Source organism: Peromyscus maniculatus, chromosome 23 (genome assembly GCF_049852395.1).
Source record: "Peromyscus maniculatus bairdii isolate BWxNUB_F1_BW_parent chromosome 23, HU_Pman_BW_mat_3.1, whole genome shotgun sequence".
NCBI classification, from domain to species: domain Eukaryota; kingdom Metazoa; phylum Chordata; class Mammalia; order Rodentia; family Cricetidae; genus Peromyscus; species Peromyscus maniculatus.
Genome location: NC_134874.1, coordinates 25592113 through 25820277, shown reverse-complemented (window position 1 = coordinate 25820277; position 228165 = coordinate 25592113). Strand labels below are relative to the sequence as shown.

General features: G+C 49.4%; 4 protein-coding genes and 1 long non-coding RNA gene across 17 annotated transcripts in view; 2 read left to right on the top strand and 3 right to left on the bottom strand.

The window, feature by feature from the left end:
* The first annotated feature begins 10573 nt into the window (after nucleotides 1–10573).
* Ncf1 (neutrophil cytosolic factor 1) lies at nucleotides 10574–20653 on the top strand. The gene is made up of 11 exons (XM_006971334.4): nucleotides 10574–10705; nucleotides 12695–12775; nucleotides 13766–13841; nucleotides 13974–14139; nucleotides 14669–14724; nucleotides 15098–15220; nucleotides 15528–15635; nucleotides 17949–18066; nucleotides 18685–18792; nucleotides 19337–19482; nucleotides 19665–20653. The coding sequence occupies exons 1-11, from the start codon at nucleotides 10634–10636 to the stop codon at nucleotides 19781–19783; spliced, it is 1173 nt and encodes a 390-aa protein (XP_006971396.1). The 5' UTR covers nucleotides 10574–10633; the 3' UTR covers nucleotides 19784–20653.
* A 3046-nt stretch (nucleotides 20654–23699) lies between these two features.
* Nucleotides 23700–65479, bottom strand: LOC102904287 (general transcription factor II-I repeat domain-containing protein 2). 11 transcript variants are annotated; one of them, XM_076560586.1, is made up of 17 exons: nucleotides 65342–65479; nucleotides 65090–65177; nucleotides 55635–55732; nucleotides 53513–53651; nucleotides 51191–51310; nucleotides 47392–47575; nucleotides 47025–47053; nucleotides 44551–44605; nucleotides 43429–43472; nucleotides 41517–41594; nucleotides 38403–38479; nucleotides 35834–35912; nucleotides 33284–33361; nucleotides 29548–29631; nucleotides 27938–28121; nucleotides 27504–27532; nucleotides 23700–25681 (listed from the first exon to the last, which is right to left on the bottom strand). In XM_076560586.1, the coding sequence occupies exons 3-17, from the start codon at nucleotides 55725–55727 to the stop codon at nucleotides 24105–24107; spliced, it is 2850 nt and encodes a 949-aa protein (XP_076416701.1). In that variant the 5' UTR covers nucleotides 55728–55732; nucleotides 65090–65177; nucleotides 65342–65479; the 3' UTR covers nucleotides 23700–24104. The 11 variants fall into 11 exon arrangements, with proteins under 11 accessions (XP_076416701.1, XP_042123630.1, XP_076416705.1 ...); XM_042267696.2 differs by having other exon boundaries at nucleotides 35834–35896; nucleotides 38403–38459; XM_076560590.1 differs by lacking the exon at nucleotides 33284–33361.
* Nucleotides 65480–69852: 4373 nt separating this feature from the next.
* On the top strand, nucleotides 69853–101111 carry Rcc1l (RCC1 like). Of its 3 annotated transcripts, XM_076560594.1 has the most exons (12): nucleotides 70406–72230; nucleotides 74982–75025; nucleotides 75260–75389; nucleotides 78220–78348; nucleotides 79146–79212; nucleotides 80701–80752; nucleotides 82086–82170; nucleotides 83575–83756; nucleotides 89779–89866; nucleotides 91653–91826; nucleotides 93475–93560; nucleotides 100202–101111. In XM_076560594.1, exons 2-12 carry the CDS (start codon nucleotides 74996–74998, stop codon nucleotides 100277–100279), a joined length of 1101 nt encoding a protein of 366 aa, XP_076416709.1. In that variant the 5' UTR covers nucleotides 70406–72230; nucleotides 74982–74995; the 3' UTR covers nucleotides 100280–101111. The 3 variants fall into 3 exon arrangements, with proteins under 3 accessions (XP_015857945.1, XP_076416709.1, XP_076416710.1); XM_016002459.3 differs by lacking the exons at nucleotides 70406–72230; nucleotides 74982–75025 and adding an exon at nucleotides 69853–70341; XM_076560595.1 differs by lacking the exons at nucleotides 70406–72230; nucleotides 74982–75025 and adding an exon at nucleotides 73074–74291.
* A 7369-nt stretch (nucleotides 101112–108480) lies between these two features.
* On the bottom strand, nucleotides 108481–145785 carry Castor2 (cytosolic arginine sensor for mTORC1 subunit 2). Its single transcript, XM_006971336.4, has 9 exons — nucleotides 145339–145785; nucleotides 120386–120456; nucleotides 114602–114795; nucleotides 114262–114394; nucleotides 113757–113880; nucleotides 112369–112479; nucleotides 111964–112046; nucleotides 111260–111354; nucleotides 108481–111132 (listed from the first exon to the last, which is right to left on the bottom strand). The coding sequence occupies exons 1-9, from the start codon at nucleotides 145449–145451 to the stop codon at nucleotides 111067–111069; spliced, it is 990 nt and encodes a 329-aa protein (XP_006971398.1). The 5' UTR covers nucleotides 145452–145785; the 3' UTR covers nucleotides 108481–111066.
* Nucleotides 145786–218714: 72929 nt separating this feature from the next.
* The window catches only part of LOC121825436 (uncharacterized), a 15124-nt gene continuing 5673 nt past the window's right edge, over nucleotides 218715–228165 (bottom strand). The window contains exons 3-5 of the long non-coding RNA XR_013047548.1: nucleotides 222103–222203; nucleotides 220848–220963; nucleotides 218715–219471 (exon numbers count right to left, since the gene is read on the bottom strand). This is a non-coding gene — a long non-coding RNA (uncharacterized LOC121825436). The remainder of the gene's footprint in view (nucleotides 219472–220847; nucleotides 220964–222102; nucleotides 222204–228165) is intronic.

Here is a 228165-nt window from a genome sequence, read left to right as displayed (position 1 = left end):
GGGGACTTGGAGTCCCTGCACTTAGACGCCATCTGCTGCCCAGAGCAAGGGAAGACGGGAAGATGTGCCCACTCAGGCTGCGGCCACCCAAGGCTGTGAGGGGTGGCAGGCCTGCTGGCTCCCTGCCCCCAATGGTACCCCAGTGCTCTCTGTGCATTCCCTGGTGGGGGAGTGCCAGCAGCAGGGTCTCAGCTGTCATGGTAACAAGAGGCCCGGGAGTGCCAACCAGGAGGGAGAGTCCTCCTTTCTTACCTGAGGTCCTTCAGACCATGCTCTTTGGCCCGTAGTGGGCAGCACGGGGTCACAGGGCACAGTGGAGAAGGCGCTGCTCCCCTGAGTGTTACTTTCAGGGGTGCACGCACCCCTTCTGTCACCGGCGCCAAGGCTGGTGGTCATGCTCACTTTGGGGCCTTTGGGGACATTACCCATGTCACAGCACACAACAGAACTGTCCCTAATCCAGACCCGGCTTGTTGACAAGTAGGTGGCGTGATGGCTTCCTGTGCTGGGGGCCTGGTAGATGAGCACCGTGGTGGTCGGGGTGGAGAGGGTCATGGGCACCAGTTCTCATGGCTGGGGGTGTGGTCGGTTAGTAGACGCATGGAAGCCTGAGTTCAGTTCCAGCCCTGCGTAGGCCAGGTGTGGTGTATGGCAGTGGGGGGTGGGGCCAGGTCTTTGTGACTTAGTAAATTCAAGGCCAGTCTGGGTTAAATTAGACTTGGTCTCGTGGTGCACGCCTTTAATCCCAGCACTCGGGAGGCAGAGCCAGGCGGATCTCTGCGAGTTCGAAGCCAGCCTGGGCTACCAAGTGAGTTCCAGGAAAGGCGCAAAGCTACACAGAGAAACCCTGTCCTGAAAAAAACCAAAAAAAAAAAAAAAAAATTAGACTTGATCTCATTTAAAAAAAGAAAGAAAAGCTTGGTGGCATGCACTGTCGTATTGGAGCTCAGGAGACTGACACAGAGTTGACCCTCAGGTTGCTCTGCTGTCTAAGTGACCTGACCCTTAGGTGGCCCCTCCCCTGCCCCCCTCCCCCATATCTTGTGGTCTGGTTTTGAGGAAGGCCCAGTGCCGAAAGCTCCCCTGACACAATGCCGATTTGTAAAGTGTTTCCTGCAGCCGAGGGAACGAAAAACGAACCTCGTTATGTATTAGTTTCAACTTGTGCACCATGTCCAGGCAGCTCCCCTTGTGATCGGGTGAGTGGGGCAGAGGCCCCCCCTCCCACGTCCAGAAGCTTCAGTGTCTCCAGCTGGGGGATGTACTGTGCGCTGCTGGCCCCCCGGAACTGCCGCTAACGGTCGCGATGAATTTCTCCGTGTAAAGGGCTTCGTAGAGGCCAGCTTGGTGCAGCCGAGCGTGGCAGAGCAGGCCTGAGATCCCGGCACTGAGAGTGTGGGCAGGAGACCAGGGCCCGGCTGTGCCTCCAAAACAAAAATTCAGCACATGTCAAGTTGAAAGCCAGGTTAAGTGGTCCATGCCTGTCAGGAGGCCATGGCCGAAGAATCAAAATTCAAGGTCATCCTGGGCTAGTTGACTGCAGGAGACCTTGTCTTAAAAACAAAAAACAAAAACAAAAAAACCCAGTACTAAGATGCTTTGAGCTGAGCATGGTTGGAGAGGCCTGTGATTCCAGCCCTCCAGCCCTGGGGGAGGCAGAGGCGAAAGTCCAGGGGCCCCATACTCGGGCCTGCAGCATGTTGGAATCTAACGCCTTGGTGACTGCTTATCCATCCCACTAAGTAGTGGCCTCTGTCCTTTGGAGACAGTCTAGTGGGTTCTTGTGTGCAGTGTGCAGAGACAATATGTCCCATTCCTGATCTGTACCCCTCCCAGTCATATTCTGAGGGAAAGGCATTTGTGTAGCCCACTCTGTGCTGTAGGGGATCCTCTCTCTCGCCTGTCCTGGGGCTCCCCTTAGGAACAGCAGACCTCTCTGCCCCTGTGGGTGACTGCAGGCATTCTCTTGGCTGCAAAGATCTGGGAATGCTGACTGCCCTGGGGCTTTTGCCTTGGCTGAACATACACCCGGAGACAGAGTTGGGGAGCAGGCTTAGGTCTGGGACACAGAGCCTCAGCCAACGTAAGAGAACTCAGCACTACAGACCTAGCCATAGCTTCTGCAGTTGGTTTTCTAATGTGTATGGGTGTTAGGCCTATGTGGATGTCTGCGCTGAGTGTCCCTGGTGCCCAACAAGGCCAGAAGAGGGCATTGAATCAATCCTGTGGGACTAGAGTATGCTGGGAATTGAACCCAGGTCTTCTGGAAGAGCAGTCAGTGCTCTCAAGCATGGAGCTATCTCTCCAGTCCTTCTCACCCGCCATTTCACCTGACAAGCAAGGCTCACTTTGAGCCTGGGTCCGGGGTGCCAGGCGGGCCGACACCTGCTCTACACTTCAGTTAGTTTAAGACCCAGAGCTAGGTGGCGCACGCCTTCAATCCCAGCACTCTGAGAGGCAGAGGCAGATGGCTCTCCGAGTTCGAGGCCAGCCTGGTCTACAAAGTGAGTTTTAGGACAGCTAGGGCTGCACAGAGAAACCCTGTCTGGAAACCGCTGCCCCACCCACCCACCCACCCAAGAGAGAAAAAACCCTCGGTGCTGGCTGAGTTTAGTGCCTAGGACCCACCTGGTAGAAGGAGAGAACCAACCCCAAGTTTTCCTCAGACCTCCACACTGTGTGGTTCTATCCCCACAGAAACTAGGTAGGTATGGTGAGACCTTGCCGTTCAAACCGTTACCATCCTGGAGCACAGACCAGCACTTCTGGTGACCATCGGGGAAGGGACAGATCTTGTCACAGAGTTCATGGGGTGACAGGGAGGCAGGGTGTCCCAGTATACTCCCACGTGACAGTTGAGGGTGGGATGTGGCTCACTGGTGGAGTGCCCATGAAACCCGGCATTCCCAGCACTCAGAAGGTACATGCAAGAGATTCATCCCCAGGCCAGCCTGGGGTACATGAAACCCAGTCACAAAGCCATCTGCTTAGCTCCGTTTTATATGGAATGTTTAGGAAGATGAGGCTGAGGGATGACTGACTTGACCCAGGGTACACAGTATAGGTAGAACCCGTTACCGTAAGGTAATTCCTTATCACAGTGGGTGGTGGTGCATGTCTTTAACCCCAGCACTCAGGAGGCAGGGGCAGGCGAATCTCTGAGTTCGAGGCCAGCCTGGTCTACAAAGCGAGATCCAAATAGCCACCCTGACTCCTGGCCTTGGCACTAACCCCTTCCACCACCTCCCCCAGTGCCAGTCAGCTCTAATATGACCACTGCTCGCTAATGGCCAGCACTTGCCAGGCCACACCCTCGACCTTATTTGCAGCTCACAGCGGTCCGTCCATACAGTGGTAAAATGGCTGGGAGAGCTTGAGTAACATTGCCAAGGGACACACTGGAAGCCGAGTCTGAGCTCCGAATAGTACGATGAATCGAGCTGCAGGACAAAATACAGCCTGAGTCTATTGGAACCCTGGTGGGGACTGGAGAGCAGGAGTCCCCAGTGTTGGAGCTGAGGGGTGTCCTGAGCTGGACTCTCCAGCTACGGGATGCTCTGCGGAGGCCTCACACCCCTCCCCCACCAGCAGAAGGTATCTCTCACCCCATGCTGCCGAGCAAGGAGTCTCCAAGCAGGCAGAGAGTTGGAAAGCCACATTTCCATGAGCCTGCTCATGCAGCCTCAGAGCCCCAACCATGAAACCCTGTCCACGCTCCCAGGGGTCCTGGGAAAGCTGAAGGTCACTGGTCACTCAGCAAGAAGCAGCAGGAGGCCGGGCAGTGGTGGCGCACGCCTTTAATCCCAGCACTCAGGAGGCAGAGCCAGGCGGATCTCTGGGAGTTCGAGGCCAGCCTGGGCTACAGAGCGAGATCCAGGACAGACACCAAAACTATATAGAGAAACCCTGTTTCGAAAAACAAAAACAAGTAAACAAACAAGCAGGAACTAATGATGAAGGCAGGTTTGTTTCAATCTGGGGAAGCCCCATGTTCCCTCTGATGGAAGGTCCGTGAGGCCACCTCCTTGTCCTCATCCCCGACAGCAAGCAACTTCTCATGATGTCTTGTCTGCCTAGACTTGGGGATTTCCTGGTTAAGGAAATGGCCAGCCTGGCCTCAGGTCGAGGGGAAAGCCAAGTGGCTGAGGGCAGTGGAGCCTGTCGGGAGACAGACCAAAGTCCTAGGGCCAGAGCAGGAAGCCCTGAGGCCTCTGCCTGGCCTGATGGGAAAAACTCCTTTGAGACTTATGCCTGCTAACTCCCTGGAATTGTGCCCTCATTCATTCATTCATTCACTCATTCACTCATTCATTCATGTCACTCCATGGCCAATGATTAAAGAATATGGGCCCAAGGGGCTGGAGAGAGGGCTCAGCACTTAAGAGAGCTTGCCATTTTTCCAGAGGGCCTGAGTTCAATTCCCAGCACCCACCTGTAGCTCCAGGTCCAGGGAACCTGGTGCCCTTTTCTGGCCTCTGTGGGCACCAGCACACTAGTGGCATGTATTCACACACACACACACACACACACTTGTGCATTCACACACACACATACACACACACACACACACACACACACACACACACACACAAGTAAAAACAAATCCTTAGCTGCGGATGGTAATACACACCTTTAATCCCACTACTCAGGAGGCAGAGGCAGGCAGATCTCTGTGAGTTCAAGGCCAGCCTGGTCTACGAAGTGAGTTCTAGGACAGCCAGGACTGTTACACAGAGAAAACCTATCTTTTTTGTTTTGTTTTGGGTTTTTTTTTTTTTTTTTTTTTTTTGGTTTTTCGAGACAGGGTTTCTCTGCATAGCTTTGCGCCTTTCCTGGAGCTCACTTGGTAGCCCAGGCTGGCCTCGAACTCACAGAGATCCCGCCTGGCTCTGCCTCCCGAGTGCTGAGATTAAAGGCGTGCGCCGCTACCACCGCCCGGCAAGAGAAAACCTATCTTGAAAAAAAAAAAAAAAACAGTAAAAATAAACAAATCTTCATTAATAAACAATATGGGTCTGAGTTTAATTCCAGCTATAACCACCTATGTATTTCTCTGAGCCTCAATTCCCTCATCTGTGAAGTGGGGGAATAGTCCCTACCCCTCAAAAGACTGGTCATGAGATATGATCTTAAGCGTAAAACACATCCAAGTGCCAGGTGTAGTACACATACTTGTAACATCAACCCTTGGGAGGTTGAAGCAGGGGGAGGCTAGCCTGGGCTACAGAAACCTTGTCTCAAGTCTGAGGCTGTCATTTTGTTAGTAGAGTGCTTGTCTGTCGCACATGAAGCCCGGGGTTCCAATCCCAGTCCACTTAAACTGAACATGATGTGTACGCTTCTAATTCAAGCTCTCAGGAGGTGGAGGCAGGAGGATCAGGAGTTCAGGGATATCCTTAGCTTAAGCAGAGTGTGAGGCCCCCTGGGGCTGCAGGAAACCATCTCTAGAGAAGATCCAGGAGGGGCGGACACAGACCCTCAGGAGACTAATCCTCACTGCCACTTGACTGGATTTACAGTGGCCGTGGTCATACACCACTGGCTGTTTCCAGAAAAGTTGAACTGAGGTTGGAAGACCCACCCTGAATGTGGACAGCACCATCATCCCATATGTAGCTGTAAGTTTTCTCAGGTCTTGCCCAGCCCCGTGGTCCCTCAGCCGATTACCAAATAATCATTCAGAGGCTTAATATCATTTCCAAACTGTATGGCCTATGGCAGGCTTCTTGCTCGCTAGCCCTTATAGTTTAAATCAACCCATAACTATTAATCTATGTATTGTCACATGTTCTGTGGCTTTACCTGCATCCCATTACATGTTGCTCCTAGGATGGCAGTCTGGCGTCTCTTCTACTCTGCCTCTCTTTCCTGTCTCTCTCCTTGGATTTCCTGCCTGCCTCTAAGCTGCCTTGCCATAGGCCAAAGCAGCTTACTTTTTTTTTTTTTTTTTTTTCCGGTGCTGAGGACCGAACCCAGGGCCTTGCGCTTGCTAGGCAAGTACTCTACCACTGAGCTAAATCCCCAACCCCAGCAGCTTACTTATCAACCAATGGGAATAACATATATTCACAGCGTACAGAAAGACATCCCCTGTGGGAGACCAGCCCCCACATTTATTTACCCCAGGAACTCTTCAGGAATGAAGAATAAGAGACTTGGAAGTAGAGGGGAGAGAAACGGAGAGAAAACACAGGATAGCCTCGGGTGGGCCTGGATCCTTACCCACCGGCCCAGAACTTTATTCCAAAGGTCTGTTTATAACAATGCCAAGGGGTGGAGCAAAGGACCTCCCCCTTGCTAGGTACAGTCATCTAGTCCCCAGGCCCGTGGTCCAATCAACCTCCCATGCAGTCCTGCTGGGTACAGCCACTAGGAAACCTAGTAGATTCCAACAGTCCCCCAGAATCCATGGGCTGGGGTCTCTGACTGAATAAAATGGAGAAGGTAAACTGAGCACCAGCATCCATCTCTCTCTGCTTCCTGACTGTGGATGCCATGTGACCAGCCGCCTCTCGCTCCTGTGGCTGTGACTTCCCTGCTGTGATGGACTGTACTAAAACAAAACAAAGAACATCATCCTCTCTCCAGTTGCCTTATCACAGCCATGAGAAAAGTCGCCAGTACAATGTCACAGTGGTGGCTAATGGCTGTCTGGAATAGTTATGGCTTTGGACTGGCGAGATAGCTCAGGGCTGAGAGCATCGGCTGCTTTGGTGGAGGACCTGGGTTTGGTTCTGGCACCCACATGGCTGCTCAGAACTTTTTACAACCCCAGTTCCAGGAGATCCAATGCAGCAGGCATACACACAGAGTACAGACATGCCTGGAATCACTCATACACTAAAATATTTTTTAAAATAGTCATGGCTTTATAATACAAATGAGTATAATACAAATGGGTTAAGTTAAACTAAGGGCTAGCTAGCACTTTTCTATATATCTCACTATATATATATCACAAACATTTAAAAAAATGTTTCCTGGGCTCAAGAAATGGCTCAGTGGTTAAGAGCACTGACTGCTCTTCTAGAATTGAACCCGGGTTCAATTCCCAGCACCCACATGGCAGCTCACAACTGTCTGTAACTCCAAGATCTGACACCCTCACACAGACATACATGCAAGCAAAACACCAATGCACATAAAAATAAATTAATTAAAATGGTTTCCCCTCTAAAATATCTTTTATCCATGACTTCCTTTACCTGTTCTCCGTATTTTGGAGGAGGCAGGAAGTTTTATTTATTTATTTTTTACTTTTTTAGAAGTTTTTTGTCTTATATTTAATACTTTGTTCCTGTCCCTGTCTCTCTCTCTCTCTCTTTCTCTATGTTTATATGCCCATGGAAGTCAGAAAAGGGTGTCTAGTCCTCTAGAGTTTACAATGTGGCTAAGCAGCCATGTAGATGTCTGGGACAAGAGCCACTGAGTCATCTCAGGAGGAGGTTTTGAACCTATGACCTGGTACATGTTAGGCACATTCTTTTCAACTGAGCTACACTCCCCATCCTCACTTCACTCTTTTAGGGCCTGGGAGATGGCCCAGCGGGTAAAGGTATTAATCCCCAGGCCCCACGTGTTAGAAGGATAACTCCTGTAAATTGTCCTCTGACCACCACACATGCATCCTGGTGCGCATGACCCGAGCCTTGCCAAATAAATGTAATTTCAAAAATATAAAAGCCAGAGAGGGTGGCAAACACTTGCTAATCCCACATTCAGGAGGGAGGAGGAGATAGAATGATCTGGAGTTCAAGTTGAAGGCTAGCCTGGGCTACATGAGACCATCTCCAAAGACCAAGAGATGAAATAAATAGTTCACATGCATTAAAATGAATATCTTGTTATGACAAAAAAGAACCATTGGCCCTGCTTATAGAGGTTATTACAAGGTCAAATGCTTGCCAGGTGGTGGAAAGGCACAAAGCGACACAGACAAACCTTGTCTCGAAAAACAAAAACAAACAAACAAACAGGTCAAATGCTTTGAAAAAAATCACTCTTTGCAAGGGGCCACCAGAGAACAGGGTGAGGTCTCAGGAGGGCAGTGGGAAGAGGGCTGTGTGTGGCCTCGGGCCACTGGTCAGGCCACTGTCTCTGTTATGCAAGCACCCACTAGACAAGAAGGAAGTGCCTCGGGACGTGATAGGATGGTTAGCCCGCCACAGGTCCCCAGCAGGAACTTTCCACAGCCCGCTCCCTCCAGGCCCAGGTGCACAGCAGGCCTGGTGTTTTTGCTGGACTTTCCCGACTACGGAGTCTGGGCCAGAGATGAGTGTGTCCCAGAGTTCAGTGGCCAAAGGGAGTTAGCATGTGAGGAGAGCTGGCCAGTGTGCCAGCCACTTGAAATCTACCCCTTATCCTCCTCGGCTTCTGACTGTACTAAAACTCGCCATTGGTGCTGGGTGTGGTAACACAGGTCCCCCACTCATCTGGAGATGGAGACGGCAAGATTAAGAGTTCGAGGCTAAGCCGGGTGGTGGTGGCGCATGCCTTTAATCCCAGCACTCGGGAGGCAGAGCCAGGCGGATCTCTGTGAGTTCGAGGTCAGCCTGGGCTACCAAGTGAGTTCCAGGAAAGGTCCAAAGCTACACAGAGAAACCCTGTCTCAAAAAATCCAAAAAAAAAAAAAAGAGCTCCAGGCTAACCTGGGTAGCTTAATCTCCGAATGACAAGAAAGGTTGGTGATGTCACTCGGTGGTAGAGCCCTTTGCTTTTGAATCACCCCACCCCCTACCCCCACCCCCAGACAGGCTGGGGACATGGCTCAGAGGCAGCATGCGTGCAATCCTGGAATCCCCAGACTGCATTACAACCTGGCCCTACCCACTTGCTCTGAGTCCCAGGCAGAGTCACGATGAGGAGGAGGCCCAGCATTGGCCAGCTGGGCTGCAGACAGAAGGCCACGGGTGACCCGGGTGACCCGGTAGCCTCTGAACCACCCAGTATAGAGTAGGTACCACCCCTCAATCCTTGCCGCTTTAAAAGCAGGGTCTCACTATATATATATATATATATATATATATATATATATATATATATATATATATATATATATCTGGCTGGCCTGGAACCCTCAGATCCTGCCCCTGCCACACTGGGGAGACATCCCTGTATACTCTGCCCAGCTGCTTCCCTGTCTACACGCTGAGTCCCTCCCGACTGAGAGCCCCCACCAGTGCCCCGGATCCAGGCTCACTCCTCCCAGGAAATCTCTTTGTCGAGTCAGCTCAGGGTGAGGCTCTGAAGCCTGCTGACCTGGGTTGGCTTTGCCGTGGTCTCTCTTCCATGGGGTGGGCTCCACACTTGCCACCATGCCTGGCTCCCATCTCCTCCTCTTCATCTCAAGTCCCCTTCCAAACAGCTGCCTGAGGAGAAAAACTCTGGGGGACCATTATGTGGTCAGGTGGTGGCATTTCACCTCCGAGGGTGTTTGTGTGGGTGTCCACATGTGTGTGTGCAGACGTCGTTTCTCGGGAGGCCCCTTGGATTCTGAGACAGGGTCTAAAACTGAAACCTCACCTGGAAGGCTGGCCTGACTGGCCAGTGAGTCCCAGGATCCCTCCTGACTCTGCCTTCCCCAAGGTGCTGGGATCCAAGGCACACACCAGGCCAGAGAGAGGGCTCTGTGGCTAAGAATTCCTCTCTTGCCGAGGAGCTGGGTTCCATGTGAGCATCCATGTCCGTGTAACTCCATCTCCAATGGGTCCAGTGCCTCTGACCTCCGCAGAAACCTGCCCTCACGTAACACACACACACACACACACACACACACACACACACACACACACACACACACACATTTAAAACTAATAACAAACAGAACTTGGAAAGCCCACGCTACCATACCCAGCTTTTCTTTAAGGTGAGCCCTGGTCCTCTCTGGGTGGTGGTGATGTACCTACCACAGAGGCAGGAGGATCTCTGAGTTCGAGGCCAGCCTAATCTACAGAGCAAGTTTCAGGACAGCCAGGGCTACACAGAGAAACCCTGTCTTGAAAAAACAAAACAAATTCAGAAAAACAAAAACAAAAAACACTCAGGTCCTCAGGCTTGTATGCCAAGGACTTAACCAGCTGAGCCATGTCCCCAGTGCCGTGGTATTTTTTAAGACAATCTCGTGTAGCCCAGCTGAAACTGGCCTCTAACTAACTCCGGATTCTCCTGCCTCAGCTTCCCGAGTGCTGTGATTACAGTGTATCTCCGTGCCTGGCGGACTTGCTGTTTTGGGTGAGGTTATTCAAAGGCCTCCGGAAGGGGAAACATCTGAGTAGACACTTAGCGAGCTTGAGGCGGAGAGATATACACAGGAGCCCAGGACAGGAAAAGGGGGCAGGGCGGGTGCAAAGGTCCTGGGGTGGTTCAGAACTGCAGAGAGGCCCACGTGCCCGGGGCTGGGGGATAGGCCTTACCCCCAGTACCTTAGTGCCCCCCGGGTGCCCCAGCCACTCCGGCTGCCCCAGCCACGCCGTGGGAGGTCCAGCAATCCCCAGAAAGTGAAAGACTGAGCAAGAGTGTCCGGGCACTCCCCGCCCCCACCCCACAAGCAACAGAAACCACTTCCTCTTTTCAGTGTATTTAAGGCTCAGCAACGCCGGCTATAGGGAGAAGTGGCCCCTGCCACTGCCCAGCCATGGGGGACACTTTCATCCGCCACATCGCCCTCCTGGGCTTCGAGAAGCGCTTCATTCCCAGCCAACACTATGTGAGTAGCGCTGAGTGGAGCCCTCGGTGGGGATGATGCTGTCATCCTGGTGCTATCCAAAGGCAACCTGGACCAGGGGAGGGGATGGGGGGGTGGGGCGCCAGGGGAGGATATAAGGGGTGTGAGACCGCTCCGGCATGGATATAAGGGGGTACTTCTCGGGCACCAGGTTCTTGTCTCTGGGCCTCAGGCTTCTTATCCAGGACTCTGCCATTCTGGGCAGACATTCCTGTGCACCCCTCTCAATGGCTTCCCTCTCTGTCCCCATACTGAGCCCTGATCCATGCTCAAGCGCCACCACCCCGTGTCCAGTGATTAGGAGCGAGGCTCGCTCCTCCCAGGGAGAGGCCCGGCAAGGAGAGGCTTGTAGACTGTAGCCGGCTGTCTGTCTTCTACGATGCTGGCCACAGAGTTTAGCTCCCCAGGAGATGACATCACCCGGAGGGAGGGAAACTGTCCCCTTTGCCCTGGGAGAGGCGAGCTGGAGAAATCTCTGCCTGTGTATATAGACTTCATCATTGGGCCTCTGAGGGGCACCTGGTTCTTGGGCGGTGTTTGTGGGGGACATGTAAAGCATTATGTGCTGAGTGCATCTCCCCCTTCTGCCCTCCCTCTCTAAATATAAATATTCTGAGTCATTCCAGAATGAGCGTGAGACTCTGGAAACCAAAGCCACACCAAAAGAGAAGATTGCGGTCATTCTAGGGGTTTCCTTCATATCCTCCAGTCCTCCCCCACCCCAGAGACAATCACCAGGGTATGTTTAGAGGCTCACAGTGTAGCTTAGGTTAGCCAGAACTCAGGGCAAACTTCCCACTTCACCTTCCAAATGCTGGGATTGCAGACATCTCTCTGTCTCTCTGCTCCTCTCTCTCTGTCTCTGCCTCCGTCTGTCTGTCTGTCTCTCTCTCTCTCTGCCTCTCCCTGTCTGTCTCTGCCTCCGTCTGTCTCTCTCTCTCTCTGCCTCTCCCTGTCTGTCTCTGCCTATCCCTCTGTCTCTCCCTCTCTCTGCCTCTCCCTGTCTGTCCCTGCCTCTCTCTGTTTCTGCCTCTCTCTGTCTCTGCCTCTCTCTGTCTCTGCCTCTGTCTCTCTCTGATTCTATGTCTCTCTCTCTGTCTCTCTCTCTGCCTCTCCCTCTCTGTCTCTGTCTGTAGCCCAGCCTGTCTCTCTGTCCTTATGTAGTCTCCAACAACCTGAACACTTCCCACTAAGCCCCACAAATTAGTAAATAATTTATTTTTGTGTATTTCACCTGCATATATGTCTGTGAATCAGGTATGTGCAGTGCCCATGGAGGCCAGAAGAGGGCGCCAGATACACGGGCACTGGAGTTACAGATGGTTGTGAGTCCCAGTGTGGGTGCTGGGAACCCTGCGGGGGGGGGGGGGGTGGCAGTACTGTCTTTCACTTTCCATTTTTCTGATCTCTAGCCCTAGACACTCCCCACTCTGTTCTCAAAGGTCCCTCTTCTGTTAGCACAGTGGGAACAAGGTTTCCTGCACCTGTCATTCGAAGCCTAGCTGGGGACTGTGGCTAGAGCGCTTGAAAAACAGAAAGAAAGGAGCTGATGAGATGGCTAGCGGTATTTACCGCCCTGTCTGATGATCTGAGCTCACTCCTCAGGACCCAGCAGGTGGGAGAAGAAAACGGACTCCCACAAGCTGTCCTCCGACCTCCAGCTACACCCCATGGCATGCGTGTGTACATGTGCACCCGTGTGTGTGTGTGTGTGTGTGTGTGCACACACATGCACTGAGAAAACATGAAAAGGATTTTCTAACGCACCGGAAGTTGACCACGTTGGTTGGTCTGCTTCTCAAAGCTCCCGAGTCACCGAAGCTCATGCCCATCCTGTGACCCAGGCTACCCCCCAAAGACTGCCTCACCACAACCCCTTTGGCTCCCATCCAAGGCTACAAGGCAGCCCAGGGGCACAGCGTGGTACTCGTGGGTGCTGAGTGCCCTCCCCATGCTCTGACGTCCCCTCAGGTGTACATGTTCCTGGTTAAGTGGCAAGACCTGTCGGAGAAGGTGGTCTACAGGAAATTCACCGAGATCTACGAGTTCCATGTGAGTGTTGGGGGTGCACTACCCTCAACTGCGGCTCTGCCTTTGCCCAGCGAGTATCGAAAGAGGCCAGCCTGGTCTACGTAGTGACTTCCAGGGCCAGCCAGGGCTACAAAGTGGGACCCTGTCTCAAAATAAATAAATGGCCGAGAGGTGGTGGCGCACGCCTTTAATCCCAGCACTCGGGAGGCAGAGGCAGGGAGATCTCTGTGAGTTCAAGGCCAGCCTGATCTATAGAGTGAGTTCCGGGACAGCCAGGGCTGTTTGTCTCGAAAAATAAATACATAAACAAATGAGACAAGTACAGACAGACAGACAAAAGAGACAAGTAATATTTCATATGCAAAGGCACTGGGGCACGATTAGCCTGGAGTGTCCACAGGTGGCACTGTGAACAATGTAAACAAAGTAAGAGAGATTGGGGGGCGGGGGCTGGAGAGATGGCTCAGCGGTTAAGAGCACTGGCTGCTCTTTCAGAGGTCCCAAGTTCAATTCCCAGCAACCACATGGTGGCTCACAACCACCTGTAATGGGATCTGGCGCCCTCTTCTGGCCTGCAGGTGTACATGCAGGCAGAATACTATACATAATAAACAATCAGAGAGAGAGAGAGAGAGAGAGAGAGAGAGAGAGAGAGAGAGAGAGAGAGAGAGAGAGAGAGATGGGGGAAGATGTATGTGAAGCAGAAGGCAGCATGCGTGGAACCGATGGTTTCCCTTCCCAGTGAGTGTTTTGAATGGCTCCAACTTAGATCTTTTGGAGTACCCCCCCCCCTTTTTTTTTCTCACGTATCTTAGGCTGGCCTCAAACTCACTACACAATCAAGGATGACTTTGAACTGATCCTCCTGCCTCACTTCCGGAGTGCTGGGGTGACAGGAATGCACCCCCATACCCAGCTTATGCAATGCTCAGGGTGGAACCCAAGACTTCAAGCATGCTTGGTAAGCACTCTGCCACGGAGCCCCAGCTCAGGATTTCTTCCTCTATCTAGAAAATGCTGAAGGAGATGTTCCCCATCGAGGCTGGCGAGATCCACAGGGAAAACAGGGTCATCCCACACCTCCCGGGTGAGCAGAACTGAGCCCCTCAGTAGGGTCCCCCTCCCCAAGGCCCCTCGCCTGCTCCCCGAAACCCCTTCCCATATACATTTGGACTTGACCTTGCGTGTATACTCATGGGTCTCTGGTGCCCCTACCCAGCACCCAAATGGTTTGATGGGCAGCGTGCTGCCGAGAGCCGCCAGGGCACGCTCACAGAGTACTTCAACGCCCTCATGGGACTGCCCGTGAAGATCTCCCGCTGCCCACACCTGCTGGACTTCTTCAAAGTGCGGCCTGATGACCTGAAGCTGCCCACGGACAGCCAGTGAGTAGCCACCTCCCTGGGGAGGGGACAGGAGAACGGAATACAGAGGGCGGGGAGACCCAAGTTTGGAGAGGATGAGGGACTGACCCACAGGCACACAATGCTCTAAACCTGGGACCTGGCCAGTGCTGCATCTACATAGACTCACGTCACCGTGGGGTTTGCTGGAGGCCCTAGGAGGGCCCCTCCCTGAGAGCTGATGGGGGCCCCTCCCAGGCCAAGCATCTCTATCTAGCTGGTGGAGAAGGCCTTTGCCACCTCCCTTGGGTCTGCAGTGGGCTGTGTTTCCTCTATGCCCCCCCCCCCCCGTTTCTAAGTCTGGCTGTGTAGACAACCCCTCATTCCTAAGACAGTCTGTGTCCCACCCCCAGCTCCCAGGGCCGGGCCCGTGGAGGCCTTTTCTCTGTGCTGACCATCTTTCCCGTGGTTCCTTTTGATTCTGGGAAGTCCTCCTGCAGCTCTAACTGAAGCCTTCCCTTCCCCAGTGGGAAGCTGAGGGCCTGCTCCATATTGCCTGTTCTCTCTCCAGGGTGAAGAAGCCAGAGACGTACCTGATGCCCAAAGATGCCAAGAGTAACGTAGCTGGTGAGAGGAGTGTCCCTCATCTTCTCCTCCTCCTTCTCTTCTTCTCGAGCCTAGATTTCTCCTATTCATTTTCTGTCCCTGCCAGCCCCGCCTGTCCCTCTCCTGCCTAGCTATTGGCCGGTCAGCTCTTTATTAGACCAATCAAAAGCCTTAGGCAGGCACGGTGAGACAGATGCAACGCATCTTTACATCATTAAACACACATCCCTACCTCATTAAACCAATGCAGCATAAACCGACGTAACGCACCTTTACACAGTTAAAAGTAATATTCTGCAGCATGAACAAACGTAATTTGTTAAAATAATATTCCGGAACGGGGACTGCCCTCCGTGCTGGGTCCACTCACCCTGCCTGTCCCCGCTCTGTGCAGACATCACAGGCCCTATCATCCTTCAAACCTACCGCGCCATCGCTGACTATGAGAAGAGTTCCCGCACGGAGATGACGGTGGCCACTGGAGACGTGGTGGACGTGGTGGAGAAAAGCCAGAGCGGTCAGGCTCCCCCCAACCCCCCGCCCCTGGTCCTGGGGTGACAGAGCCTTGAATTCCATGCAGGGGCTCTAGCAGCCTTTGGCCTCCAGCTCAGGCCTATCCCATGCTTGGATTGCGTCTAGGGGTACTGTCCTACCTGCTCCTTGCAAAGGGCTCTGAGCTCATGCTGATGGGGTGGGATTTGGGGGTGGAGTCTGGGGACAGGACGAGCATTCGGTATTCCCTTCTCTGTGTCCTCACCACCCTCGTGGCTGAAGGAGGCTGCCAGGCACCACCCCTCACTTACCTCTCTGTGCCCTTGACATAGGCTGGTGGTTTTGCCAGATGAAGACAAAGAGAGGCTGGGTCCCCGCATCCTACCTGGAGCCCCTTGACAGTCCCGATGAGGCAGAGGACCCGGATCCCAACTACGCAGGTGCTTCCTGCCCTCTGAGGCAACATGGGGTGTGGGATGAAGGAGAGGAAGGAATATGGGGACACGAAGAAGCCAGTATTCCTGTTATTTTTAGCTTGGAGTTCTGGGTAGATGGTGATATTGTTAGAAAAATAGGACGCACCGGGCAGCGGTGGCACGCACCTTTAATCCCAGCACCCGGGAGGCAGAGCCAGGCAGATCTCTGTGAGTTCGAGGCCAACCTGGGCTACAGAGCGAGATCCAGGACAGGCACTAAAACTACACAGAGAAACCCTGTCTTGAAAAACCAGAAGAGAAAAGAAAAGAAAAGAAAAATAGGAGGCAGAGAGAGGGACAGGGAGGAGAAGATAGTGAGGACCCTGTGAGCAGTGGGGAGCCCGGTACAAGGGAGGGGGAGCAGAAAGCTGAGCTGACTGAGGCTGGGAAGGAGGGCTTCCTGGAGGCAGTGTCATCATCGATGAACAAGGAGGAAACTGGCAGCTCCGGGGCTTGAATGGTCTGCACTGAGTTTGAAAGCAGAATTGTTTGGTCATGTTTTAAGATTGAGCAATTCCACCTGGGTGTGGTGGGGCACGTCACCTCACTCTGGTCACCTCAGCTACTCAGGAGCTCAGACAGGAGGAGCTCAAGTCTAAGGCTGCATCGGCAGGATGCAGGGCATGCATGACCCAGTCAGCAACATAGGGACACCCTGCTACAAAAACTGTGTGTGTGTGTGTGTGTGTGTGTGTGTGTGTGTGTGTGTGTGTGTGTGTGTTTCTAGTTTTCTTTTCTTCCTTTTTTTTTTCTTTCTTTCTTTTTCGAGACAGGGTTTCTCTGTGTAGCCCTGGCTGTCCTGGAACTCACTCTGTAGCCCAGGCTGGCTTCGAAGAACTCAGAGACCCACCTGCCTCTGCCTCCTGAGTACTGGGACTAAGGGTGTGCGCCACCACCGCCCAGCTCTAGTTTGCTTCCTATTACTGTGATAATCACTATGACCAAAAGCAGGGTGGGGGAGCAAAGGGTTTATTTCCCTTACACTTACAGGTCACAGTCCATCACTGAGGGAAGTCAGGGCAGGAACTCAAGTAGAGGCCCTGGAGGAGCACTGCTTATCAGCTTGCTCATTTTGCTTTCTTATACAATCCAGGGCCACCTGTCCAGGGATGGCACTGCCCACAGCGGGCTGAGTCTTCTCACATCTACCATTAATAAAGAAAATGCCCCATAGACTTTCTTACAACCCATTCTGATGGAACCTCAAGAGAGCTTCCCACTTCCCAGATGACAACTTGTGACAAAACACTTAACCAGTGTGTCTACCCACACTACACACACACACACACACACACACACACACACACACACACACACACACACACACAAATGCTATGAGTGTAGCCCGATAGTAGAGCTCCTGCCTAGAATCCCCAGTGAGGGGCTGGAAATGTGGCTCAGTTGTAGAGCTCCTGCCTAGAATCCCCCAGTGAGGGGCTGGGGTGTGGTTCAGTGGTGGAACACCTGCCTAGAATCCCCCAGTGAGGGGCTGGGGTGTGGCTCAGTGGCGGAGCACCTGCCTGGATTCCCCCAGTGAGGGGCTGGGGTGTGGCTCAGTGGTAGAGCCCCTGCCTAGAATCCCCCAGTGAGGGGCTGGGGTGTGGCTCAGTGGTAGAGCCCCTGCCTAGAATCCCCCAGTGAGGGGCTGGGGTGTGGCTCAGTGGTAGAGCCCCTGCCTAGAGTCCCCCAGTGAGGGGCTGGGGTGTGGCTCAGTGGTAGAGCACCTGCCTAGAATCCCCCAGTGAGGGGCTGGGGTGTGGCTCAGTGGTAGAGCACCTGCCTAGAATCCCCCAGTGAGGGGCTGGGGTGTGGCTCAGTGGTAGAGCCCCTGCCTAGAATCCCCCAGTGAGGGGCTGGGGTGTGGCTCAGTGGTAGAGCCCCTGCCTAGAATCCCCCAGTGAGGGGCTGGGGTGTGGTTCAGTGGTAGAGCCCCTGCCTAGAATCCCCCAGTGAGGGGCTGGGGTGTGGCTCAGTGGTAGAGCTCCTGCCTAGAATCCCCCAGTGAGGGGCATGTTCAACATGGTTCAACAGTAAAGCTCTTTCACTGCATGTTGCAAACCCTTGGTCCCATCCTTATATTGTTGAGAATAAAATCTCTAAAAACCTAGAGAGGGAAACCAAGAAGGAATAGATCTGAGGGGACCGAGGAGGGACTTGTGTGTCTGTGGTGGCTGCTGGACAGTTGGAGGAAGCCTAGCACCTAGGGAGCAGGGAGTAGAGTCCTGGGAGCTGAGCAGACAGACTCTCACCTCACTGGGTGCTTCCTCCGTGGACCAGGTGAACCCTATGTAGCCATCAAAGCCTACACTGCTGTGGAAGAGGATGAAATGTCCCTGGCCGAGGGTGAAGCCATCGAGGTCATTCATAAGCTCCTGGATGGCTGGTGGGTGGTCAGGTAGGAGAGCCCCTCCCCCTGCATACATCTACCTGGGTGGGCTCTGAGCTAGGCTTGGCTAGGCTTGTGATTCTGGAGTTCTCCTCTCCAGGACCTTCCGAAATCAAGCAATCAAAACCAAAAGCAAGCAAGAAGAAAATGACATGGACCGCCGCCCCCCCCCCCCCCCGCCCCCCGACAGGGTTTCTCTGTGTAGCTTTGTGCCTGTCCTGGATCTCGCTCTGTAGACCAGGCTGGCCTTGAATTCACAGAGATCCGCCTGCCTCTGCCCCCCGCTGCGGGCCGAGTGCTGGGATTAAAGGCACCCCGCCCCCCACCTCCCCCAGTGCATTACCGCTGCCCGGCCAACATGGGGACTCTTAAAAGTGTCCACAACGCACTCCTCGGCAGAATACACCTCTAACTTTCTCCCCCTGCCCAGCCTTGGAAGGGAGGGCTGGGGGCGGGGGAGACGTGTGTTGCTACAGATGAGGAAACAGTCCGGCCTTTTGGGTGTGGATGTTTGGAATCTCTTAGCCTGCATTGGTTCCCCTGGTTGAGGCACCCTGAAGGCCTCCAGCTCTGGGCACACCCCCCTCATGACTACTGCCTGAGCCTCCAGTGTGGCCCATCTTGCAGGAAAGGGGATGTCACCGGCTACTTCCCATCCATATATCTGCAGAAGGCTGGGGAGGAGATGACCCAGGCCCAGAGGCAGATCCGAGGCCGTGGGGCACCGCCGCGCAGGTGAGAGAGGGGGCCCCCGAATGGGTAGGCCTGAGGGAGACCTATGGGGGGGGGGTCATAGGTTCCTGGCAGGGTAGGTATCAACCAAATTTAGTGCCGTACCTTCGCTGTTGCTAGATGTGGCAGACACAGGGATGGAGGGGAAGGTCGGGACAGAGAGATAGGGAGGAGCCCGCTGATGCTTAGTGTCCTTTGGGATGGTCAGTGAGGCCGGGGCAGTCTCAGAGTAAGGACATGTTGATGGCCAGAGCGGGTATGGGAAACAGGCCTGGGCTCTGAGACAGGGTAAGATCCGTGACCCCCAGTTCGTGTAGGTTCTTCTGCCTGCACCCCACTTGCTAAATATAGGCTTAGGACCTGAGGGGGTGCCACAGTCCCTCTGCACCCACTGGCTGAGGCCAGACTTAGGATTTCAGGGTGCCACCGTCTCTCCGCACTCTACTTTTTCTCAGGCCAGGCTTGGGGTCCCATGGGTGTCCACTCCGTGTCCCCTGTCAGGGGACAGGGACTCCGGGGTGCTGACACCTCCATCTTGCTGGGCCAGGTCGACCATCCGCAACGCGCAGAGTATCCACCAGCGTTCTCGGAAGCGCCTCAGCCAGGACACTTATCGCCGCAACAGCGTCCGATTCCAGCAGCAGCGCCGCCGCCCCGCACGACCCGGGCCGCAGAGCGCAGAAGGCGCAAAGAGTGAGAGCCAGAACGGGGCGGGGCCAGAGCTGGAGGGCGGGGCTAAGTCCTAAGGGGCCCGGGTGCAAGGGGCGGGGCAAGACCAAGTTGGGTTGCACGAAGTGGGGGGAGATCAGGACTAGAAAATACGTGCCGCTTAGGGCTAGGAGGCGGAGCCTCATAGTCCCGACCTTCCTTTGTAGACAATATGCCGTCCCAGCACACCAAGGCGCAGCCCGCCGTGCCCCCGCGTCCTAGCGCCGACCTCATCCTGCACCGCTGCACAGAGAGCACCAAGCGGAAGCTGGCATCTGCTGTGTGAGGGCGTGTGGCGCCCAGAAGGCGTCCCATCCCTATCCCTGTATATACTTGTATATAGCCTATGGTCAGAGGTTCCTCCCTTGCCATAATAAATGTTTGGAGTGGACGGAGACTTTGCAGCGAAGGACAGGGCTGGGCTTCGCTCCAAGGAGGTTGATAAGATGGGAGGGGAGAGCGAGCGCTGCTGGGGGAGTTTGCAGGTACAGAGAAAGATCGGGTTGCATGTTGCTTTAGTCTTGGCCAAGAGCAAGTTTGCAGAAGGCCAAGTGCCTTACTATGGCCCGAGACAGCAGTTTTCAACCTGTAGGTCAGGACCTTTACACGGGGTCACCTAAGGCCGTGGAAAAAAACAGATTTGTATATTATGATTCATAACAGTAGCAAAATTATAGTTGTGAAGTAGCAATGAAAATAATTTTATAGTTGGGGGGGGTCACCACAACATGAGGAACTCTTCACGGGTCTCAGCATTAGGAAGGCTGAGAAGCAGGGCCCTACAGGAAATGCCCAGCTGGCAGAGGGCTTGACTAGCATGCACCCAGGGCCTGGCTTCCATCCCCTGCACCCCATAATCGGGTGTGTCAGCGGTCCAGCATCTGGGAGGAACTCAGGCTCATGTCTGTAAATTCAGAACCAAGAGGCAAGAGAGGCGATGTTAGGTTCAAGGTCGGCCTGGGCCATGGAGTGAATTTGAGATCGTGTTGAGCTACAGTGTGAGACCCTGTCTCAAACCGCTGCACCCCAAAATGTAATCTTGGCATAGCGGGTCCTGGGGGTTATGACGGAAAGCAGCAGTCATTAGTGTGGACAGTGCACACCACTTTCAGGTTCTAAGACCTTGAGAATGGTTCCTTCCCCAAAGGCAAAGAAACTGCTGGCTAATCTTTTTTTTTTTTTTTTTTTTTTTTGGTTTTTCGAGACAGGGTTTCTTTGTGTAGCTTTGCGCCTTTCCTGGAACTCACTTGGTAGACCAGGCTGGCCTCGAACTCACAGAGATCCGCCTGGCTCTGCCTCCCGAGTGCTGGGATTAAAGGCGTGCGCCACCACCGCCCGGCCTGCTGGCTAATCTTATATCAGCTTGAGACAAGCTAGAGTTATCTGAAAGAGGGGACCCTCAGTGGAGAAAATGCCTCCATGGGGCAGGAGAGGTGCCTCAGCGGGTGAGGGCTGAGCTGCTTTTCCAGAGGACTCAGGTTCAACTCCCAGCATCCACATGACAGCTCACACCTGTCTGTAACTCCAGTTCCAGGAGATCTGACACCCTTACACAGACATATATTCGGGCAAAACACCAATGCAAATAAAATAAAAATAAATACACATTTAAAAAAATATTAAAAAGAGGAATGCCTCCATAAGATCCAGCTGTAAAGCTGGATGTGGTGGCATATGCCTTTAATCCCAGCACTTGGGAGGCAGAAGGAGGTGGATTTCTGTGAGTTCAAGGCCAGCCTGGTCTACAAAGCAAGTTCTAGGACAGCCAGGACAACAGCGAGAAACCCTGTCCTGAAAAACAAAAACAAAAAAAGAAAAAAATCAAGCTGTAAGGCATTTTCTTAATTAATGATTGATGTGGGAGGGAGCCCAGCCCATGGTGCGTGGGGCCATCATCCCTGGGCTAGCGGTCCTGGGTTCTATAAGAAAACAGGCTGAGCAAGTCATGTACACACCCTGGTCAGCAGCACCCCTCCATGGCCTCTGCATCAGCTCCTGCCTCCAGGTTCCTGCTCTTACTTCTTTTGATGATGAACAAAGATATGAAAGTATAACCCAAATAAACCTTTTCCTTTCCAAGCTGCTTTTGGTCATGGTGTTTTGTCACAGCAATAGAAACTCTGACAAAGACAGAAACCGTGATGCAGAATGGAGCCACACATCTTACAAAAAAAGACAACTTTCCTAACAGGGTCTGGTGGTACAACGCCTGTCATCTCAGCTGCTCTGGAGGCTGACACAGGAGGACCACAAATTCCAAGACAGCCTGAACAACTTAGAGAGAATCTATTTCAAAATGAGGCTCAGTGGTAGGAGCACCTGCCCAGTGAGGGGCTGGGGTGTGGCTCAGTGGTAGAGCCCCTGCCTAGAATCCCCCAGTGAGGGGCTGGGGTGTGGCTCAGTGGTAGAGCCCCTGCCTAGAATCCCCCAGTGAGGGGCTGGGGTGTGACTCAGTGGTAGAGCCCCTGCCTAGAATCCCCCAGTGAGGGGCTGGGGTGTGGCTCAGTGGTAGAGCCCCTGCCTAGAATCCCCCAGTGAGGGGCTGGGGTGTGACTCAGTGGTAGAGCCCCTGCCTAGAATCCCCCAGTGAGGGGCTGGGGTGTGGCTCAGTGGTAGAGCACTTGCCTAGCAAATATGAAGCTTAGAGTTTAGTCCCTCAGACAATGCCTTTTTTTTTTTTGTCATGAAGTTCTCAAATGGCTGGCCAGTGGCTAAGCGAACATGGACTATGCTGGCCCCTGCAGAGATGAGGGAAAACTAACCAGTGTATGGATGATTCTTGGGACAATAATTCAATCACCAGAGAATTGAGAGGCCCGAGGAAGCTCCTGGAGCCCACTGGGTGGGGATTTCACAGTCTGCCTACTGAGAAAGCTTGGCACTGACCACTGTCACACAAAACTGGAAAAGTCAGGCCCTGCCCCAGCTCCACCCTTGTTTATTCATGCTCACAATTGTTTAATGCAACATAAGCCCGGTGGTGGCTCACACCCTTATCCCAAGCACTTGAGAGGCAGAGCCAGGCAGATCTCTGTGAGTTCGAGGCCAGCCTGGTCTACATGGTGATAGCTCCAGCCTGGGCCAAGGATACATAGTGAGATTCTTCTCTCTCTCTCTCTCTCTCTCTCTCTCTCTCTCTCTCTCTCTCTCTCTCTCTCTCGGCAGGGTTTCTCTGTGTAGCCCTGGCTGTACTCACTCAGTAGACCAACCTGGCCTCAAACTCAAAAAGCCACCCACCTTTTCCTCCGGAGTGCTGGGATTAAGGGTGTGTGCCACCAGGCCTGGCTAGCTGGACCACTTTTTATGGTGTGTGAACTAGATTCGCTCTCATTAGGTAGGTGTGTCCTTGTGGGTTGGATTTGTCTGGGCCTCTCCAAGCCCCATCCCTTGACTGATGGACATCAATGCCTGGTCTCAGGAAATCGCAGCACATCAAGAACCACCCTCCAGGCCAGTCCCCTCCCCATTTATCTGGCCATACAACTCCACAGACATCTCATTGCCATGGTTACTGAAGAACACCCCCACATAGTCCATTTTCTCCCACAGTGGCAGTGCTTATCAGCCCCCACAGTCCCAAGTCACATTCCAGGGTAAAGGATTCTGGAGCAGACGTCATGGAGCGTTCCTGTAATCCCAGATCTCCATCCCACCCTCCCACCTCCACCCCGAGACAGGGTTTCTCTGTGTAGTTTTGGTGGCTGTCCTGGATCTTGCTCTGTAGACCATGCTGGCTTCGAATTCTCAGAGATCCACCTGGCTCTGTCTCCCGGGTGCTGGGAGTAAAGGCGTGCGCCGCCGCCGCCGCCGCCACCACCACCACCACCACCACCCGGCTTGTAATCCCAGATCTTTTAAGGCTAAGGCTAGGTCAGCCTGGTCTGCATAATAAAATTCTGTGAGGAGGAGGAGGGAGAAGGGCAGAGAAAGGATGGAGGAAGAGTGAGGAAGAGGAGGGAGGAGGAAGGAGATGGCAGCCTTTAAGCCTCAACTTACCTGTTAAACCCTGTGTTAGTTACCCTCATTTTCTAACTCACTCCTGACAGGTCTAGCTCCAGGCACACAGCTCAGGAATTGCAGAATACAGGACAATCGTCTCCAGACGATTAAATTCAGGAGGTTTGGAGACCACAGGCCACAAGCTGGTAAAATGGGGAGACACATGTATGTGCGTACACCCCCTCAACACACACACACACACACACCTTTCACAGTGGGTTTATTGAAGACTGCATTATGAACAACACAGGTCAGTCGGCAACAAGAGGCACCCAACACTGGAAACACCTGCTTTGGGTTTTACTGAACTATAGCCAGGTGTCAAACGTCATCCGAACAGGTGTGATATGCAAATTAGCATCCCAATTAGGACTCTTCTTTTATTAAGCCAAGAGGTTTAATAGTCTGCCGTTCTCATCTCACAACCTATTTGGACTGGAACATTCCAGGTCTCCACACACAATTTCCACTCCTTCCCTTTCTCTTCCAGCACTTCCTCTGGGGTCTTGATACTGATCCGGAGCCCAGGCTGACCTCAAACTCGAGCTCAGATCCTCCTGCCTTGGCCTTCCCGGGACTGGGGCTTCAGGCTCCAGCCCCCTGCCCCCTCACGTTGCTGCCTGGAGCGCCGAGCCCCACTGCGCCTCCTTCTTGCTCAGCTTCATGATGGAGAAGAGCTGCTCGCAGATGTGGGTGCTGCTGAACATGGACAGCATCTTGGCACAGTGGCTCCTGTATTTGGGGTAGCTGCTCCAGAGGTGCTTGTAGAAGTCCGGGACGCCCACCTTGTCGTACTTGGTCCGTAGCACCGTGTTGCACTGGAGGTCGATCACCTCCATCTGGAGCTCCTCGCGCACGCTGTCAATCTTAGTGGCGAATGGGGAGCTGAACAGGGTGAGCTCGTTTTCCCAGGCCTCGAAGTCCGACAGCCGCTTCTGGAACTCAGCCTTCAGTTCCACGATCTTGGGGATGTAGTTGAGGCCGTCGCTCTCGCTCCGGGAAACCGACTTCAGCGTGGGGAAGTGGGCCAGGTTGTTTCTGGCCAGGTGCGTCTCCCAGAGGCACAGTTTTGCCAGGAAGGCCCGGATGAAGTCGTACATCTGTGTCACGATCTGCGAATGGCCTTGGAGGGAGGCGTCCAGTGTGTTGAGGTGCATTGTCATGTCCACTAGGAAGGCCAAGTCCAGGATCCAGTCCCGGGAGCTGAGCTGGGGCATGGGTTTGCCCCGGGAAGACATGAACAAGTCGATTTCCTCCAGGGACTCGAAGAACCTCCTGAGGACCAGCCCCCGGCCCAGCCACTTGAGCGCCGTGTGGTACAGCAGGCTGCCGTACTGGGTGTCCAGCTCGTAGAGCAGCGTCGTGAAGTCACCGTGGTTCAAGCCGCGGGAGCAGATGCTGTTCACCGACTCCACCACCACGTCCATGACGTGGCCCATCCTTAACTTCTGGGCGCACAGCCACTCGGGGTGAATGATACAGCGCACGGACTTGAGGTCGGCTCCCTTACAGCACGAGGCCACCCTGGCTCTGAGCTTCGTCACCAGCCCACTGTGGGCGTCCACCATGGCCGGGGTGCCCGTGGAGGCCACGCTCACCAGCTTGGACCACTCAATGCTAAACTTCTTAAGGCTCTTTTCCACGTGCAGGAATATCTCGTTCCCGGATTGGGCGCCTGTCATGGGCACCGTGTCCAAAAGCTCCTCGGACACGTCGAAGTTGTCATCGACGCCGCGGATGAAGATGGCCAGCTGGGTGGTGTCGTTGATATCCGTAATCTCGTCGATGGCGATGGAGTACGCCACGAACGACTGGATTTTCTGTCGTAACTTCCTCCGTAGGTTCACGGTCAGGTCTTCCACGGGCTGTGTCACGGTGCTCACGGGCGGACTCGCGTTGGCGAATGCTTGCTCGGGGCCCACGATGTCCGAGGACCCCACGAGGTACTTCTGCAGCCCCCTCTTCAGGTCTCGAAGCTTCTCGTCCCGCGCCGGCCCCGAGAACTGGTCATAGTGCCGGCTGTGGTTGGTCTGGTAGTGGCGGCGCAGGTTGTACTCCTTGGACACCGACACGCTTTGCTTGCAGATCAGACACGTTGGGATGCTCTGCACCTCCACGAAGAAATAGGCTCGCTCCCACTTTTCTTGAAACACTCGGCCCTCCTGGTCTATCTTCCGCTTTCCCACTTTACAGAGACACGTAATGGTGATTTTGCAGCCCCCTAGCCCTTACCCTGACTTATTGTATTTTTCAGAGAGGGTCTCCTGATACCTCCTCAGCTGGCCTCAAACTCACTAGCTAGCCGACCTTGAATTTTGATGCTCCTGCCTCCTCCACTTCCTAAATGTGAGATTATAGGCATGTGCCCCCATGGCCCACCTCTCTCTGGGTCTCTCTACATAGCCCCTGGCTGTCCTGGAACTCACTCCGTAGACCAGGCTGGACTCAAACTCACAGAGATCCGCCTGCCTCTGCCTCCTGAGTGCTGGGATTAAAGGCCTGAGCCACAACACCTGGCTCTCTCTCAGGCTTTTTTGAGAGGCCGCCTTACTCTGTAGCTCAGGCTGGCCTTGAACTCCTAGCAGGACTCCTGCCTCAGTTTCCTGAGAGCTGGGATCGCAAGTGTGTGCCACCTTGCCTCACTTCCAAGAGAGATTAGAAATATTAAAGCAGAGGAGATAGATGACTTAACCTGCTGTAGATCTCAAAAGACCCAGGGTAGACTCAGACCCCCACCTACCTCCTGTTGAGTAGTGTGGTTAAGTGTGCATGTGTTGGTGGGGTTTGAGTTTGTTTCGGCTTTTTTGAGACGTGGTCTCACTCTATAGACCAGGCTAGCCTAGAATTCATACAGTTAATTCTCTTGGATCAGCCTCCCTAGTGCCAACATTATAGATTAGACGTAGGCCAGCACACCTGGCTCCGTGTGTTGGTGTTTGAAGCCACTATAAAGGTAACACAAATATGAAGAATTATCTTAAGGAAATGTAGTTGGGATGGGGGTGGAGGGGATGGAGAGATGGCTCAGAGGTTAAGAACACTGGCTGCTCTTCCAGAGGTCCTGAGTTCAATTCCCAGCACCCACATGGTGGCTCAGTCATCTATAATGAGATCTGGTGCCCTCTTCTGGCCTGCAAGCCTACATGGAAGCAGAATACTATATACATAATAAATCTTTAAAAAAGAAAATGTAGTTGGGTAGCCAGGCAGTGGTGAGCACGCTTTTAATTCTAGCACTTGGGAGGCAGAGGCAGGCGGATCTCTGTGAGTTTGAGGCCAGCCTGTTTACTGTCTACAGAGTGGGTTCCAGGATAGCCAGGGCTACACAGAGAAACCCTGTCTTGAAAAACAAAACAAAACAAAACAAAAAAAAAGAAAAAGAAAAAGAAAAAAAAATGCAATTGGGGGCAATTGTGGTAGAGTGCTTGCCTACTCTGCATGAAGCCCTGGATTTGACATCTAACACCACCTAAAACCAGGCATGGTGTCATGAGTCTGCAATCTAGCACTTGGGAGGTGGAAGCAGGAGGACTGCTGTGAGTATGAAGCCAGCCTGGACGACACAGTGAGTTCTAGGCCAGCCTGAGACTGCAGGAATGAGACACTGTCTCAAAACTCCAAACAGCTGGGTGTGGCGGTACATACCTATATCCCAGCACTCAGGAAGCAGAGGCAGGTGGATCATCGGGAGTTTCCAGGCCAGCCAGAGCTGCACACTGAGACTCTGCCTCACACAGTTAACCAACACCAACCACACCAAAGGTAACTAAAACGGAATGTGAGCCAGGGCTGTGGATGTAGAACAGAGGCAGAGTGCTTGCCCAGTACGTGTGTGAGACCTGGGGTGTCATCTCCAGCCCCGCCTCAAAACAAGCACACTCGACAGGCCTTGTGCTTTACTACTGTAAGGCTCCAGGCTGCAGACAGGGGACTCTGTCCTAAGTGCCCACCAAGGCACTCCGCGGAGCACCGAGTCCTGCAGTGTTCTGACTTCGTAGAGTACTCACCGTTACTAAGTTCGAGTCCAGGGAGTGGTCTGCGGGGAGACACAGGAGAGAGAGGGAGGGCTTGTCAGAAGCGAGGCTGAGGGCGCTTGTTACCCACAATGCTCAGCGAGATGCTGGCCGCCAAACCTGAGAGCTGACTGAGTTCAATCTAGGGGCCCACATGGGGGAAGGGAAGAACTGACAAGTTGTCCTCACACACATGCCATGACAAAGCCCCTCGTAAATAATTGCAATAAAAAATTAACAAAGGGGACTGGACTAGAGTCACAGCCGCCAAAGCTGAAGAGGGAAATAAATGCCTTGGGACATCTTGACTCTCAAATGAAGTGCGGCTCCTTCCCGCCCAGCTTGCCTCCCCGGCGAGTTCCTGAGCTGTCCACTCGGCAGCTGCCCATCTCCAGCTTCAGCCTCCCGTGGAGCTGGGGCTCGCTCACCTAATGACAGTGAACTTGATGAAATCAGCGGCATCCAGGATCCTCCTCATGGAGCTGATCTCCAGGTACCCGGGAGCTTTGAACACCACCCCTGGGGGCATGCCGTCGATCACCACGCAGCCCGGGTTGAAGGTGATTTTCCTGTAGGGAACCTTCACTGGGAAGTCCACACCTATGGCCTCCCCTGTGATGAGAGAGGTGGGGTGTAAACTGGATGAATCTGTGGCTTCCAAAACTCTGCTCTTTGAGTCAGGGTCTATGGTAGCTCAGGCTGGACTTGAATTCATAACAATCCTCCTGCCTCAGCCTCCCACGTACTTAGATTACATGTCTTTAATGTCAAGATTTGAGCTGGACCTGGAGGCACATGTGGGGGGCCATCCCACCCCCACATTTCCCCAGAGGACTCCTGAGTAGGAACAGCAGGAAATATTAGAAGTAAAGAGGGGAGAGAAACAGAAAATACAGGACAACCTCGGGAGGGCCTGGATCCCAATCTATCGGGCCCTGATTATCTCTGCCCTAGGGCTTTTATTTTTTATTTTTTGAGACAGGGTTTCTCCATGTAGTTTTGGTGCCTGTCCTGGATCTCGCTCTGTAGACCAGGCTGGCCTCGAACTCACAAAGATCCGCCTGGCTCTGCCTCCTGAGCGCTGCGATTAAAGGCATGCGCCACCATAGTCTGGCTCTGCCCTAGGGTTTTTAAAGGAATGCCAGGGGGTGGAGCAAAAGACCCTCCCCCCAGCACAGCCACGTGCAGACCACCTCAGACACCTGGCACACGGGCCCATGGTCCAATCATCCTCTTTATGCAGACCTGCTAAGTAAAGCCACTAGGAAACCTAATGGACTCAAACAGGCACACACACATAATCGCTGCTACTTGAGTAGTTGTGGGTATGATCCCCGAGTCTAAGTGTCGGAAGTCGGCTGGGGTGACATAGTGACATGCTGTCTCCAAACCCGGCAATGACTCAGCTGAGCGTAATGACACAACACAGGCCTAGAATCCCAGCTACTCAGGAGGCTAAAACGAGAGGAACAGAAATTCAGGGACTGCTTACTCTGCCGAGACTTTAGAATCACCTGTAACGGTGCAGGTCTGTACTTCTGGTGCTTTTCAAGGCTAATGCAAGAATGTCTGGACTGAATTCAAGACCAGCCTAGGCTAGATAGCCATAGCTTGTCTCAAAAATAAGTAAGTAAAAAGAAAAAGTATTTTGGCTAGAGATTCGAACAGGACTAGAGTACTTTCAGTGTTCAGTAACTTCAAAACGTGGTGGAGGGGGTAAAGTTTATAAATTTGGAGAGTACAGACCTGGAAAGATGACTCAGCAGTTAAGAGCCCTTGCTGCTCTTCCAAAAGACGGAGTCTGATTCCCATCACCCATGTCCGGCAGCTGGCAACTAACTGCCTGTAACTCCAGCTCCAAGGGATCTGACGCCCTCTTCTGGCCTCCAAGGATACTGCACTCACATGTAATACACCCCACCCCCACCCCTGCCCGCCCACCCCTCAACACACACACACACACACACACACACACACACACACACACACAATTTAACAAATACATACGTTTGGGGTATATAACAAGACAGAAGCTTACCAAATTTTTTGCTGAAGAGGTAGTTCACTTGCTCTCGAAGCTGTTTAATTTTCTCAATGCCTGACAGTCTCTCCTTCTCATTATCTACAAAGAATTTGGAGAGACAAACCAGGCTCATTCATACATTTTTCCCCCCTCCAAGACAGATCCTAGCAGAAATGCTTGTTGGCCCTTTACCTGCTGAGGTGGTTTGAATAGGTATGGGCCCCAGACACTCCTGTGTTTGAATGCGTGGCCTGCAGGGAGTGGCACTATGAGGATGCGTGGCCTTGTTGGAGTGGGCGTGGCCTTGTGGGAGGAAGTGTGGGCTTTGAGGTCTCCTATGCTCAAGCTATGCCTAGTGTGGCACACAGTCTCTCTCCTTCTGCTGCCTGTGGATCAAGATGTAGAACTCTGAGCAACTTCTCCAGCTCCATGTCTGCCTGCACACTGCTATGATAATAGACTAAACCTCTAAACCTGTAAGCCAGCCCCAATTAAATGTCTTCCTTTATAAGAGTTGCTGTGGTCTCTTCCCAGCAACAGAAACCCTAACTGAGACACCCGTCTTGTCATTTGGTTATCTGAGCACAATAACTGGGCATTTGGGAAATGCACAAAAGGGAAGCCGTTACAGATGATAGTTTTCCCAATGACAACCCTATAGAGAGATAGCCCATATTACTTTAAAGAACTTATTGGTGTTTATGTGCGAGCTGCATGCATTGGGGAGCTGTTTGCTGAGGGTGTGGGACCCCCGAAACTAGAAGTGGGTGACAGCAGATGTGGGATGAGAACCAAACCCAGGTCCTCTGCAAGAGCGGTACTCCCTCTCGGCCCTGAGCTGTCTCCAGCCCCTGCTGCAACTACTTCTCGGAGGATCTTCTATGCTGCAGGAGACCACTGCCTTCAACGCTGTATGTAGCACAAACCTCAGCCCATGCAACATGACAAGAAAAGAAGAAGAAATGATGCTAGAACTAGAAGGGACTATTACACTTCAACATTTATTTCTTTTAATTAATTAATTAATTTTTTTTTTTTTTTTTTTTTTTTTTTGGTCAGAGCTGAGGACTGAACCCAGGGCCTTGCGCTTGTTAGGCAAGCACTCTACCAGTGAGCTAAATCCCCAACCAAAAAAATTTTTTTTTTCCAGACAAGGTTTCTCTCTGTAGCCATTGCTGTCCTGGAACTCACTCTGTAGACCAGGTTGGCCTTGAATTCAAGATCTGACTGCCTCTGCCTTCTGAGTAATAGGATTAAAGGTATGTCCCACCATCTCTGGCTCTTACTTTAAAAATTTTTTAAAAGATTGGTGTGGTGGGCACATCTTTAATCTTAGCACTTGGGAGGCAGAAGCAGGCCTCTGTGAGTTTGAGTACAGCCTGGTCTACAGAGTGATTTCCAAGATAGTCGGGGCTACACGGAGAAACCCTGTCTTGAAAAACCAAAACACAGAAAAAGAAAAAAATAAATAAATTTTAGAAAGATGGTGAGTGGAAGTGGGTCTGGGAATGGCCCGAGAGAATTCTCAGCTGCTAAGAGCACTTGTTGCTTTTGCAGAGGACTGGGTTCCTTTCCCAGCACCCACAGGGCAGGTCACAACCTTTCTTACCCTCATCTGAACTCCAAGGGTGGTAGGCACGCACATGGTACACATACATACACACAGGTGAAACTCATACACAGAAAGCAAATTAAAAATAAACACAATTTTAATGCCAGGTGTGGTAGCTATGCCTTTAACCCCAAAACTCAGGAGGCAGAGGGGTGGACCACTCTGAGTTCAAGACTAGTCTGGCCTACATATGAGACCCTGTTTCAGAAAGAAAAATAAATAAATAAAAAAATAAATAAAACACTTTTTTGGGGGGTTGGTTTTTTGAGGCAGGGTTTCTCTGTGTAGTTTTTGTGCCTGTCCTGGATCAATAAAATACTTAAAAAAAAAAAAAAAAAAAAGCTAATAAATAAGCCAGGTGTGGTGGCACATGCCTTTAATCCCAGCACTTGGAAGGCAGACAGATCTCTGTGAGTTCCAGGCCAGCCTAGTATACATAGTGAGCTTCAAGACAGCCAGGGCTATACAATACAGTGAAACCCTGTCTAGAAACAAACAAACAGGGCTGGAGAGATGGCTCAGAGGTTAAGAGCACCGACTGCTCTTCCAGAGGTCCTGAGTTCAATTCCCAGCAACCACATGGTGGCTCACAACCACCTGTAATAAAATCTGGCACCCTCTTCTGTATACATAATAAATAAATAAATCTTTAAAAAGAAACAAACAAAAGCCAATAAATAAATAAATAAAATACTCAAAACTTCTGATTTTTACTACTTTTTGGGCAGAGGGTCATGTGGAGAGCAGAGGATTTCTCCTTCTACCTCTATGTAGGTCCTGGGGAGGAGCTTAGATAATCTGTCAGAGGCTTGGTGGCAAGTGCTTTACCTGCTGAGAGAGTTCATCAGCTCTAATTTTACCTTTGAGTAACTAAAACAATTGCGTGGCTCAAGATTCAAGAAGTATACAACTGTGCATTAAAATAATTCTGGGAATAGGGCTGGAGAGATGGCTCAGGGGTTCAGAGTGCTGGCTGCTCTTGCAGAGGACCAGGTTGAGTGTCCAGCACCCACACGGTGGCTCAGAACCTCCTGTGACTCCAGTTCCAGGGGATCCGATAACCTGATGCAATTTCCATGGACTCTTACATACATGTAGTGCACACACACACATACTCAGGCCCACACACTACACAAAAAATAAAAAGTATGTATACATACACACACCCACACACACTTACTTTAGAGCCAGAAAGATGGCACAGTGAATAGACACTTGCCCCTCAACCTTGTAACTTGAGTTCAATCCCCAGGGCCTACATGGTGGAAGGGGAAATCAACTCCTACAAATTGCCCTCTGACCTCCACATCTTCACTAACATACTCTATGAAACACACACACACAAAGTAAATTAAATATAACTAGATGCCCCCTGCCTCCACAAGCCCAGTTTCCTACTCTGGAGTAACCATGTAGCTAGACTGCTCCCCCTGTTTCCAGGAGGAGCTGAGACACACATGGAGAAAAGATGATTTACGTGCCCAGAAGTAAATACACAGCACCTCTTGATCCAATTCTGACTTCCTGGGAGCGTGAAGCTGACTGTAAGAACGGATTTTCCAGGTAGAACCTGGACTTGGCTAGGAGAAGCTATACAGATTCGATGTGTGATGCCTGCAGGGTGTGAGATGCTCACAAATTCTCACTCTAGTTACAGTGAACCAGGAGGAACACAGCATCATGAGACTAATACCCATCAAAAAATTGCTAAGACAAAATGAAGACTGTAACATTGGACTGGAGAGACGGCTCAGTGGTTAAGAAGGCTCATTTGCTAGGTTCAGTTCCCAGCACCCACACAAGGCAGCTAGCTCACAACTGCCTGCAATTCCAGCTGCAAGGGATCCAGTGCCCTCTACTGGCCTCCATAGGCACTGCACTCACACAACACACACACATATATACACATAGTTAAAGAAAAACAATCTTGACAAAAAGAAAAATATCTAATCCCAGCACTCGAGAGGCGGGTGGAGGCAGGCAGATCTCTGTGATTTTGAGTCTAGCCTGGTCTACAAATCGAGAACTGTTACACAGAGAAACTTGTCTCAAAAACAAAACAAAAACAAAAAAAAAAAAAAAAGAAAGAAAAGAAGAGAACAACCTGACACAAATGACGACAGTGAATGAGTGTCCTACCTGGAACTGTCACCTGTACAATCCTAAGATCCTCAATGCCTGCTGCAGAGCTTGCAGTGTTGGACGGATTTGCATTTCCTTAAGAGAGAAGAGTTAGGATGAACAGAAAATCAGCAACTCTCTATAAAATACCCCCGACAGTTGATGAGAAGTGCAGATTGGACGTTTCACACCCGAGAACAGTATGGAGTGGTGGGGGATGGCTGACCTTGAAGGTCTTCGAGGGTGCTTCCAGAGGTTTAACTGAGGGAAGCTCCACCCTGATGCTGGGGCTCTACCCAGGGACTGGGGACCCAGACTGAATAAAGAGAGAAAGTGAGCTGAGCACCAGCATTCACCCCTCTGCTTCCTGACTGTGGATGAGATGTGACCAGCTGCCTCTGGCTCTGGCTGCCACGCCTTCTACACTGTGAAAGATTGTATCCCCTCAAACTGTGAGTCACAAGATACGCTTCCTCCTTGAAGTTGCTCATTTTGTTTTTAGAAAAATATCTTTATTTATGTGTATGAGTGTGTGCCTAGGTGAGCACAGTGGAGGCCAAAGAGGGCATGAGATGCCCCTGAAGCTGGAGTTACAGGCAGATGTGAGCCACTGGACATGGGTGCTGGGAACCACACTCAGGTCCTCCGGAAGAGCAACACACACTCTTAACCGCTGAGCCATCTCTGCATGCCTCTAGTCAGGCATTTTGTCACGGCACTGTGACAGTCACTACATGCCAGGTGGATGGCAGGGACTGATATTGCACTTTGCAGCCTAACAGGATTACCAAGGAGAAAGGGACTTTACCTGACTCCCACCTGATGCTCCCCCCTGCATTTATTTACTTATTTTGCACATCAAAAGGAACAATTTTAAAGAGCTGAAAAGCATTACATCTGTGGAAATATTCATGGCTACAGAAAAAGACACTCGACATCATTTCACTTGGCTCTTGAATCGCCTTCCTTGGCAGACTGACACGGGTCTGGAATTAACCTCTTTTCCTGTCTGCACACAGCTGGCTTGGAGGGACATTTCCTTTCATTGCACACACCGTCCCTTTGGCTTGGGGAATGTATTTTCCTTGTTTTTAGAGGTACCCCGTGACGCCTGCTTTCCAAGCCCCACTGCGTAAGGCTGCCTTTGACTGAGAGTACTCTGCCTCTTTCCTGTGTTCAGCTCAGCAGAGCTGGTTTGGAAATAGCTCCAGAAAAGCCACATGTGTAAGGTTCTACAGTATCACATCCCTGTACGGGGCCTTTTCTGAGAGTGTCAGGCTAGCCCAGTTCTGCTTAATGAAGTACATAATGACATCTTCAAAATGACTGATTCTTGAGGTTCACCCATTAAGGAGACAGCTGCCATCGATAAGTCTTTCTTTTTTCTTTTTTTTTTTTTTGGTTTTTCGAGACAGGGTTTCTCTGTGTAGCTTTGCGCCTTTCCTGGAACTTACTTGGTAGTCCAGGCTGGCCTCGAACTCACAGAGATCCGCCTGGCTCTGCTTCCGGAGTGCTGGGATTAAAGGCATGTGCCACCACCGCCTAGCTAAGTCTTTTATTCTTGTCGTAAAGGTAAAATTATCAGGACCAAGGGCTTCAAGTATTCTTGCTAGTTTTTCACAAATGGAGGATGAGAACACGACTCAGTGACACCCACAAACCAAACCCACAAACATTAATTCTAACTATAGTTAAAAGGACTATTAATCATTCATATTGGGGGGGGGCAGAGAAATGGCTCAGTGGGTAAAGGTACTTTTCCTGTAAAGGTGGTGACCTGAGTTTGGTCCTCAGAACCCACATAAAGGTGGAAGGAGAGAAATGACTCCACAGAGTTGTCCTATGACCTCCACATGCACAGAGACATGGGCATCTGTCTCAGTTAATTTTCTTTTCTTTTTTTTTTTTGTTTTTTTTTTTTTGTTTTGTTTTTTTTTTTTTGAGACAGGGTTTCTCTGTGTAGCTTTGGAGCCTTTCCTGGAACTCACTCTGTAACCCAGACTGGCCTCGAACTCACAGAGATCCGCCTGGCTCTGCCTCCCGAGTGCTGGGATTAAAGGCGTGCGCCACCACCGCCCGGCAGTTAATTTTCTATTGCTGTGATAAGCCACTGTTGCCAAGGCAACTTATAGAAGAAAGAGTTTATTGGGCATAGGGTTTCAGAGGGTTAGAGTCCATGACCATCATGGCAGGGAGCATGGCAGCAGGCAGGCAGGCAGGGTGCTAGGGCAGTAGCTGAGAGCTTACATCTTGATCCACAAGCACAAGGCAGAGAGAACTGGAAATGGTGTGGGCTTTTGAAATCTCAAAGTCCACCCCCAGTGACAAACCTCCACCACCCAGGCCACACCTCCTAATCCTTCCTAAACAGTTCCACCAACTGGGGACCAAGTATTCAAACATGTGAGCCTGTGGGGCATTCTAATTAAAATCAACACAGCACCTAACACACGTATGGATGTGAACACATAATACTCTGGCTTCAATCTCCATCCTACGATAATCATTACAGAAACTGTGAAAGCCACTCTGACCATGTGACAACCACAAGAGTTCTTGGTGACTCACCTTCCATTTTCACATTAGCCTCAGGGTCCTCATTTGTCCCTGAAGAGACCAGTGGAGTGGACTCTTGAAAAGAAAAGGTCTAAAATGACATTCATTATTAAGTAACCTCAGGTTCCAACAGTTTACTGTCCCCGTCCCACCCCTCACTCAAATCTATCCTTGCCCTAGGGTTCTGTTTTGTTTTGGGGCAAGGACTCACTTTATAGCTCAGGCTGGCCTCATTTTGGAATTTTTAAAAAAGATTTATTTTATTTTATGTATATGAGTGTTTGCTCGAATGCTTATTTGTGCCTATGTGTGTGCAATTCATGCAGAGGTCAGAAGATGTCAGATCTCCTGGAACTGGAGTTACAGTTGTAAGCAGCTATGTGTCTGCTGGGAACTGAACTCGGGTCCTCTGGTAGATCAGCAAGTGTTCATAACTGCTGAGCCAGCTCTCCAGCCCCAAGCCTTGAAATTCCATGTATGTTTTGTACATAGCAAACACACAATGAATTTTAATTTTATCAGAGATAATCATCTGGTGGATAATTTCAGGGCGGGGGACTTGGCTCAGTTAGTGGAGAGCATGTTCCATCCCAAGCAGTGCATAAGGATCAGATGTGGAAGGTCATCCTTAGTTACAAAAGGAAGTCTGTGGCTAATCTAGGCTACATCAGACCTGGTCTCCACAAAAGTCCACATCATGACCTCATGTGGAATTCTCCTATAAAGGATGAGAGGAGACAGACGTTTCCACATACTACCAAACAATATCAGATTCTTCACATTCATGGACACTGAGTATTACCAAACAATATAGAGCTGCTCACATCCATGGACACTGAATATTACCAACAATATAGAGCTGCTCACATCCATGGACACTGAATATTACCAACAATATAGAGCTGCTCACATCCATGGACACTGAGTATTACCAACAATATAGAGCTGCTCACATCCATGGATACTGAGTCCTCTACCTAGTGCAGTGGGATTTCATGTGGTCACAGTGCTTCTTAATTTTTTTTAATTTTTTAATTTTTTTTTTTTTTTTTTCGAGACAGGGTTTCTCTGTGTAGCTTTGCACCTTTCCTGGATCTCGCTTTGTAGGCCAGGCTGGCCTCAAACTCACAAAGATCTGCCTGGCTCTGCCTCCCGAGTGTTGGGATTAAAGGTGTGTGCCACCACCGCCTCCCAGCTAATTTTGTAAGGAATTACTTTGGGGTGGTGAGGGGTTGCTGGAGAGATGACTCAGTTGTTGTTGTTTTATTTTTGATTGTTTTTGTGTTTATTTTTTTTGGGGGGGGGGACAGGGTTTCTATGTAGCCCTGACTGTCCTGGAACTCACTTTGTAGACCAGGCTGGCCTGGAACTCATGTAGATTCACCTGCCTCTGCCTCCTGAGTTCTGAGATTAAAGTTGTGTACCACCCTCCTACCCCTTAATGAGATGACTGAGTTGTTAAGAGCAATTTTTGTTGTTCTTACAGAGAATCCAAGTTTGGTTCCCAACACCCACAACTACCAGGAACTCCCTCTCCAGGGGATCTGACACCCTCTTCTAGACCCTGTGTATACCTGAACTCAGATGCATAGACATGTACACACACCACTAAAAATAAAATGAGCCAGGTGGTGGCGTATACCTTTGATCCCAGCACTACAGGAGGCAGAGGCAGGGGATCTCTGTGAGTTCAAGGCCTGGTCTACACAGTGAGTTCAAGGACAGCCAAGGTTGAAACCCTATCTTGAAAAACCAAACCAATAAAACAAACATCCTTAATTACTAGGATTTAGGGGGAAAAATGTAGGATATAATGGTCCACACATCCAATCCTAGCTCTAAGGAAGCTGAGGCAGAATGATTTCATGTTTGAGGCCAGCCTGAAGTGTATGTTCAAAGCCTGTGTTCTAAAATAAAGAGGTCTGGGTGTGACAGTGCATTCCTTTAATCCCAGTACTTGGGAGGCAGAAACAGGCGGATCTCTGTGAGTTCGAGGCCAGCCTGGGCTACCAAGTGAGTTCCAGGAAAGGCGCAAAGCTACACAGAGAAACCCTGTCTCGAAAAAAAAAACAAAAAACAAAAACAAAAAAGGAGGGCCTGGCGTGGTGGTACATGCCTTTAATCCCAGGACACAGGAGGCAGAGACAGTCAGATCCCTGAGTTCGAGGCCAGCCTGGTTTACAGATCAAGTTCCAGCACAACCAGGGCTACACAGAGAAACCCTGTCTTGGAGAACAACAACAACAACAACAAAAAAAAAAAAAAAAAAAAAAGGAAAGAAAGGCCAGACATGGGCTTCTACACCCTCCTCCTATACTCGGGGGTGGACAGGACTGATGCAAGTCTGAGGCCAGTGGCTACATGGTGAGCCCCAACCTGGGCTACCTAGATCCTTTGTCAACAAACAAAAAGACCTAGTGCTGTGGTAAGGCCATAGGCCGAACTGGTGTGAGGTTCCCACTTATTGATCGTGAACAGGAAACACACAGCCCTTAGTGCTGCTTCCTACGACAGGCACGCCAGGAAGCTGCTTTCTTTATTTCCCACATGTTTAAGGGGAGGAGACGCTTTGTTTTCTAACCTTCAGAGGGTAATTCCATATCTGTGACTTCACTGCTGGTGGAAGAATGCTGGCTTCCTGGAAGGAGAATAAGCCACCTATAGCTCAGTGAGAAATGCAACTCACACAGATGTAACTGGGACCATGGAGACGGCTCAGCAGGTAAAGGTGTTTGCAGCCAAGCCTGATGACCTGAGTTTGATTCCCGGGACCCATATTATGAAAGGGGGGAACTGACTCCTGAAAACTGTCCTCTGATTTCCCCTCAAACACAGTGGCACTACTCCCTGCCTTTTCCAGCCAATAAATAAATAAAAATGTAACATAACATTCAGAAGTCACTGAATACAAGGGAAACATTTCAAAGGCCAGGATGTGTTCAGCAGGCAGAGTGTTTACCTAGTGTGCAGAAGTCCTGGATCCACCCCCAACACCACATAAAACTAGGAGGGGTGCCCACCTATAACCCTAGCACTCAGGAGGTAGAGGCAGGAGGATCAGGAGTTCAAGATTATCCTCTAGGACACAGTAAGTTTGGGGCCCACCTGGGCTACATAAGACCCTGTCACAAACAAACAAACAAACAACCAAAAAATTCATTAAAAAGGGGAGTTACAGAAGCATGGTGATCCTAAAACAATTGTATCACTACAAAGTCCTTTCTCTCCTACCTTAAACAATTGTTTTTACAGGGGCTAGAGAGATGACTCAGAGGTTAAGAGCACTGGCTGCTCTTCCAGAGGTCCTGAGTTCAATTCCCAGCAACCATGTGGTGGCTCACAACCACCTCTTTCTGGTGTCCTCTTCTGGTAAGCAGGCATACATGCAGACAGAACACTGTATACATAAAAAATAAATCTTAAAAAAAAAAATGTTTTACAATGTCTGGGTGGTGCACACCTTTAATCCTAGCACTTGGGAGGCAGAGGCAGGTGGATCTCTGAGTTCAAGTCCAGCCTGGTCTACAGATTGAGTTCCAGGACAGCCAGGGCTACACAGAGAAATCTTATCTCAGAAGACCAAAAAAAAAAAAAAAATGTTTTTACATTAATTTATCTATTGTGTGTATGCAAAGGTGTTGGAGTGTAAGCCATAGAGCATGTGTGGAGGTCAGAGGTCAACTTGTAGGAGTCAGTTCTCTCCTTAGCACATGTGGGTGCTGGCGGGGTTGGCAGCAGGCCATTTACCCACGGATCCTCTCGACAGTCCTCTGTTTTTGTTGTTGTTATGGAAAAAATGTTTATTTTGAAACTATCTTAATTTAGAAATAGAAAACATCTTAGGCGGAGGAAAGGAAAGGACATAAGGTGTACAGGCAAATCTGTCCATCACGAGCTTCTCACACCTCACTTGTTCACCAGCTCCCATGGTGAGGATGGATTCAGCCACCCACAATAGTGTTAGTTATAGGCACACGGATCAGTTTTACAAGGAAGCCGATGAATCCATTACAGCAAACCCTATTGCTGTGGCCACAGCAATCTTCTGGAATTATTTATTATATTATTTATTATATTAAATGTTCTTGGGGTATTTGTCTGCATGTACATCTGCACACTGGAAGAAGGCATCAGATTCCATAGGAACACATTTATAGATGATTGTGAACCATCGTGTGGGTTCAGGGAATTGATCCCAGAACCTCTGGAAGAGTGGACAGTGCTCTTAACTGCTGAGCCATCTCTCCAGCCCCTGGAATTCTTTTCTATGTCTGTTGCATCTTTTAACCAGCTGGATTGGGTCCTTTACAAACTGCTGACTTGGCTCAATAAATCGAATTACCTGATCAACCCATGACTACACACACCATGGCACCTTGAGAAGCTTTTCTTCATTTTCTTTCTTTTTTTGTTTTTGTGTTTCAAGACAGAGTTTCTCTGTGTAGCCCTGGCTGTCCTGAAATTCTTTATGTAGACCAGGCTGGCCTCAAATTCTGCCTGTCTCTGCCTCCTGAGTGCTGGGATTAAATGCATTCACCACCCCTACCACCCAGCTAAACTTTTTTTTTTTTGGTTTTTTGAGACAGGGTTTCTCTGTAGCCCTGGAACTAGTTCTATAGACCAGGCTGGCCTTGTACTCAGAGATCCGCCTGCCTATGCCTCAGGAGCACTAGGATTATAGGCATATACCACCATTGTCCCTTTTCTTAATTAAAAAAAAATTTTTTTTATTTCATGTGCATTGGTGTTTTGCCTGCATGTACATCTATATGAGAATGTCAGAACCCTTGGAAGTGGAATTACAGACAGTTGTGAGCTGCCATATGGGTGCTGGGGATTGAACTCAGCTCCTCTGGAAGAACAGCCAGTGAGCACTCAACCACTGAGCCATCTCTCAGGCCTGCTTTTCTTAATTTTTGAGATAGGGTCTCATGTAACCTGGGCCTGAACTTGCTATCTAGTCAAGGATAACTTAGAACTTGTGATTCTCCTGCCTTCACCTTCTGAGGGCTGGGATTACAGGTGTGCTCCACAAATGCCCCACTGGATTTAAGATAAACTCAATTCATCCTATAATTCAAAAGGCAACTTGCTAGTCCAGGTCAACACACATACATCTGTAGTTATGTGTGGTGTGCTGACACACATGTGTGAGCACAGGTGTCCCTGTGCATGCACGGAGGTGAGAGGACAGCCAGTGTCCTGATCTATCACTCTCCACCTTATCCCCCTGAGACATGGGCTAGGTCAGCAAGCCCCGTGATCTTCCCGTCTCTGCTCCCCAGAGTGCTGCTGTTACAGGCACCTATGGCCACACCATGCTTTCTGCATGGGTGCTGGGTGTAAGGATTCTGTCTTTATTACATCATCAGCCTGCGACAGTGTCCTGAAAAGCGGACGTGCCCGCCCACTCTCTTTTCTATTCTCTCTGTTCTTCCCCTCGGCGCGGTCTCTCTGTCTCTCTTTCCTTCCTCCGAATGAAGCTCTAAAAAGGTAACCATGGCTCGTGATTCTTCGGCCAGCCACGAGCGCCGCATTAACCCCTTCACTGGGGATCTGAACTCAGGTCTTCATGCTTGCACAGCAATTGTTCTTACCCTCTGAGCCATCTCCTGTCCCCCTGTTCCTCTCTATCATCTCTCATGTGAGTGGCGACTACCACTCCAGTTGTCAAGGGACTGGAACAGCGTGTTACCTTGCATGTTCCACTGTTGGTAATTCGGATCTTCTGACTCCGTCTTGACTAACACGGCTGCTGCCTTCGGTGAAGTCCCTGAGAGAGCAAGAGACCACAGTGAGGGCTCAGGTAACCATGACCAACTAATGCAGCATCTGGCTTGGAGGGAATGGTGGCACAGATCTGTCACCCCGGGACTCGGGAGGTAGAGGCAGAAGCAGGAAAATCAAGATCCTCTTTGGAAGCAGGAGACAACGGCACATGCCCTTAATCCCAGCATTCCAGAGGCTGAGGCAGGCCAATCTCTGTGAGTTCAAGGCCAGCCTCATCTGAACGGCAAGTCCCAGGCCAGCAAAGGGCCTGGTCTTAGGGACTGAGTCTTAAAAATAAAATCCTCTTTGGCTAACAGTAAACTGAAGGCCAGTCTGCAGGGGCCTGACTTGATGGCCTGAAGACTTCCTAGGAGACTCCACCTTTCAAAGGCCCCACCATCTCCCAATGCATCCCTGGGGAACATGTAAGATCAAACTCTAGCAATAGCTCCGAAAAAACAAAAAACAAAGCCAAGAGGGAAAAAGTGAGCCAAGTGCTAGAGCTGAGAAGAACTGGGCTGTGGGCATGCACCTCAGTCCCAACCTGTCGGCTTTCGGCTCTCAACTCCTTCCTGCTTAACACTGGTGATGGGCGCTTCTCCAGTCTCAATTGTCATTGGCTTGTGTCTTGGATGGTCAGAGAATTAAAAAAACCAACAAAGCTATGTAGGGGCTGGGGATATGGGAAGATGGCTAATAGCACATGTTATGTAGTCATGAGGACTGAATTCGGGTCCCAGCACCCATAAAGTAGGCCAGGCATCCAACACACACTTGTAATCCCAGCTCCAAATGGAACAGAGACAGGATTGCTGGGTCTTTTGGGCTTCCAGCTTCCAGGTTTAGGAAAAGACTCTGCATCGAGAAACAGCTGGAGAGACAGGGGATATCATCCAATACCTCATTATAGCCTCAGTAGACAGAGGTGTGCACACCTGCATATGTAATTACACATGTAATCCCACATCATTTATTTGCTTATTTATGTACCTTATGTAGACGTTTCTTCCAGCATGTCTGCACACCAGAAGAGGGCACCAGATCCCGTGGGACTACTGTTATAGAACACTGTGAACCATCATGTGGGTGCTGGGAATTGAACTCAGGACCTCTGGAAGGGCAGCCAGTGCTCTTAACCACTGAGCCATCCCTCTAGTCCCATAATCCCACATTTTAAGACTGAGCTATATAGCAAGACTCTGCCTCAGAAAAAAAGCAAAGAACCCAAATCTGACAAAATTCGAAACTGAAGATGCTTTTTGAAGCCAAACTGTATTTATCTGAATTTTTTTAGATTTATTTTATTTCATGTGTATTATGCACACCTGGTGCCCGTGGAGGTCAGAGAGGGAATCTGATCCTCTGGAAGTGGAGTTACATACGGGTGTGAGCCACCATGCGGGTGTTGGGAACCAAACCCAGGTCCCCTGGAAGAACAGGAAGTGCTCCTCATGGCTGAGACATTGCTCCTGCCTTTAACTCATTTATTTTTCTATGTGTGTGGTGCATGCATGTATAATGTGCCATGGAGTGCAGTGTGTGAGGGCAGAGGATGGCTTGTGGGCGCTGGCGCTCTTCTTACAAGACGTGCATCCTGGGGCTTGAAATCAGGTCAATAGGCAAGTGTCTTTACCTGCTGAGCTATCTGGCTGGGGACCAAACATTTCAGATAAGCAGTAGTACTTCCCTAGTACTCCATAAATATGGCCCAAGTTACGGTTAATTACTTAGTTATTCTTAGAAAAAGACTTAAGTCATTTTTATAAAAGTAAATAAAAAGCAGCCAGTCAAATGGTAACCTGCTAAACATCTGACTGCCAAAGCATCAGTGTACCTACCAGAATCTTCCATGGGTTCCGTTTTCACACTGATGGGGCCACAACTGTGAGGAGACAGGAACTCAAGTCAAGAAAATCAGTGGAGCTAGGCATGGTGGTGCATACCTTAATCTCAGCACTCGGGAGGCAGAGGCAGGAGGATCTCTGTGAGTTCCAGGCCAGAAAGATGGATTACTGCTCTTCCAAGACTCAGGTTTGGTTCCCAGCAGCCACACCAGGCAGTTTATAACTCCCTGTGACTCCAGTAACAGGGGATCCGATATCCTCTCAAACATCCATAGGCACCAGGCACACACATGGTATACACTCAAACACATAAAATAAAAAATATAAAACCCATTCCTGGCCTTTTCTTTCTTTTTCTTTTTCTTTTGGTTTTGAGAGAAGATCTCATGCAGGCTGTCCTCAATCTAACTATGTAGTCAAGGATGGCCTTGAACTCCTGATCCTCCTGTCTCCCCTCTCCATCCTGGGGCCACAAGGCTTTGCCACTAATCCTGGTTTATTATTCATTCTATGCTTTTATTATTTTTATTATTTTTAATTTTTTATTTTTTTTTGGTTTTTTCGAGACAGGGTTTCTCTGTGTAGCTTTGTGCCTGTCCTGGAACTCACTCTGTAGGCCAGGCTGGCCTCGAACTCACAGAGGTCAACCTGCCTCTGCCTCCCCAGTGCTGGGATTAAAGGCATGTGCCACCACCACATTTTTTTTTAAAAGATTTATTTATTTATTATGTATACAGTATTCTGCCTGCATGTATCCCTGCAGGCCAGAAGAGGGCACCAGATCTCATTGTAGATGGTTGTAAGCCACCATGTGGTTGCTGGGAATTGAACTCAGGACCTCTGGAAGAGCAGTCAGTGCTCTTAACCGCTGAGCCATCTCTCCAGCCCCTTTTTTACTATCTTTTTTATTTTTATTTTTTGGTTTTTCAAGACAGGGTTTCTCAGTGTAGTCTTGGCTGCCCTGGAACTCCATCTGTAGACCAGTCTGGCCCGTAGATCCACTTAGAGATCTGCCTACCTCTGCCACCGAAATGCTGTGATTAAAGGTATGCACCACTACCGCCTGGTTCATTTTATGCCGTTATTAATTACGGTTTTATTTTATTTTATTTTTACCTGTCATTTGGTGGTAGTGTCAGCCTCTGGGCACCTGTCGCCATCCCAAGGCCACCTGTGCAAGAACAAAAAGGTACACACTCGTCTCTCTCAGTACTGTGGGACAGGACTCACATTTAAGGATACATCATTTAAAAGCAAAGAACAGAGAATTCTCAACTCAAAGCCATCACAGAATGCTAGCAGGGGAGGAGGCTGGATTAAAACAGCCCTGCTTATTATAGCAGCTGGTAGTGTTTGCTTGAAGTAGGCAGACAGTGTCAGGAGTATAGGTGAGGAACCCAGCCTGGCCACTCCCCAGCTGGGTCACCTGAGCACGTCACTACACTGGCCTGTCTGACTCTTCATGGAAACAGCAAGTAGTTGATCCTCCACATCCAGTGGTTCCCATCCCCCAGGTCCCCAGCACAGGCTGAGGAGACTGTGGAAGAAAAACAATGCCCTGGACATGCAGAGAGGCTTAGAGTGTCATTTATTCCCTAAACAATGCACTATTACCTTTTGGGTTTTGTTGCTGATTTTGTTTTTAAGACAGGTAGATCAGGCTGGCCTGAATACCTTGTGTGGCTAAGGATGACCTGGAACTCCTGATCGTCCTGCCTCCACCTCCAAAGTGTTCGACTTTCTTCTCTCCTTCTTGCCTTAAAACACTTCTTTCCTTATTTGGATCAGGACTTTTTGTTTTCCAAATTTATTATTTTAAGTTTTATTTTTGGTGCCGAAGATTGAACCCAGAGCAGGGCCACGCCCACGCTAGGCAAGTGCCCTACCACTGAGTTCTAGCACCTTAGCTCTGTTTTGTTGGTTTGCAATGAGGGCTCATCATGGAGCTTAGGCTGGCCCGGAGCTCATTCTATGGCCCAGTCAGGCCTCAAACCTGTCATTCTCCTGCCCCAGTCTCCCCAGCACTGGGATGACAGTCCTTAGCTATCATGCTGGCCAGTCTAATATTAACCCTTCTTTCCTGCTACTGTGATATTGAGTATTTTTTTTTTTTTTTTTTTTTTTTTTTTTTAGTTTTTGAGACAGGGTTTCTCTGTGTAGCTTTGGAGCCTGTCCTGGAACTCACTTGGTAGCCCAGGCTGGCCTCACACTCACAGAGATCCGCCTGCCTCTGCCTCCTGAGTGCTGGATTAAAGGTGTGCGCCACCACCCAGCTCCTGTGGAGGTTTTCAATCACACTATTCTAGCCCCATCTCAACCCTAGGGATGATGCTGACATCTTAAGAGAACCACTGTTTGCCTGGCTCTTTGCTAAGCAGAATCATTTCTTCTCCTAGACTGGGGTTTCAGAGACAAAAGAATGAGCCCTTGACCCCTCAAACCCGGTAACACTGGCCTGGCAGAGCTGGTACTCACTGATCAGCAGTTGATTCCCTACGTCCCTACACTCCTCTGGAGGACCAGGTGTCACTACAGAATCACCCCAGCCTGAGCTTGATGGGTCTTCTGCTGTTTCTTCCTGTGCCGGCCTAGTCCTTGAGTGTCACAGGTTCTCTCTTCTTTGTAGTGTTGATGAGAGAACCCATCTCATGCATGTTACTCAGGCACTCTCCCACCGAGCCACACCCCAGCCCCTCACTGGGGGATTCTAGGCAGGTGCTCTACCACTGAGCCACACCCCAGCCCCTCACTGGGGGATTCTAGGCAGGTGCTCTACCACTGAGCCACACCCCAGCCCCTCACTGGGGGATTCTAGGCAGGTGCTCTACCACTGAGCCACACCCCAGCCCCTCACTGGGGGACTCTAGGCAGGGGCTCTACCACTGAGCCACACCCCAGCCCCTCACTGGGGGATTCTAGGCAGGGGCTCTACCACTGAGCCACACCCCAGCCCCTCACTGGGGGATTCTAGGCAGGTGCTCTACCACTGAGCCACACCCCAGCCCCTCACTGGGGGATTCTAGGCAGGGGCTCTACCACTGAGTCACACCCCAGCCCCTCACTGGGAGATTCTAGGCAGGTGCTCTACCACTGAGTCACACCCCAGCCCCTCACTGGGAGATTCTAGGCAGGGGCTCTACCACTGAGCCACACTCAAGCCCCTCACTGGGGGATTCTAGGCAGGTGCTCTACCACTGAGCCACACCCCAGTCCCTCACTGGGGGATTCTAGGAAGGGGCTCTACCACTGAGTCCATGTCCTGACCCCCTAACTAGGGGATACTGGACAAATATTTCCCATTAAGCCCCACAAATGGATCTAGGCAGGTGCTCTACCACTGAGCCACATTCCCAGCTGCACTGGGGGATTCTAGGCAGGTGCTCTACTATTGAACCACACCCCCCCCAGCCCCTCACTGGGCAATCCTATAGGTAAGAGAGCTATTATCAAGTTACCGCCACCTCCCAGCCCAGGTTGCCCCCTTGATGTGATAAAATGAAGGAAAATATGAAAACATGCATCATCATCGTAATATCCGAATGGGTTCAGTGGTTCTGGGCAGCCACCAAGGATCAGAACCTGCTACTTACCCAGCTGGCTCTCTGCACCTAGGAAAGGTCTGCAAGAAAACCAACACCATTACCCAACATGAACACAGGCAGAGCAGTCACACACAGTGAACAATCCACTTTTACTTTGTTGTAATTCTGGACGTAGAACCCAGGACCTGGCGCATGCCAGGTAAGTGCTCTATGGCTCAGCCCTGGCCTCAGACCATGGCAATCTTATCTATGTGTTTATTTATTTTTCAGTATATATCCCAGGCTGTCCTTGAACTCACTGTAACCCAGGCTTGCCTCAGCGATTCTCCTGCCTCAGTTTCCCAGCCTGTGCCGCCATACTTGATAAATCCAGCTTACCTTTCAGTGAACTGTTAGGGGATACAGAGCGGATTACCTGTTTATGATGAATGAGATCCCTGCTTTGTTCTCCAGAATCCACCTCAGGGTTGCAAGACTGTAATTGTCCGGGTGCTGAAAGGCCAGGCCTTCTGGAAGGCCCTGAACCAGCACAGCTGCCTTGTCCTGAAGCATCTGCTCGTAGGGAACAGGGACCATGGCTGTCGTCCCCAGTGCTTTACCTGGGAAAGGAAGTGAGAGATGGTACTTAGAGGTTTCCGCCAGCCAGCTTCTTCTAGGGTAATAGACACAGGGACCCGTGGCGTGAACATACACTAAAGCATGCCCTCTTTCTTTCCTGAGTGTGGCTGCAGTGTGATCAGCCAGCGTCTTCCCTGACTGTGGCCAAGGCTTCCCTGTCATGATAAACTCTATCCCTCTCGTGATGGCTAATCTTGGTTGTCAACTTGGATGCATCAGGAATCAACCAAAAGCTAAGAAGCTGGGCACACCTGTGAAGGATTTTCTTGACTGGCTCATTTGGGGTGAGATGACCTCCCCTGACTCTGGGCCACACCTTCAGGTAGCAGCCCACATAAAAGGACATGGAAAAGGGGAGCTCTTGCATTTTGCTGGCTTGCCCTCACTCTCGCAGGCAAGTTCATCCATCCTGCTGCTGTAGTGTTCCTTCACTGATATTAGAACCTACTTCTTTGGGATTCTGACACAGCATGAAGACCAGTTAAGACATCTAGGCCAGTGGACTGAATGAACTACCAGGTCCTTGATTTTTCTGTGAGGAGACAGGCATTGTTGGATTAGCTGGACCACAGCCTGTAAGCCATTCTAATAAGTAATATATATACCTAATATATATTACTTATATATAATATATATACACACATATATAATATACACACACACATATATACATATATATCCAGCACACACACACACACACACACACACACACACACACACACACACACACGGAAATGTAAGCCAAAAAAACTATTTTCTCCCCTACTTGCTCCCCCCACCCAGACAGGGTTTCTCTGTGTAGCCCTGGCTGTCCTGGAACTCACTCATTCTGTAGACCAGGCTGGCCTCAAACTTAGAGAAATCCATCTGTTTCTGCCTCGCAAGTGCTGGGATTAAAGGTATGCACTACTTACTGCTGCCTGGCTCCAACTTGCTTTTCTTTTTCTTTCTTTCTTTTTTTTTAATGATTTTTTAAAAAGATTTATTTATTTATTATGTATACAGAAGAGGGTTCCAGATCTCATTACAGATGGTTGTGAGCCACCATGTGGGTGCTGGGAACTGAACTCAGGACCTCTGAAAGAGCAGTCAGTGCTCTTAACCTCTAAGCCATCTCTCCAGCCCCTCCAACTTGCTTTTCATGGTGTTGTATCACAGCAATAGAAACCCAAACTATGGTAATGTGTGTGTGTGTGTGTGTGTGTGTGTGTGTGTGTGTGTGTGTGTGTGTATTTTCTATTCCACCAGTTCTGTTCCTCTAGAGAACCCTGAGCAATACACCTTTAAAGCAACAGGCCACAGTAAACCCTTTCTCATTTCCAGAAATAAATAAAAAAGTAGAGGTTGGAAGTGCTGAAGAGATGGCTCAGTGGTTAATAAGAGCACTAGCTGCTCTTCCAGGGGACCTGGGTTCAAGTCCCAGCATCCACATGGTGGCACATAACTGTGCGTACTTTCAATTTCAGAAGATCCAACATCTTTTTCTGACCTTTGTAGGTACCAGACACACACATATGTAGACATACATGCAGGCAAAACAAACACACATACACCTATAATTAAAAAAAAAAAAGCACAAAGTAGCTTCTCTACCCTGAAAGATCAATACAATTCCCAATCAAAGCTGTAAAATTATGGCTGAAGATTAACACGCACACAGTGCTTGCCTAGCACGAACGAAGGCTCGGGGTTAATCCCAGTACTGCCTACGAAGAGGACTGGTGGTACACACCTGTACTCCAGCACCCACATGGTGGTTCACAACCATCCCTAACTCCAAAGGATCTGATGCCCTTTTGGGACTTTCATGGGCATTAGACACATACAGAGGCAAAAAGGGAGAAAAAACAGGCCATCCATTCATTCTCCTGGAGGCTGAACATTTAGTTAGTCCCAGGATGGTCTCTGTTGAGAGCACCCCAATCCAGAGCTGAACTAACTCACTATGTGAAAACAAGTTGGACGGAGACATGGTAGGGTAAGTTAGCTTGCCTGGTGAGTGTCCACTCACCATTTGGAGCTGGGTCATCATCAGGGGCTGAGGGCCAAGGCACTAGAAGCCCATTCCTTACAGGGAAGTGTCACCTGGGACCCCAGGCACCCTGTGCTGAAGGCTCCCACTCTCGGCACTTACACAATACAGAAATGCATGAAGCTGTGTGGGGTTTGGAGAAACTCAGGCAGTATATTGTTATTATAATTATGATGCTTTTGTGGGGTGTTTTTCAGACAGTCTCCTATTGCCCAGGCTGGCCTTGAACTCTTGATCCTTCTACTTCAGTCTGCTGAGTGCCAGGACTAAAGGTGTGTACCTCCATCCCAGCTTCTTATACTGTTTTCTTTTCCTGGTTTTCCTTTCCTTTCCCATTATTTATTTATTTATTTATTTATTTATTTATTTATTTATTTACTTAACCCCAACTTACTTATTTGTTTATTTAGTTTTTCCCCCAGCTTCAAACTCACAGACATCCACCTGCCTCTGCCACCTGAGTGCTGGGATTAAAGGCCTGTGCTGCCACCACCAGGCTTATATATTGTTTTTTTTTTTGTTTTTTTTTTTTTTTTTTTTTAGGCAGAGTTTCTCTGTGTAACAACAGCCCAAGCTGTCCTGGAACACACTCTGTAGCCCAGGTTGGCCTCGAACTCACAGAGATCCACCTGCCTCTGCCTCCTGAGCGCTGGGATTGAAGGCGTGTGCCTGGCTAGTTCTCTTACTTTTGCTTTTGAGAAAGGTTGTCCATGGTGGCCTGAACTCTAGGTTGGTATCCAACTTGCAATGATTCTCCTGCCTCAGGGTCCTGAATGCTAGAATCACAAGTATGCTCCATTATGTCTAGCTTTCTTGTGACATTTTCCTATACGAATGTGTGTATCATTGTACTTTGCTCATATTGGTACTTATTACACTCCCCTTTCTGCTGTATAGCTATCTGATAATTTAGAGGTGTTTTTTTTTTTTTTTTTTTTTTTTTTTTGTGTGTGTGTGTGTGTGTGTGTTTTCTTTGTGATGCTGAGAATGGAACTAGAACCAATCCCCCAGTGAGGGGCTGGGGTGTGGCTCAGTGGTAGAGCACCTGCCTAGAATCCCCCAGTGAGGGGCTGGGGTGTGGCTCAGTGGTAGAGCACCTGCCTAGAACCCCCAGGGAGGGGTGGGGGTGTGGCTCAGTGGTACAGCACCTGCCTAGAACCCCCAGGGAGGGGTGGGGGTGTGGCTCAGTGGTACAGCACCTGCCTGGTATACATGAGACTCTGGGTTTCCCCCACAACACTGCAAAATAAATATATAAATTAATGAGTAAATGAGTTCATAGGATCCTAAGTCATCTAGCTGATAAAATTACACAATTCCTACATGGCTATTTAGAGGGCTCGTGGGCCGGAGAGTGGGTTCAGGGAGAAAAGTGCTTACTGGGCAAGCATGGTAACCTGAGATCAATCGATCTTCTGGACCCACCATGGAAGGAGAACACCAGCTTCCTGCAAGTTCTTCTGTAACCTCCATGTGTACTGTATGGCGCACGCGCACGCGTGTGTGTGTGTGTGTGTGTGTGTGTGTGTGTGTGTGTGTGTGTGCGCGCTCCCTGGGGACTTACGGTAACAAAGGCAGAAATGGTCCTCCACTGCTTTCCTGAGCAGTTGGGCTTCTCCGGAGCAGACCTGAGTCCCATTTTCGGGACACAGTGGCTTCTCTTCGGTCAGTCCTTCTCCCTGGCCTGCAAGCACAGGATGAGGATGGGTCAGAGCAAGCGTTCTTTCTGTCCCCTCCCATCTGTATTTCTGGTACTTGGGGGGTGGGGGTGGGGATGGGAATCATAAAATGGCCCTTTTACATTAGGCACTAAAGAGGAGTTTTTGTTTTTCTAAGGATGGAAGTCAGGGCTTCACACATTCAAGACAACCATTCTACTAACAGAGTTGTACCTCCTAGTCCTAAGGAGAGAGTAGTTTTTTTGTTTTAAGATTTTTTTTTTCAGAGCTGAGGATCGAACCCAGGACCTTGTGCTTGCTAGGCAAGCGTTCTACCACTGAACTAAATCCCCAGCCCCAAGATTTATTCTTATCTGCATGAATATATGTGGATGCATGTCCTTGGAGGCTAGGACATCCGATCCCTTGGCGCTGGAGTTACCAGAGGTTCTTAGCAAGCTGATGTGAATGCTGGGAGCCAATCTGGGTCCTCTGTATGTGCAGCAACCACTGACCATCTCTGGAGCCCTGACAGGGTAGCGGGTTCACATGATGACTAGGGTCAAGCATGGTGGTTACCCCTGAAATAAAGCTACTGCTCAACTCGTATGCCTCGGGGAGCACCGACATCAGTGACCCCAGCCCTTGGGAGTCTGAGGAAGGGGGACCAGCACAGGACAGCATTGACTCGAATCTCTCAGTTGACCCTGTCTCGAAAGGACAACAAATAACAAGAAAAATCCTCCAATCAGCAACTAAATCCCACACCATCTCAAGAAACTAGAGGTGGGCGTGGTGGCACACACTTGTAATCCCAGCACTCAGGAGGTGCAGGCAGGAGGATCATGAGCGGTCGGTAATCCTCAGCTACCTAGTGAGTTTGGGCCAGCCTGGGCTACATAAGACCCTGTCTCAGCAAAAGTAAAAATTACATGCCAGAAAAGAAAATCCCAGGGCTGTATGTCTGATCAATGCTGATGGGAAAATCCTCAACAGAATACTAGCAGGCTCACTCAACAATATTAGAAGGGTTGTATCCCATTGCCATGTGGGATTGATTTTTTTTAAATTTATTTTACAGATAAAGGTGTTATAGAAACTAGAGAGAAAGCTCACTGGCTATGGTTATGAGTGTGAGCTGGTCTTGCAGAGGACTCAGATTGGTGCCCAGAACCAATATCAGGGCTCACAACTGCCTGTAACTCCATCTCCAGGGGTCTGGTGCCCTCTTCTGGCTTCTAGAGAACTGCATTCACATACACATAACACAAACTTAAAAACAAAAGTAAATCTTTAAGTAAAAAAAAAAAAAAAGAAGAAAAAAGAAAGAAACTATGATGCAAACCTTTTTTAAAATTTAGTATGTTTAATTATGTGTATCATGTATGTGTGTATGTGTGGTATGTGCACATGAATCTATGATGTGACCATCCATGAAGGCCAGAGGTATTGGATCCCCCTGGAGATGGAGCTACAGGTGGCTGTGAGCCTCCTGATGTGGACGTTGGGAATTGAACTTGGGTCCTTTAGAAGAATAGCTCACATTCGCAAGCTGCCTGTAAACCCAGCTCCAGGGGATCTGATGCCTTTTTCTGGACTCTGGGCATTTACACACACACACACACACACACACACACACTAGAAGTAAATGTTTTTTGTTTTTTTTTTTTAAATCAATCAATGCAGCCAGGTGTTGTGGTGTAAACTTTAATTCCACCACTTGGAAGGCAAAGGCAGATGGAATTCTGAGTTCAAGGCCAGGCTGGCCTACAGAGCAAGTTTCAGGACAGCCAGGGCTCCACAGAGAAATCCTGTCTTGAAAAAACCAAAAGCAAACCAAACAACAACAACAACCCCCAAAATCAATCAATGCAATATATCATGTTAACAGAATGATGAGCAAAAATCATATTATCAGGCTAGGCACGGTGTATATGTTGTTAATTCATTCCAGCATGCAGGAGTTGGAGGCAGGAGGATCTCTGTGAGTTCAAGGCCAACCTAGTCTACACAGCAAGTTGCAGGTCAGCTAGAGCTACACGAGACCATCTTGAAAAAAAATTTAATCAAGTGAAATGTGGGGTTAAAACTGGGGTGCAGTATACAGTTCAATGGCAGGTGGAATACTTGCCTAGCATGTGTAAGGCCCTACATTCAATCCCCTTATAAAAACCAACCCACCAACCAAACAGCACCAGAGACAAGAGGATACAACGGTGGCCACCTACAGTGCTGTGCGAAGTCTTTCTGGAAATCCTGTCTGGCGTTGACAAAGGCACAGCCTCGGTCTGTCCCCACCACGTACACGTCCGTCTCGTACACGGCGATGCAGGCCACCTCAGCCTTGGACTTGGCCAGCTCTTTACACTAAGACAGAAAAGCACAAGGACAATGGTCTAGGATTGGTCAGGCCAGCTGAGGAGCTGAGGAGACAGAAGGAAAAATCAAGTACAGGAAAGATGGCCCACGCCCAGGATCCCAGCACTGAGGAGGTGGAGGCACGGGGATCAAGGCCTCTGCGACAAGGCAAGTTCAAGCTGAGCCTGCGCTGGATGAGACTCTGTCTGGAGACTTTCTCCCAGACCTCCAAACTACTCCCTTATTCCCCTTAAACATCTCTTTCCATAGCTACTTTTCATTGTATTATGAGAAGTAGTAGTAGAAATAATAGTGTGTGTGTGTGTGTGTGTGTGTGTGTGTGTGTGTGTGTGCGCGCGCGTGCACTAGCACATCACAGTACTCATGTGAAGGTCAGAGAACAGCTTGCAGAGTCAGTTCTCTCCTACGCTGTGAGTCCTGAGAACTGAAGCTCCTTTGCCTGCTGAATTATCCTGCTGGCCCTACTTTATAGTTATTATATTTACCCACAGAAACACATACACACAGGATATAAAACCTGTGAGGGGGGCCTGGTCTGCCCTCACATCTTGCACCACATTTGGGTGCTTGCTTGTCAAATGTAGGAATGGATCTGTTTCCTCCCATGGTGTTGGGAGCAGATATTTCTAGTTTTCTTTCTTTCTTTCTTTCTTCCTTTCTTCCTTTCTTCCTTTCTTCCTTTCTTCCTTCCTTCCTTCCTTCCTTCCTTCCTTCCTTCCTTCCTTTCTTTCTTTCTTTCTTTCTTTCTTCTTTTTTTTTTAGGGGGTAAAGAGGATGGTCTCATGCGTCCCAGACTGGCCTTGAACTCACTGTTACACTAGCAAGATGGCCCATGGATAGCCTTACAACCTGACTTTGACCCACATGATGGAAGGAGAATACTAGCTTCCCAAAAGTGGTCCTCTGACCTCAGGGTGCATTCTATGGCATACACACTGGCACATACATCACTGATAGGTGATGTCATTCTATATGCTGTGAATATGTGTTGCTCTGATTGGTTGATAATAAAGCCGTTTGGCCAATGGTGAGGCAGAATAAGGTTAGGTGGGACATTCTAAAGAGAGAGAGAGGAAGGGAGCAGAGGAGATGCAGCTAGCTGCCACCAGAAGAAGCAAGATGTAAAGATACTGGTAAGCCATGAGCCATGTGGCAAAGTATAGATTTATAGAGATGGGTTAATTTAAGATATAAGAGCTAGCTATCGAGAAGCCTGAGCCATTAGGCCATACAGTTTGTAATTAATATAAGCCTCTGTGTGTTCATTTGGGTCTGAGTGGCTACAGGACCGCAGGGCCTCAGGAGCAGGGCAGGACCAGGAAAACTTACAACTACACAACACATACACTAAATATGAATAAAAAGATCACACCAACCCTTATTCACACCTTTGATGACCTTGAACTCCAGATCCTCCTTTCTCTACCTCTCAAAGTGCTGGGGTTCACAGGTGTGTGCCACCACGCCTAGACTGAAGGATACCCCCATACAGACAAAAGAGGATTATATAAGAAGTGACAGTGAACGCTGGAGAGATGGTGGTTAAGAGCACTGGCTGCTCTTCCAGAGGTCCTGAGTTCAATTCCCAGCATCCACATGGTGGCTCACAACCATCTGTAATGAGGTCTGTGGCCCTCTTCTAGTGTGCAGATGTACATTCAAGAACACTCCATACATAATAGATAAATAAATCTTAAAAACAAAAATGTGGGGCTGAAGAGATGGTTCAGCAGTTAAGAGCACTGACTGTTTGTTCTCCCAGAAGACCCCGGTTCAATTCCCAGCACCCACATGGCAGCTCACAACTGTTTGTAACTCCAAGATCTGACACCCTCACACAAACATACATACAGGCAAAACACCAGTGCACATAATTAATTAATTAGTTAATTAATTAAGTGACAGTGAAATGTGTCACCATCCTTCAGCTCAACAACCATCTGAGATATTGGTAAAACCGGAGTGTCTCACCATGGACTCCAGAGCAGACATGAGGAACGTCACCACCGTCCTGTCTGAGGACTCATCTCCAACCGGCAGGGTGGACACTGCTACCTGGGCCATTGTTCCTGTAAAAGAGGAACAAGGATGTGAGTGGTGTCCGTGTCCCAGTGATCAGAGGACTACAGCCCTGTGGGTATGAGCTGAGGGTCCATTATAGTTTAAAGGTTTCATCCCGAAGCTGGTTCAGGATGGAGATGCCAGAAGCTTTGGGAGGCGAGGCATCCCTAGGACACTGAAGGCAGGAGGCAGTCCTTAGAGGACACCCAGACCCTACCCAACCTGCAGCTTCCACAGCAAAGAAGCAAGGTACATGGAGGCAAGAATGTGTGGTGAGGTGGGTGCCATCATGGCAGACCAGGAAGTTCTTGAGATAAGAGCGCTACATTTTTTTTTTTTTGACTTACAAACTCTATGGCCGTGGCAGGCTTCTTGCTAACTGTTCTTGTATCTTAAATTAACCCATTTCTATAAATTTATACCTTGCCACATGGCTGGTGGCTTACCGGCGTCTTTACATGTTGCTTGTCCTGGCGGTGGCTCCTGTGTCTCTCCTCCTTCTTCCTGTTTCCCCAATTCTCCTCTCTTTGTCCCGCCTATACTTCCTGCCTGGTCACTGGCCATCAGTGTTTTATTTATATAGAGTGATATCCACAGCACTTCCCCTTTTCTTCTTTTTTTAAAAAGGAAGGTTTTAACTTTAACATGGTAAAATTACATATAACAAAACAATTATCGAGCAAAAATTACAGTTACAATATTAAAGAAGATGTCCTATCTATCTTATATTTGTGAGTTTAAGGTTTTATATCTAACTTATCTTTTATCCTAACTGAGGAAATTACAACTATCTAGTCTTTAACCACATCAAAGACCTGAGAAGGAACATAATGGTACCTGAGAAATGGTAGATGGATGCAAGCAACTTTCGGGAATCTTGCAAGAGTAGACCAAGACAGCTGGCAGCCTGGACAGTCACCTAATGTTTCTCAGCATTGTTGGTGCATTCAAATTGGCTACAGGCCTAGAGTATCTGACAGACCATTTTTAGAAGCAGGAATTCTGAGAGACCATCTTACCCTGTCTTGGCAGAGTACAGTGGTCGCTTTCCTTGTGTCCTGCTTGTCCAGAAAGGACAGCATTGCATTTGTACTGTCAGCCGTCAAGACAAGGGCAGTTCTTTGCCCAGTAGGCCATTTTGTGCCAAAAAGACAAACTTCCAAATGGAAATGTCTTAGAAGCCCAACATTCTCTCGGGATCAATTGGTGCAGCCAGGAGCAATTGCGTCTCACGTCAACAGAATTCTAAGTTATTTAAATGCCATGTTCTCTAGGTCTATGAAGTGTTTGAAGATTACCTATCTATCTGAAATACATCTATGTATACCTAGAAGACTTAACTAACATGGCTACAAATATGATTATCACAGATGACTAATTATTAATCTATTTTTAATTATCCATTACAATTTTAAATGAGTTACATAAACATAATACCTCAAACAAGAATAGAAATATATATGTATAACATATATTACAGTATAACAAAATTAACTTCAAGTTTGTATCAATAAACTAAAATTTATACCAATGTAAAACAACATTTTAAACAAGTTGTTCTTTAAAAGTAGGTTCATTAATCTACCCTTTTATCTTATCATCTCTATATCCTCCTATATATCTATATCATATCCCCTTTTCCTTTTTAGAAAGAGATCACATTTATAATCAACCTGTTTTAAGTAAAAATATTGGTTTTTCTCTGTCCCACACCAGAGGGCCCTTCTGATTTGGGACACAAGAATCTCTTAACCATTTTTTTTTAAAGCAATATGTCTGGGTTTAGAGGGGGAGTGAGCCAATTCCACCTCTAAAGCCAGCTTGGTATATCTGGGAATTTGGGCGTAGCATCTCTTACTACTTCCTGCTGGAGGGGGGCGCTGTATCTTATGGGGACACAAAGAAAATTTTAGGCCTATGGGGTAGTCCGTGAGGCTGTATTGTGTGAACCAGTTGCCTTGAAACCGCTCTGGATGTTAGATCATCTGGGCCATGGTGTCATCGAAGACCTTTTAGGGGGTCTTAGCTGGTGAAACCTGATGTATCTTAATCTGGAACAAATCCACAGCCTCTGGCTTTCTGTGGAAACAAAAGCAGAACCTCTTTTCCAAAGCAACATATCCTTAAATCTAAATTTTGAAGTCAAGGTACCTTTAAAATATACATATTGGTTTAATTCAACATCTTTTTTGATCAAATGTTTTTTTGCAGTTAAAAATCCCAAAGACAACATAACCCAGATTGTCTGTGTAATATTCATCTTTACGTGGCTTTTTTATATGAATTTATCTTTTTTGTCTCTTTTAAGCCTACATATTGTGAATCTATTGCTTTAAACTGCAGTATTCTAAGACTGAAATGGCGCTGTGGCTGCTGGCTCCACCCATTTCAGCTTACCAAAATGACGTTTTCCGCCAGTTCTGTGAGTCATCAAGTCTCAGAAATAGTGGGTCTAAGCTTTTATCAAAGCAGCGTGTAGCCCAGAAACCTTTTTTTTAAATACTAGTAAAGACTAAATCTACCACACAGTGTAATGTGTCGCTGGCAGACGCCTCATTCCCGCCATACTGCCGGTCAAATGCACACGCCAGGAACCCGCCAGTGTTCAAACCTGTGTTTTGCAGCGTCTAGCTGCCCGTATGAGACAAGAAGCAGGAACCTGTTTTTGGCTCTGTTTAGAATTGGTTATTAAATATTCTCAGGTTTAAGGTGGAAACTTGAGCCGTTGGGCGCCATTTGTTGCTGGAGGGCTTCTCTCCAGGTTCCCCAAGCCCCGCAGTCCCACAATCCACATATAAAATAATCACTCAGACGCTTATATGACTTACAAACTGTATGGCCGTGGCAGGCTTCTTGCTAACTGTTCTTTTATCTTAAATTAACCCATTTCTATAAATCTATACCTTGCCACATGGCTGGTGGCTTACTGGCGTCTTTACATGTTGCTTGTCCTGGCGGTGGCTCCTGTGTCTCTCTACATTATTTTTGTAAAGACAGAGTCTCATAAAATAGCCCCTGGTTGGCCTGGAACTCAATCTATAGACCAACCAAGCAGACCTCAAAATCATCAAGATCTCCCTGCTTCTGCCTCCTGAGTGTTGGGATCAAAGGAATGTGCCACCACGCCTGGCTGTTTTTGTTTTTATTTTATTTTTCAAAAGGGTCTTATGCAGCCCACCCTGCTGACATGGAACTATGTAGCCAAGGCTGACTCTGATTTCCTGACCCTCCTGCCTCTATTTTCCCAGTGCTGAGACTAGAGACACATACCACCATGCTTGGCTTAAAATGTCAGCCTCTAACAAAGAAAGAAGTGTGACAGCAGAGTGAAGGGCGCTCATCCTTATCAGTTGTCATCAATTCTGCACCAGGCAATAATGAACAAGCGCCAGTGTCCTAGTAATTATGCTTTATTTCTATCCTGTACATAACAACGCAGGGAAACTTTTCTTTCTTAAAATGGCTTTTATTATATTTACTTATTTTATGTGTAGGCATGTACACTAAAGAACACATAGGAAAGTCAAGAGGACTTTTTGAACTCTCTCTCTCTCACTCTTTCTCTCTCCCCCCCTCCCTCCAGACAAGGTCTCATGTAGCTCAGACTGGCCTTGAACTTATTACATAGCTGAGCTGGCCTTGAATTCCTGAGCCTGCCAGGAATGACAGGCAGGTGTCACTACATCTAGCTCCCAGGTTTCTTTCAAAAACGTTTCTGCATGCTGGGCAGTGGTGGCGCACACCTTTAATCCCAGCACTCGGGAGCCAAAGGCAGGCGGATCTCTGTGAGTTCGAGGCCAGCCTGGTCTACAGAACAAGATCCAGGAAAGGGAAAGGCGCAAAGCTACACAGAGAAACCCTGTCTCGAAAAACAAACCAAACAAACCAAACAACAACAAAAGTTTCTGCTTATGCACCTGCAAATGTGTGAGTGGGGGTGTCCCCCAGAGGCCAGAGGAGTGTCTCAGATTCCCCTGGAGCTGGAGTTACAGGTGGTTGTGAGCCACCTCACATGGGTGCTGGGAACACAGGTCCCCTGCAAGAGCAACTAGCACCCTCTAATCACTGAGCCAGCTCTCCAGCTCCATGCCTACCTTTAGTATTGCTTTTGAGAAAAGGTCTCTGAAGCAAAAATCTAATTACTCCTATCAGCAAAAACCAGGAGTCAGATATCAGGGTAAAACCTGAAAGATCAGAGAAGCAGGAGAGCAGCCACAGTCCTCCCTCCTTCTTCTGGTCCTCCAGTTAAAAGGGGCTGAGATCCTGTCTCCGCCCTGCCTTATCACTTCCTGTTCTTCTCTGTACAGACCTCCAGACCTCTATGGTTAACTAGTGGCTAGCTCCACCCTGACTCCAAGCAAGCTTTATTTGTCAGAACACAAACAAAATAGCACACACCAGGTCTCTTTATGCAGTAACCCAAACTAGTCTCAAACTCGTGATCCTCCTGCTTCAGCTTGCTGAGGCCTGGCATTACAGACATGTATCACCAAATCCAGTGAAACTAAATACTTCAGGCCATCAACAAGTCTCACAGAATATAATCTCCCAGGGCCTTTTCTCCCTACACATGAAGTGCCAGCAACATTCATTTAGATCACAGAATTTATACAGTAATTAACTTTTGCTTAACTGATGATTACAGGGCTGGGCTGTGGTTCCGTTGACAGAGTGCTTTTGGCTATGACACACGATGTCTGGGTTTCTATCCTCAGCATGGAAAAGAACGCGTGGGTCACTTTTGCAATCCCAGCACTCAGGAGGTGCAGCCAGACAGATCAGGAGCCAAGGTCAGAGTGGACTACACAGAGTTCAAGGCTAGCCTGGGCTACAATGAGACTGTTTCAAAAAAAAAAAAGTTAAAGTTTTATTGGAACACATTTCCACCCTTCAGTTTAGTGCATGCCTGCCTCTGAATGCCCTTCTTGCAATGGCAGGGCTGCCTGTGAGGGAGAATAAAAAAAAAAAAAATCCTTGTGAATTGCAGCTGGCCTGAGACGCTCCATGTGCAGCCAGAAGCCGGCTGGTTCTTTCATGGTCTCTGATCTTGTCGAGATGAGGGGGTAGATCTAGAAGCCGAATGCCTTGGGGCTATCTTCATGCCTTTTAATAGACATTCCCTGTCACCTCCGTAGCTGGCCTCGTATCTTTATGACCACTAGACAAGAGTCTTGGAGCTTGAACAAAGCCCTTCAGTCCTTCGCCTCTACCAACCCCACGGCTAAGACCCGGTGTGATGGGAAATGTGTGTCTGCTGAGCACTGCAGGCTGAGGCAGGAGAGATTCGGCAAGATGGAGGGAGTCAGATCTCTTTACACCAATGGTGCCCGGGCACCGATTCTGGGTCATTAGGCTTAGCAGCAATCACCTTGACTCCACTGTGCCACTTCTGTAGAACCTTGCACAGTAATTTTTTTAGAAAGCTGGGCATGGTGGTCAGCCATCTATAATCCCAGCACTTGGGAGGCTAAGGGAGAAGGCTATGGAGGCCAGCCTGGGCTACATATCAAGACTATCTTGAGAATAAATAATTTAAGCATGATGGTCTACCCTGGACTCCCAGCAATGAATGGTACAGGCTGAGATAGGACGGTTATAGCTTCAAGGATAGGCTGAGCATCTTAGGGACATCTTGTCTCAACATACAAGTTGGGGGCTAGAGCTGTGGCTCAGTTGTTATCAGCACTTGCTCCTCTTACAAATTTCAGTTCACCCAGTTTTGAGTTTCCAGCACCCACAAGGCAGCTCACAACCATCTGGATCCAGTTCCAGGAAATTTGCTGCCATCTCCTGGCCCTCTCTGGCACTACATGCATGTGCAGGAAGACACACACACAGGCAGAACTCATGAAGTAAAAAAAAAAAAATCATAGCTTGCATTGGTGGCACATGCCTTTAATCCCAGCATTTGGGAGGCAGAGGCAGGGGGATTTCTGTCGAGTCTGAGGTCACCTTGATCTACAAAGAGAATTCTAGGACATCCAGGGCTGTTACACAGAGAAACCCTGTCTCAACAAAAACAAACAAACAAACAAATAAATAAATAAATAAATAAATAAATAAATAAATAAACAAACCTAAGAAACAAAATGTAAGCCTGGGGCTGTAGCTCAGTGGTTCTGGGCTCAGTCCCAAGTATAAACAAACACACACAAAAAAACAAAACACCCACAAAGCTTGACCCAGAAATTCTATTCTTTAGTAAACACCCACAAGAATCCAAAAATAAATACCCATTCCCATGCACAAAAATAAACCCAGTGGTGCCATCCACAGCAGACAAAACACGCTTTATTTATTCTCCTACCTTTAAAAGACTGTTAAGTTACATGTGCATATTCTTTGGGGTGGGGGGCAGGAGATCAGGTGCCTGTGTAGGCCAGAGAGCTTTAGATCTAGATCCTCGGATCTGGAGTTACGGAGGGTTGTGAGTTCCCTGCTATGGGTTCTTTTGGAATTATACTTTGGTCCTCTGCAGGGCAACAAGCACTCCTAACTGCTGAGCCGTCTCTCTGGCACCTCCATTTATTTTTATAAACAAATAGGTCTTATTTATTAGGTTCGTAGAAAATGTTAACTGTATAAAGCTTAGAGTGAGAAATGACCACGTTTGAAAACAGCTACAAGGATCAAAGGAGAACACAGGACTCTGATAAGCAGAGTTCCAGAACATACTATGTGGAGTCAAATTCTTTTTTTTTTTTTTTTTGGTTTTTCGAGACAGGGTTTCCCTGTGTAGCTTTGCGCCTTTCCTGGAATTCACTCTGTAGACCAGGCTGGCCTCGAACTCACAGAGATCCGCCTGGCTCTGCCTCCCGAGTGCTGGGATTAAAGGCGTGGGCCACCACCGCTCGGCCAAATTCTTTTTTTTTTTTTTAATTAATTAATTAGTTAATTTATTATGTATACAGTGTTCTGCCTGCAAGCCAGAAGAGGGCACCAGATCTCATTGGAGATGGTTGTGAGCCACCATGTGGTTGCTGGGAATTGAACTCAGGACCTCTGGAAGAGCAGCCAGTGCTCTTAACCTCTGAGCCATCTCTCCAGCCCCTCATGGGCTTACATGAGGTAGTGGTTGTGAGTTGCCAAATGGGTGCTGGGAATTGAACCTTGGTCTTCTGCAACAGCGGTACTAGTTCTTAACTCCTGAGCCATCTCTTTAGCCTCCTCTGTTCCGATTATTATTATTATTATTATTATTATTATTATTATTATTATTTAAAGGAGTAGCGGGGCGGTGGTGGTGCACGCCTTTAATCCCAGCACCCGGGAGACAGAGCCAGGAGGATCTCTGTGAGTTGGAGGCCAGCCTGGGCTACAGAGCAAGATCCAGGACAAGCACCAAAACCAAACCAAACCAAACCAAACACGGGGAGTAGTCGGCTAAGTACTTTTATCCTGAAATCCTCCTGCCTCAGCATCTCCAGTGCTGGGCTGACAGACACTTATACCATGCTACACTGGAATTGTTTTTCATTTCATTTTATTTTTTTTAATTTTACTTTGGGGGGCAGTTCTTTTTCTGACTTGCGTTATTTATATTTTAAAGGGTGGCTTTTCCTGTATCTCAATAAAGCGGGTATAATTTAGAGACAAGGTCTCACCGTGTGGCCCCAGCAGACCTTGAACTTGCTATATAGACCGGCCTGTCCTTGAACTCAGTCCGCCTGAAGCCATGCACCACCACAGCTGGCTCATTTCTGGTTCTTTATGCTGAGTACATGCTAGAATAATGTTTGGGGTACAACAGGTTAAATACATTATTAAAGGAAATTTCACTTAAAAATTTTTTTTGGGTCGTTGTACTAGGTGTTAGGGTCATAGGCCATCTTGTACTCTCAACCAGATCGGACACAAGCCACATTCTGCAGCCTGGGTCCTTTCCTCTACTTCCCTAGTGTGCAGAGGTCCGGGGCTGCCCAGAGCCCAGACACGCCCCCCACATGCTGGCGCCCGCAGGCCAAAGCGTGATCTCAAGGGGCGGAGCCAGAGCGCCGTTACTAGGCAACCGCGAGGGCCCCGCCCCTTCCCGCAGCCAATCAAGTGCTTCCACACACAAGCGCCGGCACGTCGGGGTACCGCGTGACCTCCGCGCGCACCGGGGCCTCGTCCTTTCCCGCCTCCGCGCTCCCGTCCCAGCCAATCAAAGCAGAGATGGCCGTGGGGCGCCTTGCGTGCGCCGGTCGCGCGGCGGCGCGTCTCCCCCGCCCCACCCCCACTCGGCCGGGCCTGCTCCCGGTGCGGGAAAGGGGGTTCGGAGCCGGTGTCCGGGCGCCTGAGCGTTCCGCCCCGCGCCCCGAGAGATGTCTCTTCCCCCACCCCGGGGAGGGGGGGGGGGGGAAACGGGAATTCCGGAAGCGGAAGTTGCGAGGGGAGCGGCGGCGGCGGCGGCATACGCACCTGAGGGCCCTGCCGTGCGGGCCGCGCCGGGGGTCTGAAGCCTGGGCTGCGCCTGCGCAGCGGCCCTGGCCAGGCGGCGGGAGCGCGCGGAGCGAGCGAGGGTGGGCGGAGGGTGCCTCCTCCCCACCAGCCCCCCTTCTTTTTAATTAGTTTTTTTTTTTTACTCCCCCCCACCCACCCTTTTTTTTTCTGCCCTTGTTTGCTTTCCGGAAGGTCGGCTTCCCGCGAGTGGCCGGAGCACCCCTAGTGCGGACGGCCACTTCCGGTGCGCCGCAGCGCGGCTTCCGCGAGGCCGCCCGCTGGAGTGCGTGGCGCGCACGTGTCCCCGCGCCGCCCCCTAATGTGCATGGCCTGTCTTGATGCACCTATATTTTTCAGTTCGGGCTTTGAGTGCGCTCACGCGCTTGTGGAGGCAAGAACCTTGCATTTCCTTTAAAAACAAAAATTATGTGCCTACTGTCTGTTGTATGCTCATGCCTAGGGAGCTATTCCTGAGGCAGCGTCTGCATTGAAGTATTTGGCCAGTATGTGGGTGTGCATCACTGGAAGGCCAGGAGAAGTCACGGGGGTCCCCTGGACCCCGAGTTAAAGATGGTTGTGAAGTTGTGTTACGCCCCGTCAATGCTGGAAGCTGATCTTGGGTCCCCTGCAAAAGCAGCAAGTGTTCTTAACCCTGAGCCATCTCTCTGGCCCCATTTTTGTGAAGGTTTCGGTTTCTTTGCTTTAGAATGTATTTGGAAATGGGCTGGAGAGATGGCTCAGCTGTTAAGAACTCTTAGGGTGCTTTCAGAAGACCAGAGTTGGATTCCCAACATCCGTGTTAGGCTGGTCACAAGTGGCTGTAATTCCAGCTCCAAAGGAGCAGTAGCCTCTGGCATCTGCAGGCACCCACACGCACTTCAACAGTAAAATCTTAAAAATATATGTATTTTAAAAGATTTATTGCTAGGTGTGGTAGTACATACCTTTAATACCAGCATTCGCAAGGCAAATCTCTTTGAGGTTGAGGCCAGCTCAAGAGTCTCAGACCAGCCACCCCTACATAATGAGACCCTGTTTCAAAAATAAAGAAGGAGAAATAGCACCTCATTGATACCCGGAAAAGTTGTATGTACAGTCTCCATAATTAGTATTGGCTCGTGTTCTTAGCCAGCTACTGTTGTGCCCTGGGCGCGACACCCCCCCCCCAAAGAGACCCCCCAGAGACACAAACTCACCGAAAAGCAAAAGCAAGGTTTATCAAAGCAGGTCAAATCGCGGCAGGGACCTCGGTCGAGCACCCCGACACAGCGGAGGCTTGAGGAGGTGCCCGCCCCTCTGCAAACTCCGTTTTTAAAGGCAAAAGCCATAAGGTTACATCACGTAGGGGTACTAGTATGGGTACAATTCTGATTGGCTCAAGTTTTAGGGGCTTTTCAGAATTTTTTGTGTTATCTTACTTTGTAGGTTTTAACCGGTTGTTTGTCAAAACTTTACAGATTACCTCCGGCATTGGGGCATTCTGTGGTTAATCAATTGTTACCAGATAGTCCTTCAAACATCCTCACTTTGTACTTTGACCATCTCCGGCATTGGAGCATTCAATGGTTAATCAGTTGTTACCAGATGGCTCTTCAAACATCCTGACTTTGTCCTGGGACCTATGTCAGCAGCTCTGAGAATTTTGAAACCCAGGCCTGTTTTAAGCTGGGGTGAGGGGCTTGCTTGAAATGGGGGTGCTTTGGCCCTTTACTACAATGAATTCTTTCCTCCCAGGTCACAAATGGGTCACCTGTTGCTAGATCCTGTGGTCTTTGCTCAGCTTGCAAATCACTTGCTCTTGGGACTTGTCAAAATCAAGCCCTTGTAACATGGCCTTCCAGGACACAGTGCTTGGTGGCTGCTCTTGCTCTCACACAAATCCTCTTTTCCCCATTCTCACAATGCTGCAACATTCCTACTTTCTGTCTCGAATCTGTTGTCTGCCCTCAGTTCTTGACTCATCTTACTTAGTCTCGGGGTTGTTAAATGCCATTTACATGATTTGTTTTGTTGTTGTTGAGACAGGGTTTCTCTGTGTAACCCTGGCTGTCCTAGAACTTGCTCTGTAGACCAGGCCGGCCTGGCACTCACAGAGATCTGCCTTCCTCTGCCTCCTGAGTGCTGGGATTAAAGACCTGTGCCATCACTGCCCCGTCTAGACCATTCCTCTGAGCTTAAGATCTAGGTAAGCAACTGGCTGTTTTGAAATCTCCACTTGAGAGATGATCGGCCTCTGTGGGGTGATGTCCCCATCTCCACCAGTCTTCCCTATCTCAATGTCACAGGTTTCAGCTCAGGTACATAACCCCATTGGCTTAGACAGCACCGTGACAGTAGGAGCATGTGCCAGGGGACCTGCTTCATTTCCTGATAGGAAGCAGAGAAAATATAGGCAGATGTAAGGATACAATCCCCAGACCACAATAGCTGGTTGGTTTTTTTTGTTTGTTGTTTGTTTGTTTTTTGAGACAAGGTCTCTACTTAGCCCTGGCTGTCCTGGTACTATGTAGAACAGGCTGGCCTGGAACTCATAGAGATCCATCTGCCTCTGCCTCCTGACTGCTGGGATTAAAGGTTTAGGCTACTATACACCTGGGTAAATATATCCTAATTTAAAAAAAAAAAAAAAACGAAGAAGAAAGGAAACTGTGATAGACACAAGTGGATGGTGTTGTCTGGACTCCATGTGTACACACATGCACATGTACCTGCATGCAAGCTTCATTCATTCATGAGCAGGAGAACTTAAGGTTGGAAATGCCATTTATAGTTGTGTCTCTCCATTAGCTTATCAATTTCATGGAATCCTAATAATAAAACCCAGTGGGATTTTTAAAAAAATGTTACTTGATGACTTTTGAGTTTATATGGAAGTAAATGTTATGAAGGGCAAAGTCAGTTGTGTGAGAACAGAGAGCAAAGCGGACAGCTTTGGATAACAATTAGAACATACGGCGGAACAGCTGAAACCGTGTCAGAGAACCTACTGAGCTTCTTTCCTCCACCTCTGTTTTTTGAGACAAGGTCTCATGTCGCCCAGGCTGGCCTCAAACTCACTATGTAGCCAAGGATGACCACGCAGTCCTGATCCTCCTGCTTCCACCTTCCAAGGGCTGGGATGATAGACTTGCTCCAGCATGCTCAGGTTTGTCCTAGCACTCTCAAACATTGATGTCATGTTTATGGGAGACAATATATTATTTTGGGGTGATGAGGTATCCATTTGGCCTCACGTAGTGACACACACCTTTAATCCCAGCACTCTGAATCTGGTCTATACCGTGAGTTCCAGGCAAGCCAGGGCTATACAGTCAGGTCTTGTTTTAAAAAGAAAAGGAAGTAGATGGACAGTTTTTAATTGCAGGGTGGTGTGATGACTCAGAGGGAAAAGGCACTTGTCTTCGGAGTATGAGATTCTTGAACCCTTCCTTAGAACCTACACGGAGGGAGAGAGGAAACTCCTAAAAGATGTTCTCTAACTTCCACACCTATGCTGTGGCGTGCATGCACCCCCCCCCACACACACACAAATGCATACATGAAATGTATTTTATTATTTTGTAAATTGAGGCTGGGCTTGGGAGTGCTTGCCTGTACTCCTGGCACCCTGGAGGTGGAGGCAGGAGGATCAGGAATTGAAGCAACGTGGCAAATTCAAGGCCAGCCTGGGGTGCATGAGACTAGGTTTCAAAAAATAACACAAATGTTTACTTTTGTGGGGCCATGGAGAGAACTCAGGGCTCTGCACATGCTAGGCAAGCACTCTACCACTGAGCCACATTTCCGGTAACTAAAATCTCTGAACCTGCTTGTTGTGGTCGGCTTCACAAATGGGAACGAAATTAGTGGGCAAGCACTGCCACCTAGTGGCCATAATTCACACTGTAACCGTCCTCTTGTTTGCAATTTTCTTGTTTTGTTTTGTTTTTCCGAGGTAGGTTTTCTCTGTGTAGCTCTGGCTGTCCTGGAATTCTCTCTGTAGACCAGGCTGGCCTCGAACTCACAGAGATCCGCTTGACTCTACTCTGGGATCGAAGGTGTGGACCACCATGTCCAGCTTCTTGTTCCCAGTTTTACACCAAGGAAGACTTTTTTAGCGACTTTTTTCTTTGAGGTAGGGTCTCACTATGTCAACCTGGCTGCCCTGGAACTTGCTCTGTAAACCAGGCTGGCCCCAAACTCACATCTTTTGTGACATGGAGTTTTAGATAGCCTAGGCTGCGGCAGAAATCCTGATCCTCCTGAGAGGCATGACACCCACCACACATGGGTAAGAGCTGTTGATTCTTTTGGTTTTTTTTTCAAGACAGGGTTTCTCTGTGTAGTTTTGGTGCCTGTCCTGGATCTTGCTCTGTAGACCAGGCTGGCCTCGAACTCACAGAGATCTGCCTGGCTCTGCCTCCCAAGTGCTGGGATTAAAGACATGTGCCACCACCACCCATCGAGCTGATTCTTAAGTTTTCTTTTCTTTTCTTTCTTTTTTTTTTTTTTTTTTTGGTTTTTTTCCTGGAACTCGCTTTGGAGACCAGGCTGGCCTCGAACTCACAGAGATTTGACCGCCTCTGCCTCCTGAGTGCTGGGATTAAAGGTGTGTGCCACTACCGCCCAGCTAAGTTTTCTTAAGATGAATTATGAGGTTTCAGATATAGCTCAGTTGACAGAGTGCTGGTCTAGCATGCAGGATGCTCTGGATTCTATTCCAGGATTACATAAACTGGGTATGCTGATGCCAGGTGGTGGCGGCACATGCCTTTAATCCCAGTATTCAGGAGGCAGAGGCAGGCAGATAGATCTCTCTGAGTTCACGGCTAGCCTGGGCTACAGAGTGAGTTCCAGGAAAGGCGCAAAGCTACGCAGAGAAACCCTGCCAAAAAAAAGTCAATCAGGGAGTTGGAGAGAGAGCTTGTCAGTTAAGAACACTGTTTGCTCTTCCAGAGGACCAGGGTTCTATTTCTAACATCCACATGGGGGTTATCTGCTGCAACTCCAGTTCCAGAGGATCTAATATTCTCTTCCAGGGCCTCCACAGATACCATACACACAGTGCACAGACATACATGCAGGCAAAACAACCATATACATGAAATAAAGTCGCCAAAATAAAATACATCAACTAACCAGTGCTGGGTGTGATGGCACACATTTTTAATTTCACCCCTCGGAGGCAGAGGCAGTTGGACCTCTGAATTTGAGGCTAACCTGGTCTACACTGCAAGTTCCAGGCTAATAATTATGGCTAAATAAGGAGACCCTGTCTCAAGCAAGGCAACAAAAACCATACTAACAGCTTCCCTCTGTTCCAGGCTGGCTTCCAGTTTGCACCAACATTTCTGCCTCAGCCTTATAAATTGGGGTGACAGGTATGAGCCTCTATACCCAGCTACTGGTCCCCATTTTTGCTCCATGAGATAGCATCTAGAACACTTCCTGTACCTCCTTTCAGTATTTAGAAAAACAATTCCTGGGGCTGGGAGAGTGGTTCGTTGTTAGCCTATACCCTGAGTATGTGTGAGGTCCTGGGTTCAATTCCTAGCACCCCAGAAATCACTCCACACCAAAAAAGAATTTGAAAAGTGTCAGGAAGAAGCACAGGGCAACACTTCACACTGGGACGCTCATTTCAGTCCCCTGCTCATGGATAACGATGGTAAGGCCATAGACTTCTCACACTCTTTGCTTTCATCTAGGTTCGCCAGCTAGTCCTGGCTGGACCTCCTCAGAGTCTTTACCACCTGCCAATAGTAAACATGGCTGCATTTCCCTAAGCACGTCGCCTTCGGCCAGTAGTAAGCATGGCCGCATCTACTTCCGCCAGGCCAGGGGTGAAGGGTGGCGCAAGATGGCAGCGCCCATCAGCGGTGCAGGCGTGTCGCGGAGGATGCTGGCGGCGGCGGCCGGGACTCTTCTGGGGCGGCGGCTGAGGTGGCCCGCACCGGCCCGCGAGCACTGGAGACCGGCCGGGCGCTCGCGGAGCCGGCGAGAGGCGGCCGAGGCCGAAGCCGACGCTCCCGTGTTCCAGTACGTGGGCGAACGCGCAGCCCGCGCCGACCGCGTCTTCGTGTGGGGCTTCAGCTTCTCGGGGGCCCTCGGCGTGCCCAGCTTCGTGGTGCCCGCCTCGGGGCCCGAACCCCGCGCCGGCCTGCGGCCGCGACGCAGAATCCAGCCCGTGCCCTACCGCCTGGAGCTGGACCACAAGGTGAGGGCGCCGGCAGCCTCGCGGGCTCCCTTAGGGGACCTTTCTTCCCCCCCCCCCCGCGGCCGGACTTCCGGGAGCATGACCTCCTAGTTTCTGGGCTTTGTGGAGGGAGGCTTGAGGGGTGGCTGCCAAGATTGTTTATCTCAGTCCCCTGCCTTTGACTGCTGAGCTTACTTCTGTAGATTTTTGGTGTCTTCGCATTTTCTGTGTGCGCTTTGCTTGTGGCTTCAGAAAGTTTGGTGTCTTCATTTGTTTATTTTTCTTGCCTGATGGCGTAGGTCGACAATCATCACACCCAATGTTCTGCCCATCTTGGATCATTTGCTCAGCACCCCAGGAGCCCCACCGCCCAGTAACAGGGGTTGAAAGGGAGTTCCAGGGAGGTTCAGTAAGGTCCAAGACCCCTCCGCTGGTAGCGAATACATGATGGTATCTGTACTCAGGCTAGAGAGACTCCATGAGTTAAGTTAGGGGAGGAAGGAAGATTCAAAGTCAGAGAGATGTGTTGGCTGGAGTTAAGTGATCAGTGAACACGGGAAATGTCAGTCTGAGGAGTTAGAGAAGGTGGGAGGCTGCACGTGGTGCCGCGGAAGGGGCTTCCATGGAAAAAGGGCTCAGTAGGTCTGCTGTGGTGGCCAGCACCTGCAACTAGGACTTGGACTTGACAGTTGAGACCAGAGGGTTGTCACAAGCTGCAGATGGGCTTAGGCTCCATAGTCAGACCCTGTCTCTACCTTCAAGATGCTGAGGTCACAGCCGAGTGCTACCGTTTCTGGCTGACGTGGTGCTGGGGATGGAACCCAGGGCTTTATGCATGCCGTGCAAGCACTTTGTCAACTGAGCCACACCCCCGCCCTTGGGTTGTTTTTGTTTTTGTTTTTTATTTGTATACAGTGTGAGATGAGGGTCTGTATGTTTTTGCTTGTAGCTACCTGGTTGTGCTAGTATCTTTAGTTGAAACAAACAAACAAACAAACAAACACCCTTTATTTTGGGAGTATTTATTGATACTTTATAGAAGTATAGTTTTCCTGGGCGGTGGTGGCTCACACCTTTAATCCCAGCACTCAGGAGGCAGAGGCAGGTGGATCTCTGTGAGTTTGAGGCCAGCCTGGTCTACAGAGTGAGGATCCAGGACAGGCACCAAAAAACTGCACAAAGAAACCCTGTCTCAAAAACTTAAAAAAAAAAAAAGAAGAAATATAGTTTTGTTATTGTTTGAGTGGTGGAAATCAAACCCAGGATTGTGTCATGTTAGGCAAGCCTTCTATCACTGAACTATACAGGTTTTTTTTTTTTAATTTATTTTTTTAAAATATCAATCTTCTACCTTGTGAGTTCGTTAAATGGTTCTATAGATTTTAGTTTTGTTTTTTTCTTTTAATGTGTATGGTGTTACCTACATGCATGCCTGTATTACTTGTGTGCCTGGTACCCATGGAGGCCAGAAGAGGGCGTTAGAGCCTGTAGAGTTGGATTACAGATGGTTGCGTGTTGTGGAATATTACTCTAACTATGTAAAGACGTGTTACATTTGTTTATGCTGCATTTGCTTTGCCTGCTTAAGGCACCTGATTGGTTTAATAAAAAGCTGAATAGCCAATAGCTAAGCAGTAGGGGATGGGTGGGGCTGCTGCGCAGAGAGACTAGGTAGGAGGAGAGAAGAGAGAGAGAGAGAACGAGAGAGAAATAAAGGGAGATGCCTGGGGTCAGGCAGCAGTCAGCCAGCCCGACACAGAGTAGGACATCAAGAAGGAAAGAAAGGGGGCTGGAGAGATGGCTCAGAGGTTAAGAGTACCAACTGCTCTTCCAGAGGTCCTGAGTTCAATTCCCAGCATCCACATGGTGGCTCACAAGCATCTGTAATGAGATCTGGTGCCCTCTTCTGTGTACGTAATAAATAAATAAATCTTTAAAAAAAAAATTAGGAAAGAAAGGTTAAAAAGCTTTGAGGCAAAACATAGATGAAGAGAACCAGGTTAATTTCAGTTATAAGAGTTAGTGGGGCAAGCATAGGATAATGCTGAGCATTCGTAACTTGTAAGTCTGTGTGTCCTGATTTGGGAGCCTGTTGGTGGCCCAAAGGAAAGCCTGCTGCAGTTAGGAGCCTCCATGGTAGGTGCTGGGAATCAAACCTGGGTCCTCGGAAAGGACTGGAAATGCTCTTAACCACTAAGCCACTCCCCGCCCCCTAACCCCCAGCCTGTTTTTGTTTGTTTGTTTTTGGTTTTTCAAGACAGGGTCTCTCTATTATGTAACTCTAGGTGTCCTGGAACTCACTTTGTAGACCAGGTTGACCTCAAGCTCACAGAGATCCACCCAACTCTGCCTTCTGAGTGCTGGGATTAAAGGAATGCACCACCACCGCCCGGCTCCTAGTGTTTTTTATGAGCAGGTAGCCTGTGAATAGAGGCAGTTTAATGTCCTTGTTTCTAATTGGATGCTTATTTTGTTTTTTTCTCTTTCTCAATACTTTTTAACCTTTTATTTTTGTGTGGAAGGGTGTTCTGCCTGCCTGTGTGTCTGTGTACCACATTCATGCAGTGCCCTTGGAGGCAAGAAATGCCTGTCAGATCCTCTGTGATTGCAATTACAGATGGCTGTGAGCTACCATGTGGGTGCTGGGAATTGAACTCAGATCCTCTGGATGAGCAGCCAGTGCTCTTAACCAGTGAGCCATCATCTCTCCAGCCCTGGGTGCTTATTTTCTTTTCCTTGCTTGATTTAGTGGCGGGGAACTTTTAGAACAGTGTTAAATTGAATTAGTAAAAGCTAACATTTTTTATTTTTATTTTGAGACAGAGAGCTGATATTTAACTCAAGTTGGCCTCAATCTCAGAGTGTAGTCCAGACTGACTTGAAAGTTGTGATCCCCCTGCTTCATACCCTTCACGCCGGATTGCAGGTGTGTGCCACCAGACCCAGTCTTGTCTAGTCCAATTCTGGCTTGTTGGGAAGACATTTATGATCCTCTTCATAGACTGTGGCTGAAGTCCCCCTGGTTTGCCATCCTGTCAGGTTCTCACTTTAGCTGACGCTGTTAGATACTGTTCAAAGCCTTTCACACATGAATAGATTAAATGATATCATGTGCCCATCAAATATTTGTTGAGTGTTAAATAAACAGGACTCACTAAGCGTGAGAATAATCTTCATGTGCTAGGCATAATTGTGGTGACAGGTTTTCTCTGTACCCTGGCTGTCCTGCCTCAAACTCTCAAGAGTTCCTCCCTAGTGCTAGGTTTAAAGGCGTGTACCACAACTGCCTGGCTCTGGGCATAGTTTTCTTTTTCTTCTGTGTGTGTATGATGTTTTGCTTGTGTGTTTGTTTGTGTATCGCTTGCATGCCTGGTGCCACAGAGGTCAGAAGAGGGCATCGGATCCTGTGGAACTGGAGCTAGACAGTTGTGAGCAGCCATGTGGTGATGGGGATTGAACCTGTAACTCCAGCTCTAGGAAATCCAGCACCTTTTCTGGACTCTGAGGGTACCTGAATGCACATATAGACACAGACACACAAATAAAAATAATAATTAAAAAGAAATAATTAGCTGGAATAAAAAAAAAAATGTTCCTGGCCAGTTGTGGCACATGCCTGTAAAGATAGCAGTTAGGAGGCTGAGGCAGGAGGATTATGAAGAGTGGTTCTCTGGCATTTTTGTTTAGGATTCAGTGAGGTTCAAAGGGGTTCTCTGAGGGAGTCTCTGAGGGGGTCTCTGATAACAGCTGAGAGATAGTGGGGTGACATTAGGCTGAGGAGTTCACAATGTATGATAGGATGTGGGGATATCAACCCCTGCTAGCTGGGAGTGTAGTCGCTCTGGGTAGTGTGGAGAAGATTGATTTTAGAATGAACCCTGGGCTTGGGTTACCTCTGGCCCCAACTAGGACTAGCGCTCCCACCAGAAGTGAAGTTTCCATCTCAAGTTGAGTCCCCCCAGTCAGTGGAGGTGAGGACCGGTGATAGTTTAGGTGAAAGACTGAACGATGGTGTGGGCGCTGTTAATGTGTCTGGTTCACAGTAGCCATGGCAACGCCTCTGCATGGCCACAGGTTGAGGTGGCAGTGTAGCACGGGCTTTTGTTATATCATTTTGTGTGTGTGCTTGTAGATGCATGTGCCCAGGCCTGCCCATGCAGAGGCCTGACTGTCTTCCTCTGTAGCTCTCGGCATTATTTTCTTGAGACAGGGTCCCTCACTGAGCCTGAAGCACTCAATCTTGCTGGGCTGACTGGACTGGCCAGTGAACTCCTGGGATTCTCCTGTCTCTGCCCCATAACCCAGGTTACAGACAGCACATGCAGCCATGCCAGACGTCGACCTGAGTGCCGGGGATCTGAACTCAGGTCCACGTGCTTGCAGAACAAGCACTCTTACCTACTCTTACCCACTGAGCCATCTCTCCAGCCCCTCATTTCCTTTACAATTTCTGAACATTCATTGATTTTTTTTTTTTTGTGTGTGTATACATGTGTTTGCACATGCTTGTGTGCCATAGCACACGTGTAGAGGTCAGAGGACAGAGGTCAGTTCTCCTTCCACCATATGGTTCTGGGGATTGAACTCGGATTATCAAGTTTAAGTGGCAAGTTACCTTTACCTTCTGAGTCATCTGGCTGGGTCTTGTTTTCCTGTTTTAGAATTATCTAGAGAGATGAATAGTCCATCTCAAGATACACAGCTGGTAAGGGGTGGGGCCAAGATTCACACTAAGACCTTTCTGGACTGTGTCATGGTGGGTGAGATGAGAGTGCCCAGTGCATGCTGTGTGTGTGTGTACAGGAAAAAAAAAGAGAGACGATGGCCTTGCTTAGCAGACTGGGTGAATCATGAGTGTGTGTAAATAGCTTGTCACTTCTTGCTGGAAGAACTGACATCACAAATCAATCTGTGGTGCATTGTGGGAACTCTTTTTCAGATCTCCTCTGCTGCCTGTGGCTATGGATTCACACTGCTGTCCTCTAAAACCAAGGATATTACGAAAGTTTGGGGTATGGGACTCAACAAAGACTCTCAGCTTGGATTCCACAGGAGCCGGAAGGATAAAAGTAAGCAGGTATCCTTGCCATAAACTACAACAGCAGATAAAGAGGGTGTGTTGATGTATGCTTCTAATTCCAGCAAGGGAGAGGCCGAGGGAGGAGGAGCTTGAGTTTGAGGCCGCCTAGGCTACATAGTGATAACCTGTATCAAAAACTTAAGGGCTGAAGCCAAGTGTGGTGGTGCACACCTGGAATCTGGCCCTCTGGAGGTGGAGGCAGGAGGGTCAGGAGTTCAAAGTCATCCTTAGCCTTATAGTGAGTTTGAAGTCAGTCTGGATTACCTGAGACCTGTCTCAAAACAAAACAAGACAGCGGGGTTGGAGAATTGGCTGCTCTTCCAGAAGCCCTGAGTTCAGTTCCCAGCAACCACATGGTGGCTCATGACCATCTGTAATGAGATCTGATGTCCTCTTCTGGCCTGCAGACATACATGCAGACAGCACTCATCAAAACAAAACAAGACAGCAACCCAAACCCAAACAAGATGGAGTCTTAGGGATGTCTGCAACCCCTGGATTAAATTATTTTTCAGTCTCTTTGCTAACAACATGGAATGTTTGGGCAAAAAGAGACGAGCACTTGCTATTCGCTGACCTGTTTGTCCCTTAGCATTCTGAAATGGCTACAGTGTGGGCTGTCGAGATGGCTCAGTGGGTCACGGTGCTTGCTGCCAAGCCAGAAAACCTGAGTTTGATCCCTTGGGACCCAGGTGGCGGAAGGAGAAAACTGATTCCTCAAGTTGTCCTCTGACTGCCACGTGCATACTGTGGCACATGAGTAGCTGTACTCACTAAGTGAACTTTTAAAAAAGTTAAAAAGTTGACTGAAAACCTTAAGAGGGAGGCTTTACTGCAGCACTTGAAACTTTGATTATAATGTTAGAGAGAGGGCCTGCAGAGATGACTTGGTAGTTACCGAGTGTGTACTGTTCTCCTAGAGAACCCAAGTCTGGTTTCCAGCCCCTGTCAGGCGGCTCAGAACTGCTTGTAACTCCAGCTCCAGAGGGTCCAGCACCCTCCTCTGGTCTCCTCAGACACCACACTCGTGTGCACACACACACAGAGAGACATGCACATACACATAATTAAAAATAAATCTTTAAAAAAGTATTAGAACAGGCGGGGTGGTAGTGGTGCACACCTTAAATCCCAGCACTTGGGAGGCAGAGGCAGGAGGTCTCTGAGTTTGAGGTCAGCCTGGTCTACATAGTTCTAGGCTAGCCAGGGCTACAGAGTGAGAGACCCTGCCCCAAAAGAACAGCAAAAAGTTAGAAATAATTTAAAGTGGGCTGGACAGATGGCTCAGTGGTTAAGAGCACCGACTGCTCTCCCAGAGGTCCTGAGTTCAATTCCCAGCAACCACATGGTGGCTCACAACCATCTGTAATGAGATCTGGTGCCCTCTTCTGGCCTGCAGGGACACATGCAGACAGAATACTGTATACATAATAAATAAATAAATCTAAAAAAAATAATTTAAAGTGCTTTTTTTTTTAAATTGTTTTTGAGACAGGGTCTCACTATGTAGCCTACTGGTCTGGAACTTGCTGTGTAGACCAGGCTGGCTTTGAACTTACAGAGAGCCACTTGTCCTCTATTTCCAGAGAGCTGGGATTAAAGGCGGGTGCACCTACTCAGTATAATGATCTGGCCGTGTTGTAAGAACAGGAGTAGAGGGCTGTGGCCGTGGCTCTGGTGTTACGGTCCTTACCCAGCATGCACAAAGCCCTGGGTTCCATCCCCATGCAGCTTAACTGTGGGTGTGCATCTACAGTCCCAGGGCTTGGGAAGTAGAGGCAAGAGGATTTGCTATGTAGATGAGGCTGGCCTTGCACTGGTGATCCTCCTGCCTCTGCCTCCTTTCTCCGTTTCTTTTTTATACGTTTAGTTTGGGTGTGTGTGAAGGGGGTGCATGTGTCATGCTGTGTGTGCTGAGGACAGAGGACAACTCAGGCGAGTTGATTCTCTCTCTACCATGTGAGTCCTGAGGACTGAACTTGGGTTGCCAGGCTCTGTGGCAAGGGCCTTTACCAGCTGTGCCGTTTTTCTGGTTGGCCTTTGTATCCTGAGTGCTGGGATTACAGGTGTGTGTCACTGTGCCTAGATAGTGTGGCACTCTATCTGAAAAAAATAATTGTTTTCTTTTATTCATTCCCTAGTCCTTTTAGACTACTTCTTCCCCTCTCATAGTTTTAGTTTAATTTGATTCTCTCTCTCTCTCTCTCTCTCTCTCTCTCTCTCTCTCTCTCTCTCTGTATGTATGTATGTATGTATGTGTGTGTGTGTATTGCTGATGATCAAACTTGGGGCCTTGTGCTGCTAGATTATTTTTCGGCCCATGAGATTGATTGATTTATTCAGGTTTTATTGAAACTAGGTCTCAATCTGTAGCTCTCCTGTCTCAGCCTCCTGAGTTCTGGGACTATTAGGGCCCACTTTCAAGATGTCTTTTCTTTAAGATGGGGTTTCATGTAGCCCGGGATGGTTTTGAACTCACTGCTTAGCTAAGGGTGACCTTGACTTTGGATCTCCTTGCCTCTGGGATTTATGTGGTGCTGGGGATGGAGCCCAGGGCTTTGTGTATGCTAGGAAAACACTGAGCTTCCGCCCCAGTCCTGGAGATTTCTTTCAGGAGACAGGTACAGTGTTCAGGACCTGCCTGTGGTGTGGAGGCAGTAGTATGGGAGGGCAGGCTAGGAGCTGGGCTTCTTAGGCTAGCCTTGTGTGTAATGGGCATGCTTCTGAGTTACGGTTGTCTGGGTTCCTTCCTGTGGATAGCAGTGGGGTTGGACAGTCAGGGTTCTGTAAGAGCTGATGTGACTGGTGCTTCTGTTCAGCCAGGGGCTATGAGTACGTTTTGGAGCCCTCGCCTGTCCCACTGCCCCTCGGCAGACCTCAGGAGACGAAGGTGTTGCAGGTGTCCTGCGGTCGAGCACACTCCCTTATCCTGACAGACAGCGAAGGCGGTGAGTGGTCCTGCTGAGGGCTGAGGAGGAGGTGAGGGCATCTTGGAAACCATCTCCTGCTTGGTGTGACATGGTGTCCCCCAGCAGACCCTGGGGGGCTCTGGAGGGTAGTGTTGGGCAGACTTGCTAACCCTTGTGCTCCCTGCTGTTTCGAAAGCTGTTACCTACTCTACCACTGTACTCTACCTCAGCCCTTGATTTTTTTCCCCCCAAGATTTATTTTTAGTTTTTATTTGTGTATATTTGAGTGTATACTATACATGTGTGGTCCTTGCAGAGGCCAGGAAACCGTATCAGATCCTCTGGAGCTGGGTGGTTGTGATTGCCCAGTGTGGGTGCTGGGAACTGAACTCAGGTCCTCTAGATGAGTAGCAAGATCTCCTAACTGCTGAACATCTCCTCATCCCCGGCTTTTTTTTTTTTTCTTTTTAGATTTTATTTTTAATTGTGTGTGTATATTTATGTCTGAGTATGTTGGTAGGTTATGAGCATGTCAACAGCGGTCACTGTGGAGACATTATTAGTCTCAAATGCCCAGCTGAACAGAAGGGGCATCTATCCCTGGGTTCTTCCCCGATTGCAGTTCTCTTGGGCTCAGAGTCTTCAGTCCCTGGAGGTGGAAGCGGGTCTAGAGGAGAAGCATGCCGGGGCCCTGCCACTCTCGTGGGCTGCTGCAGAGGCTGCAGTGTGGGAGAGGGAGAGGAGCGGGCCAGGACTGCCTGTGTTAGCCGCTCCGCTCCTGCTGTGGTGGGGCCCTGGAGCCCTCAGAGCTGACTGACGGCAGGGCTGTGCTTCAGTCTTCAGCATGGGCAACAATTCCCACGGGCAGTGCGGACGGAAGGTGGTGGAGGATGAAGTCTACAGGTGAGTCAAGAGCGCTGCTTTCCCCACACTGTGGGAGCCTGAAGGCTTCTCAACACCCTGGTGCGCACCTGAGTGCAGGACGGGGTCCTTAATGCTGAGGGGGGATGGGTGTGTGTGTGTGTGTGTGTGTGTGTGTGTGTGTGTGTGTGTGTGTACATGTTCTCATGTATGAAGGTCAAAGGATAATTTTCAGGAGTCAGTTCTCTCTCACCTCCCACCAGGTGGCTTCTGGGGATCGAACTCAGGTTGCTGGGTTTGGTGGCAAGTGCCTTTACCTGCTGAGCCATCTTGCTAGGCCCCTCAGTTGTTTGATTTTTCTTTAGACAGGGTCTCACTGTGTATCCTTGCTTGGCCTGGAAATTTCGGTCTCAGGTTGGCCTTGAATTTACAGAGATTCATCGGCCTCTGCCTCCCAAATGCTGGTGTTAAAGTGTGACTATTCTCAATTTACTTTTGAAAATGTTTTCACTTTATCAAATTAATTAAAAAATTCCCCTTTGTTTAGTCTTTTTAGTTTAGTGTTGAAAACACTTTCCCAAGCTGTGAGTAGTGGTTCATGGCTGTAATCCCAGCACTTAGGAGGTACAAGCAGGAGGGTTGAAAATTCCAGGCCTGCCTGGGCAGTTTATGCAGACCTCATCTCAAAAGATAAAAATAGAGGGCTAGGGGCGGGCTGTGGTCTCCTAAAGCCTTTAATCCCAGCAGGGCTAGGGGCGGGCTGTGGTCTCCTAAAGCCTTTAATCCCAGCACTGGGAGGCAGAGAGAGGCCAGTGGATCTCTGAATTCGAGGCCAGCCTGGTCTGTAGGGTGAGATCCAGGACAGCTAGAGCTACATGATAGAGAGACTACATATCACACACACACACACACACACACACACACACACACACACACACACACACACACACACGGGTGGGGACTGCAGCTCTTGGTTGAATACTTAACTTTCTCTCTGAGTGAGAACCAGGCATAACTGAGCAGTAGAGCGATTGCCCAAAGCTCCCCAGTTAGGGACTGGAGTGTGGCTAGGCAGTGGAGCGCTTGTCTGGCATGTGTGAGAGCTGGGTTCCATCCCCAGCACCATTAAAAAAACAAACAAACAAACAAACAAACAAATGGTCTAGATAGATGCTCAGCAGTTAAGAGCGTTTACTGCTCTTGCTGGGAGTTGTGTCCTGAGCACCATGTGGGGGTGGGCCTCACAACTCTAGTTCCAGGAGACACCAGGTCTGTGGCCTCCAAGGGCACCCGAACACTTGTGCACATACCCACACCCATAATTAAAAGCTGCAAATGAGGCAACCTCGGCTAACTGCCCCTCCCTCATTTGACCGTTTGAACTTGAGCAGTTCTGATGTTGGTACAGGTGGGGACATGACTGTGCTGGGGAGGGGGGGAGGCCAGGAGGTAGGGTGCTGGGTGGGGCCCAGCCTGCGTGGTGCTCATGACTGCCTCCGTGGCTTCTCTCCACTTTGTTCCTGGCTGCAGTGAGAGTCACAGAGTGCACAGGATGCAGGACTTTGATGGACAGGTGGTTCAGGTAAGAGGCTTGGGCCGAGGACCTCCAGGCCTGTTGAAAGGTTGTAAGGTGAACAGGGTGATGTCACATTTGTCATTGGGCTTCTCTGGATGTCTTAGGGGTACAGTCGCTGTGATGAAACGCCATGACCATAAGCAACTTGGGAAGGGAAAGGGTTATTTGGCATAGGTGTCCACATCACTCTTCATCATTGAGGGAAGTCAGGACAGGACTCAAACAGGGCAGGAACCTGGAGGCAGGAGCTGAGGCCGAGGCTGTGGAGGGGACTGCTTACTTACTGGCTTGCTCAGCTAGTTTTCTTATAGAATCCAGGAGCACCAGCCCAGGGATGCCCATAGGCTTGCTTACAACATAATCTATCTCCCCTCCCCTCCCCTCCCCTCCCCTCCCCTCCCCTCCCTCCCTCCCTCCCTCCCTCCCTCCCTCCCTCCTTCCTATTTATTTTGGTTTTGAGACAGGGTTTGTCTATGTAACCCTGCCTATCCTGGAACTCACTCTGTAGCCCAGGCTGGCTTTGAACTCAGAGATCTGCCTGCCTTTGCCTCCCGAGTTCTGGAATTAAAGATGTGCCCCACCATGCCAAGCTTAGCCCATTCTTATGTTAGAGGCATTTTTTCAATTGAAGCTTCCTCTTCTTTGAAGACTGGCTTGTGTCAAGTTGACCTAAAACTAGCCAGGACACTGGATGAAGAGATTAGTAGAAATTAATTAACTTACCAGAGGCCAGAACTGATGCTAGAATGTAGGAGCTGGGTAGACGTGAAGGGGATGTATGTAGCAGGCTTAGTACTCAGGTTGCAGTAGAGTGGAGTTCTTCTTGAACTGGCTTCACAGTGCCATAGCGAATGTGAGTTCAAGTCCCTGCTTCTCCATTTCCTTGCTGAGTGACTTGGGTAAGTCATCATACTTCGGTGGTTCCATTTGTGCTAGGGCGTCTCGACTGTATGTTGCCATAGCACGGCTCCTGGTAGAACAACTGTCCTGTGAGTTAGGAAAAGAAGCGTGGTATCTTACTGTCCTGCAGACATAATGCGGTGTGGGGCCGCAAGGAAGCCTGGGGTGTGGGTGGACAGTGCCTTCCAGAGAAGTGTGAAGGGGCAAGAGACAGCCATTCCAACAGGGAAGGTGATGGAGGGGCTGAGGTTACAGAGGGAAGGTGGGGAGGGGCAGATGGGAGCTCAGTGTGGGGGTGGAGGAGGGAAGAGCTGATGGAGAGAGTAAGCTGTGAGGGTGATGAGGGGCAGGTCCACCTGATCCAGTCCCCCAGTGCCTTCCACCGCCCCCCTCCCCCAGTGCATAGGCTCTAACAGCACTGTGTCTCTGTGTCTGCCAGGTTGTCTGTGGTCAGGACCACAGCCTGTTCCTCACAGACAGAGGGGAAGTCTATTCTTGTGGATGGGGTGCCGATGGACAGACAGGTAGGTGCTTGCTGCCCCCTTGGGGAGGTGAAAGATCTTGGCCTGTGGCCTCTGCAGCAATTGTGGGCTGTAGGGCTCATGGTCTAGATTTGGGTCTTTTGCGTCCTTTCCGGTTCCTTTTGCTGCTGGTTTCCATAGAAACAAACCAAGAAGGTACCAGAGGTCCCTCAGCACTGTTGTCAGTAGCGGAGCCCGGGGCCTCATTCATCCCAGTGACTGGAGTCTGGAGGAGCAGGCTCGTCTGCTGCCTCTGCTGACTCCTGCTAGCAGTACTCGATCCCCTCAGGGGCTCAGTGACTGGATTGTGAACTCGTGTTTTATTGAGTGTAATTTGTGGGAACCTCCAGGCCCTGCATTAGCGATCATTCCTCTGGAAGGCATTTCATTGGCCCTGGCCTGGTGCCAGGGCTTCTGCTCCTCTGAGATCCTGGTTTACTCAGGAGTCTGTGGGTCAGTGCTGAGCTTTGGCTGGTGGCCCAGCAGGGTCTCATGCTGTCTGGGTGGTCTCTCCCTCCTGGTCTCAGTGGCCTCTTCCCTCAGTCTGCTGAGCCTACGTGTACACGAGCCCACAGGTGCATGCCACTGTGCCTGGTGTCTGTAGCCCCAGCAAGGCCAGGGAATGCTCCTTATGGGGCTGGGATGGAGCGCGCTGGTAGCTCCATCCCAGCACTACCACCCCAAAACAGCCAATGGAAGAAAGGCAGGAACTGCTGGTCATTTATGCAAACTCAAAGCTCTATCCAAGATTTTCCGACTTACCTTTTGGGGGTTGTGAGGGTTTGCTCTCTCTTCTTCCTTCCTTTCTTTTTTGACACAGGGTCTTTCTATCTAGTCCTGGCTATCCTAAAACTTGCTATGTAGATCAGGCTGACTTTGCATTCACAGACACCTCCTGCCTCTACCTCCCAAGTGCTGGGAATAAAGGTGGGCACTGCCACATCTGTTGAGGGTCTGTTTCTTTTCCCTTTTTTTTTTTTTTTTTTTTTCCTCGAGACACAGTTTCTCTGTGTAGCTTTGGTCCCTGTCCTGAATCTTGTTCTGTAGACCAGGTTGGCCTCGAACTTACAGAAATCCGCCTGGCTCTGCCTCCCGAGTGCTGGGATTAAAGGCGTGTGTCACCACCACCTGGCTTGAGGGTCTGTTTCTAAGGCTGTCCTGGAACTACAGTATAGACCAGGCTGGCTTAGAACTCACAATGTACCCAGGCTGTCCTAGAACTCATGATCTTCCTGTCATCAGTCTTTCAACTTGATTTAGACCTGAACGTTCCTAGGGTGTTTAAAATATACCAGGTACGGCTTTGTTGTTTGTCCTCTTGGTTTGGGTGCAAAGCGCCCCCCACGTGCCTGTCCTTCCCTAAGTCTCCTGTGTCTGTGAGCTAATGCATGTTTCCTACTGTGCCAGGCCTCGGTCACTACAACATCACCAGCACACCCACCAAGCTGGCCGGAGACCTTGCTGGGGTGACGGTTGTCCAGGTTGCCACCTACGGTGATTGCTGCTTGGCCGTGTCCTCCGATGGCGGTATCTTTGGCTGGGGAAATTCTGAGTACCTGCAGCTGGCCTCGGTCACAGACTCCACTCAGGTGTGTAACCAGTGGGAGCGGAGGCTTCGCCGTAGAGCTGTGCTTCAGGGGTAGCCTGGTGTCACCGCCTCTGCTCTGCAGTCTCCTCAGAGCCGCCAAAGAAGAGTAGATGGGAAGCCACTGTGACTGGCTGGTCCTGGTTTAAGACAGTGTTGTTTTGTTTTTGTGTGCTTTTCATTTGTGTGTGGGTGTGGTGTGGGTACGTGTTTTGCATGTGTGCACATGCACACATGGAGGCCTGTGGTTGATTATTCTTCCATCATATTGATTGAGGCAGGGACTCTTAACCAAACCCAGAGCTTGTCAATAAAGGTATCATGCCAGCTGGCTCACTCTGGGTATCCCCTATGCTGACCTTCAGAGGCTGGAGTCACAGGCAGCCTCTTGGGGATCCAGTCTCCAGTCCTCATGCTGTGGCCTGCCTGGCATGTATATAGGTTCTGGTTATCCAGTCTCCAGACCTCATGCTGCAGGTAAGCACTTTAACCACAGAGCCATCTCTAGCTAGGATGTGCGTGCTTTGAGACTGTTTTTGCTCCACAGATCTGGCTGGCCTCAAATTGTAGCACATCTCTTGCCTCTGCCTCCTGAGTGCTGCCATTTCAGGCAAGAGACACCACATCCCGCTAAGACAGTGCATTAAGTTTGTCTCTCCTCCTTTTTCTTTTCTTTCTTTCTTTTTTTTTTTGGGATGGGGGTGATTTGAAGCAGGGTTTCTCTATATAGTCTTGGCTGTTCTGAAACTCCCTCTGTAGCCCAGGCTGGCCTGAACTCTTGGAGATCGCCTGCCTCTGCCTCCCAAGTGCTGGGATTAAAGGCGTGTGCCACCACCACCTGGCTCCCCCCACCTATTTCTAACAGGGATATGAGGCAGTGTATGCATGTGCCCACGATGGCCTAGAGTGCCTCTGTCTTAGTGTAGCATGTGTGTAGTAAGGCTTGGTGACAAGCTGGGAGTTAGCCTGGGCTGCATAGTGAGACAACAGAACAAGCTGGGTGTGGAGATGCACTCCTGTAATCCCAGCACTCAAGAGTTGGAGGCAGGAGGAGTTCAAGGGCATCTCAGCTGCCCTTGAGGCCAGCCTGGGCTACATGAGACCCCGCCTTAACAAGTTAAAAGAAAATACAGCTTCCAGAGCATGCAGACCCTAAACATAAAGGCTATACCTGAGGCTGGCCTCTGGTTCATGGTCAGTCTCCCCAGTTCTGGGATGGCAAGTGTGTGCTGCTATGCCTGACTGGCTTTAGCATTTTATTAAGGATGATTTTGAACATAAACAAAAAGTAGAGATTGTTTGTAACATCTTTCTTTTTTTGTTGTGTTTTATATATATGAATGTGTGTGTGTGTGTGTGTGTGTGTGTGTGTGTGTGTGTGTGTATCTGTAGGCGGAGGACAACCTCAGTTGTACCTCAGAAGACCCCAGAAGCCATCTACCTTTTTTTTTTTTCCTCTTGAGACAGGGTTTCTCTGTATGGTTTTGGTGCCTGTCCTGGAACTCACTCTGTAGACCAGGCTGGCCTCCAACTCACAGAGATCCACCTGCTTCTGCCTCCTGAGTGCTGGGATTAAAGGCGTGGGCCACCACCGCCTGGCCACCTTATTTTTTTGAGACAGGGTCCCTCCCTGAGACCTGGGGCTCATTCATTAGGCTAGGTTGGCTGGATTCTGGGACTGACGTGTGTCCACCTCCCCTGTGCTTGGATTACAAGAGCAGACCCTCACACCCAGCTCTTTGTGTGTGTGGGTTCTGGGCACGAGTTAGAACTCAGGTCCTTATACTTGCATAGTAAGCACTTTCCCAACTGAGCTGTTCCAGTCCATAACTAATACTTTTCTATTCATCACTGATGTTACTTGCTTATGGCCAGTTCTTGGTGTTTAAATTTTTTTTTTTTTAGTAGCCCTGGCTGTTCTGGAATTCTCACTGTATACCAGGCTAGCTGAACTCAGAGATCCGTCTGCCTCTGCCTCCCAGTTGCTGGGATTTAAGGTGTGTATCACCATGCCCAGTATAATTTATAAATTGTTATTCACAAATATGAAGTGTGTGCAATTTAGTAATTTTTATTTATTTATTGTTTTAAAGATTTATTTATTTATTTATTAGGTATACAGTGTTCTGCCTGCATGTATCCCTGCAGGTCAGAAGGGGGCACCAGATCTCATTACAGGTGGTTGTGAGCCACCATGTGGTTGCTGGGAATTGAACTCAGGTCCTCTGGAAGAACAGCCAGTGCTCTTAACCTCTGAGCCATCTCTCCAGCCCAATTTAGTAATTTTTTCCTCAACATAATATCTTTTTGATTCAGATTAGTAGGTTTTGGTTCATTTACAGAGCTTACAGACTGGTGACATGGCTCATAGAGGGACTTGCCACCAAGACTTACAACCTGCGTTTGATCTCCACTGACAACCGAGATCTGACTCTCACGAGTTGTCCTCTGACCTCCATTGTGCTCTGTGTCGTGTGCATGTGTATATACACACGCAATAATAAATAGATACATAAAGTAAATTAATAAAAATTGAACAGCTCACAGTGGTGGAGCACTCCTTTAATCCCAGCACTTGGGAGGTAGAGGCAGGTGGATCCCTGTGAGTTCGATTCCAGCCTGGTCTACAGAGCGAGATCCAGGACAGCCAGAGCTACACAGAGAAACTGTTTGTGTACATACAAACATACAAACATGGGGCTGGAGAGATGGCTCAGCAGTTAAGAGCACTGGCTGCTCTTCCAGAGATCCTGGGTTCAATTCCCAGCATCCACCCACCCGGCAGTTCCAACTATCTGTAACTCTAGTTCCAGGGGATCCATCACCCTTACATAGACATACATGAAAGCAAAACACCAATGAATGTAAAATTAAAAACAAACAAAAAGAAAAAGGAAACAACAAAACAAAAACATTTATGGCTGGTTGGTGGTGGTGCACACTTTTAAACCTTTAAGCACTCAGGAGGCAGAGCCAGGCGGATCTCTGAGTTCGAGACCAGGTCTATAGAGTGAGAGCCAGGACAGGCACCAATACTACACAGAGAAATGCTGTCTCGAAAAAAACCAAAAAAAAAAAAAAAAAAGAAGAAAAACATATAAGCAAACACTAAAAATTTGAAGAAAAAGCTAACACTCCTCTTGCAAAGGTTTTACTCCTGTCAAACTCCCAGAGCATCTTTATCATCCCCCAAAGCTCACACTGCTAATGGCTGACATTGTCACGTCTGATTCTGTTTCTCTGCCCTGGCCTGTTCTTGTTTTTGTGGTCCTGGGAATGGCACCCAGGACCCCGAGTGCAGTAGGTGGGTGCTATACCACTGAGTTGCATTCCCAACACTTCACATTTTTTATGTAATGCTGGGTCAGGAACCTGGCAGGGGCAGCAGGTTTCTTGTCCCTGAGCCTGATAAAGTTACAGTCATTGTGGGGTTTCCCTGGAAGGGAGCTGTCTCCAGCCTTCCTCTGCTGGTGGTTGTCAGGATGCAGGCTCTCTGCTGGACCGAGGCCCTGGTGCCTCACTGGGGCTTGGCCATTTGCTAACTGCTGGCCAGAGCTTTCTGGATTCCTCGCCGTGTGTGTCTCTTCACTCTGGAGGAGAGGGGTTGCTGACAGTGTGGCAGCTGCCTCCATTAGATGAGCAGGTGAGCGGGCCATTGAGGCCGAATTCCATGGTGGATCATTTGAAGTGATAGTCCCTCACTTCTGGAATTTGTTCAGTAGAAACAAGTCACCTGTGTTAGCCCACGCCCAAGATCACCCGTGGGTGTGGATAGCAGGAGGCCCAGACCCCTGGGAGCCACTGTGGAAGTGGCCAATACAATTTTGATTTCTTATTTTTGTTCTGAGACAGGATCTCTCTCTGTGTAGCCCTGGCTGTTCTGGAACTTGCTATGTAAACCAGGCTGGTCTTGAGCTGGTCTGCCTGCCCTCTGAGTGCTGGGGTCAAAGGTGTGCACCATCACACTCAGCTTATTTTAACTTCTTTACACTTGTTTGTTTAGACTCTGTGTGTCTGTGTGCCCTGGTGTGTGTGGTCAGAGGACAGCTTGTCGGAGTGAGTTCTCTCCTGGTGTCATGTTGGTTCCTGGGGTTGAACGCAGGTAGTCAAGCTTGGCAGTGAATGGGTTTATCTCAGCAACTCTTATTTTTATTTATTTCCTTTTTTTTGTTTTTTTTAGACAGGGTCTCAGACTGTAGTTGCAGAATAGTGCAGGTATGAGCCACCACACCCAGGAGCATGGGGTCAGGGGTCAGGGGTCGGGCCGTAACCGTCAAAGGCAAGCCTCTGCTGCCCTCCTACTAGCCAGGTTCCACCTCCTAAAAGTTCCCAGCCCTCAAAGCAGCACCACCGTTGACTGATCTAGTTGGTGGCATGGCCTGGGAGAATGGAGTCTAAAGTGAGGCGGACTATAAAGTCTTACGCAATAGCCAGCTTTATTCAGAGCATCGGACAGTTTCTACTCAGAGGGTTAGGAAGAGTTGCCTGAGTAAAGTGTACAATCACAGGGATAAACTGTATGTGGCAAAACCATGTTTTCCCTAGAGGCATATGAGTAACTCACTTTCATCTGCTGTATCTGGGAGGAACACAAAAACACATTCCAAGAACAGTTCTGTTTTGAAGAAACTGAGGTCACAAGACGCTTGTTTTCCCACAAGCATTTAGAATTCTCACACAGCCCCCTTCTTGGACCATATTCCAACACCACGAGCTGGGGAGTAAGTTTCCAAACCTCAGCTGAGCCAGGGATGTGGTGTCACACTCCTTTAATCCCAGCACTCGGGAGGCAGAGGCAGGGGCTCTGTGAGTTCAAGGCCAGCCTGGTCTACAGAGTGAGCTCCTGGGCAGCCAAAGCTATAGAGAGAGACCCTGTTTCGAAACAACCAACCAACCAAGACCACGAACACCCAGTACAACACAAGAGCCTGTGGGGCCATTTCAGATTCAAACATGGCAAGGACCGTATCATACAGTGGTTCACATCATACAGTGGTTCACATCATACAGTGGTTCACAGTGCCCTGCTTGTCCTGCTGACCGGGCTTCCTTTTTTTTAAACATTGTTTTAAAAGATGTATTTATGTGTCTGAGTTGTATCTGTGTAGGTCTGTGCATGTTAGTGTAGGTGACCTTGAAGGCTGGTAGAGAGTGTTGGATCCTCTGGAGCTAGAGTTACAGGCAGTTGTGAGCTGCCAGATGTGGGTGCTGGAAACTGAGCTTGGGTGCTCAGGAAGAGCAGCAGACACTCCTAAAAACCATTTGATATCTCTCTTCTTTTTTTAAAACTTTAATTTTGAGACAGGTTCTCACTATGTATCCCTAATGGTTTTGGAACTTGTTAGGTAGACCAGGCTGGCCTTGAACTCACGGAAATCTGCCTGCCTCTGCATCCTGAGGGCAGGGCTTAAAAGTGTGTGCCATCATGCCTATATCATTTTCTTTTTCTCCTTTTTTTAGGGTTTTAATTCATAATGCTGGCTGGTCTGGGGCTCTCTATGTAGACCAGGGCCTCAAACTCACAGAGATCCACCTGCTTCTGCCTCCTGTGCTGGGATTAAAGGTGTACACCACCACACCTGGCCAGTCCTGACCTCTTAGAGTGGGCTGTGCTTGTCCTGTTCCCTTGGTGCATCTCTTCCCACTGGAGGATGCTCCCTTATCCCCTTGCCTAGCTACCCCCTCTTACCCTTCAGAGCTCAGGAAAAGGGACCCCTCCCACCCTCCCCTCCCTGTCCCCCATGTCAGGCCAGCCTCTTAGAGACTCCTGGAAATGCTCTCCACACCTCGGGCTAGCACAAATGGAACAAGGTGCTGAGTTTGATTGACACCTGCCTCCCAGAAGAGGGGAACTGGCTTCTGGCTCCCTTCTGTGTCCTAAGCCCTTGGTTAGGAAGCTTAGTGATGAGAGGTACTGGGGAAACCTTTGTGGAGTTAATGAGTGAGCTGGGACGTTAGCCATGGATTCCTCCTGCTTCTGGCTCCTTTGTTTTCCCTAACCATGCCCGCCCTTTTCTTTGGTGCAGGTGAATGTCCCTCGGTGCCTGCCTTTCTCTGAAGTGGGCAAGGTGAAGCAGGCGGCTTGTGGTGGCACGGGCTGTGCGGTATTAAATGGTGAGAGCCACTTCTCGGCAGCTCCTGGAGAAACAATGGGAGATGAGCTAGGGAAGGGGCCGGTGTGTGTGCTTCAGATCCCTGAAGAGGGAGCGCGCCTATGGGAACATCTAGTTGCTGTCATTCAGTGATTACAGGGTAGGGGTGAGATTCCCGCCAGGTTAGGAGCTCAGGATACAGATGCATAGACAGCCAGAGAGCTTTGCCATTTTAGAGCAAACATCTGGATCAGGAGCTGGCGATCAGATGCAGGCCCCTATGTTTACTAGGGGGATTCATTCCAGCAGGGGCTCTACCACTGAGCCGCTTGCCCAGGGTCTCACGCATGAAAACCCTGCTCTGTCACGGCGCTCTGCCCCTAGCGGGAGGAGTTTTGCACTTGTTCTAGCCAGAGTAGTTCAGTGGTAAAGCCTTATGCGTAAGAACCAGGTACTGTGCTTAGCACTGTACCAGAAAGAAAGAGGGAAGGCCAGGAGGGGTGGGGGAGGGGTGCTGAGAGGAAGGAAGGAAAGGGGGAGGGAAGAAAGGAGGGTTGGACATGGTGGTGCAGGTCTTTGATTGCCAGCACTCAAGAGGCTGAGGTGGAGGATTATAAATCCAGGCCAGCCTGGGCTATATAGCAAGACTGTGTCTTCAGCAAAACACCTGGAGCTGGAGAGATGGCTCAGTGGTTAAGAGCACTTGTTTTTGCAGAAGATCCAGGTTCGATTCCCAGCATCCACATGGCAGTTCACAATCATCCATACCTCTAGTCCAGGGAATTTGGTACCCTGTTTTGACCTTCTCAGGCATCAGGGACCCATGTTGTACACAGATACACATTTGAGCAAAAGACTCATACACATAAAATAAATCTAAAAAACAAAATCAGACCCACCCCACAGCAAAACCAAAAACTTTTACTCCCCCAAAAGCAAATTAAAAAGCATTTCTAAGAGCTTTATATTTTGTGGTTTGTTTTCTTCTCCTTTTTTGAGACAGGGTTTCTCTGTGTTGCCCTGGCTGTCTTGGAACTCTCTGTAGACCAGGTTAGCCTCGAACTCAGAGATCCGTCTGCTTCTGTCTCCCGAGTGCTGAGATTAAAGGTGTGCACCACCACCCGGCTCATGTCTAAGAGTTTTAAGAATCTGGCTAGAGGGGCTGGAGAGATGGCTCAGAGGTTAAGAGCACTGACTGCTCTTCCAGAGGTCCTGAGTTCAATTCTCAGCAACCACATGGTGGCTCACAACCATCTGTAATGAGATCTGGTGCCCTCTTCTGGCCTGCAGGGATATGTGCAGGCAGAACACTGTATACATATAAATAAATATATCAAAAAAAAAAAAAGAATCTGGCTAGAATGGCTTGTGTCTGGTATGGGGTTCTGATCAGTGTGAAATTTGGTGCTGTTGGTGGGGAAAGCATCCACAAGATTTTGTGTGCCCAGTGGGTTTTATTTATACCCTCCCTCCCTCTATTACTCTCAAAAAGTGGGAGTTTCTGCTCTGAGTGGCTTCCTCCCTAACCATAGGCAAGTATTTAATGGGGAGAGAATAATTTTCAAGCTGCTAGCTCAGTGTGGCTCACATATCTCAAGGTGATCCTCCTGCCTCCACCTCCCGAGTTCGGGGATTACAGGCATGCTCTGCCGTGCCTGGTTTATGTGGTCTGGGGATGGAACCCAGGGCTCCGTGCATGCTAGGCATGCCCTCTGCCCGCTGAGCCCCACGCCAGCCCCTGTTGTTTTCACAGCAGGGGAGGGCTCTGCTTGCCTTGACTCACACCCGCTGTTTTTGTTGTGACACAGAAGAAGGACATGTCTTCGTCTGGGGCTATGGGATTCTTGGGAAAGGACCAAACCTCTTGGAAACGGCGCTTCCAGAAATGATTCCACCCACGCTCTTTGGCTTGACGGAGTTCAACCCCGACGTCCAGGTTTCCCAGATCCGATGTGGGCTTAGCCATTTTGCTGCACTCACCAGTAAGTTACCCTGCTGGGCAGCCAGGCCAAAACCTGTTCCTTCTCAAACTGGGATAGCGCTCCGCTTCTGCCATCAACCTACATCCCTTTATAGCCATCCATTTATCCACCCATCCTTCTGTCTGCCCTTCCCTCCATTCTACCATCTGTATCTAACCCATCTCTGTCCATCCTTTTATTCATCCGTCCTCTATCCTTCCCTCTCTTCCTCCATCTGTCCTCCTGTCCATCCATCCACCCATCTGTCCATCTGTCTGCCCGCCCAATAGATTGATGTCTTCTTGGGATAAGTAAAGAGGGAGGCCATGACGAGGTAGTCTAGTCTGTGTCAAAGGACATGTACCTTCCTTTCATGCTGGCACTGTGGTTTGGGTTCTTTGTTGTGTGGTCAGGCTTATGCTGTAGTGTGAGCATTGGGAGGCAGCTGTTGGGGGGTAGGTGGGGAGAAGGGTTAGCTGGAATGCTAGTGAAAACCAGGAGAGTCTGGGCCATGCATGGGTGAGCGACGCAGACATGAGTGTGCAGGCTGGCCAAGTGGACTGCCTTACTGGCAGCAGAGCTCAGACCCTCCAAGGTGCTGGGGAGGGATGACCCAGAGGCGGCTGGCTGGAGGCTGACCAACAGGTTGTAGAGCCCTGAAATACCAAGTTGCTCCACAAGCGTCTGGACCGTGGTCTTCCTCATGCTCTGCTGCCACGCCTCAGTTCAGACGGCTGCTCTGCAGTCCCCTGGACAGCGGTTACTGTGTGTGCGGCGCTGCAGTGACTCCCAGGGGATTTGCTGCTGCTTGAGAGAAAAGCTTAACTGTGCCTTTTTTTCTCTTCACCAGAGCCTACATTTGCTTTTTCTGGTACTTCTGGTCTGCCGTGTAACTGACCTCCGTGCCTAACTCAAATGACATGGCTCCTTTTCACTCTCTTCAGTTCCCATTTGTGAATCTGTAATGCGCTGCTCTCTGAAAATAAAAAAAAAAGTCTTTTGACTTGAGATGTGACTCAGCAGTAGATCTCCTCCCTAGACTCCCCCAGTGAGGGGGCTGGAGTGTGGCTCAGTGGTAGAGCCCCTGCCTAGAATCCCCCAGTGAGGGGCATACCTCAGCAGTAAAGCTCTTTCTCCAAGGTGCAATCATTGTGTTTATTAGTTTGTTCATTTGTCCATTTTTGGCTCTTCTAGCAGGTGAAGTGCACGAGCACAGGAAGCATGGTTGTCAGTTGCTGCCCTGTCCCCAGTGCCCAGCACACAGACACAGACCCGACAGTTAGGAACCCACATTCTCTATGCGTCCTCACAGAGCACACCCACACACTGAAACCCAAGCAGAACTGGTCGACTGGCCTCACTGTCATTCAGGAAGGGCTGAGCTGGGTCAGATGGGTCAGGCCATCTAGATGAGGGTAGAGGGCTGTGCACGGGAGCCCTGGACTCTGTCCACACAAAAACCTGCCTTCCCTAGGCTGGCTGTCCCAAGGCCTGGCCTGGGACCTGGTTTGGGGATGGAACCTTCTCTAGGGTGCTTTTCTCTGAGATTCAGGTCAGAGGCTGAGTTGGACAGTAGGTTCTGCTTGTCCCTGACTCTTGGAAGCCGTCCTCTTGACGGCCTGCTCCTTGTGTAGCCCCAGCCAAGACCCTCATCTTCCTTCCTTTGCAGACAAGGGTGAGCTGTTTGTGTGGGGCAAGAACATCCGAGGATGCTTGGGGATCGGACGCCTAGAAGACCAGTACTTCCCATGGAGGGTAAGACCGTGCAGGGGTGGGCTGTGGAGGGTAAGACCATGCAGGGGTAGGCTGTGGAGGGTAAGACCATGCAGGGGTGGGCTGTGGAGGGTAAGACCATGCAGGGGTGGGCTGTGGAGGGTAAGACCGTGCAGGGGTGGGCTGTGGAGGGTAAGACCGTGCAGGGGTGGGCTGTGGAGGGTAAGACCGTGCAGGGGTGGGCTGTGGAGGGTAAGACCGTGCAGGGGTGGGCTGTGGAGGGTGTGCCAAGGGAAGCAAAACCAGATACAGGATGGAGTTCAGGACCTACTGTTGGCTGTGTGCCACCATCTAGGCTGGGCTCCAGGGAGGCTTATGTGGAGGTGATGGTCAGCGGCTGGACGTAACACCAGCCTCTAAGTGTGCAGGCCTCAGCCCTTCTGTTCCGTGTAGCCAGTGAATCCCATGTACTCAGTGCTGCACCTACTCAGTGCTGCAGTCCCTGAGAGAAGCTTCCCGGTGGGCCAGAGACGCGGCTCAGCTGGTAGAGTAGCTGCATAGCACGCGTGAATCCTTGGGATCCATCCTCAGCACCATGTAAACTTAGTGGGGTGGCCTACACCTTTAACCCCAGCACTACACTTGTGGAAGCAGAAGAATCAGAAGTTCAAGGTCATTCTTAGCTTCATGGCCAGTTTGAGGCTAGCCTGAGTTGCGTGAGACCCAATCTGAAAAAGAAAAGAAATGTCTTTCATGATTTAGGAACATTATAAAATCCAGTCTTCTAGGAAAATATGTATACAAGCACACGTGTGCATGCCGATTCCTCTGCAGACTTTTGCTGGTCCGGTCTGAGAGCCAGCACCCCCTTCACACATCGCCTCCCCCTCCAGCTTGTCCTCTTTCCGAGTGTGGCCGTGGAGAAGAGTGGCAACGCTTCCCAGGCCTGTCACTCACCGTGAGTGGGGATGGATTAGTTTCTTGTTTTGACAGAAGCAGCTTCAGGGAGAGAGGGCTTCCTGTGGCTCACAGTCTGAGGGTGCACAGTCCATCACGGCGGGGAAGGCATGGCGGCAGGAGCAGGAGGCTGCGGGTTTCCTGTGGCTCACAGTCTGAGGGTGCACAGTCCATCACGGCGGGGAAGATGTGGCGGCAGGAGCAGGAGGCTGCGGGTCACCTCACGTCCACAGTCAGGAAGCCGAGAGAGATGGATGCTGGGGCTCAGTCACTTTCTCCTTTGTATTCAGTCCAGGACCCCAGCCCATGGAGTGGTGCTGTCCACATTCAAGATGGGTGTCCCCACCTCAGTTAAGCCAACCTAGGGCCCCCCTTACAGACATGGCCAGAGGTGTGTCTCCTAGCTGGTTACCTGCTGAGGGCCGCTGGGGAGGAGTCCATGTCTAGGCTGCTGAACCCGACACCTCCACTCTCAGCGTGCACACACCCTCGTGCTCCGACTCCTACAGCCAGAGCACTAGCATCCTGCCGGCCTCCTGTTGAGGGGATGTGCCTGTCTGCCCTGTGCCGACTGTGCTGGCAGCACCCCGCTGCCCGCTCTCTTGCACATTGGTGAGCCCCCTGGACTCACGCCAGGCAACTGCACTGTCTCTCGTCACCTTTTGATTAGATGAAGGGAGGCTGGACAGGTCCATTAGTCTTTCGTTCTTGTAACAAATACCTGGGGTCATCATCTAACAGAGGCAGTGTGTGATTGGTTCTGGGTTTAGCTTAGCTGGGGTCAGCTGACCCCACTGCTTCAGCCTTGGCAGGGCCGCACAGCATAGCAGGGACACGTGACCTTAAAGCTGCCCCCTCATTGGAGGCTGGAATCAGAGCGGTAGAGAGGGGCTGGGGCCCTTTCATTACCTTCAAAGGCATGCTCCCTGTGCTGGCTAGTTTTGGGTTTTGTTTTTGTTTTTTGTCTGTCGATTTGATACAAGCTAGAGTCATCTGAGAGGAAGGAACCTCAATTGAGAAAATGCTCCGTGAGATGGTATAGGCAAGCCTGTAGAGCATTTTTAAAATTAGTGATTGTGTGAGGGCCCAGCCTGCTGTAGGTAATGCCACATCTGGGCTGGTGGTCCTGGGTGCAAAAGAAAGCAGGTTGAGCAAGCCATAGGGAGCAAGTCAGTAAGTCCCCAGCTTCTGCATCAGCTCCTGCCTCCAGGTTCCTGCCCTGATTTCCCTCAGTGATGGGCTGTGACATGGAAGCATAGCCAAGTGAACCCTTTCCTCCCCAAGTTGCTTGTGATCCGTGATGTTTCATCATGGGGGGTCTAAGGCACCCCCAATCCCTAACGTCCCCTCAGTAGACCCCATCTCTATAGATTTCTACCGTTTCCAGGTAGCACCGAGCTGAGGATCAAGCTTTCAACACTTGGGTCTTCAGGGCACACATGAGATCCAAACTATAGCCACAGGGTGGTGTGGGGCTCCCATACCACAGCCCTTCTTGCAGAGTTGAGCTGTGAGACCTGAGGCGGATCCCATGAGGTCATACCAAAAGTCACAGGTGAAGCCAGACTCAGATCTCTTCATTTGATGGGCATGGTGGTGCACATCTGTAATCCTAGCCACTTGGAAGGCTCAGGCAGGAATCAGGTCAGCCTGGGCTATATAGTGAGATATTCTCTTTCTCTCTTGGGGGGGGGGCGGGGGGAAGACTTGCTTAGCACAATAGGAGCCCTGGGTTCAGTCCCTAGCACCTCATAAACTGGATGTGGCGAAGCACACTTGTAATCCCAGGATTTGGGAGCAGGAGGTGAAGGCAGGACCAGAAGTTCAAGGTCATCCTCAGGTACACAGGGAGTTTGAGTCCAGCTTGGGCTACATGAGACCCAGAGACCAGAAATCCCCACACGACTAGGGACAGGCTTATTGTGCAGTCTCTTCAGAGACCTGAGAGACACACGCCAGGGGCACTGGAGTCTTAGGAGCCTGCTGTTCCCAAAGGTCCTCATTGACCACAGGTCCAGGCCGGCAAGCAGAGACCTAACAGCTTCCTGTGTTTTGGGTGCTAATGGCCAGAGCATCTGGGGAACGGCAGAGAGGTGCTTAAGTGCAGTGGGCTGGGCGCGGACGATTGTGGCAAGGCACTTTCCCAGGAGGGTAAATAGATGATCTCAAGGGGCCTCGGAGGTTGCTAAGAACCCACCTGGCTAGGTCATCATGGGGCAGCCGGTCACGGCTGTTCTGGGGCTGGCCCGGGGCCGCACCTGCAGCTCCAGGCTGCTTCTGTCACCTAGGGCCCATTTCTGTTTGCTCAGTGGTCTGCGTGGCAGCTTTTTCCGAGGCGTTTTGTTTGGGGAGGCAGTGAGGCAGCGTGGCATGGTTCCTGCCTTCATCTCATCCGCCGTCGCCAGCAGCCCCTAATGGAGTGAAGCTCCACGGTCAGCACCTGCCACTGCGGTGCTGTTAGGCCAGGCCACCTGTTGCAGGCATTCATTTCTGCCCTAAACTCAGGAAATTGCCCAGGTAGGCATAGCTTCTCGGCAGCTGTCGGCAGGGAAGGACGGTTGGATAGGGATCTGGCCAGCTGATCCCGCATCCACATCTGGGTGAGCGTCTGAAGGCACAGTCATACAGGGTGTGCCTAGCATGTGCCCTTCTGAATTGAGAGCCTGTGAGGAACACGAGATTTAAGTAGTTCTCAGTTGGGAGATGGGGTTATTAGGAGGTACTTAACACCTGGGTTTTTATTTATTTTAACAGAGACACATTTAGCCCAGGCTAGCTTCAAACTCATTGTGTAGCAAGGAAGTTCTGGTCCTTTTGGTTCTACCTCCCGTACCTGATTTACAGGGTGCTGGGGATAGAATCCCTGGGCCTCATGCTTGCTAGGCAAGTGCTCTACCCATTGAGCTACATCCCCAGCCATGGTCATTGTTTTCCACGGAATGTCCTTTTCCAGTATAGCATTGCCTATTACAGTGTATGTATTATAGTATACAGACATTACTATGATAATAGTAATAGTGCTTAAAAAGGAAAGTGGGCGTGGTGTTGTGCACCTCAGCTGTCAGGAAGCTGAGGCAGGAGGATGCTGCAAGTTGTAGGCCAGCCCAGACTATGTAGTGAGACCTTGTCTGAAAAACTGAAATAATTCAATGTATGGCGGCACACGCCTTTAAGCCCAGCACTCAGTAAGCAGAGGCAGGCAGACTTTATAAGTTTGAGGCCAGCCAGGCTTGCATAGTGAGTTATAGGCCAGCCAAGGTTACATAGTGACATCCTGTCTCTAAAACAAACAAAAGGGGATGGGGAGATGGCTCAGTGGGCCAAGTGCTGGCTGTGTGAGTCTGAAGACTGGAGTTTGGGTCCCCAGCACCCACGCAAAGCTCTGCTCCAGGGTGTAGTCTGTAACTCAGTGCCCCATAGGAGTGGAAGCAGCCAGATCTCAGATGCTTGCTGCAGCCAGTCTAGCTGAACTCAATCTCGGGGTCCACTGAGAGACCTTGTCTCAAATAATAAGGTGCTTAGTGCTAGAGGAAGACACCTGGGGTCAGCCACTGGTTTCCACACTTACACACACTGCATCACACACAACACACACCCATACCACACACCGCATTCCACACACACTGCACTGCACACAGACACACACCCATACCACACACCACATTCCACACACACTACACTGCACACAACACACACCCATACCACATACCACATTCCACACACACTGCACTGCACACAACACACACCCATACCACACACCACATTCCACACACACTACACTGCACACAACACACACCCATACCACACACCACATTCCACACACACTGCACTGCACACAGACACATTCATACCACACACCACATTCCACACACACTGCACTGCACAAAACACACATCTATGCCACACACATTCCACACACACTGCACTGCACACAGACACACATCCATACCACACACCACATACCACCTACACAACACTATACCTACACTACACACACTACATTCCGCACGCACACACTACCTTAGTCAGGGTTATCATTGCTGTGATGAAACACCATGAACAAAGCAAGTTGGGGAGGAAACGGTTTATTTGGCTTGTACTTTTGTATCACTGTTCATCATCAAAGGAAGTCAGGGCAGGAACTCAAGCAGGGCTGGAATCTGTAGACAGGAGCTGATGCAGAGGCCATGGAGGGGTGCTGCTCACTGGCTTGCTCCTCATGGCTTGCTCAGACTTCATTCTGGGGTGTGTGTGTGTGTGTGTGTGTGTGTGTGTGTGTGTGTGTGTCTCGGATCTTATCCAAGGATGTTCCGACCCACAGTGAGCTGGGCCCTCCCACATCAATCACTAATTAGGAAAAGGCCCTCTAGGCTTGCCTACAGTCTGATATTGGAGGCATTTTCTCAACTGAGGGTCCCTCCTCGCTGATGACTAGTTTGGGTCAGTTGACATAAAACTAGCCGGTATGTATAGTACATACACTCCATTCCTTACATACCATACAGACTACTTTCCACATACCCACCACACCCCCACCGAACACAGTACATTTACACACGTATACCACATGCACAACAAAAAAAGGAAGAAAAGAGAAATTAAAAAATAAAGAGAGCCTGTGAAGGCCCCTGGGTAGAGGCACTTGACACCAAGCCTGACTACCTGAGTTTAATATCCAGTGTCCACAAGGTGGAGGGGGGAACCAACCCCCGAAGATTGTCCTCTGACCTCAAGTGTACCGTGACCTGCATGCATGCATGTATGTACCCATGTGCGCATGCACACACACACACAAATAAGTAGTGTAATAAAGAACAAAATACTGAGGATTGAGGAACCAGCCCTCTGGGAAGCCCAGTGTAGCTCTGAGGCTTGAGTGTAGTTGAGACAGTCTGGGGTGTCCCTGGCAGGTTAGGCTCTAAGACAGCGAGCGTCCTGGGAACGAACAGACTCCAGTGCTGAGGTAGGGGAGGAACCCGACCTCCTGCTGCACTGAGGGCTAAGTCTTCCCGGGAGAAAGACCGGCCTAGACGGCAGCGTGGCTAGGTGAGGCCCTGATGCCTCTTGAGACATAGCAGGAACTCTGCCTCTTGGCTGGCCATGGTGGGGGATATGTGGGCTCCAGCCCATGGCTGCAAGTGGGCTCAACGGGTAAAGTAAGGGAAGTCACTGGGCCAGCGTGGCCCTGTCCCCACGCTAGACCCACCAGGCAGAAGCCTTTCCTGTGCCCTTGTACTTACTGACATCCAGGAAAGTCACTGAACACTCAGCCTTCAGGCAGGGAATCTCTGTGTCCTTCGCCAGGGCCGCCTCCCCAGGGTGGCTACTAGACTTGATGTCATTGATGGACAGAGATGTCGGGTGGCCTTTTCCTGATACGCGTGAGCTGTGGATAAGTGTGGGCATCCTGTTTGCAGGGGATAGGGCCACACTCACAGAAGGCAAAGAACTTACCAAGAGGTGGGGCCGAGGGAGAGGTTCAGTAGGTAGAGTGCTTCCTTAGCATGCACATAGCCCTCGCTAGGGTCTGTCCCCAGCACCACAGAAAGCAGGTGTGGTACTACATGAGTGTAAACCCAGCACTTGGGAGCTAGAGGCAGGAGGATCAGTTTATGGTCAGCCTCAGCTACACAGAAAGTTGGAGCTACGTGAGTCCCTGTCTCCCCGGAAGGGCTCCAGAATCTGCCCGCCCTTCCTCTCACTGGGTCCCGGGGCTTGTTTTCCAGGTGACGATGCCCGGCGAGCCTGTGGACGTGGCATGTGGTGTGGATCACATGGTGACTCTGGCCAAGTCATTCATCTGAATCTCCTTCCGGGCCCATCCCGGCCGGGTTGCTCCAGCCTCCGAACTATACTGACAGCAGCAGCTTGGCAGAGGCAGGGTGTGGCCGCCAGCACTGGGACACTGGGAGAGGGCCAGGGCCTGTGTGGAGCAGGATGCTTCTCACTCTGTGTCCTCAGTGGGCACATTATAATAGGAGTCTGTGGACAAGACCCTCCCCTGCTGAGGCTCCTGGCTGCCGAGCTCAGTTCTGGATGGTCGCTCTTGGCTTGGTGTGCTCCTGAGGAGTACCAGGGCACGAGGCCCTAGGTTGGCCAGGCTGACGCCCTTTTCAGGTAACATGGTGGCATCTGGGGATGCGTCTTGCCTGAGATACTATTCTTAGGGGAAGTTCATTATTCATGGCACATTTGATATGAAGAGATTGGAGATATGACAAAGCACTCAGGAGAACTTGTTCCCCTATCACAACAGGACACACTTGGGCTGCTGGCTGGCTCGGCTCAGCAAGAGAGCCAGCTGCCTTCAGCTAGGGCCTCTCTGATCAGCTGCACCCCAGACTCTTCATAGAGTGGCCAGTGTGAGCAGGCCTCCCCCCATGGCTCTACAGTATCCCAGCCTTGGAACCTCCTCGCTGCCTGGCTTTGAACAGTCCAGAAGCCCCTGAAGAAAAACTGCAGGCCAAATGCTTGTGGGCTGAGGGCTGTGGAATCTTGGCTGGAGGGCCAGCCTTGGAGTAGGAAGCCTCAGGAACTGGGAAAATGCTTGTTTTGAAGAAAGCTTGTCTTTTGCTTTCAGAACAGTGTTTGCAAAGTTCTTTTGGAATAAAGTCTGTTTTCTGACTTTTCTAAGAATGGACGTCTTATTTTCTCTGCAAGAATTTACACTTCTAGAAAAAGAGAACCCTCAAAATCACAGCTAATTTTGTCTGGCTTAGAATTCCTATTACTCTTCCCTCTGTGGGCACATTTGTGAAAAGATTGCCTACAAAAACTATCAATGAATAAACCCTGTTTATTTGTGGGGTGGGGGTGGGGGTTTTGGTTTCTCTGGGTAGCCCTGGCTGTCTCAGAACTTGCTCTGTAGAAACTCAGAGATCGACCTGCCTCTGTCTCCCTCCTGAGTGCTGAGATTAAAAGTGTGCACCACCACTGCTTGGCCATTTGGTGGATTTAAAAAAAAACAAAAGAATGGAGGTCTGGTGACTGTTTTACTCCATCATTTTGAGACCATAGAAGAGGCAAACAGAAGGCGATCCTACAGGGATGTGTGTGCGTGCGTGCGTGTGCAATTGAATGTGTGCATCATGTAGAGGTCAGAGGACAGTGTCGTGTGTGTGTGTGTGTGTGTGTGTGTGTGTGTGTGCAGTAGAGGTCAGAGGACAGTGTGTGTGTGTGTGTGTGTGTGTGTGTGTGTGTGTGTGTGTGTGTGTGCAGCTGCATGTGTGCATCATGTAGAGGTCAGAGGACAGTGTCAAGTCTCACCATTCCTCAGCTGCTATCCATCTTACTACTGAGACGGGGTATCACTTTGTAGACCAGGCTGGCCTTGAACTCAGCGTTCTGCTTGCCTTTGCCTCCAGAGTGCTGGGACTAAAGGTGTGCTCCACCACACCCAGCTCCACCTTATGTTTGGACACAGGATCTCTCCCACCCTGAAACTTCCCAAGAAGGCTGGCTGGAGAGTCCTGTTTCTATTTCCCCAGGGACGGAATTACAGGCCCGTGACACCATGTTCGCCTTCTTTACATGGGTTCTGGGGATTGAACTCAGACCATCAGCTTGTCAGGCAGGCACTTAACCCACTGAATCATCTCCCTAGCCCTTGGAAAGTATTTCCTGAACAGATAGATTCTTCAGCTGGGAAAATAGCTGGCGCCTGAGTCACTAATTAGGATCTTCCGCGCTGCCTGCTGCACCCCACCCGCTCGCTACTTGTTCACTCCGCAGGTACTTGTGGGCCCCTTAAGTGCAGGCGTGGGGCGCACTGAGTCATGTGGGTAGAAGAATCCCTGCTCTGTGCAGCTGGTCCTTGGGGAGGGAAATGGACATCGTACAAAATACACAGAGTATGGTAGCTGTGGAGGAGAGCAAAGGTTTACCCCAAGTACCTGACTGCAACAATTTAAAGGAGGACTTAATTGGGCTCCCAGTCTTAGAGGGTTCCAGTTCAGCATGGCAGGAAAGGCATGGCAGGGTCTGGGGGCTGGAGCTTGTGGGAGAGGCCTCTCACATCATGGCAGATCAGGAAGCAGCATCCAACAGGAGGTCGGAGCTGGACCGCCACCTTAAGGACCATCCCCAGCGACCTCCTTGTGTTGTCCGGGCCCCACATCTTTTAAAAGTTTAAATGTGTGCGCCACTTGTGGAGCACACATTCAACACATGAGCCCCCGGGGGACATTTCAGATGAGAACCCTAACATGGAGAAAACCCAACAAGGAAATGGGATGTGTTGGAAGGTTGCAGGTTAAAGGTGAGGGGTCAAGAAGCAGGATGTCATGGGGACCAGCTGGCTGGTGTTGGAGGAAATGGCTGTTTGGGCAGCTACAGGGCCCCTCACCCAGGCGGATGCTGCCCCGATTCTCTTTTAGGGCCACTCAGGCTTACAACGGGAAAATTTGCTGTGAACTTGAAGTTGAGGAGCTGGAGAGATGGCTCACTTAAGAACACTTACTGCTCTTCCAGAGGACCCGAGTTCAATTCTCACATCAGGCAGTTCACAAATGCCTGTTAACTCTAGCTCCAGGGGGCCTGACACCCTCTTCTGGCTTCCAAAGCATCTGTATGCAGGCAGGTACACATGCTCCCATCACCACATACCCGTGATTAAAAATGTTTTTAACTTAAAAAGTCCTTAGGAAAACAAAGGGGCCAGGACTGCAGCTCCGGTAGGGTCCTTGATTCTAGCATACAAGAAGCCCAGGGTCTGATTCCCAGCGCCTCCTAAATGGGATGTGGCAGCACATTCCAGTAACCCCCGCGGTGGCAGACCTCGAGGCAGGAGGATCAGAAGCTCAAGGTCATCCTTGGCTACACATTGAGCTTGAGGCCCTGTCACAATGAACTAAAAAAGCAAAACAAAGCACCTTGACCATAGTCACCTGTGGACAAAAAGGGGCATCCTTATCTTTGAATTTTCCTTAGAGCCGGCTGAACCTGTTGGGCAGCCTGGCCATGCAGCGGCTGTACCCTCTGCTTCTGCTCAGCTGTCGTCCGTACTCGGGTGTCAGTCTGTCTCTTTGGTCCTTATCCTCCCCCTCTCCCCAGCACCTGACACCTGGAAACCCTGCTCGGCCATTATCTTGGATGCTCATTCTGTTCCCGCGAGAGGTTTGCATATGACTTGTCCTCTCCCTTTAGTGAGCATGTGACTCCCTGGACAAAGCGAGTCACCCGCCTCTTCCCATGTATCCTCTTGTTCTCACTCTTCAAGATTTATTTACGTGTATATGTGTGTTGCACGCGTGTGCGTCTGTGCACCATCTGTGTGTAATGGCCATGGAAGCCAGAAGGTGGCATAACATCTTTTGGAACTGAACCCATCTCATCTGCAAGAACAGCAAGGTCTCTTTAACCATGACGCCATTTTCCAGCCCCCTCTTAAATTTTTTTTAAAAGATTTTTACATGTATGAGTATTCTGTCTGCACATACGCATAGGCATCATGTGTGTGCAGCACTCAAAGAGGCCAGAAGAGGGCATCAGATCTGGAACTGGAGTTACAGATGGTTGTGGGCCACTGTGTGGGGGCTGGGGGCTGACTGGATTGAGAGTTGTCTAGATTTGCAAACACATCCCTGTCTGCTTCTATGATGACATGTCCAGAAACATTTAGATCAGAAAGGCTCTGACCTCATGAATGGATCAATGACTCGATGGAAGCATCATTTGTTGGCATTACTGGGAGAAGGTGAAAGGTAAGAGGTGGTACTTTGCCGGTGGTGGTGGCGCACGCCTTTAATCCCAGCACTCGGGAGGCAGAGCCAGGCGGATCTCTGTGAGTTCAAGGCCAGCCTGGGCTACCAAGTGAGTTCCAGGAAAGGCGCAAAGCTACAGAGAAACCCTGTCTCGAAAAAACCAAAAAAAAAAAAAAAAAAAAAAAGAGGTGGTACTTTATTGACAGGTCACTCACTAAAGATGTGATAGCTTGCCCTGGCCTTTTCCCATGTTCCCATCTCTGCTTCTTGGATGCCATGAACAATCCCTTCTCTACAAGTTCTCCTTGTCATGGTGCTCTAACCTCACTCAGGCCCATGGTCACAGACTGAACCCCCTGAAACTTTGAGCTAGGACACATCATTCTTCCTTTTAGCTTGTATTTATTTTTATGCATATGGATGTTTTGCTACATGCATGTCTGTGTACCACATGGGTACCTGCAGAGGCCGGAAGAGGTTGTCAGATCCCCTGGGACTGGAGTTGCAGATGGTTGTGAGCCACCATGTGGGTGCTGGGAATTGAACCCAGGTCCTCTGGAAGAGAGCAGCAGCCAGTGCTCTTCAATGCTGAGGCACCTTTCCAGCCCCTTATTTTATCGGGACAAGGTTTCACTATGTAGCTCAGGCTAGCCTGAGCCTGCTGAGTGCTAGGATACAGATAAGTGTCATTTTAGGCCACTGTTTGGGGGCAACTTACTACACAGCATCAGGTAGCTGATACGAACCCCCTCACTCCCGGGAGCTTTTGAGACTCAAGGTGTTATAGCTGAGGGTTATCCTGCTGCCTCTAGCCTGTGACCTATGTTCTCCAAACAATACGGAAAGGAGGGAAGAAATCGAGAGACGATCCTGGATAAATCAACATAATAAAATCAGAGAGCAATCAGCCAACATCATCTTTTTTTCCCCTTCATTTAATGAACACTTTACAAAGTACAAAATATACTGTCTTTTTCAGGGGGAACATTAGGTACTTTTTTTTTTTCTCTCCATCATACAGTACACAACTCTCAAGGGTTTTGTTTCTTTGACAAAAAAACGAAAGCATGAAGGCCCTGGAGGTGGAGAGGGGAGAACTCAAGTCCTCCCCTTACCCAAGCTGCAGGACCGATGAAGTACCACGGTTGCTGGTGACCTGGGCATGACGTGCCAGGCGAGGGTCGGCTGGGGCTGTGGGCAGGGCACCCACACCTGCTCCCCTGCCTCAGGATAACGGAAATGATTTTGGCATACAAGAGGAGGGCTGGGAGAACTATTGTGAACATTTTCATCTCCCTGTTGTTTGGGGGTTTGACCCTGCTCCAGCTCTTCCTGTGATACAGGTAAACCGAGGCAACAGAAAGGAGAACCGCGCTAGGCTATGCCCGCGGAGACCTGGATTCTGCCCGTTGCTGGGGTCTTCAGCTTTGTGGACCCTTTTCCAGGATGAGTTCCTGGAAAGCAAAGGGCTCCTCTTGTCTCCAGCCCCTCTCCCTGCGAATACTGTCTTCAGAAATGAAACGTTTGAAGAGTCCCATGGGTGGGCCTGGGCCAGCTCAGGCTGCCTACATGGACTGCCCCCGGGCCTCGGAGGGTAGAGTCTCCTGGGGATTCAGAGAATAGGAAAGGAGCCTATCCCATCAGAAGAACTCTACGTTCCACCCCGGAGCCAGGGCCTGGATCCCCCCCATCTGGTTAACTCTGAGTGGCAGTGGGTTACTAAACACTGCATGAAATAGCTCACAGCTCTGATAGGCTCTGCACATGTGTGCACACACTCATGCCTAATACATGTACGTACACACACACACACACACACACACACACACACACACACTAACCACACAGAACAGCATCCTGACACATGGGCCACCTCCCACTTTTGACTCTCCCAGCTTCCCTCCTCTTCCCAAGTGCCACAAACCGTCACCACCAAACTGATGCTCACAGGCGCCATGGCCTCGGGCCTCTACTGGTGCCTTGTGTGTGTGTGGGGGGGCCCACCGGGATCAGTTAAACGTCTCCGTTTGCTGCTTCAAATTAGGAAATGGACATGAACAAGAAAGCAGAGATGTATGAAAAGGTTAGGTCTATCAAGTTAGCTCTACTCCTCCACAACAGCCCCACACCTCAGAGCAAGGCTGACTGGCAGTCGGCCATCTTGGCCTCACTCCCCTCCTGGATGTCAAAGTGGAGGTCTGCCACCCTTCCAGGCTATACTTGGACCCTCAGCACAATACTCATCACGTGGAAACTCAAAGCTATATCCCACCCCGGTTGGGGAGCCCCCCTATTCCTCACCCAGACTCCCCTCACCAAGTGCTGACCCCACCTATGGTTCCCCAATTCTGCTCACAGAATGAACACGGGTGGGCGAGGGGTGTCCTGTGATGCCTAATAGTCATCTTGACAGGATCCAGAACTAGCTAGAAGACCAACTTCTCCCTAAGTCTGTCAGGGGGACTGGATTAATTGAGGTGGGAAAACCTACCCTGAAGGTGGGCGGCACCCTTCCAAGGGCTCTTGGACTGAATAGGAAGGAGAAAGTGAGCTGAGCACCAGCATCCATCTCTTTCTGCTTCCTGACTGTGGATGGCACGTGACCAGCCGCCTCACGCTCCTGCCGCCATGCCTTCTAATCACTCAAGAGTCCAAGTAGACCCTCCCTTCCGCTCCCTCTGTCAGCTGCCTTAGCCAAGAAGAGCCTGTGTTGCCCCCATCCCATCCAGAGGCGCTGGCGTGTGGTCCAGAGGCGGCTGGGGACTTTTAAAGGCCAGCCTGGGAGATGTGGTGGGGAGGGGCTGGTAGTGGGTGGTCCAGATCTTTGACGACCGTGGACCAGACAAAGGGGTGGGCTGGCTGTGCACAGGAGCTAGCTCCTTCCCACCTGCCTGAGTATCTTTCGGACTTCCACAGTTCCTTCCACCGTACTACAGGGGGAACCACCTCCCCGGCCTAAGCAGGATGCTTCAGCAACACTGCCTGATGGGCAGCAGACTGAACCAGGTTCCCAGACCCCCGCCCATCACACTAGGAACCTGTTGCCTGCAGCTGGTGGAACAGGGTAAATGCTGATGCTCCAGAGGCTTGGGGAAGCGGGTTTTATGGGGTCGGGGCTGCATACCTCTATAGGTGTGTGTGTGTGTGTGTGTGTGTGTGTGTGTGTGTGTGTGTGTGTGTGTGTGTGGTCTTTAGAGACCCTGTGGAGGAAAGGAGTATACAGTGGGCAATGCTGCTGAGATCTGGGGGAGAAACAGATTTCTGGGGAAGCGGGTGTGCTCCAGGGTGTGGAGCTGAGCCAAAGTTGGGGAGGGGGCTTTGTAAATGGGGACACTGAACGGTCTCATTGGTCTGCAGTGGACAGGAAGTCAAAGCTACAAGTGATATTTGACTTTTTTTTTTTTTTTTTTCTTTTGAGACAGGGTCTCATGTAGCCCAGGCTGGCCTTAACTTGTGATCTGTCTGCATCCATCTCCTGAGTGCTGGGCATTGAATCCAGAGCTTCATGCATGCTAGGCGAGCATTATCCCACTATCCACAGAGCCACACCCCAAAGTAAACTTTTCTAATTAGAGTGTCTTTCAGGCAGATACCAACCCCTGGAGTCCGTGACTTGGTAGCCCTGCCCAGGGGGTCTGACTGTGTTTCCCAATACTCTACCTTAACAGCCCATTCTCCTAGCCTCCCTGTGGGCCAGGAGACTCTGCTGCTAGGCACTGGGAGTGGCCGGGGGAGTACTTGCCTCGAATACACGAGGCCCTGCCTACAATCCTCAGCACTGCGGGGAAAATACAAACAAAATCCCCCAGAGAGCCTTGACTGCTGACTGGCATGCCACTTGGGTCACCTCTGAGGCTGGGTCAGCAGGGGCTGGAGTGACCCCCACATTCATAAAACCAGGAGATGCCAAGAAGTGGGGAGACAGCACTAAACACACAAGAGCAGAGGGCCTCAATGAGGACTGTCCCATCTCCCAGGGCTGTACAGACTCTATCATGCCTATGTTACCTACAGCACACAGAGACCCAGCTTCTTCACAAGGACCCCCTGTAGCTAAATAGTGGGGTCTCTGGAAGGCTGGGCAGGCAGACCCAGGCCTCAGCTCCTCTCTAGACACACAGTTGGGGGAATATGTGTGATGTTTTGGGTCCTGTGGAGTCTGCCCTAGGGAGAAAGCAGGGAAGCGAACCTGAGATTCCTAAACTAGCAGGAATTAAGGAAAAAAAAAATCAGCCAGGCGTGGTGGCGCACGCCTTTAATCCCAGTACTCAAGAGGCAGAGGCAGGCAGATTTCTATAAATTCAAGGCCAGTCTGGTCTACATAAGGAGTTCCAGGACAGCCTGAGCTATATAAAGAGACCCAGCCTCAAGAACACAACTAACACAACAAAAAAAATCAGGTAAGATGCCAGGCCTACAGCTTTCTATAGAGAAGGGACTCTGGGAGGGAGATCAGAACACAATGGATTTACCAGACAATGTTTTCGGAGTAACCCTGAGGGAGGGAGCCACTGTTAAAATGTAAAAAAATCCCAATCCCCCTTCTGGATCAATGTCCCCTCCAAATAAAATAAGAGCATCCAGAGCGCTAGGCTGTGGGAATGGGGGTGCAGTAGCTATAAAGCAGACCACGCTGGCCCTCTAAACCTGTCCCAGATGCAGTAGGCTGGTGGTTTTGTCTCCCCTCCAAGCTGGCCTCAAGGACCCCAGGGCTTTTCCAATCGTTGTATTGCCTACATATTCAAATTAAAAATATATACGGTGGCTCAAAATGTCCCCGTGTGTGCGCACATGAGGTGGGGCCCTTGCCTGTGTCCTGCGCACACAGAATATATTAACATATATATTGCTCAAGTATATATGCTATTTACAGAATATATCTCTATTAACATAAAACACGTATTTATAGGTGTGTACAATACACAGTTTCATCCTAGCAAGTCTAGGGGGGCCACACAACTCTGGGGTGGGGGGGTGCGGGGGGCCAGCACACTTACACGATGAGAAGGGATAGCTGGAAGGCAGGACAGAAGGGTTACAGAGAGGTGCATCCTGGACAATCAAGGCCTTCCAGGGTGGGAAGAAGGGGACTCAGGGCCCTCACTATGGCCCCTGCCTACTTGGCCCTTACCCTTTTGGGACCAGAAAACAATCGATAAGATTTGGTTGTCTTGTGCAAAAGGAATTCAAAAACAAAACAAAACAAAACAAAACAACAACAACAAAAAATCAAACCCCACCCGAGGTAATTTTGATTAGCATGCTGGACTGAGCTTCTACAGGGTTCTAGAATACATCCTCCATCTGGGTATGCTCCTGTGGCCCAGGGAAGGGAGGAACACAGTTCGTACAGAGACCTTTGCAGGAGTAAATAAACATTCCCTCCTCTGACCTTGTTGGAGACAGCGTAATAGAGGCCCGAGAAAACACCCCCAAAAGCCTAAGTCTGGTGGATCCCATAGTCCCAGCTCATGATACCACCCTCAGGCACTCTTACCACCTGATAGGCTGGGATGCCCCATAGGGGGTGCTATGGGGGCCCTGGTGTCTTGTGCCAGAGCTCGGCTCCCAATAACCCTCCTGAGAAGACAAGGCCAAGATTCTTAGGAAACATCTTTGCATTTGCGTCTGTCCGCAGAGACACACGGTGCTGCTAAGTGCCACTGAACTCTGGGCACCCGAATAAGACTCAAACAGGTCCCATTTCCTCCAAACAAGACTATTCCTTCCCCAGCCACCTGTATGCAAAAAAAACTGAGTAAAAAAAACTGCAAATGTGATTTTCTTTTTTCCCCCCTCTCTCTACAAATGCTCAAGACAGCTGCCTCCCAGGTATCACCACGGCCACAGACTGCTGGGTGTATTTTGGGCAGGTGTGTGAACTGGGGGCTTGAGGCCTCTTTGTCCCCTAAAAGTGGGGTAGAGAGGATGAAGGGGGGAAACTCTTAGGCTGGTCTAAGTGACAGCTGGGGAGGTGGACATGGCCCAAGGCACTCTAGGCCTGGGCTGGTGGGGATGTCCATTGCTGGGAGGAAACTGAGTCTTTGCTGGCCTATGTTGGGTCCAGGGAGAGCGAACAGAGGATGGAGAGAAGCTGGTGCTCTAGGCTGGTGGGAAAGGAGGTGTCCTGGGATTCCTTCCTCCTCCAGGGACAAGGGCTCTTGGTGGGGAGGTTGTCCCAGGACCCCTCTTGGCAGTTGTCATGGGAATCGACACAGGCCCTGTGTGGTCAGCAGGTGGGGTTCTAGGGTCTTGGGTTTGTTTCCCCAGCTTGGTCGTAGGGGGCCCACCGCTACTGTCTGAGGCTCACTGGCCATTATGACCTGAGGGTGGCCTGCTGGCCTCCATCCTGAGGGAACCAGGCCCTGTTCCTCTGATATGAGAGAAGCAACTGTACCATTCACCCTGGGTGGGCAGGCTCCTCACGGAGGCTTCCCCAGCTCTGCACACCCAATCTTGCTCCACCAACGTCCTAAGATGTCCCCAGGTGCATCAGGACCCCAGTGTCTTGTGGGAGGCGCCAACTTCCTTTGGTGTTTGCTGTGGGCTGTAGGTGAGGCCCTGGGCTGTTCCCAAGCCCCCCGGGCCTCAGAGACCACTTTCTGGGGTGGAATTTGGGGGAGGAAGATGGGCACATCCCCATGGGGGGGAAACTGAGTCATTATTGAAAAGGCTGGGGACGCTGGAAGGCTAGAGGTGGATGTGGGGATGGCCTTGGCTTGGACTCAGGCCTGGAGGGAGTCAGGAATCAGGGGAGTGTCCCAGAGGCCCCGTCCTTAGGGTCCTGGGGCCGATCTTTCAGTCCACAGGGAAATACTGCAAGAATAACCTTCGTTGGGGAAAAGGCCCATGTAGGCTGTGGCAGAGAGGAGCCCGGAGATGAGCCTCTTCTAATGCTTCCCTCCTTGACTGACCTTCAGGGCGTGGATAACACCACTGATATTCTCCTCTGGAACCTACAGGGCAGGAAGCAAAAGAAAGGAAAAAAACAAAAAAAACAAAAAAACAAAAAAACAAAGTGTGTTAGCCCAGGAACCTGTTCCCTACCTGAGTAATCCGTGCCTGTTCCCAGGGGCTACTCACCAATGCATGGTCGAACTTGAAAGTACTGATGTAATATGCCGGGATGTCTGCAGCTGCCAAGGGCTCAGAGATCTGAGCTACAATTCCACACTCGTCTAGGGAGACACAGGTGCTTAGAGCCCAGGCAGGTGCTCCACCCCTGGCCCCTCACTGGGGGATTCTAGACAGGGACTCTACCACTGAGCCACACCCCAGCCCCTCACTGGGGGATTCTAGGCAGGTGTTCTACCACTGAGCCACACCCCAGCCCCCCACTGGGGATTCTAGGCAGGTGCTCTACCACTGAGCCACACCCCAGCCCCTCACTGGGGGATTCTAGGCTGGTGCTCTACCACTGAGCCACACCCCAGCCCCTCACTGGGGGATTCTAGGCAGGAGCTCTACCACTGAGCCACACCCCAGCCCCTCACTGGGGGACTCTAGGCAGGTGCTCTACTCCTAAAGTCTCACTCCCAGCCCCAGTGTCTTAATCTTTCAACCGAGGGGTAAATAAGAGCCCTCTGGTAAAGTCCTCTTATTGGTTTCCTGAGGCCTTCATATACTTCTCACACCACAGGCAAGGGATCTGTCAGAATGGGGGCTTCCGCCTCTTTTAGCCTCATTCTCCCTGTTGAGATCACCACGTCGTGTGGAGCTGCCCGGGTACCCCAGGAGTGACTGCACACAGGTGTTGCCCCCTGACCCCACCCCCTGCCCCGGCTCACCGAATCCCAGGGGTTGTCCTCCTATCCGCACCATCTTCCAGAGCTCTCCGGATGCACTCGTGAATAGCAAATGACTCGGGAACCTTCAGAGGAAATCAAAGGAGTCAGAGGAATCAGAGGAGGCTGGCGCCAACGGCTGCTACCCCAGCTCTGGGGAACCTTCTCTGCTTTATGGCGGGGGACGACTGTAGGGCCAGAGAGGGAAGGCAATGCTGGGGGTAAGACCCTGGGGACAGCCGGCACTGGGACCAGGGTTCGAATCTCTACATTGGCACCATCATGCTGTGGACCCTGGATGACCCCTGCACCTATAGGAACCATCTCTGATAAAGGGAGCATCAGACTAGGAAGAAGACACATGCTCCCACCCAGGCCCCCTTAGCATCCACACAGGGCCCTGCCCACCTCTGCTGGGTCTGGACATCCATCACCAGTGAGATGTAGCCCTCAATGAGTGAGAAGGAGAAGAAGCGGATGTGGCCACAATCGTCACTGGCAGCCATGGGGTCCTTCACTCTGGGGGATCAAGAGGGGAGCTGTGAGGGTGAGGCTCCTGCCCCAGCCTCCACGCTATCTGTCACCCACTGGTCTGGCAGGAAAGGGTTGTCTTGCCTTCACCAAAAAGCTCATGACTCAGGAAGTCACAGACCCTGAACGTTACATTACTGACCTGCCAGGTAAGACGTGACCCCCGGTGCCATAGTGGCATGGTGGTTATCAGGGTAACCAACCACTCTCTGCTTGAATCTAGGACCTGCTGCCCAGGGGGAAATTCATGTGTACAAGTTTACACGTAAAATTCATGATTACATGACCATGTTTACATGTACCGTAAACTTGGTCAAAAGCCTATGGCTTTGGAGGTCACAGGCCTGGGGGGAGGGGGCAACCTATTGTTATTTTGCCTTCTAGATACGTATATTCAGACTCGTGGATTAGTGCTGCTCTCCACCGTAGCCAGAGAAACATTCTCTCTCCAGGAGGTGGTAGTTAATGTACAGACTTACCTGGTCAAAGTGCTGAGTGAATATTGAGTGCTGAGCTCTAAATGGGACCTCAACCCTACCACCAAGGTTCAAAACACATCATGAGAGGGAGGCTGGAAAGAACTGAAGGACTAGATGATAGGCACACATATGTCTCCCCCGTCAGTCTGGGTTCTTGGGTAGACCAGTGCCTCTCTCCTCAGACTGGGCTCTGTCCTGGCTGGTTTTGTGTCAACTTGAAGGAAGGAGCCTCAGTTGAGGAAATACCTCCATGAGCTCCAGCCGTAAGGCATTTTCTCACTTAGTGACCAACGGGGGAGGGCCCAGTCCATCCAGCCCTTGGTGGGTGGAGCCATCCCTGGGCTGCTGGTCCTGGGTTCCATAAGAAAGCAGGCTGAGCAAAGCCAGGGGAAGCAAGCCAGTAAGCAGCACCCCTCCATGACCTCAGCATCAGCTCCTGCCTCCAGGTTCCTGCCCTGCTTGAGTTCCTGTCCTGACTTCCTTTGGTGATGAACAGCGATACGAAAGTGTAAGCCAAATAAATCCTTTCCTCTCCAACTTGCTTTTCGGTCACGGTGTTTTTAAACGCGGCAATAGAAACCCTCAGGAAGACAGGCTCCCAGGTGGAACCAAACCTCTCTCTTGGACTTGTTTCTAGGGCAGGTCTGAATCTCCCCTTCAGATTAGGCTGCCGGGCACACTGTGCTCCCTCCTGCAGATTGGACTTATGGGTAGAATAAGGTCAGGGCTCCCGGGTAGAGTGGTATCTCCATGGTGTCTTCCCCCACCCCAGTCCCCAGCACCTACCCATTGGAATAGAACATCACATCCATGAGAAGTGTGGCGACGGCGGGCAGTGTGTCAGGGTCCAGGCTGGTGACACAGAACCTGTTGCTTGGGCTGGATAAGGGGTGGATGACTGGTCTCTGGACTGAAAGAGCACAGGACAGAGGTATTAAGGCCAGAGTGGTGCTTCTGTGTATAGGAGTTGGGCCAAGCCTCAGACTTGGTTTAACACGGCCCATGTGAATTTCTCACCCCCAGCACACACACTGCACTCATTCTTAAATGTCCCTTCTGGGCTCTGAGCCTTTATCCATGCTGCTCTGGCTGCTGAGAAAGTCCCCCCAGTCCTCCAAGCTTGTATTCCAAGTTCCCTACTATAGGGAGTCACCCTGACACCATGAGCTGGGCTGAGACGGGAGCCATCTCTGGCCCTTGCGGGCTGCTCCATACGGAATCCAGGGAACACCAGGCGGACTCCGAGAGCCAGGCTTTCCAGCTGGGGGCACTCCCCTCCATCCCAACTCACCCATCTTGGGCTTCACAAAGCCATTGGTGATACTGAGGTTCTCGGCCGCTACCGTTTCTCCATTGACAACCCGAAGGATGGTGAACTCCGAGGACAAGGTGTGAGTGACAAAGGGCAGGTCACGCTCGCGCACCTGAGGACGGGAAGCCAGAGTCCCTGAGCCCCCCAGCTCATCCCAATTCCTGCGGTAGTGCACAGGGCTGAGGTGGGGGGCAGAGCGGTGTTGGGACAGAATAATGAGCATGCTAGAAGCAGCAGTATGTGTGTGTGTCACATGGAGAAGGCAGGCACAGCCAGTCTTTGACTGTATGGGAGTGTGCGCACCCTAGCTTTGACTCACCAGGATGAAGTCGGTCTGATAGGTGGACAACATAAACACGGAGATGTTCTGGTCAGCCAGTGGGGCGATGACAGACTTGGCGATCTTTGTCACACCGATGGGCTGGGAGCTGGAGAAGCTGCCGCCACCAGACACCACGTTCAGGGCCAGCCAGGTGGCATCAGCCACGCTCAGGTGCTCAGAGGAGGGCAGCTCTGCAGGGGGGAGGGGCACAGATGATGATGCTGGTGACTGCCTGGGGCCTGGGTGTTGCCCGGCCTGGCTGAAGAGGTAGGCAGAGGTGTGTGGATTGGCTGAGGCCCTAGAGACTGTCTTTAGGGTCTCAGTTTCCTCATTTAAAAGTATTTTTTATGTATTTATGCGCATGTGCGTGTCCTGGGTGGGTATGTGCACATGAGTGCAATTGCTGAGGAGGCCAGAAGAGGGCGTCAGAATCACTGGAGCTGGAGGTTAGAGATGTAAACCACCATGTGGGTGTTGGGGTCCTCTTAACTACAGAGCCAACACTCCAGCCCTGAATTACTACTTCAATTAAAATTTTGACTTTAAAGACTTATTTTTTCTTTATAAAATAAAAAACTTTTATTTTTAATGTATATGGGTGTTTTGCCTGCATGTATGCCTATATACCACGTTTGTACCTGTTGCCTTTGGAGGGGAGATTCCCCGGAAGAGGGGCTCTCATGGGGCGGGAGTTAGTTACAGATGGTTGTGAGCCACCATTGTGGTTGCTGGGAATTGAACTCAGGACCTCTGCAAGAGCAGCCGGTGCTCTTAACCTCTGAGCCACCTCTCCAGTGTAGCTGTTTTTAAACAGAAACATTCCCTTCTGGAGGAAGGCTCTGGAAAATCCAGAAAGTCAACAACAAAACTCTTGAGGCTCTGGGCATAGTGTTACCGACCTTTAGTCCCAGCCCTCAGGAGAAGGCAGAGGCAGGCAGATCTCTGTGAGTTCAAGGCCAGCCTGGTCTACAGAGTGAGTTCCAGGACAGCCAAGACAACACAATGAGGCCATCTCTCACCAAAACAAAACAAATTAAAAACTACCCGAATCCTAAATCTCAGAGCGCTCAGGAAGACCCTGAAACGTACAAGACTCAGAAAGCCCCTGAAATAGTTGCTGGGGGACAGGGACTCAGGTGGAGCTCCCTTCAAATTGTCCAGGGAGCTCCAGGGAATCAGCTTTCATGAGTCACCACCCATGCTGGTGAGGGCTTTTAGTCGTGTGGCTGCCTTTGACTCATCCATGCTCCTGTAGGTAACCCCAACAGACTTACTGGCTCAATAAGCTAGACTTAGGTGGAATCCTTTCTTGGGTCTGCTGTGGGTGGCCTATCTGGGGTGAAGAAATTTCTGTCCCTATCGCCCCAGGAAACATCATACAACACCACGTACACAGTATCTCCGTGGATCTGAGCCCAGAGACTCAACTACAGGATTCTTCATAAAATGCCAGGCTCTTGCTGAGGCCACCCGAACTCCATTCCTGGCATAGAATAGGACAGAGATACGGCAAGAAGTGGAACTGGGGTACTATGAACACTACAAGGATCCTGCAGAGGAAGCATGCCTGTCCCCTCCACATGAATGTTTAAAAGGGACCAGCAATTTGCCCAGTTATCTCTAGACCGGGAACAACCAGGCCAAGATTCACAGACAAAGTTGGGTGGAGTGGACCCCTGTAAACTGAACACCTGTAACCCCAGCTTCTTGGGAGGCTGAAGCAGCAGCAGCCTGAATTCCAGGCTAGCCTGGGCTACATAATGAGCTTGAATTGAAAAAACAAAAAACCAAACAGACAAAAGAAGGGCTGGAGACACAAGAGCGCCTGGCAGAGCGCCTCTCTAGCATCCAGAAAGCCCCGGGTTCTAGCCCCAGTACCACATAAAACCGGAAATGCTGGTGCCTGCCTGTAGTCTAGCACTTGGAAAGTGGAGGCAGGAGGATCAGGATCCCTGATGCTACCCACCAGTCTGAGATATATCTGATGGTGCCTCAAAAAAAAAAAAAAGATAAATAAAACAAACCAAGCAACCAAATAAACAAAAAAGAAGATTCAAACTTAGTGGACTTAAAAAAAATTCAGGTCAGCTGGGCGGTGGTGGTACATGCCTTTACCCAGCACTTGGGAGGAAGAGGCAGGTGGATTTCTATGAGTTCAAGGCCAGCCTGGTCTACAGAGTGAGATCCAGGATAGCCAAGGCTACACACGGAGAAACCCTGTCTCAAAAAGCCAAAACAAACAAACAAACAAAAAATAAAAATAATAAAAAAATAAATCCAGGCCCTGTCTTAAGGACTAACAGGAAGAAGAAGAAGCAATGTGTCCCCAAAGAGATGGGGCTGGGAACAGGGATAGAGAATAAGAGGGGGAGGGGCCGGGCCAGCTTTCAGAAAAGATGGCTTGGGAGGAGGGGATGCTGAGTGAAGTCTATCAGAATCCTATCTGCCTAGCTCAGTCGCCATGGTGACCACAGCCTCGGGGAAGCCCATTGGTCCTGCTGACTCAGAAGGGCCCGTGGTCAGCCAGTTAGTAATGAAGGGGCAGGCAGCTTCACAGAAGAGAGACAGAAGAGGAGCCGGGGAGGGGTGACCCCTGGGTCTTGGGTTTCTCTGACTACCTGTTGCCTAGGAGGTGGGCTCTGTGTTTTCTACCTGTCTCTCCAGGAACAAGATTCCCAAGCCCTGGCCCTGCCCAGACCTTGCCTTGGCTCAGTTCTGGAATTCTTGTCATTTCTTTTTTTTTTTTTTTTTTTTTTTTTTTGGTTTTTTGTTTTTTTGAGAGGGTTTCTCTGTGTAGCTTTGCGCCTTTCCTGGAACTCCCTCTGTAGACCAGGCTGGCTTCGAACTCACAGAGATCCGCCTGCCTCTGCCTCCCGAGTACTGGGATTAAAGGTGTGAGCCACCACCGTCCGGCTGCCAGTCTTTTTTTTTTTTTTGAGACAGGGTCTCCCACTGAACCAGACTGGTTGGACAGTGAGCACCAGGAATCCTCCTGCCTCTGTAACTCTCATGCCTGCCTGCCTTCCGTCCATTCTTTCTTTTCTTATAAAGGTTCAGGGGATCTGAACTCGGGTCTTCATACTTGCTTGGCCAGTACGTTACCAACTGGTCCATCTCCCCAGCCTCCTGCTTTTAGACTTCTAAGGAGCCCAAACTTAGTAACAAAGGGCTTCTTGGGGGGTGGGTGGCATTTGAAGCCCCTATTGTCTCCTGGGAATTTCTGCGAGCCGGGGTATCCCAAAACGCAGCTTTGTGAGGTGGTCACCCTTCACCCCTGATGCCAACCACATCTCCTGTTGGTGGCAAGTCAGGAGGGCCCAGACAACAGCAAGTGACTCACACCGCGATGTATTTCAGAACCAAACAGACAATGCCTCACGCACAACCGTAAGCCATTTTGGGGGAAAATTCTGGAATGATTGTAGGGCACGCCATGTTCAGTGATGAATGTTCTAGGTATGAGAGTGACAATGACATCAGACAGACCTACTTACAGACTTTTATTTTGAAAACTTTCGTGTGTGTGTGTGTGTGTGTGTGTGTGTGTGTGTGTGTGTGTGTGTGTGTTCATGTGTGTGCAGGTGCCCATGGAGTCCAGAAGAGGGCGCCAGATCCCCAGGAGCTGGAGTTACAGGTGGCTGTGGGCTGCCTGATGTGGGTGCTGGGAACTGAACTCAGGTCCTCTGCAAGAGCAAGTGCTCTTAACTCCTGAGCTGTTTCTCCAGTCTAAAGACAAGGTCTCATGTAGCCCAGGCTAGCCTTGAATTTCCTCTGTTGATGGACAGCTGGCTCTTCATTTGTAAAATGGGCATTTAACTTTACCCTGGGGGCCGCTGGAAGGATCCCAAGGTTCCTGCTGAATGCAAGGCTCTTTGGCTAGTGATGAGACCCTCCTGCCTTAGTGGCAGAGACCATCTCAATCAAGACATACAAGTTAGTTTGATTATTTATTTTTTTTTAAAGGACAGATATCTCTGGAGTATGCTTTTCCATGGGGGAGGCTAAGGGACTAGCAGATGAGGTAATTCCAAGTCCCAAGTCATGATTTTATACTCTTGTTGGGGATGGAATTTGGAGCTTTGAATATGGAAGGCAACCGCTCTACCACTGAGCCACACCCCAGCCCCTCACTGGGGCATTCTAGGCAGGTGCTCTACCACTGAGCCACACCCCCAGCCCCTGACTGGGGGATTCTAGGCAGGTGATCTACCACTGAGTCACACCCCAGCCCCTCACTGGGGGATTCCAGGCAGGAGCTGTACCACTGAGCCACACCCCAGCCCCTCACTGGGGGATTCTAGGCAGGTGCTCTACCACTGAGCCACACCCCAGCCCCTCACTGGGGGATTCTCCACCACTGAATCAGATCCCCAGCCCTTTGTGCTTATAGTGGTTTGAAAGAAAATGGCCCCCATAGGGAGTGGCACTTAGGAGGTTGTGGCTTTGTTGGAGGACGTGCGTGCATCACAGTTAGGGGTGGGCTTCAAGGTCTCCTATGCTCAAGCTATGCTCAGTGTGACCCACAGTTGCTTCTGCTGCCTGTGGATCTGGATGTAGGACTCTCAGCTCCTTCTCCAGCACCATGTCTGCCTGCATGCTGCTGTGCTTCCTGCCATGATAATGGACTAAATCTCTGTAAGTTGCCCAATGAAATGTTTCCCTTTATAAGAGTTACCGTGGTCATGGTGTCTCTTCACAGCGATAGAAACCCTAACAATGCTTGAACACAAGGCTTTCCAACGTAACTCAGGCTAGCTCTGATGTATTGATCCTATTTCAGTCTCTTAGATGCTGGGGTTACAGACCTGTGCCTCCCTTTCTGTCTCTCTCGATAGACTTTTGAAGACTTAGTTTCCCCCGAAATCCAACACCTGTGAGAAAGCTCAGTGACTCCCCTCTGCCCTGTCATCAATACGGTGCATGGAAGAACAAAATGGATGTATTTCCATTTGTAGAGAGCCTCATAACTACCAAGCCATCTTTTTAGCCCCCCCCCAAAGGATAAATTTTATGATAACCAAATAACATTTAAATTTAAAAAACGGAGAAATAAAAATACAGAGATGGCTCCGTGGTTAAGAGCCACTCACTGTTCTTGCAAAGGATCCGGGTTTGGTTCCCAGCACATCACAGCTCACGACAGCCTATAAGTCTAGTTTCAGAGGATCTGATGCCTTCTTCTGACCTCCATAGGCTTCTGCACGCACATGGTACACATACATATATTCAGGCACACACACACATGCACACTACCTAAATAAATAACAAAGTGGTTTTGTATCAAACACATTAAAAAAGAGAAACAAGAAAAAAAAATTAGGCATGATGTCACATTCCTATAATCCCAGCATTTGGGAGGCTGCAGAAGAGGAGGATCCTATGTTTGAGGTAGCCTGGGCTATAGAGGGAGACCCTATCTCAAAAACAAAGAACAAACAAACAAACAAACAAACAGACAAGGGCCAGAGAGACGGCTGGGCACCAATCCTGATGACCTTAGTGTAACCCCTAGAACCCACATAGTAGAGGGGTAGAACTGACTTCCACAGGTTGCCCTCTGACCTCCACACCCATGCTCTGGCATGTGTGTGCACGTATACACAAAATAAACCTATAATTGTAAAATGTAAAAAAAGCCATCACCACCAAACTCCGAATCTCCAACCAAACAAAATGAAATACCCCAAACAGCTTCCTTCCCCCATTAAACAACAACAAAGAAAATAGAAAAGGAAACAAGGAGGTGGGCAGGTGGCCTGACTTGTGAGGGGAGACACTTACCTAGGAAGCCCTCCTCATCCACGATGATGGTGTAGTCCTCGGGGGTCTCTGTCAGACTGAAAAACTTGCACCTGAGCAGAAAGGCAAGAATATCTGGTTAGTCTAGGAAGGTCCCCTGCTGAGCCACACCCCAGCCCCTCACTGGGGGACTCTAGGCAGGGGCTCTACCACTGAGTCACACCCTAGCCCCTCACTGGGGGATTCTAGGTAGGAGCTCTACCACTGAGTCACACCCCAGCCCCTCACTGGGGGATTCTAGGCAGGGGCTCTACCACTGAGCCACAACCCAGCCCCTCACTGGGGGATTCTAGGCAGGGGCTCTACCACTGAGCCACACCCCAGCCCCTCACTGGGGGATTCTAGACAGGGGCTCTACCACTGAGCCACACCCCAGCCCCTCACTGGGGGATTCTAGGCAGGGGCTCTACCACTAAGCTACATCATCAGGTCCCTTGTGTACTCTCTGGTATGTGGTGGTGGTGGCTGCAAAATCTTACATCTCTATCAAACCCAAAGAACTATCCACTAAACAGAGTGACTTTTTTTCCTTTTTGGAGACAGTCCAGGCTGGCCTCCAATTCATTCATCACTCATGTGAGCAATGCTGACCTGCAGCTCCCAGTCCTCCAACCCAGTAAGGGCTGGGATTACAGATGTGCACCACCACAGCTGGCTAAGAGAGCAACATTTGCGATGTGTAACTCACACGCCGCAAACCTGATGTTCAAGGGGCCGAAGAGACGGCTCTGTGGTAAAACAGCACTTAGCGCTCAAGAGGGCTTGGGTTCGGTGCCAAGCATCCCTATCAAGTGGCTTACAACCGCCCATAACTCCAGCTCCAGCAGAGCCAACCCCCTCCGATCTCCGTGTGGTGCACACAGACTCCCACAGGCACATTCATGCACACACTTAATGCATAAAAAAATTCTGAAGCGGAAGATGCCTGCTTGGGGACATGCACTCCTTGTCTCCCTGATATTCTGACTTGGTCACCAGCACACACACACTCAGCTCCCCTCCAGCTCCTTCCCTTGTCACTGATTTGCGTCTGTGCAAACGGGAGCAGGCTGTGGTGCACATGTGGAGGTCAGAGGGCAGCTTGCAGGGGGCAGGTTCTCTCCTCCTTCCACCACGTCGGTCCTGTGGACTGAACTCGGCTCGGCAGACTTGGACACGGTTCCCTTCACCCGCTGTGCCGTCTCGCCAGCCCTCTTTGGTTTCCCGGGGACATCTCTATCCCATGTGTCTGTCCCATAGCCAACTTGTAACTCTTTATGAGACAGGGCTTCTCTGTGTAGCCCTGGCTGTCCTGGAACTCACTCTGTACCAGGCTGGCCTTGAACTCAAGAGATCTACCTGCCTCTGCTTCCCGAGTGCTGGGATTAAAGATGTGCGCCACCACCGCCCGGCCAACTCGTAGCTATTATCTAGACAAACACAATCTATAACTGCCTCAGAGGATAACGCTAAACCAAGACCTTGTACGTGGCAATCGGTATTCTTGTGGGGTTCCTTCATAGGGGCCCCACATTCTCAGAGAGAGCCTTGAAGCTCTCAGCTTCCAGATGGCTGAAACAGGTGCCTGTGGGGAGGGATGGGGCCTCCCAGCTGCCTGAGAGAGTCTGGTATACAGGAATGGGCAAGACACTTATTCCAGCCACCCCCCAAGGCTGTAGGGACACTCCAGAAATAGACCGGACACATTGGTCTGGACGGCATAAACACCAGCAGACAGCAACCTGGGCCTCTGTGGACATGAGGTATAAATAAATAAGTTGTTGAAGTGACATGTCCCAGGGGGCCAGCCAGCTGTTGGGTGTCCATCTCAATTCAATGTGCACACTGCCTCAGAGAGGACCTTTAGGACAGAGGAGACAGAGGGGCCTGTTGCTCTCACTGGTCACCAAGTGGCCTGTGTCTGTGAGCTTCACCCCATCTGACCCTCTAGGACAGTAGTTCTCCACCTGTGGGTCGCGAGATATTAGATATCCCGCATACTAGATGTTTACATTATGATTCACAACGGCAGCAAATTTACAGTGATGAAGTAACCAATAAAACAATCTATGGTGGTGGGGGGTCACCACAACATGAGGAACTGTATTAAAGGGTCACAGCCTTAGGAAGGTTAAGAACCACGGCTCAAGGACATTGATATTTCCTTTCCCTTTACTGACTGTATGTGTGATATATACACATATGCGTGCTAGTGCATGTATGTGTGTATGTATGATATATATATCTCAGAGGCCAGGGGAGGGTGTTGGGTGTCCTTCTCTGTCCCTTCCCTCTTGTTCCTTTCTGGCAGGGTCTCTCTGGAACTTGGAGCTCGTGCATTGTTTTGGTTAGCTGGCTGCCAGCAAGGCCCACTGATATCCTGTCTCTCTATCCCCATCCCCCACAACAGGGCTTTTTAGGCAAAGGCTACACTATACCTGGGTGCCAGGTCCTCATGGTTGCACACAGATCCAGGATAGCCTGGAACTTGCAGCAATTCCCCTGCTTCAGCTTCTTGAGTGCTAGGAGTACATGTGTGAATTACTGTATCTTACTTTTTTTTTTTTTTTTTGGTTTTTCGAGACAGGGTTTCTCAGTGTAGTTTTGGAGCCTGTCCTGGATCTCCCTCTGTAGACCAGGCTGGCCTCGAACTCACAGAGATGCACCTGGCTCTGCCTCCTGAGTGCTGGGATTAAATGTGCCGCTGCCACCACCCGGCCCTTAACATACCTTTTAAACATTATTTACTTATGTATTGAGTATGTGGGTGTGCCATATGGTGTGTGTAGAGTTCTCAGGACAATTTGAGGGAGTTGGTTCTTTCTCCGCATCATGTGGGACTGAACTCGGGTCATCAGGCTTGGTGGCTTGTCCTTTCCTCCACTGAGCCATCTCCCCAGCCCTACCTACTACTAGCTTCTTTTTTTTTGGTTTTCCGAGAAAGGGTCCCTGTTGTAGCCTTGGGCGTCCTGGATCTCACTTGGTAGCCCAGGCTGGCTTTGCACTCACAGAGATCCAACTGGCTCTGCCTCCCAAGTGCTGGGATTAAAGGTGTGCGCCACCACGGCCCAGCTCACACTCAGCTTTTTAAATGGGAGTTCTAGGGACCAAACATACATTCTTACGCTTTACTGACTGAGCCAACCTCCCAGGCCCGTGTTCCTCTTTCTTCACGCCTCTCCATGATGTGAGCTCTGGTGGAGAATGTCACCAGCCTCTTCCTTGGTCACACTCCTTTACTGCCCACCTGCCTAACTTCTTAGCCTCAGGTCTTCCGATGCTGTTCTTCCCACTGCTGAGTGAACTCTCCTCCCCTCTTCAGAGACTTCCTGCTCATCTTTATTACCTCAGTCAAGCACCGGGGGTGGGGGGGGGGTGTTGAGGGGGTGGGGGTGGAGGGAGGGGTGGCGGGGCAGGATACCAGCCAGCAGCTATCTCCTTTTCCTCAGCTCAGAGAAGGTCCTCACTGATGGTATTCCACAGTGTGAAGCTGTCTGCAATGGGACTGGAGGACACTGGGGGCAGGGTTTGGGCCGGCCATGCATCACAATGTGATGGGGGAGTCTGCTCATACTGTGTATGTGAAGAACTCCCTTAATGGTTAGGCAGTGCCAGCCTGGTATCTGGTAGAGCACACCTGACATCCGGGCACCACGGAGGACTGCTGGATGTTTGAGACTAGACTTGGGTGACACTGTGAATTCTAGGCAGCCTGAAATCAGCAAGTGCCAGGCCCTTTCCAGTCTTCAACTTCTGACCCTTCTGCGTCTGCCTCCTCGGTGACGGGATAACAGGTATGCTTGACGACGACACCTGGTTTTTCCTTTTTCAAGTGCCAAGGATGAAACCCAGGGCCTTGCAGGTGAGGCCAGCACTTTATGGCTGAGAAATGCACTTGGCTCTTCCCTAGGAGTCTAGTCAGGTGCTCTACCACTGAGCCACACCCCAGTCCCTTACTGGGGGATTCTAGGCAGGTGCTCTACCACTGAGTCACACCCCAGCCCCTCACTGGGGGATTCTAGGCAGGTGCTCTAATGCTGAGTGAGCCCCACATCCCTAGCTGGCATCCGTTCCTTTCTTTGCCTTGTACTCTGAGTCTGGACAAAAGTTCTCACATTCTTCTTCCCTCTCCTGATGGGACGGCAGACCCAATGAATTTCCCATGTTCCCTGCTCTGTGCAGCAGCCCATTCATCCTCCCAAGGATGCCCAACTTTCTGTCAACACAGGAAGATAAGCACACAGGAAGTCAACCCTTGCCCATTAAGCAATCTGTGGTCCTGTGGCCATCTCCCCACATCCCAGACATTATTAACTGCAAATGACATTCCCTGGAGGGCCCAGCTCGGGTGTTGCCCGAGGCTGTTGACCAGTTGCCTAGTAACTCAAGTGCCCTAGTCTCTGGGTCAATGCCACTCAAACTCCCTGTCGATGGCTGTGTTCTTTTATCGGTCTGTCGGCAGTGGCCTCTCTGTCCAATGCCATCTTTAGATAACCTTCAACTGTTCCTCCAGCCTAGACATCCCTTCCCGCACACATGGCTCCACTTCCTTCCCTCCAGGCCTCTCCTAATTCCCCCTAGCTGGCTCATCGAGCACTCTTAATTTCTAGAGGGTCCCTCTCAAAACCCTGTAACTGTGCACGGCTTGGATTTTTGAGGCAGGGTTTCTCTGTGTAGCCCTGGCTGTCCTGGAACTCTCTCTGTTGATCAGGCTGGCCTCGAACTCAGAGATCCACCTGCCTCTGCCTCCCGAGTGCTGGGATTAAAGGCGTGCATCACCACTGCCTGGCCTGTTTGAGTGTTTTGTTTGATGTGCATGTGTGCCCTGTGCCCAAGGAAGTCAGAAGAGGGCATTGGATCTCCTGGCTGCAAATCACAGTGCCCCTGCTGGGAACAGAACCTGAGTCCTCTCAAAGAACAGCAAGTGCTCTTAACCTCTGAGCTATCTCTCCAGCCTCTTCCTTAAAAACAACAACAAAAAAAAAAGATTTTATTTTATTTTTAATGTATGTGTATGTGTGTGGGTCTGTGCATGTGAATGCAGGGTATGTGAATGACCACAGAGATCAGAAGAGGGTGTTGGATCCCCTAAAACTAGAGTTACAGGCAATTGTGCGCTGCCCAACATGGGTGCTGGGAACTGAACTGGGGTCCTCTACATCAGCAGCAAGCACTCATAGGCACTTTTCCAGGCTCAGGTTTCCTCCATGCTAAAAAAAGGGTGTCCTTCCTCCACATCTCTCCCTCAGGTCACAAGCCAACAGCCACTGACAGCTGGATGGCAGTTAGCTCTTCTCCACCCCGTTAATCTCACCAATGACCTCCACAATCCACATCCGATGGCTGTGACACCCTACCATCCTGCCCTTGACCTCTGGTTGGGTCCCTTATCTAGCCGACCAGAGCCTTTCCAGAAACCCTGAGTTCCCCACACAGTCTCCACCTTCTCAGGCATGGTCACTGTCGTCTGAAGGGACTTCTCTCCAGTGGGTGACAGTTCTGGAGCATCCTCCTGGGGCCTTGCTAGCCTTGGACCACCCACGCTCCCTCTTCCATCCCAGGTCCCTCCAGGCCTAGCAGCTCTCCTGATACTCGCCTCTCTGTGCCTGATGGCTGCGGTGAACTTTCTGAAACGCCATTTACCTTCTCTGCCTCCCTCTCTCCTTCTTTCCTCCATCTTCCTTTGACTTTCACCTCCCTCCATACCCCTCCCTTTCCCCTTTTCCCTTTCTTCCTATGTAGCCCAGGCTGGCCTGCAACTCAAGATCCTCCTGCCTCAGCCTCTAGGCCAGGCTCCTACACAAATGTCGCGTAGCCACCCTCTCCCGCGAGTAAGGACCACTGTTGTCTGTTTCTCAATGAACCTGGAAGATCACGGAGCCTGCAGCAGGGCCTCACCAAAGGTGGCTATGCATTCCCTCGCCCTTAGGGGATTGACAGGTAGTCTCACAAGTCAGTTGGTCTTCAAAATTCTACTGCTGTTCCCTTTGGGCCTGGCTGGAGTCAACCACCCAGGCCAAGCCAAAGCCTAGGGCTGCTTAGATCAGGGGCCCAGGAGCTGAGTCACCTCTGGGCACATTCCTGTCTTCAATCACTGCAGATGCCTGGGTGGATGGCCTGGCTGCCTCTGGAAATTCGATCTGTTTACTCTCTGCTTCTTTCACCCAGCAGAGAGAGGCCCTCACCAGGGCCTCTCCCCAGGGCATCCTGGGCCACAAGTCCCCAAGCCTGGGCTAGGCCAAGCCTTGGTTGACAAACACACCCGCAGCCAGAAGGCAGCCGGGGAGGGTGAATGGGAGGCAATATCTGCCGGAGAGCCTTCTCTTGAGATGTATAGACCAGAGAAACACAGCAGAAGGAAAAGATGTACAAGTACTCATTTAATTAGTGGCATAATTTATCACAGGGTCCCTGTTGAAACCACAGAAGACTAAGGAGATGGCATCGTGGGTTAAGAGAACTTGTTCTGCATGTTCAAGGACCCGATGCCCTGCACCCACGTAAAAAGCCAGCTGACAGATTCCAGGAACTGGCTGTTCAGTAGGAGACCCCATCTCAAGACAACAAGATGGAGACCGATAAAGGAAGACACTCGATGTCCCGAGATGCCTTCTGCATAAGCGCAAGGCACAGAACCTGCACATTCATGTGTGTGCACCACACACCACACTGACACACAGACGCACACCGCAGAAGGCTGGATGTGCCGATATAAGCCCAGCACTCGGGAGGCTGAGGCAGGAGGGTCTCGAGTTGAATGCCAATCTGAGCTACACGGCAAGACCCTGTCACAGAAAAGAGGAGGGACTTCCTGCCATCATCCTGACAGAAGGCAGTAGGAGACAGAGGAAAGGGGCAGGACAGCAAGGATATTCTGGGCAGCCTCCATTTGCATGCACCTAGGGATGGGAGGCTCACTACTTTTCAAGGCAACACATCCTCTCCTGGCTTTTAGAAATCCTATGTGGTCAGTCCATTTTTTTTTAAAAAACATTTAAATGCTGTTTCAAGCTTGTAAAGCACCAGATTGCCACCTGACTGCACCTGGTGAGATCTAAACCACCTGGTGGAAGGCTGGGGATAAGAGCAAGGACCTAGCATGATCCCAGAACTTGTGTGAAAAGGCCTGTTGTGGGTCCTTCTGACTTGTCATCCCATCAGGGGGGTAGCAGAGTCAGGGAAGCCTAGGGCTCACTGGCCAGCCAGCCTAGGCTAGTTGGTGAATTTCAAATTGCTGAGAGATCCCCATCTCAAAAAACAAGATGGACCGTGCCTGAGGACCAGCAGCCACAGTAAACCTCTGGCCTCTACGTGCGCACGTGTACACATACCCCCCACACCCACTCCAAAGGGCTGAGGATGTGGCTCAGTTGGGAGAATGCTTGCCCAGCATGCCCAAGGCCCTAGGCTCTATACCCAGGATCATATAAAACTCGGTGTGATGGTCTACGCTTGTAATCCCATCGCTTGGGAGCTGAGGCAGGAGGATCGCTGTGAGTTCAAAGCAAAGCCTAGGCTGCTGTCTAAGCCCTCTACCAAACAATAGAACACAGGGGTGGAGGCAGGCTGGAGTATGGGACGGCGCCCCTTCCTGAAGTCTGGGTCCTCCTGGTCACTGCAGGTTCCTAGTAAGTTGTCCAGTGAGAAACTTTAGGGAATCTATGGTCATGTCCAGTGTCCCCCACATTCCTGAGAGAGCGTGCCTAGTTTCAGGGAACTGTGCTAATTTAAGGAGCCCAAGGCTGGGTGTGAGAGGGTGCATGTCTATAATCCCAGTGTCTTGATGGTTCACTGAGTCACCCCATGTGACAGTTACACTTCACTAGGGAACGTGGGATGCTCCCCAGGAGGAAGCTGGGGTTCTAAGTTCTTTTTCTGTAAAAAAAAACTTATTTTTAAATGTGTATATGTGTGCTTGTCTCTATGTGCACATGAGTGCAAGTCACATAGAAGCCAGAAGAGGGCGTTGGATCCCCCAGAGCTGGAGTTCCAGGAGGTTGTGAATCATCTGACATGGGCATTGGGAACCACACTGGGGTCCTCTGGAAGAGCAGTCAGTGCTCTTAACTGCTGAGCCATCTCTCCAGCTCCCTGTGGTTCTCAGTTCTTTCTTTCTCTTGGACCTTCTCTGGGTGACTTGTGGTGGTCAGGGACAAGCCACATAGTTCAGCTTCTGGCACTGACATTCATACCCCCATAGAAGGTGAGGGGAGAGGTGGATAAATGGGGCATTTAAGATGCCACCCTCCAGCACTTAGCACCAGTCGAGCAAGAAGTTATTTTCTCATTTTTTTTTTTCTCTCCCTCTCTCCTTCTTTCCTGGTATGAGTCACCACACCTAGCTTTTGTAATTATTCCTGTTTTGTTATTTTAAGTAGGATAAAATAAAAAAAAAATAATGAAAGAGGACATGAAGTTGGGAGGGGGAGCTGGTGTGGAGAAGGGGTCTTATGGGAGAGCAAGTCGGGGTAGATGTGAGTGGAGGTGGTTCTGATTATGATACTGTATACATGTATGAAATCCTCAAAAGTCTTTACTAACCCCCAACTCTGCTTCATAAAAAAAAAAATTCTGAATCCATGGACCAATGCACTGGTAACGTCAGAACCCTCATGATTCAATCACTGCCCCAAAGCCCTGGTGGCTGGGAATCAACTTTTAACATGTGAGCTTCCTGGGAGCATTTTGGATTCAGATAAGCACTAGAAAAAAAATGTCCTCTGGCTGGGGATGTGGCTCAGTTGGCAGCTCAGTGCTTGCTCAGCATAATAAAGCCTTGAGTTCTACCTCTGGCAACCCATAAACTAAGCATGGTGGTGTACCCCAGTAATCCCAGCACTTGGAAGGTCGAGACAGGAAGATCAGAAGTTCAAGGTCATCCACAGCTACATTCTGAGTTAAGACCAGCTTGGCCTACATTAAAAAAACCATAGCTGTACTCAACAGGTACAGACTTAATTTGTGGCCCTTCCATGAATCCATGTGCCTATGGCTATATGTGTCATCTGTCCATCCACCTTATTTATCAATTACTTATCCATCTACCTATTTACCTATCATTCATCCATGGACTGATAAACAGCCTTTTAATCATCCATCCATCCAGATGAGATGTTAGAAAACCATGATACATTACTGCACTAACACTATGTTATTAGTAACCAAGGTACTGAGAAGTCCTACCTTCAGTCTAGTGTGAAGACCTCAGACCCTGGGGGCCTGATGGTTTAGCTGTCAGTCTGAGCTGAAGGCTTGAAAACCCGAGGGGCCATTGTTTCGGGTGTTGGAACCTGGAGTCTGGACACCCTGGAGTCCTGATGTCTAAGGGCAAGAGAAAAGCATCCCAGCTCTAGACTGCAAATTCCCCCTCCCTCGATTTTTTTCTAGGTAGACTCTCCCCTACCAAGACGCATCCCCCCACAAGGTAGGGAGGTTATAGGCAAATTTTCAACATCCAGTCACACCCCAGCCCCTCACTAGGAGATTCTAGGCAGAGGCTATATACTGATTCATGCCCTCAGTTCTTCTATTTTGATATGGGGTCTTACTAAGTTACCCAGGCTGGCCCTGAATCTACCATCCTCCTGTCTCAGCCACATGTGCAGTTGGGATGACAGGTCTTTAAAAAACAAAAACAACAAAAACAAAAAAAACTATGGTAAAGCACCTAGAATATATACCTTACAATCTTAACTCTCTGCACAGTTTTGTGGCAGAAGGGACAGTCACTGCTGTGTCACCATGAAGGCCACCTAACTCCAGAACTCCTTCATCTTGCAGAATTGAAACCTAACACCCTTAAGCAATAACTCTCAGATCCTCCCCCAGCCCCTGGCAATCACAGACACATTGTCTTTATTACTATTTTTAGCACTTCTTTTGTAAAGGTTTATTTTTACTTTTATGTGTATATACATATGCTTGTGAGTGTATGTGCCCATGGGGACCAGAAGAGGACATCAGATCCCCCAAGCTGGAGTTACAGGTAGTTGTAAGTGGCCCTTTGTAAGACTTGGAACTGAATTCAGGTCCTCTCTTAGGAGCATTATTATTATTATTATTATTATTATTATTATTATTATTATTTTTCCCGAGACAGGGTTTCTCTGTATAACAGCCCTGGTCATCCTGGAACTCTCTTTGTAGACCAGGCTGGCTTTGAACCCACAGAGATCTGCCTGTCTCTGCCTCCCTAGTGCTGGGATTAAAAGTGTGAACCACCACCGCCCAGCTACACTAAGTATTCTTAACTGCTGAGCCATCTCTCCAGCCCTTCTATGATTATTTTTGAGACAGGGTCCGATGTAGCCCAGGCTGGCCTCAAACTTATTGTGTAGCCAAGGATGGACCTTCATGCAACTCCTGATCCTTCTACCATCACCTCACACATGCCGGGACGCCACACCTGCCTAATTTGTCTCTACAAAGTGAACTACTGAGGACTTCAAAAAGCAACACAGCCTGCCTTCTTTGTTTTCTCCCTCACTGGCTTCCATCTCAGCATAACGTTCTACAAGTGTATCCAGGCTGGGGCAACTGTCAGCGCGCCCTTCCTGAAGGTGGAGTGTGCTTCATCATACCCGTGTGTCGCAAGTTTACGCCTTCGCCTGTTGATGGATATTTGGGCCTTATCCCTCCCTATTTTGGCTTTTGTGAATCATGTTGCCCGGACCATGAACGTCTAGGCCCCACACGATTCTCTTTCCAACTCTTCAGGATGTATACCCAGAAGTGGAAAAGTAATTCTTTTAATTATTTTTCCCTCTCAGATTAAAAAAAAAAAAAGTATACACACACACACACACACACACACACACACACACACACACACACACACACACAGGTTTATTTATGTGTATGTATGTGTACATGCACATATGTGTGGAGGCCGGAAGACGGCTTCAGATCCCCTGAAGCTTCGGCTGTGAGCCACCGTGTGGGAGCTGGCAGCAGAATTCAGGTCCTCAGCAAAAGCAGTGTTCTTAACTCCTGAGGTCCCATTATGTAGCTCAAGCTGGCTCCAACTCACTCTGTAGACCAGGCTGGCCTTCAATTCCTGCTTTAGTTTGAGTGTTGGGATGACAGTTAGTTATGTTCTACTATACTTATCTATTAAAAATTTTAAAAGTTTATTTCTTTATGTGTGTGTGTGTGTGTGTGTGTGTGTGTGTGTGTGTGTACGTAGACACGAGTGCTATGGTGCATGTGTGGAGGTCAGGGACACCCCGTGGGAGCTACTTTTCCACTTCCACCATGTGAACACCAGGGATTGAACCCAAATCACCAGGCCTGACAGCAACTGCTAGGCCATCTTGCCACCTCGACTTTTACAGTTTTGGAGAAAGTGTCCCCACTAAGTATTTTACAAAGCATTAACAGCTTACAAGGGTTCCAATCTTTTTACCTCTTCGCCAGTACTTTATCCATTTAAAGTTTACTGTTTTGCGTTGTTTTTTGTTTTTGTTTTTTAAATTGAAATGATGTGTTCCTGTGTGTCTGTGGGTACCTGAGGAAGCCAGAAGAGGGTGGTGGATTCCCTGGAGCTGTCCCAGGCAGTGAGCTGTCCAGAGGGTGCTGGGAGTTGAACTTGGATTCTCTGAAAGAGCAGCCAGTGCTTTAACCCTGGGACTCTCTCTCCAGCTTGTTTTATATTCTCACCAGTTGCCATTTGATGGGGGCGAGTAAGGTCCCAACTCTACTTAGGCAGCTTTCCTCTTTGGCCTCTGTGTCTTTTGTTTTTGTTTAAGAAACGGTATTATGGGGCTGGAGAGACGGCTCAGAGGTTAAGAGCACTGGCTGCTCTTCCAGAGGTCCTGGGTTCAATTCCCAGCACCCACATGGTGGCTCACAAACATCTGTAATTCGATCTGGTGCCCTCTTCTGGTGTGTAGGCAGAACACTGTATACATAATAAATAAATTATTCTAAAAAAGAAAAGAAAAAGAAATGGTATTATGGAGTCCAGGCTGGCTTCCTACTCTGTGTTATCAATGACCTTGAACCTCTGATCGTCCTGCCACTACTTCCTCAAGGCTGAGATGTGCGATGTTGGGGATGGAACTCAGGGCTTCATGCATGCTAGCAACTGAGCTATATCTCCAGCCCCCATGTAGGTCTTATATCTGTCAATAGCAGCAAATCACAGGATGCTCCACCAAGCAGCAAAAGAAAATGCTATTCTCTGTCAGGGAAGAAGGTAAAAGGAACCATTGTCAACCGGGGCCTTTCAGCAAAGTGACAAAGAAGGCAATCGTCTTCAAAGAGCTGGGGAATGTCAGAACAAACGGTGTTCAACAAAGATCCTGAGTTTAAAACCAAATTATTCGATCTCTTTCTCTCTTCTTTTTGGAGGCATGGTCTTGCCGTGTGACCCAGGCTGGTCTTGAACTTGTGAGCCTCCCGCTTCAACCTCCCGAGGACTCAGTGTCCTCACAATATGGCAGTTGGCTTCTACCAAGCAAAGGCTCCAAGAGGTGGTGAGCACTAGGCAGAGCGTATTCTTCATGACCTAGCCTCGGGTGCTACCAAACACAGAGTCCCTGAGGCACACATTGAAAGGGGAGAGAGGAAGGGGCACAGGAGCTTTCCGCATGAAGCATGTTGGAGTCATCAGTCATTTTAAAACCATTGCAGAATCTGGGTATGGTGCTGAGTGTGTGTAATTTCAGCACCTGGGAGGTGGAGGCAGGAGGATTATAAATTCAAGTCTATCCCTAGCTACACAGCTAGTCTGAGGCCAGTCTGGGCTACAAGAGACCCTGTCTCAGAGCAAAACAAACCTATCCGAGATGTTTTAAAATAGGGCATGTGGGAGACAGGCAGGGCAGAGGGACAGTTAAAATGCCAGGTGTGATGGTTAATCTTAACATGAAAATGACTGGACCAAGAGGCACTCGGGAAACTGGTAAAGGGCACTCAAGGGGCGTCTGTGTGGCCAGATTGGAGACAAGTAGGTCACAAGGGCTCTAACTGGATCGATGACTTAATCTGTTGCTGGATTGAAAATCTGAACAGAGGGACCCGTGAAGCTCAGCAGATAAAGGCATTTGCCACCAAGCCCAGTGATCTGAATTTGACCCTGGGACCCACATCGTGGAAGGAAAGAACTGACTCCCATAAGCTGCCCTCTGACTTCCATATCCACGCTGTGTGGGCATAATACATAGATACTAATACACACACACACACACACACACACACACACACACTCTCTCTCTAAAGGAATTTGACTAGATGATGGGGAAGCGATGGAGATGTAGAAGGTGGGACGTGGATGGAGGAAGTAGATGGGGGCTGTGTCCTTGGGAGCTGTATCTTGTTTCAGTCCCTTCTGCTGTGGGATGTCTTTCTCTACGCTGTGAATATGTGCTGCTCTGATTGGTTGATTAAATAAAGCTGTTTGGCCAATGGTGAGGCAGAATAAGCTAAGGTTAGGCGTGACATTCCAACTGGAGAGAGAGGAGAAGAAAGGAGAGGTGGAGGGGACGCTGAGAAGTACCGCCAGGAGAAGATGTAAAAGTACTGGTAAGCCACGAAGCCATGTGGCAAGACACAGAAATGGGCTGAGTTAAGTTATAAGAGCTAGCTAGCGAGAAGCCTGAGCCATTAGGCTATACAATTTGTAAGTAATATAAGCCTCTGTGTGTTTACTTGGGTCTGAGTAGCTGCGGGACCGGGCGGGATTCAGGAAAACTTCCGACTACACTTTTCCTGTTATAGCTCCATTATTCCCGGTCCACTGTGATGTGAACAGCCTCTCCACACACTCCTGCAGCCATGAAATGAGCTGTTTTGCCATGCCCTCCCAGGATGGACCCAAACCTCTGAAACCATAAGCAAAATAAAGGCTTCCTTTCATAGGCTGTTTGTGTCAGGGCTTTTGACACAAATCTGAGTAAACTATCGTACCAGGTAAGGAATGTGAGCCTGAAAGAGAAGGCCAGGCTGAGAGCCTGAGGAGGAGGATGAGTCTTCTCAATACATGTGTGTTTGTGTGTGTGCAGGTGCATGTGTGTGGTGGTTTGCCTAAGAACAGGCTCACAGATTTGAATGCTTGGTCATTAGGGAGTGACACTACTTAACTGGGATTAGGAGGTGTGGCCTTATTGGAGGAAGTGTGTCACTGGGGGCGGGCTTTGAGGTTTCAAATGCTCAAGCCAGGCCCAGTGTCTTTCTCTTCCTGCTTCCTGCCGATCTGGATGTGGAACTCTCAGCTACCTCTCCAGCACTGTGTCTGCCTGCGTGCTGCCATGCTTCAAGCCATGATGATAATGGACTAAACCTCTGAAAATGTAAGCCAGCCCCAATGAAATGCTTTCCTTTATAAGCGCTGCATGGTCATGGCTGTCTCTTCACAGTAACAGAACACTGAGCAGGACATGCACAAGTATGCACACACGTGTGGTCCTGGGCAATGCAGAGGCTGTCACTTTTTTTTTTAAAGATATTATGTATACAGTGTTCTGCCCGCATGTATGCTGTATACTAAAAGGCGGCACCAGATCTTACTACGGATGGTTGTGAGCCACCATGTGGTTGCTGAGAATTGAACTCAGGACCTCCTCAGGACCTCTGGAAGAGCAGCCAGTGCCCTTAACCACTGAGCCATCTCTCCAGTCCCTGAGGCTGTCATTCTTTAGGGGTTGCCTACCTTGTTATTTTGAGCCAGGGTCCCTCATTTGCCTGGCCTCTCACTGGACAGGCTAGGGTGGCTGGCCAGCCAGTTCCAGGGGCCCATCTGCCTCTGTCTCCCTAGCACTGGGATTTCACATGCCCCAACATGCCTGTTTTTTGTAAAATTGGGATTCTAGGGATCAAACTCAGGTCCTCATGTCCTTTACCAACCGAGTTACTTCTACATACCCATTTAAGGATCCTAGCACAGTAGAGATATGGCCAGGGATTTGCAATAAACATCGGAAATCGGTCTCTAGCAGTCACCTCTAGGTGGAAGTTTGGGCCCCCACCAGGACTTCCCTTCTCAGGGGGCCCCTGTCAAGCCTGAGGGGTGTCACCGTATACCACTGGCAGAGACCATCTGTTCTTTTGTTTGTTCTCACAGACAGTGTATGAATGTGTGCACATATGTACGGTGCGTGGTGTGGGCATGGTGTATATAAGGTATTACGCACGTGGTTGTGTGCGTATGTGTATGCATGTGTGCACGTGTCTAAATGTGCACACGGGGGCCCGAGCTTGCTGCCTTATGTGCTGTCTCGCTCTTCCACCCTATTCACTGAGGCAGGGTCTGTCAATCAAACCCAAAGCTTGTTAATATGGCTACTTGGGCTACTGGCTTATTCTGGGGATCCTGTTTCTGCCTCCAAAGCTGGAATGGCAGGTGGGCTATCACACTCACCCAGCATATATTTATATGGCTTCTGGGGATCTGAACTTCGGTCCTAGAACTGAAGTTACAGGCTGCTGTGAGTTGCCAGGTGGGTGCCGGGAACCAAATCCAGGTCCTCTAGGAGAGCAATAATTGCTCTTAAACTGCCGAGTCAAATCCTTAGCCCCTCTTTCTTACGTGTGCAATAGGTTGTGCCGAGTCACGCTTGACTTTTTAGATGGGTGCTGGGGATTTGAACTCAGGTCCCCAAGCTTACACAGCAAGAGCCGGTACCCTCTACGTCATTTCTCCAGGCCTTATCATCATATTTTAAAGATAAAGTCTCTCACCAGGGATCTGGGGCTCTTCCATTAGGCTAGAGTGACTGGTCAAAGAACTCCAGGGATCCACCCGTCTATGCCTCCCTCCTGCTGGGATGACACACACGCCACCATTCCTGGCTTTTCCGTGTGGGACCTGGGGATTGGACTCAGGTCCTTACGCTTGCTGGGCAAGCACTTCACCCACTCAGGCGCCTCCCCAGCCCCTTGTTCTAAGTCATTAAATTCTGACTGCGACTTCAGCTACGGCAGGGCCCCCATTTCCAGTTAGGAAGGTAACGGCACCAACAGGACAGGGCCAAATGGTCCATGGCTGTACTTGCCAGGGTGTGGCTGTCTTGGGTTTCCCCTGGAGGCCCCCTGGGGCTAGTCTGTCTTTCCCTAAATGTCCTCAGACAGTGGCCTCAGCCCAGCGTACCCAGGCAAGTGATAAAGAGCTAGACACACTTTGTGTACATTTAAGCTTTTCTTGCATCAATGCCTCTTTAGCTGCCGGTATCCAGCAGTTTGTTAGCAAGACCTTAATAAAGCAGTAATGCAGGGACCAGCTCAGGGCAGTATGAACCAGAGACCGTAAATGGAAGCCCAACCCAGGTGGCAGTTATGGGTTTCCTATAGCTATGGACCAATCCATGAAATGGGCTTTTTTTTGTTCGTTGTTTTGTAGCACAGGTTAGACTCAAGTTTATGCTTCTGCTTCAGTCTGCCAACCCCTGGAATCCTAGGCCCACGCCACCATGTGCCTGGTAAAACATGTGCTTTCTATGGTGGCACTTTTCAAAGGTTGTAACAGGGGCTAGGGGATTGGCTCGGTTGGTAACGTGCTTGCCAGGCAACCACGGGGATCTGTGTTCAGATTCCCAGCGCTGAGTTTGTAAAAAGGCAAATGTGTCAGTGCATGTCTGCGATCTCAGATCTGGGGAGGTGGAGTTAGGATCCCTGGGCTCACTGGCCAGCCAGACCAGTAGAATTGGGGAGGTCCAGGTTCAGTGAGAGACCATGCCTCAAAAACAAGGTAGGGAGAAATAGAGGAAGGCACCAGTGGTCAACCTCTGGCTTCTAACTGCTAGGACAGACAGTAGGCACATGTCTCCATGGTAAAGCACCTGTCTAGGGTTCTCTCGTGAGGGTGGAGGAAGCACCTTAGGGGTACCATGTCTGCCTATAATCCCCCAGTAAGGGGTTGAGGGTATTACTCAGTGCTAGCAGGCTTGTCCAGAATCCCCTGCCCCCATGAAGGGCTGGAGTATGGCTCTGGTATAGCACCTTCACACATACACGCACACATAAGCATACACCAGACACAGACAGACAGACAGACACAAAGATAGCAGCATGTCCCTTTGCCTTCCAGTGGTGGCCTTGGCTATCAAGAGGCTCCTAGCGACAGGAGTCCAGGCTAGCCTGGGCATCTGGCTGGGTGCTTGGAGTAACAGGTTCTCCCGATCAGAATTCTTGAGTGCAAACCACAGTCACTCCCACCCCTTTCTGGGTATTCTGGGTCCTTCCTATTTTGTTCCTTATCAGTAAAATCAGGCTTCCACTCCTCGGGTCTGCTGTATCGTTGGCATGACCTAACTGAAGGGAGGGTCACAGAAGAGCCTCGAATGTACTACGTTGTCACAGACTCCATTTCCGGAAGGGCCTGGCTATAAGGAAAAGAGGGAGGGGTCTGCTTTTCCAGGGTGACAATCTCCGGCCCCTCTAACCAGGTCCTGGGTTCTGAGGCTGTGACGCTCTCTAGAGAGCAGAGGCAAGTGCTGTAGTGAGGAGACCCACCTTGATCAGGAAGCTCACGTCACACGTCCCCAAACCTCCCGACACTGTGGCTACCCTCTGTCACCTGGAGGTATAGCCCAAGGAGTCTGCCCCATCTCTAGGCTGGAAACTTTCATGTCGTCAGTCCCACCTTAAAGGGGTGAATTCTGATTGGTCCATGGTGGGCTTGTGCATGGTCATGTGACACAGCTCCAACCAATAAGGTGAGAGGGTCTGTGCCAGGCTTGGTGGGGGCAGGGAGAGAATAGGATCTGAGTACTTTGTTGGAGGACACTGTTGGAAGCCACAGCACTTGCTCTAGCTGGATTTCTCACTGTCGACAATGAAGCTCTCCCAGCTGCTCCACAGGAGGACACAGCTATCCTGGCCACAGGATGGCCAGTCAGATAAAAAAAAAAAAAAAAAGATCTTGATGACATCATCACATCTTCAGGTTAACTGATATCGAACAGCCCAGCTCCTAGCACTTTTGGTGGTTCTGAGGGGTGTAACTCTTCCAGAGTGAGTGTTCTACCTAAGCCACCCCCCCAACCCCTCACTGGGGGATTCTAGGCAGGTGCTCTCCCTGCAAAAGCCACGCCCCCAGCCCCTCACTGGGGGATTCTAGGCAGGAGCTCTACCACTGAGCCACACCCCAGCCCTTCACTAGGGGATTCTAGGCAAGAGCTCTACCACTGAGCCATGCCCATACCTGTTGCTGTTAGATTTTAGGCATGTGCTCTACTACTGAGCTGCACCCCCAAACCTTTTTTATTTTATTTTCCCAGCCAGGATCGTACTAAGTTGGCCAGGCTGCCTTTGGAGTCATTCTGTAGCTCAAGCAGGCCTTGAACGTGTGATCCTCATGCCTCAAGCTCCTGTGTATTTGAATGGTCCCAGCATGAACCTCTTCTCTTCAGTTTACTCTTCTGACAATTTCACGCGTGCATTTAATGCACTGCTGTCATTTCCAACCTGCATTACTCTCTCTCATCCTCTCCCTCACACTGAGCCTTTTCTTTTCCCAGACACCCTGTCCCGCATCAACTCCCCTCGCTTCCCTACTTCCTCAGGGCCCATGTCAAATGCTCCTTCCTTCACTGCGGTAGTTCTCAACCCATGGGTTGCAAACCCTTGGGAGATTGCATATCAGATATTTACATTACAATTCATAGCAGAGGCAAATTACAGTTATGAAGTAGCAATGGAATAATCTTAAGGTTGGGGGTCACCACAACACGAGGAACTATACGAAGGAGTCGCAGCATTAGGAAGGTTGACAATCACTGATTCACTGATTCTCAATTCTGCTCAATAACAACCTGTCATACTCTGTCTTCTCGGTTATAAACCACCATGCCAAGAACACTTTTTTTTTAGTTCTTCAAGACAGGGTTTCTTTATGTAGCCTTGGCTGTCCAAGAACTCACTCTATAGACCAGGGTGGCCTCGAACTCACAGATACCCACTTGCCTCTGCCTTCCCAGCGCTGGGATTAAAAGCGCGCACCAACACCATTGCCTGGCCAAGATCACTTTTTAAAAGGTTTATTGTATTTTTAAATTATATGTACAGGTGTGGATATGCACATGAGTGTGGGTGCCTATAGAGGCCAGAAGAGGGCGTCAGATCTGGAATTACAGGTGCTTGTGAGCCACTCAGTGTGGGAGCTGGGAGTTGAACCTGGGTCCTCTAGAAGAGCAGAATGTGCTTTTAACGACTGAACTTTTTCTCTAGCCCTCCACCCCAGAACACTCTCATATCATCCCTATCTGTTAAGGGTTGGTTGTAAGATGACCTCCGTAGGCTTAAACACTTGGCCCTTGAACAGAGCTCAGGCTACTGCTTTGGGAGGTCAGAGTCTTTAGGGTACGGAGTCTCCCAGGAAGAAGTGAGTCACTGTGGGCAGGCCTTGACGCTTTTATGGCTGGGCTCCTACTTCCTGTTTGTCATCCACTTCCTGGTCTGCCATGACGTGAGAAGTATTAGCATTAGCGATGGTCCCTCGGTTATGAATTCCACCGTGCCTTCCCCGCCATGAGAGACTGTCCTCTAAGAGTGTGAGCCAGAGCAAACAGTTCCTCCTTCACAGCTCTGAGAAAAGTTCGCTGACACAGGTCCTCTTCCCACACCATACTGTATACAGTCAAAGTTTTCTTTAATGTGTACACTCGGGTGCATGTGTGCGCACAAGCACACGTGTGTATGTCCACATGGAGACCTAAGGTTGACATCAGGTTATCTTTCCTCCGTTGTTCTCTGTCCTCCTTTTCTTCTCTGCCCCCTTTTTCTGAGACAGTCTCTTCCAACCCTGAAGTTCACTGCCCCCCTATTTTAAGGCTTTATTTTTAATTATGTGTGTGTGTGTGTGTGTGTGCGTGTGCATATACATGATTGTGGGTCAGAAGAGGGAATTAGATCTGCTGGAGCAGGAGTTACAGGTGGTTGTGAACTGCTTGATATGGGTACTGGGAACCGAACTCAGGTCCTCTGTCAGAGGAGCATGTGTGTACTTGACCACTGAGATATCTTTCTAACCTCCAGTCCGTTTTTTTTTTTTTTTTCTTCTTCAAGACAGGACTTCTCTTTGTAGACCAGGTTGGCCTTGAACTCACAGAGATCCAGCTGTCTCTGCCTTCTGAATGCTGGGATTAAAGGCGTACACCACCACTGCCCGGCCTTTTTTTTTTTTAATGTAAGTGCTGGGGAATCCCAACTCATGCAATGCACGCTTGCATACGGGTGTTTTACCGCCTGAGCCATCTCTCCAGCTCCGAAGGCTACCCTTGACTTAGCCACATATTGCTAAGATGTGAAGAAACGGAGCTGCCAAGGGTAAGACGAAACAAACGTGGGAACATCATACAGCTGAAGCCAGGAGTGGAAGCTCACTCCCAGGACTTAAAGGCCGGAGAAGGGCAGTTATCCTAATGAGTTCTAGGATATGAGGGAGGTGGGAGGGAGGAGGGACCGGGAGGAGAGAGACCCAATATGAATGAGAATGAATGAATGAACACAGCTGGATAGAAAGTAGGGGGACTTTCACCAGGCTGCTTCCCACCTCTGCCTTCAACATGCCGTTTTGCAAGTACTTAGGGGCTGTGTGATAGATTTCAGAGCCAATCACAGAGCTAGAGATTTGACAGCATCTCTGAAGAACAGCCTGGGGCTGGGTAACATGAGGCACACCTTGCAGAAGTGGAGCCCGGCTACCCTGCTCCAGCTTTCTCCCAAGAAAGACACACCTGAGTACTGCGAGGTTAAGGAGTCAGAAAAACACTGAAGTTGGATGTGGTATCCCAGGCCTGTCTTCCCAGCCACTTAGGAGGCCGAGGGAGAAAAACTCCTGAGTTCAGGCTTGTCATGGCTATAGAGTGATTCGAGGTCAGCCTGGGCAACTTAGTACGGCCCTGTATCAAAATAAAAAACTGAAAAAGGCTTGAGGAGTGGCTCAGTGGTAGAGCACCTGCCTAGAATCCCCCAGTGAGGGGCTGGGGTGTGGCTCAGTGGTAGAGCCCCTGCCTAGAATCCCCCAGTGAGGGCTGGGGTGTGGCTCAGTGGTAGAGCACCTGCCTAGAATCCCCCAGTGAGGGGCTGGAGTGTGGTCCAGTGGTAGAGCCCCTGCCTAGAAACCCTAGTGAGGGGCTGGGGTGTGTGGCTCAGTGGTAGAGCCCCTGCCTAGAATCCCCCAGTGAGGGGCTGGGGTGTGGCTCAGTGGTAGATCACCTGCCTAGAATCTCCCAGTGAGGGGTTGGGGTGTGGTCCAGTGGTAGAGCACCTGCCTAGAATCCCCCAGTGAGGGGCTGGGGTGTGGCTCAGTGGTAGAGCACCTGCCTAGAATCCCTCAGTGAGGGGTTGGGATGTGGCTCAGCGGTAGAGTGTGCTTGCCTAATATGCAGGCTGCCCTGAGTCCAATCCTAAGTGCTGAAAAAAAAAAAAGAAAGAAAGAAAGAGGCCACAAGGGAACATATGAAGGTCAGTGGTTTGATCCTGTGCTCTTGAATCTTTCTGATCAGCATACTGTGAACAGAAGGGCTGGGGGCACTGTTGAATATGAGCCTCCTCTGTAACCTGTGCTGGCAAAAACAGAGCTTCATCCACAGAGATGTAGACTTGGGCTCTATCACTGATCTCATGACCTTGAGCAAGTTAATCCCTGAGCGCCAAGCTCCTTCTTTGTAAAAGCTATGCCACCGAGTTGTCTCGGTCCCTGTATACACTAGGATATATGTCATGTGCATGTCTGCATTTCTATAGAAAGAGAGACTAGATTCTCCTTCCTCCCTAACTCCTACTAAGATGTCACATATAATCTAAAGCCTCTTCATTCAGGTAGGCTCCCAGGCTGCCCCAGCCAGTGTTCAGTCTCCCCTCTTTCTTTATTTAAAATCATACACACACACACACACACACACACACACACACACACACACACACACACGTTTATATTATATCAATGCGTGGGTATGTGCACATGAGTGCAGGTACCTGCAGAGGCCAGAAGAGGGCACCAGATCCCTTGGAGCGGGACTTCCTGGAGGTTGTGAGCCACCTGGCATGGGTGCTGGGAAGAATGAACTTAGATCCTCTGCAAGAGCAGCCATCAGTCTTAACTGCTGAGCCATCTCTCCAGGCCTGGGCCTCCTTTCTTCTACCCTGCTGGACCATGTCTCTTAACTTCAGCTTTCCAATTATGTCCCTTTCCTTCCCTAGACTGGGCACTTAACTCGGCAGAGGGAGGGGCAGCCTATCTCTACATCCCTTGGGCTCAGAGGCACCCAGGCACCGAGTGAGTATCCTCCAATGTCATTCCAGTCTCTTCCCCGAGTTCTACCTGCTCCACTCCAAGGAGACGTGGGGTGGGGTGGGGGAGCGAGGGGGGAAGGAAGTGACTAAGTCTGCCAGGAGGTGGAGGCAGGGGAGTGCTTGGGGAGGAGGTTCAGGGTGGTGATGTCACTGGTCCTGAGGACCAAAGTGGAATTGACAGGGGTGGAGGGGACACTCTAGGAAGAGATAAATGACGAGGACCACGTACAGGTGGGAAGAGGGAAGAGACGGCAGGCAACCCGTGGGTGTTACTAGCGTATCGGCTGGGGGTGGGGGGTGGGGGGTGGCTAAAGACGAGGATTCTGGATCCAGGTTCCTCAAAAGGCCTTGAATGCCACAGCAAGGACCTGGCCCTACAGACACGGGGACTTGTCTCTTTTAAGCAGGCAGTGTGATAGCCTGGAGATGCCTGCTTTGCGGTGAGATGGGCGCTAACGGGAATCTGGACCACTGTGGTGGGGGAGAAGAATCAAGAACTACTACCTGCATGGCTCACTGCTGTAATAATAATAATAGCCACACACCACCATCCCTTTCCAGGCACAGTTGTCTTTACATGAATTGAACGACCCACCCCCAGCAGGCAGCTCCTTGAAAAGGAAGTGGACCTGACTGTGCTATGTCCATTTCACAGAGGGACAAACAGAGAGACGGAGAAGGACTGTGACCTGGCCCTGGGGCCACTGGGGCTGATTCCAACCCGAAGCCACGCCTGGGCTCAGAGTGCACAAGGGCAGTGGTTGTCAGCCCTCAGACCGGCTAGGCTCAGCGGTTTCTGGAGTCGGAGCCTGGAGACAAGGAGGTGACCTTTGACCTCTCAGTCATCTTGCAACTGGTCACTTGGGCCTATCCTGGAAGGAACCTTGCAAGGGGACAGGGTTTCCCTTGGGTCAGGTGGGCGGGCCATTGTGAGCTTGTCTCTGAGTCTTAATTTGAGACCTTCGACTTGGACCCTGGGAGCAGCAGATGCCCATAAAAAGGCCAGTCCCTTCACCAAGGCACAGGGCACAGACAGACTCCTGTCTGTCTACCGAATGTCCCCCCTAAAAGCCCTCTTTCCTCCAGACTGAGAAAGAAGAGAACCAGAGAGCTTGGGGGGTGTGTGTGTGTGGGATGCTGAGGCCACAAGTTGGGAGTCTGTTACCTCCAGTCTCTGGGTCCTAGGGATTGTCTAGGGGTGGGCAGAGGGCAGGTGGACGTAGGATTAGCAGGTGTTGACAGAGAGGGACTTTCTGCACTTGGGGGTGGAGGGGGGGGGGAGCGTGTTCAGAATCCGAGCAGTTACCTTTGTTTTCAAATGACCTGTTTAATGATTTACCTGGGGCCATCCAAGGAGCAAGGGGTTCTGCTCAGGCAAGGGAGGTAAAGATTTCAAACCGTGGGTCCCCACAGATAGAGCAGCCCTCGGAGGAGAGAGTAAACAGACGCAGAGCTACCTAGCTGGGCTTCCAAACAATAGTCCTGACCGAGCTCCTCCGAAAGGTTGAAGTCAGGTCCCTGAGCAAGAACTTTGAACAGGCTCTTTCTCCTGAGCCCAAGCCCATCAGGAGACAAGACAGCCTGGGGAGGGAGGGAGGGAGGGAGGGAGGGAGGGGGTGTGTTTGCATTTGACTTCATCTTGGCCCTGTAATGTATTCATTTCTTTGGCAGGGAGGTTGGAGCATCTTCGCCTTAACCGCCACCCCCCTCATACACCCCCCCCCCCAAACCAGACCCATCATAATGGTAAGCCAACAAGGTTTAAGTTAACCATAGCTTGCTCCAGTTCCCACTCCACAGGGGGAAAAGGGCAATTAAAAAAAAAAAAAAAAAAAGACAACCCGACTCTAATCCAACAGGAGTTTATGAAGTCAAACGCACACCTAGCAATGGGAAAAATCCAAGATTAAAAAAAATTTATTTTTCTCTTCTTTTTCTTCTTACCTCCCAAGGCCTTCCACTATTTTTTTTTTTCTCCTCCTGCAACATCCAAGCCCGGCCTCCAGGCAGATCCATAAACACGCCTGCTCCTCCCCTTCCATGGTTCAAAATCCCCCCCCCCTTCCTCCCACTTCGCTGGACCCCCAAAGAGAAAAGAAATCAGCGACCCTGGCCCCGCAGCCCCTCCCCCGCTGCCTGCACCTCCTCTCTCCTCTCTCTCCAGGCACCTGGAGATAAACATCTACTAATGATTTTATGATTTTTCTGTTCTGGGGTAGACGAGCTCAGCGCCATCCCTCCCCGCTTGCCGGTGGCTACAGGGGGGCCGGCCCAACCAAGAGGAGGGGAGTGGTGGTGTTGGATGGATGGGGGGATGGGGCGTGTTTAGTTTGTTAATTTCCACCTCCGGATCCCCACACCTGTTTTTCATTCATTCATTCATTTGTTCATTCATTCATTCATTCACGGATGCATCACAGAGGCCATTTGGGGAGGTTACTAGAGATCTCAGGGAAGGGGACTGAGATGGGGGGGGAGGGTTGGGTGTTGGTGGTAGCAGTTGGAGGCGCAGTGGGGTGGGGGGGATCTGGGTGGAGGGGACCCCCAACTAGAGAGCACAGGGGTGGCTTTGTCCGATGCGGGAGGATGGCAGAGATCCCGGGGGGTGGGGGGGGAATGAAGTTGTTTTGCACTGCGTCCCCCCGGGGTGCGCCTCTTTGTCTGTCCCGGGGCGGGTACCATGCGCCCCCCCATCCCCTCGCCCCATACTCTTTCTCTCTCACCTGGTCTTGGAAGACAGGAAGGCAAGTTTGATGAGGCCGTAGGTGAAGAGCGGGATACTCTCCTTGGCGACGCTGGCAACTTGCAGTCGGTGTTCCAGAATGTGCAGTTCCATCGTCCGCCCAGGGCTCCTCCACAGCGGATCATCCGCGGTGGCCCGAGTTGCGGGGGGGGGGGGACGGGGGACGGGGACGGGGGACGGGGACGAGCAGCGGCCCCCGCCCCCTGCGCGCCCCAAGCCGTGGGGCAACCGGCCCAGGGAAGGGGGCCCGGAGCTCGGTGCTGGGCTGATTTGTACTCGATCCAGAAAAAGGAAGCTTGGCAAGTTGCAAAAAAAGGAGGCCTGGGGAGGACCTGCGGGGTGCAGCGAGCTACGGGGTGGACAAGCAAACAGCGCCCGGCGGAGCGCGGCGCCCGGCGCAGCAGCAGCTGGTGTTCGCTGTAACAAACAACTTGCCACTCAAACGCCGGGCCCGTGCTGCGCAGGCGCTGGCCGCGGAGCCACGCGATGCCTGTCGGGATTTGTAGTCCGTGCTCGCGCTTTTACGCGGCCCTTCCCCCTGGACTACTCCAGCTTGCTGATGTCAAGCCAGGGGGGCTGGGCTGCTGAGCCACGGTGCACCCGGAATGCAAGATTTCGGGGATCCCCAGGGACACAGAAGAACCCTATGGTACACATAGGGAATTCGGAGCCGACCTAAGCTTAGGTGCATGCTCTGTCGTCGCTCAAACTCAGGATTAGGCGCTTTCTTTGGGGGTGTCAAGCGAGCTACCCCTTTCCTCCACAAACAACTCCAGCGTTGGAGAAGGCCTGAGCCGGCCAGGGGAGAGATTTAGAGGGATCTGTGATTGTCGTGCAGCGAAGCCAAAGCAAAAGACAAGGCTTGGGTTAGACAGAGAAGGGTGCCGGGTCCTTATGGAGAGGTGCTGAGGGCTGAATGAGAGCACGCAGGCAGGGGGGGGGGGGGGCTGCTCAGAGGGAGAGCTGCGCGGCCTTCCAGGCAGAAGGAACACCGTGTCCAAACGCAAGGAAGCGTGAAAGCCCCCACGGTACTGTGTTTGGCTTTGTTGCTGCGGAAAATGTGAGGGAGGCGAGAGATAAGGCAGGCACGGGAGCCAGGACCCGGGTCTCCGGGATCATGGGTGCACGGCGGCGGCTGAAGTGACTGTGGATCTCGGGGAGGGGGGAGGGTGCGGGGGTGGGGTGGGGGAGCGGACCCGAATCTGAATGAGAGTCATCCTTCGTGTCTCTCACCCCAGGTTTGCATGCTGTCGGGGGGACCTGTTCGGCAAATATCCCCCCGCCCCCACCCCGCCCCGCGAGCCTTTCATGGTTGACTAGGTTTTGAAATCCTTTAGGTTAAAGTTACTGACTAGTGTTTTTGCCCTCGGGCAGAGTACTTGGGGGGGGGGGGGATGTGGTGGGGTCGAATCTACCTGCTGAGGCGGACAGGAAACTCTTTTTTTTTTTTTTTTTGGAGGGGAGAAAATCCTGCCTGTCAATCTCACATTCGCAGTCCTCTTCTATTAGGGACTTGCTCTGCTTCCTCATACTGACCAGGGAGTGAACGCTAGAATCTGGAGTATGTCTCATGGCCTGTCCATCCCTCTGTTGCTTTGATTTCACTAAAGATTGGGCCTTCGAGATGGCTCAGCGGGTAACGACACTTGCTGCCAAGCCTGATGACCTAAGGTGGATCTCCTGGACCCAGACCTTGGAAGGAGAGAACTCTTCCAAGAAGAGAACCTCTGGTGGCCACATGGGAGCCGCGCGAGACACACACACACACACACACACACACACACACACACACACATCGTTTAAATAATTAATCTTTTGATTTTTATTTTGTTTTTGAGACTGGGTCTCATTTATCTCATGTTATCCTTCGACTCTTCATATAGTTGAGGATGACCCTGAATTTCAGATCTTACCTCCATCTCCTGAGTACTGGGGTTACAGGTGTGCAGTGCCACATCTGGTTTATGCCATGGTAGGGATGGAACCCCGGACTTCATACATACTAGGAAACACTCTGGTTTTTCGAGACAGGGTTTCTTTCTCTGTGTAGTTTTGGTGCCTGTCCTGGATCTCTCTCTGTAGACCAGGCTGGCCTCGAACTCACAGAGATCCACCTGGCTCTGCCTCCCGAGTGCTGGGATTAAAGGCGTGTGCCACCACCACCTGCCTAGGAAACACTTTTAACTGAGGAATCCCAGTTTTTTTTTTTTACTTTTAACTAAAAGCTTTATATATATATATATATATATATATATATATATATATATTCTATAAGTGTTTTGCCTGTATGTATGTATGTGCATCACAAGCATGCTTGGTGCCCAGAGAGTCCAAAAGTGTGTCAGACCCTCAGGAACTGGAGGTACAGATGGTTGTGAGCTGCTCTGTGGGTGCTGGGAATTGAACCCTGGGTTCTCTGGAAGAGCAGCCAGTGTTCTTAACTACTGAGCCATCTCTCCAGTCCCTTATTTACTTTAGAAAAGATTGGTTTTTATTTTCACTTACGTCTCAGCGTCTCTGTGTGTATGTGTTGTGTCTCTATTGGGGGTATGTGTGCCCTGGAAGACCAGAAGTGGGTCTTGCATCCCATGGAGCTGGAATTACAGGTACTCATGAGTCACTTGACATGGCTGCTGAGATTCGAACTCAGGTTCTCTCTTAATCACCAAGGCAGCTCTCCAGCCCTTCTTTTGGTTTTCTGAATTTTTTGGAGACTGGGTTTCCTGTAGCCCAGGTTAGCCCGGAACTCTTGATTTTCCAGCTCCTACCTCTCAAGTTCTTGGGTTGAGGGTGTGCCTCTACCACACATAACAGACCATCCAGAGACTATGTTTCAAGCTGGGCATGCAGCTCAGTGGTAGAGCGCTTGCCCAGCATTTACTAGACCCCGAGTTTGATCCCCAGCACTATAAAATAAAATGAAATATTGGGCATGATGGCACACATCTGTATTTCAGTGCTTGGAGGGCGAGGCAGGAGGATTGTTGCCAGTTGGAGGCCAGCCTGGGCTACGTAGTGAAGTCACAGCAGACTTTGGCTACATAGTGAGTGCCTGCCTTGAGAAACCAAAACTAACTTAACTAAAAGAATCTGTCTCCCTCCTCCAAAAATCTCTATTCCACAAAGGCAATGATTTGGGGGGCTGGCGAGATGGCTCAGCATGTAAAGGTTCTTGTTGCCAAGCTTTAAGATCTGAGTTCAAGCCGGGCGGTGGTGGTGCACGCCTTTAATTCCAGCACTCGGGAGGCAGAGCCAGGCGGATCTCTGTGAGTTCGAGGCCAGCCTGGGCTACCAAGTGAGTTCCAGGAAAGGCTCAAAGCTACACAGAGAAACCCTGTCTCGAAAAAAAAAGAAAAAAAAAAAAAGATCTGAGTTCAATCCCCATGACCCACTTGGTGGAAAGAGATAACCATCTCCCTAAGTTGTCCTTTGGCTTTTATATGTATACACACACACACACACACACACACACACACACACACACACACGCGCGCGCGCACGCACGCATGCACTCTCTTTAAATAAATGTAATAAATAAAGGCAATGACTTCTGGCTGCTCTCTGTTCTTCTCTCACTTTTAGCAACAGCAACTGGTATATGAGGGAAGGCCACTCATTCAGCGTCTAGGGAATACATACATGCAGAAGCTTATGCCTTTCCAATGGACTCGATAGATCCAGAAGGCCCAGATAGAAATGTATCCAGGAGGCCAGCTTGGTGGTACATAGTCATCATCCTAACACTTGGGAGGCAGAGGATCAAGAGTTCAAGGTCATCGTCAGCAACGTAAAGAGTTCAAGGCTAGCCTGGGCTACATTATGAACCACCTCTTTCCCTCCCCTGAAATGCATTCAGGGCCCTAAAAGGCAAGCTATGGCTAGAGTGAAGGTGGCTGGGTGTCAGCCAATCAGAAGGGCACATGAAAGAAGGAATTGTGCCCGTAGGCACAGCATCACAAAGCAGCTAACAGGTGACGAGGCAAGACAAACAGGGCTCCAATCAGGATCGGGTCGGTTTTCTGACTCCTGTTCCCAGTGGGCCAAATCAGTATTTTCCAATCTGCAGGCTGTGACCTGCAAGTGGATGGGGAAATCAATGTTTCAGGACACGACTAGCATAAAAACTGAGAATCCAGAAGGGCACAGAAAAATGCCCATGGTAAGGAGAGGTTACTCTGTCACCAGAATTTATGATTTAGTCACGTGGGTGTGACGTGGGTACAGCCATAGATTGGATCTTGACATACAGGTTTCTGTTTGTGTGTGTATGGGGGTGGGCGGGCTGGGAATTAAATGTAGGACAGCCTCCTGGGTGATGCCCCCTATCCCAGCCCCTCATTGGAAGATTCTAGGCAGGTGCTCTACTGCTGAGCCATGGTTCTAGGCAAGCTCGCTATAGTTAAGACCCAATTCAGCTCAGCTCCCCTCACTGAGGAATTTTTTTTTTTTTTTTTGGTTTCTTGAGACAGGGTTTCTCTGTGTAACAGCTTAGGAGCCCTTCCTGGAACTCACTCTGTAGTCCAGGCTGGCCTTGAACTCACAGAGATCTGCCTGCCTCTGCCTCCCGAGTTCTGGGATTAAAGGCGTGTGCCACCACTGCCCGGCTTTCACTGGGGGATTCTAAGCAGGTGCTCTACCACTGAGCCACACCCCAGCCCCTCACTGGGGGATTCTGGGCAGGTGCTCTACCACTGAACCACACCCCCAGCCCCTCATTGGAGGATTCTAGGCAGGTGCTCTAGCACTGAGCCACACCCCAGCCCCTCACTGGGGGATTCTAGGCAGGTGCTCTACCACTGAGCCACACCCCAGCCCCTCACTGGGGGATTCTAGGCAGGTGCTCTACCACTGAGCCACACCCCAGCCCCTCATGGGGAGGAGCAGATTCTATGTAAGTTCTCGAACACACTGAACTACACTCCTTGGCCTTCACACTGGAAGATTTACAGCATCCACACTGCCACTGAGCTACATCCCCAACCCTTGACTTTTTGAGACAGGGTCTCTCTCTCACAGCTTATTGTTGTGACCAACTGACATTATAACTCAATGTTATTTTATGTCCTTTACACTTAAAAGCTGACACACCATTGAGACACTGGAAAATATGCCAACACGCGTGGAAGAAATTGGCCAATTGTCCTGTTTTCCCTGAGAGCAAGATGGTTTTTCAGGATGGGGGACTTTCAGTTTAAAAAGCACAGGCCATTCTCTGTGCAACCAAGGTGAAGGTGGCCACATCACTTGGAAGCAATTTAGTTATGCAAAGTCATAAAAACCTACATTCAGCCCCGGTAGAGTGGATTGGAGGTGAGCGGCTCTGTGAGCGCAAAAGGCACCCGGGAGTTCAGAGACTCCATGTGGGAAAATAATGTAAGTATTTCGCAAGTATTTTTTTTTTTAAATTTTGATTTCCCATTAAAATGACAATTTTTTTTTTTCCCCGAGACAGGGTTTCTCTGTGTAGCTTTGCAACTTTCCTGGATCTCGCTCTGTAGACCAGGCTGGCCTCGAACTCACAGGGATCTGCCTGGCTCTGCCTCCCGAGTGCTGGGATTAAAGGCGTGCGCCGCAGCAGCAGCAGCAGCAGCAGCAGCAGCAGCAGCAGCAGCAGCAGCAGCAGCCGCCGCTGCCGCCGCCACCACCACCACTGCGCAAAATGATATTTGAGATATTGGGTTAAATAAACTACATTGTTGAAAGTAATAAGATCACCTACTTTCCATTTTAATTTTCTTAAAGATTTTATTTTTTATTTGCGAGTATGTATGTATGTCTCTGTGTGAGTATGTGCATGTCCGTGCAGGAGCCTGTGGAGACCAGAAGACAGTATCGGATCTGCTGGAGCTGGATTTACAGGTAGTTGTGAGACCCCTGACAAGGCTCCTGCCTCCTCAACATTTGTATGTTTTATGATTTGTTTCATGTGTTTGTGTGTATACGGTATGTAAGTAAGTGTGTATACGTGTGTACAGGTGCTTCTGTGTGAGTATGTGGAAGCCAGAGGTTGCCTTTAGGAGCCTCCCTTGATCACTTTTCTTATTAACTGAAACAACATCTCTCAGTTGAACTCAGAACTCACCACTATGATATGACTGGTCATGCTAGCTGGCGTGCTCTTGGGAATACCCTATCTCTACTTTTTGAGTGTGCACTGGAATTATAAGTGGGCTGCCATGACCACAAGGATTTTGTTTTGTTTTGGTGTTTTGGCAACAAGGTCTCTTTGTTATATAGCTCTGGCTGTCCTGGGACTCACAGAGACCCACCTGCCCCTGCTTCTGGAGTACTGGGATTAAAGGCGTGTGCCACCACCGCCCGGCTCTCCTGCATCCTCTTACCCAGAGCTAGAAGCACAGGAGAAGATTACAATACCCAGATTCTTTTTATGTCTTTGTAGTCAAAATTATATATGGCTGGCAATAGAATTTTAAGCTGGATAGCTCTTTCTCATGGGGGTTTTCAAATTGTGGTTCATGATGGCATCACTTGAGGATTCTCTGTGGAAACATCACTAATGACTTGGTTATGGTTTGCACCCCAGAGCTCATCCTGTGTTGGATGTGATCATTGTGGTATGTTGATTGTGGCTAGATCTTTACAAAGGTGGGTTTAGTGGGAATCCTTGGGTATCAGAGGTGTTTTCTTTTCTTTCTTTCTTTTTATTTTTTTTCCCCCAAGACAAGCTTTCTCATTGTAACCCTGGCTGTCCTGAAACTCACTCTGTAGACCAGGCTGGCCTCGAACTCACAGAGATCCACCTGCCTCTGCCTCCTGAGTGCTGGGATTAAAGGTGTGAGCCACCACCACTTGGCCAGAGGTGTTTTCTCAGAAGGGATTGTCAATGTAGGTTTTTTTGTTTTTTTTTACCCTCAGTGACTTCCTTAGTCCCTTGCTCTGACTTTCTTTAAAGGAAAAAAAAAAGATTTAAAAAATTGTGTGTGTGTGTGTGTGTGTGTGTGTGTGTGTGTGTGTCTGTACATGAGTTTGTGTCTGTGAGTGCAGTGTGCTATGAGGTTGGAAGAGGCTGTTGGACCCCCCCCCCCAATCTGGAGTTACAAACAGTTAAGAGCTGCCTGATGTTGGTGCTGGGACCTGAACTTGGGTCCTCCGCAGGAGCAGTCCACGCTCTTAACCACTGAGCCACCCTTTCCAGCCCTAAGTTCTAATAACTTACAAGGCCGTTTTGCAGGGAGACTGGAGCACGCACAGACAACGACGGGTCAGTGATGGGCAAACCTTACCTCCACTGGGTTGTTTAGTTACGAATGCCCCTTTATTACGTTAATTAATGCATTAGTCAGTGAACTAACTCTGTGCGTGTGCGTGTGTGTGTGTGTGTGTGTGTGTGTGTGTGTGTGTGTGTGTGTGTGTATGCACATGTGCACAGGTGCCATAGCGGTGTGCCAAGTTTCCGGACTCTGTTCTCTTCTTTTACCAAGTGCGTTCTGGGGATGGAATGCAGGTCGGCCGTTAGGCTTGACACCGGGCACTGTGACCTTTGAGCCTTCTCACCAGCCCCTATGCAAACTCCTTGCCCTCTGTTTAAATTAAGGACCCGAATGGGTTACTGGACCTCTAGGTACCTCTTCCCAATGTGGCCGCATTGAATAAATATGCCACCTTTAAAAAAAATTATTTTTTTTGTTCCCCACATAATTGCAAATTGCAGACAGGGTTGAAAGAGCATCACCCTTCGCCATCCCTTCCTCACCAACATCATGAAAGCCTTGCTGGAAATACGAACTCTATGAAAGTCCGACTGTCAGCCTACTGAACAGGAAACCCTGGGATGCGTCCTGCCAGGTAGATAGGTGAATAGGATGCACGCTCCCATTGGAGAACCATGACCTGAGACAAGAACAATGTTGGCACATGATCTAACATGGCTACTTCTGGAGATGTGGTTACGATGAAGCCGGATGGGGAAAGTGAGGTCATTTCCTTTACAGGCCATTCTCAGTCCATACTTGGCTTTACCTAGTGGCCATTTGTCCATGGCAGCCGCCTGACATTTATATACATGGTTTCCTAGGTTACAAGACTTGTCTTGTACGGTGGCAACTTCCACAATCCAAAGTAACACAAAACTATTGGCGGTGGTTTGAGTGAGAATGTCCCCCCAGAGGCGCATGCATTTGAACACTTGGTCCCCTGCTGGTGGCGCTGTTTGGGGGAGGTTTAGGAATGTGACCTTGCTCCAGGAAGTATGTCACTGGGGATGGGCTTTGAGAGTTTAAAGACTCCCAAGACACAGACACAGACAGACAGACAGACAGACAGACAGACAGACACACACACACACACACACACACACACACACACACACACACGTTATTTAATTTGTAAGTAGTCAGAATGGAGAGCATCTGACATGGAAGTGGTCACCAGCTCAGCCTCTGAGGCAGTGAGAGCCACATAGCCAAGAGGATGTCACAGAGGCGGATGACAGCTGGGATGTGTAGATCTGCAAAGGGAAGTTAGAGTTGAGAAGATGGTTCTGAGAGCCAAGCTGGCTGCATATATCCTTAAGCCTGTTCTCTCTCTCTCTCTCTCTCTCTCTCTCTCTCTCTCTCTCTCTCTCTCTCTCTCTCTCTCTCTCTCTCTGTGTGTGTGTGTGTGTGCAGTGCAGTGCATGTACCCATGGTGGCCAGAAGAAAGTGTCAGATCCCCTGAAGCTGGAGTTACAGGTGGCTGTGAGCCATCTAATGTCATTGCTGGGAACTGAACCCAGGTCCTCTGCAAGAGCAGTCAGTGCTCTTAACCGCCGAGCCACCTCTCCAGCCCTTTAAAGAAGGAAGGGAAAGGTCAGAAGAACTCTGTTCAGCCAGTGAGTCATTTTATGGTTCTCAGGTTCTTTCTGGATCCTTCTTTAGTTCTGGCTCTGAGTCTCCTTGCTAGTGTGACGTACAATGCTGAAGGCCATGGGGGAGCCCCCACACACCCCAGGGCTCCTGAGGAGGGGAGGAGCGTGGAATCTGGGGGGACCCTGACTGCAGTCAGCACCCTTTCTCATACTTTTTGACAAAGTGTCAGGAAGCCGATATGGCTCTGGTTGGCTGGAGGCATGCCCGTCCTTTGACCTCTTCCATCTGGAGATACCACACAGGCAGCGATCACCCGTTCCCCAAGTACTGTGGATTGGATCAACATCAACAGCTGTACTCCTAGGTTTCTGTCAGTTTGAGATAAACCCAGATTATATCTGGGAAGAGGGGATCTCAACTGAGCAACTGCCTCCATCAGATTGGCCCGAAGACAATTCCGTGGGGGCATTTTCTTAATTAATGATTGATGGGGGAGGGCCCAGACCGCTGTGGGCGGTGCCATCCCTAGGCTGGTGGTCCTGGGTTCTGTAAGAAAACAGGAGCAAGCCAGTAGTAAACAGTGTTCCTCCGCAGCCTCTGCTTCAGTTCCTGTCTCCACATTCCTGCCCTGCTTGAGTTCCTGTCCTTACTTCCCTCCATGATGTAAACTGAAATAAACCCTTTCTTCCCCAAGTTGCTTTTGGTCTTTGCTTTTTTTTTTTTTTTTTTTTTTTATATCACAGCCATAGAAACCTAACAAAGACAGCCACGCTTACTTCTTCCATCTCAGAGACAGGCCTCTTGTAATGTGTTTATGAAGTGTTCCTCCCCTCCCCACATCGGTTTCCCACTTGATGGATTCAGTCGTTGAGGAGTGATTGACTCTGGAGAACTGTGACCTCACCAATGGATCAACACAGTGACAGATTTGTAATTTAACGATGTTATTAGGATGTGATAGTTATGCCCCCAGCTCCTCACTGGGGGATTCTAGGCAGGTGCTCTACCACTGAGCCACACCCCCAGCCCCTCACTGGGGGATTCTAGGCAGGTGCTCTACCACTGAGCCATACCTCAGCCCTTCACTGGGGGATTCTAGGCAGGGGCTCTACCACTGAGCCACACCCCAGCCCTCACTGGGGGATTCTAGGCAGGTACTCTATCGCTGAGCCACACCCAAGTCCCTCACTGGGGGATTCTAGGCAGGTGCTCTCCCACTGAGCCACACTCCAGCCCCTCACTGGGGGATTCTAGGCAGGTGCTCTGTCACTGAGCCACACCCCAGCCCCTCACTGGGGGATTCTATTCAGGGGCTCTACCACTGAGCCACACCCCAGCCCCTCACTGGGGGATTCTAGGCAGGTGCTCTGTCACTGAGCCACACCCCAGCCCCTCACTGGGGGATTCTAGGCAGGTGCTCTACCACTGAGCCACACCCCAGCCCCTCACTGGGGGATTCTAGGCAGGGGCTCTACCACTGAGCCACACCCCAGCCCCTCACTGGGGGACTCTATTCAGGCGCTCTATTTCCAAGCTCTCTATCTACCTCTCCTTTTACCTTTTATTCTCGACATAGAATTTCACTAAATTGCCTAGAACGGCCTTTCTGCTTTTAATCCTCTTCCCTTCGTCTCCTGAGTAGCTGGGATGACAGGTCTGTAACCATCAGGAGGTCCACCATGAATCATCCTGCAGACCTTAAATGGATATCCTATGAAGAAAGGCTACCGCGTTTCTGTTAATACACTGTTCCCACTAAATTCATCTTAGGGCCCCGGGGCGCTGGGTTACTCACCTTCCTGTCATTGTGATAAAATAGCCAAGGAAAAGGGCTTCAAGGAACAAAGACTGATTTTACTCACAGTCTTAGACCTTTCAGCCTCCCCCCCCCCCCCAATTTGGATGCCCCACAGTGTTGGGCTTGTATAGGGCAGATCGTCGTCCTGGTGGGGAGGTACGGTAGCATAAGGTGGGAAACAGAGACAGACAGAAGAGACCCAGGCCAGGGTCGTGGATAAGACTCGCTGTTCAAAGACTCACCACCAATGACCTGCTTCCTCCAGCCAGGCTCCGCCTCCTAGCACCTGACCAATGAGGGGCTCGGGATCTGACTTAACCTGAACAACCTGCCCAGAATCCAGAATCCTTCAGCGGCGGCGACTTCATTTCCCCCAGGTTCCTGCTACTCGTACAACTAAGGGTGCTTGCAGTCCCTTGAGGGTGGCTATGTGCGGCACCTAAGTGGCCGCTTCCCTTCTCTATTGCTTCTCAGGCTCCTGGGTGGGAGCAAGGCTCTATTCATCGGGGGGGGGGGCTCTTGGAGCTGTGTGAAGGGGCCCTAGATCCACGGGATGGGAGCTGGAGGTCCGGTTCACAGCTGGATCTCTCTCCGCTTGGCTACAGCCTCCTCCCGCAGCTCTGGCCGCTAGGTCTTGCTGATGTGACATTCTTGTTCTAAAATCACACCGTAGCGCCTTGAGCAGACTTGCGGTCCCTTGAGGGTGGCTATGTGCGGCACCTAAGTGGCCGCTTCCCTTCTCTATTGCTTCTCAGGCTCCTGGGGGAGCAACTGGGGGCTGGGCGGAGCAGGACATACGAAAGGGCTGGTTCAGGTGGTAGCATGACCCTGACTCTAGGTCCCAGCCCTTTAAAGAGGGGCTATCCTGGAGTTACAGCGATGTGTCCTGGATGTCTGATAACCAAACCATGGTTCACATCTCCCAGGGTTGATGAACACTTCCTTGAGCAAACCACTCGGCACGTGGCTCCACCAGCCTTTCCTCTGTCGTGGGGGGCAACACAGGACACACACCGCTGGAGTCGCTATTCTTTGAGTGTATCGCGGAGTTTTCTAGGCAGAGCAGGGTGTCCCCACCAGCAAGGGATATGGGAGCCCACGGCAGCCAGATAAGCGGTTTGTTCTCCAGCTGTGCCATCAAGGGCTCCAGGCTCTCAAAAACCATCCAAGAAAAGACTTCAGAGATAGTCTAGCGGTTGGTAGGGTGCTTTCCTGCATACATAAAGCCCTGGGTTCCATCCCCAGCACCCCATAAACCTGGGCGCGGAGGTGCACACCTGTAATCCCAGCACTCAGGAGGCAGAGGCAGGAAAGTGAGGCGTTCAAGATTATTCTGGGCTATGTTGATTTTGAGGCTACATGAGACTCTGTCTCAAAACAAATAGACAGTCAGACAGACAGACAGACAGACCAAGGAGCTTGGAAATTAGCCAAAAATAGCTAGGTTTTGGGGAGGCCCAAGCTGGGCTCAGAACTTGCCATTTAGGATCTCAAGATTGTCCTGTTACCTTGACTACTCTGTGATCCCCAGTGCTGATCCATTTCCTATTATTCTAACAAAATACCCATTGCTGGAAAATGTATGAAGACAAGGAGTTTATTTGGTTTAAGATTCTAGTGGCTGGAAAGTTCAAGCAACATGGGCCTGGAAAGATGGCTCAGAGGTTAAGAACATTGACTGCTCTTCTAGAGGTCCTGAGTTCAATTCCCAGCAATCACATGGCTCACAACCACTTATAATGAGATCTGGTGCCCTCTTCTGGCGTTCAGGTGTACATGCAGATAGAACATTGTATACATAATAGATAAATAAAGCTTAAAAAAAGAAATTTCAAGCAACATGGCCTCTGGCAAGGAACCCTGTTACTACATGGTAGCTAGCCCTTGAGAGAGGCAGAAACCACAGAGGGGCCAGGCTAGTTCTATTAGAACAGCCTGTCCTTGTAAGAACAAATCCCATCCCATGAGAACTAAATCCTTCCACGAGACCAGTATTACACTTTGTAAGGGACCCAGATTCTTCCATAGCCACTACCTTCCAAAACCACAGTTAAACTATAGAAGTCATGCTGTATAATTATTTTAATTTTTTATTCTTTTAAAGAGTATGTGTGAGTGTGTGTGTGTGTGTGTGTGTGTGTGTGAACACATATATATGTGAACTTGCATGGAGGCCAGTAGAGGGCGTCAGATATTCCCCTCTATCACTCTCCATCTATTTATTCCCTTGAGGCAGGGTCTCTTTCTAATCCCTAAGCTCACATCTTTCTCAGCTGGACTGGAGGCCTGCAAACCCCATCAATTCTCCTGTCTCCAGCCCCCCTCAGAGCTGGGGTCACAGGTGTGTGTGTGAGACTTGTTAGGCTTGTTATGGACACTGGAATCTGAATTCCCATCCCTGTATCTTAGCTGCTGAACCATCTCTCCGGCCTCTGTCTAATTATTTGTATAGATGGTTGGATTTGATTTGCATATATATATGCAAACACATATATTTGTTGTTGTGTGTTTGCACACATGCATGTGTGAGGAGGTCAAAGAAGAGCTTTGTAGACTCAATTCTCCTTCCAACTTTGCTTGTTGGGACTTCAGGCTGCCAGGCTTGCCCGGCAAGCGCCTCTATCCGCTGAGCCTCTCACTGGTCCCATGATTCATGGACACTTTGTTGAGGGTTGTTTTACCTCCGTGTTCATGAAGAAGTCTGGGCTGTAGTTTCTTGCGTTTTCTTGGGCTTTGCTGTTAGGATAGCGCTGGTCTCATAAAACCACTCAGACAGTAATTCTCCCTGCTCCTGTTTTTGGAAGAGATTGTCGTGAATTGGCATCGTTTCCTTCTTAAATGTTTGTGAACCCATCTGGGCCTGGTGCTTTCTGTTTTAGAACATTATTAGTTGTTGATTCAATGCCTTTCATAGACAGATACGCATGAGGAGTCTCTGTTTCTTCTGTGAGTTTTGGGTAGACTGTGTTTCAGGGAACCGATTCACTCCATCTAACTATCACATTTATGGGTGTAGAGTGGGGGCATAGCACCCTTTTATATTTATTTCATTTGCTTAGTGGTGTTGGGGATTGAACTCAGCCTTACGTATGGCAAGCATTTGCTCTTCTAATGGAGCCCCCCCCCCCCAGTCTTTTACTGGGGTATCCTAGGCAAATGACCAATGAACTACATGTCCAGCCTTAAAAAAAAAAAAAAAAGACAAGTTCTCAAACTGTGGTCCAGGCTGGCTTTGAACTCCCTATGAAACTCAGACTGGCCTCAAACTTACATCAGGATGGCTGTCTCAGCCTCCAGAGTGTTGGGATTACAGGCCAAAGACACCACACTGGCTCAACTTAACTATGTTGTACCTGGGGCTGGAGAGAGAGTTCAGAGTTAAGAACGTGCATGTACTGACTTCAGTTCCCGGCACCCGCATCAAGAGCTTCACAACCACTCCAGTTCCAGGGGATCTGTCGCCCTCTTCTGGACCACTGCAGGCACCTGAACTAACAGGTTCCCACTCCCACCCAGACACAGGCGTGTATCACAGTTAAAAATAAAATAATACATCTTTAACTATAACTCACCCGATTTCTGCTCGCCTCGCCTGTCAATTACCGACCGAGATAGGCTGAGGAATTCAACTGTAATGCGACTTAAGCTGTTTCTCCCTGGACTTCCATCAGCTTTTGCCTGTGTAGTTGGATGCTCTGCTATCAAGAGAGTGAGCAGCTACTGGGTCCTCAGTCTCTCCAGCATGCAGATGGCCATCGTTGGAATGCTCAGCTCTTGTCTTGTAGGCCGATCGAATAAATCCCCTTTTGTTGTATCTGTTAGTTATTCCTCTGTTGCTGTGATAAAGCACCATGGCCAAAGGCAATCTAAAGCAGAGATTTATTTTTTGGCTTACAGTTCCATCCTAGTGGGCAGGCATGGCAGCCAGAGGCAGGCACCGCAGCTGGGGCCGAGAGATCACATCTTCAACGGCAAACCGGACGCGGAGAGAGCAAACTGGAAGTGGGGTGAGGCTGTAAGGCCTCAAGGTCACCGCCAGGTGGCAGTGAACATCCCCACGCGAGGCTTTTGTGGTACCTCATCCCTCATCAAATAGCGCCACCACCTGGGGACCAAGTGTTCCGACATCTGAACTACTGGACATTCCACACATTTACAAATCAGTGTGTAATTCTTCTTCCTCCCGTCAATTTTATTTTAGAATTTATTTTATTTACTTTACTATATTTATTTTCTACTATGCGCGCTCGAATCAATTCTCTCCTTCTACTATGTGGGTTCCAGGGATTGAACTCAGGCCACCAGGCTTGTGACAAGGATCTTTACCCACTGAGCCATTTTGTGGCTTTATTTTCTTTTATTTGCTTTGACATAGAATCTCACTCTGTAGCCTAGCCTGGCCGGGAGCTCATGATTCTCCTGCCTCCACTAACGTGCGGTCTGGGATTACAGGTGTTTGCCACCATGCCTGGCTGGTTGTTCTTATTTCAGAGGTGGGCACACGCAGGCCGGAGAAATAAGGCTTGCTCAACACCACACACATTTTATATGTCTAAATCAGATTCTAACTAGAGACTAAAAATATTCTCAACCTCTCTGTTTCTCAGTAAACTACACTGGGTGATCAACTGTTGACTTAAAAAACACTTAAATTGTATATTCATTATTTGTATGTTTGAGTTGTGTGTGTGTGCACGTGCACACACGCGTACGTACATGTACACATATCATGGTGCACACTGGAGGTCAGAGGACAGCTTGCAAGAGTCAGATCTCTCTGTCCACTATGTGGGTTTTAGAGAACGAGTTCAGGCTGTCAGATTTGGTTGCAAGTGTCTCTACCCACTGAGCCATCTTGCCAGCCCAAGTATTGACTTTTAAGAAGCGAAATACCACGAAGCCTGGGTGAAGTGATGTTTGCTGATTCTTCTTAATGTCCTTGTGCTCAGATCCCATCAGCTGTCACTGCAGTCTGTTCCCAGTTGGCTTGGGGAGGCAGAGACAGGCGACAGTGTTTTCTTTCCAGGCAGATGGTGTCTAATTCTCAGCTCATAGGCATATCGGGGTCCCTGAACCTGGGGAGTTCCCTAGTAGTCTGACCTGTGCCTAGCATCTGAGTAACTGCTCGAAGGTGTTGGTAGAGGGATGCAGGCCCTGGGTAGAGAATAAGAGATGCAGCAGATGGAGGCAGAGGTGTTGTCTTTCTGGATGGCTGTCCCCAGGAGTCAGATGTCCTTGGTAGGGATAGTTCTGTGATCTCACAGGGGCAGGACAGGGTGGATGTAATGTTGGCCAGACAGACCTCCTCTTCTTTGTTTAATTTCAATCAGTCAGTCAATCAATCAATCAATCAATCAATCAATCAATCAATCAGTCTATCCTTCTATCTGCCTGTCTGTCTACCTATCCATCCATCTGTCTACCTACCTAGTGTATGTGTGGCCACATGCTTGCCGTGATGCATGTGTGGAGGCTGAGCAGGCCCTACTTCTCCAGCTTCCATGTGCCCACCTCTAAACCAGGAACAAGAATTCAGGCACTGTGGCAGACACCTGGAATCCCGGAACGCAGGTTAGGTGAGGCAGAAGCATCATGAGTTCCAGGCCAGACTAGACGATGGCGTGAGTTTCTGTCTCAAAATAAGATAAAATAAAATAAGCCAACGAAATGGCTTAGCGGGCAAAGGTGTTTGCTGCCAAGCCTGAGTTTAATCCCTGGGACCCACATAGTATAGGAAGAAGAATGACTCCCACACGTTGTCCTCTGATCTCCACACACATACCATGGCATGCCGGTGCACACACATGATAAATGAATGAATAAATAAATAAATAAATAAATAAATAAATAAATAAATAAATGTAGTTTAAAATAAAACAATAAAAGGTGCTTGTCATCAAGCCTGATGACCTGAATTTGATCCCTGAGACCCACATAGGGGAAGGAGAGAAGGGACAGAGTGTGCCACTGTACCCAGCTAAAGTAACTTGACTGCTCACAGTTCTGGACTAAAGGTCCAAGGTTGAGTCTTCAGCAGAGTGAGTGTTTGGACTGGGCCTGCTCGTTCTTTATAGATAACACCAATAGTGGAAGAGGTGGCCAAGCTCCCCGTGGTCTCGTTTATTTATTTATTACATGTGGTGGTTTGAATGAACATGGTCCCAATGGATTCACAGGAAGTGGCTCAATTAGGAGGTGTGGCCTTGTTGGAGTAGGTGTGGCCTTGCTGGAGGAAGTGTGTCACTGGGGGTGGGCCTCAAGGTTTCAGGTGCTCAAGCCAAGCCCAGTGTCATTCTCTCTTCCTGCTGCCTGCCGCTGCGGATGTAGACCTCCAACACCATCTCTGCCTGCATGCCACCATACTTCCCCCCATGATGATAATGGACTAGCCCTCTGAACCTGTGGGCAAGCCCCAATTAAATGCCTTCCTTTATGAGAGTTGCTATGGTCATGGAGTCTTTTCACAGCAATAGAAACCCTAACCGTGACATTACATTCATTCATTTATTTTGTAGGTGCGTGGCTGCCTATGTGGAGGTCAGGGGACAGCTTGTGGAGGAGGGTTATCTCCGTCTGTCATTAAGTCCTTTATTTCCTGAGCCATCTTAATGGTCCAGTCTTCTTTTATAAGAGCACTAATCCCATGCATGAGGACACTTCATTATCTCCCCAAAGCCCTATTTCTTAATATATTGCACCAGCGACTAAGTATCAACATATAGATCTTGATGTACAGCTATCCAGACCATAGAGTTCACACCTATATCTACTGTATTGGTCTCTTGCTCTGTAGCTAACAGGGTCTGGGAAGAGGCGCTGTGGAAACAAACATATAGGACAAGCCATTAATATTCTGTGGCTCTTTGTTGCTGGGAAAGAAGGCATCAGAATCCCGGCAGGTACAGTGCCTGCCTGTAATTCCAACCACTGTGAAGCTGAGGCAGGAGGATTGCTGTGAGATTGAGGTCAGCTTGGGCTACATGGTGAGATCCAGGATAGGATGGGGTAGCAAAGTGAGTCTCTCTCTCTCTCTCTCTCTCTCTCTCTCTCTCTCTCTCTCTCTCTCTCTCTCAGAAATGTAGATGTTTAGATGATATAGATAGGTAGAAGATTGCTATATTATGACTAATTGATATATAGATGATAGATAGCTAATTGACAGAGATGAAGGATTATAAATAGATGATAGATGGATTATAGATAAATGATTGCTTGACTTATGGATAATTGATAGGTGGTAGATAGATTATTATTAGATTGTAGGTAGATGATAGATAAGTGGTAGATGATGGGTAAATAGATAATGGATAGGTGATAGATAGACGATAGATGTTATGTAGGTAAATAATTGATAGTAGATTGATGATTAATGAATGATGTGTGGTAGATGTGGGATATTTGTACACTGTGTAAAAATGTGTTTCTGTGATTGGTGTAACAAAAAGCTAAATGGCCAATAGCTAGGCAGGAGGTATAGGTGGGACTTGTGGGCAGAGAGAGAACTCTGGGAAGAAGAAGGCGGCAGGGTCACCAGCCAGATGTGGAAGAAGCAGCATGAGCAGTATGGAGAGATGAGGTAATGAGCCATGTAATAGAATATAGATTAATGTAAATGGGTTAACTTAAGTTATAAGAGCTGGTGGGACAAGCCTAAACTAAGGCCGAGCTTTCATCATTAATGATAAGTGTCTGTGTCGTTATTTGGGAGCTGGCTGTCAAGACAGAGGAAGACTTATTACAATAGGTGACTACTTGATGGTAGATAATAGGTGATTGATAGGTGATGGGTATATAAATAGCTGACAGATGACAGTCTATGAACAGGTAGATGGTAGATATAGACGGACAGACAGGTAGTAGATTTTAGCTTTATGGACCGTGATATTATGTACTGGAGGAAGAAAAAACTGATTGGATTCAGGAAGGGAAAAACACCAGAGCAGGGTCGCACTGCTCACCATGGCTGTCAGCTGTGGCCCTGAAATGAGGTACACAAGGCTGATGGATACACAGTGGTGTCTGTGCATCACTTTCTGAAGGATGCAGTCTTGATGAGGGGAGACCATGCTTCTGGGCCTCAGGCGCTGGGTCAGTGGACTTGCTCCATCATCTTTGGGAGAGAGCCCCTGCGGCAGGGTCAACGTCTTTGACCTCTGTGCGAATAATCTGGACCTTCAGCTGGGAAAGGGGCCAGGTCAATGGCAGGCTCTGGCAGGCCTAATTGGAAGGTGGATGGGATAGGCCTGATGGCTGTGCCTTGACAGAAGGCACATTTATCACTCGGTCCACAGAGCAGGGTAATCTAGGGACGAGGGAGTTCATGAGGCCTTCAAGAAGCCAGCCCTGTGGAGGACAGGGGAAGAGAAGGGAGGGGAGGGAGAAAAAGAGGAGAGGAAAAAGGAGGGGAAGAGAAGGGAGGGAGGAGAAGGGAAGAGAAGGAAGAAGAGGGTGGAGTAGGTGTCTAACTACTCCGTGGAGAGGAAGGGAGAGTGGGCAGGACTCAGAGGCACAGAGGACACTGGTAGACTGCAGTCTACCACCGTCTCCTGCCTGCTGGATAAAGCTTCGTCTCCTTTTCTTGTTTCCTTTGGTCTCAGACTCAGGCTTCCTGGTAAGAGCTGGGAGCTGGCCAGCTGGAATAGTGTCCTTTCTAAGCCCGAGCTGGCTCGGTCAGCCCTTAACGGTCAGGTCTGCATGGACTCCAGCTCCATGGTCACATCTTGGGCTCTGTCCTGGGCAGGGGAGCCTGCTGGCTAGGTTAGTAGCTGCATTCGTTTCTTTCTTTCTTTTTTTTCTTTTTGATTTTTCGAGACAGGATTTCTCTGTTGTAGCTTTGCGCCTTTCCTGGAACTCACTTGGTAGCCCAGGCTGGCCTTGAACTCACAGAGATCCGCCTGGCTCTGCCTCCCAAGTGCTGGGATTAAAGGCGTGCGCCACCACCGCCCGGCTGCATTAATTTCTTATTGTGGATCTGAGGGAGGACTGTAGGTGTGTGGATGTGAATTAGGATGAGAGATAAAACATATTTTCCCTTTGCCAGCGAGTATCAGTTGCAGATAACTGTTGCTGGAGGGCTTCTCTCCAGATTCCCCAAGCCCCGCAGTCCCACAATCTACATATAAAATAATCACTCAGACGCTTATATCACTTATAAACTGTATGGCCATGGCAGGCTTCTTGTTAACTGTTCTTTTATCTTAAATTAACCCATTTTTATAAATCTATACCTTGCCACGTGGCTGGTGGCTTACCAGTGTCTTCACATGCTCCTTGTCCTGGCGGTGGCTGCAGTGTCTCTCCCTCCTTCTTCCTGTTTCCCCAATTCTCCTCTCTCTTTGTCCCGCCTATACTTCCTGCCTGGTCACTGGCCATCAGTGTTTTATTTATATAGAGCGATATCCACAGCAGATAACTTCTTGGGTAGAGGTGGCACCCCATGTCCACTTCTCCCTCTCAGTGCTGGGACCCCATCTGGCTTGAACCTGTGCAGGTCTGTGTGTACTAAGCCTGTCCCTGCGTTTGTATATGCATCCATCCTGTCTTGGAGTCATCTCTCACCTCTGGCTCTTATAATCTTCCTCTTCCACGTAGCTTCCTGGAGGGAAGGGGTTTGATAAAGACATCCCATTTAGCTGGGCGGTGGTAGGTACCAAAACAACACAGAGACACAGGACAGGTACCAAAACAACACAGAGAAACCCTGTCTTAAAAAAAAAAAGACACCCCATTTAGGACTGGGTGCTTCAAAGTTTCATACCCTGCACATTATGTAGCTGTGAGTCTCTGGGTTAATTCCCATCGACTGCAAGAAGCAGCTTCTCTGATGTGGGTTGAGCAAGGCATTGATCTATGGGTATAGCAGAATGTCATTAGGAGTCTTTTTACTGCTACATTCCTTTAGCAGCATTATAATATTAGGTTTCCCCCTAGACCCATAACCTGGCGAGTCTCAGGGTCTTGGACACTTCAGCAGTGTCAGGTATGGGTTCTATCTCATGGAGTGGGACTTACATCCAATCAAAAAGTAGTTGGTCTGTTGGGGAAGGGATAAAAAAAGCATCAAAATATATTGTGTAATTTTTTTCAATAAAAAATTAAAAAATTAGGATTGAAAACGGTCCAGGTGTTGCTGGGTAAAGTGGACAGGTCTTAAACCTAGCATTTGAGAGGCTGTAGAAGGAGGAGCATGAGTTCCAGGCTAGCTTGGACTACACAGCAAGTTTGGACTAGCCTAGGCTACATGGAGACTTTGAGGACTGGACTCCACAGGGAGGTCTGGGCCACAAGCTGCAGTGCGATGCCTGATATCCTGATATCCTTCAGCTGGACGCTGATGGTTTGTGTTATGTTGAATGGGATTCCAGGTCTTCCTGGATTCCAGAACCAAAAATGGCCCCAGATAAACAATAAGTATTTGGAAGGACAGAGAGGGTACTTAATAAGAAGTGAGGATGACACTTAAGGATGTCCTCTGGTACACACACACACACACACACACACACACACACACACACAGAGAGAGAGAGAGAGAGAGAGAGAGAGAGAGAGAGAGAGAGAGAGAGGGAAACACATGCACATGCATACAACTTTGTCTAGAATCCCTCAGTGAGGGACTGGAGGCTTGTAGGCATGGCTCAGTGGAGAGTGCTTTGTGGTAGAGCCCCTGCCTAGAATCCCCCAGTGAGGGGCTGGGGTGTGGCTCAGTGGTAGAGCCCCTGCCTAGAATCCCCCAGTGAGGGGCTGGGGTGTGGCTCAGTGGTAGAGCACCTGCCTAGAATCCCCCAGTGAGGGGCTGGAGTGTGGCTCAGTGGGAGAGCACCTGCCTAGAATCCCCCAGTGAGGGGATGGGGTGTGGCTCAGTGGTAGAGCATCTGCCTAGAATCCCCCAGTGAGGGGATGGGGTGTGGCTCAGTGGTAGAGCCCCTGCCTAGAATCCCCCAGTGAGGGGCTGGGGTGTGGTTCAGTGGTAGAGCCCCTGCCTAGAATCCCCCAGTGAGGAGCTAGAAACCTGTAGGTGTGGCTCAGTGGAGAGTGGTTGCCTAGCATGTGCAATGCTCGGGGTTAAATCTTTAGTATTGTAAAAATTTGTTTACAAAGTACCCACTCTGTGGTATTTTGGGCTATGTCAATAAAATATTTAGACACACAGATAGACTCTTTCTAATGATGGTTTGACTTAGACTTTTTTTTTTTTTTAAACCTTACAATGGTAAAACACTTATGGGAATTCAGTAGACACTTGCATAGTTACTTTTATATTGCTGTGGCCCCATTCTGGACAGAAGCAGCATAAAAGAGGAGAGGCTTATGCTGGCTCATGTCTTCAGCATATTTGGTTCACCATGAAAAGTGTATTAGTTATTTTTTAATTGCTGTGATAAAATACCGTGACCAAAAGCAACTTAAGGAAGAGAAGGCTTATTTTGGCTTCAAGTTCCTGAGGGATAGAGTCCATCATGTTGGGGGAGGCTAGGGCGAGGGTGGGGGCAGGAAGACTGGCTGATGACATTTTCATCCACATACAAGAAAAGAGAGGGATAAAAAGAAATGGGGCGAGGCTATAAACCCTCCAGTGAGGGTCCACCTTCTAAAGGTTCCATAACCTCAAACAGCGCCACCTACTGGGGACCACGTGTTCAAAGCCTGTGGGGTGCATTTCTCATTCAAAGCTCTGGAGCAGGGAAGGCATGATGGCTGCATGCGTTTGGTCAAGGTTGGCTGGCATTTGCAACGTGGCTTGTTCACATCAGTAGATCAGGTGGCAGAGCAATCAGGCCAGAAGTTAAGCCAGGTGATAGCCTTCAAATGCTCACCCCTAGTGACCTACTTCATCCAGCCCTACCTCCTGACCCAGAGGTTCCACAACCATCCCAAAGAGTGCCACCGGCTGGGGACTGAGTGTTCGGACACAATAAGCCAGATGGGGAGAAAAACCATAACAGAATCACATTTCAGTTTCTGAATTTTGTTGGTTTGTCTGTGCTGGCAATTTGCAGGATGATGTTTCTGTGATGTCAAGGAGCCCCCGTTCCCAGCCAGTCACACAATCACAAGGGAAAACAATTGATGCTTTACATCCTATTGTGTTGCTAAGCAACACTATTTGGTGGGGTAGATATAGGAAAGCCATCTCTGACTTACAGTGCTTTAAAATTTCGACAGGTCTCTTGGCTCATAGCTCCTTCATAAGCTGAAGAGACCATGAAGTGTATCACCAGGAAGTGGCTTCTATGACTTTGGAGGATGAAGAGTTCCTTTACCTACTACATGTATGATGGAGACCCAAGAAGACCAATAGTAGACACTCCATTGAGTCCAGAGGACTGAGACGCTGCTGGTGTGTGTGTGTGTGTGTGTGTGTGTGTGTTGGAAGTGTAGTGGGTAGCTCTTCCAGCTTTGATCTGGAAGTTCCAACTCCCATTGAGGCTTCGGTAACTGTCATGCCTACAAGGCAGGCCAAGAGAGGACCCTGAAGACCCGAGATCTGGATGCGCCGGCTCTCTTGGTTCCTGGACCCTGGACGCTGGAGGTAGACCGAGCAGAGTTCTTCAGAGAACACCGCCGGACTGCGCTACACCTTTCCCAGACCCTGTTACCTATCTCTTCACTTGTAAGTTACCCCACAAAATAAACCTCCCTTTTAACTACATGGAGTGGCCTTAATAATTTCACCAATAGGGAAGGGTGGGTAAATCCCAGCCTAAGAGAAGGGGACAGGGTCCCAATTCAAAGAGGGGAAGGCAGGGAGGAAGGTGAGGAAGGAAGGAGATGAGAGAGGAGAGAGCAGAGCAGAGAGGGTGGAGGAGGAGAGGAGAGAAAGAGGAGGGATGAGATGGAGAGAGGAGAGGAGAGAAAGGAGAGGGAAAGAGAAAAAGAAAGAAGGAGGAAGGGAGGGAGAGAACATGCATATGTACAGAGGCCAGAGGGCAAACTCGGGTGTACTTTCTCAAATATTGACCACCTATTTTGAAAGACAGTTTCTCACTGGCCTCGAACTCTCCAAGTAGGCTGGGCTGAGTGGCCAGAGAGTCCGGGGATCTGTCTGTTTCCATATTTCAGTGTGAGATTGCAAGCTCACACCACAGCATCTGTTATTTTATTATTTGTTTTGTTGACGTGTTTTGGGGATTGAACTCAGATCCTCATGCTTGTGAGGCAAAGACCATACTCATTGAACCCATCCCCTGAGCCCAGGTAATTTAAACTCTGCTGCTAAAAGTGTGTGTGGTCTATGACCAGGTACTAGGGCACAGTTTGGAGCTTTATAGACTCCAAAACATACCCCAGATCCCACAACCTGCCCAGTTTACTTATTAATTGAGTTTTCTTCTCTCATGGGTGAGTTGTTTACTTGAAGTCCCCTACTAGTCTACTACCCAATGCCCTTAACATGAAAACCCTAGGAGCACTTTAAGAACATTTATTTATTTATTTACTTATTTATTTATTTGGTTTTTCGAGACTGGGTTTCTCTGTATAGCTTTGCGCCTTTTCTGGAACTCACTTGGTAGCCCAGGCTGGCCTTGAACTCACAGAGATCCGCCTGGCTCTGCCTCCCAAGTGCTGGGATTAAAGGCGTGCGCCACCACCGCCCTTAAAGAGATTTATTTGTATATATGTGTGTGTCTCTGTGTCTGTGCACATGAGTGCAGGTGCCCAAGGAGGCCAGCAGAGGGCGTCAGATCCCCTGGAACTGGAGTTGCAGGAAGCTGTGAGCCATCCGATATGGGTGCTGCTTGGGAACTGAACTCCAGTTCTCTGAAGGAGTAGTGAGGGGCTCTTGACTGCTGGGCCATCTCTCCAGCTCAACACCACATTTTCTTTTTGAGGCAGCTGGCCATGTTGTATATGCAGTCAGGAAGGAGAGAGAGAGAGAGAGAGAGAGAGAGAGAGAGAGAGAGAGAGAGAGAGAGAGAGAGAGAGAGAGAGAGAGGAATGACACTGTCCAGCTTGCTTCCTTCTTATTGAGCCTGGGACCCTGGTTAGTTCATGGAATGGTGCCATCCATGTTCCACCTCAATTAACTCAGTTAACTTAATCCCTCACAGATACGCCCAGAGATTTGTCTCCTAGGCAATCCTAGATACTGTTAAACTGACGATCATCATTAACCATTACGCCGATAAAAAACTAACCCAATTCTACAGCTCTCCTTAGGCCAGTCACGTTTTATGGGGTCGGGGGAGCAATGTGAGCATATAGATTTGAGGTCTCACCTTAGCTTCCTCATTCAGCAGCTGTGCTGAAGGTTACTTTCATTTCTCTGGCTGTTAGTTTCTTTTATTAGGATACAGATGCTCTCTCCACTCATCTGCATCCCTATGGCAACTGAAGGGGTGAATGCTGATAAACCCGGGGCAGTCTCTCCGCAAAGACTCTCTGCTGGGACAGGGGAGGGGGAGGGACCGCTGCTGCCTTCTCATGCTAGAAGAGTTCACTGCTTTGTGGTTGTGCCAAAGTCCCTGACCAAAGCCGCTGGAGGAAGAAAGAGTTGGCTTTGGTTCGTGGTTCCAGAGGATAAAGGTTGGGAAAGGCACAGCGGCAGGGCCCTGGAGCAGCTGGTTGCATGGCATCTGCAGTCAGGAAGTAGAAGCGAATGCTGGTGCCCAGCTCAGTTTCTCCTTTTTATTCAGTCTGGAACCCCAGCCCACAGGATGGTGCTGCCCACATTCAGGGTGGGTCGTCCCACCTCAGTTTACCTGGTCTAGAAACTGCCTGACTGATTTACCTAGGGGTTTGTTCCTATGGTGACTCTAAATTCTATCAAGTGGACAATCAATCACTAACCATCAAATATGCCTCATCCTTTATTTTGATTGTGATAGTTATCGATTTATTAATTATGCTAATTAATGGGTTTCACTGTTACATTTCCATGCATGTATCTTTTTCTGATTATCTTTTCTTCTTTCCTTCCTTCCTTCCTTCCTTCCTCCCTCCCTCCCTCCCTCCCTCCCTCTCTTCTTCCTTCCTTCCTTCCTTCCTTCCTTCCTTCCTTCCTTCCTTTCTTTCTTTCTTTCTTTCTTTCTTTCTTTCTTTCTTTCTTTCTTTCTTTCTTTCTTTGAGTTAGGGAACAGAGGTGTGTAACAGACCTAGCTGCGCTGGAACTCTCTTTGTAGACCAGACTGGCCTCAAACTTACAGAGCTCTGCCTGCCTCTGCCTCTGGAGTGCTGGGATTAAAGGCGTGCACCACCACACCTGGCATATACTTATTTTTCTATTCCTTTTTTTCTCCTTTGTTGTCTGTCCCCCCCCAGCCCCCTTCTCCTACTTTAATATTTCTTTGATGTTTGGTCACCTGTTTTCAGTTTACACAATGGCACTTGTCTTCTGGACTCTGGTTTATTTTACTTAGCGTGATGACTTCCGAGTTCCATACATTTTCCTGCAAGAGCTTATTTTATTCTTCTTTATATCTGTACATTACTCTAGTGTAGATACATACCGCATTGTCTTTTTTCATGTGTGTGTGTGTGTGTGTGTGTGTGTGTGTGTGTGTGTTCTGCCTGCATGTATGTCTGTGCACCATGAGGGGGCCTGGTGCCCTCAGAGGCTAGAAGAAGGTATCAACTCCCCTGGAACTAGAGTTACAGGTGTTTGTGTTCCACCATGTGGGTGCTGGGAACAGAATGCAGATCCTCTGGAAGAGCAGACCACGTTCCTCTTGCTGAACCATCTCTCCAGGCCCATCCCACAGTTTCTTTATCCATTCATCTGTTGATGGACACACACCAAGGTGACTCCATGACTTGGCTATTGTGAATAATGCTGTGATAAATATGAGTGTGTCTGTGGCATGCTGATTTAGATACCTTTGGTTATGTATCTGGGAATGGTATTGCTGGTTCATATAGCTGGTTTAGATTCCATGTTTAGTTTTTTGAGGACCCTTCATACTGATGACCACACTAATTTATATGCTCATTAATAGTATTAAGGTTTTATTTATCCTTATATGTATATACTATATCTATATCTAACAGCATGTACAGTCCCCTCCCCTCTCCTCCTTCCCCCAGACAGGGTCTCTCACTGTTCTGAAATTAACCAAGTAGCCTATGTGGCTTGACAGCTAGCTCTCTGTAGCCATGGTCTCTTTGACTCTTATGCTGGGTTATAGCTGCATACAGCCATGCCCAGCTTTTTACACAGGTGCTGTAGATTCAAACTCAGGTCGTCAAGCTTACAAAGCAAGCGTTCTTGGCCACGTAGCCATCTCCCCAACCCCTTGTGCCAATGTCTTGAAGTATTTTCTTCTTTCCTTCTTTCTTTCTTTCATTTCGTTTTTGAGACCGGGTCTCACTGTGTAGCCCAGGCTGGCCTGGAACTCACAGAATCTCTTATCTTCGTCTCCCAAGCACTGGAATTACAGGCATGCACCATCATGCCCTGGCTTCCTTCCATAGTTTCCAAGTTTCAGGTCAGACCTAGTCTTGATGGAGAGAAGTTAGGAGTTTGAATTCCTAGCCTTGGAACATGGGTCATATCAAAGTAAATAGAGGCAGCTCCAAATGTCTGTGCCATTAATTAGCAGGACCGCTGCACATCGCTCATCATGGAGATGGTGAGGCTTGCTCAGGAAAAGCTGTGGAAGAGCCAACTCTCCAGTAGCTCAGCAAAACACCAATCCTGCACCCAGACATCAGCTCCCTGGAAGAACAACTGCTTTCCATTGTCTTTCCAAAGTGCGGGTTTGGACAAGCACACAGAGGTCTCTGCTATGTGACTGTATTCCCGGGAAGATGCGAAATGTCTACACACCTTAGATAGGAAACTAATAATAGATCAAAGTAAAGATACCACAAAAGTCCAATTTGGTGGACCAGTGAGGTTATTGGGGTTACTTACAGGAGGGTAAGAATGACTTTTTTTTTTTTGTTTTTCAAGACAAATCTGTGTAGCTTGGGCCTTTCCTGGATCTCCCTCTGTAGACCAGGCTGGCCTTGAACTCACAAAGATCTGCCTGCCTCTGCCTCCCGAGTGCTGGAATTAAAGGCATGCACCACCACTGCCTGGTGACATGTATCTTATGGTTACTCTAGTCATTTGCTCATTTGAGTAACTTCATTTTAATTTTATTTCTTCTTCTTCTTCTTCTTCTTCTTCTTCTTCTTATTATTATTATTATTATTATTATTATTATTATTAGTTTTGGAGACAGAGTCTCACTATTTAGCCTTGGCTGGCCTAGAACTCCCACATAGATCAGGCTGCCCTCAGACACATCTCTGCTCCCAAGTTCTGGCATTAAAGGCATGTTCCACTAATCAATTTTTCAAAAATATTTATATATTCTTTGACAACTACACATATATGTATGTGATGCATTTTGATTATATTTACTCTATTACCCTCTCTTATTTCTCTCCCAACCCTTCTAAATTTCACATATATATGAATATACATACATATACATACATATATATGTGTGTGTGTGTGTGTGCATTTGTATGTGGATGCCAAAAGCAGCCCCTTAGAAGATAGAAAGATAGACAGACAGAATAAATTGAAAAGGGGGTTATTTTTTATCCCACCATCAATGAAAGTTTTAAAAGAAAATTTACTTCATTTTTAATTATATGTATGCATATGTGCACATGAGTACTGTGCCCATGTAGGCCAGGAGAGGGTATTGTAACTCTCTGAAACTGGAGTTCCAGCTGGTTGTGAGTTAATGAATATGGGTGCTGGGAGCCAAACATGGAGCAAGTTCTTGTTACCGCTGAACCATCTTTCCAGTCCTCAATCAATGAAAATTTTGTGTCCTGGAAAATACCATCTGTGTGTGAATTTCATAGTGACAGTCTGGGACAGTGGTTAGTGCATCACCAAATTCAAGGCTCCAATTTTTTTTTGGTTGTTTGTTTTTCGAGACGGGGTTTCTCTGTGTAGTTTTGATGCCTGTCCTGGATCTCACTCTGTAGACTAGGCTGGCCTCGAACTCATAGAGATCTGCCTGCCTTTGCCTCCTGAGTACTGGGATAAAAGGTGTGTGCCACTGCCACCCAGCTCTTAAGTCTCCAAAGCTTAATTCAGCCTTAGGAATGAAAGCAGAGGAGATGACTTAGAGCTGGGTCTGCCAGTCTGTCAGGAGGATGGAGAAGACCCCAGTCAGAGGGTGGGCCAGAGACTGTTGCCCAGGAAACGCCTGCTTCATATATAGTACTCTGGACAGAGCATATCAGCCATCCTGTCCTTCATCGTCCCGATTCTTGCCTCCTCACATCACAAGCCTTCCATTCTCCCTCTTCCTCTGTCACTTATGGACAGAAGCTGCCCTGCAGATGTCTGACATGAAATTGGATTGGCAACCCTGGGAGAGATGGGTTCATAACGGGCACAGGAGTAAGCCAGGAAGGCTGACAGAACAGATTTTTATAACCGTGCATTCCTCTGGGGTGAATTCAGCGTTGCTCCGTCCTACACACAGAGAGAGGGATGGCTGAGTCCAGTTCTGTCCAGGACCTTGGCTATGACAGTGAGGCCTCGGGGTTCAGTGCCAGCCTCCCGGGTGGGGAGCTTGGAGCAGCCTGTTAGCCATGAGCCACCCATCTGCCCATGCACCTGCTCTGAGAGCAGACCCCACTGAGCCCTGGCGGCCGGGTTTCCTGAGCCGGCGCCTGGCATTGCTCTCCTGCATCAAGCTTGCAACATCTTTCCACAATAAAACCAGGATGGAAGTTAATTGCCTCCATCACTCTGCGATGGAATGGCCCCATAAAATCTTTATGAGGTGCAACTGTGGGGGCTTGAACGGGTGGCCGGTTGCTTGGCTAGAGGCTACAGCTAACATCTGGGGGAGGCCCCTGATAGGAGGTGTATGAAGATTTGCTGATGCTGAGCTTTTGGGTCTGATTTGTTTTGGAGATGTTCCAAGGCATTCAGGAGGCAGAGTTAACTGTTCACAGGGCTGCTTGCTGGTGGCTACTGCATTTGCGAAATGTCCTCAGGTTCTCTCCTCTTTACTCCCTCCCACCCTTCCTTCATTCTTTCCTTCCTCCTTCCCTTTCTTCCATCCCTCCCTTCCTCCCAACATTGACTTTTGGCCTCCATACACAGGTGAACAAATGTGCGTGTGGGTGCCCATGATGAACACGTGCATGCACACATACACACACTCAGACACAACACCATCTACTCCCCTCATCCCTGGCTCCCTGAAGCTCCTCCTGACCCCTCCCCGCCCTCCAGAGCAGCAGCTTCTCAGTGGACATGGGTGTTGGGAACCAAACTCAAGTCCTCCACAGGAGTAGTTCATGCTCTTAAGCCATCTCTACCGCCCCCTTGCTTGGCTTTTTAAGGGTAGATCCCAGGGCTCGAACTCATATCTTCTTGCTTGCTTCTGGGCAAGCAGTCTACAGACTTAGCCATCTCCCTGGTTCCATAAAAGAGTGAAACTTTCTGTCACTGTGACAAATACTTGAGAAAAAAAAACAACTTAATGGCATCTGGGACTGTTTGGGATCACAGTGTCTGATGTTTTGGTCCACAGTCAGCTGGTCCAGGTCTTTCTAGGCTTGTACCAAGGTAGGAAGGACATCATGGTGGCAGAGCTGTCACGGGGGTGGGGGTGGGGGGGGTGGGGGTGGGGCCAAAACCACTCACCTCATGACAGCAGGGAGCAGAGAGTTACAAATGGGATTAAGACAAAAATAGCCCTCAGGGACACCCCCAGTCACCTACATCCTCCAACTAGGCTCTTCTTTCCAAAGTCTCTATCACCTTCTAAAGGAGGGCCACGCCTTAAACATGAACTTGTTGGGGACATTTCTTTTTTCTTTTTTGGTGTGGTGGTGTGGTGGTGGTGGTGGTGTGTGTATGTGTGTAAAGCCAGAGGATGAAGGTGGGTGTTTTCCTCTACAACTCTCCATCTTATTTTTCTTTTATTAAAAAAATGTACGGAGCTGGAGAGATAGCTCAGCTCCTGCTCTTCTGGAAGATCAGAGTTCAGCACCTATGCCAAGTGGCTGACAGCCTCCTGTAATGCCAGCTCCAGTATGTTTGACACCATCTTCTGGACTCTCCAGGGACCCAGACATGAACACACACACACACACACACACACACACACACACACACACACACCAGAGGATGACTTTTGGATATCAGGCAGGGGCTTTGCCTGCTTCTGCGGCTACACTAGCTGGTCCTTCTCGATGCAGGAGTTCTGAGATTCCAGGTGTGCATCACCACATCTGTCTGTTGTGTGGGTTCTGGGTATCAAACTCTGGTCATCATGCTTGTGAGGCAGGTTCTTTTATCTGCTGGCTCCGCCCCTTGCTATTTTGAGACGTGGTCTCTCACTAAACCATTTCTGCTCCACTGGTTAACCTGCACACCCCGGGGATTCTCCTGTCTGTCCGTAGCGCTGGCTTACAGAGGTATGTCACCATGCTTGGCTTCTGGGCTTTTACAGACGCTTGGGATTTGAACTCTGGTCATTATGTTTGCTTAGTAAGCACTGTACTCACCGAGCTACCTCCCCAGCCCAGGGAGGGACAGTCTTCATGTAAACCCTAACAGCTACTGGGGAGAGAGCGTGCATCTCTGCATCTCTTCTTTTTTTTTTTTTTTTTGGTTTTTCGAGACAGGGTTTCTCTGTGTAGCTTTGTGCCTTTCCTGGAACTCACTTGGTAGCCCAGGCTGGCCTCGAACTCACAGAGATCCGCCTGGCTCTGCCTCCCGAGTGCTGGGATTAAAGGTGTGCGCCACCACCGCCCGGCTCATGCATCTCTTCTTACATGTTACAATGGGAATCAATTCGGGTCTTTTAAAAATGCAATCCAAGCCAATTTAGGTGTGGGAGTCATGTAGGACTCAAATGGCTCAGTGGAACACATTCTAGGAGAATGGAGGGTCACAGCTGATGCTGTTGACAGGGTAGATTCATTCATTTACTGTGACAGGCTTTGGACAAGAGAAATAAAGTCTCTGGTAGTGAAAAAAAAATCACAATATGAGCTTGTATTTAAAAACTCAGAAGAAGACAATGAGAGTAAAATCAAAGAGCATTGTGCTGTTTGAAAGGCTTGAGCAGAGAGTTCATGGTGTATGATTTGGACTATATGGTTAAATTAAATTAGGTATGGCTGGGCATGGTGGTACATACTTCTAGTCTTAGCACTCAGGGGTCAGAGGCAAGTAGATTTCTGTGGGTCTGAGGCTAGCCTGGTCTACACAGCAAGTTTTGGGTTAGCCAGGATAACACAGTGAGACTCTGTCTCAAAAGAAAGATATAAAGATGCTTCCAGTCTTGAGTCCTTATGTGGCAAATGGCAGCCTCACTGGGAGTGTACATTAACTGAAAATGTAACTCTGGGGACAAGTGACAACCATCTGATTTAAGGCAAGACTCCAAAGCTGTTGCTGGTTGTTTTGTTTGTCTCTCTGTCTGACCACGTACACAGCCATTCCTGAGTTCTCATCTGTTTCTGAGGTCTGCTTGATTCTAGATTTCTGAATCTAGAACCGCAAAGTTGGTTGTGATTTTTGCCAATTTCTTAAGTACTGGAGATACAGGACTCAGAGTGATTGACTAGGATCCCCCAGTGAGAGGCTGGGGTGTGGCTCAGTGGTAGAGCACCTGCCTAGAATCCCCCAGTGAGGGGCTGGGGTGTGGCTCAGTGGTAGAGCACCTGCCTAGAATCCCCCAGTGAGGGGCTGGGGTGTACCATCAGTAGAGCACCTGCCTAAAAATCAGAAGGTCCTAGATTAAATCCTCAGCAGGAAGAAAAAAAAAGTTCTAAAATAGGTATAACCAACATTTGGTGACAAGAATCAGATTGTTTGAGGATTTTAGGGTATATTAACTGCTTTTCTTTTTGCTATGACCAAATACCCAACAAGGGACAACTTAAGGAAGGAGAGAAATTTATCTTGGCTTAAGGTTCAGAGGCTATAGCCTGTCATGATGGGAAGGAATGGCCATGGGGCCAGTTCCTGTCTGTGATGTCACGGGCTGCTTGTTCTTATCTATGTGAATAAGGAAGCAGTGATATGACGAAATACCTTCATATTATAAAGAAAAGGGGCTATGGGCTGGCAAGGTGGCTGAGCAGTGAAAGGGACTTGCTGCCAAGCCTGACGGCCCGAGTTTGATCTCTGGAACCCATGTAATGGAAGGAAGGAAACTCTGACCTCCACATCTCTGCCCCCAGGCACCTACCCTTACCCGTCTACACATACACAAATAAATACATGTAAAAGAAAAGCGGTTGACCTAGCTCCATGTTTGGAGGCTGGAGATCTGAACAGCACATTGGTGACTCTGGCAAAGGGTCACATGGAAGGTGTTATAACGGCGGGACTGTGTGCAGGAGGGAGAGACTGCATGGGAAGATCAAAGCCACAGTGACTGAGGAAGGGGACAGAAGGATCTTGCACTAGGCTCTGCCTCTTAAAGATGCCAGTACCCTCATATCACCACACCAAAGACCAAGTGTCCATGAACCCTTGACAGACGGCTTAAGCCACACTTGAAACACAGATGCATCTTCTTGTCTGTGCCATCCTTATCAGTCCCCCCAAGACAGGAGAAAGGCTGAAGCTTGTGCCCTCCCAGTATGCCAGATTTTCCAGCTCAGTTGTCCTGATTTCAAAATTCCTTATCTTCACTCTGCATACCATAAAAATGTCCCTGAAGTTTGGTGTGTGTGTGTGTGTGTGTGTGTGTGTGTGTGTGTGTGTGTGTGTGTGAGAAACAGAGACAGAGACAGAGACAGAGACAAACAGAGACAGATCACACACACACACAGAGCGAGAGCGAGAGCGGGAGCGAGAGCGAGAGCGAGAGCAAGAGAGAGAGAAAGAGAGAGAGAGAGAGAGAGAGAGAGAGAGAGAGAGAGAGAGAGAGAGAGAGAAAGGATCTCATGTAGCCCAGGATGGCCTCAGACTCACTTAAGTAGCTTAGGATGACCTTGGGTTCCTGAGCCTCCTGCCTCTGCCTCCTGAGTGCTAGGATTACAGGCATGCACTACCATATGTGGTTTATGGGTGCTGGGGATCCAACTCAGGACCTCACACATGCTGGACAGTTGCTCTACCCACTGAGCTACATCCTCAATCTCCAGAGGTTTTTAATAGTTTGGGAAATTCGTACTTAAAGGGGTAAAGCCAGTAAGCATCCTAAGTAAAATCAGTGCTCACAGAAAAATGGAGACACATGATGTACATGTGACTACAGAGCCTCATATCTGGTTATGGGAACATGGGATACACTTTTGAATTGTAATCATAGGGACCCAGATGTATAGACAAGCCTAACAGTTGCATCTCAAGGCTCAGTGCCTACTAGTTGGTTCTTGTGAAGAAGTGAGCAGACACCTATTGACCCTCACAGGGCACTGATGATGGACCAGAGATTCCCTCCAAATTTAGCTTAGTGAAGTGATGGATTTGTTAATGTTTCCTTCTTTTTGTTAATGTTTCTTATGGAAGTGTGGGTGAGAGGTTACTTACAGGAGCATGGATGACTCAAAGGCAGCTGCATCACCAAAGAGCCCACCTCAGTAGAGGTGACTCACAAAAGCTGTAACCTTGTAGTTTTCTGCCCAACTGGCAGACAGCACAGAGAGCCATTTCTCCTCAGTAATTGTTACTACTTATATAACCTCGGTGGAGGAGGTGGGGCTTGTGAGTCTTGTAGAGACTGTGAGCTTCCTGAGCCTTGTGAGTTTTGTTTACTTCCTGAGCCTTGTGAATTTCATTACTTTCCTGAGCCTTGTGAGTTTCTTTTACTTCCTGAGCTTTGTGAGTTTTGTTTACTGCCAGAGCCTTGTGAGTTTCATTTACTTCTTGAGATTTTTTTTTTAAACTTTGTATGTTTTATTTATTTCCTGTACTTAAAGCCCTCCTCCAGGTGGGGATATTTTTAAAAATGTTCTTATTCATTCATTCATTCATTCATTCATTTATTTATTATGTATACAGTATTTTGTCTGCATGTGTCCTTGCAGGCCAAAAGAGGGCACCAGATCTCATTACAAGTGGTTGTGAGCCACCATGTGCTTGCTGGGAATTGAACTCAGAACCTCTGGAAGAGCAGTCAGTGCTCTTAACCACTGAGCCATCTTTCCAGTCCCCAGGTGGGAATATTTTAATTCAAAGAAAATACCTACATTTCAGTAACCCTTTTTGAAAATTAAAAAAAAATTTTTTGAGGGGGCTGAATGGCTCAGTAGTTAAGAGCATTGACTGCTCTTCCAGAGGACCTGGGTTCAATTCCCAGTACCCACATGGTGGCTCACAGCTGTCTGTAATTCCAGTTCCAGGGGACCTGACACCCTCACGTAGACATACACAAAGGCAAAACACCAATGCACATAAAATAAAAATAAAATAAAAGTTTTTTGAGGTTATAATTTAATTACAACATTTCTCCCTTCCTTTTTCTCCCATACCCCCTGCTCTCCTTCAGATTCATTGCTTTTTCTTAAAATTAATTGTTAATTACATGCATATATATATTTATATATACAAATAGATTCCTAAATATAACCTGTCCAGACCATACAGTGCTACCTGTATGCACATTTTCAGGACTGACTATTTGGGACTGGACAACCAATTAGTATGCTTTTCTCTGGGGAAGGCTACCTCTCCTATTCTCAGCTGTCCTCAGTTGTCCATCAATCTTTGTACAGGCTTGAGGCCTTATGGGCTTTTCTTTGTCCACTTTGGCAGGTCCATTGGTGTTGTCCTTGGTTTTTAAAATTTTTTTTTAAATTTATTTTTATTTTATACACATTGGTGTTTTGCCTGCAGGTATGTCTGTATGAGGGTATCAGACCCCCTGGAACAGGAGTTACAGACAGTTGTGAGCTGCCATGTGGGTGCTGGGAATTGAACCTGGGTCCTCTGGAAGATCAGCCAGTGCTCTTAACTGCTGAGACATCTCTATTACAAAACAAAGAGGTTAATTTTGGTTCATGGCTCTGGAGGTTCTTCAGTCCGAGGTCTTGCGTCCTTATAGATTTAAACCTCTGTTGAAGGCAGCTCATCATGGTGGGTCCTTAGAGCAGCAGGAGGGAAAGGGTGTGGCTTCCACGTCCCCAGCAGATGGATGACAGAAGAGACAGGCGAACCACATTTGCTGCCTTTAGACAGATCCCTGGAATTCTGTTTTTCTTGGTGTATAGTTCCATTTAGTGGGAGTGGTCTATTGCATCTAAACTCGGCTTTATTTCTCATTTTTGCAGGCGTGACTCTCCATGGCCATTTCAAGTCCTAATTATGAGATTTTTATCAACATCTTGTAAGAAATGGAACACTGTTGATTTTGGTGTGACTTCTCTGTGCTTGCTGTATACAGAGATTTTTCCCAGCTACTTTCCCAGTTCCTCCTGTTCCGTACTCTAACACTAGGTGGCAGTGGTTCCCTATTAATAACCCAGTGACTGCTGCGGTTGCAGACACCTAGTAGCTCGGGAGGTAGGCTGAGGAAGGGCAGTGTGAACCCCCAAAGGGAGCACCACGGCCCACTGTCTGTCACAGTCCTCAGGGGACACAGACAGCACTCCCCATACAAACCCATTGCTTTTTCTGAGAAAGGGAAGTAACTCTGGCCTCCAAACAGTGTGTAGCAGGCTGAACAATGGCACCCCAAGATGTCTTCAGGGAATCCCCAGAGCCCGTGGATAGGAGCTTGCATGGTAGCAGGAACTCTGTAGAGGTGATGATGCTGAGGATTGTGGGATGGATATCTTATCTTCGGCTATCCAGTAGGGCTCAAAGGAAAGAGGGGACAGAGGGACCAGACAGATGTGATGACATGTGGTTTTGGAGGGTGGGCTGCTTATACTTAAGCCACTGCACTTGGAAGAGACACTGGAACAGAGGAGAGGAGAGAGGCAGTGGGGGAGGGAGAGGAGGAGAGAGGGGAAGGGGGCAGAGAGGAGGAGGAGACAGGGGGGATGATTTGAAGACCGTCATGCTGGCTCTGATGGAAAGATCAGAAGCCTAGAAGTAGGTGGAGGAGGGAGAGGAGGAGGGAGAGGAGGAGGAGGAGGAGAAAAAGGAGAGGGTGGGAGAGGAAGAAGAGGAGGGAGGAGAGGAGGAGGAGGGAGAGGAGGAGGAGGAAGAGGAAGAGGAGAAGATTTGGAGATCCTGCTGACTCTGATGATGGAGGAAAAAGCCATGAGCCTAGGGTTGCAGGCATTTTCTAGGACCCAGAAAAGACAGAGAAATAGATTCACCTTCAGAGTCCCCAGAAGGAGGCCAGCCCCAATGAAACCTCATCCTAGAACTTCCAAGCCCCAGAATCATTGGAAAATCAACTTGTATTGTTTCAAGCCGTGGGATTGTTCATTACAGCAGCCTTGAGAAGCCAATACCTCCCCTATCCCTTTCTCTTCCTGCTCCTTCATTCAACACTTGGTCCCTTTATGTAGGTCTCAGGGAACACAGGACTTCCCTAGGAGAGCCTCCTTATTCCTGATAGACCCTCGTAGATCCTTGATTAGTTTGTAAGAATTACAGCGTAGTAAAATTATTTCCATGTTGGCACAGGATGTTTGATGTTCATATCCCTGTTTATAACATCAGCTCCAAGAGCACGTGGTTGAATTATTCAGTTTCTGGTACCAACTACAGATCTGGACTTGACAGGGGCTGAAAGGGTGTTTAGTTTTATTGAATTTCTTGAGATAACATCTCCTGCATCTCCAGCAAGCCTTGACTTGCTAACTAGTCGAGGCTGAGCTTGCCCCCCTGATCCTCCCGCCTCTCTGCCCCTGACATGGGTACAGGTGCGCGCGACCATATTTGGTTTTCAAGGAGTGCTTGTAAAATGCATAACTAGTCTAGCTTTCATCTGGTCCCTTCTCATAGGCAGTAGAGCACTTCCCTGGAAGGGAGAGGCTGGGGCGCTTAGCTGTAGCATGCTTACCTAGTCTCCAAGTGAGGGGCCAGGGGTGTGGCTTAGTGGTAGAGTGTGCTTGCTTAACATACAAAAGGCCCTGGGTTCAACCCCTCATACATACACACACACAGAAACAGTCATACACACACATACACACACACACACACACACACACACACACACACACACACACACAGAAACAAAGTCTTTCTCTCTCTCTCTCTCTCTCTCTCTCTCTCTCTCTCTCTCTCTCCCACACACATACAGACAGAGGGAGAGATGGAGGGAGAGAGGGAGGATGGAAGGGATGGAGGGGGGGGCACTGGCCTTCAGAGGGAGACACATTTCCCGGGAAAGGAATTCAGTGAGGAGTTTGCCCTGGTTGAAGAAAAGTTTTTGGAAAGCTGGTAGAAGCGCGTGGCCTTCTGGGCCCAGGCCAGAGCTTTGGAGACCTTATTCGTATGTGTATGTCTGTGTATATATGATTCTCATTCTCTCTCTGTCTCTGTCTCTGTCTCTCTGTCTCTGTCTCTCTCTCTCTCTCTCTCTCTCTCTCTCTCTCTCTCTCTCTCTCTCTGTCTCTGTCTTCTATGGTCACTATAGTTTGGATCTTAAATACCCCCAAAGACTCAGTGTTGGGGATTTTGTTCTGAAGGGGCTGCTGTGGGAGGAGGTGGGAGAACCTTCGAGAGATGGGGCCCAGTGGGAGATCTTTACGTCACTGGGCTGTGCTCTTAAAAGGGAGCGTGGACCCTCCTCCTCTCTTTTGCCTCTTGACCTCGAGGTGAATAATTTTACTTTGCCGTATGCTCCCCCACTGCCCTATATCACCCCCATCGGGGGCCTAAACATGACAGCTCTGTCCAGGTATGGACAGAACCCCTGCGGTTGGGAACCTAAATAAACCTCTTTAGAAACGAATAACCTTGCTTCTATGGCAGGAACGAGGGCATTCTAAGGAGACCCCCCCTTCCCTTGGCTATCAGACCACTGAAACAATGGACCCCCCCCCAAAATGGGAATTTCCCCAGGAGTCTCATGCTGGGAGAAGGAAAAGGCTGAAGCCTGGTGTCAGACTAAGGGGAGCTTGTCTCCAGTGAGAGATTTCTCACTGTCCTGACAACCACTTTGCTAGAGAGTACGGAGCTGAGGCAATGATGGATCATTGATGGGCGGGACCAAACCTTGACCAGGACTGCACGTGTGCGCATGCTCTCGAGTGCATGTGCGTGCCGGTGCCTCCTGATGCCAGAAGAGGGCGTCAGATCCCCTGGAGCTGGGGTTACAGGTGGTTGTGAGCTCCCTGACATGGTGAGGGGAACTGAACTCCGGTCCTCTGGAAGAGCAGCAAGTGCTCTTAACTGGAGGGCGATTTCTCCAGCCCCGTCACATCTCTCTCGGCTGTTTAAACCTACACGTCACGTCAGGACCCTGAAGATGGACTTGGGGTCGTGTCACGGAACCTCTTTGTTTGGTCCTGGTCCCAGTGTGGCCACATTGAGCCAATCTCCCTTTTCGGATTTTTATTATTAGTTTGTCTCTTTAATCGTCTTATTTTTTAAAAAATTGACTTATGCATTTGTGTGCGCGCACACACACGTGTGGTTGGTCAGAGGATAACAGGAGGCAGTCAGTTCTCCACTTCCAACTTGTGTGTCCTGGGGATCGAACTCATATCATCAGGCTTGGCTGCAAGCTCCTGTATGTGCAGAGCTCTCTCTCTCTCAAGACCCTAATTGGCTTACTGAGCATAGGAGGCTGGTCTTAGCTTGCTGGAAGCTGCCAGGGGCCCAGGCTCTGACCCCAATAACGCCAGTAATGGTAACGATCTCAGGTGTTTTGTCTTCAGTGTTAGCAGCTGGTAACCAAAGGGGCTCACCAGGGACCAAGACCCTAGCCTGACAGGACTCCTCCAAGTGCTCGGGAAGACAGCGGGGGGTCTGTGAGACGCCACCGTCATTAAGGCTGAGCTCATTAGTCCGGGGATCATAGTGGAGATGACCACTAGGGGGCGCTCCCAGTCCATGAAAAAGTCTGCAGAAGCAGCCCAACAGCTTGGAAATAGCCTGGAATATACGGACTGTTCTGGTGGGCTGGGAGGAGCGAGGGAGGGAGGCGGAAAGGGGAAGGAGAGGGGCTCCGGGAGCCGGGGAGAGGCTTGGGTTCGAGCTCGGGCTCGGTGGCCTGCTCACCTGGGAAGCAGTACCCCGGCCATGGTTCAGCCTGTAGCTCATGAGCAGGGGCGTCCTATTAGCCCATCAGGTCAGTGGCACCTCTTGTTTTAGGGCAGGATTGGGTGGGTGGGTGGGGGGTGGTCTTTCGTGTTAGCACAGTCCTGGCTCATGATCCAGGCTCCCCTCACAGTAGCTGGTGGAACAATGGTTGTCTCCAGGTCCGAAGGATGCAGAGGGCTCTGAGACGCACATTCCCAGGCTCAGCAAGGAGCGTGAACCTTGAAAACCAGGGGTCTCTCTGGCCCCTGCGGCCCCAAAGGAACAAATGACTGTAGAGGGGGTGAAGAGACCATAGTTCTTCGGTCTCAATTCCTCCCTTTCTTCTCTTCCCTTCTTTTCCCTCCCCTCCCCTCCCCTCCTCTCCCCTCCCCTCCCCTCCCCTCACCTCCCCTTCTCTCTTCTCCTCTCCTCTCCTACCCCTCCCCTCCCTCCCTCCTTTTCTTTCTGGTAAGATCTCATGTAGCCCAGGCTGGCCTTGAACCTGTCCCGTAGCTGAGGGTGATCTTGATCTTCCTGCCTCCACATCTCAAGTGTGCCATGTCCAGCTCTCTCTCTTTCTCATGAATGGGTGTGGTGCACGTGTGTGTGTGTGTGTGTGTGTGTGTGTGTGTGTGTGTGTGTATGCACATGGAGGCCAGAGGGTGTCTTCTTTGATTGACTGAGCCTGGGTCTCTTGCTGAACCCAGAGCTCATTGTATTAGTGCATTAGCATCACTAGCCAGCTTGCCCCTTTAATCCCGTCTCCGCCTCCTGAGTGCTAGGATCCTATGTACCCCCCCACTTCCACCCAACTTTTCTGTGGGTCCTTGGGGCCTGTGCTCTTTCTCATAGTTGTGTGACAAATGCCTTATCCACTGAGCGGTCTGTCTCCTTAGCTCTCTCTCACCTTCTTTCTAAAAAGGTTTCAGGCTGGAGACATGGCTCAGTGGTTGAGAGCACTGGCTGCTCTTCCAAAGGGCTGGGGTTTGTTTCCCGGTATCCCCACGGCTGCTCACATCTGTAACTCCAGTTCCGGGGGGAATCCAACATCCTCTTCTGACCTCTTTTGGGCACTGCGAACACACGGTGCACGGATATACGTGCAGGTGAAACATCAACACGCGTAAAATAAAAATAAAGGTTAGATAAATAAGAAGTCAAGTCTAGCTATCAATCCATGTTGGCCTGGAATTCGAAATCCTCCTGCCTCAGCCTTCTGAGGGCTAGGATGACAAGCGTGCCCAAGCACACTTAGCTCATATTTCATCCCCTCCCTCCAGGAAAGTCCCGGATCTCACTCTGTAGACCAGGCTGGCCTCGAACTCACAGAGATCCACCTGCCTCTGCCTCCCGAGTGCTGGGATTAAAAGTGTGGGCCACTGCTGCTGCCCTGCCCAATGATGATTTTCTAACCCATTTCATAGACTAGGGCACTAAGACCCTGCTTGACAAATTCTCTAGTTGCCCAATATTCAAAAGTATTGCACTTGTAAATGGGCAAGCTGTCTTGGGGGGGTGAGCCTCAATGATATGATATGATATGATATGATATGATATGATATGATATGATATGATATATGATATGATATAATATGATATGAGTTTTGTGAGCCCCTAAATCCTCAGCCCTGTGTGTGTTGGTAGCTTGGCAGGAAGGAAAATGAGCCGGGGTCTGAGTAGACCTCGGCTCTTAGCCTCTCCCCTTCCCAGCTGAACATCTTCAGTGGACTTTCTCTTTCAGATGAAAATCGCAGCAGAAAGGGATTTATTTGTACAACTGGCTTCTCTTTAAATATTTCCCTGCGTGTTGAGTCTACAATCCACCTGTCAGCCCTTGGCGCGCAGGAGCTGTGCGCTATTGATCCAGACGTGTGGCTGTACCCAGCATGGTACTTGTATAGAGCAAGCATTCAATCAATGTCTTCTGAATGTAGAGATAATGGGGAGAAAATGGAGGATCTTATCTGGGGGCTCCCCGGAAGAGAGGCTGCAGCATGTGGGAAGAACAGGGCTCCTGGGGGCTGACGGAGGGACAAGATCAGCAAGGGCTGAAGGAAGGGACTCAGCTGGTTCTTGGGAGGTGGCAAGTAGGGAGGTAATTGCTTCACACCTGGAGGTACATGGGGGAGGGGCAGTGGTTCCTGTGGCTATCATCTGTTGTTACTTGGGACAGGAAGAAGAGGGAAGAGAGGAGAGTGACCATTTGCCCCGGGCTCCTATTGGTCAGAGATCTTCCTGCCTCCACCTCGGGGGTTAACTACCCCTTTCTTGGACTGAGATGGGGCTCAAGAATCCAACAATGTTAGAACACCTGCCTAGAATCCCCCAGTGAGGGGCCAGGGTGTGGCTCAGTGGTAGAGCACCTGCCTAGAATCCCCCAGTGAGGGGCTGGGGTGTGGCTCAGTGATAGAGCCCCTGCCTAGAAACCCCCAGTGAGGGGCTGGAGTGTGGCTCAGTGACAGAGCACCTGCCTAGAATCCCCCAGTGAGGGGCTGGGGTGTGGCTCAGTGATAGAGCACCTGCCTAGAATCCCCCAGTGGGGGGCTGGGGTGTGGCTCAGTGATAGAGCACCTGCCTAGAATCCCCCAGTGAGGGGCTGGGGTGTGACTCAGTGGTAGAGCACCTGCCTAGAAACCCCCAGTGAGGGGCTGGAGTGTGGCTCAGTGACAGAGCACCTGCCTAGAATCCCCCAGTGAGGGGCTGGGGTGTGGCTCAGTGGTAGAGCACCTGCCTAGAATCCCCCAGTGAGGGGCTGGGGTGTGGCTCAGTGATAGAGCACTAGCCTGGGCCTGACATGCATAAGGCCTGAGGTTTCATCCCCAGCAACGAAAAACGTAAATAAATGCAAATCGGACAATTAGTCATTTCAAGACTCGGAGGTCAGTTTCTATTGGATGCCTGTCATTTTTGCTCCATCCTGAATCCACAGAACCTGTGTCAGCCTACTTCTGTCACACCCCTGTGTACACGTCCCTCTTCATCTTTCTAGTCCACTTTTATCCTCCCTGTATTTTGAACTCCTTCCGGGCCCTGCACCCCCATTACCCCTTCTCTCTTGGTGTGTTGTTTCAGCATAAGCTGCTTCAGCTATTTGTGGAATGTGGTGAAGAATAAATAAACTTGGGAAGCTATTACATAGAGCTAATAATAAGAGCGGAGCCCTTTTCTACATGGATGGGAATGCGCTCAGCCCTTTCATGAAGTAACTCACCCGATTGTCACAAGTCACGTGTAGCAGCCTCTACCTGTGATTAAGTCGATTCCATAGATCAAGACACCAGCATAGGGGCTGGAGAGGTGGCTCAGCAGTTAAGAGCACTGTGCTGCTCTTGTAGAGGACCTGAGTTCAGTTCCCAGTATCCACATCAGACGGCTCACAATCACCTGTAACTCCAGCTCCAGGGGATCTGACTCCCTCTTCTGGCTTCCATAGGCACCTGCACACCAAACACACACACACACACACACACACACACACACACACACACACAGAAAGATAGACAGACAGACACACACCTTTTTTTTTTTTTTTTTAAAGGAGCTAGTAGGGTGAGGCTGTTGAATGCTATGACCCGGAACAGATCAGTACAAACAGACAGTCCTTAATTAACTCCCAGCCACCACCATCATCCCCAGAACACAGGAGTGTGGATAGCACTCCTTAAATCTCTGCCTCTTGAGTGTGTGTGTGTGTGTGTGTGTGTGTGTGTGTGTGTGTGCGCGCACACATGCACAGGGTCTCACATAAGACAGGCCGGCTTCGAAGTTCTCATGTAGGTATCCAAGGCTGCCTTTGAACTGATCCTCCTGCCTCCGCCTTCCGAGTGCTGAGATCACAGGTATGAGCCACTGACCCTGGCTTGTGCAGTGCTGGGGTGGAACCCAGGGCTTCGCACATGCTGGACAAGCTTCTGCCGTGCCCAGCCTTCCACCTCCCCTTCAGATGGCTCCAGAGAAACCCCGCCAGGCTGGGCCTGGTAGCCCACAGCTATAATCTCAGCACTCTGGAAACTGAGGCAGAAGGACAAGAATGTGAGCACAGCCTGGGCTACATAGCGACACACCCTATATCGAAAAGAGAGGAAAGGGGAGGGGGAGGAGGGAAAGGAAGGGCGGGAGGGAAGGAGAGAGGGAGGGAAAGAGAAGAGCAGAAGATGTTTTAATGTGCCTGTAATCAAGAATGTGCTTGCATTCAAGAAGTCTAGACAAGAGGGTTGCCTCTAGTTTGAAGCTAGCCTGGGCTCCATAGTAAGTGCCAGGTCTTCCAGGACTACAAAGCAGGAAAACGGGGAAGAAAGGGGGAGGAGGAGAAGGAGGAGAAGGAGGAAGAGGAGGAGGAGGAAGAGGGGGAAGAAGAGAAAGAGGAGGAAGAGGAGGAAGAAGAGAAGGAGGAGGAGGAAGAGGAGGAGGAGGAAGGGGAGGAGGAAGAAGAGGAAGAGGAGGAGAAGAAAGAGGAAGAGGAGGGGGAAGGAGAAAGAGGAAGAGGGGAGGAGGAGAAGGCATACTCTGCTAAATGTTGAGAGCAGGTCCTGAGCAGTTACTAATGAAGGCTGGCCACGATCCGTGTCCCATTAGCTAGCTGGAACCATGTCTGTAACACTCACGCTGCAGGATAAACCGCCTTGACTGCACGCTAGCCGTGGATCTCACAGTGGACTGCGAGTCAAGTCTGCAGAAAAGTGCTGTGGCTGTATCTGATTTCCATATGGCTGTGTCTGCACTCCGTGGCAGCCCCAAGTTCCGCCACAAGCAGCGAAGAGCTTGTCTCCTGATGTGGAGTGACACTAGCTGCCTCCCTATTTCAGTCACCTCTGTCCTAAGGCCCCTTCCCGTCACTGCGCCAGAGCCTTCTAGGACAGCCTACGGAGCAGATGTCAGGGAAGAGCTGGGACCCTGGACTGGGGAGCTTCTGGAAGCAAGACCATCAGTCACATTTTGCTGTCTACCCCTCGAGCTCCTATGCAGATGCTCCGCGGCCCCTGAGAAAATGTAAAGGGCCTTCAGAGTGTCTGGTTTCAAAGGCCGATCTCCATCTTGCTGACAGGGAGAAGCAGAAGGCAGCCGTGGCTTCCAAATTGAGGCCGTCCAGGGCCTGCCTGCCTACGAGTAATAGAATCAGCCTGGAGAAAGTCCTGGGGAGCTGGATCGAGTGTGGGGTGGCCGGGGCACTCCATGCTCTTCCAAGAGATTCATTCACCTCCGTCTCACACACATCTGGCACACGGAGAACAGCAGACATCAGGCGCCTGCTAGGCACCCCATGTATACAGGAACACATGCCTGCACACACAGCCGTACCACATTCATCCGCAGCTGACATCCACATGCGTGCATGCACACACTGCGTACCACGCTTATACATGCACACACAAAAGCAGCACTTGCACAAAATACTCCTATGCCTTCTACATCCCTGACAGACGTGGCATAAATGAACACACTATGCAGCACTGTATACATGCACACACAGCAAGGGTCACATACGCAAATTGCCAAAATGCCAACTGCATACCTGACATGCACAGCATACACAGGTATACCTCTGCGATGGACACCTGGAGAGATGGACATATGCTTATACACACAGGCAGATATACATGTGCATGCACACCATGTATCACATGTACATATTGCTTGATGCCATGTGCATGCATATACATACATGCAGGTGTGCACTGAATACCACATTTATGCCTGAACACACAGCATGGAGCATGCATATATAATGCTCTACCACTGAGCCACACCCTAGGCCCTCACTGGGGGATTCTAGGCAGGGGCTCTACCACTGAGCCACACCCCAGCCCCTCACTGGGGGATTCTAGGCAGGTGCTCTACCACTGAGCCACAGCCCAGCCCCTCACTGGGGGATTCTAGGCAGGTGCTCTACCACTGAGCCACACATCCAGTTCTCCTTTCCTTACCTCTGCCCTCCCCCTGCCTCCCTCCCTTCCTCTTCTGTCTCCTCTCTCTGTTTCTCTCTCTCTCTCTCTCTCTCTCTCTCTCTCTCTCTCTCTCTCTCTCTCCCCCTCCCTCCCTCCCTCCCTCCCTCCCTCCCTCCCTCCCTCCCTCCCTCTCTCTCTCTCTCTCTCTCTCTCTCTCTCTTTCTTTCTTTCTTTCTTTCTTTCTTTCTTTCTTTCTTCCTTCCTTCCTTCCTTCCTTTTTTTTTTTTTTTTGGCAGGATCTCACTAGGTAGCCCAGGCTGGCCTCAAACTTGGGATCCTCCTGTCTCAGCCTCCAGGGTCACAGATGTGCACCACCATGCCTGGCCCACATCTTCACAGGTCCTTTGTTTTTCTAGAGGAGAAAAAAATATTTCCTTAAGAGCCAATAAAAAAATTGCACTGATTTAGCTGTGCGAGTATGTGTGTATGTGAGTGTGCATGTGCGTGTGTGTGTGTGTGTGTGTGTGTGTGTGTGTGTGTGTGTGTGTTTCTGAAAGTCTGGTATGGAACTTGATATATAGCTGAGGATTACCTTGAACTCTTAATCCTCCTGCCTACACTTTCTGGATGAGGGGATGACAGGTGTGTACCATACGCCTGGCTGTCAGTAGGGTTTTTCAACTTGAGGTTGCCCTACAGAGACATGCTTGTTTCTCTCAGACTCAGAGAAGCATCTAGGAGAAAGGTTCTCAACCTGTGGGTCGCGACCCCCAACGGTCACCTAAGACCATAGGGAAACACAGATACTTAACTTCTGATTCGTAACAGTGGCAAAGTTACAGTTATGAAGTAGCAATGAAAATAATGTTATGGTTCTATCTACGCCAGAATTTTGACTCGCTCCATCTTGTGCAGGTCTTGGGCAGGTGACCGTAGCTGTTGTGAGTCCATGATTTCAATAGCCGAGTCAAGTCTAGAAGTTTGCATCTCATATCAGTACATCCTCTGGCTCTTACATCCCCACCCCCTCCTCGTCCCTGAGCCTTGCTGGGGTGAGGGGTATTGATAAAGACCAAGGTTGGGGGCAGTCTGAGTCTATATGGGTATACACATATAGTTAGAAGGCACTTTGAAAGTTTGACATCTTAGCAAAATAACAAATTAGGAGGGCCTATGGCTTCTCCAGCCATGGGTGTTTGACCAGGATTACACTGCCAGGCATGGAATTCCCTCTTGTGGATCAGGTCTCAAATCCAGTCAGAAGGTGGTTAGTCACCCCGTAACAGTCATGCCAACTATTTTACCGGTAGACACATCTTGTCTGGTAGGTTGATATTGCAGCACGCAGGGTCTAGCATTGGCTAAGACCAATGGTGGCTTTTCTTCCCAGAAGCCTGCATAACCCCTTCTGGCACTATGAAAGCTGGATGATGTCACCCAATTTTTCACGCAGCACATCTTTCCTGTTACCACGTTTACAAACGATTTCTTCGTTAGGCTTGGCTGACAAGGGCAGTGGCTCAGCTTGGTCTCTCTGCTCTTAGACAGTTCAGGACCCTCCGTCCCTTAGGGAATGGTGACGCCCATAGTGTGCTGGGTCTCCCCTCCCCCCATCAATGAACTGTCAAGACAATCCCCCACAGGCCAGCCCAATGTAGCCAATCCCTTGTTGAGACTTATTCCAGGTGACTTATTCTAGGTTGTGTCAAGTTGACAAAGCTCACCATTACCCCTTGTGAGTGTGGGAACCTGAGTTTGATCTCTACAGACCTTGCAAAAAAAAAAAAATCCAGGTGTGGTGGCACTTGCCTGAGGGTAATCCCAGGTCTGAGGGTGTCTTGGGGCCAGAGTGGCAGCAGCAATTTGTGTGTCAGGATGAAAAGGAAGGTGCTCGTGCATCTCTGTTGCAAACAAGAGGTGGGAGACTGATAGATGACTTGGGCTGATTCTCCACTGCAGCCTCCTTGCGGGTCTGAGGCTCTCCCCTGCTGGCTCCTTCTGTCTGATGTGACATCTCACTGAAGACACACAGAGTAACAGCTGGCGCTGTCAGCAGGGTAACTGCCTCTCCGCTTGCTCTCAGTGGTACCTGTCAATGCCGATGACATGTGAGCCCTGGCGGTGACATTGATCCCTCTTCCACTGAGAAGGGGACAGGAGCTTGGGGGTCCTGGTGATACTTTCTCTGTCCTGAGTGGAAGCTGCAGGATTTCATATGGGGCTCATTTTAATTTAATCAGCGATAGCCAGAAAAAAAAAAAAAGCAAAATTTCTGAATAAGCTTATCTGAGGAGCTACAATGTCATTAACATGTCAGATGTCAGTGTTATTCATTTTCTTTCTCATTTGTCTCCTCCTCCTTCATCTCCTCCTCCTCTTTTCCCTCTACTCCCCTTCCTCACCTATCCATTCTCTCTTCTCCTCTTCTTCGTCCCTTCTCCCCTCCTCTTTCCTACCTCTTTCTTCTTTCCCCTCCTTTCTCTCCTTCCTTCCTCCTCCTTCTTGAGACAAAATTTCCTATGTACAAGGATAGGAAACTATCCTCAAACTCACTATGTAGCCCAGGCCAAGGATGAACTTGAACTAATCCTCCTGTCTCTGTCTCCTGAGCTCTGGGATTACAGGCATGCACCACCATGCCTGAGTTGTGTGGTGCTGAGGATGGAGACTAGCACCTCATGTCTGTTAGGCAAGTGCTCTACCTACATCTTTATCCATCTACTCTCTCTCTCTCTCTCTCTCTCTCTCTCTCTCTCTCTCTCTCTCTCTCTCACACACACACACACACACACACACACACACACACATGGTTTCTCTGGCTGTCCTGGAACTCACTTTGTAGATCAGTCTGGCCTTGAACTCAGAGATCTATCTGCCTCTGCCTCCCAAGTGCTGGTACTAAAGGTGTGTGTGTGCCATCAGGTCCAGCTCCTCTGGTCTCTTTCTTAGAAGAGAAGTTGTCGAACTGTATGTGATGGTGCACACCTTTAATCCCAGCCCTTGAAAGACAGAGGCAGATGGTCTCTGTGAGTTCCTGGCCAACTAGAGCTACACAGTGACAAAAGTTACTTAAAATAGGAAGAATTTGTTTAGCTCATTGGCCAAGGTACTGTCCACCATGTCAGGGAAGTCTAAACAGCAGGAGCAGCGGCACTGGCCTCATGGCATACAAAGCCAGTACAGCAATGAATGCATGCAGGCTTGAGCTCCACTCCCTTTTCCATTTCTATGGCTCAGGATGCCTCTTCCAGGGAATGGCCCTGCCCACAGTTAAAATCGGTGCTCCTTTGGGCTGGAGAGACGGCTCAAGTGTTAAGAGTACTCTCTATTCTTGCAGAGGACCTGAGTTTGGTTCCCAGCACCCGCGTCATGTGGCTCATAACTGCCTCTTCTGGCCTCTGTGGGCACTGCACTCACATGCACATACACTGCCCTCTTGCGTAATTAAAAAAAATAAAAGTAAATTTAAAAAGGCTCTTTTCACATCAACCAAGATAATACCCTGTAGTTGGGCATGGTTGCAAATGCCTTTAGTTCTGGCACTCAGGAGGTGGAGCCAGGCAGATCTCTGAGTTGGAGGCTAGCCTGGTCTACAGAGTGAGTTCTAGGACAGTTAGGGCTACACAGAGAAACCCTGTTTTGAAAACCAAATGAACAGAGGCCTATCTCCCAGGTGACTGTAGATCCTGTTAAGTTTAACAACTAACACTAAACATCACAATGATTGAATGGACTTGTGAACAGACTCACCAAGCACAGAACTAAGCCAGCTACTGTGGCTCTGTGATCGGGCCTTGGAAAATATTCAATGGCCAGAATATATGTTTTTCTATGAGGGGCTCAGGGGCTCATTTGTGGGCTAGAGTGGGCTGAAGTTCTGTAAGAACTCAGGCAAGGGGATGCATGGTTCAGGAGAGCAGAAAGAGGAGGTGGGCAGTCCAGCTGGCAGCTCTGGCCACATACGTGATCTAACTGTTTGCTAAATGCCCTGCCTCCCATTGGTTTCATTGCATTTCCTTCTCACAGCATCTGTATTCCAGGCCAGCCTAGAACTCACAGCCATTCAACAGCCTCCTGAGTGCTGGAGTTATGGGCATGAGGCACCCACTATGCCCAGGAGTACTCAGACCTCCCCTCCTTCCTTTCTTTCCCTTTCCGTTTCTTTTATTTTTAAAGATTTATTTTTAAGGTTTTAAAAATATGTCTTTGTGTTTATAAGAGCATGTGTATGTGTGAGTAGATGCATGCAGGTACCAGCAGAGGCCAGAAGAGGGTGTTGGGTTCCCTGGAGCTAGAGTTACAGGCAATTTATAGCCACCCAAGTGTGGGTGCTGGGAACCAAACTTGGGTCCACTGCAAGAGTATTAAGAGCTCTTAACCACTGAACCATCTCTTTGGTCTTCCTTCCTTCCTTCCTTCCTTCCTTCCTTCCTTCCTTCCTTCCTTCCTTCCTTCTTTCTTTCCTGTGTGTGTGTGTGTGTGTGTGTGTGTGTGTGTGTGTGTACGTGCACCTGTACAAGTTGTGTATGTATGGTGTGGCAGTTTGAATGAAAATGACCCCCATAGCTTCGAAATGACCCCCATAGCTTCATAGGCTTGAACACTTGGTCTCCAGTTGGTGTGACTATTTGGGGGAGGATAAGGAGGTGTCACCTTGTTGGAAGGGTGTGTCACTGGTGCCAGCTTTGAGGTTTCAGATAAAATTTGTGCCATCCGCAGTGTGCCCTTCTCTGCCTCCTACTTAAGAATCAAGACGTGAGCTCTCAGCTGTCCCTGCTGCCACGCCTTTGTTCCACCATTGTGGACTCTAACTCTGAGACCATAAGCCCAATTAACTATTTTCTTTTATAAGTGGGCATTGGTCATTGTCTTAGTTAAGGTTTTATTGCTGTGAAGAGACACCATGACCACGGCAACTCTCATAAAGGAAAGCATTCAATTGGGGACTGGCTTACAGTTCCAGAGGGTTTGATCCATTATCATCATGGCAGGAAGCATGGCAGCACACAGGCAGACATGGTGCTGGAGAGGTAGCTGGGAGTTCTACAGCTGGATCCGTAGGCAGCAGGAAGTGGTGGCATGAGCTACTGAGACCTCCAACACACTAGTGACACACTTCCTCCAACGAAGTCACACCCATTCCAGTAAGGCCACAACTCCTGACAGTGTTGTTGTCTCTGGACCAAGTGTGCAAACACCTGAGTTTATGGGGGCCATTCCTGTTCAGACCACCACAGTCATGGTGTTTCATCACAGGAACAGAGAGGTAACTGACACATATGGGCATGCGTGTTGCACTGCATGCGCATGTAGAGGCCCAAGGACAGCTTTGGGCAGTCTGCTCTCTCCGTCCAACTTTCAGTGGGTTCCGGGGATTGAACTCTGGTGGTTAGGCTTTCGTGACAAGCCCCTTCACCCACGGGGCCATCTCATTGGCTCTCTCACAGCTTCTTGTTTTGAGGAACTTAACTCCTTTCTGTAAACGTTTCTCTCCTCAACTTCTTAGACCTCTCTTTGACCCCATCCAGTCTCTTACAAAGAGATTTACTACTATGTTCTTTTAAGCAGGGTAAGCCAGAGGCAGCAAGGTGAGGAGAGGCAGGGGAAAAAAAAAAAAACACAACTCACCCATTAATACATCTCACTCACTCCCGTCTCATTGTTATCCAGGGCAAAGCTTGATGAGGGCCTCAAGGGGAATGTGAGCGCTGTGCTCTGGGGGTCTTGGGGTGAGCAGGCTCCACGGGACTCACTCAGAGGCGTGTTCTCACTGCTAATCCATCTGCCTGGTTCAGCCTCAGCGCAGAGACCTACAGCTGTGCACACCATGCCGGGGGTCAGCTTACAGATGCTCCGTCAGATGACTTTGATCCGTGAACAAATCTGTTACAAGCCGGTTAGACCTGCAACCATTGTTGGGTGATTTAGTGCCTGGAAGGCTGTGAAGATAACAGAAACCTGTGAAGGCAGGCAGGGTTCCTTCCTGGTCTTGGGTGAAAGGTCACTTCTGGGTGGGCAGGGTTAATCGGGGGGTCACAGGCTACCTGGGATGGGTTAGGCTTATTAAATGCATCTCTCTTTGGCTGACTGGCTGCATGGATAGTCTGGGGTCCTATGTTAGGATCAGCATCATGGGGCAGCTCAGAGAATCTTGCTTGATTATCAGTCAAAGCTCTGGGTGCCTGCACCCTGTGATTGTATATATATAATCATACACACACCTATATACACATACATACACACAAATATATTTGTAATATATAATATTATATTAAAACAAGTCTCAATATATATACACACATATATATTAATATATATATATGTATATATATGTATATATGCCTGTGTTTCTGAGTGTGTACTCTGTGTGTGTGTGTGTCTGCAGAGGCCAGAGAGCATCAGAACCCTTGGAACTGGAGTTACAGGCAGTGTGAGTGCTGATGTGTGTTCTGGGAACCAAACTGGGGTCCTCCGGAAGAGCCGTATGCGCTCTCAACAGCTGAGCCATCTCTCCAGCCACGCTGCCTCTTTTTAGACAGGACCTGTTACAGTTTGAGTGTGAACCATCCCCCATCTGCTCATGTGCCTAAACACTGGGTTCCCAGCAGGTGGCGCTGTTTAGGAAGGGTGTTGAACCTTTAGAAGTGGAGCCTTGCTGGAGGACGTAAGTCATTGGGGTGTGCTTGGAGGGTTTATAGTTTGTCCTCATGTCTTGTTCAATCGCTGCTTCCTAATTTTGGGTACAATGTGACAATCTGGTCTCTGCCTTCAGCCTTCCCTGCCAGCTGCCTTGTCTGCCCTAATCTCTCTGGAGGTGTAAGCCAAAACAAACCCTCTTTCCCTTAAGTTCCTCAGTCAGAGTATTTTATCATAACAACAGAAGAGAAACCCAGATGGTCCCCCACAGACATGTCCACAGGCTAACCCGATGTAGACCGCCCCTCACTGAGACTCTCTTCCTGGGTGATTCTAGGTTGTGCCAAGTTGAGAGTGAGAGTTAATCATCACACTCCCGGGATTCCGTTAAAGCTATAATGCTATCAATGGATGAATTCATTGATGTGATCAGATACTTCATGACCCAATCACCCTTCCCCACAAGACCTCACTTCTTGACAATGCTCCCTGGGGGGGACTATGATGGGTTGGATCTGAGACATTGCCCATAGTCTTGTGTTTGAACCCTGGTCTCTGGCTATTGATGTCATTGGTAGGTTGTAGGATCTGGTTGATAGAGGTGAGTCACTGGGGTCCAGATATCCAAGGGTGATCATTGCTTCCGGTCCCATTGTCTTTCTGTTTAATATCATGGTCCCACCACCAGGGGCTGACCCTCTCTAGCTGCCATGTCTTCCCTGCCACGATGGATTAAAATTTCCTGAAACACTGAGCCAAGACAGGTTCCAGACACCATGGTGTGGGATCTGTAAGCCATGTAACGGCAAGCGGAAGGTGGGGGCTCTGTAACCCACGTAATGCACTGACTCTAGAATCCCTTCCATGCACTCACCACAGGCAGCCACTCTCCCTAGGCATCGCTCTCTGGTGAAGCGAGGTCTATTTGGGACATCTCCACATCCATGGCTGTGCAGCTGTTCCCTCCTTGAGACCTTCCCGGATGCATATTAATGCTCTCCTCTTTTGCTGAAGATTCCCTCTTGGGTTGCAGATCACAAGGACGGAGTTTCATAGCCCGGCACAAGGGAAGCCATTCCTCTCCGTGTGAGGGCTGCGATGATGCTTTATGAGGGTGCCCTTCACTTGCTGAGATATTAAAATGACAGTATATCAGCATTCAAGATCATGGCCGAGCTGCGGCTGCACCAACGTTTGGAGAAGCCCTGGAGGTTTCCTAGCGAGTTGTCCCTCATCCTCTCTATTCCAAAGGTACTTAGATGCCCTGGGAGGTATGCCTTGGAGAGAGCAGAGGGGAGGGGAGGGAAGGAAAGAAGGGAGGTAGGGAAGAGAGAAACGGAGCAGGGCAAAGAGAGAGAGAGACACACACACAGAGGAGAGAGAGACGGGGGGTAGAGAGAGAGAGAGAGAGAGAGAGAGAGAGAGAGAGAGAGAGAGAGAGAGAGAAGGGATTGAGAAAAAAGAGAAGAGGAAGAGAAAGGAGAGAGGATGCAGGAAGTTTTGAGATGCAGAAGTTCCCAACTTGGGTGCTGGGAATGGAACTCGGGTACTATGCAAGAATAGCAGGTGCTCTTAAATGTTGAGCCCTCTCTCTAGCCCCTTGATGAGGTTTACGGAAAGACTTTCCTCCTTTCTGCTCTGCCACCCAGCCTCCTACAGAGCTGTGTGCTCAATACTGGGGCAGCTTAGCCACTGTTAAAATGATGGCTCGTGTTCCCCCATAGGGCAGCTATCTGAGAGTGTAACTCTCACGTCATCTACTGTGTGGGAGCCTCTGCCATAGGACTTGGTGTCTTAGTCACTGTTCTACTGCTGTGACAAAACACCATGACCAAGGCAACTTGTAGAGAAAAGCATTTAATTAGGAGCTCGCTGACAGTTTCAGAGGGTTAGTCCACTATCATCATGATGGGGAACATGGCGGCAGGCAGGGAGGCATGGCGCTGGAGCAGTAGCTGAGAGCTCACATCTGATCAGTAAGTTGTAGGCAGAGTGGGAGAGACTGGGCCTGGTGTGAGCTTTTGGAACCTCAAAGGCCACCCTTAGTGACACATCACCTCCAACAAGGCCACACCTCCAAATTCTTCCTAAACAGTTCCACCACACTGGGAATCAAGAATTCAAATATATGAACCTAACTATGGGACCATTCTCTTTCAATTCACCATACTTGGGTTCACTGTGGAATGTGGAAGCTGGTGTAGAACCTGGCATGGAAGACTTGATAATGTTTGTAAAAGAATAAAATTAAAGAAGGGGATAGCTGGAACAGACCATGGTAGGTAGAACCCTGGGGTGTTTGTCCATGAGCAGACTCTTAACCATAATTCTTCCCGGGGTCCTTTTGTCAGTGGCAAAGGGCAGACACACAGCTCCAAGCTGCGGCCAGTTGCCTGAGGAGTTTCTTTAGTCTTTTAGAACTCAGGTAAAGCCAAATTCTTGACTTTGTGGGAGAAAAGCATCTCAGGACGAGCTAGTTTGTAGTAGTTCTCTAGAGAGAACTGATAGAATGAATTTGTATATATTAACAAAAGGGATTTATTAGAGCAGCTTACGGGCTGTGATCCAGCTAGTCCAACCCTGGCTGTCTCCTGATGGAAAGACCAGAGGTCCAGTCATTGTTCAGCCCCGGAGACTAGATTTTTCTGCAGTCTCAAGCTGGTGCTGGAGTCCCAGAGGCTTCCTGGAGAGCTGCTGGTCTTTGTTCTATGTTGGAGTCTCATGGAAATAGGTTCTAATATCAGTGAAGGACCACCTCAGCAGCAGGATGGATGAACTTGCCAGCGAGAGGGAGGCAAACAGGCAGAAAGCACAAAAGCTTCCTTCTCCAGGTCCTTTCATGTAAGCTGTCACCAGAAGACATGACCCAGATTTATTGTGAGTCTTTAGCCATCAAAGGATCCGGATTTAAGGTGAGTCTTTCTACCTCAAAGGATCCAGTCAAGAAAATCTCTCACAGGAGTGCCCAGATCTTTGGGTTTTAGTTGAATCCAGACAACCAACAGCAGCAGTTTTGTGTGTGTGTGTGTGTGTGTGTGTGTGTGTGTGTGTGTGTGTGTGTGTGCATGTGCATATGTTTGTGTGTCTTCAAATACATGTGTGTGCATGTGTGTGGAAGCCAGAGCACAATCTTAGGTGTCATCCTTCAGGAGTCATCCACTTTATTTATTTATTTATTTAAACTTTTTTTCTTGAAGACCGAGTGGGAGATGAAGATCCACATGCCTGCCCAGGGCTCTCCACCCTGGTCTGGGAGGAGACCATATAGGCCCACCCAGTGCCCGCAGCAGATAGGAAAGTTGGGGCCCCTGGGTCATGAGAGTATGGAAAAGCTGGCCCTGCACCTCACCTGGGCAGCACAATAACGCCGATCCTGCTGGCTGGTGAGCGGGTGCGTCTGCCCTGAGGCTGGGAGAGAGGGAGAGCTGGCCCCTCACCACTCATCTGCCATGTCGTGCTGAGGGCGAGATGCCCTCCTCCCTTCGTCCTTTGCCACCTGGCAGGTGAGAGAGCTGACCTTGCCCCTCACCAGCTACAGTACTTGGGAGAGCAGGCCCTGCACTCCACCTGGGCAGCACAGTAGGGCTGACCCTGTTAACAGGGGCATGGCTAAGCTGGCCCTGAGAATATGAACATGAGAGATCTGGTCAGTGGCATGGGTGAGGGAGAGAAGGCCCCTCTCCCCCCAACCTGTGGCAGGTAGGAGAGCTGTCCTTGAGGTCACAAGACCAGGAGAGCTAGCCCTGCCTCTCACTAGCTACAGCACTCAGGAGACTGGCCCCTGCACCTCGCCTGGGCAACACAGTAGAGCAGGCCCTGGTGGTGTAGGTGTGTGTGAGCTGAGGGCATGAGAGCAAGAGAATCGGCCCTGCCCCTTCCTGCTTGCTGTGCAGGGTGAGCTAAGACAGGGCAGTGCTGGAGAGCTTACGCTGGTGTTGAGGATGAGGGAGAACTGGCAGGCTGACCAACCCAACAACTACCCAGGCCCAGAACCAGGACTATGAGTTGGCCAATCCACCCCATCTATGATCTGCTGGAGCATGTGAAGGGGCCAGTCCTGAAGTTTCAGGAACTCCATGACACAGGACAGCAGGATATCCAAGAGGAGTCCCAGTGAGGGCCCAGTATTGATAGTGCAGCAGACGCCTCAAACCAGACCAATGACTCATTGCAATGAACACTTGCGAGTAAGGTGTATGGACTAAAGGGTGTACTGTGTGACTCACTGGGCCACACTACAGCTCCCATGATGAGATTTTCTTTTCTTTTCTCTTAAATTTTATTTTATCTTGGGGGCTGGAGGTGCATGGCAAGGGCAGAGGGCAGATATGAAGGTACAGGGAGATGAGTGGGGCCGAGATGCATGATGTGAAATCCACAAAGAATCAATAAAAAGTTAAATTAAAAATTTTTTTTCTTACAGTTTTGTTACTTATTCTGTGTGTATGTATGTGGGCATGTGCGTGCATTGGAGTGTGTGTGTAGGTCAGGGAACACCTTTCAGAGGAGTTCTTTTTCCCTTGTTACCGGGTAGATCCTGCAAATCAAACTCTGATTTGTCAGGCTTAATGGCAACTATCATTATCTGCTGAGCCATCTGGCTGATGCCTACTTTTTTTTTTTCCCTTGAGATACGTCTGTAGTTCACCAAGTAAGCAAGACTGTCTGGCCAGTGGGTCCTAGGGTTCCTCGTTTCCACCTCCCCAGTGCTGAGATTAGATTACAAGTGTGTACCATCACTCTGGCCTTTTTTTTTTGAATGTGACTTCTGGGAATTGACCTCAGATCCTTGTGCTTGCACAACAAACACTTTACCAAGACAGCCATCTCCCATCCTCAACTCCCTGTGCTTTCTCACACTGTTCCCTGAAGCCCAGCCAACCCTCTTCCTGTGCATGCATCGGTCATCCAACACAGACTGCTTATCGCTCGCAGAGCTGTGCTTGGAGCTGAGGGTGCTGATTCAGGACAGCACCCCCATCATCAGACACTCCCAGCAGCTGCCCGTGGATGCCAGCAGATGCGTCTATTTCCTGCCAGTGGGAGCCTTTCTATCACTGCTATGAACAGTAGATAATGAAAGCCAGGAGAGATGGCCAGGGGAAAGCTGCGTGATGAAAACCCACAGCTTTGACCAGCGCTCTCGGCATCGAGAGGCCGGAGATCATGGAGGGTTTTACTCCAAGAAAGCCGGCTCTAATACTTTCAAAAGTAGCCCTCGGCTAAGAGGGCTCAGAACAGAACCCTGTTGAGCTCACAGAGCTGTTTGTTGTTGAACCACAGAATTGCGTCGCTCCAAGGGGCCTCGGGGTCATCTTAGCACAATGGAGTGGAAAACGCAGAGCGACACTGGAGGATAAAACCTGCTTGAAGTGGGATCCTTTCAGTCGTCTGAGAGAATTAGAAAAAGGGCACCCCTTTTCAGGCAGACACAGCCCTGTGCTAAGGGGCGTGAGGTCGGGAGCCGAACACAGGCTGGATGTCAAGCCCCCACTTGCCCCCTCAGATGGGTAATGTTCAGAGTAAATAACCTGCCTGGCTACGCATGGCAACAATGACGTCAGCGTCTTACCGCCGCTGACCTGGGATCAGAGACCACATTTGCATCTCTCTTCTCTTGTAGGGAGCTGAGATAGAAAGGCAACCTCTCCACACGCTGTCCAGAGAAGTGAGGATGTCAGCCTTGGGGCCATCCATGCCCCGCCTTTTCACTTACTTGTTTTCTCTCTCTCTCTCTCTCTCTCTCTCTCTCTCTCTCTCTCTCTCTCTCTCTCTCTCTCTCTCTCTCTCTCTCTCTCTCCCCGTCTCTCTCTCTCTCTTTTTCTCTCTGTATGGGCATTTCATGGTGCATGTATATAGATCAGAGGACAACTTGTGGGAGTCAGTACTCTCCATCCACTTGTGGGTCTTGGGAATCGAACTCAGATCACCAGGCTTGGCAGCAAGCTCCATTACCAGCTGAGCCATCCTCACTGGTCCTCATTTCTTTGTTTTGGAGATGGCTACTTGCCGTAGGGTCCCAGAGTGCCCCAGAACTCATGATGTTTCTGCCTTCATCTCTATACTTTATTTTTTCATTAAGGATTTTTTACCCATGGGGATATGGGTGCTTGTCTAGGGATACCTCAGGTTGATGTCTGGGCTTCTTCCTAGATCACTATTCACTTTATCTATCTATCTATCTATCTATCTATCTATCTATCTATCTATCTATCTATCTATCTATCTATCTATCTATCTATCTATTATTTATGGTTTTTTGAGTTTCTTTATTATTTACTATTTATGTGTAGCTTTGGGGCCTGTCCTGGAACTCACTCTGTAGACTAGGCTGACCTCGAACTCACAGATATCTGTCTGCCTTTGCCTCCTGAGTGCTCGGATTAAAGGTGTGCGCCACCACCGCCTGCCTACTCTCCACTTTATTGAGAGGTGAGGCTCTCAATTGAATGGGCAGCTGGCTTATACAACCCAGGCTACCTAGCCAGCTTGCTCCGGGGGTCCCATTTCTGCTTCCTGAGTGCTGGGATTCAGGACAGTTGGGCCACAACCTTGTCATAGCATTTATGTGGATTATGGGGATCCAAACATTGCTCCTCACAGTTGTACAGTGAACAGTTTACTTGTGGATCCCTCTTCTAGTGTATGGGTTTTTTTTTTGTTTTTTTTGTTTTTTTTTTTTTGTTTTTTTGTTTGTTTTTTTCAAGACAGGGTTTCTCTGTGTAGCTTTGCACCTTTCCTGGATCTCGCTCTGTAGACCAGGCTGGCCTTGAACTCACAGAGATCCACCTGCCTCTGCCTCCCGAGTTCTGGGATTAAAGGCATGCACCACCACCGCCTGGCTAGTGTATGTTTTTTTAAAAATTAGTAGCTGTATTCAGTTTGTATAATAACAGAATTATGTCTACTTCATCTTATCAAGAATTGTAATTACTTAGAAAACTTATAAAATAACACAGCTTAATATCCAAGTATATTAATTACTTTTACTGTTGCTGACATTGTAGAGTTGGATAGGAATCATGTTTTCAATTGATGATGGGTCTTGGGATGTGATAGAGTACTTACCTAGCATGAGCAAAGCTTTGAATTTGACACCCCAGGACCACTAAAGAAAAGGAAGGGAGAAATAAATAATACAAATTGCATTTCTCACAGTTCTGGAGATGACATAGTTCAGTAGAGTGATTACCTACAATCTGCCAGTAGGAGTTTTGGGGCGTGGCTCAGTGGTAGAGCACCTGCCTAGAATCCCCCAGTGAGGGGCTGGGGTGTGGCTCAGTGGTAGTGCCCCTGCCTAGAATCCCCCAGTGAGGGGCTGGGGTGTGGCTCAGTGGTAGAGCACCTGCCTAGAATCCCCAGTGAGAGGCTGGGGTGTGGTTCAGTGGTAGAGCCCCTGCCTAGAATTCCCCAGTGAGGGGCTGGGGTGTGGTTCAGTGGTAGAGCACCTGCCTAGAATTCCCCAGTGAGGGGCTGGGGTGTGGCTCAGTGGTAGAGCACCTGCCTAGAATCCCCCAGTGAGGGGCTGGGGTGTGGTTCAGTGGTAGAGCACCTGCCTAGAATCCCCCAGTGAGGGGCTGGGGCTGGATACTATGTGTAAGTCAACACCTGGCTCTCCTCAGGGTTGGGAATTTCAATACGGATCATTTTATTTATCCTCCAATAACCCCACTCCCCATTTCTTTTTTTAAATTTAATTTAATTTAATTTTACAATATAATTTAGTTCTACATATCAGCCACGGATTCCCTTGTTCTCCCCCCTCCCGCGCACTCCCCATTTCTTAAAATCATAATAGTCAGTAGACCATAGATTAGGGTTCGTTTGTATTTCTGTATGTTTGTGTTCATATGGGTGCATGCGTGTGTGCACATGTACATGGAAGCCAGGGGTCAGTCTTAGATGTCATCCCTCACATGCCATCCACATGTATTATTTAAGACAGAATCTCTTCATTGGCTTGGAGCTTACCAATTAGCCCAGAAGGTCCTCCTGTCTTTGTCTCTTCTGCTGTGGGATTCTAATTGTACTTCTACTAACCTGTTTTTATTTATTTATTTACTTTTATTTATTTTTTTAATATGGTTTTTAGAGATTGAACTCAGGTCCACAAGCTTTCCTGGCAAGCATTTTTTTTTTAATTTTAATTTTTAATTTTTAATTTTTTACCAACTGATCTGTCTCCTCAGTCCTAGTTTATGGTCTTGCATCCAGGTCTCTCACGTTGCGCGGCTTTCCATCAGCTCCTGTCATCCATTTCCCTTTCTCCCCTACCGCTTGCCTGGCTGAAAGATGCTTGTCAGGTTCTGTTAAACTCGGGCCCTCTGCTCTGTTGAAACAAGCAATTGGTGGGAAGACAGCCTTCCTCAGAGGGTCGTAACTACACGCAGCAAGAAGCAAAGTGGCCCCTCAGGAATACGCTCCGTGCATGGGAACCTTTTTTCTTATGGATTCTGCTATTAACACTTACTGGGAGTTTACTCTGGAGGGGGATTTGTCAGGGAACAGATCTTTCTTGGAACAGATCTTGCTGAATGCTGTCACATTCCTGGGTGGGGGCCTGTCACTCCTGCTTGGGCATTTTTCTTTCCTTGGCTCAGCTGTCCTCGTCTATCTGGGGCCCTATACCTCTTTCCCATGGAGTCACAAGTCTGCTGATCAGACATAAGATGGTTGATGACAGTATAAGAAAGTGAATTAGAGTGTCCCTAATTGAGATGGCAAAAGGGGCTTGTCCTCTCCTCTTCCTTCTCTTCCCCTCCCCTCCCCTCTCCTCTCCCCTTCCCTCCCCTCCTCTCTCCTCTTCTCTTCCTTCTCCTCCTCTCTCTTTCTGCTGTGATAAAACACCATGACCAAAAGCAGCGTAGGAGAGGAAAGGGTGTATATTTGGTTTACGACTCCCAGTTACTGTCCATCATTGAGGGGAAATTAAGGCAGGAACTGAAGCAACTACTCAAACATCACGTCCCAAGTCAAGAGCAAGAGAGAAATGAATGGATTCTTGCCTGCTTAGTACTTAGCTTTCTTTACCCTCTTAAATTGTTTAGCACCCCCTGCCTAGGGAATTGTTCTGCCCACAGTGGGCTGAATCAATGAACAGTTTAGACGGTTCCCCCACAGACACGACCATAGGCCAAACTTACCTGTATAATTCCTCAACTGAGGCTCTATTCTCCCATGGTTCTATGTCAAGTCGACTTTATTTATTTATTTATTTATTTATTTATTTATTTATTTTTGTTTTTTGAGACAGGGTTTCTCTGTGTAGTTTTGGTGCCTGCCCTGGATCTCGCTCTGTAGACCAGGCTGGCCTCGAACTCACAGAGATCCACCTGCCTCTGCTTCCCAAGTGCTGGGATTAAGGGTGCCTCCCCTCCCCCCCCCACTGCTGCCAAAAGTTGACATTTAAAACTAATCAGCACAGGGCATGAGATACATCTTTTAGATGACACCTGGCCATAGCCACATCTCTTTCAACTTGTCTCTATTCCCTATTGGTCTCATCATTGTGACCACACACCTGACATGAAGCTACTTAAGGGAAGAAGGGCTTATTTGATCTTACAATTTGAAGGTTTGAGGGGATACAGTCCATCCTAGCAGATAAGACATGGCAGTAGGCAGTCAGGTGGCTTGGACTTCTCACATTTCAGTGGAACTGGAAACAGAGAACAGACAGGAAATGGGGTCCTCAGACTTCCTCCGAGTAGACCCCACTACCTAAAGAGTTTATAACAGTGCTAAAAGCTAGAGAACAAGTGTTTAATTTTTAATTTATTTTTGCAGTAGTGGAGAATGAACCCAGGGCCTCATTCACTCTTGGTAGGTGTTCTATATTGAACCACACCTCCAATTCTTCATGGAGATTCTAGTTAGGTGTTCTAGCACTGAGCCATACTCCCAGGCCCTCACTGGGGGATTCTGGGCAGGTGCTCTACCACTGAGCCACACCCCCAGCCCCTCACTGGGGGATTCTAGGCAGGGGCTCTACCACTGAGCCATACCCCTTGCCCCTCACTGGGGGATTTAAGGCAGGGGCTCTATCAGTGAAACACACCCTAGTCCAGAAATTTATGTATAATTACAGTTTCATTCTAGGGCGAATAGCTTAGAAGATGCATGGGATGATGTGTGTCCGGCAGGCACATTACTGTCCTCTTTTGGGGTGTCACTATCCCATCTTAAGGACCAACTTTGGAAGCTCCTTGAGATTAGTGCTTACAGAATTTAAAAATCTTGGGTCTCATTACACAGGCCTAAGTGATGACTTTCATGGTAGGCCACATGGTTGAACACAGTCCTGGTTTCTCTACCCTCTCTGGAGCTAGGCATGAGATGAAAAGTTCCATACTGTGATCTAATTGGCTTTTCTGGAATCACCATCCTGAAGCTGCCTAGGAGCCATTCTGACGTGGGTTTCAAAAGATTCATTTTGAATAGTAAGAGACTTTTCTGTCACTCAAGGAATCCTAAGGCTTGCTAGGGGTGATGGGTTCTGATGAGACAACTTAGTCAGCAAAGTGCTTGCCATTTGAGAATAAGGACCCGAGTTTGATCCTCAGAACCCACACGAAAAAGCCAAGTGTACCAGGGAGAGACTGTGATCCCAGTGCTGGGGGTATGGAGACAGGAGCATCCCTGGGACTCACTGGCCCACCAGTATAGTGATTGAGGAAGACACCAGAGGTTGACCACACACACACACACACACACACACACACACACACTACCTGGGCATGGCGTTACATGTCTGGTGGTACATGCCTGGGACCTCAGTGCTTGGTGGACTGAAGCAGGAAGACTGTGAGTTCAAGGTAGTCTGGGCTCCATAGTAAGACTATGTCTTACAGGGCTGGGGATAGCTCCGTGGTAGAGTGATGACGGCCTTACACATGTCAGGCCTGGGCTCCATTCGCTAAAACACCAGACAGAAAATCCCATATATTTATTCAGACTCTGCGCTAATTCCCACCCATGCAAGAGGATGCCAATCCAGGCTGAACCTTTGGGAGCAAAAGAACCATGAGACTGACTTCTCAACCTCTGCTCTCAAGCCCAAGGACGGGAAGAATGGGTCTTGGATTTATTTATTTATTTTATTAAAGTGACTAGCACCCAATGGGGCTATAATAAGCATCCCATGAAGTCCTGTTATCCCTGTTATCAGTCAAATCTGAAATGTCACCCCACAAAAACTGAAGTGTTGAAGTCTTGGCCCCCAATGTAGCAGTGCTGAGTCAGGGCCTTGGACCTCATGAGGGCTCTAAGCTTATCAGTAGATTCATCTATTGATGGAATCATAACTTAATGGCTATTGGGATGTGCAGCCTGGTTGGTGGATATGGATCTTTGAGGCTGAGGCTTTGAAGGGCACACACACACACACACACACACACACATTTATTTCAAGACAGGGTTTCTCTGTGTAGTCTTGGATGTCCTGGAACTCTCTTTGTAGACCAGGCTGGCCTCAAACTCACAGAGAGCCGCCTGTCTTTGCCTCCCGAGTGCTGGGATTAAAGGCGGGCGCCACCACTGCCTGGCTGAAGTGTATAATTTGTTCATCGTCTCTCTCCCTCCTCGTCTCCTCCTTCCCTTCTCTTTCCTGTCTACCGTAAGGTGAACAAGTTAGGCTCCACTACTTCCTGTCCGCCATGGTGTTCTGTCTCACATAGGACCAGAGACACGGAGTCAAATGAAGGTGGACAGAAAATGTGAGCCAAATTAAACATCTCCTCATAAGTTGATCTGCCTCAAGTACCTTGTCACAGCAACGGAAAGTTAACACAAACTTTTGCCTGCCAAGATTTGTCAGCAAGTCTTCTTTTTTATATCACTTTCCTCCAAACTTTGCAGTGTTATTTTTCTGTAAAAAGCGCTATGTGATCTGATTTTTTTAAAAGTTAAAATGTATTAAAGATTCATGCTGTTTCGAAGAGTATTTTTGAGAATTTCCCAACATCCCTGGGAGATAATTGGTGTCTCTCCAGGGAATCGTTGGGGCGAAGGCTGGAAGTGATCTCATAAATCACTTGTGCGCCAACAGCAGTTTTAATTAAGTTCCCCCCCCCTCTCTCCAGAATCAGATGTTTATTTCACTAAAATGCATGGAGGTTTGTTGACAAGTGACACATACCATTTTATTCTGCAGGGATTTTTTTTGTCATTAGAAAATATTCTCATGGAGACCTGGTTCCCATGTTAATTAATTGATCAAGTCAATCCGGGGGTCTGAGAATCAGCCTATGAGGGAAGTCACTGAGGTTAAGGGCTGACCTTGGCCTCCAGGAGAGGCGGAAAGCCGTGGTGCTCTTGCTCTCTCTCTCTCTCTCTTTCTCTCTCTCTCTCTCTCTCTCTCTCTCTCTCTCTCTCTCTCTCTCTCTCTCTCGGTTTTTTGAGGCAGGGTTTCTCTGTGTTGTTTTGGTGCCTGTCCTGGATCTCGCTCTGTAGACGAGGCTGCTCTTGAACTCACAGAGATCCCACTTGAGTGCTGGGATTAAAGGTGTGCGCCACTGCCGACCGGCTCCGCTTCTCTTTTAGGCTACTGGTGTCTTGTGTCTTTTTATTTCCTTGCTTCTCATCTTCCATCCTGGGAGGTACCATCAATTCCAACTCTCCTAAGTGTGATTCTTAATCTTTGCTGTCCACTGGGACGATCTAAGTCACATAGGAGACACATCTCTGGGTGTCTGTGAAGCATTTATAGAGAGGTCTCACTGAACTGGGAAGACCCACTCTGAATGTGGGTGGCACATCCTATGGTTTGGAGTCCCAGAGTGAGTAAAAGGGAGAAAGTGAGCCGAGCACCAGCGTCCATCTCTCTCTGCTTCCTGATTGTGGATGCCATGTGATCAGCCACCTCATGCTCCTGTTGTCTTGCCTCCCCCACGATGATAGACTGTACCCTCCATCTGTGAGTCACAATGAACCCTTCCTTCCTTAAGTTAGTTAAATTCTCTCATGAATTTTCCCTACACAATGGGAAAAGTACCTAACACATTAAGATTATAGATCTTGGGACTGGAGAGATGGGTCAGCAGTTAAGAGCGCTAGCTGCTCTTCCAGAGGTCTTGAGTTCAATTCCTAGCAACCACATGGTGGCTCACAACCGTCTGTAATGAGATCTGGTGCCCTCTTTTGGCCTGCAGGCACACATACAGGCAGAACACTGTATATGAAATAAATAAATTAATCTTAAAAAAAAAAAAGATTATAGATCTCTAGCAACTAGAATCTCCTTACATAGCCTGTAAATCACCACAACATGTGGACAAACCCCACTTCCCCCAGAGTCCCTCTGTGGAACCCATAAGCAGTTCCCAATCCGAATCTGGGAAGTCAGATTCTGTTACGGTTCAAATCTGGAATGTCCCTCACAGGATCCTGTTTGAACATTTGGTCCCATCCAGTGACGCTGTGTTCAGAGGCTGTAGCCTAGCTACCAACAGAGGCTAGCTGGGGGTGGGGCCTTGAAGACTATACAGCCTAGGCCTGGTCTAGTCTAGTCTTTCCCTTTTTTTTTTCTTTATGAAGACTTCATTTATTTAAAATTATGTATGTGTGTATGTGTGCAGGCATGTGCACATGAGTGCAGATGCTTGAAGAAACCAGGATGGGGAACTGCATTCTCCTAGAGTTGGAATCACTGGTCTTTCTGATCTGCTAAGATTTGAGCCACGATGTACTATGAATGCCTGCTGCTGTGATGGAGCAGCAGCCTTTTGGAGTTGCTGCGGCCACGGCGCCTTTTCCTGCTGCTCTGGACTCTGAAGTTGTGAGCCTGAATAAATCCTTTCTCCTTCAAATTGCTGCTGTCGGGAATGTTGCCACTGTGACAAGAAAAAGTAAACAATACAGATCCTGGCGCGGCAGCGACCAGTAGGAATGGGTCCAAGCTGCGTGATTCAAAGAGCTGTATGTGGGACACCCCACCCCCACCCTCCGCTTCTGTCCCCAGCCCGCTATGATACGAATAGCATGTACCACACCTTTGGCTGCTGTCAGCTAAGCCGCAGCTAAGCCACGCCCCAGGCTTTCCCTGCCAGGATGGACTGGACCCCTCCAAAACCATGAGCCGAAATAAATCTTTTGTCTCTTGTTTCTGTCAGGTATTGAAGTGGCGGTGATCCAGAAGTATCCACCATGACCCCTGTCCCATCTTTTACCCTTCTGCCGTGTGGCATGGGATGATCGATAAGACCTTTGACTTTGGATTTCCCAGCACCCATAGCTACAAGAATTAAATGTCTGTTCTCTTTCTCTGTATCTCTTTCTCCCTCTTCTCCCTTCCTCCCTTAGTTCTAATGATCCTCTTTTTATTATTATTTTTTTTTCATTTTCATGTGATGTGTGTGTGTGTGTGTGTGTGTGTGTGTGTGTGTGTGTGTGTGTGTCTGTGGTGCGCTTGCCACAGTGTGCGTGTGGAGGTCACAGAACAACTTGGGGGAGTGTGTTCTTTCTTGCTTCTGTACCGGTTGTGGGGATCAAACTCAGGTCGTCTGACTTGGCAGGAAGTGCCTTTATCCTCTGAGCCACTTCGCTGGCCCAGTGAGATAATTTCTTAGGCATTTCAGGCTGGCCTCAAATATGCCTTGTAGCCAGGGCTGACTTTGATCCCCCGACCCTCCTACCTCCACCTCCAGAGGGCTGGGATTCCAGATGTGTACCACCATGCCTGCTTTAAGCCTCCGATTTCATAAACTCCCAGGTTTTTCAGTTACAGTAGCACAAAGTAAAAGTCGACCCCTCCTCCCCCTGCACAATGTTCATTACAAAAGCACTTATAACACTACAGCTTTGCGGGAGAATCCAGCGCCTTTGTCTCCCAAGAAGGTCTGGGAGGGATATAGGAGGCCAATTGTTTTTGCGCTCCCCTCCGCAGGACCCAGTCTGAGCTTTGAAGAGTCATCCGCCTGCCCTGGTGGTGCTTGGCTGAGTCGGAGGATCTTCCAACTGGGCTGCCTTCCAGGCAGGCAGGTTGGATCCAAGTCCCTTTTGCTTTTCATTTTCGCGCTTGGACCCAGGTGCCTGATGGATTGAGGGCTCGGCGGCTCCCTCCTCCAGGAACTCTGCCTAGCACAGCCGGGGCCTGTACTGTTGTCATTAGGAGGTATAAAATCCTAATTTATATTGCTGGGAGGGTAATTTATACACTAATGTAAATTTCTTTTACTGCTGATTTTTTGAGCAATTGATGTGCGATTATTCCCAGCTCCCTTCCAAGGCAATTCTAAAACCGTGGCTGCTAATACCTTAATATTCTCCGTGATTGCCAGCCATGATATTTTTCCCGGATCAAATGGATCCAGTGGGGTTTGACATAATTGGGTTAAAGATTTTTTTTTTCTTTCTGAGGCTTTAGACTTGTTAGGCTGAGCAGGGAGGGGGAGGTGATGGGCAGGCTTTTTGTTTGTGTTATACTTTACTGAGTTGTGGAACTCTTTTGTCATTTGTGTGTATGTGTGTATGTGTGTGTGTGTGTGTGTGTGTGTGTGTGTGTGTGTGTGTGTGTGTGTATGTGGCCTGCATGTGCATATGCGTGGCATGTGTGTGGAGGCCACAGGACAACTTTGGTTGCTGCTACTCGGGTGCTTACCTACCTTCTTTCAGTGTTTTGGTTTTTTGGAGACAGGATCTCTTCACTGAACCTCACTGAACCTGGAGCTCATCAAGTAGGTGAGACTGGCTGGCCGGTGATCTACCCCCATCTCCAGGAATCCTGTCTCTGCTTCTCTAGGGCTGGGATTATAAGCACATGCCACTGTGTCTGGCCTTTTTAGTTAATTACATTTTTTTTTTTTAAACTAATGTGAGTGCTGGGGATTAGAACCCAGGTCCCTGTGCTTTCAAGGTGAACACTTTACTGACTGAGCCATCTTCCCAGCTCTTTGTTCTGTGTTTTGAGACAGAGTCTTGTGTAGTCCAGGCCAGTTTTGAACTTGCTGTGTAGCCGAAGTTGACCTTCAGTGGTTGGTTTTTCTTTCATCCACCTCTTGAATGCTGGGATTACAGGCGTGTGACACCATGTCCAGCTCACTAGGGTTTTTGAGACGGAGATCTCAGTATGTAGCCTAGGCTGACCTTGAGGTGGTAACCTCCCTGCCTCAGCATCTCAAATGCTGTGGTGATTGGTGTGTGCCACCATGATGCAACATTGGAGTCTGGATGTTTTTGTGAAGCAAGACTTTGTGAACATGACATCTTCTAGAGGTTTGATTCTGGGTTTCCCAACCATCCCAACTTCAAGAACATATTTCTGTAATATACTAGCTTTGGGGTTCAGCAACCCTTCAATCCCTCACTGGGGTATTCTAGGCAGGTGCTCTACCACTGAGCCACACCCCAGCCCCTCACTGGGGGATTCTAGGCAGGTGCTCTACCACTGGGCCACACCCCAGCCCCTCACTGGGGGATTCTAGGCAGGTGCTCTACCACTGAGTCACACCCCAGCCTCTCACTGGGGGATTCTAGGCAGGGGTTCTACCACTGAGTCACACCCCAGCCCCTCACTGGGGGATCCTAGGCAGGTGTTCTACCACTGAGTCACACCCCAGCCCCTCACTGGGGGATTCTAGGCAGGGGTTCTACCACTGAGCCACACCCCAGCCCCTCACTGGGGGATCCTAGGCAGGTGCTCTACCACTGATCCACACCCCCAGCCCCTCATTGGGGGATTCTAGGCAGGTGCTCCACCACTGAGCCACACCCTAACCCCTCACTGGGGGATTCTAGGCAGGTGCTCTATCGCTGAGCCACACCCCAGAACTCTTTACTTTTTATTTTGAGAAAAGATTTCAGTAAGTTGTTGACGACTCCCTACATAGCCCAGACAGATTTTGAGCTCATACTTTTCCTGCCCCTGCCTTCTGAGTGCTAGTGTGATAGGCCCATGTCACCACTCCTGCTGAGAATTAGTCTTAATGCACAGAGTTGACTGGTATCACACCTACACAGAGCTTCCAGCTGCTCATTCATGACAATTTTACCACAAGCTTTAGTTTCTTCCTTTTGCATGTGGATATTTCACTTATTTATTTTTAATGAAGTGTATGTTTATGTCTGTGTGGTTATGTGCACGTGAGCACAGGTGCCCATGGATGCCAGAAGAAGGAGTCAGATCCTCTGGAACTGAAGTTACAGCCGGCTGTGAATCACCCAATATGGTGTGGGGAACCAAACTTGGGTTCTTTGCGAGAGCAACAAGTACTCTTTAACTACTGAGCCATCTCTCAGCCCCTCTTTTAATTAATTAATTAATTATTTGTTTGTTTGTTTGAATTTAATAATCACACGTGTGTGTGTGTGTGTGTGTGTGTGTGTGTGTGTGTGTGTGTGCTGTGTCTTGGTATGTGAATGCATACATCCTATGTCCTGTGAAGTCCCTGGTGATTCTTCTATCTCTCCTGCCCATCTCTCTACAGGAGTGTCGGGACTGCAGATGTATGCTGCTGTATCTGGCTTTTCCTATTCGGGTTTTAAGGGTTGGGTTCAAGTTGTCAGGATGGCACAGCATGCGCTTTATCTTCTGAACCTTCTCACTAGCCTGAGGCATGTTTTGAATAGTCACTTGTTTTGACAGAGATGATAGTCATGTTTTAGATAAAACCAGTCTCCTTCTCCCTGCTGGGTCCTATCCAACCTGCCTAGTTAGTTGGTAATGCCTGTCTGAACTGACCTCCTTCTCTCTCTGTCCTTGTTTAGTGGATTCTGAATATCTGATGTTACTGATGACGGTCATATCAGCTGTCATTCCTCAGGACACCACATATGTTGTTTTAAAAAATTATATCTATTTCTTATTTTAAATTATTTACTTACTATTTTGTGTGTATGTGGGGTGTGTGTGTGTGTGTGTGTGTGTGTGTGTGTGTGTGTGTGTGCGCGTGTGTGCGTGTGTGTGCCATAGCACATGGGCTCATGCATGATAACAGGTTTATGGAGTAGGGTCTCTCCTTCTACCTTTTATGGGTTCTGGGGATGGAACTTCGATTGCCAAGTTTGTGCAGCAAGCACCTTTAACAGCTGAGCCACCTCACTGACCCTTCACCTTGTTTTCTGAGACAAGGTCCCTCATTGAACCCGGATCTCACTAATTAGGCTAGGCTGGCTGGCCAGTGAGCACAAGGATCCTTCTGTCTCTACCTCCCCAAAAGGGATTACAAATGTGCATCACTATGCTTGGATTAAAGAAAAAAAAATTTCTCTTTCTTTCTACCTACCTATGTATCTGTCTGTCTTGTCTATATGTATCTGTGTTTGTGTGAGTATATGTGGTATATGTGTAATATCTCTCTCTCTCTCTCTCTCTCTCTCTCTCTCTCTCTCTCTCGCTCTCTCGCTCTCTCGCTCTCTCTCTCTGTGTGTGTGTACATGAGCTTATTGTGTGCAGTGGCCAGAGGAGGATGCTGAGTGTTCTGCTGTATTAGTCTCCACATTGTTCTTTTGAGACAGTGTCTCCCACTGAACCTGGAGCTAAGCTGGCAAATTCATGATTCAAGCTTATGACGACTAACCTTGGTTGTTAAACTTGATACCCCTGGAAAGAGAGAATCTCAGTTGAGGAACTGCCTCCATCAGATTGCATGTTTGTGGGGGAATTTTCTTCATTTCTGATTGATGTAGGATGGTCCAGCCCATTGTGGGCCTGGGCTACGTGAGAAAGATAGCTGAGTATGAGCCAGAGCAAGCAGGCCAGTGAGCAATATCCCTCTGTGGTTTCTTCCTTAAGCTCCTGCCCTGGCTTCATGATGGACTGTAACCTGTAAACTAGAATAAATCCTTGCCTCCCCCAAGTTGCTTTTGGTCACGGCATTTATCACATCAACAGAAAGCAAACCAGAACAGAGCCTCAGTGATTCTCCTGTTCCCATGTTCCCATAGGGCTGGGGTTCCAGGTGCACATAGCCACACCCGACTTCTGTGTAGGTGCCTGAGATTCAAACTCAGGCCCTCCTGCTTACAGAGCAAGCACTTTATCGACTGATAGATGCCCCCAGTTCCTGAATTCTGCGTTTCTAAAGGACATAGAGAGTGGACTAGTGACAGAAGAGGTTCACCCTAGAGATTTCCCAGAGTCTGTGGTGCATTTTGATTGTGAACTTGATTGGATTTGAGAGACACCTAGGAGATTTGTAAAACATACTTCTGGGTATGTCTCTGAGGGCAATTCCTGGGGGAGTTTGCAAAGACCCATCTTGAATATGGACAGAAGCATCCCACAAGCTAGAATAAGAGAGAGTAGGGATGAAACTCGCCGGTATAAAGACGCTCTCTTTCTGTTCCCTGTGAGATGAGCAGCCTCCGCCATGTGCTCCCACTGGCATGATGACCCACCTCACCCTGGCCCCGATGTAACAGAGCCAGCCCACCCCAGCCTGAGCCCTCTGAAACCCTGAGCCCAGTTAATCCTTTCCTCCCTGAAGATTCTTTTTAGCCTCAGATATCTGTCATAGTAAGGAGATGTCTGGGTAACACAGCCTCCAAGAGGGCTGGAGGCGCTTCTAGGCTCAGCTATAAAGGACCCACCAGACCACTCTTAGCTTCATTTCCTCTTAATTAGTTCTAATTTCCCTGTCATCATTATGTACTGACATCGAAAGCCTTCAAGTCCCTGTAAGCAGTTGGCAGTAGCTGGCCTCATTAATCTTGCCCATTCCTGCCGATTGAAGATTCCTGTTTGCTTTAGAGACGAGGCATGCACTTGTGTATACTCCTCCCTCGTGTATCTCAGTTCTATAATACAAACGCGACCAAGGGTCTCCCAGCACCCTCCTTCTGTCCCCTTGCCCAAGTCCTGGCCTGGGACAAAGTGGTCACTGTCTGATGGGAGGTTGGGAGGGCTAGGTCTGTCTTCCATGGTACTATGCTCTTGGGGACGAGGATACAGAGTTATCTTGACCTCCAAGCCCCTGTGAGGCCATTTCCTGAAAGGATTAGTTGAGAAGGAAAGACTCTCCCTCAGATTAGGCAGTAACTTCCGGCAGCCCAGGTATAAGGAGTGTTGAGGGGAGAGCAGGGCTGCTCGCCTACCTGCCTTCCCTTCTCCCTGGTGAGTCCATCTGCTGACATGACACTCCAGCTTCTGCCGCCTTCTGATGTGGACTAAAGACACCAGCAGCTCTTCAGGAGTCCTGCAGTCCTTCAGGGGTTGTATTTTCAACATCTGTTTAAAGCTTTTATTTCTTTCAAGACAGACTCTCATGAGCCCAGGCTGGCCTTGAACAGGCTGTGTAGCCAAAGATGACTTTGAACTGCTGATCCTCCTGCCTCTGCCTTCCAGTTTATGCATGGCTGGGGTGCTGAGGTAGAACCCATGGCTTCATGCTTCCCGAAGAAGCTGGGTTCTGATGGCGACGGTGTGGTTACTTTTTCTGTGGCTGTGATAAAACACACGACCTAAAGCAGCTTGCAGGAGGGCGAGTCCATTGGGCTTATGGTTCCAGAAGAATGAGAGTCCATCATGGTGGGGAAGCGTGGCAGCGGGCAGGCGTACTGACAGGAGCAAGTGGGTGAGAGTTTATGTCTTCAGCTGCAAGTGTGAAGCAGAGAGAACACTCTAGAAGCAGGGAGTGGCCACCAACACTCAGAGTGTTGCCCTGCTCCCTCTCCAAACAGTCCCACCAACTGGGACCAAGTGTTCCAATGCCCGAGCCTATGGGGTCATTTCTCATTCACACCACCCCTGCATCCTCTTCTCCTCCTCTTCTCCATCCCTTCCTACTCTTCTCCTCCCCCACCACATGTTTTACCTCTCCTTCCTTCCTCCCATCACTCCCCATTTCCACCTCCTTCCCTCTTCCTCTTCCTCCCTCCCCTCCCTCTTCCTCCTCCTTCTTATCCACCCCATCCCCTCTCCTCCTCCTGCTCCTCATCCCTCCCCTCTTCCCCTCTTTCTTCCCCTTTAACTTTCCTCCTCTTCTTTTTTCTTGTCCCCTCCCAGCTTCCCCTCCTGGATGTACCCTCCAGATGAACAGTCCTTGCTGAGACTAGAGGAAAAAAAAAAAAACCCAGCCAAATGTTGTCTTTCAGGGTATGGGGGCTATTCTTGCTCATCAACTTGACTACATGTGGAATGAACTAAAATCCAAAAATGGAGGGCATACTTGTTAGGGATTTTTTTTGCTTAATTTGAAGTAGGTAGATTCACTTCCAATCCAGACCTTGGAGGTAGGAAACACATGCCTTTAATCTGGATCTTGAGGAAGATACACCACTAATCTGGGCCACACATGCTGGAAGCCTGTATAAGGGCATGGTAGAAGGAAGGTTTTTTTGCCCTTTGCCTGCTTTTTTCACCTTTTTAGCAAGTCCATTTCTTTACCAGCATTAGAGTCTATCGCATTGTGATTCCAGCACATAATGAAGATCAGCTGAGACATCCTGTCTCATGGACTGAATAAACACTGGATTGTTGGACCTTCTGTTCACATCCAGCCGTTGTTGGATTAGCAGGACCACAGCCTATAAGTCATTCTAATAAATCCCCTTTCTATATATGGAGAGACATTCATTTTAACCCTGGCTAATACACAGGGTAAACTGATATTTTTTTCTTGTTGGTTGTTAGTTTTTTGATACGAAATCTGGAGATGTAACCCAGACTCATCCAGAACTCCCAATGCTCCTGCTTCACTCCCCCACCCTCCCGAGTGCTGGGATGATAGGTGTGAACCACCATCCTCATCAAATTGGTGTCCCTTGATTCCTAGGCATGCATCCTGCTTTGTTGGTGATGCCCACAAATAAGGAGACCCAGGTTCTGCCTCTGGGAAGGAGAACTCTGGGCTGGGGCCCGGCTGGGCTCAGAGGCATCCATTCCAGAGTCCTTTGCTTGGCATTCCTTGTCTCCCTTGCTTCTGGATTCCCCTCCAGCTGCCTTTGGTGGCTCAGCCCAGCTGCTGACAGAGGTGATTACAGCCTGTGAATGATAACATAATTCAGTGCTCCTCAAGGAGAGTCACTATCAGAAAGACTTTTTTTTAAGGAGGGGAAAAATATATAATATAGTGGTTGAAAGGGGCTATCTTTCTTCCTAGAAGAACAGTTATTAATCTCTTCCTAGTACATTTTCATATCATTCTAGACATTTATTTCCAGGCTGTGATATTATAAAACCAGGCTTCTGTGTCAGTTTTGATGCGGTGTAACACGCCGGAACATGAAAAGGCGTAATTACCGCCGTGGCCATCGGAATTGCTAACGAGAGCCTGACATTTTCAAATCAGCCCTAGTTTTCAGTGATCAGGAAGCAGGGGGGAGGGGGAGGGGGCGGCCTCAGCTACAACTGCTGCATGTCAATGAGGCAGGTCAGGCTCTGAGCACAGCAGAGGGATGGGGCTGGGTGGGCACATTTAGATTCTGTGAGTTGAATTTACTGACCAGCCCTGAGGGACCAATGTGAGGGGGAGAATATTTGTTTCAACACAGCCTTTGGCTGTCTGTCTAAGGGATAAGGTGAGTGTGTGTAGGGAGTGTGTGTGTGTGTGTGTGTGTGTGTGTGTGTGTGTGTGTGTGTGTTAGTATACTCTGTAGAAGCTGGAGGTTAACTCCTTAGATGTCTTTTCTCATGAGCCATCCACATTTAAAAAACTAATTTAAAAGTATTTATTTTATTTTCAAGTATGTGTATGTGTGTGAGTCAGAGAGAGAGAGGCAGAGACAGAGACAGAGACAGAGACAGAGATAAAGAGAGAATGTGAATGCAAGTGTCTACAGAGGCCAGAAGAAAACATTGGATTCTCTGGAGCTATGGTTCCAGGCCATTGTGAGCCAAACAGTGTGGGTGCTGGGAACTGTAGTTAGCAAGAGCAGTAAGTGCTCTTAACTATCATTCCAGTCTTATATATAAACATATATGAATATATATATATATCTATATTTAACATTTATTGCGCACACACGTTTGTATGTGTGTGCCCACCACAACACACTTATGGAAGTCAGAGAACAACTTTCAGGGGCCAGTTCTCTTTGTTCATTATTATGGGTTCAGGGGATCAAACTCAATTCTTAGGATTGGTAGCAAGGTCTTTATCCAATGAGCTGTCTCACTGGCTCTACTTTGTTATTTGAGGTAGAGTCTCTCAATAGAACCTGGAATTCACGAAATAGGAAAGAATAGCCAACCGTCAAACCCCAGGATTCTGTATCTGCCTCCCTGCTTCCTAGGGATTGTACATCACCATAGCTGCTTTTTTTTCTTTTCTTTCTTTTTTTTTTTAAACATAGGTTCTGGAACTCAAACTCAGGTCCTACTGTTTGAACCATCTGGGTTGTCTCCCAGCCTTGGCATACCTGCATTCTTTGAGTTGAAGCCAGCAGAAAATATTGAGAGAGCAAAGGCGTTTCTTCACCTTCATACTGCTTGTTCTGTTAGCTTTAACCGTCACTTTGACACAGCTTAGAGTTACCTGGGAAAGGAGTCTCAGTTGAGGGGTTTCTCAGATCAGATTGGCCCATGGACATGCCTTTTAGGGATTGCCTTGATTATTAATTGATGTAGGAGAGCTCAGTCCACTGTGGGTGGCACCATTCCCTGGGCAAGCGGTCCTGTACCGTATAAAAAAAGCTAGCTGATTGTGAATTGGTGAGCAAGCCAAAAGCAGCATTCCTCCATGGTGTTTGCTTCAAATTCCTGCCTTGACTTCCCTCAGTGATGTATTATAATGTGAATTAGACTGTTTCCTCCCCTAAGTTGCTTTTGGTCAGAGTATTTTATGACAGCAGCAGAAAGAAAACCAGAACCCCATTGACAGGAGGTTTGCCGTATACTCTTTAGCTTTAGTTCTTGCTTCTCCACCATGGAGATGATTCAAGACTCCTAGTGGCTGCCCAAAGTCTGGAATGTTCCTAAGTCTTCTCTCTCTCTCTCTCTATTTTCCCCCCCAATACATAGCATGTTTTGACTTGATGGTGAAATGTCCCTCACAGGCTCTTGTATTTAAACTCTTAGTCCCTAGCTGGCTGCTCTAATTTGGAAGACAATGGAAACTTTGAGGCAGGAGGCATGGCTGGCAAGAGAAGGTCACCAAGGGACTTTGGGAGTTAAAGCCAAGCCCCACTTCTGTCCCTCTTCCTGTTTCCACCAGTGTGTGGAGAGCCTCCCTCAGGCACTCCCACTGCCTCCCAGTGTGTGAAGAGCCTCCCTCAGGCACCCCCCCCCATACCTTCCCACCAGGCTGGACTGAGGCTGTGAAGCCAAGAGAAATCTTTCCTCCCTTAAGTTGCTCCCTGTCAGGTATTTTGTCACAATGACCCAAGGACAAGTTGATACAACTGTGCTAGGTAACTTCTGTCACTGTGAGAAAACGTCTGGGCAAAAGAAGATTGTAGAAGAGCATTTTACTGCTCAGCCACACCTCCAGCCCCTCACTGGGGGATTCTAGGCAGGTGCTCTCCCACTGAGCCACACCCCAGCCCCTCACTGGGGGATTCTAGGCAGGTGCTCTACCACTGAGCCATATCCCCATCCTCAGCTATTTATTTATTTGTTTGTTTATTTATTTTGAGATAGGTCTTGCTTAGCTGCCCAGATTGGCTTTGAACTCACTCCATAGTCTTGGCAGGCCTTGAGCTTGTGATCCTCCTGTGTCCATGCTCCTAAGTAGTTGTAATGCAACCTCCAAAGTCAGCAGATTGACAAGGAAAGATCTTAAAAAAAAAACAACAATTTTATTTTACATCCCCACTTAAGTTTTCCCTCCCTCTTCTCCCAGCCTCCCCAACTTCCCCTCTGCCCTCCCCCATCCATTACTCCTCTGTTTCTGTTCAGAAAGGGGCAGGCCTTCCATGGGTATCAACAAAATATGGCATATCAAGTTGCAGTAAGACTAAGCGCCTCCCCTTGCTGGGCAAGGCAACCCTGTATGACGAATAGGGTCCCCAAAGCCAGCCACAGTACTAGGGACAGCCTCTGCTCCTACTGTTAGGAGTCCCACAAGTAGACCAAGATACACAACTGTCACATATATGTAGAGGGTCTAGCTTGGTCCCGTGCAGGCTCCCTGGTTGTCTGTTCAGATTCTATGAGCTCCTATGAGCCAGTTAGTTTTTTTCCTGTGGGTTTTCTTTTGGTGTCCTTGACCCTTTCCTCCATCTCTTCATCAGGATTCCCTGAGCTCAGCCTAGTGTTTTGCTGTGGGTCTTTGCATCTGTAGGAAAGCTCTTACTTAATGGGTCTTACTTGGACAATTCCTATGCATAGTGAGGTATAGTGAGAGTCCTGTTCCATGTCCCTTGTGGCTCAGGGATGTGGCCAGTGGTGGCAGACCAATCTGGGTTTCTCTAATATCTTTGGCCTGGTGACAGGTGAAAGAAACACAATATAGGTCATTCAGGGCCTTGACAATACTCTTCATAGGCCAAAGATGAGAAAGAAAGTGCCCTGTTGTGTTTATAACTGAGAATAAGACTCTGTGTGTTATTCATTTGGGAGCTGGGTGGCCGGCCCTCCAAAGAGCAAAAACAAACAACAACATGCCCTCTTTGGAGACATCCTTCTTCCATTACTATTTCTTTCCATCTATCTTTTGCATCTCTCAGTTTTTCTATCTCCATCCACCCACCCATCCACCCACGAGTCCATCTCTCTGTTGTCCATTTGTAAATCGATCATCTTTCCATTCCCCCACCCACTCACTCATCTGTCCCTCTATTCACCTATGCATCTGCCTGTCCACTTGCCTCTGGCTTGCTACAGAGGGGATTTAGGATGAAGACACATCTCACTGGGAGCTGAGTTTTCTCAATGTGGTACTGGAGGTGGTCACTGCCCAGTCTTTAGAGCTGCTTCTCTTCACCAGGGCTCAGTTTCCTTGTCCATAAAAGGTGGAGTTTGGGGCTGGAGAGTTAGCAAGTGCTTAAGGGCATTTGTTATTCTTGTAGAGGACCTGGGTTTGATTTCCACTACCTACAAGGTGGGTCACAATGATCTGTAATTCCAGCTCCAGAGGTTCCAATGCACTCCTTTGACTTCCATGGACACCAGGCACACATGTGTGCACATACATATATACATACATACATGCAGGCAAAACACTCATATACATAAAACTAGATAGATAAATCTTAAGAAAAACAAAAGGCCGGAGTTAGACCAGATGTTCCCAAGTGTCCCTACAAGTACGTGGAACTTGGGAACCCCCTCGATCCTCTCTCGCTGAGGATCCAGGCTCCCTTTCCAGCTTGAAAACTGTTTTGCAGCCACAACTGGGTCTCTGGGGCAGTGGGGAATCCAAGAAGCCAAGAGGCCACCTGGCACGGGTGAGCAGTGAGAACTGGGATGATTTGTGAGGCCATAGCGGAGGGTGGTAGGACCGGGGTTTCCCGGGGCGGCTGGCATAGTTTGACATCTGCTGTTTTTCACTCCAGTGTGACTGATTGGCTCCAGATGGGCCCCCGTAGACTGCTTTCAGCTGTTCTTGGACGCGTGCCAACTGGCTGCGTTTTATCTTAGAGACCTCTCGGCGGCAGAGGACTTCATCCTAAACTGCTAGAGCCAAGAGGCCAGTGGATGCTCCAAGAGGACCCTGATTCCAAAGGACCCCTTATTCCCCTGAGCAGTTACCCTCGGTTCAAAGACACGCCTGCCCTAGGTTTTGCCAAGGGAGGGCTGCTGCCGTGCTGGGCAAGGCTGGATTATGGCAAAGCTCCCAGTTTCGGGGAGGCTGCTGCGTTAGGTCAGCCAGTTCTCTGGGCTGATGCCTGTGTTTCTTCTGCCGCGCATAGGAAATCTGACCTCGCTGAAGGGACTTGGGCAGAGTTCCTAGTCTCTAACATTTTTTCCCCCCACAGATCCCTTTAGACTCTATTGGCTCATAACCTTGGGGACAAAACCATTTGCTTTCGGAGTCTTTCACAGAACAGCTTGGCGGAGGGAGAAAGACCCCTGGCCAGAAGTCAGGACACTGAGTGGAAACAGGAGTCAGTAGTTTCCAGGCCAAGTGACTTGGGGCTCTCTAGGGCAGCAATTTCCTCTATGGTAACTGAAGACACGTCTCTGTTCCTTCGCACATGCACGTGGACGTGCATGTGTGTGCACGCGGAGGCCAGAGGCTAAGGTCCAGGGTGTCATTTCTTGGGTGCCATCTATCTTGATTTTGAGACATGCTCTTTTGCTGGCCTAGAACTCCCTGATTAGGCTGGGCTGGCTGCGGGTGATCCCAGTGATCTACCTGTTTCTGCCTTTCCAACCTGGAAAACAAGTGTGTGTCCCTATGCCTCTCCGGCCTCTCTCTCTCTCTCTCTCTCTCTCTCTCTCTCTCTCTCTCTCTCTCTCTCTCTCTCTCTCTCTCTCTCTCATAGTCTGTGTGTGGAGGTCAGAGGACAGCTCTGTAGAACTGTTCCTCTCCCTCCACTTTTTTATTTGGGTTCCAGAGTCTGAACTCAGGTCGCCTGGCCTGTGCAGCCAGTCTTTACCCACTAAGCCATTCTGCGGGCCCACATCTGGCTTTCTCACCTGGCCTCTGGGCATGGAACTCAGGTCCTCCTGCTTGCAAGGCAAGCACCCCTACCGACAGCACCATCTCCTCAGGCCGCTGTTACCTTTTCAAAATGGATGATCAGATGCCTGAAGGGATGAGCACCCCTGCACCCCCACTGTCTTCAACTTCCTAAGGCGGAAACACAAGCAGAGAAGGGGGAAATGCTATGGAAATGCCGTTTCAGGGACAGTGTCTCCGCAGTGATGGACTGAAGTGTAAGGGTTTGATGTGGAACGTCCTCCATAGGTTCGCACGCTATCCACCTGGTCTCCAGAGGGTGGCGCTGTTTTGGAAGGTTGTGGGAACTCCGGGAGATGGAGCCTCACTTGGAGGAAGTAGCCCTCTGGGTGAGGAGTAGCGGGGGAGACCTAGGGGTAATTTTATCCTTGTCTGTTTCTCTTTTAACTCTCTGCCCCCTGATCAGCCATGATGAGAACATTTCTTTCATCCCATCTGCTCAACATTTATGGACTGAAACCTTTGAAACATGCCCCCAGATAAACCCTTTCTCTTTAAGTTAGGTGTTGAGTCACACTGATATAAATAAGCAAACCACCTTCTGTATGGGGATTTGCCAAGTGTATTTTCCCTAGATACACTGGGCTCTGACCTTGCAGGGCTTGGGTGAGGAAGCCAACAGGGGTAGGTCACTGTGATCCCTGTAACATTTTCAGCACGGATAATAAAGTTAGCGACCTGGTTTTCACTTCTTCATTTTACTACATAGCTCCCCCCTCCAGGCGCCCCACCTGAGTCTACTTGGGTTACTATAACAACAATACTCTATGCCGGTTGACTTGAACAACAAGCAGGTATACTTGAAGTTCTGGAGGTTGGAAAACTCCATGTCTGGCGAGTATCCAGTTCCTGGTTCGTAACCGGATGTCCTTCTATGACACAGAACCATGAGCTCTCTAGGGTCTTCACCCAAGGGCTAAGACCATTTGTTAGAAGTCCACCCTCATGACCTCGTGACCTCTCCAAGGTTCCACCTCCTAAAATCAGCATATTGGGGATTAGAAAGTCAACATGTGAATTTCAGTGGGGGCACAAACATTCAGTACGTAATGATGCCCTCCATGATTGTAGGACAAAGTTCACCACTCACTGATTCCATTGTCGCCTCTTCCTCTTCCTCCTCTCTTGTCTCTGGACTCTTCTTAATGCCATACATTTCTATACACAGCACTGGGCCTCATAAAAACATTTTTCACTCAAGAAAATACCAAACTTTAACTACGTTGTTCTGGCTCATACTCCTCCCCCACCCACTTTCTGCTCCCCCATCTGCCTTTTTGAGTATTTCTTCTTTTCTTTTTATTACACTTACGTTTTTTTTTTGTGTGTGTTTATGTGTGTATGTGTTCATGTGTGCATGGGCATGCCACCGCATTTGTGTGGAGGTCAGAGACAACTTGAAGGAGTCAGTTCTCTCCTTCCACTAGATGGGTTCTTGGGATCAAACTCAGGTCCTAAGGCTTGGCAAGTGCCTTTACACACTGGGCCATTTTGCTTGCTCCAACATTTTTGGGCATTTTTTTCCTTAATTTATTTTTTATTTTATGTGCATTGGCGTTTTGCCTGCATGCATGTCTGTGTGAGGGTGTGAGATCCCCTGGAACTGGAGTCACAGACAACCATGAGCCACCATGTGGATGCTGGGAACCGAACCCAGGTCCTCTGGAAGGGCAGCCAGTGCTCCCAACTGCTGAGCCATCTCTCCATCCTTCTTTTTTTTTTCAAATAATATTTTTATTGATTATTTGGAAATTTCACATAATGAACCCCAATCCCATCCACTTCTCAGTCCTCCCAGGTCCACCACCCACCCTTGTGACCTCCCCCGAAACAGAAGAAGAAAGAGAAAAGAAAACAAAAAAAAATACCCAGGTCAATTGTTGTTGCCAATATACTCACTGGTGCGTGTTCAAACTCCCAGTGGGCAGCCTCTTAAAGTACACTGAGTCCTAGCCTGGCGTTGGTGGCGCACGCCTTTAATCCCAGCACTTGGGAGACAGAGCCAGGCGGATCTCTGTGAGTTCGAGGCCAGCCTGGGCTACAGAATGAGTTCCAGGAAAGGCGCAAAGCTACACAGAGAAACCCTGTCTCGAAAAATCAAAAAAACAAACAAAACACTGAGTCCTTCCCCACCTGCACCCCCACCAGAAGCCATCAACTGTGAAGAGCTACACTTCAGCATCCCTATCACAATTTTTAAGAGTTCTCCTCATTGGCTTCCTATCTAGACTGTTTCCCTTTTTGTGGGGGTGGGAGGGATGAGAAAAGTCGTCACAGAAGCCTTCTATGTCTCTCATCCTCAGCTGTGTAGTGGGAGCATAGATCACGGAAATACCCATGTGGTAATGTTGGGAGCCTAAAGTTGGATGACTGCGCTCTGACTTTTCTTGCTTGGATGTTCTGACGTAACTACACCCTTGACAACCGTTACTAAGTTACAAAAAACAATAACTCCCGGAAAAAAACACAAGATTTTAGATTAATATACCTTTAGATTAATATACTTTTAGAATAACTTCCTTGAACATGTTCAGGTTGGTCGGTTGCACAAGCTTTGGACCAAAGCGACCTTGCGATCCTGTTCTTCAGAAGAGACCTCACCTGGACCCTATTCTTCTATTCTTCAGAAACTTTCCATCCCCCTCCCTTCCCCTATTCACTTCTCCTATACATCAGTGTATATAAACCTGCTTCCCCTTGCAATAAACGAGACCTTGACGCAACTCAGACTGACTCTGTTTTCTTTACGCGCTTGGTCTCCTTTCTCTCTCGCCCCCATTGGTTTTTTAGGAGGAGCCTCCTTGAGTCTTACCTAATAACCTGGCCTGCTGGACGGGTCATGGTAACATGGCCCTCAGCCACAGTACAGGCCAAGGACGCCATCATGGCCCTCAGTGGCAGTACAGATCATGGATCTCAATATGGATTCAGGTGGCCTTACAGACCCCAGAAATCCATTTGGCCTTCAGTGGTAACACTCGCCATAGACATCCACATGGCCATAGACATCCACACAGCGCTCAGCTGAAGCTAGAACATAGAGACCAATATGGCCCTTGGTGGCAACATGGAACCACAGACTCTAACATGGCCCATGGTGGCAGCATGGACCA

Coding starts and splice junctions, on each gene's coding strand:
- Ncf1 (XM_006971334.4), top strand. CDS start 10,634: ATGGGGGACACTTTCATCCGCCACATCGCCCTCCTGGGCTTCGAGAAG. Junction 15,221..15,527: donor GGTGGAGAAAAGCCAGAGCG/GTCAGGCTCCCC, acceptor CCCTTGACATAG/GCTGGTGGTTTTGCCAGATG. Junction 18,793..19,336: donor CGTGGGGCACCGCCGCGCAG/GTGAGAGAGGGG, acceptor TTGCTGGGCCAG/GTCGACCATCCGCAACGCGC.
- LOC102904287 (XM_076560586.1), bottom strand. CDS start 55,727: ATGGCCCAGGTAGCAGTGTCCACCCTGCCGGTTGGAGATGAGTCCTCA. Junction 35,913..38,402: donor TATGGAATTACCCTCTGAAG/GTTAGAAAACAA, acceptor ATGTCATTTTAG/ACCTTTTCTTTTCAAGAGTC. Junction 33,362..35,833: donor GGCTAATGTGAAAATGGAAG/GTGAGTCACCAA, acceptor TTCTCTCTTAAG/GAAATGCAAATCCGTCCAAC.
- Rcc1l (XM_016002459.3), top strand. CDS start 69,985: ATGGCAGCGCCCATCAGCGGTGCAGGCGTGTCGCGGAGGATGCTGGCG. Junction 75,390..78,219: donor CAGGAGCCGGAAGGATAAAA/GTAAGCAGGTAT, acceptor GCTTCTGTTCAG/CCAGGGGCTATGAGTACGTT. Junction 79,213..80,700: donor GTGGAGGATGAAGTCTACAG/GTGAGTCAAGAG, acceptor TCCTGGCTGCAG/TGAGAGTCACAGAGTGCACA.
- Castor2 (XM_006971336.4), bottom strand. CDS start 145,451: ATGGAACTGCACATTCTGGAACACCGACTGCAAGTTGCCAGCGTCGCC. Junction 114,395..114,601: donor ATCAGACCGACTTCATCCTG/GTGAGTCAAAGC, acceptor TCCCGTCCTCAG/GTGCGCGAGCGTGACCTGCC. Junction 112,480..113,756: donor GTGATGTTCTATTCCAATGG/GTAGGTGCTGGG, acceptor TTGATCCCCCAG/AGTGAAGGACCCCATGGCTG.